We start from the raw sequence: 288358 nt of genomic DNA on the forward strand, positions 1-288358 counted from the left end.
AGAGAGCAGAGAACCATCGGGAGTGGGCCTAAGCCATCAGTAGGATATCCTCTGAGAGCTCCTGGATTGTAGAGGGTGCAGGTTGGACTGAGGGACCCCCGTGCACGAATTTCGTGCACTGGGCCTCTAGTCCTATCTAATAATAGACAAATATGCAAATTGACCATACCTCCGACACACCCACAAGCCACGCCCACCATCCAATCAGAGCGAGTATGCAAATTAACCCAAACCAAGATGGCTACAGCGACAGAGAGCAAGGTTTCCTAGGTAACAGAGGAGGCCAAGCTTTCCGCCTGCCCTTGCCAGGCCTAAGCCTCCACTCAAGCTACAAAGTTTCAATTATAGAAGATAAACAAATTCAAACAAATGGCGGCAGAATGGAGCTTGAGAGAGCAGGCCAGGGTTGCTGCCGGCAACAGGGGAAGCAAAGCTTTCCGCACACCCTGGCCGGGCCCACCCGCTTAAGGCAACAAAGTTTCAATTATAACCCCAACACAAATGGCTGCCGGTCTCGGCCTCGGAGGGAGCCCCAGGCTTGGCTCCGCTCCAGGCTACAAAGTTTCAATTGTAGAAGGAAAATAAATTCCAGATACCAGGGCCTCTGCTTGGGTTGCCAGGGGGCGTGGCAGGCCTGCAAACCACCACAGGCCCCTCGCTCAGGCCGCCCCACACCCCAAGGGAACCCCTGCCTGATCCGGGATGCCCTTCAGGGCAAACCAGCTGGCCCCCACCCCTGTACCAGGCCTCTATCCTATCTAATAAAAGAGTAATATGCAGATTGATCATCACTGCAACACACAATATAGATGCCCCCATGTGGTCAAAGACCCTGCCCCCATGTGGACACAAGATGGCCACCACAAGATGGCCAGCAGGAGAGGGCAGTTGGGAGGCACCCGGCCTGCAAGGAAGGGCAGTTGGGAGGCACCCTGCCTGCAAGGGAGGGCAGTTGGAGGTGATCAACCCTGCAGGAGAGGGCAGTTAGGGGTGACCAGGCCGGCAGAGGAGGGAAGTTGGGGGCAAACAGGCTGACAGCAGAGTGGTTAGGGGGTGATCAGGCTGGCAGGCAGAAGCGGTTAGGAGCAATCAGGAAGGCAGGGTGGCAAGCAGTTTGGAGCCAGCAGTCCTGGATTGTGAGAGGGATGTCCGACTGCCCGTTTAGGCCCGATCCCGGGATCGCGCCTAAACGGGCAGTCGGACATCCCTCAAGGGGTCCCATATTGGAGAGTTACAGGCTGGGCTGAGGGACAACCCTCCTCCGTGCATGAATTTCGTGCACCGGGCCTCTAGTCTATATATAAAAGCCTAAGCGACCATCTGACTGGTAGTTATGACACGCACTGACCACTAGCGGGGGGGTGCAGACGCTCAATGCAGGAGCTGCAGAGCTGTGATGAGCTACCCTCTCCTAATCTGAGATCTCTTGGGGTATGTCCGAGAGCCGGTTTCAGCCCTATCCCCACAGGCTAGTCCAAGGGACCCCAAGGGTGTACAAATCAATGCACCTGGACTCTAAGTCTTTAAATAAAGAGACCATAGATTGTGTCTTCTAAAAAATAAGTCCTGTGGTTATATGCTTATTGATATGTTATAGAAGTGTGACTCTGGTTGCAATGTGAGCACCATAATGAAAGAAAAGCCTTTATAGCAGGCAGTGCATTAAGAGGACTTATATCCAGCAGAAAGAAAAAAAAAAACATATAAGTTCGCTAAACGGAAAACAATGGCATATGGTATGAAGGAGAGGGCAGGATGGTAAACCTGTGGCTTTCCTACAAATGCAAGTAAACGTGAAGACATGCTGATTCAAAGTAACACCACAATACATTCAATAGAGGGTCACCAGGTGAAGCGGCTGAATCACATCTTCAAAAGAAAAAGTTGAATTAGAAAACTGGAAACCATCTAGAGATGATTGGGAAAACTGCAAGCAGGGCTCAATAGTTCAGGAGATATTTTTCTTTATCTATATAAAAAAAGAAAGTTGTCGTAGATAACCTAAGATCTTTCCTCCATGAGCAAATTAACACTGGGAGTTTATTACATGCCAGGAAGTGTTCCAGGTCCCGAAGATACAGGGAAACAGCATTGTCAGCGCTTTTCTTTAATGGAGCTTACAGCACAGTGAGAAGAAGCAAGGACTTAGTGGATGAGTAGATACATATTTAGACAAATCCTATGTAATAAAAGCCCAGTGACCAAAATGTCAGAACGACCAGAGACCAGAACGATCAGTGGTGTGGTGGGCCTGCAAACCACCCGCGGCCCCTGGCCCAGGCCGGCCCCACCCCCCCAGCAGGGACCCCACCCCAATTGGGGGCATGGCCAGCCTGCAAACCCCCAGCAGCCCCTCGCCAGGGCCTGTCTTGTCCCCCAGCGGGGACCCCCACCCCAATCCGGGTCCCCCATTAGGGCAGGCCAGCCAGCCCCCAACCGTGCACCAGGCCTCTATCCTATATAATAAAAGGGTAATATGTAAATTGACCCTATCAGCGGAACAAACAGAACAACCACTGGACCATCACTATGAGGTGCACTGACCACCACTCGGTCCCTTTCCCCAGCTGGCAGGCTCTGATCACCTGATGGAGAACAGGAAACCAGAGGTAGGTGGTGGGGGATGTGGGGGGTTCCAGACCAAGGCCCCCACCCCACCGGTTGCCCCACACACAGAGGGCAACCCGCAGCGGGGGCGGGGCTCTCGAGCAGGCAGGAACAGCCGACCTCTTGGTCCCTTTCCCCAGCCATCAGGCACCGATCACCCGATGGTGAAAGGGGAACTGAGGTTGGGTGGCGGTGGGGGGTGGGGCTGGCTTCGGGCAACCAGGGAAGATGGCCCTGATTGTAGGCCAGGCCTAGGGACCAAACCCATGTATGAATTTCGTGCACCGGGCCTCTAGTATATATATAATTTCCTATATGGATAAATGCTAAAATTCAAGATGATGGAATTGGAAATTGAGCCAGCAAAGCAGAAGTGAAGTCAGGGGGCTCAGCTACGTGTATAGGATTTATTCACTGAAGAGGGGACATTTGAGTAGAGAACATAAAGAAAAAGAATGAGCCAGAAAAGTTTCTGGGATGGTCTGTTTCACACAGAAGGAAAAGGAAGTACAAAGATTCCAAGAGAAATAAGGTTTTGAAACAAAAATAAGGTTACAGGGGCCAGTGGCTAGGGCAGAGCAAGAAAACCCTAGGGCTGGATGAAGGGGTATTAATGGTGGAGGTTGAGAGAGGTGAAAGCAGGGATTTCTAAGATTCCAGGTGATCTGAAGGGATGGATCTTGTAGAAAAACCCATAAAACATGCTTTCTTGGGCATCAGCCTACACAATATTGTTCAAATCATACAAATATAATGTCTGAAGTTTATAACTTAACAACTGATATATTTCACAGGGTTTAAATTGCTTTTAAAAAATCTTTACTCTTGAGTCCCCCCTATTATTCCCCCATTGTATTTCCTGCCTACATTTGCGTGTGCATACAGGTGCAGAAGGTAAAAACAAAATGAGTTTACTCACTAAGATGGACCCCCACCACTGACATTACCTGTTCTGCTTCTGCCACCAATCATCAGATTTAATTAGGATTAAGGTTAAGGAAGCTTTCTTGAGCTCCCCCAACCCCCAATATTACTCATGAAGGATCTAGAACACAAAATATGATTCCCCTCAAAACCTAGTTTGGACCTCTTTCACCCTGAGCTGTTTTCATTTCTCTTCCTTACACCATGGGGCAGATAGCTGTTGGAAGCTGCAGTAGACAAGCAGAATAAGAAGAGAGCTTGTGGCATGGGTTTTTCCATCAAAACTGACTAATATCAGAGTGGTAGGTTGAAGAGAAAAGGTCAAAATTAGTCCTGTTCAAATGTAAGTATCATTTAGGACCTATCAAAATCATTTGAGTCCATACACCTTGAAAATTTACAACCACTGAAATTTATGACAATAGAACTATTTTCAAAATGTCTAGGCTTCCCTCTCAGCCACTGCCACTGTGGATTAACTTCTGGATTTCCCTGACTCTTCCCTGTTCCTGAATTATTTAAATCTGCCCTTTCGTCTTTGGAATGCCAGAACCTACTCCTGAGACTGCTTTTGAGCAGACACTTAATAATTTAATGACTTTAATACACAGAAGAAACAGGACAGGAAAAAGTAACAAAGATAGCACTAAAACAATAAGTAATAAATATAATAAAACCTCTATTAAACCTAAATTTTATAATAACATTAAGTATCTTAAAACTATAATTTACCAAACTGGTAGCATTGTGTGTGTATATATATATATATATATATATATATATATATATATATATATATATATATATATATATAATTTATTCCCATTTTTTTCTGTAATAAATAATGATTTTAAAAGAGGATCTGAATCTTTGTACCTCTCCTTCAATTTTGGAGTAAACTTAAAAATGCTCTAAAATATTTGTTTTAATTTTTTAGTGTAAAATAATAAAAAGGGGGTCTGCAAACCTTTTTGGTCAAGGACCAAATGTTAAATATTTTAGGTTTTGTTGGCCATATGGTCTCTCTCATAACTCTTTAACTCTGCAGTTGCAACACAAAAATTGCTATTGACAACACATAAAGACATTTATGTCTTTCCATAAAACATTATTTTCAAAAGGCAGTGGGTCAGATTTGGCCTGAGAGAAGCCAAATAAAAAAATTTTTGATTACTGACATAAAGGACATTACAAGCCTCCATATGTTCAATTATTGCTTAAGTATCCCAAATACTAATCAAAGAAAGTAATAGTTTTAAAATTCCTTGGTATATATTGCCAAACTGCTTTGAAAATCTGTAATATTAAAAAAATAATGCATTAGTGTGGCCTTCTCATCACACTCTCATTAGTACATCAGTATATATATAACAGTATATAACTATATATGTGTGTATTTATACACACATATGCCTACATATGTATTTTTAAATAATAATATTTTTCCAATAAGTTTTCTTAGCAGTCACATATTTTATAAAAATTATATTCCATTTCATATTATTTATTTCTATTATTATTGTTGGACATTCCTCTCACAATCTGGGACAGCTGGCTCCCAACTGTTCGCCTGTCTGCCTGCCTGATTGTCCTTAACTGCTTCTGCCTGCCAGCCTGATCACCCCCTAACCACACCCCTGCCAGCCCGATCACCCCCAACTGCCCTCCCCTGCCAGCCCGATCATCCCCAACTGCCCTCCCCTGCTGGCCCAGTTGCCCCATCTGCCTTCCCCTGCTGGCCCAGTCACTCCTAACTGCCCTCCCATACTGGCCTGATAGCCTCTAACTTCACTCCCCTGCAGTCCTTGTCACCCCCAACTGCCCTCCCCTGCAGGCCTGGTAGCCCCTATCTGCCCTCCCCTGCTGGCCTGATCATCCACAACTGCCCTCCCCTGCCGGCCATCTTGTGGCGGCCATCTAGTGACCACATGGGGGCAGCCATCTTGTGTGAGGGTGTGACAAGTCAATTTACATATTACTTCTTTATTATATAGGATTATACTAGTGGCCCGGTGCATGAAAATTCATGCACTGGAGGGGGGGTCCCTCAGCTTGGCCTGCCCCATCTCACAGTCTGGAAGCCCTCAGGGGTGGGAGGTGACCCGGTGACCAGGGGAAGGCAATGCCCCCATCACACCTCTGCTGCTGCCACTGCCAACAGCGCAAACCTCAACCAGCCCTGGTTACCTGAGCCTCGGGCTGGCCCTGGGTGGCTGGGCAGCCACCATCTGAGGCTTGCCTGTGCCTTGGCTGGCCCTGCTTGCCTGAGCCTCAGTCAGCGGGGGTTGCAGGAGCACCTGAGGCCCCCAGCAGGGCTTAGGGGACTGGGCACCGCCATCTTGTGGCTGTGTGCACCACCATCTTCTGAGGTCATGACAGTCAATTAGCATAGTCACTCTTTATTATATAGGATTATTGTATACAAGTATATGCAATATTTGGTATATAAAATAATACTCATTATTTTCCTTCATTTTATTAATGTTATATATATATATATATATTTTTTTTTTTTCTGTCAAACCACCCTTTAATTTGAGGAATAAATCTCAGTTGGTCCAGATGTATAATTCTTTTAATATGCTGCAGCAATGGGTTTACTAGCTTTTTGTTGAGGATCTTGGTATCTATGTTCCTCCTTCTTTCCTCCATCCCTCTCTTCGAATTTCTCTAAAAGTCAAAGTAAAAAATATCCTCCAGTGAATATTGACAACAATAACAACAACAAAAAGTATCTGGTGCATTTTTATGTAATTTACTGTGTAAATTACAATTCTAAAATATTTGTATGGTTCTTTTTCATAATTTCTATCTCTTTATTGATACTATTCTTTGTTCCTTCATAATTTTCCTGATTTTGTTTAGTTATTTGTCAATTTTTTAACTCTTTGAACATAAATAAGGCAGATAATATAAAGTTAGGTTAGATAAATATAAGGTATTAATCTAAAATTTTTGAACTTGATAACTCACTGTGTTCACTTAAAGAAGTGGACTTGTTCTTAGAATATATATGATGAAAGATTTAAGAATAAAAAATTAAGTTACACATTTTTACAAATTCATAGATTTATCAATTTTCATTAATTACTATATGTATATTTAAATTTCATTAATTACTATATGTAATACTGAGGAAGAAGAACATTTAGGTAGAGGAACACAATGCAAATAAATGTAGGTTTTATAGATTTAATTTTGTTAAAATATCAAATTAGTATGAAACTTTTAGAAACTAATTCAGGAATTAAATTATAAGCATTCTGACATTTACACATATATATTTTTACATGGGTTAGCCTAGATACTTATCTGACATGTAATACTATGAAAGTCAAATATCTTATCAAATCAATGTTAACACACTCAGTATTTAGCAAAACACAGACAGTTATCCTGGAAAATTAATTTTAAAAAATCATCAATCTAGATCACTCAACACAAAAATTTCCAATGATTGATTGTCTATAACTAACGAAGGAGAAGAAAAAAATAAAGCTAATGGCATGATTGTGGACATATATATTTATTAAAAATATATCCTTAATATATGAAAACTTCCTTAATAAACAATAAATGTGGAACTAAAGATTTATTCACTGATTCCCATTGAAAATGCTTCTGATTTGTCATGTATTCGTGGAAGTACAACATTGTAGTTAAGAGCAGAAGATGGAGAGTGAGAATGTCTGTCTCTAGATCCCACTATTGCTAGCTGTCACTACCCAAGGCTTCTGATTACTAACATAAACTTCATGGAATAATTTGAAAACAATTGCAGTAAGTTTATTGATTGTGTGTTCCTGGATCCACAACTTTGTCCATAAAAAACTATCAAGTACATGATATGTACATTAAATACCAGTGTATCCTATCTAATGAAAGGGTAATATGCAAATTGATCATCACTCGAGCACAAAAGATGGCTGCCCCCATGTGGACACAAGATGGACGCCACAAGATGGCCAGCAGGGGAGGGCAGTGGGAAGGACAAGGCCTGAAGGGGAGGGCAGTTGGGGGGGACCAAGTCTGCAGGGGAGGGCAGTTGGGAAGGAGCAGGTAAGTAGGGGAGGGCACTTAGGGGGAACCGGGCCAGCAGGGGAGGGCAGTTAGGGGCAACCAGGCTGGCAAGGGAGGGTAGTTAAGGATGACCAGGTTGGCAGGAGAAGGCAGTTAGGGGTGACCAGGCTGGTAGGGGAGCAGTTAGGCATTGATCAGGCTGTTAGGGGGTGATCAGGCTGGCAGGCAGAAGGGGTTAGGGGCATCAGGCAGGCAGGCAAGTGGTTGGAAGCTAGCAGTCTGGATTGTGAGAGGGATGTCCCAGATTGGAGAGGGTGCAGGCTGGGCTGAGGGACACATACAACACCACCCTCATGCACGAATTTTGTGCACCAGGAGTCTAGTATTTAATATTGCCAAATAAGACAATATTAAGACAAATAAAGGAGAACAATATAAAGGTATGCATACATGCACACATATGTGTACTTATGTACAAGTATTTCTATGAATATATGCATTAACATTTTATTTCTGAGAAATAGCCATACAACCTGGTCAAATATTGTCAATTTGGTGAGTGAAACAATGGAATTTTTAATCACTTCTTTATATTTTTATGTATTTTTCTTTTCACATAAAAGTATGGAATTGTGTTTCTTTTCTCTTCAGAAAGAAGATAACCTAACTTTAGTGGAAAATTATGAACTAACAGTGAAAAAACCAACAACAATGACAAAAACCATCCAGCCTGAATGTCCTGAGAAGAGACAGCTGTGGAAAATGAAAAGCTGATAGATTTTTTTCAAATTTGTTTTCTCTTCTATAAGAAAGAAGATGAAAGAGAGTTAAAAAGATTAACAGGTCTCTAACCTTTGATTAGTTAGTGAACACTCAGGAATTTTCACTGGAAAAGAATAAAGGTTAAAGGGAAGTTACTGCTGAATAAATCTATACAACCTAGACCTAAGCTCATAATGTTTGTCAAAATTTTGTATCTATTTTATTTAGAGGAGAATGAAATTATATTTTTAAATAATTAGTATGTTAACTGCATTATCTCATATTAATTTGAAAAGTAGAATGATGAGGTAGATATTACTATCTCCATTTTAGAAATGAGAAAGTTCAGAATGAGTTTAATTTCCCAAAAATATACAGCTAGGAGATAACAAAATCAGAATTTATATAAAGGTTTTCACATGCCATATTTTTTTCTCTTTATTGTTATTTTTACTGCAATTGCCAGAGATTATTTTATTTATTTTAATATTTGTTTATTCATTTTAATTACATTTATTGGGATGACATAGGCCAGGCATCCTCAAACTACGGCCCGAAGGCCACATGCGGGTGTTTTTGCCGTTTTGTTTTTTTACTTCAAAATAAGATATGTGCAGTGTGCATAGGAATTTGTTCATAGTTTTTTTTAAACTATAGTCTGGCCCTCCAACGGTCTGAGGAACAGTTAACTGGCCCCCTGTTTAAAAAGTTTGAGGACCCCTGACATAGGCCAATGAAATTATATAGGCTTCAATAGTACAATTTCATGATACATCATGTGTGTAATGCATTGTGCACTACCCAAAGTCAAATCTTCTTCCATCACCATATATTTGATTCCCTTTAACCCTTTACTATCCCCATAGCCATCTTCCCTCTGGGAATCACCATAATTTGTCTGTGTCTATGAAGGTTTTTTTTTTTTTTTCTTATTTGTTCATTTGTTGTTTTCAGTTTTATATCCCACATTTGAATGAACTTATATATGCTTCTTGACCTTTTTTGTCTGACATATTTAGTCTGGCATGATAATCTGAAGGTAATGCATTCTTGCTTATTACAAAAGTTTCGAGTTGTATAACATTTCAAAAATACAATAGAAACTATGAGGAGGAAAATTAAAATCATAAGGTATATTATTCAAATGTACACAATAACATTTTATCTTAACAAAATTATAGAAAAGTAAATAATGATATATATTCATGTGGTTCCATCATTTCAATTTATATTTTATGTACATGAACATTTTACATTACTGTGATATATAAATGCTTCATAGTATTTTTTCAATAGATTTGTTTTTTGAGGAATCCTTTATATATCATGTATATTAATTCTTTGTCATGTATATATCTTGGTTATTATGTTTTCCTCTTTTCTTCATTGTCTTTTCTATATAATTTTTCAGTCATTTAATGTAGTCACTTAAGCCAAATGTTGTTCTTTATTCTATTTTGGCTCAAAAATACCATTTAATTTCAAAGAATATAAGTATGTTCTTCCAATTTTTTAAAATATTTGCTTTTAATTTGTTAGGATTAGGATGGAGTGGGATTTTACATAAATCTGCAACACTTTATTTTTATAAATAGGCTAATAATTATATTTTAACAATTATATATAATGATGGTCCCAAACTTTATTGAAAAGGATGTTATTTCCGCAAAATATTTGAGATAGTATATTTATTATACAAATTTTTTGTTGGTTATGACAATATCACATGTCTTTTTTATTAATATATTTTATTAATTTTTTACAGAGAGAAAGGGAGAGGGATAGAGAGTTAGAAACATCGATGAGAGAGAAACATCCATCAGCTGCCTCCTGCACACTCCCTATTGGGTATGTGCCTGCAACTAAGGTACATGCCCTTGACTGGAATCAAACCTGGGACCCTGAGCCCGCAGGCCGACGCTCTATCCACTGAGCCAAACCAGTTAGGGCAATATCACGTGTCTTTAATTTCTATTGACATATAATGAGTCTTTCTCTGGTCCTGCAAATTCTACCACATGAGCCATCTTCAAAACTGTCATAGTTGTAATTTCATGTTTTCTTTTCCATGTGATATTTAGAGTCAGCTTGTAAAGTTGCATGCAAAACCATATTTGAATTTTCATTTGGTGTATATTGATTGGGAGTAGAGAAAGTGATAAATTTTCTGGAAATTTTACTATATGCACTCTGTATTTGTCATCAAAATTCATTTTTTAACACTGCTATTCAAATAAGTCTTTCAACTGAAGATTTGGCAGCTTTATGATTTCTGATTAATTGCTTGTATCATGTAGATCTTTATTAGTTTTGGTTACAAATAGGTACTTTTTATAATTTGATTCTGATTTAAAATAGAATTGCTTTCCAGCTATATTTTCTAATAATTTCTGTTAACATAGAAAAATAATTGATTTTTCTATGGTAATTCTTATCTAGAGTAAAATACCTCATTGCATATCCTAATTATATGGTCAACCTATTAACTTACTTTTGGAAGTTTTAGGATAATCCTAATATATAAAAACCAGGTTCTGTAATGACCGAAGGCTCAACTGAACACTAAAAGTCAGTCCTACAGTCAGTGGACTGGGCACAGTGACCCAGCACTGACTGCTGAGGGGGCTGTGGATCAGGCCCAGAGAGAGGCCTGAAGAGAGAGGCAGGGTCTGATCCGCAGCCTCCCTGGCAGCTGTTGATCAGCCCATGCCTCTCTCTTTCTCTCCGGGCTTCACCAGCGGCCGTGCCTCTCTTTCTCTCTGGGCCTCCCCGGGGGCTGCTGATCAGCCCTGCCTCTCTGATCAGGCCTGGAGATGCTGACTCTCATAGAAACTGAACAATCAGAACCTAATCTGGGTGAACTGCGAAGGCAGAACCAAAGGTGGGGACTGAGGAGGGGTTTTAAGGGCAACAGCTGTTTGGTGTAAGGCAGTGGTCAGCAAACTCATTAGTCAACAGAGCCAAATATCAACAGTACAACGATTGAAATTTCTTTTGAGAGCCAAATTTTTTCAACTTAAACTTCTTCTAACGCCACTTCTTCAAAATAGACTCGCCCAGGCCGTGGTATTTTGTGGAAGAGCCACACTCCAGGGGCCAAAGAGCTGCATGTGGCTCGCGAGCCTCAGTTTGCTGACCACGGGTATAAGGTGTAAGAAAGTGGTTCAATTTTTTAATGACTGGTTTGGCAGTATAGTGCATATGGCTGGCTATCAGTCCCGATATAAGGATTATGTAATTTTGTCTGCCAAGAGCATCTCCTCCTCCTGAAAAAGGCTCCCCTCCCCCCTTTTTAAGCAATCCCATCCTATATAATCTATCTATACTACCAAAAGGGTAATATGCTAATTAGACCAGATCGACTGGACATCTTCTGGACATCCGACTTCCTTCTGGACAAAGCCATGGTGGTGGGGGCTGAGGTAGAGGCAGTTAAAGGCAAGATAAGGCTGGCAGGGGAGAGCAGTTATGGGCGAGATCAGGCTGGCAGGGGGTTAGGGGCAATCAGGCCGGCAGGGGAGGGCAGTTGGGGGTGAGATCAGACTGGCAGGGGATGGCAGTTAGGGGTGATCAGGCAGGCAGGCAGAGGAGTTAGGGGCAATCAGTCAAGCAGGCAGAGGCAGTAAGGGCAATCAGGCAGGCAGGCAGGTGAGCGGTTAGGAGCCAGTGGTCCCAGATTGCAAGAGGGATGTCTGACTGCCAGTTTAGGCCTGATAAACCAGCAGTCGGACATCCCCCTAGGGGTCCCAGATTGGAGAGGGGGCAAGCTGGGCTGAGGGAACCCCCTCCCCATGCACGAATTTCGTGCACTGGGCCACTAGTCTATATATATATAAGCCTAAGTGACCAGACGACTGGCCGGTAGCTGTGATGTGCACTAACCACCAATGGGCAGACACTCAATGCAGGAGCTGCCCTCTGGTGATCAGTGTGCTCCCACAGCATCAGCACCACTCAGCTGATAGACCAGTGCCAGATGCCAGGCTCACTGTTGGCGAGTGCAGCTTTGGCAGCTCAAGACTCTCCCATGGACACTCCCCCTGCATGCCTGAGTAGTGGAGGCAGGCTCGGGGGGGCAGGATGAGCAGGAGTGGCGCCCAGCCCATCTTGGGCTCCTCCCTGGCCGCCTGCTGCTTCATGCACTACTTTGTGCTATGTGAGATCTATGTGGGCAGTAGACTTGAGCCCAATGAGCTGGTGGGTAAGGTGAGGCTGCAGTGGTGTGGAGGTCCACTGATTCCTGCAGGCCAGGCCGAGGGACCCCACTGGTGCACGAATCCATGCACCAGGCCTCTAGTATAATATAATGACAATGTCACCTTCTTTTATAATATTCATATATTTGATTTTTTCTTTATTAGGTTAGAATTTCCAATCCAATATTGATATGATTTTTAAAGGATTGAACAAGATTTTTCAGAACTAATGTTTATAAGTGAACTTATAGTGTGTGACATGGGTAAATTGTGAATGAATATGTACATGTCTATGTTCATAGACATATATAGTATTCTTGTCTAATTTGCATTTCAAAGTTGAAATGTGGGAAAAGAGTTTCATCATGTCTGGAAGAATTTATATTACATGAAAATTATCTAGTCCTTGATGTTTGTCAATCATCACTTGCAAAACCATCAACAATATATCTTCTTTATATGGCTAGAAAGATAGCTTAGTATCTGGTATATTTTTTTGAGTCATCATGTTTCTGTCTTTTCTTAACCTAGTAGTGAAAAATGCATTTATACTTAAAATTCATCCACTTATGTAGATTTTCAAACTTTGCAAAGTTGTCAGTAATAGTCTTATATACATCACATCTGTAGTTATTAAACTGTTTCATACTTATTTCATTAAATTGTGTCTTCTTTCTATTTATTCTTGGTTGTACTTCCCCAAATGTATGTTTACAAGAGTTTTTATTAAGGCTATATTTTTCAGCCAGTTTTTTTTGAAGAAAAACGTTACTGAGGACTTTTCAGTTTTAGTCTTGCCATGTTAAGAAAATGTAAGTCATCTCCTTCATAATCACAACCAAAAAAAGGTAAAAAACTAAAAATCTATGAATTTTTGGACCCATCAGAAATCTTTACTCAAAAGAAAGTCTGCCTCCCCAAATTCTGGAGACAGGTGAGTCCAGAGAGTCAACGTGAGATCTATTTTCCTGGGACAGAAGCTACTGGAGCTCTAAAGTAGGAACACTTAAATAGTAATTTTGACCAGTTTTTGAAGGTTGAGTATAGACTAATTTAAAAATGAGAAATTCCTGGGGCTGCAGCCTTAAAGAGGCTGCAATTCCATGGATTTAACTTCATGAACCCACCAGCTAATCACAGTGAAGCCACTGGAATGATGCCCTCGTGGCTTAGGCTAGGCAAGGAAAAGATTAATCCATTTGGCATACACCTGGAATATTTTCCATGGCACATGCCTATGCTCCAGAGGAAAATACCTTACCAGAGAAGTATCCCAAATGGGAAAAGTCATGCATCTCACTGCAGCCCCATGTCACTGGAGAAACATTTGTGAATGGCACAGCCCAGAAAACAGGCCTGTAAAGACAGATTTAACAACGAGATTAAGAAACATGTCCCCTTGCATATGCCTGACCACCACCCCAACAGAGTTTCAATAAAAGGAATTGATTACAGCTAAGATTGCTTTACATCACAGATTCTATTCAAGAAGTAGTTCTTAGGATAATCGAAGACAGCAAGAAAGCAAAAAACAAAAAAACAAAACAAGAACACTTGAGAAGTTTGAAGTCTGGTGGAATCTGGTGCTATAGAAAGCATTAAAAACAGCCCAATTCCTATCCAATTAACTTAAAATCCCACTCTCTCTATCTTTATTCCTTTATTATTTCCCTATAAAAGATGCTCAACTTTCAACAAAGTTATAGGACATGCCAAAGAATAGAGAAAACAGAGTATGAAGGGAAAAATACATATATTAGAACCAGACTCAGATATGACAAAATGTTGGAATTATCATACAGGAAATACTATAAAATTACTATAATTTATATGTTAAGAGCTCTAGTAGGAAAAAAGTACATAACATATAATGGTTAATGTGTAATGTAATTAAATAAATGTAATTTTATAACCAAAAAAAGAATCAAACACAGGTTCTAGAAATTACTGTAGCAGAAGTGAAAAAATTTTCATGGGCTCAAGATAAGTCCCAAACTTACCAATGCTGTAATAATTAAGACAGTGTGGCCCTGGGCGGCTTAGATCAATGTTTACAGCATCGGCCCTCAGACTGAGGGGTTGCAGATTTGATTCCCAGTCAAGGGCATGCACCTTGGTTGCAGGTTTCCTCTCTTCTTGAACCCAGCAGAAAGCTGAAGTCACGAAGTCACAAGACAATCTCCAAAGAGAAATGGGGTACATGAACCATTTCATCTTTGACAGAGCACAGGACAAAGATAGAATGTGCCATCGTAATGTGTGCGCTGAAAGGACAATTTAGACCACATGGGAGCTCCAGACATGAGGAAAGTACACACTTGTTCTCCAGTACTTTTCCATGAGCCTCAACTGGTTGCTCACAAGAAAATTAGGGCATAACAGGAGACCTGGCAGAGCCTCCTTGGTGAAGCACAGGCATGAAACCCTGTTTGCATCTCAGTCCTTCTCACAAAGAAGCCAAAGCCTAAGTCTCTGAGAGAGGATCAGGCAAGCCAGCCTCCCAAGGCAAAGATCCACTAGTAAAATATAGCAGGTACACCTGCTCACACTTGCTCAACCATTAGTTTAACTCACAGCTAAAATAAGAAAAGTGTCTGGAAGAGTGGCAGAGGGGAAGAAAAGAAGGAAGTTGGAGATGAAAAGCAGAGACTGGAAGTAGAGGAATAAGAAAACTTTTCTCCTACTGGAAGTGATAGTTCCTCCAGGCCCAACACCATTGGTGGCTTTTGTTTGGATTTGGGCTTCAAATAAAGGACTGGATAAGCAGCAAGAGATCATCACTATACAACCTTATTTCACCATACAAGTAAGAGCATCCTGTGTGGAGTTAGACCTGATTTTTTATTTTATTTTATTTATTTATTTTTATTTTTTAATATATTTTTTTTATTAATTTCATAGAGGAAGAGGGAGAGAGAGATAGAAACATCAACAATGAGAGAGAATCATTGATTAGCTGCCTCCTGCATGCTCCCCACTGGGGATCGAGCCCAGAACCTGGGCACGTGCCCTTGACCGGAATCAAACCTGGGACCCTTTAGTCTTCAATCGATGCTCTATCCACTGAGCCAAACCAGCTAGGGCTTTTTTGTTTTTTAATGTTAACCAGTTATCAGATGTATCATTGGAAAATATGTTCTCCCATACAGTGGGTTCCCATTTCATTTTGATGGTGGTTTCTTTTGCTGTGCAGAAGCTTTTTATTTTGTAGTCCCATTTGTTTATTTTCTCCTTAGTCTCCTTGGCCTTAAGAGATGTATCTATAAACATTGCTATAAGAGATGTCTGAGATGTTACTGCCTATGTTCTCCTCTAATATTTGTATGGTTTTATGCCTTACATTTAAGTCCTTTATCCATCTTGAGTTTATTCTTATGTATGGTGTAAGTTGGTGGTCCAGTTTCATTTTTTTGCATGTGTCTGTCCAGTTTTCCCAGCACCATTTGTTCAAGAGACTGTTTTACTCTGTTGTATGTTCTTGCCTCCTTTGTCAAATATTAATTGACTGAAATGGTGTGGGTGAATTTCTGGGATCTCTACTCTGATCCATTTGTCTATATGACTGTTCTTGTGCTAGTATCAGGCTGTCTTGGTTATATTGGCTTTGAAGTATATTCTGATATCCAGCATTGTGATTCCTCCTACTTTGTTCTTCTTTCTCAAGATTGCTGCAGCTACTCTAGGTCTCTTATGGTTCCATGTAAATTTTTGGAGTATTTGTTCTATCTCTGTGAAGTATGCCATTGGTATTTTCATAGGGAGTGCACCGAATCTATAGATTGCTTTAGTTAGTGTAGACATTTTAATTATGTTAATTCTTCCATTCCATGAACATGGTTTCCATTTACTTGTATCTTCCTCTATTTCTTTTCTCAGTGTCCTATAGTTTTCCAAGTTCAGTTCTTTTACCTCCTTGGTTAAGTTTATTCCTAGGTATCTTATTTTTTGTTGCAATGGTAAATGGAATTGCTTTTTTGGTTTCTCTTTCTGATAGTTAATTATTGGTGTATAAAATGCCATCAATTTCGGAATGTTGATTTTTGTATCCTGCTACTTTGCTGAATTCATTTATTAAGTCTAGTGGAGTCTTTAGGGCTTTGTAGTGGAGTCTCACTTTTTTGGAATAGTTTGAGGACAATGGATGTTTCCTGGTAGTCTTTTGGGTTTTCAATCTACAATATCATGTCATCTGTGAAGAATGACAGTTTTACACCCTCTTTTTCATTTTGGGTGCCTTTTTTCACTTCTTCTTTTCTGATTGCTGTGGCTAGGACTTCCAGTACTATGTTGAATATGAGTGGTGAAATTGGACAACCTTGTTTTGTTACAGTTCTTAAGGGAAATGCTTTTAGATTTTGCCCATTGATATTATGTTGGCTGTAGGTTTGTCATATATGGCCTTCATTATATTGAGGTATGATTCCATTATTCCCACTTTACTGAGAATTTTTTTTTATCAAAATAAGGTGATGGATTTTTTTCTTAGCTTTTTCTACATTTATTGATATGATCATGTGGGTTTTATCTTTCAACTTGTTTATGTGATTTGTCACATTTATTGATTTGTGAATATTGTACTAGCCTTATATCCCAGGAATAAATCACACTTGATCATGGTGTATGATCTTTTTAAAATATTGCTGGATTAAGTTTGCTAATATTTAAGGCCTCTTCAAAGTCATCAAGATCACCACAATCAAGGAAAGCTGAGAAATTTTCACAGTAGAGAAGTTGAAGAAGCATGACCACTAAATGTTATCCTGAATGGGATCCTGGGCCAGAAACAGGGCAGCCATAAAAGCAGGAAATTTGAACAGCATGTGGACTTTAGGTAGTTATAATGTATCAACACTTGTTTGTTAATTTCAAAAAAAATGTATCATGTAAAGTTTAGAAATAGAGGAACTGGGTCTGAGTATATATAAATTCTCGCTACTATCTTAGCAATTACCCTATAAATCTAAAATCCTCCTAAGATAATTAATAATAATTATTGATTAACAAAAAGATGAAATTATTGCCTCATTGAATTGAAATACCAGGGAAAAGAAAGACTAAAAAAATTAATAAAAATAAAATTTTACATAAACTGTTACAGGACTGAACCAGATATTAAAATGAGGATTAATTTTTTGAGACCTGGTGATAGGAATTTAACCAGGCTATTAGTAAGTTTGATTTTAGCATTAAACATGGCAAAGCCTCTGGACTAAGAACTCATAAATACATTAAAATAAAACAATTTTAAAAGAATTATACAATTTTCATTTTTGACATTTAAAAAAAATATTTACCCCAAATCCTTGCTTGTGCAGCACTAACAATGCATTCATTCTGAGCAGGAAAATATCTGAGCTTATATCTGGAAGAATCAACTATTTCTGCATCAAGGAAGAAATTGTTATTGGGAGCTGGAAGCGCCAAAATAAGAACAGTTAAAACAGTATCAATATTAACTAAAATATATTGAGCACGTACTGTGTATCATTCACTATTCTTAAGATTTTAAGTGTTGTCTGATTTGGTTCAACCAACAGGTTTTAATGGTAGGTGTTATTATGTATCTCAGTTTTGCAGGTAAGGAAATTGAGGTTCAGAGACATATGTGTACTTGTCTCACAAAGGTACGATTTGAGCTCAGAAAATTTGGACTAGAAAATATGCTCTGAAGACTAACACCACACTGCCAGCTCTGTCTTCGCTAGTTCTTACTCAATGTCAACCCAGGCCAAACCATGCTCTCGGTGCTCAGTCTATATTAACTAATTCCCTTCTCACTATATTATAGGACTTTAGTACTTTAAAAACCTCTATTCTAGAGATGAAGAAGTAAGCTAAGTTTTTAGCGCAGACTCTCTTGTTCAAATGTTAGTGACCTTAGCCATGTAGACACTGAAGAAGGGATGTCTTTGGAACATTTTTAGAATATAAATGGGACCAGGATAACTAACAGCAAATTGATATAAAGAAATTCTACTTATTCTGTTATGTGATTTTATTAATTTTCTCTTCTATCATTTATTTTATCTGTATAATTACATTTCTGTCATATTTAGGTTTCTTACAGTATTTTCTAATTTTTTGAGTTGAAAGTCTATTTGAAATTTCTGCACTTAATACTTTTTATTTCTGTTCATATTTCTGGCCATGAAGTAATGTTAAGTTTTCTGAGAGTAATGAGGTAGAAGATATGTTCATATTATATCCAAGCAATTCCACACCTGCATGTACATCCTATACTCAACCATTTTGCTGTTGTACTAGGATGTTATTTTTATTTTGATAATACATGTTTCTGTAAATGTTTCCTCCATCTGTAGTTTATAAGATCCTCTAGGGAAGACATAATATTTTATTCATTCAAAATTTTCAGTGCCCAGAACAGTACTGGACTATTCTGGGAAATGAATTGTCCAAGAGCTTCAAAGTAGAAAGAAATTCAATACATGTGTATTGTAATGTACTAATTTTTAAAAAGTGACATAGTAAAGAGGAATATTAAGTTATATCTATTCTTTTAGGAAGTTTCCGATAATTCCTTATACCATTTCTCTCTGTGGATGGAATAAAGTTGTATAATTAAAAAACAAAACAAAACCCATAAAAAAACAACTTTTTATTGAAAACTAACACAAAAACTATTGAAAAGTTTTACTTCTTGAAAGAAATACTAAGAGATATATAAGTCTGAGGATTAGATAAATATGGGAACCTCATGTTATATTATGTACTGCACTATATTTTTCAGAACCCAATAAATTGATGGATATGTTGGATTAACCACCATATACCAAAAGATCTTAACATTTCTTCACTTCAGATAACTCAAGACATATTTCTGTGCTTGCAGGACTATGATGGAACTCAGTTTTTTTCTCTCAAAAATACTCAGACATTTAACAGCAATATGGTATTGTGGTATTTAATTTTAACATTTTGTAGGAAGTGGAGAGTTAAGAATTCATAGCCTAGTAAAGTACAGAATAGAAAATATAGTCAATAATACTGTAACAAGTATGTATGGTGCCAGGTGGGTATTGAAAATATGAGGGGAAGCACTTTATAAAGTATATAATTATTTAATTACCTGAAACTAATACAAAATAGTATTGAATGTAAACTGTAGTTGAAGAAAAAATTAATTAAAAATAGAACTTATTGTCTAAAACTAGACACTGTATTATTGACTTGGTCCTACTGGAAGGGTGTACATCTACTGAACATTTGAAGTGGTGATCCTATGTAATAAAGAGGGAATATGCTAATTGACCATCATGCCCTCACAAAGATGGTGGCGCTCACAGCCAATAAGGAGGGAATATGCTAATTGACTGTCATGCCCTCAAAGATGGAGGCACCCAGTCCCCTCAGCCCTGCTGGGGCAGCAGGTGTGTGGCATGGCCAGGCCCGCCCCCAGGCGGGTCCGGCCACTCTGTGCTCCTGCCTCCGGAGTCCCCCAGTCCCCTTAGCCCCCCAGCTGCCGAGGGCTGGCCCGAGGCCAGACAAGCCTTGGATGGTGGCTGCCCAGCCAACAAGGGTGGGCCCAAGGCACAGGCAAGCCTCAGATGGTAGCTGCCCAGCTGCCCAGGGCCTCCCGAGGCTCAGGTAACCAGGGCTGGCCGAAGCTTGTGCTGCTGGCAGTGGCTGCACCAGAGGTATAATGGGGGCGTTGCCTTCCCCTGATCTCTGGGTCACCTCCCGCCCCTGAGGCCTCCCCTACTGTGAGAGGGGGCAGGCCAGGCTGAGGGACCGCCCCCTCCAGTGCATGAATTTTCATGCACCAGGCCTCTAGTATATAATAAAAAGAGATCTTTAAAATTACACAACTTTTACAATTTTAATCAAAATATTTTCACCTATATTCATGGACTTTTAAAGTGTTTCAGGTTAGCAAATATCTAAAAACTCCCTCAACATTCTGAAGTTTAATTAACTACTATTTTAAATGTTTGTTGTACATCTAAGAATGAAACAGAATAAGGGCATTCAAATTACATGTAAGAAAAGTAATCCAAGCAGTAATAATGAAACATCATTATGAGTGCAGTGGACATTATGAGTAAACCACAGGAAGTAGCAACAGTGCCATTTGGGAAACAGCTCAAAGAAGAGTCCATTAGTCGCAAGGTAATTCTATTGGCAGCAATTGTTTCAGGAATAAGCATATGACTAAAGGCTAACAGATGCAATGCAAGGCAAGGTTGCTACAGATTTGAGGAAACATTTTTCTTGCACTAAGGGAAGATTAAATGAACACAGGCTTTTAGTTCCATAATGATTTCAACAAAGGACTATGCAACATTCTTAATATAAGTTAGGGGCAAAGAAAATCATCTATAATAATAAAAGTGTAATATGCTAATTAGACTGGACAGCTGAACAACCTTCCGGACAAAGCCAGGGATATGAGGGAAGCCTGAGTCCTGGGTGCCAGAGGGAAGCTTGTGCTGGCAGCAGGGGGAAGGAAGGCCTACTCTTGCTGAATTTTGTGCATTGGGCCTCTAGTCTATAAATAGCCAACAATGTAGAATGCAGAACAGAGAAGCAGAAAAACCTAGGGACATTTCCCTGTGGAGAGCGGGCATTGCAGGGCAAGCCTCTGGCACTCCCCACCTTCAGTAGATGTAAATGCCTTACCTCCCACATTTTACCACTGCCAGGGGCAGTCTTTTATAATTCAAACCTGTTCCTACAATAAAGACACAAAAGAACACAGAAGGCAAGCAAAAATACCCAGAACAGCCAACAGTTGAGAGAATTTAAAACAAGACAAAAGAAAAATTAGTGGAAGGACTAGGATGTAAGGAAAATGTGTCAGTAGGCCAAATAAAGGCACTTCAGAATGAGGATAATGCCTACCCTCAGAGAATAAATAGAATATTGTACCATACAAAGACACTTATGCACCAGAATCAATTAGACAATTTAACATTTTTAAATGTAATCCAAAAAATAAACCAGAAAAATAAAAAGTTGAAAAGTAAGTAATTTCTAGATTATTCCAAAACATAGCAGAAAAGGGAAAAGATATATCCAGATACATCACGGTGAAATGTTAAAAATTGAAGATAAAGAAAAGCTATAAAAACTTCTTTAAAAATATTTGTTATCTATTATAAACATATGATTCAATAATAATATTAAAAGTTCATATGGAAATTATTGTGTGAATTAGAATATTATACTCTGTAATATTAACATTAACAGAAAAAATTAATTAATTAAACAGTAATTATGTATACAAGAAATCAGAAAATTAATCATAACTACACCTTTTTATAAAAAGTTAACTCTAAAACTTAAGGCTGCAAAATAAAAAGTATAAATATAGAAAATATAAAAGAGCAATAAAACTCAAAACAAAAAAAGCAGAATTTCCACACCTGGACTCAGATCAATGGGGTCAACCAGGATCAAAGGGACTGAAAAATTATAACTGAGTAGAAAATGTATTTCTTTTATATGACCTTTACTCCTTTCTTTCCTTTTGGTTCAAACTGGCCTCTTCCAGCACCCAGACTCATCTGTCTACTCCTCCCTTGCACATCCACTCTCTTAATCATTAAGCCTTCAGGGTAGTGAGGTTCTGATCAGCATTAAATAATCTTAGGAACAAAGCTTCAGGTCTGTTGACCCCAGCATAAGAGTTTCTGGTCAAACTAGAGACACTGTCTAGGCCTCAGTGTGTTTCTGCTGCAGGCCCAGAAAAGCGGGGAAACCAGATGAAGTGATGGCATCAGGAGGAGATGGACTACCCTTGTGCCGACCAATCAGTAGAGACCGGGACCATGACCAGAACCCTAATTCTCTTAGTCACCATGATTAATTATTTTTTCCCCCAATAATATGTATCCCCTGGAAGCCATCGGGGAGCCAGATCTTTGAGCATTAGCTCACCTGTCTCTGGGTTTGGGACACTTTCTAAAAACAAACCCTGACTCTTGGCTGCAATCTCCTGTTTGTGTCTTATTGAGCTCTGATGTGTGCTGGCAATGAACCCCTTTAGTCTGCTAACATCTGCTTCCCTGAACTCAAGCTTAGCTGATTTAACCATGGTTCTATTTTAACGAGCTGCCACACTGTAATACAAGGTCACATAAATGTTTGAAATATATGGTCAAATTATGAAATGTGGTATTCAGTCAGCATTGTTAAAACTACAATAAATGTTAGGGGTGGGAAGCAGTGACATTCGAATGTCAGTATGGATATATGAGCCTTCACCACATTTTTCACATTAGGCTTCTTTACAGAGTAATGATATTGGCATGGTACACAGGGTTAAAGGGGCAGGAGTCCAGCCGCTTGTCCCCGCACAGGCGCTTCCAGGCTGAGGAGATCAGCATCTCATCTCATCTCTGCATCTAAGCCAACTCACAGCACACAGTTTGCCACCTCACATTGCTACAGGGACCAGGCTTGAACTGTTCAGAAGAGAAAGGCTTAAGAAAAGGCAGATAACTGAAAGAAATCAGGGAGAGAAAAATGAAATAACACAATAAATGGGTAGTTATGGGACATGTTTAAAGCCAGAGTACCATGTGTGCACGTGTGTGTGAGAAAGAGAAAGAGAGAGAGAGACAGCAAGTAAGATTATACACAGCATTTTTGCCCTTTTCTTGTCCATTTACAAAGTGTATATGAGCAAATTGGTAATTTCCCTTGGGTAACCTAAAAGCTCAAAGTGCTCTTAGATTTTTATAGTAATGTGCCGTGTTCAAAGCTTGTGAGAACTGCTCTGTTTGCTTAAATTACCGTAAAAGGCTTGGAATGCTAACATTGAAGCCCTTCAGATTTCCCTTTGAAGGAACACTATCCATAGTTGACTAAATTATTTTACTCAGGAGTTTATTTTTATTTGAAAATTATGTTACTGAGGCTTAATTGAATTTTGTTTCACAGGTATTTTCATTATCATTCTGCACAGTCAATTCTGAAATGACAGATATAATTTCCTCATTATAATGTATACATTGTTTGGCAAGAGTGTAGAGCTGGTCATGAAAATTATTTTTTGGGTAGATAATACTGGGTAGCAATTTTATAATATTTCTAGAGGCATATAGACTTTGTTTCATACACAAACACACACATATACAAAGAGGAGCACACAATCACACATAAACACTTAGACACAAACACACATGCATACTCCCTTAGTATTCCTTATTATTAGAAAACTAGATGCAGAAGCAACCTGGAACACTAGCAGGTCAAGGGTTTAGAGCCAGACAGTGCTAGGATCCTTTTCGAGCATGATCAGTTACTGACTGTGTGATGGACACAATCATGGAATCTACATCATAGGTAAGCCATGGATGAGATTAGTATATAAACCTACTGAGTATAAGATTTTATATGTAGTGCTCAAATATGGTTCCTGATATCCTACCTTATAAAAGAGAAACATGCAAATTGACCGCACCTTCACTACGCCCACAACCAATCAGAGCGAACAAGATGGTGGTTAATTTGCATATGAGGGCGCTGAGCAGCCTGGGTCCAGGAAACATTCTGCAGACCCAGGCCGCTCCTAACCTGTAGGCCCGTGCTTAGGTCCTGAGCGGCAGGGGTCCCAGAACGCCCCCTGGCCACTTGAAGCCTATGGGTGTAGGTGCCAAGCCACCTGGCGGGGTGGGAACATCCCCACATCGCTATAGCAATGTGGGGATGTTCCAGTCCCGCCTCCAGGAGCTTGCAAAGGCTCCTGCCCGAAGCGGTGGTTTGAGGCCACGCCCCCAGCCAGGCGCCCAGGACCAGGGGCTGGCTGCTGGCCTCTGGGGTGTGCCGAGACCCTGGCGGCCACTTATGCATGCTGCCCAGGGTCCCTGCATGCCCCGAGCCTGAGGCCCATGGTCAGGCTGCCTGCTGGCCTTGGGGCGTTTGAAGACGGGGATGTTCCCGCCCCACTCCAGAGGCTTTCCAAGCTCCAGCACCAAGTGGCGGTTTGTGTCCATGCCCCAAGCCTAGCGCCCTCCACAGGGGGATGGCTGCTGGCCTCTGGGGTGTGCGGAGACCTCGGCAGCCACCACCGGGTGGCAGGGACACGCCCGTAGCCCAGTGGACACAACCCAGGGGCTGCAGGAGCTGCAGAGGATACACTTTAAAAAAATTTTTTTTATTGATTTTTTTTTACAGAGAAGAGGGGAGAGGGATAGACAGTCGGAAATATCAATGAGAGAGAAACATCCATTAGCTGCCTCCTGCACACTCCCCATTGGGGATATGCCTCCAACCAAGGTACATGCCCTTAACAGGAATCAAACCTTTGACCCTTCAGTCTGCAGGCCCATGGTCTATCCACTGAGCCAAACCAGTTTGAGAGTAAATACCTTTTCTGACAACTCATTGGCTAAGCTCCCTGTAGGCCACCACTTGCAGTGTTCTTGGTAATTTGGGTCATAAGAATCCAAGAAGGTGATCTAGGGTTTTTCTACCACACTCTTGAAGGAAAAAATGAAGGTCCCTTGAGGGGTCCCAGATTGGAGAGACTGCAGGCTGGGCTGAGGGACAACTCCCCCCTCTGCCCTCCTCCCCGCCGTGCATGAATTTCGTGCACCGATTCTCTAGTAATTATATAATGTACTAGAGGCCCAGGGCACGAAATTTGTGCATGGATAGGGTCCCCTAGCGGCTGCTGGCTGCTGGCCGGGGACTCCCTTCCCCCAGCTGCTTGTTGTGGCTGCTGGCTGGGGCCTCCCTTACCCTGGCTGCTGGCTGGGGCCTTCCTTCACACCTGTGTGGCCTGGCGTGCCTGCTCACCTGCTCCACCATTCCACCGTGATCCCGCTCTCCTCGAGGCTTATCAGGGCTGGCAATGCCTCCACTGCTGCCCGCTGCCAGTGCTGTGTCACTGATGCCTGCCATGGTCCACGCCGCCCCCTGGTGGTCAGTGCACATCTAACTCCTGGTTGCTCGAACTTCTGCCCATAGGGACAATTTATATATTAGCCTTTTATTATATAAGATATTTAATAAAATTCATAATGTCCATTCAGGTTATGATGTTCTGGGAATTATTCTAAGGTTTAACCCTTTGCACTCGCTTGCTTTTTTTCTCAATTCCTTTATTCTAATGCTAACCATGTCGAGTCACACTTGACATCTGAGTGCAAAAGGTTAACCAATTACTCTCCCCAAACCCTATGAGTTGGGTATTATTAAAATTATCTCCATGTTATATATGAAATTGTTATAAGCCCATATTTTTAAAAATCTTGATTGTTGAAAGTATTACAGATATCTTCCTTTTTTTTCCCCATTACCCCTGTCCATCTGGTACCCACTCTGTCACAGGCCTTCACCATCCCTTTGTTTGTGTCCATAGATAATGAATATGTGTGTATGTTCTTTGGTTAATCTTTTATGCTCCCTGCCTTCCCTCTGAGATTTGTCACTCTGTCCCATGTTTCCATGCCTCTGGCTCTATTTTATTTATCAGTTTATTTTGTTCATTAGATTCCCTGTACATTTTTTTTGAATTTTAGATTCAATAGTTGATAGATATATATTGCCATTTTATTGTTTATATTTTTAATCTTTTCTTCTTCTTTTTCTTCTTCTTCTTCCTCATCTCCTCCTTCTCCTCCTCCTCCTCCTCCTTCTCCTCCTCCTCCTCCTCCTCCTCTTTCTTCTTCTCCTTCTCCTTCTCCTTCTTCTTCTTCTTCTTCTTCTTCTTCTTCTTCTTCTTCTTCTTCTTCTTCTTCTTCTTCTTCTTCTTCCTCTTCTTCTTTTTCTTCTTCTACTACTTATTCTTCTTCTTAAAGAATACCCTTCAACATTTCATGTAATACTGGTTTGGCAGTAATGAAGTCCTTTAGCTTTTTCTGTCTATGAAGCTCTTTATCTGACCTTCAATTCTAAATGATACCTTTGCTGAGTAGAGTAATCTTGGTGGTATGTCCTTGCTATTCACCACTTTGAATATTTCTTGTGACTCCCTTCTGGCCAGAAATCAGTTGGCAGTTGTATGGGCACTCCCTTGTAGGTAACTAACTGCTTTTCTCATGCTACTTTTAAGATTCTCTCTGTCTTTAACTCTTGGCATTTTAACTATGATGTGTCTTGATGTGGGCCTCTTTATGTACCTCTTGTTTGGGAATCTCTGCACTTACTTTTCTTTTGCCAAGTAAAGGAAGTTTTCTGTCATTATTATTTCAAATAGTTTCACAGTATCTTGCTCTCTCTCTTCTCCTTCTGACAGCCCCATGATGTGAATGTTGGTATGCTTGAGGTTGTTGCAGAAGCTCCTTCACTATATTCATATTTTTGGATTATTTTTTCCCCCTCTTTGATTGGGTGTTTTTTGCTTCCTCATATCCCAAAGCACTGATTTGATTCTCAGCATCCTCTACTCTACTGATGATTCCATGTAAATTATTTTTCATTTCAGTTAGTGTATCCTTTTTTTCTGACTGGTCCTTTTTCATGCCTTTGATATTTTTAATATTTTCCTTGAAATTCTCACTAAGATCCTTGAAATTCTCACTAAATTCCTTGAAGCTCTCATTAAAATTCTTGAGCATCCTTATAACCAGTGTTTTGAATTCTGTATCTAGTAGTTTGCTCGCTTCCATTTCATTTAGGTCTTTTTCTAGAGATTCTCCTATTCTTTCATCTGTGATATATTTCTTTGTCTCCACATTTTGGCTGTTTCCCTGTGTTTGTTTCTATATGTTAGGTAGAACTGCTATGTCTCCTAGAGTTGGTAGAATGGCCTTATATAGTAGGTGTCCTTTAGGGCCCAGTGGCTCAGCCTCCCAGTCAACTGAGCTGGGCAATCTAGATGATCCCCTGTGTGGGCTGTGTGCACAGTCTTATTTTAGTTGAGTCATGATTGCTCTTGGCATCACTGGGAGGAATTGATATCCAGGCCAATTGGCTGTGAGAACCAGCTGTGACTATGGAGCAGGACTTGCTTCAGTGGGGTTTTTGTGCTCATTGAGTCTACCCCTTGAGTGTGTTGCTCATGGATATGTGGAGTTGTAATCTGGCATAGTCTGAAGCTGTCCATCAGGTTCACTGGCTCTGGGGACCCCGTGAAGGTGCAAAGTCAGCCACTCCCTGTGCCTGCTTGGGGCCAGCTTTCAGGAGCTACTGAGTGATCTGCAGATGGCTGCTACTTTTTTTAGGCTTGGAAGTGCCCAGAAGAGGCCAAGCTATGAAACAAGGCAGGTCTATTATTGAGAGGAATGGGGCATGCTGATGCCAGATTCCATTTTTTTTTTTTTGAGTGATTTCAAGAAGGTCTGAAGCCTGAGCCAGGACAGGCCATTCAAATGGAAAAGCCACTGCAAACAGCTTGGGTGTGACTGCAAATTGGGTGGGGTGGGATCTCAGGGGATGATCATGGCAGAATGAACAGTGTGAGCCAAGCTGATAGAAACTCAGATGTGGTGCCTGCCAGGTAGCTCTGCACTGGGGTAGGTCTCAGCCTAGGAATAATGACCTCTGTCATCACTTTTGTCTGGGAGAAAGCTATCCCCGAGTTGTTGCCCTGATGCCAGACCATTTAGTTCTTCCCTGTATATCCCTGCATGTCCCAAGCTGCTGCCCCAGTGCTGGAGCTCAAAAGGAGTCTGAGTAAGTCTGTGCACCAGCGCTTTAAGAAAAACTGCTTGGGTCTCCAGCAGCCTCCATATCACTGATTCACAACCCCCACTGGTTTTTATAGCCCAAAGTTATGAAGACTTCCCTTCTCTGGCAAGTGTGAGGTGATACCTCATTGTGGTTTTAATTCGTATTTCTCTTATGACTGGTGACCTAGCCCCAGTGATCCCACCTCTGGGAATATATCCTAAGAATCCCACAACAATCAGAAAGAATATATGCATCTCTATGTTCATAGCAACCTTATTGATAATAGTTAAGATCGGGAAACAGCCCGAGTGTCCTTTAGTAGATGAATGGAAAAATGATTGGGTACATTTGAACTATTGAATACTATGCACCTATAAAAAAAGGAGGATCTCTTACTCTTTGTGACAGCATGGATGGACCTGAAAATTACTATGCCAAGCAAAATAATCCAGTCTAAAAAAGGTAAATATCACATTATCTCACTTACAGATCGAATCTAATGAACACAATAAGCTGATGAACAAAATAGGTCCTGAGGCATGGATGCATGGAACAGACTGACAGTTCTCACAAGGAAGCAGGGGTTGGGGGAATAGGAAGAGGTTAACCAAAGAATGTATATGCATATATGCATACCCCATAGACACAGTCAATAGTGTGGTGAACTGGGGTACGGCAGGTGCTGAATGGAGGCAGGCAAAGGCAGGGGGAGGAGTCATTTGTAATACTGTCAGTAGTCATCATACCTGGAGAAACCAAGATAGCGGCATAGGTAAACACCTAAACTGCTGCCTCGCACAATTTCAAAACTACAACTAAAAGACAGAACAGACATCATCCAAAACCACAGGAAAGCTGGCCGAGTGGAAATTCTACAACTAGAAGGAAAGAAAAAAGCTCATGGGGAATCAGAGGAGTTTCAAAGGAGTGAGGTCTGGAGACACGCATGCAGAGAGGAAGGGTGGCTGAGTGCCTGGCTGGCTTTTTCTGGCAGGAGAGGGAAGGAAGCCCCCGACTGCACTGAACCCCAGTTTCGACTGCACTGAACCCCAGTTCCAGGCAAAAGCCTGTGGACCCAGGCTCATACAGGGGGAGTCTGGACTGTCAGGTAGAGAGAAAGGCACATGGAGACTTGGAGACTCGGGGAAACTGCGGTGGGCAGGGGTCTGGAGGTGCACGCGCACAGAGAAGACTGACTGCTGAGGTTGCCACTAGCTCTCCCTAGCGGAAGGGAGTCGGAAGCTCCTGACTGCACTGAACCCCAGTTCCGACTGCACTGAACCCCAGTTCCGGGCGAGCTGGGGGAATCTGGACTGTTAGGCGGAAACTCAGGGGAGCCATGGAAGGCAGAGGTCTGGAGGCGCACGCGCAAGGGCAGGGCTGACAGAGAGCCAAGACTGTCTGCTCAGCCCTGAGACTCCACCCCATCCAAGCTGAGCACAGAGGCTTTTGCAATTTTGCAACTCTGGTCCTATAAGTCTGTCTTCAGCACAGGTCTCCTGGCATAGACACAGCTGATACACATAGCCAATTGTCCTGGAGGTCAATTCCTCCCAGTGTTACCAACAACAATCAAGACTTAACTACAAGGCTGTATACACAGTCCACAAAGGGGTGCACCAAGAGTGTCCACCTCAGATAACTGGGAAGTCCAACCCACTGGGCCATATAGGAAACCTAGCACACAAAGCTACCCTACTAACTCAGGGAAGCAGAAAAAAATGTGGAGACAAAGAAACAGACCACAAACAAAAGAAATGGAGGAAAACAAATGACTGGATATAGAATTCAAAACCATGGTTATAAGGTTTTTCAAGAATTTCCTAGAAAAGGCCTATAAATTTAGCCAGACCCTTAAGGATATGAAAAAGGACCAATTAGAAATTAAACATACACTGACTGAAATAAAAAATATTATACAGAGACCCAATAGCAGACTATAGGAACACAAGAATCGAGTCAAAGATTTGAAATACAAACAAGGAAAAAACACTCAACCAGAAAAGCAAAAAGAAAAAAGAATCCAAAAAGTTGAAGATAGTGTAAGAAGCCTCTTGGACAACTTCAAGTGTACCAACATCAGAATTATGGGGGTGCCAGAAGAAGAGAGAGAGCAAGATACTGAAAACCTATTTGAAGAAATAATGACTCAAAACTTCCCCCACCTGGTGAAAGAAATAGACTTACAAGTCCAGGAAGCACAGAGAACCCCAAACAAAAGGAATCCAAAGAGGACCACACCAAGACACATCATAATTAAAATGCCAAGAGCAAAAGACAAAGAGAGAATATTAAAAGCAGCAAGAGAAAAACAGTTAATTACCTACAAGGGAGCACCCATACGATTGTCAGCTGATTTCTCAACAGAAACTATTCAGGCTAGATGGAAGTGGCAAGAAATATTCAAAGTGATGAATAGCAAGAACCTACAACCAAGATTACTCTACCCAGCAAAGTTATCATTCAGAATGGAAGGTCAGATAAAGAGCTTCATAGATAAAAAAAAGCTAAAGGAGTTCATCATCACCAAACCAGTATTATATAAAATGCTGAAAGGTATTCTTTAAGAAGAGGAATAAGAAAAAGGTAAAGATAAAAATTATGAACAACAAATACATATCTATCAACAAGTGAACCTAAAAATCAAGTAAATTAAAAATCTGATGAACAGAATACACTGGTGAATATAATAGAATCAGAAGCATAGAAAGGGAGTTGACTGATAATTCTCAGGGGGACAGGGGTATGAGGGGTGCAGGCAGAGACTGGACAAAAATTGTATACCTATGGATGAGGACAGTGAGGGGGAGGTAAGGGCAGAGGGTGGGGAGGGAATCGGGTAGAGGGGAGCTATGGGGGCAAAAAGGAGAAACTATTGTAATAATCTGAACAATAAAGATTTATTAAATTAAAATAAATAAATAAATAAATAAATAATCATCATCATGCCTAATAATAGACAAACATGTAAATTGACCATACCTCTGCTACGCCCAGAGCCAATCAGAGTGTGTATGCAAATTAATCCAACAAAGATGGAGGTTAATTTGCATACATAGGCACTCAGTGGCCTGGGTCCCAGGAACTTTCTCAGCACCCAGATAACTCTGAGGAGGCCCTGTGTGGGTCCTGAGCAACCTGGAAAGGGCCTGAGCCAGGGGGCTCCTGGGCAGGGGCAGAGCTGGCAATGGGAGGGAGCTGGGGAGCCCCTGTCCAGGCCCCAAGCTTTGTCCAGAGGCTTTGGGCCTTGGCAGGGGTGGAGCCAGTGATCGGAGGGAGCTGGGTGGCTCCTGCCCAGGACCTGGGGCTTTAGGCCTTAGCAGGTGTGGAGCCAGCGATCGGAGGTAGCTGGGGGGCTTCTATGTCTCTGCATCTATTTTGTTCATCAGTTCTTCTTGGTCATTAGATTTCACATACAAGTGAGGTCATGTGATACTTGTCTTTCTCTGACTGGTATATTTTGCTTAGCATAATACTCTCCAGGTCCCTCCATGCTGACTCAAAGGGTAAGAGATCCTTCTTTTTTAATGCAACATAATATCCCATGGTGTAAATGTTCCACAGCGTTTTTATCAACAGGAAGCTAATTTTGACATAACATATGGACCAGAAATTTTGTCCATTAAATCCAAAGTCCATGAAATCCAGGTCTGCAAAATGGAGGGTTTACTGTATCTCAGGCTTGGGAAGAATTAGGAGCTCTTTCAAACTAACCAATCAGTTTCCTAATTCTTTGTTGGCTTGTTTTAGGCCCTAACCAATCAATTTCCTAGATCTTCCAGGGTTCTGTGTCCCTTATCTGATCTTTTCACAAGCTAGACAGACAGATGTTAAAGTCACCATCTTATTTCCTACTGTCCATCCCTCAAAGTGGAAGGAACTTCTTCCGGCACTCTTTTGGCTTCTACTGTACATACATCCATCAGAGGAATTTCCAATTCTTCCTTGGTAATCATAGGTAATCTATATAAATAAAAATGTAAATGTTCATTTGTTCAAAATCTTAAATCTCTGAAAGTTTTTCACCGATTGCTTTGAAATTTTGACACAACGTTGCATTAGAATACGCACGTGTTTTTATATACCTTATACCTACTGTTATATAGATGTCACACCAGTGACAGGTAAAAACATGCTTTTTTTAAAAAACAGCGCCATCTGTTGGATGTAAAAGCAACACACGCTATACTAAATATTTTATGATTCCATTTCAATGTTTCCGATTTACAATCCATTTACGATTTCCAATTTTACAATTTCATTTCAATGTTGATAATGATTGAAAATTTGTGCTTAGAAATCTCAAACAAAGTTCTCAATCAATTGGGAATGCCATCACCAAATAGATCTGCTGCTGCTTCTTTCGATGTAGAATTGCATTGTGAACAAAATTACAACACGGGTAATCTTTTGTCGTATGTACAATCAAATATTCCTAAGCTAACGCTTGAACAAAAAGGCATTTACAATCAAATAATGCAAACTGTCAATAACGGGGTTGGAGAAATCTGCTTCTTAGATGCGCCAGGAGGAACTGGTAAAACGTTCCTAATTAGATTGATTCTGGCAGCAATTCGATCCCAAAATGACATAGCCTTAGCTCTTGTGTCGTCCGGAATAGCTGCGACATTGCTACCAGGTGGAAGAACTGCTCATTCCACTTTGAAATTGCCATTGAACATGCAATTCATTGAAACTCCCACGTGCAACATTTCCAAAGCATCCGGCATGGCAAAAGTATTGCAGAAATGCAAACTTATTGTTTGGAATGAATGCACAATGGTGCACAAAAAATCACTCGAGGCTCTTGATCGATCATTGCAAGATTTGTGTGGAAACATCAGACCATTTGGGAACTCATTAATATTGCTTGCAGGATATTTCAGGCAAACATTACCTGTAATTCCTAGATCGACACCAGAGGACAAAATAAATGCTTGCCTGAAATACTCTACTTTGTGGCGATACGTAAAGACGTTAAAATTAACTACAAATATGTGTGTCCAGCCTCAAAACGATTGATCAGCTGAGATATTCTCACATCAATTGCTGGAAAATGGGAATGGAAAGGTGCCGGTTGATCTGACCTCAGGACAAATTTCATTGCCTCATAACTTCTGCAATTTAGTGACATCAAAAGAAGAATTGGTTGAAAAAGTATTTCCCAATATTCAAACCAATGATAAGAATCATGATTGGCTGAGTGAACGAGCTATTCTTGTGGCCAAGAACAAAGACGTTTACAAACTTAACAATATTATTCAGTCTAACATTCAAAGTGAGGTAGTCACATACAAGTCCATCTACACTGTTGTGTAAGCAGATGAAGCGGTTAATTATCCAACAGAATTTTTGAATTCACTAAATCTGCCAGGGATGCCACCACACGTACTGCAATTGAAACTCAGCATGCCAATTATCATGTTGTGAAATATCAACCAGCCAAAGCTTTGCAAAGGCACGCGGCTTGCAGTAAAAAAATTAATGAGCAACGTCGTAGAAGCAGCAATCTTGTTAGGACCTTTCAAAGTTGAAGATGTCCTCATTCCTCACATTTTTATGATTCCAACGGATATGCCATTTCAATTTAAGAGATTGCAATTCCCAATTCGATTGGCGTTTGCAGTCACCATCAACAAAGCTCAGGACCAATCTTTAGAATTGTGCGGTTTAGATCTAGACACGGATTGCTTCTCACATGGACAATTATATGTTGCATGTTCTAGAGTCAGCAAACCAGACAATCTCTATATCTGCACAGACAATGGAACAACAAAAAATATTGTATACCCACAAGCATTGTGAAATTAAACATATTAGAAACGTGTGCTTTCTCTTTTCTTTCTTTGCCATTTAACCAGACTGAGCCACAGCAATGCGTGGCCGGGTACAGCTAGTTAGTAATAAGGATTTTTCCCACTTCTGGGATTATGTTCCAAGGGTGGAGGATGCAACAATCCTCTGAGGAGCCTATGAATGCTGCAACTTCTTAGTGAATCAGGTTTATTATTCAACTCATCTCCCTAGTTTATTATGTAATATCTGATTCCCTTTGCCTCCTTCCTTTATTAATATCTAACAGCAGGACTAGTTCTTAAATTCATCTTAAGAAAGTCTGGAATCCAGGCCTCTCATATCATTAGGGTGCTGGACATAGACAGGTAGGCATCAAACGGGATCCAAGGAAGAGTGTGAAATTTTGTTGCAGGACTAACAGGATCGGTTTGCCTGCATGCATCAAAGTCCAATAAGACAGGAGCAGAAGCTTGCGACAAAGAAAGTAAAAGTTTATTTTTAGGAAGTGGCCCATGCCCAGAAAGGTGAGAAATGCTCAAAGACCTGGCTCCCCAATGTCTTCCAGGGGCTAAGTATTACTGGGGAAAAAATTATTAATCACGGTGACTAAGGGAGTAGGGTCATGGTCTTTACTGACTGGTTGGTGCTAGGGTAGATTCTGGGCCTGCAGCTCAACACAACTGAAGCCTAGATGCTATCCCCAGTTCATCCTGAGGGCTTAATGCTTAAGAAAGTGGTCCTTGCAAGGGAAAATGAGGCAGGTTAGTCAGTGTGCTGAATGAGGCCAATCTGAATCAAAAGGAAAGAAAGGAAAAGAGGTCATATTAAAAAATAAAGTTCAGTTACAATTTCTCAACACCTCTGCTGATATGGAGACTCCAGTGAATCTTTGAAAACCAGTCATTACTTTGTGCATATTTCCCCACCTCTTTGCTGACAATGAGGCTGTTTAAGCCTAAATCAGAACATCTCTCGTTATTTTAGCATATTTGTAGTAAGAACTATTGCCTTCAGGCCATCCGAGAGAGTAAGCATTTTATTCTGTTACCAAATCATTGAGGCATTGAGAGATTAAATGATTTACCTAAAGTTGACAGAGAATGCTAGGACATCAACAAGTGTCCCAAACATCTGAAACTGGACACAAAATGGGTCTGGGCCACCTGTCACTACTTGAGCCAAATTAAGCATAGACCAGGTTGAATGAGCATTTATTCCAATAATGGAGAGAGCAACAGGTCATCCTGTACATTCTGTTTTAACACCTACTAGCTGGCTGATTGTACAGAGAAAAGGAAAAAGCTACGTGCAAGCAAGAAGGAGGCAGAATGAGGGCTGCAGGGTGCTCCAGTTCCTGGGACCAGAGAATGGTCAGCATTCCTAAAGCAAACTTCTGGAGCCAGTCAGGGTCCAGGTGCCTCAACCAAATCAAAGTGTGTCCTCTCCTTTGTCTTGTTCTTCAAATGCATTTTATTTTCTTAGCAATGGGTCCATCTGGGCTCCAAGGCATCTCTTAGCTTTTTACAGCTCTGTATTTCTTCTTGCAGCACATTCTCCAGTTTCCCAGGGTCTGTAAGAAAACCTCCTATAGATAGTTAGTAAGGTGAATAGTCATTAAACAACTGTGGTCCTATTTCCATTAGTTTGCCCCACACTCCTCACATCCTTATGTTTGTTCTAGTGTGTTTGATGCCTCAAAATTTAGGTGCCTCCATACAGAAGTAACTTGGTATGATGGCAAGTATCTTTTCAACTATGTTCTCCTAAACACCTCCTCTTATCTTTACAAAATTCTTCTGTAAGAGCCGGACTGAGTTACCACTTCTAGGAAACCATAGTAAAATGATTACTTAGTTGTTCTACGTCCCAGTGACTTTGAATATATTAATTTTATGTACACTTCATTCTCTGGGTCATAGCTCAACTTCAATGACTATTTTGAAATGGCACTTCCTCTCCCTGTTGAAACAGGAATTTGGGGAGTAAGATAGGACAAGTTTAGGAAATATTAGAAATTTTGGAAATTAAGGGGACCATGGAGGAAGCACAGGGCTGCAGAGCAGCAGAAGGTATATTTCCATAGAATAGGAGAGCTGGAAAGCTGCAACAGGTACATTTACATAGAATGAGGAAGCTGGAAACAGCAAAAGGTTTATATTTACAAAATAAAGAGAAGGAAGCCCTTCATCCAGAAGGAGAAGAAGAAAGCCCAGGGGGAATAGGAAAACAATAAGGAAAGAGGGGGGAGAACCTCACATGTCCCATGTGAGGTTCAACCTTTGAGCCCAGGAGTTACTATAGTAACCAGTCTAAGGGAATAGTGACCAGAGGGGATATCAAGGCACCAGGATCTGCAGCCTTTATAAGCCACTAGAGGCCTGGTGCACAAAATTTGTGCATGGGGGGGAGTGTCCCTCAGCCCAGCCTGCACTGTCTCCAGTAGGGTCTGGCCTAAACGGGCAGTCGGACATCCCTATCACAACCGAGGACTTCTGGCTCCCAACTGCTCTCCTGCCTGCCTTCCTGATTGCCCCTAACCGCTTCTGCCTGCCAGCCTGATCACCCCCTAACCACTCCCGTGCCAGCCTGATTGATGCCTAACTGCTCGCCTGCCAGCTTGTTTGCCCCTAACTGCCCTCCCCTACAGGCCTGGTCACTCATAACTGCCCTCACCTGCAGGCCTGGTCACCCCTAACTGCCCTCCCCTGCAAGCTTATTGCTCCCAACTGCCCTCCCTTGCAGGCCTGGTCCCTCTCAACTGCCCTCCCCTGCTGGCCATCTTGTGTCCACCTGGGGGAAGCCATCTTGACCACATGGGGGCAGCCATATTTTGTGTTGGAGTGATGGTCAATTTGCATATTACTCTTTTATTAGATAGGATAGGGAAAAGGAACTCAGTGGAACCCTTTCCCCCTCCCCACATGGAAGTCTGTTCTGTTGGACTCTTCCCCCTCCCTATGTGGGAGTCTGTATTTGTTCTTCAGTAAATCACCACCTTTGCTATACCACTCTCTGTCCATGGATTCATTCTTTTATTCCAGCAGACAAAGAATCCGGGTTCCAGTCCAAAAATTCCGTATCACTGTCATAAAGTGGTGTGTTACCTCATTTCAGTAACACTAAACTGTCCCACTAATTAAATACCAAATACACATATCTTACTTCCTCCCACAACTTCATGGTTCCAGGTACTTCATTATTTTCATTGTGCTTTGTAAGCCTCTTTAAGATCTGAATTTCATGAATTTTACATGGTTATGATTCTCAACCTTGACATATACTACAGTTATTAATAAAAACATTTTTAAAAATGCAATTGCCTAGTCCCCCACCTCAGGGATTCTGATTTAGTTGACTTCATAAGAATTCTGAGCATCCATATGTTTTAAAAAACCTTTTGTGTTTCTAATGTATAGCTATTGTTAATCCCCATTCTTCCATGTTGTCTCAGTTAGTCCCCTTTTTTTAACTGAGTTGAAGTATGCCATTCAGATTAGGCTCCTTTCTTGACCATCTTTCATCAATTGTCTTAATTCTCATTTTCTTTTGGTCATAAGATTCTTCAACCACTTTTGGGCCCTCACTCTGCATTTCAAATCTTCTGTATCACTGTTCTGTTTCTGATTGGACAAGGGCATCTTTATTCTCCCTTTTATCTCCTCCTCTCTCTTCTAAAGACCCAAAAAACACTCTTCCTCTTGATCAGGCTACATCCTGTGAAGGGCGATGATCAATGATCGTATGTATTCATTCTGCTATCTAAAGCTAAAAAGATTCAAATAATTTAAACTTTGTTGCATGTGTTTTGTCTTAATCCAAGGCACCACAAAGGCTATTACCACATGCTGGTGGGTGATATGAATTGTCACATGGGAAATGCAGTATTTAGCATCTCTAAATTTACTCAGTTCATTTAATTCTTCCAAACAGCCATTTCTTCCTATTAAGGGTTTTGTTTTGGGGTGTTTTTTGTGTTTTTTTTTTTTTTTTTTTTTTTTTTTTTTGTGTGTGTGTGTGTGTGTGTTTTAGAATTTTTTTAGGAGCTCTGCAACCCACCCTTTAACCCCCCAAAATCAACAACTGGAATTCTGAACAAAAACTCTGATTAGAAAACACTTTCCCCATTTACTCAGGGTTATGATTGCTAGTCCTTAGGTCTGAGTGTTTCATCAGATGCCTATAGTCTGCAGCCACAGAAACCCTAAGTGTTAAGTGGAACCAGAAGGCTTTTCCTCTGTGCTCTGATCACTAAAAGTCTGTATGGCACCTGAGCACCAAGGTGAAGGCCTCCAGCAGTTCTTTTTTGAACTACTGGAAGTTAGCATGGCAGCCTCCACTTTTAAGACTTCTATCAGGAAACAAAGGAGATGGGAATGGGCCACTAGGCTATTAGAGAGTATTCTCCAGAGTTTAAAGAAAAAGCTCAAATAGATTTAAAAGTCCTGTTGCCAGTGGAAGTGGGATTCTTGCAGTGTCACAAGAAGAAGCATTTCTGGGACCCACAAGGGAGGATGAGGTATGGTGATAAGATTAATTTGGATAAAAATAAATGGCACCTGGATTTCCATCTCTGTCTGTCCCACCATGAAAAATCAGGGCCAGAAATAGGGCCAATGTCCAGAGATTCTGTGCCATATTAAAGGTTAGTCCAGTCCAGCCTTTCACCATCCAGCTAGCTTAGCTTGTGTCCCATGTGGATGAAAGGGGCCACATGCTAACCTGACAAGCTCAGGGGAGGCCTGCATGGTGGTCTTGTAAACTCAGAAACCTAAAGTAACCACAAAGGATGGTCTGAATTTAAACTTGAACTAAAAGCAGTTATGGTGAGTAGTTACATCCTAGGCCGGTACCTTCACTGACAAGATCAACCTTTACTTTAACTGAGCTTATCTGTCTTTTTGCATCTATAATAACATACCCTTGTGTCCCAAGTAGATCCCAGGAAAGGACCTGGGGTGTTTATCTAAGGTGTCCCTTTTGATAAACTTTAACCGTGCAGGTGTTGGGACATTCAAGTAGTTGCTAGTGAAGGAATTACACCACATGAAACATAGGCAGTTGCAAATCACACAGCACTTTATTACTCACACAAGTTCCTGCGGGTACAGGCTCAATGGGGATCCTGGTGGTGCTGTTCTCTGGGGTCTGGCAGCTGGGCTGGTCTGGTCCGGATGCAGGGGGCCGGAGTTTCTCACCCGAGAGTTCGGTCCAGTCTCGATTGGGAGGTACTAACTGTTCTTCTGTAGTCTGGCAGTGAGAGGAGCATGGAGCTGCGTCGCTTGCCATACTGACAAAAGGACGTGCCTTTGTGGTGGTCTCGACAGGTGAGCACCGTTAGCTGGCCTGGACCTATTTTTAAAGCCTGTTTTGTATCCGCAACAGTTCAGGTGGCTATCAATGAATGACGTCAATGCACACATGGTAATCTCAAACAGGGTGAGGGGCTACATGTGGTTATCTAGGGGGAGTACATCACTCACAAAAATGGTTATCTTAGCAAGTCACTCTGAGTCAGTAACTGAAGTTCAAATCCTTATCTCTGGGGTACACATGCATCAGGGGAGTGGGGAATGTGTCCTTAATATCATACTTTAAGTTTCAAGAAAGTTAACTCAAACATTTTAAAACCTTTTTAACATTTTTAGACATTTTTTAAACATTTTAAACATTTCTATATATTATTATAACACCTTGAAATGTCTGAGTAACTTATAACTTTCCTTTTTCTGGACCCATTGGGGCACAATCTAATATGCTGGGCGCCAGGACAGATTCCACAAATTCCTTCATTGTTATCATGTTAATTGTTCCTGCACCCACCTAAGTATGTGTCTATCATTTTACTTTTTATCCAATTCTAGGGGTTTCCCAACTTTGCTTTCTCCAGCCTCTCTAGTCTATCACCAATGGATTTAGTGTAAACCACCGATGTCCCTCCTTTGATTGCAATGTATAAATATAGATGTAACCCGTCATTCTCCAGAGCATTATCTCAATTTGTTGAGGTTCTGCTTCCCAGCATTTGTCCACAGTTTGGTTCAAATAAACTTACAAAAATTCTTTATAGGTTTGAATGCTTTTATGTTAACACCCATATGTGATCCATGGCTGTGCTGTTCCCAGGCTCCTGCCTGGAGCCTGCATTTGGAGTCCCCACAAACATTGGCCACATGGCTGCTTAGGCCACATGGCTATGGAGAGAGAACCCACAAAACCACAAGTCATCAAGCAAGAGAGAAAGCACTTCTTTGTTTTATCTGGGGCTTGGGAAAGATCAAGATATATTTTTTAAAATAACCAATCAATTTCCCAAGCTTTTTCAGGCTTTGATGGGTTCACCCTCTAGCTTGATCCCTTTTCCAGGTTAGACTGACAGGCCTTTATGGTCAAACACCTCAGCCTGTGCCACTTCTTTTTTCCTTCCTTTCTTTTCTTTTTTTTTTTTTTTTTTTTTTTAATAACGTATTTTCCGGCGTATAAGACAACTGGGCGTATAGAAGATTTTCCTGGGTTAAAAAGTCGTCTTATACGCTGGAAAATACGGTATATTTTTATTGATTTCAGAGAGGAAGGAAGAGGGAGATAGAAACATCAATAAGAGAGAATCATTGATTGGCTGCCTCTTATAAGATCCACATTGAGGATCGAGCCCACAACCCAGGCATATGCCCTGACTGGGAAAGGAACCGTGACCTCCTGGTTCATAGGCTGACGCTCAGCCACTGATCCATGCTGGCTGGACACCCTGTGCCCTTTCTACTTCTATTGTGCATGTGCTTACCTTCCTCTGCTCCCCCTCCACAATCCAGTACCAGAGCAGGGCAGGAAGGGGGCAGTGCTGTGATCCTCTGGAGTGTGAAGCTGTAGCTTCTTGGAGAAGCAAAACAGCTCAGTGTCCAATTCAGCTCTCCAGCCCATTAGGTTCAACAATGTCTGATTCTCTTTGCTCCCTTACTAATATCTAGTTACCTATGCTAACAAGTCATATACAAATTCATCACCGTTTATTCTGATTATATTTGACTATCTCCTGGCTAAATCTCTCTAGTATTTTAAAATACCCTAAACGGTTTCTGTCTAGATATAGTTACTTTTGTGAACAAAATAGGAGCTATGTAGTAAGTTCTGACAAGCTCAGGGGTGTCACATGATATTTTTGACAAACTCAGTGACCAAAACTAACGACCCAGGATTGTCTGATCAGTGAATAAGTCACATCCCAACCCTACAGCTTCCTTTAGCAAAGGCAAATATTTTCTTAGGTTAGTTCTGTCTATTGTTCTTGTGGATGAGAAAGCAGCCAGCCACAAACTAAACCTGACAAGTTCAGGGAAGGCCTGCATGGTGGGCCTTACAAACCTAGAGATCAAAAGTAACCACATAGCATGATATAAAATTAACACTTGTAAAAATGAATCTTCATTTGAAGATATGTTGCTTTTTTTTCTGTTGTTTGTATTTTTTTTTTTTTTTTTTAGAGAGAGAGAGGAGGAGGAGGAGAGAGGGAGAGAGAGAGACAGAGATTGAAAAAGAGAAACATCAATTGATTGCCTCTGGTATGCCCTGACCAGGAATGGAACCCACAACTTTTTGGTGTACAGGACAGGACAACACTCCAATCCTCTGAGCCACCTCAGATGAAATTAAAACATTTTAGCTAAAAGTGTGTCATGGTGGGGAGTCATGTCCTAGGCTGGAATCTTTCTTGACAAAGGTAAATCTTTCTCTTAACTGAGTCTGTCTATTGTTCTTTTTGCATCTACAATAACATACCTTTGGAATGTCAGGGTAACAATTTTCCGCAGATCCCTCAGGTCACAATTTCCACCAGAGCAGCAGACCACAGAGTCCCTCTTGTCATTGTCATGTTAATCGTTACCTGCTAAGGGTCCAGAACCCATATAGGTAAAAGAAGTATGCATCTATTTGCTTTACTTTTTATCCAATCCCAGAGATTCCCCACCTTGCTTTCTTTCACCTCCCTCATCTATCACCATGAATTTCATGTAACTCACTTATGTCTTTCCCTTTGATTCTTATGTATAAAATAAGGTTGCAAAACTGCCATTTTTCAGAGCATTTTCTCAACCTGTTGATATTTTGCTTCCTCGTAATTGTCAGCATGGCTCAAATAAACTCATAAAAATTCTTATAAGTTTGGACATTTCTTACATTTACATTTACTTGGTGTAGTTGGCAGGATTTCAAAGAAGCTCCCCCAAGACCACCTTTGCAGACAGGGACCTGTGCTAGACACCACAGGGCCCACTCTTCCCCTCAGGCTCCTCATTTTGCATCAAGTTAACCTCAGTGAATTTACCTTGGAATTCTGGACCTTCCCCATTTTAAGGTAAGAGGCCCTGGATTTATTTGAGTTTTTGTGTGTGTTTTTTTCTAATCCTTGGGGTGGAGCTAATGTTAAGGGTTGAGATAACCTAGGCTAAAGCAGGATAGGAAGGAAAAATGGGTGGCTGGTTTTTTACTTTGGCTTTTCAATTGGAGAGTCTGAACAAAACCTTTTTCTGGAAAAATGAGAGCCTAAACTTGTTTTGCAGCAAAGATAAGGGGGCACTTCTCTTTCCCTTTCTCTAGCTTGAATCTCAGGCATTCTCAGGCAACTAAGAATCTTTGTGGAGGTATCAGAAGGTATTCCTGATTCTGTGCAGAGCTCCATAGGGAATTCCAGCTTAACTGTAATGAAATAGTTGACTCATCCTGGGACATGCACGTCAAGGTTGGTTACCTAGTGCTGAGTCTTCAAAGCTGTAAACAACTGGGGAGAAAAACTGAGACACATAAGAGGGTTAAAATGACTCTGGAGGTGACAGCCCTTTGGAACTTAACCTATAAGAAGCCACACTTAACCCACTACACAATACCCTAAGAAATTGTGTTCAGACACTGCAGATTCCAAGATAAAATGATAATTAATATGGAAAATCATGCCTCCAAGGTAAAAAACCTCCCAGCCTCCAGCCCCCATTAATATTCCTGCAGATATACAATTCATAGGAAGCTTTTACTTGCAAGTACTTAAAGAAATGGGAAGATTTAATTGAAGATATATCAACTTAAGGTGACTAAATTTGAACTCTTCTGCTGCCTAAATTACGTGTTTTGCATGCATAGCTAGAAAATACCGGTTCTAAAATGAAACAGAATGAATGGGAAGCATATCTTGATTGGAAATTTGAAGCTTCTTGGAGCAGCACTGATAAATTCTCTTCTCTATAAGTTAATAAGAAATTTTAGCCCTAACTGGTTTGGCTCAGTGGATAGAGCATCAGCCTGTGGACTGAAAGGTCCCAGGTTTGATTCGGGTCAAGGGCATGTACCTTGGTTGTGGCCACATCCCCAGTAGGAGGTGTGTAGGAGGCAGCTGATCGATGTTTCTCTCTCATTGATGTTCTTAACTCTCTATCCCTCTCCCTTCCTTTCTGTAAGAAATCAATAAAATACATTAAAAAAATAAATTTTAGAGTCTGTCTCTGAACTAAGGAAGGCTTCTGAAGCTAATACATGACAATACCCCATTCTTTCCCTTCTATATCTCCTCCACTATGCCTTTTGCTCTCTGAGTTTCCTTGTCTAGACTTGCCCTTCCCCTTCCCTTTCTTCCTTCCCCTCATGTCTCCTTCCTATCTCCTCCACTAGCACCTCCTAATGACATAAGGGAAAATGAGGATAGAAATTCAGAAATTCAGACAAGGATATTCCAGGAATTCTAGCAGCTCCATTCAGGGAATAGGCAGTCGCAGATAGAGGGGAACCAGCAATTGCATATTTTTCTTGGACTAGAACATAATTAAGGGATCTGCCTAAATATTTCTCTGACTTTCTCTGGGACCCCATTCACAAAGAAATGTAATTTAACTATTAGAAGATGTGATCCTGGCTATTCTGACCTATTCCAATTAATATACCTAGTCGTTTCTGGGAGCAAAACACCAGGATTACTAAACAAGGGTCTCTGGGAAACTGCTGTAGAGGAGTCTGCTTTTATTATAGAAAGCCACGTCTCCTAAGAAGGATGACAGAAAATCACAATAGCATTTAAAAAGAGAAAAACAAAACAAAACACAGAGGCAAGCAAAGATTGCTCCAAGGATTATCATAGATCATTTCTCTTTCTCCTTACTCATAGTTTGAGAGAAATTAAAATTAGCATAAAAGGAACAATATTAAAGATTTTGTAGATACTGGAGCTACTTTGTTTTTAAACACACCCAACTAAGTGCCTCTTCCCTCATAGTAAAGCTTTTGTACAAATGGTAGAAATATCTGGTCAACCAATGTCTAACTTTAAATCAGAATCTGTTCCCTTCTAACTAGGGAATATTATGGGGCAATATACACTGAGTGGCCAGATTATTATGACCACCCCGATCAGTATTCGTTGGGCCACCTTTTGCCTTCAATACTGCAGCGATTCTTCTTGGCATTGACTCCACGAGATGTTGAAAGGTGATTCGAGGAATCTGACACCATGCCTGATAATAGCACTGTCCGGTTCTGTGAGATTTGATGGTTGTGGAACCAGCTGCCTGATGGCTCTTTTAACTTCGTCCCACAAATGCTCAATTGGATTGAGATCTTGTGATTGTGGGGGCCACCTAAACAAGGTAAAGTCTCCCTCATGTCCTTGAAACCACTCCTGCACAATATGAGCACTGATGCATGGTGCATTGTCTTGTTGGAAGAATCCATCTCCATTGGGATACGCCATCAACATGATAGGATGAACTTGATCAGCAATGATACTTAGGTATGTTGTGCTATTCAGACGTTGTTCCACATGAATTAAAGGGCCCAAATCATGCCAGGAAAACATGCCCCAAATCATAACACTGCCCCCACCAGCTTGAAGGGTTGTACTCATGCATGTGGGGTGCGTGCTGTCATGCTGTTTCCGCGAAATTCTCATTCTGCCATCTGCATGATGCAACTGGAAACGTGATTCATCGGACCACATGACTTTTTTTCCAATGCTCGACTGTCCAATCCTTGTGTTCCTGTGCGAATTGGAGACGTTTTATCTTGGTAACTGCAGACAGCAAAGTTGTTCAACAGGACTTTGGCTTCCATATCCCATTCGATGCAGTGTATGGCTAATTTGCCTACAAACATCAGGTGGTCATAATAATCTGGCCACTCAGTGTATATTTTTGCTAATAAAATCTTCCCAAATTCACCTGAAAGGATGAGATTTTCTTGAAATCAGTGATGTCCACATGTTCTTTTTCTAGAGGGTGAAATGTATTTAGAACTAAGTAAATCAGATACTGAACCAATAATTATTTTAGAGGAATCTCCACAAGGGAAAACTAATCCTGTGACTGGGGGAACATTTGTTACAGGACATTTCCATACAACTTCAGGCCCTTTTCCACTCACAAATATCCTTCATGCACAAGCTGGAATTGAACCCAGTGTACAGGATTACATTAAAAAAGAAGCTTATAACTGCATGAGTGAGCCCCTGTGATTCTCCTATCCAAAAAAAAAAAAAAAAGCCCTGCCCAATATGGCTATTGGTTGGGTGTCATCTCATGCACCAAAAGGCAGCTAGTTAAATTCCTGGCCAGGGCCCATTCCTGGGTTTCAGACTCGATCCCCAGTAGGGGGTGTTCAGGAGACAGCCAATCAATGTTTCACTTTCTCATGGATGTTTCTCTCTCTCTCCATATTTCTTCCTTTATCTCTAAAAAAATCATTAAACTATAAAAAATGAAAAAAGATAGATATTTGTACAGAATCTCATAGGTATAAATAAAATAGTTATTCCAGACAGCCTATGGTTCCTAATCCACATAACCTATTATTAGCTACTAGAAGCCCTGTGCACCCTTGTCCTGGCCTCAGGATCAGGTCAAAAGTGGCCCTCTGAGATCCCCTAAGGGGTCCCAGAGTGCGAGAGGGCACAGGCCAGGCCGAGGGACCCCACTGATGCACCATTGGGTTTGGGGAGGTACGAGGGAGGTTGACCAGCTGGGGAGGGATCATGGGAGGGCTTCAGGGCACATCTGGCCTGCCTGGCTCAGCCCAGCAGCAACCTACTGGTTGGAGTGTCTGCCCCCTGGTGGTCAGTGCACATCATAGCAAGTGGTTGAGTGACCTTAGCATACATTAGCATATTATGTTTTGATTGGTTGAACGGCCGACCGACACTTAGCATATTAGGCTTTTATTATATAGCATTTCTGTGGACTGACAATATTTTTCAGTAATATATTTATGTATTGCTTTTATCAGCATTTCTGTTAAAAAAATAAAAAGACAGAAGTAACTCTTTGCTTTCACCTGGGAAGATTACAAGTATACTTGGATTGGATGCTCCAGGGATATACAGAGTCCCACCTATTGTCTTAGACACAAAAGCTGAATTTTCCAGATATTCTACTCTAATCCAATACGTAGATGCTTTACTTTTAGGCTATAGGACATATTAGACTTCCAGGAGGACACAATTTACCTATTACAACAGCTTAGCCATAAAGATACATAGAATATAAAAGGACAAGACTCAATCCTGTTTATCCCAGGTAAAATACCTTGTTTATCTAATATCTAAAGATGGGTTACTAATTATTCCTAAAAGACTCAGAAGAATTATATATTTTCCTTTTCTAAAAACAAATAAATGAAAAATAGCTTAGAGGATTCCTGGACTGACTGAATTCTGTCACAATGTGATTTCAAAAATATTTATTAATGGCTCAGCCTCTATCTATCTTATTCAAATCAAATGGACCTGATCTGATGCAGTGGCACCCAGAAAGGGAACATGCTGTAAAATCTCTAAACAATTACCTAAAACTCCCATTCCAGAACTCCATAATTATAAGTTTTCTAACTTTTTATGCATGAAAATAAATAAAATAATTTAGAACTCAAAACTATAGGACATTATAGACAGCAATTAGAAACAGAACCCAGAAGGCCCCTCCCTGCATGACAGCTATCTCTTCCACAGATATGTTATCCAAACAAACAACAAAAGATAGTTATGGAATTTCCTTTGTTTATGTTTTTTATTTTGTTGAATCATCAATGAATTCTCATCACATTAAACACTTCTTTCATTCAACTGGCTCTTCTGTGTTGAATATTAACTCGATGTAACAGCCTTAACCTAGCAACTTTGCTACATTCTTTACATGGGTGAAAGCATACATTGTTGTGTTTTGCTTACTGACCACTTTCTTGTTCCTGGGAATGGTTTAAAAAAAACTCCTGTTGACAATGCTGATGCAATTTAGTTTACAGATGTATCATTGAAAGATGGAGAGAAACATTGCCAAGCTAGGTATGTAATAACTTTTCTGGTGGACATAATTAAATGTTCTTATAAGATATGCCCAAAAAGTGAGTTAATTGTTTTAATGCAGGCTTGTCAATTGGTCAAAGTTCAAATAGCCAATATTTTCACTAGTAGGTATGTTCTTGGTATAGCTCACAACTCTAGAATGTCATGGGAGCAAAATAACTTCTTAACTTTCTCAGGGAAATCAATAAAGATTAGAAAATAGGTTGCAGAATTATTAGATGTCATACAGAAATTGAAACAATGGGCAATTATAAAAATTCTTAAATATTCTAATGTTGCCACCATAAAAGCAATAGGAAATTATTTCGCTGATGCTGCAGCTAGACAGGTGGCATTAAATAGCCATGTTTTTAGACATGAGAATGATTCTTGCTTCCTAGCTTACCTAATAATAGATAAACATGTAAATTGACCGTACCTCCACTATGCCCACAGCCAATCAGAGTGAGTATGCAAATTAGAAGGCCAAAGATGGCAGCACCCACCTGCTCCAGGCCCAGAGTGGCCAGGCGGGGCAGGACGCCTGCTATGAGAGGGAGGGCAGGGGGCAAAGGGATCTACAGGAGCGGAGTGCCCCAGCAAAGACAAGACTGCAGACTCCAGAGTCTGCAGCGAAGACAAAGATGGCAGACTCCAGCCGGAGTCTGTAGTAAAGACGAAGAAGGCAGACTCTGGTTGGAGCAAAGGCCTGGGTCCCGGGTGCTGGAGGAAAACCAGTGCTGGAAGCCAAGGGAAGGAAGGCCTATTGCACAAATCTCTTGGTGCAACAGGCCTCTAGTCTATAATAATAAAAGCGTAATATGCTAATTAGACTGGATTTCCTTACAGATGACCTTCCGGACGAAGTCAGGGCAGTGAAGGAAGCCCGGGTCCTGGGTGCCTGCCAGCAGCTGGAGGGAAGCCTGGGTCCTAAGTGCCAGAGGGAAGCTGGTGCTGGTGCCTGCAGCCAGGGGAAGGAATGCCTACTCTTGCATGAATTTTGTGCATCAGGCCTCTAGTTAATTTAATAAAAAACTATCTTTTACAGCTCCAACGGATAACTGCAAAGAAGAAAAAAGGATATACCAACTAAAAGGGGGAATCATTTACCCAAACCAACAGATATCATTCCAATCAGAAACCATCTTACTTATAGGATCTCAAATACTTATCCTTTAACATGTACATGAGCTAACACATTGGTGTCCAAAAGGGATGATTTCATAGAGTAAACAATATTTATTGGAAACCTTCTATTGTTGCTTGTACAGATGTCCTATCTGTCCAAATATAACCCTGGACCATTATCCCATGGGTCCCTAAGATATGTACCACTTCCTTTAGATTCATTTGAGGTATGGTAATTGGATTTTATCCAAATGCCACCATCATAAGAATGCAAATATATGTTAGTTATGATTGCATGCGTTAAGCATTCCCTTGCAGTAGGCCTTAATGGTAGGTAAACTACTATCCAAATATATAAAAACCCAAGGTCCATAACATACAAAACAATCGAAGGCTCAACTGACCGGAAGTCAGTGCTGGGTTGCCATGGCGACCCAGCACTGTGTGCCACCGATGTGGGTGCCCTGACCCAGCACAGACTGCCGAGGGGGCTGAGGATCAGGCCTGGAGAGAGGCCTGGGGAGAGAGAGGCAGGGTTTGATCCATAGCCTCGGTGGCAGCTGTTGATCAGCACTTGCCTCTCTCTTTTGCTCTTGGCCTGGCCAGCAACCATGCCTCTCTTTCTCTCGGGCCTCCGCTGGGGCTGCTGATCGGCCCCACCTCTATAATCAGGCCCAGAGACACTGATTGGCATAGAAACTGACCAATCAGAACCAAATCTGGGTCAACTGTGAGGAGCCAATGGCTGCCTAGGAGGCGGAGCTTTTGATGCTAACTGGCAAAGAAACTGACCAATCAGAACCTAATCTGGGTGAACTGCAAAGGCAGAACCTAAAGTGCAGGCTGAGGAGGGGTTTTAAGGGCAAGAGCTGTTTGGTGTAAGGTGTAAGAAAGCAGTTCAATTTTTTAATGACCTGTTTGGCAGTATAGTGCATATGGCAGGCTATCAGTCCAGATACAGGGATTATGTATTTTTGTCTGCCAAGAGCATCTCCTCCTGCTGAAAAAGGCTCCCCCCCCCCCTCATTTAAGCAATCCTATCCTATATAATCTATCTATACTACTAAAAGGGTAATATGCTAATTAGACCGGGTCGACTGGCCATCTTCTGGACATCCGACTTCCTTCCTGACAAAGCCATGGTGGTGGGGGCCAAGGCAAAGGAAGATAGAGGTAATCATGCCAGCAGGGGAGGGCAGTTAGGGGTGATTAGGCCAGCAGGGGAGAGTAGTTATGGGCGAGATCAGGCCAGCAGGGGAGGGCCATTGCGGGTGAGATCAGGTGGCTGGGGAGGGCAGGTAGGGTTATCAGGCAGGCAGAGGCAGTTGGGGGTGATCAGGCAGGCAGGTAGAGAGGTTAGGGATGATAAGGCAGGCAGGCAGAGGGGTTAGGGGCAATAAGGCAGTCAGGCAGGTGACCAGTTAGGAGCCAGTGGTCCTAGATTGCAGGAGGTATGTCCGACCGCTTGTTTAGGCCCAATCCACAGGGATTGGGCCTAAACTGGTGGTTAGACATCCTCCAAGGGGTCCCCGATTGGAGAGGGTGCAGGCTGGGCTGAGGAAACACTCCCCACCCCCCTCCGTGCACAAATTATATGCACCGGGATACTAGTGAGGAAAATAAATTAATTCTCAATTGGTGAATCCCCTCTAAGTTACAGTGAGTGAGGGACTCATTTCTCATTTCACTGGGCAAATAATGCAAGTCATTTGTAAAATTTGGCCTTGTCTACAGTATTTTCATTGTGCCTATCATTCTGTTTTCCAAATTAGTAGAGCATACAATTGGTACACTTAAAACACAACTAGGTAAATTTTCAGAAGCTTTTAATCTCCCTTGGCCAAAAGCTCTTCTTATAGTGCTCCTCAACCTGATACCTACTTCTTTGGGCAAACACATACCTATCCTCCTCATTAAAAAGTCACTGCTCACCCTATACATCTAGATGAAGAGAGATATGAATCAACCTACTAAAAGAAGACATTTTGCATTATTATAAAAGCATATTGACCAGCTTATAGAAACTGGTAAGTCAGTGACATTCATCCCAGGAGATGAAGACTACAAAGACCATGACTTAAAATCAGGAGATTTCATCCATTGAAAAATACATTAATTAAAGACTCTCTCCAACATTGTTTGAAGGGACCATATCATGTGCCTAACCACAAATGAACATCTGCCCCTGTCTCTGATACTTGCCCCCACCTGCAGTGAAGATCAAAGACTTCTCAAGGATGAGAAGCCACTGACATCAGAAATAGACAGCCCTCCCAAGACATCAACAAGGACTGTATACCTACAAATTGATGTTGAACTTTATTTGCTTGATTGTCTTTACTTGTCTACTAATAATATTAGCTACAATAATTATTATACTTGTTCTTATTTTGTTTGTTTTTTCCAAACATCATATGTATAGCCCAGATACTAATAATTGCTACAAGTGTATGTATGATAACTTTTATATTATTAGAAGTCCCATGCACGGTCTCTAGGCCTGGCCAGCGATCAGGGCAATCTGTGGAGTGACCAGAGGGGCGATGGAGAGCAGTGCTGGTCTGATCACTGGCTGCCCCGTCCCCTGCTGCTGCCACCGGTCGCCTCCCTCTGCAGAGCGACTGGCAGGCCGATCTTGAGGGGCCCCTGCTGGCACCTGCCTTGGCTGGCCTGGGGCCTGCAGGCTGGGGAAAGCTCCTGCATTGAGCACCTGGCCCCTGGTGATCAGTGTGCATCATAGCAACTGGTTATTCCACTGGTCATTCTGCAGTTTGATCGATTTGCATATTAGGCTTTTATTATATAAGACTAGAGGCCTGGTGCACGAAATTCATGCACAGGGGTGGTGTCCCTCAGCCCAGCCTGCACCCTCTCCAATCTTGGATCCCTTGAGGGATGTCCAACTGCCTGTCAGACACCCCTCTCACAATCCAGGACTGCTGGCTCTCAACTGCTCACCTGCCTGCCTGCCTGATTGCCCCTAACCACTTCTGCCTGCCAGCCTGGTCACCCCCTAACCACTCCCCTGCCAGCCCGATTGCCTCTAACTACCTTCCCCTGCTGGCCTGGTAACCCCTAACTGCCCTCCCTTGCCAGCCTGGTCACCCCTAACTACCCTTCCCTGCTGGCCTGGTTGCCTCCAACTTCCCTCCCCTGCAGGCCTGGTCCCCCCCAACTGCCCTCCCTTGCAAGCCTTGTCCCTCCCAACTGCCTTCCCCTGCTGGCTTGATCACCCACAACTGCCCTCCCCTGTGGGCCATCTTCTGGAGGCCATCTTGTGTCCACATGGGGGCAGCTATCTTTGAACACATGGGGGTGGCCATCTTGTGTGTTGGAGTGATGGTCAATTTGCATATTACTCTTTTATTAGATAGGATAATACTCCTTTTTATGGTTAATTTTTTGAAATTTAGAAGGAATACTATTGCAAAATGAAGGAGAGGATGTGTGTTTTTAAGCAAACTTAAAAGTAAGTAGTTTGTCCTAATAAGTTGGTTATTTCTGAATGAATAAAAAGAGACAAACTAAGAAGAACAATAAAAGTTATAGAAAGTCAGTGGAAAAGGAATAATGAGAAAGGAATTTTATGTATAAATGTTAGAACACCATTATTGGAATGTGCTTACAGCTAACAAGTGCTACTACATTAATTCAGATGGAAGCTAAAGCGACTATAAAAGCATGGCCCTCGGTAACTATTGCTGAGGCACAGGAACTTTACTTATGAAACTCTCACTGTCCTCCTGGCCTTTGGAATGTTTAGATAGTAATTGCAATTAACACAATTGCGTTCTTAAAACCTTGGTTTTAAATTAACCTCCAAGTTATAGCTTCTAATTGCACAAGGAATGGGAATCAGATTAATAACGAATGGCACTAGAGTGCTTCCAAAGGGAAGTAGATAGTCCATATTAAGTGGGAACTCATGTCCTGGGCAGACTATGAAAACCGTAAAGGTGTTTGGTGTGCCCTCCAACTATAAGTAAATGTTGTACCAGGTGCAAAGTACAGAGAAGACAGACAAAAAACACGTGGTTCTTGATAGCTTATAGGTTAGAAATGATCCAGAGTGCTTTTCTTAATGAAGGTGCATAAGAGCTGACTATTTCCCATTTACCTGCCTTTCTCTGTTGAGAAAAATTTGGGATTGACTTTCATACAAGATTCCTGTCTTACCCCATCCCCAATGGTCCATCTTTCAACAAGAACGACACTGATTGACACTAAGACTTCATAGAAATGAGCCTTCCTAGCATCATGGGACCACATTATTCAACCAAAAGGTTGGTCATCAATGCATCCTTATACTGATTTATTACCAAAATGGAAAAGCGTGGACAAGAAAAGAGCCACATACTCAACCTGACAAGTTCAGAGGAAGTCTGCATCGTGGGCTTTATGACCCTAAAGTAACCACATTGAATGGTCGGAAATTAAAACTTTCTAGCTCAAAGTGAGTCATGGTGGGTAGTCATGTCCTAGACTGGTATCCTTGACAAAGGCCAATCTTAACCTTTAACTGAGCCTTTCTATTGCCTTCGGCATGTATGATAACATACCTTTGAAATGTCAGGATAATTAATTTTTTCCCAGATCTCTCAAGGCACAATCTTCCACCAGAGCAGGAGACCACAGAGCCCCTCATTGTTATTGTTATTGTGTAAAAAAAAAAAAAAAGTAAAAATAAGTATGTGTCTATTTGTTATACTTTAATCCAATCTTAGAGATTTCCTCACTTTGCTTTCTCCCACCACCTTAATCCATCAGCAATGAATTTCATTTAACCTCCTTATGTTTTCTCCTTGAATAAAGTAAGTGGTAAAACTGCCATTGTCTGGAGCATTTTCTCAATACATTGAGATTTTGCTTCCCAGCAATTGTCAGTCTGCTTCAAATAAACTCATAAAAATTCTTACAGGTTTGGATGTTTCTTATGTTGACATCCTTATGCATCTAGGATAATATATTTTTGAAATATAATGATTTTCTTTTCTTTCCTCCTGAAGACACAGCCGCAGAGTACAAGACCACAGAACCTTCTATTGTTATCTTTTGCCCTGCATACTGTTCTTATGCTATATGTTGTAAATGTTTATTATTAACAATTCTTTACCTGATATTGGACTGAACCAGGTCTAGTTACTCAGTATTTTCCAGCCAAAAGACAACACTGAAAATATTTTATGAGAAGGAACATACTTTATTACTTCTGGCAGCAAAAATATACCTGGAGGATGGGGGTGGGTTCACTTCACCAAAGCAGTGTGTCCCTGAACAAAAAGAATACAATTCATCTTCATTTAGGGACATCCCTAGGCAGACGCAGTTAGAAAACATGCCTTTAATACATTGAAAAATCTCCACCCCTGGGGGATAATTTAGTATTAGAAGGACGGTACCAGGAGAATAGCTTATGCAGAGGTCAGCAGAGGGTCCTCCAGGCTGCTGGGCCAGCCCCTGATGCTTGAGCCAGATGAGTCCCTGGTCCTGAAAGTCATCCTGGGCTTGTCCCTGAAAAGACAGGTCTGCTATTCATCAGTGTCAGGGATGGCATTGGCACCAAAGGAGTTTAACCAATTAACTCTCAGACCTTCTGTTAAATTCATAGCAAATTACTTGATGTGGTTACACACACTTATAACATCTAGGGTGATATAAATGGGTTGAAAGGTTGATCTAAGGAAATTTATAAATTTTAAATAAAGGTTGGTCTAAGCTAGGTCAGCTGCAAGGATATATAGGTTAGATTACCCATCCACCAATGTAAAAAACAAAAATGCATTCCTCCATTTTGCCTTTTATCTCCAATCCTAGAGATTTCCCAATTATGCTTTGTTTTGCCTCTTTAATATACCACCAATGAATTCCATGCACCTTCCTTGTTTCATTCCCTTTGATTCTAATCTTATCTAATAAAAGGGAAATATGCAAATTAACCATCACTCCATCACAAAGATGGCAGTGCCCATAGCCACAAGATGGCGGTGCCAAGTCCCCTCAGCCCCGCCGGAGTCCCCAGTCCTGTCAGCCCCACTGCTGGATTCCCCAGTCCTGTCAGCCCCACCGGAGGGTAGGGTGGCTGGAGTCCCCAGTCCTTTCGGTTTCTGTAGCCCCTGGACTGGAAGCGGAAGCCGAGAGCGTAGGGAGCACCAGGAATGCTGGGAATCATAGTTCTGGTGGTGTATGCATTGCATGATCTCCTAGACACTAGAGCGAAGTGAGCCTGGAGCAAGTTACTGTTGCAGATGGGGGATGGAGGGAAAGCAAAGGTGAGAGACAAAAGTAAAGACACAGTGTCGAGGAAAAATTAAAAGGAAGATATCCTGCAACTTCTAGGAAAGCTCCAGCAAAGAAAAAAAAAAGAGCTCTATTATTCTGTGAGCACCAAACCAGATTGGGCTGGGGTCTCACACAATTCACTCATATGATTGCAAAGACAGACAGAAACTTTACTCTTTTTGTAGCCAGGCAGATATAATACACGACATGCACATTTTCATGGAAGAGGACTTAACAGCACCATTTGCTATACACCCTTTGGTAAGTCACCTTTTTGGTGGCCATCTCTGTTAGTTAATTGCCATAACCAAGAGTAAAAATTAAAACGTTTCTATCTCTATGACAAGCAGGTCCTTACAACTTGGAGCAAGGCAACTATCACACTAATAAAAGAGAAAGATACAAATTGACCGTACCTTTGTGATGCCCACCAGCAAATCAGGAGTGAGCATGCAAATTAACCCAACAAAGATGGTGGGTTAATTTGCATATGCAGGCACCAAGCACCTGGGGGCAGGGCGGGATGCAGGCATTCCACACCAACCCAGCTGCTCCGGGCCTCTGGGTAGCATGGGAAGGTGAAAAGGAGGCTCTGACAGGCAAATGGTGAGGAGCCAGCAGTCCCAGATTGTTAGAGGGTGCAAGCAGGACTGAAAAACCACCCCCCGCCATGCACGAATTTCATGCACTTGGCCTCTAGTCTATACTAATAAAAGGGTAATATGCTAATTAGACCAGGTAACTAGACATCTTCCAGACATCCAACTTCCTTCCTGGACAGTTAAGGGGTGGCCAGGCTTACAGGGGGCAGTTAGGGAGTGATCAGGCAGGCAGGCTGGTGAGCAGTTAGGAGCCAGCAGTCCCGGATTGCGAGAGGGATGTTCGACTGCCATGGGATCAGGCCTAAACCAGCAGTTGGACATCCCCTGAGGGGTCCCTGATTGGAGAGGGTACAGGCCAGGCTGAGGGACCCCCCCGATGCATGAATTTTAAGCACCTGGCCTCTAGTGCATAAAATAAGCAACAAAACTGTCATTCTCAAGAGCATTTGAGATCTTGCTCTCTAGTATGTATCATCAGTTTGTCCCAAATAAACACATAAAAATTCTCTATAGGTTTAAATGTTTCTTACCCGGATAATTTCTGAGAGTATAACAGGCTTTTGAGACTGATTCCTTGCCCCAGGGGATCAGATCCTGAAGTGTTTGAATTTCTGATGATATAAGACAAAGGGATCACTGTTTAACATGTTGGCCATATTAATCCTATCTAATAAAAGAATAATATGCAAATTGACTGTTAACTTTGCATATTATTCGCTACACCCACAGGCCACACCCACTAGCCAATCAGGAGCGAGTATGCAAATGAACCCAACCAACATGGCTGTGGTCACGGAGCTGCAGCAAGCAGGAGGCTTGGGTTTCCCCGGCAATGAAGAAAGCCATGCTTCCTTGCTGCCCTGGCTGGCCCAAGCCTACATTCAAGGCTACAAACTTTCAAATATAGAAGATAAATAAATCCCAACAAAAATGGCAGCAGTCACGGAGCTGAAGAGAGCAGGAGGCTTGAGTTGCCCCCGGCGATGGAGGAAGCCAAGTTCCCATAGCCCTGGCCTTCCTTGGCCTCTGCTACAAAGTTTCAATTATAGAAGATAAATAACCCCCAACAAAAATGGCTGCAGCCACGAAGTGAGCAGGAGGCTTGGCTCTGCTCAAGGCTACAAAGTTTTAATTATAGAAGATAAATAAAACCCAGATACTAGGGCCTCCTCTTGGATCGCTGGGGTGTGTGGCCAGCCTGCAAACCACCACAGGCCTCTCACCCAGGCCGCCCCACACCCCAAGAGAACCCCCACTCTGATCCAAGATACACTTCAGGGCAAACCAGCTGGCCCCCACCCGTGCACCAGGTGTCTATCTAATCTAATAAAAGAGTAATATGCAAATTGACCATCACTCCAACACACAAGATGGCTGTCCCCATGTGGTCAAAAATGGCTGCCCCCATGTGTACACAAGATGGCTGCAACAAGATGGCCAGCAGGGGAGGGCAGTTGGGAGGAACCAGGCCTGCAAGGAGGGCAGTTGGGGGTGACCAGGCCTGCAGGTGAGGGCAGTTAGGGGTAAACAGGCTGGCAGGGGAGCAGTTAGGCATTAATCAGGCTGTCAGGGGAGTGGTTAGGGGGTGATCAGGCTGGCAGACAGAAGCAGTTAGGGGCAATCAGGAAGGCAGGCAGGCAAGCAGTTGGGAGCCAGCAGTCCTGGATTGTTAGAGGGATGTCCGACTGCCCATTTAGGCCCAATCCTACCTGGGTCCCAGATTGGAGAGGGTGCAGGCTGGGCTGAGGGACACACACCCTATGCACAAATTTCGTGCACCAGGCCGCTAGTGTTTAGTAATAAATATTAAACATTTAAAAAAATATATCTGAAGGCAGATATCAAGGAAGAGGACCAAAATGGAAGCCAAATAGGCAGACCTGTCATGTGCCTCATCTCAGGGCCAGACTGGAAATACAACTAAATCGAAGAATATCCACTGGGAATTAACAAATGAAGCCTAACTGAGGAAGGAAGGATAGAAGACACCTGGAGACCAATAAGAAGGGCAGTGAGGTTTCAAGTGGGGTGGCAGGCTGGCTAGCTGAGAGGGAGAGAAGAAAGCTGTGCTATGGGAGTATCTGTTCCCTCAGAAAAATAGAAACCTGGCAGAGACTGAGCACCAGAGCTGTACCCCAAGGCAGCAGGTGTAATATCCAACTGTGAAAAGGAAAAGCTGAAGGTCTGCTGTCTTCCAGGGAGTCTGGACCTGAGACTCCAGCTGCCAAAGGCTGTACCACAAAAGGTGGGCCCCATGAAAGGAGGAAGCAGTGTGGTGCAGCGGGGGGAGGAAGGGGGAATCTTAGTTTCCTTGTTTTTGTTTTGTTTTAGCTTTTATTCTGTTTAGATCCAGAACAGAGGACTTTTCAGTTGCATCCACTTACCTGAGGTTTTGGCACAGGGAGGGCAACTTGGACTTGAGGTGCCTGAGGAGGGGCTGGAGAGGGAAGCAGGGAAGGGAGACCTGGAAAAGCAGTAGCCAGGAGTCCTGCATTGGGATGTTCATAAGCTTCCAAACCTAAATGGCCATTTCTTCACAGAAGAGCTAGCCCCTGCCAGAAGCCTCAGGGCAGGTGATACAGCCTGCCACACCCTGCATTTTGAGCTTTACAGAGGAAACAAAGGGAGAGGCCAAGCTCACAGTCTGAACAATCTCAAGGAGCCCTCATGACTGAATTAGAAGAGGGGCCATCTGCCCGCTATTCAGGGAACCAGACTGATAAAAACTCTAGGGTCCCAGAAGACCCCACTGGTCTCCATGCAAGGATCTCTGTCCAGCCAAAGGCAGAGTAATAATTTGAACCACTCACGGAGGAGTAGCTCTGGGACATGAAAAAACACTCATCATATAACCTGAAAGCAAAACAGCACCAACCCCACTCAAGAGTCTGAAACAGACCCTTGAGTGATTAAGATTGACAGCTGGCAGACAGGCAAAGAGGGCAGATTGGCTCCTAATGTTACAGCCAAGGCCTGTGGAAACAGACACAAACAGTAGACCGGATCTCTTGGAGCTTCAAGCAGGATGCTAAAAGCCAAAAGATAGGGCCTGACAGCGGTTAGCACTTAAGTACCAAACAAGACCAGAATTTGGCAGAACAGAAGCTATCCCCATGGTGCATTAAAACTCAGCTGAAATGAGTGACACGTCACTTTGTGTTTATTTTTTATTTATTTATTTTTATTTTATTTTCTACTAGAGGCCCAGTGCACAACATTCATGCATGGGTAGGGTCCCTAGGCCTAGCTGATGATCAAGGGCAATTGGGGCCTTCCAGCTGCTGACCAGGCCTTCCTTCCAGCTGCTGATGGGGCCTCCCTTCCCCAGCTGCCAGCCGGGGCATTCCTTTGTTCCATGCTGCCCCCTGGTGGTCAGCATACATCATAGCAAGTGATCAAACTCCCAGTTTCAGGTTGAACTCCCAAGGGGACAATTTCCATATTAGGCTTTTATATATATAGATTTTTATTTTTTAACCTTTTGCACTCGGATGTCGAGTGTGACGGTTATTGAATGTATCAATAATTTGAAATATAAAAAAATCCAAATAAATAAGTTTGTATGAAAAGAAACTCCAGTTTTTTATTCTACTGCCACGCTTTGTAAAATCTGGGGTATTTAAAAAATTAAATCCCGAGTAGAATAAAGGAATCGAGAAAAAAGCAAGCGAGTGCAAAGGGTTAAATTTTTTGCACCTTTTTCTTCCTCTGTTCTTTTTTCCTCCTGTTTTTCTTCTCCTTCCTCCTTTTTAGTTTTTCTTTCCTTTGTTTCCCCCTTTTTAAATTGATCTTCTTTGTTTATCTGCTTTATTGATTTTTTATTATTCTAGTTTCTCTTGGTTTATTCATATATCTAATTTACTTTTATCTGCTCTTACTCAATTTCCCTTTCTCTTTTCCTTTCCTTCACTACTCAACTTTTTTCTATCTCTTCTCTTTCTCTTTTCTTCTCCTAATTTTAAAATTTGTTTCACTTCCTAAATTTAGGTCTATATAATCTCTATTATCCTTTCCAATTTATTTTATTGTCTTCTCATTTCTTTTATCCCTCCTCTATTTTAAACCATGGTACTTTCCCTATTCCTCTAATTCATTAACCTTATTTTCTTTATTTAAGCTCTGCATCTACAGATTCTGTTCTCCCACCTTTTCTGAGTGTTTTTTGGTTTGTGCTTTCTTGGTTTATTTGTTTGGTTTTTTTGCTTGTTTTTTTTTCTCCCATTTTATTTCTTTCTTTTCTCTCTATCATTCTTGCTCAATTTTCTCTTTCCTAATTCTCTTTTTCTCTGGTGGTCACTTTTTTGTGGGGGAGGGTTGTAAGGGTCTACTGTACATTCATGTTCTGTTTCTACAGTGTCATGTCTTGTCATGTTGTATTTTGTGCTGTTCAGTCAGCACCTCTACAAAGGCTAGCACAACATGGTAGAGAGTGAGCCACATAATTAGATACCCTGAGAGGAGATTCCATCCATGAATGGGACAATAATATCCAGACCCAACTACATTAGGAGAACAAAAATATCTCAAGCAAAGAGCCCTAAAACACCCAGCCCAGGAGACTAGAGAGACTTGCACCATTGGGTCCAACAGATGTCTACTACATAAGACCAACCCCCCAAATCTGGATAGCATAGAAGTTTGATCTAATACATAGAAACAAATACAAAGGAATTTAAAAAATGGAGAGAGAAAGAAAAAAACACAAATGAAAGAAAAGGAGGAATAACCAGAAAAGGAATTAAATGAAATGGAGGCAAGTAATTTGTCAGAGAAACAATTCATAGTAATTGTTATAAGGATGCTCAAACATCTTGCTGAGAAATACACACAACTCAATGAGAATTATAAGGAGCTGAATGAGAAATGCACCAAAAGGAATAAGAATCAAGAGGAAATGAAGAATGACATAGCTTGAAAAAACAAACAAACAAACAATGGAAGGTTTCAACAGTAGATTGGAAGAAGCTGAGGACTGCATCAGCCAGTTAGAAGATAAGGTAAAAATAAACAAACAACAACACCACCCAAGCTAAGCAGCAACTAGAAAAAAAATAAATAAAAAGCAGGAGGAAACTCTAAGGGAGTGTTGGGACAACATGAAATGAAACAACATCCACATGATTGGGGTGCTAGGAGAGGAAGCTGAGCATGGAAGAGAAAACATGTTTGAAGAAATAATGAAGGAAACTTTCCTGACTTTTGGAAGGAAAACATCACACAAGTCCAAGAAGCACAGAGTCCCAATCAAGATGAACCCCAAAACACTAACACAAAGACACATCATAATTAAATTGGCAAACATAAAAGACAATGAAAGAATCTGAAAGGCTGCAAGAGAGAGAAAGTTACCTGTACGGGATCTCCCATTAGATGATCAACTGATTTCTCAATAGGAACACATCAGGCCAGAAGGAAATGGAATGAAGTATACAAAGTGATGAAAAGCAAGGGGCTGAATCCAATAATACTGTACTCAGCAAGGCTATCATTCAAAATTGAAGGTGAAATCAGGAGCTTCACAGACAAAAAATGGCTAAGGGAATTTATTACCGCCAAAGTAGCAATGCAAGAAGTGCTAAAGGGACACTTGTAAAAAGAAATAAAAAGGGAAGAAGGAACACAGGCATAAAGGATAAAAATGGCAAAAAACAAGTACCTATCAATAATAATCTTAAACATAAATGGATTCAATGCTCCAACCAAAAGACATAGGGTAGCTGAATGAATAAGAATATATAACCCATATATACGCTTTTACAAGAGACCCACCTCAGAACAAAGGACTCACACAGACTGAAATTAAAGGGATGGAAAAAAGAAATTTCAGGCAAATGGAAATTTAAAAAAAAGCTGGGGTAACAATACTTATATCTGACAGATAGACCTCAAAGTGAAGGCCATATCAAGAGATAATGAAGGCCATTTCATAATACTAAAGTGATTGATACTATTACTCTGGTAAACATGTATTAACCTAATACAGGAGCCTCTAAATATATTTAAAGAAAAAAAACAACTTCTGGAGGATATCAAGGGAGAGATCAATAGCAGTACAATCATAACAGGGGACTTTAATACCCTACTGACATCACTGGATAAATCTTCTAGATAAAAAAAAAAATAACAAGGAAAAAGCAATCCTAAATGACACTCTAGAATAGATGGAACTAATGGACATCCTCAGAACATTCCACCCCAACAGTATGAAATATACATTCTTCCCAAGTACACACCTGACATTTTCAAAGATAGACCACATGTTAGGACACAAGCTAAGTTCTACAAATGCAAGACAACAGAAATCATATGAAGCATCTTCTCAGACCATAATGGCATGAAATTAGAAATCAGCTACAATTAAATCACTCAAAAACTATCAAATGCATGGAGGCTAGTAAGATATGTACACATATAATACCTTAATTAAAAAAATGAAAAAAAACACACACAAATACATGGAGGCTAAATAGCATGCTATTAAACAATGAATGGGTTACTAAAGAGATCAAACAGAAATTTAAAAAATTCTGGAAACAAATCATAATGAACAAACCACAATCCAAAACCTATGGGACTCAGTGGCAGCAGTCCTGAGAGGGAAGTTCATAGCACTACAGGCCTACCTCAAAAACAAGAAAAACTGGTGATAAGTTGTCTAACACTACAACTTAAATTATTAGAAAGACAACAATAAAAAACACCCAGAACAAGTAGAAGGAAGGAAATAATAAAGATCAGAGTAGCAATAACTGACATAAAAACTAAATTAAAATAAAATAAAATTATACATAAGATCAATAAAACCAAGAGCTGGTTGTTTGAAATAATAAACAAGATTGATGAACCTCTAGCTAGGCTCACCAGGAAACAAAAAGAGAAGACTCAAATAAACAAAATCAGAAATGAAAGAGTTGAAGTAACAACTGACCCCACAGAAATACAAAGGATTATAATAAAATACTATGAACAACTTTATTCCAACAAATGGGACAACCTGGACAAAGTGGGAAAATTCCTAGAAAACTACAACCTCCTAAAACTCAACCAAAAAGAATCAGAAAACCTTAATAAGCCCATAACTATTGATGGAATATAAATGCTAATAAATAAAAACTCCCAGAAAACAAAAAGCCCTGGTTTAGGTAGATTCCCAGGGGATTTTTACCATATATTCAAAGAAGAACTAACACCTCTACTCCTCAAACTATTCCAAAAATTTCAAGAGGAAGGATCACTCCCAAACTCCTTCTATGAGGCCATCATCACCCTAAATCCAAAACCAGATAAAGACATGGCAAAGAAAGAGAACTACAAGCCAATATCCCTGATGAAAATCCTCAACAAAATGTTAGCAAACCAGATCCAGCAATACACTAAAAATATTATATATTATGACCAACTGAGATTTATTCCAGGGATGCAAGACTGGTACAATATTCACAAATCAAGAAATGTGAGATAGCACATAAACAGGTTACAATACAAATATCACATAATCATATCAATTGATCCAAAAAAAGCATTATACAAAATTCAGCACCTTTTTTTGATAAAAACTCTCAGCAAAGATGAAATAGAGGGATAATACCTCAACATAATAAAAGTCATTTATGACAAATTTATATCCAACATCATACTTAATGGGCAAAAATTAAAACCATTTCCCTTGAGAACATGAACAGGACATATATGTCCTATATCACTACTCTTGTTTGACATAGCTCTGGAATTCCAAGCTATAGTGATTAGACCAGAAGAAACAATAAAAGGCATCCAAATTAGAAAGGAGGAAGTAAAACTCTCATTATTTGCACATGACATGATACTGTCCATATAAAACCCTAAAGACTCCATAAAAAAACTACTAGATATAATAAATGAATTCGGTAACATAGTAGGATACAAAATTAACACCCAAAAATCCATAGCATTTTTATATAACAACAATGAACTCTTAGAGAAACTAAAAATATAATTCCATTTACCATTTCAACAAAAATAAAATTAAGATTCTTAGGAATAAACTTAACCAAGACAGTAAAAGTCTTGTACTCTTAAAACTATAGGACGTTGAAAAAAGAGATAGAAGAAGATATAAACAAATGGAAGGTATACCGAGTTCATGGATTGGCAGAATCAACATCATTAAAATGTTCATATTACCCACATCAATCAAAGATTCAATGAAATCTCTATTAAAATAGCAATGTCATATTTCACATACCTAAAACAAACACTCCAAAAATTTATATGGAACCAACAAAGACCCCGGATATCTGCAGGAATCCTGATAAAGAACAAAGTTTAGGAATCACAATATCAGATATCAAGTTATGCTACAAAACCACTATGCTGAAAACAAAAATAAAAACCTGGTACTGGCACAATAACTGGCAAATAGATTAATGGAACAGAACAGAGAACCCAGAAATTGACCCTTGTCATTATGCTCAATTAATATTTGACAAAGGAGGCAAGAGCATACATTGGAGCAGAGATAGTCTCTTCAATAAATGGTGTTGGGAATATTGGACAGATACATGTAAAAATGAAACTAGATCACCAACTTACACTATACACAAGAATAAATTCAAAATAGATACAAGATTTAAATGTGAAAAACATAAAAGTTCTAGAAGAAACCATAAGCACCAAAATCTCAGACATCTCTCATAGCAATATGTTTACAGATGCATCTCCTAGGACAACGGAAACTAAGGAAAAAATAAACAAATTGGACTACATTAAAATGAAAAGTTTCTGTACCAGAAAAGAAATCATCAACAAAATAACAGGAGAGCCCTCTACATGGGAGAACATATTGGCAATGGTACATCTGCTAAATGGTTAATCTCAAATATTATAGGGAACTTATACAGCTTAACAAAAGGAAGACAAACAATCCAATTTAAAAAATGGACATAAGACCTAAATAGAAACTTCTTTAGAGAGTACTAACAGAAGGCCAAGAGACATATGAAAAAATTCTCAAAGTCACTAATCATCAGAGAGTTGCAAATTGACAATGAGGTACCATCTCACACCTGTCAGAATGGCTACCATCAACAAATCAACAAAGGTGAAGAGTTGGTGAGGTTGTAGAGAAAAGGGAACCCTAGTACACTGCTGATGGGAATGCAGACTGGTGCAGCCACTGTGGATAACAGTATGGAGTTTCCTCAAAAAATACAAAATGGAACTCCCATTTGACCCAGTGATCCCACTTCTAGGAATATATCTTCAGGAACCTGAAACACTCATCAGAAAGAATGTATGCACTCTTGTGTTCATAGCAGCAAAATTTACAATAGCTAAGATTTGGAAACAGTAAAAGTGCCCATCAGCAGTGGATAAAACAAAACAAAGCAAAACAAAAAAACTATGGTACATTTACACAATGGAATACTGTGCAGCAATAAAAACAAAAAGAACTCTTACCATTTGCAACAGCATGGAGGGACCTGTAGAACATTATGCTGAGCGAAATAAGCCAATCAGAGAAAGATAAGTATCACATGATCTCACTCATGTGTGGAATATAATGAACCAAATAAACTGATGATCAAAAATGGACCCAGAGACATAGAAGCATGAACAGACTGTTGAACCTCAGAGGGAAGACAGTGGGAGGATGGGTGGAAGAGATCAATGGATGAACTTGTATGCATATATGCATAACCCATGGACACAGACAATGGAGAGGTGTATGGGAGCGGAGGGGGGTTTACGGGAGAGGTCTGGAAGAGGTTAATGGGGGGGGGAAGGAGAAATTATGTAATGTTTTCAACAATAAAATGAAAAAGAATATATATATATATATATATGAAGGCATAGAAAGGGATCTGTTGTCTTGTCTAGAAAGGAGACCAACATGTTTCAGGCATGCTTTGAGGATGATGGAAAGACTGAGAAGTGTGTACTGCTCCTATTAGGAAACAATGGATGCTACAATAGTAAAGTTATCATTAAATCAAATCCAGAGGGCATGTCTATTATATTATCCCAAGGTTTCACAACCATGACACTCGTGGCATTTGAATCAGATAATTTTTTGTTGTGGAGGCTGTTCTGTGCATTGCAGGATGTTTAGCATCATCCTTGGCCTCCACTCACTATATGCCAGGAACAACTCAACACTTAGTAATAACTAAAAGTTTCTTTGGACATTGTCACATGTCCCCATGGGGTGGGGTGAGAGGTATAGAAATATCCCTGGCTGAGTTGCACTAGGGTAACTGAAGGCTTTTAATGAAGGAAAACTGTACTTCATGGAAGTTATTGTGGTGATATTATGCAGGATATATTGCAAGTGAGAATGACCCATTTGGGTGTTGAGTCACAGTAATGCACAGAAGTGAATGAGGGCAGAGGGAAGACAAGGATAAGATGTTAGTGAGAAGAAAGAACATGGGGAAGCCAGAATCAGCAGAATAGTGACTGATCAGGAGAAAGAGGAAGGAGCATGTTGATGGTTCAGTGATTTGGGTGGTATAGCTATGTGAGAAATGGCATAATTTGAGCCTTTTTAAAAAGGAGCTAGAGCAGTCATTCCAGAGGAGCTACATTGCTTGTCTTGTTCTTTAGTTTTTTGGCAGGTTCCTGAAGTCAGCAGGAAAGCAGGCATCCTGATCCCAAAGACGGATGATTGTGGGCCTTCTACCTGAAGGCAGAATCAATAACCAATCGCGTACAGCCAGCAAAACTCAGCTTCTCAGCACCCAAAGAAATTTTGTTATGTGATTATTTCTTTTCTTTTTATCATAAAACTACTTGCTTTAACCTTGTAATCAGGATAGGAATTGGGTTTCTGTCTGAATCTGTGCTGCCTGAATTGCAAGTTTTATATCCCAAATAAACACTTTGCCTCTTGAACTAGGCTCCGATGTTTTGTTTTGTTTTTAGGTTGACTCTTGTACTCCCATTACTTTCACTCTTGGAGACATATATTATTGAATTGTTGTAATTTTTTTTTCCTTCCATCTCTATGAAAGAACAAGTTGAATGTTTGTCTTTGATATGATAGAGAGAAGAAATGTGCAGTAAGTTTATGATGACTTGGCAGTAGTCATAGGTGAAAGAGGGAGAAAAACTTTGAGGAATCATATGTGCAGAGGCAGTGGTTCAGTGCTATAATTTCTATGGGGAGAATGCTAGGTGGAAAATTTAAGGAGGATAACAGGATGACAGGTAAATGTCTCCATGGAAAGAGGAGAAAAAAGGCAGGTCAGATATAAAAGGAAATTCAAAAATAGTAAAATTAACTTTAACACTGTGGGGAGTTAAAGATCATGAAAGCTAAGAAGAGGACAAAATATTTGTGTGAATATTAGATACAGGTCATTCACTGAACAGTAGTAGAGACAGCAATTAGATGGACATGAATTAGGGGGTGATGGGAGTACTGTCAACATTTTGCTAGAGTAAGGAATATGAAAAGTGTAATGTTATCCTGAGGTAGAGTACAGCTTAGGTAAATATTTTTAAGAGTTAAGATAAATCTATGTGTATAGAATACATGAGTAAAGGGAAGAAAAATAACAATTAAGAATATTAGATAAACTCTAAATATTATAGCTGCTGGTAGGACATGGACATGTCCTATGTTAGTGATTACATCCATGAGTGATTTCTGATTCACTGGCTTTCAGCTGTGCTTTACTTTTTAAAAGAACTAAACAAAGATTGACACACAATTTTACATTGCATCCTTTTGTGCCAAAAAAGAACTCAAATCCCACAAAGTTTGTTTTTTTCAAGAATACACACACATACACACACACACAAAAGGAAAAAATAAACCATGTTCTCTAAGTGTTAAATTCATGAACAGAAGCATGTCACAAAGATCAATAATAATGCTGTGCTTATAGCCATTTCACCTCAAAAACCAAACAGGTAGCGCATTCTCAGTGAAATTTCTACTCTGGCTGTTTGTTAGTCTTCAGAGTTTTGCCATATTTTGCAAGAGGCTGAAATTTTCTCATCCAAGACTGGTAACCATAGCTGCTAAAGCATCATGTTATGTGGGCCATTTTTACTTGATTTGTTTAGAAAAGCAAAATGAGAGAGGCAACCTACTCATTGCCTCTAAAATAAGATGCTTTAGTCATTTCCTCTAAAATCCTTTATTTTGTATGGTTTACACATCAAAATGAAGACTGGCATTAAGAATGCCAAGCATCCCCACCCATTTTATGTGACTCAATGGTTGAGCATTGACCCATAGACCAAGAGGTCATGGATTGGATTCCTGGTCAGGGCACAAGCCCAGATTGTGTGCTTGATCCCCAGTAGGGAGCGTGCAGGAGGCATCTGATAGATGTTTCGTCGATGTTTCTAACTCTCTATCCTTATCCTTTCCTCTCTCTAAAAAAAAAAAAAAAAAAATCAATAAAAACATATTTAAACAAAAAGAATGCCAAGCCACAGCTCTGCCCATGTCTAGGTTGCCAAATTGCATAGTGCCTCTGCCAGAACCCGCAGCTGATTTCAGCTGCAGAAGGTGTAATATTCCAATAGATATGGGGCTTCACTCTTGAGGTGAGCTGGAATTGTGGACACTGTGCACATTATTTATTTAGTGCTTTGTTAATGATGTGAAATAATACAATGTTATTTTTGTATGCATATCATAAGTTCTTTTACATTTTTATTTAAAGTTAAAATTGCATACTTTTTATTCACCATGTTCCTAAGCCACAGCTTTAAAGCAATCAGGTTGTATGTCATTAAACATTTTTACTATAGGTATTGAAAAGTTTTATCTCTGCTCCCACTTCCTACAAGTTGAAAACAGACTATAGAAGCTGTTAGCTAAAGTGAAATCATTCAGCACTTCTTGCTATTTTATGCCAAATTATCTTCACTACTACACATTGGAGAAAGTCTTGCAATGCCTTCCTCTGCAGGCCTTGCACTAGGGACTAGGGATAAAAGCAAGGAAAAGAAAATACTTCTGACTCACATGGCTCACAGCAGGGATAGCCACTGTAGGAGATATGCACGGTGGGGCTGTGGCCAGGAACCAGGGACACCTTCTAAGAGGAGAAGATCCATGAAGGTATGTGGAAATAAGCTAGTTAGTCAGATAGGTTAAGGTGATTGAGCCTCAGGAAATTAAAACAGCAAGCACATTCTAGACTGGCAGGCTATCGTGTGTGGGAAATTGAAAGCATTTCAGAATATCCAAAGCTTAGCGAATACCAGTCTATGATTAGAAAAAGCAAACCCTTAGGAGTAGCAATATGAGGAAGATGTAATGAGAGAAGTGTTCTGGAAACTGCATTTGCCTAACAAACACACCATTTATAATTACTGAGATTGGCTTTGGTTTTGAGAGAATATGCAGGGGAGGATAATCCATGCCACCCTCCAAAGCTAGATTCTGGAGCTGCCTTTACAGATACAATTTTTACAAGAAATCGGACAAAAAAAGCAGGGGCTAGGTCCAAAAGATTTTCTCATCCCCATTCTCTCCTGGGCTGGAAAGAGTCAATAAATGTTTTCAGGCAGGAAGAAAGATTGGTTTGAAATTCAGGAGGAGCCTTTGGGACTTCAGCAGTCTGGCTTGGAATGCATCAGGATTGGAGCAGAGAACCTTTGTTTGGGACTCCTTTCTTGGAATTAAAGCACATAAAGATGTGACTGAGATGAGGCCATGAATCTTCTGCCAATGCCGGTGCAGCAAGCTGGCATTTAATTTGTCTTGCCATTGATCATGTTTAATTACTTCTGTTTTACATTGAACAAATTCTATACCCTATTTACTTACCACTCTCCTTCCCTCTTTTTTATTGGTCCATATTGAACATTATATTCTAATGCATTCATTTATACAACCTAGTTTATTTTATGAGTTACACACATATATAAATAATTGATTCTACAAAATTTTTATAAAAACAAGCTTGACTCCACTTTTATAACCCAATTCCAATTTCACCAAGCAAGGTATTATTATTTAACTGATTCTTTTAGTATCAATTTCTAAACATTTTGCAGATATTATTGACAATTTTCATTTAATTTTTTTTTCTAGTGACATTCCCCAATTAATTAGGAAGATTTCCCATTATTTCATCTGGTCCTCTACCTCTACCACACACAAACACACACACACACACACACACACACACACACACACACACACACACACCTGTTAATGTTCTATCCCCTTCATTTCCCTAACACAGAGGAATCATAATTGTTTCAAAATTCAGTATTTATACTTTTATGATCATATGACACCTGCTATTCTTAGTTGATGCACATATTATGGCATCTTTTACTTTTATTTATATTTTTTAGTTTTGCTGCAGTTGGGGTTTATTATTATTTTCTATTTTTTGTTTGCCTAATTTTCTATAAACTTATAACTAGTTCAACTTTGCACCGTTTTGCTCCCATGTGATTCTCCAGTCAGTTATTTAGTTATATTTTTAGTTCTATGACGTGTACCTTCATGAATAAGTGACTCTTATGATCTACTCCTTCAGACTGGAAGCCTGTGTAGGAAGCACAGCTGTCCTAGACTATACTGTCCAACAGCATAGAATCAGAGCCACGTGTGTAAGAGTAAAGTGCTAGCCACTAGATAAAAAAGAAAACACAAAACAAGCAAATTTATTTTTAATCACATTTACTTATAAACTGATAATTACAAAACTATAGGCAAGAGATTAAAAATGGTTGGACTAAGTGAAAGCGCACAGACACGCTCCCAAGACCAAACTGGAATTGCAACTAAAATACATAAAACAACACTGAATAATCAGCTGAAGACCAGCTGGAGAGAACCCTGACAACCCAGGACACAGCAGCTGAAGTTCTGGAGAGACATCTCAGCTGTGGAGATTAGCCACTGAGAACTTGGGGTCTAATGCCCAAACTTGACCCCCAGCAGAGAGCAGCAGAACTGAAAAAGGTGCTTACATAACACATGGCTGTGAAAAGCAGCAGGGTTGCTGACTGTCAGGGAGAGACAGCTGGAAATACAGGAACCCTCTTAAAGGGCCATAACACAAAATTTTGAGTGTAGCCCCTCACCTTGGGCAAGAAAGCAGGGGCTTTTCCTAAGCAGAGGGAGGGCAGAGTGGACTGGAGCTGTATGAGCAGAAGCCGGGGTTGGAGGCTCTGGAGTTAAGAGCTCAGAAGGCAGATGTCCTGGTTTCCTTGCTGAGTCATTCCCTTACACTGTGGAAGTCATGTTTCTTAGGCAAACCTTTGCTGTCCAGGTGGTTTTTGCCTGTGGGGAAGACAGTTGACACACCCTTTTGCAAAACTTTTGCCTCACCCAATGGAGTTTCTGAGGCCCTTTAACAGACTGGGGATAACAATTAGCCTCCAGGCAGGAGCAACTGCCCCACCCTGTTGGAAAACCTCTCACCCTACCTGTGGATGATTGCTTGAGGCTACTCCAGACTGGATCTAATCAGTCTGCAGGAGGATTTGATTCTTTGTTGGATCTAATTAGTCAGAAACAGCAGTTTGGGTCCCTGCCATAGACAGCATCCCAGACTGCTCAAAATCCAGTGGCACCCCAAGCACCTGCAACTGACACCTGTGGGACCAGCTCCATGGAAATAGGGAGTACAGCTCAGAACAGGGACAATTGAGAGGAGTTAGCTTGACACACAGGTAGTCAGGGCAGGGGTCCAGTAGAAAACAAAGGCAGAAACAGCAGTCTGAACAAGCCTAATCACAGAAAGCAACCATGCAGGAATAACAAAATGCTTTTAGACTCAGAGCAGGAGGTATGTGAAACTAAAAAGAGTTTGCAACAATAAGGTGAACTGACCCATAGGAACAGGTAAAGTTCAGGTCCTTTGCTTGACAAGAACAATTGAGGGAATCAATCAGGTGGTGACCAGATATAGAGCAGACTTATAGCAAATATATACCTCTAGACTACAAGGCTTCAAGTGGAAACCCATGATTTGGGCCCCCTCCCCATGTGGGTAGTCTGAATCTACCTCTAATACATTTTCCATATTTTTGCTCAAATCTTCTGGTCTGCGGTGCACTTTCTTCAGACTGTGAGACATGACTCCAGGCAAAAACCTCAGCTCAATGTTCCGTTAATCACAATCAAGGTGTTAGACTCAAGGCAGACCCAGACTCCGAGCTGAGGAGTCCCCAACCACTGGACTATCAGGGGATTCAACCTCTCAGACATCAATCAGGTTTCCCAGGGCCAGAAAGGGACAGACTCACATTCACCTGCACTAGAGAAGCTCTCAAGAGGCCCAGGATAGACACACCAAAGGACCAGATTCAAAAACATCAGAGCAAAATTCAGCAGCTCCATAAATAGCAGACCGAAAGCACCTGTATAACAGCTGGCATGACAATATTAGGGTTGAACCTCACTGGCAGCAAGTTGGTCTGGAGATCCCTTCCATGAATGGGACATCAATAATCAAGTCCCATTTACAACAGAGGAGCCAAACAAACAAACAAAAAAACAAAATAAACAAAACACAAAGGGCATTCCTAAAACATCCACCTCAGGTGAACAAAGAGATGACAGCACTAGACCCTCAAGATACTTTCTACATAAGGCCATTCCACAAACACTTGGAGGCATAGCCATTCTATCTAATACATAGAAGCAAATACAAAGAGATAGCTGAAATAGAGAGACAAAGAAACAACCCCCAAATGAGAGGGAATAAAAGGAATATTCAGAAAAAGAACTAAATGAGATAGAGGCAAGCAACCTATCAAACATATAATTCAAAGCAATGGTTATAAAGATGCTTAAGGAGCTAAGTGCAAATTACAAAAGCATGAACAGGGAAATAGAGACGACTAGCAAGAGCCAGACAGAAATGAAGAATGATATATCTGACATCAAGAACACACTAGAAGGGTTACAAGTAGATTGGATGAAGGAGAGGATCGAATCAGCAATTTGGAAAACAGGGTATTTATTTCTACCTTAGAGCAGCAATAGGAAAAAAAAGAATTAAAAAGCAAAAGATAGCTTAAGGGAGTTCTGGGACAACATGAAAAATAACAACATCTGCATTACTTGAATGAAAAATGGGGAAGAGGGAGAGCAAGGAACAGTGAACCTGTTTAAAGAAATAATGAGAGAAAAATTTCCATACCTGATGAAGGAAAATGGCACACAAATTCAGGAGGCACAGAGTCCCAATCAAGATGAAAACAACAATACCCACACCTAGACACATCATAATTAAAATGGCAAATATTAAAGACAAAGAAAGAATCTTAAAGGCAGCAAAAGACAGAAAATTACCCATAAAGGAGTTCCCATTAGAATGTCCACTGACTTCTCAATAAAAACACTATAGGGCAGAAGGGAGTGGCAAAAACTACTCAAAGTAACTAGATCACCAACTTACACCATACACAAAAATAAACTCAAAATGGATACAGGACTTAAACATAAGACGGGAAACCATAAAAATACTAGAGGAATCCACAGGCAGCAAAATCTCAGACATATGCCAAAAGAACTTCTTCACCGATACTGCCCCTAGGGCAATGGAAGCTAAAGAGAAAATAAAGAAATGGGACTACATCAAAAATAAAAAGCTTTTTTACAGCAAAAGAAACTATCAACAAAACAACAAGAAAGCCCACTGTATGGGAGAACATATTTGCAAATGGTTTCATTGGTAAAGGTTTAATCTCCAACATCTACAGGCAGCTTATACAACTTAATAAAAGGAAGATAGATGATCCAATAAAAAATGGAAAATGGACCTAAACAGAATCTTTTCAAAAGAAGACAGAAGGAAGGCCAAGAGACACATGAAAACATGCTCAAAGTCACTAATTATCCGAGAGATGCAAATCAAAACAACAATGCAGTACCATCTCACACCTGTCAGAATGGCTATCATCAACAAATCAACAAAGGACAAGTGTTGGTGAGGATGCGGAGAAAAAGGAACCCTCGTGCACTGCTGGTGGGAATGCAGACTGGTGCAGCCACTGTGGAGAACAGTATGGAGTTTCCTCAAAAAACTGAAAATGGAACTCCCATTTGACCCAGTAATCCCACTCCTAGGAATATATCCTAAGAAACTGGGAATACCAATAAGAAAGGATATATGCACCCCTATGTTCATAGCAGCACAATTTACAATAACTAAGATCTGGAAAACAGCCTAGGTGCCCATCAGCAGATGACTGGATCAGAAAACTATGGTACATCTACACAATGGAATACTATGCTGCCATAAAAAAAGAAGGACTTCTTACCATTTGCAGCAACCTGGATGGAATTGGAGAACATTATGCTGAGTGAAATAAGCCAGTCAATGAAAGAAAAATACCACATAATCTCACTCATTTATGGATAATAAAGAACATTATAAACTGTTGAACAAAAAGATAGATACAGAGTCAGTAAAGCATCAGTCTGTCAAATTACAGCAGGAAGGTTAGGGAGAGGTGGGGAAGATAAGAGATCAACTGAAGGACTTGTATGCATGCATATAAGCATAACCAATGGACGCAAAACTCTGGGGGGTGAGGGCATATATGGGAGTGGGGTGCAGGGGGGCAAGGGTAAGATATGTACACATATAATACCTTAATAAAAAAAAGTGATTTGTAAAAAAATAAAAAATAAAAAAATAAAGTCTAAATCTACATTAAAAAACAAACAAACCAACAAACAAACAAAAAATAATAAAAATAAAAGTAAGGGTATAAATCCAAGACTACTGTATCCAGAAAGGCTAGCATTTAAAATTGAAGGTGAAATAAAAAGTTTTCCAGAAAAAAAATTGTTAAAGGAGTATATTACAACCAAACCAGAAATTCAAGAAATATTAAAGAAACTGCTTTAAGAAAAAGAAAAGGAGAGAGAGGGGATCATAGGCATAAAGATAATAAAAATGGTAATAAATAAATACTTATCCTATCTAATAAAAGAGTAATATGCAAATTAACAATCACTCTGCTACACCCACAAGCCACGCCCACCAGCCATGCCCACCAGCCCATCAGGAGCAAATATGCAAATAAAACCAACCAAGATGGCTGTGGCCATGGAGCGAGCAGGAGGGAGGCTTGGGTTTCCCTGGTGATGGAGGAAGCCAAGCTTTCCACATACCCTGGCCAGCCAAGGCCTCCATTCAAGGGTACAAAGTTTCAATTATGGAAGAAAAAGAAAACCCAGATATCAGGGTCTCTGCTTGGGTTGCTGGAGGGCGTGGCCAGCCTGAAAACTATGACAGGCCCCTAGCCCAGGCTGCCCCATGCCCCAAGGGAACCCCCACCCTGATCTGAGACCCCCTTCAGGGAAAACCAGCTGGCTCCCACTCATGTACCAGGCCTCTATCCTATCTAATGAAAGAGTAATATGCAGATTGACCATCACTCCAACACACAAGATGGCTGCCCCCATGTGGTCAAAGATCCTGCCCCCATGTGGACACAAGATGGTCAGCAGGGGAGGGATCAGTTGGGAGGGACCAGGCCTGCAAGGGAGGGCAGTTGTGGAAGATCAGGCCAGCAGGGGAGGGATCAGTTGGGAGGGACCAGGCCTGCAAGGGGGGGCAGTTGGGGGCAATCAAGCCTGCAGGGGAGGGCAGTTAGGGGTGACCAGGCCAGCAGGGGAGGGAAGTTGGGGGTGACCAGGCCTGCAGGGAAGGGCAGTTGTGGGGGATCCAGGCCTTCAGGGGAGGGCAGTTAGGGATGACCAGGCCTGCAGGTGAGGGCAGTTAGGAGTGACCAGGCCTGCAGGGGAGGGCAGTTAGGGGCAAACAGGCTGGCAGGGGAGCAGTTAGGCATCAATCAGGCTGGCAGGGGAGTGGTTAGGGTGTGATCAGGCTGGCAGGCAGAAGCGGTTAGGGGCAATCAGGAAGGCAGGCAGGCGAGCAGTTGGGAGTGAGCAGTCCTGGATTGTGAGAGGGATCAGGCCTAAAGAGGCAGTTGGACATCCCCTGCGGGGTCCCATATTGGAGAGGGTTCAGGCTGGGCTGATGGACACCCCCCTTCCTTGCACGAATTTTGTGCACCCGGCCTCTAGTCAATAATAACCTTAAGCCGGGGCTGGTTTGGCTCAGTGGATAGAGCATCAGCCTGCAGACTGAAAGGTCCCAGGTTCGATTCCAGTCAAGGGCATGTACCTTGGTTGCGGGCACATCCCCAGTGGGGGGTGTGCAGGAGGCGGCTGATCGATGTTTCTCTCTCATCGATGTTTCTGGCTCTCTATCCCTCTCCCTTCCTCTCTGTAAAAAAATCAATAAAATATTTAAAAAAATATATAATAATAATAACCTTAAATGTAAATGGATTAAATGCTCTAGTCAAAAGACATAGGGTCACTGAATGGATAAAAAAAAACACATGACTGATATACATGTTATGGGATTAAACCTTTAGGGTTTTATAATAAACCTTTAGGGTTTAATATTATTATTATATTAATAATAAAAATAAATTAATAAAAGCAACAACCCCCACATGGTCATATCAATAGATGCAGAAAAAGCATTTGACAAAATCCAGCACCTTTTTTAAATAAAAACTCTCAGCAAACTGAGAATAGAGGGATTATACCTCAACAGAATAAAAGCCTTATATGACAAACCTACAACAAACAACATATTCAATTGGCAAAAACTAAAACCATTTCCCCTAGGAACAGGATGTCTGCTACCACCACTCTAATTCAACATAGTACTGGAAGTCCTAGCCATGGCAATCAGATAAGAAGAAGAGATAAAAGGAATCCAAATTAGAAAGAAGTAAATCTGTTGTTATTCACAGATGGAAAACCCTAAAAACTCCACCAGGAAACTACTAGACTTAATAAATGAATTCAGCAAGGTAGCAGGATACTAAATCAACATCCAGAAATCAATGTCATTTTTATACTCCAATAATGAACTCTCAGAAAAACAAACTAACAAAGCAATCCCATTTATCATTGCAACAACAACAACAAAATAAGATACCTAGGCATAAACTTAAACAAGGAGGTAAAAGACCTATACTTGGAAAGCTATAGGACACTGGAAAAAGAAATAAGAGGAAGATACAAACAAATGGAAATGTATACCATGTTCACAGATTGGAAGAATTAACATCATTGCCCTAGCCGGTTTGGCTCAGTGGATAGGGCATTGGCTTGTGGACTGAAAGGTCTCCCAGGTTGGATTCTGGCCAAGGGCCCATGCCTGGGTTGCAGGCTCCATTCTCAGTAGGGGGCTTGCAGGAGGCAGCCAATCAATGATTCTCTCTCATCATTGCTGTTTCTATCTTTCTCTCCCTCTCCCTTACTCTCTGAAATCAATAAAAAAAATCATTAAAATGTCTATACTAACCAAAGTAATCTATAGATTCAATGCAATCCCTATTGAATCACCAATGGCATACTTCACAGAGCGAGAACAAATACTTAAAAAATTTCTATGGGACCATAAAAGACCCCAAATAGCTACAGTAACCTTGAGAAAGAATGAAGAAGGCAGGATCACAATACTATATATCAAACTATACTACAAAGCTGTAGTAACCAAAAGAGCCTGGTACTGCACAAGAACAGTCATATAGACAAATGGATCAGAACAAAGATCCCAGAAATTGACCCATACCATTATGGTTAATTAATATTTGACAAAGGAGGCAAGAACCTACAATGGAGTAAAGAAAGTCTCTTCAACAAATGATGCTGGAAAACTGGACAGACACATGCAAAAAGATGAAACTAGACCAACAACTAACACCATACACAAGAATAAGTTCAAGATGGATAAAATACTTAAATGTAAAGCATGAAACCATAAATATCTTAAAGGAGAACATAGGCAGTAAATTTCAGACATCTAACATAGCAACCTCGAAGGGCATAGGAAATAAGGAGAAAATAAACAAATGGACTACATCAAAATAAAAAGCTTCTACACAGCAAAAGAAAACACCATCAAAATGGAAAGGAAACCCACTGTATGGGAGAACATATTGCCAATAATACATCTAATAAGGGGTTTATATCCAAAATTTATAAAGTACTTATACAACTTAACAAAAGAAAGACATACAATCCAATGAAAAAAAAAAAAATGGACAGAAGACCTGAATAGACCTTTCTCCAAAGAGGACATGCAGATGGCCAAGAGACATATGAAAAAAGGCTCAAAGTCACTGATCATCAGAGAGATGCAAATTACCCTGTAAGTACAATGATCTATCACCTCACAGCTGCCAGAATGGCTAACATCAACATCAATATATCAAACACAACAAGTGCTAGCAAGGATGTGGAGAAAAGGGAACCCTCGTGCACTGGTGTACTGCTGGTGGGAGTGCAGACTGGTATAGCAACTGTGGAAAACAGAATGGAGTTTCCTCAAAAAATTAAAAATGGAAGTGCCTTATGACCCAGAGATCCCTCTTCTGGGAATATATCTTAAGAATCCCAATACACCATTCAGAAAGAATATATGCAGTCCTATTCATAGCAGCGTTATTTGCAGTAGCTAAGATCTGGAAACATCCCACAGGCCCATCAGTAGATGAGTGATAAAAAAACAATGGCACATTCACACAATGGAAAACTATGCAGCTGTAACAAAGAAGGAATTCTTATCCTTTGTGACAGCATGGAGAGACCTGGAGAGTGTTATGCTAAGTGAAGTAAGCCTTCAGAGAAAGACAAATGCCATTTGATCTCACTTATATGTAGAATCTAATGAACAAAATAAGCTGACAAACAAAATAGGACCAGAGGCATAGATACATGGAATAGAGTGACAAATGTGAGATGGTAGGGGAATGAGGTGAACTGGATAAACAAAAGTAAAGAGATTAGCCAAAGCACATACCTGCATAACACATAGACACAGACAACTGTGTTGAAGGCCAGTGGAGAGGGGTGGGGGCTGGATAGAGGTGGGCGAAGGGGGGAAGGGGAAATGAGGGACATCTGTAAATAGTGTCAACAACAAAAAAGAAATAATTATTGTATTAATATATCACTATATAGTTTTGAGGTACTACTGTATATATTTCTTTTGCTTGTACTAAATTTTGAAATTTATAGTGCATTTTATACTACGAGAAGGGGTCAACAATTGGGCAAACTTCTCCTGCCAGCTGATTTGTAAATAAAGTTTTATTGAAATAAAGCCTCCACTATTTGTTATTTATTGTCAATGGAAGTTTTGGAGTTGGCATGCAAATTATAAAATATTTGCTACCTAGTTCTTTATAGAAAAGTTTACCAACCCCTGACTAAAACACATCTCAGTTTGAACTAACTATATTTCAAGTGCTCAATACCATATGTGGCTAATTGCTAGCATCTTGACAACACTTTAAAAATTGACTTGGAGATTATACTCTTCTCTCTCTGGTTTTTAGCCCTCTATTCTATCCTCTTTCTCTCACTTTCATTTTCTCCCATGATTTGGTAGATAGAGGGTAACTTTTTGAGAAAAATGATTAAATGTAAAATTTTATAGATCTTCACCTGCATGTTGTACCCTCAAATTAAATGGATAAACTGGTTAGGTATGAATCCATATTAGAAGGCATTTTTATGAGTTTAAAATTTAGTTTCATATTTACATTCATTGTCTTTTACCACTCAGCGTTGCTGTGGAGAATCACAGATTCTACTTTCTGATTTTTTGTGAGGCTCTCTCTGAGGAAGTTTGTAGAATCTTCTTTTTGTCAAGAGTATTCAGAGTTTTTACAATGTTTAATTTAATTTTCTATTTATTATTATCCATTTACAGTTCCACTTTTCACATCTTTACCTTTACCTATGCCTGGCATCCCCAAAGCCAGAAAGCTTCTGTGTTTTCTTCTCTAGAGAATAAATATTTCCTCTTTTGTTCTGCGAACCATTTGTCCTACTAGGGAGAGTGGGAGAAGAATAAATGCATTTGGTTAAAATGAATTATAATGTTCTTAGCCCTGCCTTCCCCGCTACTATCATAAGTACCTGGAAGCACCAAGTTGTAGACATTTTGGCTTTGCTTCCTTTCCTCTTCCTTCCTCCCTCCCTCCTTTTTTACTTTCTTCCTTTCTTCCTTCCTTCCTTCCTTCCTTCCTTCCTTCCTTCCTTCCTTCCTTCCTTCCTTCCTTCCTTCCTTCCTTCTTTCCTTTCTTCCTTCTTTCCTTTCTTTCCTTCTCTCTTGTGTTATATACTGACCAGCTTTTTGTTTTGTCCACTGCCAGCTATGGCAATAGCCCTCTCTGGTCTATTAAGTCAGTTTCTAGGCATCTGTCTGATTGGCAGCTTCCAAAAAAATATGGTTGTTTCTGCTTCTATTTCATTGTATATTTATGCTTGTAAGCAAATATTTAATGTAATTCTCGTGGGATTTGGAATAGAGCAGTATGCTTAATCTACCAGCATAACATAGAAAGCTTCCAATTACTTTCTAAGCCCTTATTTTCTCATCTGTAAAGTGGGGTTAATAATATCTACCTAGCACAGTTCTTACGAAGATTGGAGACATTTTTCCTGGAATAACATCTCACCAAGAAACTCCATAAAATAAATCAAGCTACTATATTAAACGTGTTAAAGGTAACACGCAGTAGAAACAGAAGCTGATAATGTCAAAACAGGAAGAATAATTATAGAATATGACACTCAACCTTCTCACTTATAATTTAACTTCAAATTCCCTTGTGATTTGCTTGGACTTTATAATTACAGAACTTCATAAGACTGTTCATCTGTGCCATGCTATTTAAAGCTGCTACTATGACTTATGGATAGATAGATAGACTCAGGCCAGTTATGAAGAAAATAAAAAAGGTTGGTGAGATAGGAAATTTTATAATAACCATGGATTCTTTAAATAAGCCTTAAATCCTCTTTTTACATACAATTTCCATATTCATCTTTCTCAGTATGTTTAATACCAGATAAATCTACTTCTTCCTCATTTCCTGCTTCAGGTCCCAGAGGTAACAGAAGAGTAGAGAGCAGGGCTATGCTGAGGGCGGGCCTGCTGAGACAATTCTCTGTGGGACAGTCTAAAGCAAGGTTAGATCCAGAAAAAAAAGTCATGTGGTGTGACTGAAAAGTGGACTAGAACAATAAAGAAATAGGACAAACAAGAAGTCAAACAGACAACAGCAGTTGAAACCAGGGTGGCTGAGAGGGCAAGAAGTCAAACAGACAACAGCAGTTGAAACAAGGGTGGCTGAAGCGGGAGCAAGACATGATCACCTGCAGGTGGATGCAAACCAAACCACACACCCTGGGAGAGTGCTGGCCTGCTCTCCTGACCTATAGAAACTCGCTTCTCCCCACTCTCCTCTGAGCAGAATGAAAAAGGTGTTGGATTTGTTTTACTGTCAGAATCTTATCAAAACCCCTAAGCATGTTATGGCCAGTCCTGCTTGGCCATTTCAGAAGAGTCTTTAGGAAAGTCTTCCCTGACTGATTTCTCTTCACAAAGAACTATCTGGTTAATTTTCTAAATATTACTTTACTATAGCATCTATATAATAAAGAGGTAATGTGCAAATTGGTCCTAATAGCGTCACAGTAATGACCAATTTGCATATTAACAGGCCAGCAGGAGGCTGCGTGTGCAGCAGGGGGACTTTCTGTGCCCTGGCGCCCACATCCTCGGGAGTCAGGCCTGGGTTCTGGGCACCCAAGGTGTGGCGGCAGGCACTCAGTCAGGCCTGGGTCCTGGGCGCCCACAGCAGTGGAAGTCAGGCCTGGGTCCATCACCAGTTAGAAGGCATCTCAGGGTGAGGACCATCACCTCAGCCAGAACTCAAGATGGTCACCTGGCCTGGCCTGGCCCCTCCTCAGAGGCAGCCCCTTTCCTCCATGTGCACTGCAGAGGACAGACAGGGATGCCTAAGAGGCTGGGCCATGGTGCCCCATGCCTACCCTACTCCCCTGGCCTCCTTCACTGTGGCCCCCACAGAAGGGTATCTATGAGAGCCCTTCCCCGGCTACCTCTCACCACTCTCTCCGGCCATCCCTCAGCACACAGGCATATCGGCTTTCATACTTGCCCTACTCAATTACTCTCACCCCCTTCCAGGGCCTCTGCTCTGGATGGGGCCTTTGGAATCCAGGGCTCTGGGGTTTTACAACAGAGCTGGGGTGGGAAAGGGTAAACAGCACCAAAGATGGCTGACACGGCCACCCACCTCTGCATCAGCTGGACCAATTAGTTCAGCCTCAGAATGTGGCACTCAGAGGGGATCCCTCCTTCCCCAGCAATGGCTCTAGGGCCTCGGCCCCAGTGCCAACCTCCACTCCCCCTTGTCCCCCTTGGCTCTCCCCAAAACTGGTGCTTGCTGCAGCTCTGTGTGTCTTACTTAACCACCCCTTCCTCCCTGTTCCTACAAAGGAGGCTGCATCTTTGTATGTTATATTCATATAAACTTCATAAAGTTTTTTTGGGAAAAACAAACAAACAAAAAAAGATGACCAAGAGAATGCTGCAGACACCGTCCATAGTCCGGCTCAGGAGAATGGAGAGAAGGGAGAATTCCATAAATTGGCTGATGCCAAGATATTTCTGAGTGACTGCCTGGTGTGTGACCACAGAGGAAGGAATCCAAGTTTCTCAACAGAACACCAAGGACTTCTCCCATGTTCTGAACCTTTGCTTTGGTTTTCAGAATTCCCTGCTCCCCATCTGTTGGCTCCCTCCCTCTGAGGGGCACTGTCATCGTCACATGGGTGCAACTGGAATATGGTATCTCGAGAGGATTGCCCCAATGTATGTATCCTTTCATCCGACGATGAAAAAATCCCAAAGAATAAGAATGGAGACAGACTACTGTCCTTTAGGCTTAAAAAAAAAAGAAAAGAAAAGAAAAGAAAAAACCCCAGAAGTGTCCTGCGAAGAGCTGAGACTTGGTTCTGTCCACACGCTTCGGAGAGATTGGATGAGGAAATGGCCTGGTTTGGCCCTGACTTTACCCACCTATGTTACTTTGCCACAATGTGAATAAACTGCCACCTTTTGGAATAGGGGCTCATAGGACAGTCTGCATTCCCAACTTTTCTTGAAACAGATCTACATTCTGCAGCTGTGGCCACCGTCCTGAGATCAGGTCCTGTCGACCAGGTCCTGTCGCTGGGAATCAGGGGGCACTGGAGTGGAGCCCCCCCTACAGCCCTTTTACATTCAGGGATTGAGCTGAACTCACTTTGGGGGAGGCCTGGCAAGGGTGACAGGTGTCACAGATAGAAGGATGGAGAATAGAGAGGCAGACACCCTGCTCGGTCCCTCCCTGGGTGGGGTCAGGCAGATGAAGTCCAGCCCGCCTGCCCCACAATTGGGTGTCCACCTCTCACCCTGTGGGCCTGGCCACTCCCCTCAGCTCCAGGCAGCCTTCTGCGTTCCACAATAGCATGCTCTGCCCTCACATGCTGCTCACCCTAAATGAGAAGGAAGAGAGCAGTGGATCCACAGACAACTACACAGAAAGATAGGGCTCACAGCTGGCGAGTGCAATAGCAGTGGCTGGAGCCTCTCCTGCCTCCATGGCAGCACTAAGGAACAGCGAGCAGGCGGGCAGTAAGGAGCAAGGGGTCCCAGACTACGAGAGGGATTTCCAACTGTTGGCTTAAGCCTGTTCCCCTGGGGAATGGGCCTAAGCTGGCAGGTGGACATCCCCTGAGGGGTCCCGGACTGCGAGAGAGTGCAGGCTGGGCTGAGGGACCCACCCCTAGTGCACATTATAGACCCGGCCTCTAGTCTATAATAATAAAAGCATAATATGCTAATTAGACCAGACAACCTTCTAGACAAAGCTGGGGCTGCGAGGGAAGCCCAGTCCCTTGGGCTTGCCAGTGGCTGGAGGGAATTCTGGGTTATGGGTGCCAGAGGCAAGCTGGTGCCAGCAGCCAGGGGAAGGAAGGCCTACTCTTGCACGATTTTGTGCATCAGGCCTCTAGTATCTATATAATAAAAGGCCAATGGCCATAACGACTAAAACAACCAAACGAATGGTCACCAGAAAGTGCATGGAGTACCTCTTGGTCTGTCCCCCATGGCTCACAGGCTCCTATCACAGCAAGGCTAGCCGCCAGCGGGCGGGCAGGGCAGTTGGCGGGTGGGTGGGGCGAGGCGGGCACGCCGAGCGAGGCAGGGCCTGATCAGCAGTTGCTGTGGAGGCTGTGGATCAGGCCCGGAGATAGTTTCAGAGAGAAACACCTGTCAGTGGGCTGTTCTGGATTTCCCAGAAGAGTAAATGGCTGCCTAGGAGGCAGAGCTTTTAACACTGACTGGCATAAAAACCGACCAATCAAAACCAAATCTGGGTGAACTGCGAGGAGCCAATGGCTACCTAGGAGGGGGAGCTTTTGACGCTGATTGACATTGAAATCGACCAATCAGAACCTAATCTGGGTGAACTGCAAAGGCAGAACCTAAGGTGGGGGCTGAGGAGGGGTTTTAAGGGCAAGAGCTATTTGGTGTAAGGTGTAAGAAAGCAGTTCAATTTTTAATAACCGGTTTGGTAGTATAGAGCATATGGCTGGCTATCAGTCCAGATACAGGGATTATGTATTTTTGTCTACAAGAGCATCTCCTCCTGCTGAAAAAGGCTCCTCCCCCCATTTAAGCAATCTTACCCTATATAATCTATCTATACTACTAAAAGGGTAATATGCTAATTAGACCTGATCGACCAGCCATCTTCCGGACGTCTGGCATCCTTTTGGACAAAGCCATGGTGGTGGGGGCTGAGGCAGAGGCAGTTAGGGGCAAGATTAGGCTGGTAGGGGGTTAAGGGCAATCAGGCCGGCAGGGGAGGGCAGTTGGGGACAATCAGGCAGACAGGGGAGGGCAGTTGTGGGCGACCAGGCTGGCAGGGAAGGGCCATTGGGGACAACCAGGCCAAGAGTGAAGGGCAGTTGGCGGTGACCAGGCTGGCAGGGGAGGGCACTTGGGGAAATTAGGCAGGCAGGCAGGTGAGTGGTTAGGAGCCAGTGGTCCTGGATTGTGAGAGAGATGTCCGACTGCCAGTTTAGGCCCGATCCCTGCAGGATTGGGCCTAAATCAGCAGTCACACATCCCCGAAGGGGTCCCAGATTGGAGAGGGTGCAGGCTGGGTTGAGGGACACCCCCCACCACCATGCTGAATTTCATGCACCAGGCCTTGAGTAGTAAATAAACTCGCAGCGGTGACTTACTGTCAGAAAATGTTTACAATCATTGCCACATAGAGTTTCTCAGTATTTTTATGTAATGAGAATTATTGTAATATTTTAAACATACAAACAAACAAAATTTCATAGATCTCAAATGAGAAAGGATGGCTCGGAGCGTAGTGAAAGTTGTTTTTATGTAATAAGAGTAAAATTCTGAAAATTGACAGCCTGAGTTTGAATCTCAGTCCACCATTTATTAGTTATTTGTTCTCTGTCAAGCTACTTAAGTTTCTTATCCCTCAATCTCTTAATATCAAAACTGGGTAGTAAGCATAATAGCCTGTTTCACAAAGCTGTATTAAGAAGTTAAATGAAACACAAAAATACACTTTAAAGTCATTATAATTTTAAATGGTCAATAAATGTTAATTATTATTATTGATTGGGAAAACATGTATTGACCAAATGGCAGTATAAATTTGCATTTTACTAGTAATCATCACAGGTGCTTCTGCATAAATTTAAATCAAGGAAACAATATGAATAAATATATGATATATTATGGAATATTACACATATTGGTACACATCTGGGATTGCTGATTTATTTCTGGTTCTTTAGGTTTTAGAATTATATTGACGACATTTTAATTTGCTAATTATATTTACTTTTGAAATCAGTATTTTAAAATCATTTTGTAATCATATATCTTTGAAAGTCTGATAAAAACCTTCAGTGCTCTGCTTACCATGAAAATAAAAAAGCAAATGAATAACATTAATTATTCTGGACTGTACACTTAAATGAGTTAATAGAGTTGTAGCACTAAAAACAATGTCTAGAACATAGTAAGTGCATTAAATAGTATATATTAATTACAATTGCATGTTTAAGAGTGTATGTAAAGGCATTTATGCCCCATTCTCCAAATTAAAGAAAAAGAAATATTCTCAAAACAATGAGAATAAAATTCAAGTTGAAACTTTAATAAAACTAGGATTACATAAAGTACACTTAAAATGTTCAATAAGGAGCTGTCAAATGCACTGAAAATTACATAAGAGTGGAGAGATACATGAAGTCACATCTCAACTGAAGAGCTTGAACAGATGTGGAGGCTGAACACGATTTTCTAGAGCAGGTAGCTTATTTTGAAAGGCCCAAAATTAATATTATTTTTGAACCATGGGAGGGGTTGTTGGCTTCAATAGTACAGCCTTTCTTCAACACCATTTCACATGAAGAAGAAGTAGAGGAGTCAGATTCAGTGAGGAAATACCCAGAAGTTATTTTAGTGGCAAGTTGTCTGTGAAGCATACCATGAAAGAGAATTTTTCATTTGGTATCATCATACAGCTGCTGATCTCTATTGACCAGAAAGGAGTTAAAAGTCAAGTCAGCATGGTAAAGACAACTATACATCTTACAGAGCTTTGATATGATCTAGACGGAATTCCTTCTGGCTTAGGATACTTCCCGGGTTCATTCCTACAACCTACTGCAAATAGTTGATAGAAAAGATGAATTTTGTTCAGAGAAATAACCAAAAAAGACAACACAATGTACAAATATACCACTCATAATACTAAATGCTAAAAGAGAATAGAATGTTAGAGACAGTATAATGAATAGCAAAGATAATTAAGTCACAAAGTTAACCAGCTACAGCAATACATTCCAAATAAAAGAAAACACCAATTTTTAAAGAAATGTTGATAATTAAGGGAAGGGCAGAGCCATACTAATTACATGTAAAAAGAGAGCAAAAATATTATACTCATATAATATATTGGACAGCATATTTCTATTAGTTCCTCTTGTTTACCATGAAGGTTATTGACTCCTTTGTAGCATAAATACCAAAAGATTCACAAATAACTACATAAAGTCAAACTGAAAATTCAATGACAAAGAGAAAGCCATGAAATTCAGCTAGAGAAATTCATCATAGAAGCAGGATATAGGATCAAAAACATTAAATAAATTTTATTTCTACACACTATCAATAAACAATCTTTCTGAAAATAAAATAAGGAAATAAGTCCATTCACTATAGCCTCCAAGAAGAATAAATACTTAATACATTTTTTAAAAAGTAAGATTGTAAATTGAATATACAAAACATTACTGAAAGCTAAAATAATTTCTAAACAAATAAATATTTACATTAATGAATTGAAAGACTAAGAAAATCTAAATCAGCAATTTTCTACAAAACAATCTACAAATTCAATGCACTCCATATCCTATATAATAAAGAGGTAATATGCAAATTGACCATCATGCCCTCACAAGTGGCTGCCTACAACCAGGCCGGCAGGGGGGTTAGTGAGGGATTTCCAAACAACCGAACAAGCAGGCTGCGTGGGGCGACCAGGCCAGCAGGGGGGAAAGTTTGGGGGTGACCAGGACAGCAGAGGGGGTAGTTGGGGGCAACCAGGTCAGCACAGGGGGGCAGTTGGGGGTGACTAGGTTGGCAGCAGGGGGCAGTTAGGGCGACCAGGCAGGCAGGCAGGTGAGTGATTAGGAGCCAGTGGTCCTGGATTGTGAGAGGGATGTTCGACTGCTGGTTTAGACCTGATCCAATCAGGTCTAAACCAGCAGTTGGATATCCCCCAAGGGGTCCCGGATTGGAGAAGGTACAGGCTAGGCTGAGGGGACTCCCTCAATATGCACAAATTTCGTGCACCAGGCCTCTGCCTCTAGTCAAAATTATAACAGGCTATTTTGCAAACAGTTGGCAAATTGATCTAAAATGTATAAGGCAGTATAAGTCACGTAAAAGCCAAACAGTTTTTTAAAAGTAAAATAAACTTGTAGGAAATTATTCTAAATGATTCTAAGACATTTAAAAAATATTGTTTGCATAACAATGTGGTCTTGGTATAGGTTGGCAGATAAATCAATGGGAGGAATTGCAAGTCAAAAATTAAACCCTATAGCCCTGGCCACACATACCTATTTTGCAGGTTTGATATCGGATCAGGGCACTTGTAGGAGGCAACTGATATTTATTTCTCTCTCACATCAATGTTTCTCTCTTTTTATTACAGATGACCACCTTTTCCCCCATTGATCCCCTTACCCCAGCTCCCCCCTTCTCTCCTAGACCTTCACTGCATTATTGTAGTTAATTGGCTTTTGATACAAGTATCAAAACAAGGCAATGGGAAAAGTATAGTATTTTTAGCAAATGATGTTGTGGCAATTACATGCACATTAGAAGCATCCAGTTAGATTTTTATGTTTCCAAACTAAGTTAGGATGGATCAGACACTAGCAAACTAAAAGAAATAATAAGAATTAAAAAAAGTCATCTAGAACACATATGACATAATGTTCTGACCTTGGGTTTGCCAAAGAGTACTTAGATAAAACACTAAGATCATGATTTGTAAAATAAAATTAAAAAACCCATCAACTGAATACATCATAATGGAAATTGTTGCATTTCGAAAGACATCATTAAGAAAATAAAAAGTTGGATGGACCACCGTCTCCTAAAACTGAGGGAAAATATTTTCAAATTATATATCTGCCAGAGCCTACACAAACTTACAATTCAACAAGAAAGACCCCAATTAAACAATGAACAAAATATTTAAATAGACATTTCACCAATGCAAATGGCTAAAGGCACATGAAATGATGTTCCAGATCACTGCAGAGGAGTGTTAATCTAAACTGAAATGAGAGCACTATTGATCAACTCTAAGGGCTTTAATAGAAGGAAAGGCAGTGGAGGATGTGAGACCCTCGTGCACTGCTGGTAGGATGTGAAATGATAAAGCTACATTGGAAATCACATGACAATTTTCAAAAGGCTGCTGTAGGTAAATGTATTGTAATGCATCATTTTTGTTTCATTTTATAATATTTCATAATATTTTTAAATACTACAAACTATTTTTAAAGTAGGAATAAACTTAATGAGAAACATACTAAAGCCATATGAATAAAACCTTAAAATTCTAATCTGAGGGGAATAAAAGGGGGGAAAAAGGCATATCTTTTCCTTACATAAGTAAGTAATATTATAAAGTCTCAAATTTCCCTAAATTCATCCATAAATTTCATAAATTCCTATTAATTTAACAACATAATTACTTAAAGAAGTAGACTTCTTAATTAATACAAATAAATAAAAGCTTAGTTCATTAGTAGAAAAATTATGAATAGAGTTGTCTGCAGAAATGAAACAACTGATACCAAAGTCAGTTATATAGCTACAGTAATTAAAATTAGGATATTAATTTAAAGATAAATAAATCATCTGGGGAACAGAATGGAAAGTCCAGATATATACCTGAATAAATATTGAAATTTATTGTATGAAAATGATATTGGAATGTTAGTGGCCCAAAGATACTTTATAAATAAATGATGTCGAGACATTAATTATACATCCAGAAAATTAATTTGTGCTGCAAAATTAATTCAAACATTTAAATATGAAAAATAAAATAATAAAATATTTTAGGCAAAAATATGAGTTTGTATAAAACTTCTCAACTATGACAGAAACTCCAAATTATTGAAGTTCTGTGAATTTGAATTTTAAAAAGGATTTGGCATGTTAATATCACAGTAAAAAAACAAATTACAAATTGGGGAACACTTTTGTAATACAGATTATAGACAAGAAGGTAACATCTTTAATAAATAAACAGCAATATTGAGAAGGCTAAAAGGCTAATTCCAATGTAACCCTGATGTTTGGGGGGCTAGCAATCTGAATCTGTGTAGTAACCTAATGTGCATCCTTGATAACCTATAATTAAGTCACTGCCCCTTTCTCCACAAACTGGTCTTGCAAGACCTGTTATCAAAATGCTCACATTTTACAGAGGCCATAAACCATGAACAACACACAACCCCGGAGCGGGTGATCAGTGCTGGCACCAGGCAAGGCCCTTAGATATGATCCCATCCCAACCCACAGGGCTTTTTGCAAAGCCCACGGAAGGTCCGGAAGGCCCCATCCATATTTGGGGGACAAAGCAACCAAAGGGGATAAAAGAAGGGCTTCCACCATATTGGTGGGCTCAGACTCTGGAGGCGACTCCTCTGAGCAGCAGGCGTAATAAAGCTGTGAAACTCCTTTTCTCTAAGCGTCGCTTGGGTTTCTTCTGTCTTCTACAACAATATGAGTTATTAGAAAATTTAATGAACCCCTTAAGAAAGTGGAAAAATATGTGGACAAACAGCTATAAGAATAAAATACAAATGGGTTTAGGTGGCTAAAAGTATGCATAATTTCACTCAAAATAAGAAATGCCCACATTAAAATTAGAATGAGTTATTAGTTTTACGTAAATAGTAAATTTATAGAGAAACATACATATATTTACTTTCCTGAATGGTGTGTAAAATTAGGTATCTCTCTTCTGGGGCAATTTAGCAACCTTCATCGTGATTTAAAATGCACATAAACTTTGGCACAACACTGATTTCTGTGAATATGTCCTGCAGATATATGCAAAACGACAAATAAATGTACAGGTGCATATTGAGTATGCATGTGTATTAGCAAAAAATGGAAAATATGTAAATGTTCATCAATAGATCACTGTTTAAAGATTGTGTGACAAATATATGTAACTGAATGCCATGCTGCTGTGGAAAAGAATGAGAAATCTATGCACTATGTGCAAGAACCTCCAAGGCATATGATACGCATGAGATAGAACAATTTGTATAATATGTTGCGCTGATTTAAGTACACTTCATAGTCTTTCCATAGAGTATTCGTGGACAAACCAACAGCAGGGTTCCTTTGGTGGGAGGCAGGGTGAGGGCTGGTCAAAGAACACAGAAGGACACACAATTTTCACTATGCACTTATTTGAATAGTATCAATTTATAACATATTCATATATTACTCAATAAATTAATTGAACAATATGCAGGACAGATGCCAGCCTGGGACTCTCCGTCATCTGTATTTTTTTTGTTTTTGTTTGTTTTTTATTATAACTAACAGATTGAGAACAAAGCAAGGATTGCCAAATACTCCCCTAGTACAAAGCACTAGACCGCTGATGAAGGAGTTACTTTAATTTTGTAACTGTTTATTACAGTTGTTACCACTTATTTATAGGATGATTGCAAAGGTTCCCCAGCTGTTCATTGTCTGTGACTGTATATATTCTGGATGTCTGGAAGCTATTAGGTGCTAGGTTTTTCCCAGAGTCATTGACATATTGTGGCTCCCTATCCCCGCGCCCCCACTTGAGGAACTGGAGGGGTGTTTCAGAACACCTCTCCCAGCTTCACCTCTGCTCCTGGCAGGTTTGAAGCGTGAAGTGTGTTTGAAAGGACTGCTCAGAGCAAGCAGCGCCTCTCACTGCCCCGCAGGTACGCGCTTCACCGTGGGATGGAGGACCCTCCGGATGGAAGCCTGACGGGGTCATTTTGAAAGGAGGGTTTTTGCTAGGTAGCCTCCGCAGAAACTTCTGTCTGATGAAGTAGGCTTGCAAGAACGAGAGCTTCGGGGGCTCATTAATAGTCATCAGAGAAGAGGTGAAGAAGACACACCCCTTGGGGGCTCTGGCAGCCAGGATGTGAAGAACCCGCATTCAGAATCCTGTCCACACAGCGGAGAGCATCTGTCCCGGTTGTATTGCCAGGAGCCAGCCAGGGATCAGACCAGAAGGAAAGTGGAGCTCCTGAGAATCTATGCCAGTGCCAGCGAAGACTCAGAGGCTAACAAGCCATTGACACATCAGGGGACAGTGGGGGAGGGCAGGGATAATGAGCCCAGGAGCAGTCACCAGGCAGAGGCAGGAACCGGTGGCCCTATTCCACAGAAGATGGGCCATAGAAGAAACGAAAACAGGAAAGAGCAGCATGATTCCCCCTTCCCATTGGTCTCGGTCTTGCTTTAGGGCCTCCCATGGTCAAGCCCTCCCAGAAGTTGAACCCTTGCTGGACATGCAGTCAACAAGCACCTTCTGCCCCGACTTCAGGGCACAGGAAGGGTTTAGGAAGGTATCCGAGACGAAGGTGCCCGACAACCAGAGCAGTGGCATGAGGCCTTCCCTGTTCTTCCCTTCCCTGTGGTGCCCAGTACAGGGAGGAGCAAGAAGAATGCAAGGCAGGAAACAGAAGAAACCAGCTATCCTCACCCTCCTCCTCCTCACTCCCACCAAACTCCCCACACAGGCATGTCACAGAGCTCCTTACCCTACAAGGAGGGAACCTGATCGGGGCAACATTAAGCAGCCCAGCAGGAGTGGTCCACGTGCACGCTCTCACCTGACCATGGCTCAAACCACACCAAATGCAGGCTGTGCTGCACGGGCTGGTTCTGTTTGCTAGATAGCTCACCAGCAAAAATAGTATTTTTTAAGGAAGAAGGTAGAGTTAGGGTTTTTTTAAATTCTAATTCAAATCCTATCTAATAAAGAGGGAATATACTAATTGACTGCCCTGCCCTCAAAAATGGCAGCACCCACAGCCACAAGATGGAGGCTCCCAGTCCCCTCAGCCCCGCCGGGGTGGCAGGCCCAGCCGCTCTGCATACCTGCTTCCGGAGTCCCCAGTCCCCTCAGCCCCCCAGCCGCCCAGGGCCAGCATGAGGTGCAGGCAAGCCTCGGATGGCGGCTGCCCAGCCACCCAGGGCCGCCCAAAACTCAGGTAACACAGGGCCGGCCGAGGCTTGGGCTGCAGGCAGTGGCAGCAGCAGAGGTGTGATGGGGGGCATCGCCTTCCCCTGATCGCCGGGTCGCCTCCCGCCCCTGAGGGCTCCCGGACGGTGAGAGGGGGCAGGCCGGGCTTAGGGACCCCCCCTTCATGAATTTTCTTGTACCGGGCCTTGAGTCTGTTGATATTCATGGTCTTATTAAAATTATTTAACCTCTGAGAAATGAAATGTCCTTGCCTGTTAAATGATGATAGCAATGACAATCATTTAGGCTTTCACAAGAATAACACCCCCACCTGGGACGAGGTAGATGCTTAAGAGCTGTCAGTCTCTTTCCACAACTTCATTCACTGGAATATTCTTGATCTCCTCTCCATCTGTGAGAAAATAAGATCTGCCTTAAGTCTTTTTCAAGATTAAATCTGTCAGAGAAAGCTGTCCTGTTTATCCGTACACCTCGGTACCAGGCTCATTCCTTAGTGGTTCCTGGTGGTTATTCAGTGTGTGTACATGGAGGGCACGCATGTGCAAGGCTGGGCTCCCATTTCCTCTGCATGCCTCTGTGCACAGTCGCCATTCATCAAGCAGTCGCTGGGTGCATCCTCCCAGAGCTCAGGACCAAGGCCAGACTGCTTAAGGTCAAAAGTTGGCTCTACTTCTTGGCAACTAAGGAACTCTGGGGAAAAAATTTTAACCTCTCTTCTATAGTGGGAACAACTACAAAACAGGAATAATAAAAATAGTACTCAATTCTGAGAAGTTAATTTATGAAAGATACTTAAGTCTGGTGTGTGATAAACATTAAGTAGAGGTTGGATATTATGATGCATTGGATATAAGATTAGCTTATAAATTCCCATCAAGTAATAAATATTTATGCAGCTGTGGTTGTTACTGAGGGAGTTTTCTGATATATACCAGTATGTGTATATATGTTAATTCATTCACTTATTATTTTATTTTTTATTGTTGACAGTATTACAGATGTCCCTCACTTCCCCCATTTATCTTCCACTGTATTTATTATCACAGGAAAATTCACATATAATTTCCAAAATTCAGTCCCTCAAATACTTATGATAGGCCTGTCTATTTTGTAGATGGCTTTCCTACAATAGGTGATAGACATTTGTGTAAAAATAAACACAGACTGAATTGACTGCCAGGGAAAATGGAAATCTTATCTGTGTCTATGTACTTGTATGCATTAAAGGAGTACCTCAATATACATGCTACTTTTGTGTACATCCAATCCGAATACAATAAATATTAGAAAAGTTTTCTTGTCTCTATAACATATATATCTTTAGATTGTACGGAAAGGAAAACATAAATGTATGACTTAATACCTTTTGATATATTTTCTTTCCTGTCTCTTCTGATAAAGGACTTTGGTCCCTGCCTTTTCCTCTGTGAAGCCGACAGGCCTGCAGCTCTCTGTCACTCTGCAGTGGGGGGTGCACAGGAGAGGCGTATGCATGTTCTCGCCTGGCAGAGCCCCGCTTCCGTGAGCGACTGGCTCCGAGCTGACAGGTCCAGGGCCTCACGTCTCTGATGTTTGGCTTCCTTAACCTTGCCAATAGGTATGTTTTTAAACTAAACTCTCACAAATCCACTGACTATGAGGCCATGGCTTTGGCTCTCTTGGCTGGGCCTTTCAGTTTTTCTAATAATCACTGTCATTTTAGACCAATATAATTTAAACCAGCTGGTTTATTTTCATCCTCTCCCCTTTTCTAAATAAAGGTCCAGTGACTCCCCAGGACCCATGCTGCCCCTGCCCGCACACGGGCACACTCCTCTGCCAGCCAGGGCACAGCCCACTCGGCTGTTTGATTTGTTCATCGTGATGAGGAATGTGAACATCTTCGGCAAAGATCATTAATTTTATAGCCCGTGTTTCTAAAAGTAGCTCCTGGGCTGTTTACATCTTGTCATGTTAACACCTGAGAAAATGAGTGAGCTGAAGATATAAAACTTGAAATCGAACAGTGTGTAGTCTCCCTCTAAATGTAACTCACTGCTCAGGAGGGATCTTTCTGACTCATGATCACACACTTTCTGGGGCTGCATTTGATATTTGCACCTCATTTTAGCTAGTATTATGCCCTGAAGGACCATCCATGCTGTGGCAAAACGCAACATTTTGTTTTTACTCGTGACTGAATAAATTCCCTTGCATATTTACACTGCATTTTCTTTGACTACGAATGTCTTTGACTATGTTGATTACAAAACATTTAGTGTCCTTTTGGATTTCGATATTCAAGGTGCAAGTATTACAATTCATCTTGGCAGGGGCACTTACTCTATGAATTCACTTGTGAAAGTGTCATGAATTGCAAAAATATTTCAATTTAAGACAACAAATTATTTATTTACTTTATGAGAGAAGGAACTGAAAGGAATCACAGAAATTACAGTCATTAAGTTTATTTTATTAATTTAAAAGTTCAGCTTTATTGAGATACTAGAGGCCCGGTGCATGATAATTCATGCACTGGAGGGGGGTCCGTCAGCCCATCCTGCCCCCTCTCACACAATCCGGGAGCCCTCAGGGGCGGGAGGTGACCCAGCGATCAGGCGAAGGCGATGCCCCCATCACACCTCTGCTGCTGCCACTGCCAGCAGCTCAAGCCTCAGCTGGCCCTGGTTACCTGAGCCCTGGGCGGCCCTGGGTGGCTGGGGGCTGAGGGCGGGTCTGGCCACACTGTGTGCCTTCCCTTCCCTCCCCCGACTCCCGGCTGGGCTGAAAGGACTGTGGGACTCTGGCTGCAGGTGCAAGGTGCAAGGTGTGGCTGGACCCTCCTCAGGGGGGGCAGTGAGGGGTGGTGACCAAATGACCGAACAGCAGGCTGCATGGGGCGACCAGGCCGGCTGAGCAGGCAGTGAGGGGCAACCAGGTCAGCAGTAGTGTGCAGTTGGGGATGAACAGGTCGGCAGCGGGGGCTAGTTGGGGGCAACCAGGTTTGTGGGGGAGGCAGTGAGGGGCAACCAGGCTGACCAGGGGGGCAGTTAGGGGCAATCAGGCAGGCAGGCAGAGGCTGTTAGGGGCGATCAGGCAGACAGGCAGGTGAGCGGTTAGGAACCAGTGGTCCCACATTATGAGAGGAATGTCTGAGTGCATGAATTTCGTGTGCTGGGCCTCTAGTTTTTATATAAATATGTGTATATATATTCTACAAATAAGTGAGTTTTTGTATTTGTGTTTCTCTGGCTCATTTTAGTTAGTATTATGCCCTGAAGGACCATCCAGGATGTGGCAAAGGGAAAATTTTGTTTTTACTCATGAATGAATAAATTCCATTGCATATTTACACTGCATTTTCTTTATTAATTTATGTACATATCTTGGTTACTGTGAGTAATGATTCAATAAACCTAGGAGTGAATATATTTCTTCAATATCCTGCTTTCACTTCCTTTGGATATACACCCAGATGTGAGATTGCTGGATCATATGGTAGTTCCATACTTAGTTTCTTGAGAAACTTCCACACTGCTCCTTAGTGGCTGTACCAATTTACATTCCCACAAAGACTGTACAAGGTTCCACTTACTAAACATTATCAGCAGCATTTATCACTTGTCTTTTTTATAATAGCCAAGCTAACAGGTGTGTGGTGATATATACGTATGGTTTTAATATGCTTTTCTTTGTGAGTAGTGAGGAAAATCCCTTTTTATATACCAGTGGGCCATTTTTCATCTTTCTTCTTTGTTTATTTATTTTTATTTATTGATTTGAGAGAATGAGTGGAAGGGAAAGAGAGAGAAAGAGCGAGAGACATCAATTTGTTGTTCCATGTATTTATGCATTCATTGGTTATTGTTTTTATGTGCCCTGGCTGGAGATTGAACCCACAACCTTGTTGTATCGGGAGGATGCTCTAACCAACTCTTTTACCCATTTCTGTTATCTTTAGAAACATTCTATTCAATTTCTTTTCTTTTTCTTTAAGTTGTTTTGGTGTTGTTGTTGTTGTTGTTTTTATGAAAGAAAGGTAGAGGCAGAGAAACATTGACCACACATGCCCTAAGTGGAGATAGAACCTGAAATCTGGGTATGTGCCCTGACCACTGAGAATGGAACCCACCACCACCTTTGGTATAAGGGAAGATGCTCCAACCAGCTGAGCCACACAGGCCAGGGTCCTCCTCCCAATCTTTAATCAGATTGTGTTTCTTCTTGCTATTTAGTTTTATGAGCTCATTATTATATTTTGGATATCAACCCTTATTAGATATATGATTTACAAATATGTTCTCCCATCCCATAGGCTGCCTTTTAATTTTGTTGCATGTTTCCTTTGCTGTGCAGAAAATCTTTAGTTTGATGTAGTCCCACTTATTTTTACTTTTGTAGCATTTACTTTTGGTGTCATAAAAAAAAAAATTATTGTCAAGATCAGTATGAAGTAGTTGAATCCTGTGTTTTCCTGTAAGTTCTATGGTTTCATTCTTATATCCACATGTTTGATCTACTTTGAATTGTGTTTTTTGTGTGTGTGTATGCAGTTTAAGATAGGCATCCAGTTTCATTCTTTTGCATTTGTACATCCAGTTTTGCTAGAACCATTTATTAAAAAAACTCTTCTTTACAATTGAATATTTTTGGATCCATTGTAATAAATTCATTGAACATATTCAAAGATGTTTATTTCTGGGCTCTCTGTTTTGTTCCATTGATGTATATGCTTCTTTTTATATCAATACCATATTGTTTTGATTAGAATAGATTGTAATAAAATTTGAAATCAGGAAGTGTGATGCCTGCAGCTTTGTTCTTCTTTCTCAGTATTGCTTTGGCTATTCATGGTTTTTGTGTTGTATACAAATTTTAGGTTTATTACTATTATTATTATTTTCTTTTGGTGGAAAACATCACTGAAACTCTGATAGACTGCATTGATAGATTGCGTTAGGTAGTATGAACATTTTAACAAATTTAATTTTTCCAGTCTATGTGTATGGGATATATTTTTATTTATTCATGTTTTCTTCTATTTCTTTCATAAATGTTCTATAGTTTTCAGCATATAAATTTTCACCTCATTGGTTAAATTTATAATAAGGCATTTTATTCTTTTTGATCTAATGGCATATGGGATTGTTTCATTTTAATTTCTCTTTCTCATTTTTTATTGTTACTGTATAGAAAGAAATACAACTTATTTTGCATATTTATTTTTTATCATGAAACTACTGAATTCATAGTTATGAGTTTTTGTTTTATTTTGTTTTGGTGGAATCTTTAGTGTTTTCTATGAAAAAAAAATGTCACCTGCAAGTAGAGAAGTTTTACTTCTTTCTTTATAATTTGGATATCTTTATTTCTTTTTCTTGTTTAACTGCTTTTTCTAATACAGCAAATAAAAATGGCATCATCATCTTTTTCCTGATCTTTGAGGAAAGCTTTCAATTTTTGACTATTGACTATAATGTTAGTTGTGGTTTTTTATATAGAATATTATGTTGAGGGGTGTTCCCTATATAATGATCTTATTGGGGGTTTAATCATGAATGGCTGTGGAATTTTTAAAATGTTTTATCTCCTCTGTCTAGACAATCATGATTTTTGTCTTTCATTATTTTTAATGTGGTATATCATACCGAATGATTTGCAGATGTTGATTCTTGCGTCCCTCTTGATATGTTAAATTTAGTTTGCTAATTTTAGACAAATTTGCATCTAAATTCTTCAGGAATAATGACCTATAATTTCATTTTCTTTCTTGTGGTGCTGGTCTTAGAAAATAAGTTTAAAATTATTTTCTCTTCTACTTTGTGGAAGAGTTTGGGAGGACATTTAAGTAAATGTTTGGTAGAACTAACCAGTGAAACCAAATGGTCCTGGACATTTTTTAATGGAAGTTTTTGGTTAGTGATTGAACTTTATTGCTAGTAATTTCTCTGTTCAGATTTTCTATTACTTTATAATTCAAACTTGGTAGGTAGTATGTTTCTAGGAATTTATCAGTTTTTTAAAGTTTAATTACATGATTTATCTCTTTTTCTTGGTTATGCTAGCTAAAATTTGTTTACTTTAGTTTTTAAAAAGCTCTTAGTTTTATTGATTTCATATACAATCTTCTTTGTCTGTTTTCTTATTTATTTCCTCTGATCTCTTTAATTTCCTTTTTTTCTACTCATTTTTGAATTAATTTTTCTTCTTTTTTTAGTTTTTAGAGATGTAAAGTTGATTCAGAGTTTTGAGGGTTTTTTTTTGGGGGGGGGAGTTGAGGTTTTCTTTGTTCTTACTTTGAACTTCCATCTTAAATCTGATTTGTAGCATCACTTAAGTTTTGGTGTGTTATATTTTTATTTCTACTTGTCTCATTTGCCCCCCCCCCCACCTCCCTTTTGATTTCTTCATTGACCCAACGTTTGTTTAGGTGTAAATTTTTTAATTTCCACACATTTTTAAGTTTTCCAATTTTCATCTGTAATTGATTTCCAGTTTCATGCAATGGCGGTAGAAAAGATGCTCTGTGCTCCTGCTCTTTCCTTTGTGATTTGGTGATTTTCATGGTGGTGTGCCTAGATGCTTCTCTCCTTATTTTTTGTATATTTATTTTAGTTTTTACTTTTTTAAAAAATTTTTGACAACTTAATTATAATGTGTATTGGATTAATCTCTTTGGATATATCTTATTAGGAAATTTGCTGGGCTTTTCAGATCTGTTTCTTTTCTCAAATTATGGATGTTTTCAGCCATTACGTTTTTTTTTTAAATTTCTTTATTAATTAAGGTGTTACATATTTGTCCTCATCCCCCCATTCCCATCCCCCACCCCTCCCCACGGATACCCCCACCCCCCTGTTGTCCTTAACCATTGGTTAGGCTCGTATGCATGCATACAAGTCCCTTGGTTGATCTCTCCCCCCTACCCCCACCCTCTCCTACCCTCCTCTGAGGCCCGACAGTCCGATCGATGCCTCCTTGTTTCTGGGTCTGTTATTGTTCATCAGTCTATGTTGTTCATCATTTCCCCTAGATGAGTGAGATCATGTGTTACTAGAAATATACTTATAAGAACCGAATGTGGGACGAGCAATAATAGTTATGCTGACAGGCAAATGAATCAGTCTGTAGTAAGTTTCTTTCTGCACCAACAGTTCTTTTGAGACCCAATTTCAATGTCCACCAGTTCCTTATGTGTACATGTTGGCACTGACTTTTCAGCTCTAGATGGTGGACAAATGGTGGTAATGCAGGTCCGACTCCCTCTGGTTTGGTCTCGTCTGGATGCAGGGGCGCGGCTTCACCCAGACTCAGGGGCGCACAGCCTCACCCAGACCTGGGACCCAGCATCACCCAGGCCCCGGGGCGCATGGTCTCACCCGGACCCAGGTGTGTGCAGCCTCACCCGGTCCCGGGATCCAGCCTTACCTGGACCCAGGGGAGCGTGGCCTCACCCGGACTCAGGGGCGTGTGGCCTCTCCCGGACCCAGGGGCGCAGCCTCACCCAGACCCGGGACCCAACCTCACCCGGATTCAGGGGTACACGGCCTCACCCGGACCCAAAATCCAGCTTCACCTGGACCCAGGGGCGCGTGGCCTCACCCGGACCGAGGTGTGTGCGGCCTCACCCGGTCCCGGGATCCAGCCTCACCCAGACCCAGGGGCACGTGGCCTCTCCTGGACCCAGGGGCGTGGCCTCACCCGGACCCAGGACCCAGCCTCACCTGGACACGGGACCCAGCCTCACCCGGATCCAGGGGCGCACGGCCTCACCCGGACCCGGGACCCAGCCTCACCCGGATCCAGGGGCGCATGGCTTCACCCGGACCCGGGACCCAGCCTCACCCGGATCCAGGGGCGCACGGCCTCACCCAGTCCCGGGATCCAGCCTCACCCGGACCAAGGGCTGCGTGGCCTCTTCTGGACCCAGGGCGAGTGGCCTCTCCCAGACCCAGGGGCACGGCCTCACCCAGACCCGGGACCCAGCCTCACCCGGATCCAGGGGCACACGGCCTCACCCGGACCCTGGATCCAGCTTCACCCAGACCCAGGGGCACGTGGCCTCACCTGGACCCCGGGGTGCATGGCCTCTCCCGGACCCAGGGGTGCATGGACTCACCCAGACCCAGGACCCAGCCTCACCCGGATCCAGGGGCGCACGGCCTCACCCGGACCCAGGATCCAGCTACACCCGGACCCAGGGGCGCGTGGCCTCGCACAGACCCAGGGGCGCATGGCCTCACCCGGACCCAGGATCCAGCTTCACCCGGACCCAGGGGCGAGTGGCCTCACCCGGACCCAGGTGTGTGGGGCCTCATCCGGTCCCGGGATCCAGCCTCACCCGGATCCAGGGCACGTGGCCTCTCCCGGACCCAGGGGCATGGCCTCACCCGGACCCGGGACCCAGCCTCACCCGGATCCAGGGGCGCATGGCCTCACCCGGACCCAGGATCCAGCTACACCCGGACCCAGGGGCGCGTGGCCTCGCACAGACCCAGGGGCGCATGGCCTCACCCGGACCCAGGATCCAGCTTCACCCGGACCCAGGGGCGAGTGGCCTCACCCGGACCCAGGTGTGTGGGGCCTCATCCGGTCCCGGGATCCAGCCTCACCCGGATCCAGGGCACGTGGCCTCTCCCGGACCCAGGGGCATGGCCTCACCCGGACCCGGGACCCAGCCTCACCCGGATCCAGGGGCACACGGCCTCACCCGGATCCAGGGGCACATGGCCTCACCCGGACCCTGGATCCAGCTTCACCCAGACCCAGGGGCACGTGGCCTCACCTGGACCCCGGGGTGCGTGGCCTCTCCCGGACCCAGGGGTGCACAGACTCACCCAGACCCGGATCCAGCCTTACCCGGACCAAAGGGCACGCAGCCTCGCCTGGACCCGGGATCCAGCTACACCCGGACCCAGGGGCGCGTGGCCTCGCACAGACCCAGGGGCGCATGGCCTCACCCGGACCCAGGATCCAGCTTCACCCGGACCCAGGGGCGAGTGGCCTCACCCGGACCCAGGTGTGTGGGGCCTCACCCGGTCCCGGGATCCAGCCTCACCCGGATCCAGGGTGCGTGGCCTCTCCCGGACCCAGGGGTGCATGGACTCACCCAGACCCAGGACCCAGCCTCACCCGGATCCAGGGGCGCACGGCCTCACCCGGACCCAGGATCCAGCTACACCCGGACCCAGGGGCGCGTGGCCTCGCACAGACCCAGGGGCGCATGGCCTCACCCGGACCCAGGATCCAGCTTCACCCGGACCCAGGGGCGAGTGGCCTCACCCGGACCCAGGTGTGTGGGGCCTCATCCGGTCCCGGGATCCAGCCTCACCCGGATCCAGGGCACGTGGCCTCTCCCGGACCCAGGGGCATGGCCTCACCCGGACCCGGGACCCAGCCTCACCCGGATCCAGGGGCGCACGGCCTCACCCGGACCCAGGATCCAGCTACACCCGGACCCAGGGGCGCGTGGCCTCGCACAGACCCAGGGGCGCATGGCCTCACCCGGACCCAGGATCCAGCTTCACCCGGACCCAGGGGCGAGTGGCCTCACCCGGACCCAGGTGTGTGGGGCCTCATCCGGTCCCGGGATCCAGCCTCACCCGGATCCAGGGCACGTGGCCTCTCCCGGACCCAGGGGCATGGCCTCACCCGGACCCGGGACCCAGCCTCACCCGGATCCAGGGGCACACGGCCTCACCCGGATCCAGGGGCACATGGCCTCACCCGGACCCTGGATCCAGCTTCACCCAGACCCAGGGGCACGTGGCCTCACCTGGACCCCGGGGTGCGTGGCCTCTCCCGGACCCAGGGGTGCACAGACTCACCCAGACCCGGATCCAGCCTTACCCGGACCAAAGGGCACGCAGCCTCGCCTGGACCCGGGATCCAGCTACACCCGGACCCAGGGGCGCGTGGCCTCGCACAGACCCAGGGGCGCATGGCCTCACCCGGACCCAGGATCCAGCTTCACCCGGACCCAGGGGCGAGTGGCCTCACCCGGACCCAGGTGTGTGGGGCCTCACCCGGTCCCGGGATCCAGCCTCACCCGGATCCAGGGTGCGTGGCCTCTCCCGGACCCAGGGGTGCGGCCTCACCTAGACCTGGGACCCAGCAGGGCCTCATCTTCTTGATCCCAATTCCTGTCGGTCAATTCCCTCTCAGCATTTCCTTCGGCCATTTTCTCAAAGCTCCGGGGCAGCTGCCGCGGAACTCGCTGGGTGGCGTGCTCAGTGAAGCTCCAGTGTGCCCGGTGCGCGGCGGCAGGCTGGTCCGAGGTCACTGCGGTGGCACTCGGGTCTGCAGCGGCGACCAGTCGCTGGGCGAGTGCACTTGGATCCAGGACCCAGCGGGGCCTCGTCTTTCCGATCCCAACTCCCATCGGTCAATTCCTTCACAGCAATTCCTCTGGCCATTGTTCTGGATGCTGTCTGCTCTGTTTTCCAGTTGTAGTTTCAAAATTGTTGTGGTAGGCAACAATCAGGCGTCTGCCCTATGCCTCCATCTTGGTCCTCCAGAAGATTCTTAAGTAACCTTATAAATGTGGTTCTGAACACTGTGTCGTCCATTAGTTTACTTTCCTTCATCCCTTCTATTCGTGACCTGCTTCGGTGTCTTCACCTTTTGGCTGCCTCCCTATCGCTCAGCTTCCCCAATCTCCCTAGGTGGTCGCTTTTGATACCCCCCTTTGTGGGCTGAGTGCAAAGTCTTGGTGTTGTTAATCCTTGATTGCTGTTGGTACCCTGGGAGGATTTGACCTCCAGTCCAATTGGCTGTGAGGATCAGCTGTGTCTATGCCAGGAGACAGCCTTATTCAACTATACTTGCAAAATTGTAAAAGCCTCTGTGCTCAGCTTGGATGGGGCGGAGTTACAGGGTGGAGCCTACAGCCTTGGCTTCCTGACAGCCCCACCCTATGAGGTTCCTGTGTCTCAGTGTCCCTCTGTACTCCCTGCAAACACCTCTGAGAGAAAAGCGCCCTGGAGTTTCGCGCGCTGCCAAACAGTTTAGTCTCTCCCCCAATGAATCTGGATTCCCAGATTCTCGCCCGGAACTCGGTTTCAGTGTAGTCGGCACTGGGGCTCAGCGCAGTCTGGCGCTTTTGTCTCCTTCCCACCAGGGCAATCCAGCGGCACAGTCAACAGACCATCCTCTGCGCGCATTCCCATGTGCGCCTCCAGTGCTCTGCCTTTCGCCGCTTCTCTGCATTTCCGCCTTACAGCCCAGATTCCCCCAGTATGAGTCTGGCTTCCCTGGGTCTTTCCCGGAACTGGGGTTCAGTGCAGTAGGAACTGGGGTTCAGCACAGTCCGGAGCTTTTGTCTCCTTCCATCTAGGGCAATTCAGCGGCACAGGCAACAGTCCCTCCTCTGCGCACATTCCCGTGCGCGCCTCTGGAGCGCTGCCTTTCGCCGCTCCTCTGTGCCTCCGCCCCACAGCCCAGATTCCCCCAGCATGAGCCTGGCTTCCCAGGGTTTTGCCCAGAACTGGGGTTCAGTGCAGTCGGAGCTGGGGTTCAGCGCAATCTGGAGCTTTTATCTCCTTCCTGCTAGAGAACACCAGCCAGGCCGTCAGCCGCCCCTTCCTCTCCAGCTCCGTCCTCCCCACACGCGCGCGTGCTGGTGTCTCCGCCCGTGTCTCCATACCTCAGGCTTTTACGGCTCCTCTGATTTTCCTTGTGGTTTTCTCTTTCCTTCTAGTTGTGGGCATTTCAGTCAGCCAGCTTTCCTGTGGTTCTGGATGATGTCCGTTTTGACTTTTAGTTGTATTTTTGAAATTGTTGTACCAGGCTGTAGGTTAGGTGTTTAACCTATGCTGCCATCTTGGTTTCTCCCAGCCATTATGTGTTTGAATAAACAATCTTCTCCTTTCTCTCTAGATCTTGATTCTTTTTCCTTCCCCCTCTCTCTTTCTAGGACTGCCATAATGCAAATATTGGTCCTGTAGGTAGTGTTTCACAAGGCCCAGAAGCAATATTTACTCCTTTTTACTCTTCTTTTAAAAACTTTGTTTTCCTTGATTGAATGAATTCCACTGAACTATCTTTGAATTTTTAGATCTTTTTTGGAGGAGGAGTCAGTAGAGTAGGGTTGAACTCATTTATGTATTCATTTTCAGTTCAGTCACTATATTCTTTAGCTCTGTCATTTCTGCTTCATACATTTTTATACTATCTGTCGTTTTGTTTCAATTCTCAGTTTGTTCATGAATGTTCCTCATGACCTCAGTGAGCATCTTTATGACCATTACTTTGAATTCTTTATCAGATAAATCACTTGTCTCTATTTCATTAAGAACTGTTTCTGGAGTTTTATGGATTTTTTGTTTGTTTGCTTGTTTAAGGGGGAAACATAATCCCTTCATTCTTTCTTTTCCTTGACTGTGTTTTCTCTGCACTTTAGATAAAGCCCACCGTGCTCACTCTTGAGGGATGGTTTCTTGTCCCTGGTGAACCTTATCATTTACCTTGGCCTGAGCCCTTGGTTGGCTCTCATAACTTTGTGATTCTCCATGTTGCCTTCTTGATTCATTCTCAGTGGCTCCCAGGGGCTGAGGGTAAGCCAAGACCTGTCAGTGTCCTGAAGGGGAGACATATGAGGCTTCAGGAGTACCTGAAGTTTGGCTGATTGGAAGCCAGACTCTCAGGCAGCAGCTTTTCAAGTATTCAAACAGACTATTTTTAGGGAATGACTGTGAATTAGGCATTTCTGACTGACTCCTCTTCCTGAGCCTTGGGGTAATAACCAGTTAATAACTGTTTATTTGTTACAGTCCTGTGGGACCTGTGAACGCAAACCCCACTGGCTACCAATGCCAGGTGGTCCAGGGGTGTGTCAACAAACGGCCAGAGGGATCTAATTATGTATAAAATGTGGGCCCTTGATTGCGCAATCCAAGGTTTCCAGGCATGTGTACAAGCTTCTTCCAGGGAGACATTATTGACCTGGAGCAGGTAAGAGGGAGAATGTGGAGATGGTTTCCATTGGCAACCTGGTCTCCAGGAAGAACTGCAGTTAGCTCTCAGTTAACGTGTGTTCAGTTATAAGTCAGTCACTCAGACAATAGCTTTTAAAGTATACAAATAGGCCTCTTTCAGGGAAAGACTGGGGGATGGGCAATTCTGTCTGCTCCCTTTGTACTGAGCCCTGGGTCATAGCCACACGGAGTGTCTGTAAGCCAGTTAGGAACTGTTTCTTCATTTGATATAGACTTGAGGGTCTAGTGGAAGCAAGGCCTGCTGGGTTTCAGACCTTGATGTTTTGTGAATCCATCACTCAGTTGAAAGTTTTAAAAGCTGAGGCACTAATGTTGGGTCCTAACACTTTGTTCCTTAGGAGAAGGCAAGGGTTGTGAGTTTCCTCCCATTGTTATGTTGCTGTGTCAGGGGTTTATGTGAGAGTGTGTCTCAGCCTTTCCTTCCCATTTTGATGTAGACGTTTTCTCATTTGCCTCTTGTGTAGGAGTCACTCAGCTAATTTCTGGATTTCTTTTTGAGGAATTGCTTTCATGCAGCTGTAGATTTAGTATGTCTGTGGGAAGCGGTGAATCAGGAGCCTCCCATGTCACCATCGTAGATGTGAACCACATCTTATTATTTTTATTGCTAAGGCAAATGAAATCAGAATGAAGCTTACCTGAACAACTATGCAATCCATTCTAGCCCCGGAACCTATGCAATCCTTGACATACAATGTGCACTCAAACTTATTTAATAATGAAAGAACTTCTATCCTCCCTCTCCTCTCTTTTTCTCCTTATTTTCCTTTCCCTGCAATACATGTTTACTAATAATTTACTGGTGAATCGATTAGAAGTGTGTATAAACAGATGCTAGATTTCTATTCAGATGTGGTATAGAAGGGGCAGCTGTAACAAAAATTAATTTAATCTGTGACAAAGACTAAACTGTATTTATTTAGCAAAGAGGAGCTGCAGTGAGGAGGCATAGTGTTCCACCAAGACACAGGGAAAGCTGTCTTTTATAGCAAAAGTTCCTACCCAGATTCCAAACTAGGTACATTTTATGTGAATGGGGTGTCCACATTGTGCAGTTCTGATTGGACAGGACAGGTCTCAGTCCATTGGTAGAAACATCACACCCTGGTTTCCCTACAGCTGTTGACAGACAGCGTACAGACGTGGGGCACAGTGTGAGACACTGAGGTCAGTCTGAGGTTCTCCCCAGTAAACAGAGGACATGAGGAGTCCTGGTCAGCAAACGGCCAGAGGGATCTAATCCTACGTAATAAAATAGTAATATGCAAATTGACCACACCTTCGCTATGCCCAAGCCACGCACGCCAAAGCCACACCCACCAGCCAATCAGGGTGAGTATGCAAATTACCCAACAAAGATGGCGGTTAATTTGCATATGCGGAGAGAGGGAGGAGTGAAGACTGAAGACAACTTAGAAGGAAGAGGGAGGAAAAGCGGAAAGCAAGGTGGCTGCCAGAGGGAAAGCCCGGGCGGGGTTGGAGCAGGGTGGAACAGGGCGGAGCGGGGCAGGCGGCAGTGGTGAGCGGGTGCAGGCACGGTGGCCGCAAAGGCGGCGGCAGCGGCAGCGCACGCGGCCGCAAGAGCCGCTTGCAGGATTTTCCTGCAAATGGGCTACTAGTAATGTATAAAATGCGGGCTCTTGGTTGAGCATGGGGAATCCATCTCAGCAGATAAATTCCTTCTCGGCATCCACATCAAATGAATTTTTCTTCCCAAGTCTACATAGCTTTGAGCAAATGCTTTTATCCAGAGCCTTTCCAAGGCGATCATTCTAAATGCTGACCCACATACCTGGACTAGCCTAACACAACCAAGACCTCAATAGAAATTACTTTAAAATTACACTTATTATGACTAGGGTGAAGTCTAGAGATATGCATTTTTAATATCCTCTTTTGACATTTTTGCTCAAGATGCTACATTTACCTACCACTCTCCTCAAAGTTCAGTGAAATATTCCAAATAATACACCAGGGGCAATAAGTAAGTAATAGGACAGAGAGATGAAGGGCACCAGGGATGTTAATGTTACTCAGGGAAGCAGAAAGGGAATAGGAGTTTGCGACAGTGGCGAGAACTCAGCTCACAGGCGTTGAAGGGGTTTGGGTGCTGTGGCCATCCTCACAGGGGATGTTCTGGTTTGACATTGGTGGGCACAGTCAGCCAGAGCAAGAAGCGTGCAGAGGTCAGGAATTAATACATTAGAAGCAGCAGGTTTCCCGTTTCCCATTATACCCCATTAGAGACTCAGGCACCCTGGGGGTCAGCGGCTCTGAGAGGAGAGGCCTGCAGTGGTGCTGTACTCTGCCTGGGAAGAGGCAGCGCTCCTAGTTTCTGCCCAGTAAATGGACTCAGGGTTTGGAACCTTGGGGTGAAAGTGAGATAGGCAGTTCCCCATCCCCTTCATTTTTATGCACCTCCGACAAAGTATTTTATTCAAAACAGTCTTTAACCATGCACAGGCTTATAGTTAGCCCTTCCCCAGCTCTTTCAAATACAAAATCCCAGTCTGCGCAAGAGCAGAGGGAGCTACAGCATCTTCATGTACCATTAGCGCTGCTTTTCATTCATAACTACAGAGAAATATCTAGCAATCCCCACACATTTGAGAAGAACTAATATAACAATAACAAAAAATAAAGGTATGAAGAAATAAAACGCACACATAAGAAATAGAATATGTATCTGAGGGGGGGAAGAGAACTTGAAATAACTATAATTCTGCATTCATTTATTAATTTATTAATAAAAATAAATATTTACCAGGCCCCAACTCTGGGATGGGCACCATTGTTGCAGATAGGATGTACTGCAGTTAGGAGGATGGATAACATCTCCTCCCTCACGGAGATTACATTTTTGTGGGAAAATAGGCACCAAAGAAATTAGCAAATTAAATATAACTTACATAGCAGTTAAATAGTAAAATGATAATTAATCAAGTTAAAGAATTAGAGTTATAAGAAATAAAATTAACGTTGCCACAGAGAACACATTTATTACCAGGAACTCAAAGAAGGCTAGACAACTAGGCTTTTGTGACTCTACAGATAGAACTGGTGAAAAACAGAAACCAGGACAGTCATCCCAGATGCTGTGCCCATATCTCACGTATGCTGTGCACATATCTCACGTATGTTCTTCATTGGACATGCCCAGGAATCACTGCCACGGGGGTTTGCACAGGTCAGAGCAGCTGCCCCGCTGCTGAATCTGGGGAGGCCCACCCTAGTCGCAGCAGGAGGGAGCGTCCAAATTAGTGTGTAAGGTGGGTGCATCGGATGTGAGAGTCTTGCCTTCCTCGTAACCAGGAAAGCTGTGAATGTATGTGGCATTTTCAGTTCTAAAAGGTGAGGCAAACTCTGTCTCATAAACAAGCATTTCTGAATTGTAGGAAAGGGCTTTGGACAGTGGGCCACCAAAACAATGACAAGCCTCCCCCACCGTGGTTCAAAGGGTCAGTCTGCATTTCTGGGCATTTCCCCACCTTCCTCTGCCTTCACTGCCTTCATGTACTCATTTCCAAAAATGACAGAGTCAGACTTAGTTATTGCTGAAGTTCCTTTCATCTTTCACTTTCTAAGATTCACTGATTCAAAGAGAAACACGAGAACAGTTCAAATGTGATGTTCAGAAAGCAGACAGGGCAACCAACATGAGAAAAGAATTTTCTGAGTAAAAAAACTGAATTCAGGGCAGTCTTGTAATTGAAGAATAATGACAGAATATAGACTTATGAGGGAGGGAGTGAGAGAGAGAGAGAGAGAGAGAGAGAGAGAGAGAGAGAGAGATTAATAAAAAAGAGTGTTAGAGAAGCTGACTCATGCATTGATGACACAGTTGAATTCTGCTTGGAAACTTGGTCAGCTGAAAGGACTGGCACAAGAAGATACCTATAAAAATCCCTCAGCCTCACATTCATAGCGGAGTGCGCCAGGGAAATTTATAATGCTGATGGCCTGAGGTGGAAACATCTAAGAATGATAAAAAGGAGTGTCATTCATCCATTCATTCATTCAGCAAACATTCTGTTCCACCTTCTGCATTATTAAGAATGAAATTCATGCTTCCAGCTGACAATCATTCCCAGCCTAGAAACTGATTACTGCAACAGTATGCAAGTGCCAAAAAATCAGTGATACATTATAACATCAGAGAGCAGAGACAGCATACCTTTTATGTGGCTCACACACAAAAAAAATTTCTAAGACATATTGAAGGAAAAATAGGAGCTCATTGGGAAGATAAGGAGATGATTGTTTCAAAAAAAAACATATGATCTGAGGAAAAAAACCACCCTGAGATAATAAAGTGTTTGACTTGATTTGGGAATCCAAGGTGAGTGCAATTGTGATGGTGATTCCATACAGAAAGAAGGGCCAGGAGATGGGACTTTGGCCATGTCACACTGGACTTTGTGTTTCTGGCTGAGGAGTTGGAGCTAAATTCTGGATAACATAGTGGCACAGGAGGGTCTGGGGCGAGGAAGTAACGAAGTCAGAGTTGAGAAAGAATTTGCATATTGGAAGCAATAGGACAATTGAAAGATGATTTTAATAGCAGGGTGAAAGCAATGATAGATCTAAGGCAAGCAGATAGAGATAGAAAAAACATGATGGACTTGAGAAAGCTGGAAGATCAGTTAGGAGGATGCAGGTAAGTATAACCCTGAGTGGTTTTCCCAAGCCTTAATTCCAAACTATTTTCAATCAAAAAAGCAGGAAAAGAAAAAAAAAAGTGTGTGTGTGTTTGTGTGTGCACACATTTATATACACACTAGGGGCCCAGTGCATGAATTTGTGCACCTTGAAAGAAACTGTGGGCTGTGAGGCTGTGGTGGGAACAGGGGCAGTTCTCAGCCCATCCTCCGTGCCCTCGCCCAGCCCCTCCTGCTGCGGCCCCGGGTCCCCTGTCTGCCGGCATCCCCACTCCTGCCACCGCCGCTCCCATGTGCTAAAGGTGCCGGCCCTGCTTGTACCCGCTGCCTGTGCAGAGCGATTGAGGCCGGCGACAGCAGTGGATGAAGCGGCGGTTCCAGTGTCGGCAGCAGGTGCGAGCGGTAGTACTGGCACCGGCAATAGTGCAAGAGCCTGGCGGGACCACAGTGCGCCGGAGAAAGAATTTTCATTAACTACCAGAGGCTCGCCCTTGGTCTGGCGGACCCTTCTCACCTGCTCCACCATCCCACCAGGGCCAATGCGCACCATGCTTTGCAGCCTGCTGTCGATGCCTGCCATGTTCCATGTGCACCCCCTGGTGGTCAGCACATGTCATAGCAACTGGTTGTTTGGTTGTTCTGCTGTTCAGTCTATTTGCATATTAGGGTTTTATATAGATAGATAGATACAGTTTGTACACACTGTATGCAGAAATCTAAGACACTTTATTATCACATCAGTTTTGTGTTTTGTTTTTGGTGATGAATACTTTGATAACCACATTTCCTAAAAGTAGCATTTTTTATAAGTCTAATCAATGTATTCACGAAGCACATATTTTATGGTAAAGATTAAGTTTTTCTTGCATTGTTGAAAACAAATAACAAATAACATTTGATATACTAAAGTTGCAGGTTTGATCTCCAGTCAGGCTACCAGTGAATTCATAAACAAGTAGAACAGCAGATCCATATTTCTCTCTCTCTCTGTCTCTCTCTCTTTTTATTTCTTGAATCAGTAAATATCTTACTAATAAAAGAGAAATATGTAAATTGATTGTCACTTTGTGACACCCACAGCCAATCAGGAGTGAATATGCAAATTAACCTGACAAAGATGGTGGCGGCTGGCCACCCCAGCCACTCCAGGCCTCTGGGCAGTGCGCCTCCTCAGGGCCTCCCTGCCACGGTCCACACCTGTCAACCGTCCTTGCAGCCTCCCTGTGGCCCAGCCCCCAGCCTCAGAGGCAACCCTCTGGTGCCTGAGGTTGTAGCTCCCGGTGTCTGGCATCTCCCTCTACCCCACCCCTGCCCCGCTGCTCTGGTAAACAAAACCCTAGTGTTGGAGCAGCCCCACGGGTGCCGACATGTGGGAGCTCGCTCGGTGCACAGTTAGTGTACCCTGGGAGCCCCGGGCCAGACAAGGGGCGATGGTGGCGGCCGTGGCAGCAGTGGCAGGTGGCTCAGCTTTGTTTTGAATAGATGAAAGAGGCCACCTACATAGTAACCCAAATTATCAGATCTCCCTCCTCCCTATATCGCCAAATCAAGAGGGTATAGGTGATGGGCGTGGAGGGAGGGTGGGCAGGAGGCAGAGGTCGGAGGAGGAAGAGGATGAGGAAGGAGACCAGTTGCATCCCACTTTAACACTGGGAAAGTGAAACTCTCCAGTCCTCCCCACCTGCCTCACTCCTAGCACCTCTTCCCCTCCGCGCCTCCCTGGGAGTGCCAGCGCTGCACAGAGGAACTCTCTGGAGAAGGAGGGTGAGGAGGAATCGGTGCTGGAGTGTGCAGGGCTTGCCACCGCTGCCACCACTGCACAGGCTGCCGGAGTGAGCCCGAGGCGTGCCAGCAGCCAGGAGAAGGAAGGCCTATTCTTGCACGAATCTTCGTGGATCGGGCTTATAATATATATATATAATTAAAAGTAATATTTAGCTCCCCAGGAAGAGAAATGTGACTTTCAGCTGTGAGGAACAAGTGTAATTAAATTGGAATGAGTCTGATTTGGGCTAGAGATGGTAAGATGATACCAACTAATTAAGCAGACCATGCAAACAGGGAATGAGTTAGAATATTAAAAAGGTAAAACTAATTACTCCCCTCTCAAAGAATCTCTGATTGGATTTGGATGTTAGTAGAGAGATTGAGAGATAGTCGGTTTAAGAGATCACCTGAAGACAGAATGAGGTTAGATTAGACGAGCAGACTGGGCTGTATGGGAGAGGAGAGTGGCTGTGAGTGGCTGGAAGGCAATGGAGGAAGAGTCAGGAACTGGAGTGTTGGGAAGGTTTCTAGGAGCAGGGGAGATAGAAGAGATACTTTTGGATAGTTGCCCTGAGAGACAACAGAGAGACAAAACAGAAACATCATTTCAGGCCGCAGGATGATCCTGTATGAGGACAGGTGGGCACACAGTGGCTAGGCATGTTCACAGCACTGTACGTGGCATGTTGGAAGGATGCGTGTGTGCGCATGCATGTGTGGACATGTGGAAATTTAATGGGTGGAGAGGGCATGACTAAGAGAAAAGCAGCAGCGAATTTTAGAGAATCTTACATAAATACCACAATCTGGGCTTTATCTGATAATGTATGATAATGTAGTGTCATTAAGATCTCTGACAAGATTTGCAGTTTGAAAGATCTCTCCTGCCATATATATATGTGTATGTGTGTGTGTGTGTGTGTGTGTGTGTGTGTGTGTGTGTGTGTATATATATATATATATATATATCATACCTAATAAAATGGTAATATGCAAATTACCATCACTCCGCTACGCCCACGTTTGGGCCAGCTGGAGGCGCGGGGGGCGGGACTCAGGGTGGCCGATTGGCTGGCGGTAGGAGCGGGGGGCGGGGACTCGCGAGTCCCCGTCCCCTGCTCCTACCGCTGGCTTAAACAGCCGGCGCTGCTTAGGCCGGCGCTGAGGAAGACGCTGGTGGCGGAACTCGGGGTGGCCGATTGCGTGGCTGCTGGCACCAGTTTTCCGCCAGCAGCAGTTTTCCTCTGGCCACCCGCCCGATCGGAGCGCCTCCCGATCGGAGTTCCTCTCGGGGTGGCCGATCGTGCTGGCGGGAGGCGCTCTGATCGGTGGGTGGCCAGAGGAAAACTGCTGCTGGCAGATAACTGGTGCCGGCAGCCAGGTGAAGGAAAAGTCTATTGCACGAAACTTCGTGCAACGGGCTCCTAGTATATATATATATATATATATATATATATATATATATATATATATATATATTTCTTTTTTTTTAGAGACCTGGTGCATGAATTTGTGCATGGGTGGAGTCTGGCCAGCCTGGCCAGGGGTAGGGGACATGGGCGGTTGGCCAGCCTGCCTGCTGGTCGAACTCCTGGTTGAGGGGACAATTTACATATTAGCCTTTTATTATATAAGATATACACTGAGTGGCCAGATTATTATGTGTTCAGAGATCACTGAGTGGCCAGATTATTATGTGTTCAGAGTAATCTGACCACTCAGTGTATATTGTAAGAGCACAGAAATCTTCTTCTCCTTCCTCAAATAAAAACAACAACAACATTTTGTAACCTCTTCTCTCTAACATTTATACCACAAAATTTGTTGACTAAATATTTGAGGACTTCCTGATCATGTTTGAGAATCACCTCACTTGCTCTTATTTTTCTTTCCAAATAGTATCTATTTTCTTCTTCCTGTAACTTCCCAATACTTAAATAAGTGACCAATGTCCATGGCTTTTTCATAAGTTTTCTTAAGCGTAAGTCATCTACATACCAGAATACTGTAAAAAAACCCACTATCCAAATCCCATGCCAAATTACACATCCTGACTTTCACCCACAATGGCCATTCTCCTAAACATGCTTCATGCCATCCTGTGTGGCAGATTGCATTTTCTGAAAAGAGCCACATCAATATGAGCACCTCCAAGCTCCTTGAGCACCTTGTCAATGTCGACCTGGCGATGTTCTACGTCCTCTCCACTGGGCAGGCCTGTGACTGCTCTGACCAATAGAATATAGAGAAGTCGTGCCCTGTGGCTTCCATGCCAGGGCATGGGAGAACGCCGCTTCTTGGCTCTCTGTTGGTGCACCTGCGCTTGGAGCCCATCCCACGCTGTGAGGAGGCCAGGCCACAGGGGAAGGCTGAGTGTGTTGTTCCAGACCCCAGGTCAGTGACAGTCCTAGCGGTCAGCCAGGTTCAGTCACCAGACAGGAGTGAATAGCCCCTGTTTTAGCTGCCGAGTCCCCCTAGGCTTTCTTTTACCCAGTGGAGACCCCAAACATGGTAAAGCAGAGACACTTATCCCCACCACGTGTTTTCTAAATTCCTCACTTGTGGAGTCTGTAAACGGAATAAACACCTGCTATCACTGTTTTCAGGTCAAGGGCTGAAACCTTCAGGTCTCCAGCCTTTCCCTCCAGTTCTTTTAGGCTCTGGCTGCCCTTCCTGCCCCGGACTGGTCCCGAAACTTTCCTCCCAAACCTCTCCTTTCAGCCCACACTGTCCTCGTACAGAGCGAAAGTTCCTGCTGATTGTCCTCAGCCTCTGTTTCAGCACCGCAGCTCCTTGGGAGCAAGATGCCTAAGGATGAATATTCAGGCCCACTCTTATTCGCGGGATTCTGCAATTGCCTCCCTAAATCTGGGACATAGTCACCTCACCTACCTCACCTAGCCATGGCCTTCAATCTATCTAGATATGTTTCCCTGGTAAAACCCAAGCCCAGTGTCCATAATCCTATTAATAAAAGGCTAATATGCAAATAGACTAGTTGGGGGGGTGGGGCCGGCGAGCAGGGGGCTCCAGACCAGCCAAGGCAAGTGCGGGTGGGCAGAGGGAAAGAACGGCAATAGGGGAGGCGGCAACCAGTGGCAGCGGAGGGGCAAATGGGGGCGGGAGGGTGTCACTGTCCCCTGATAGGCCTGTCCAGTCGCCTCCCATAGAGGGAGGCCAGGTGGCAGCAGCAGCAGGGTGAAGGGGGCGGCACCATCCCCTGATCGCCCGTCAGGTCACCTCCCACAGATCACCTAAGCCGTCAGTGGGACATCCCCTGAGAATTCCCAGACTGTGAGAGGGCACAGGCTGGGCTGAGGGATGCCCCCAACAGTGCACAAATTTTTGTGCACCAGGATTCTAGTCTTATATAATAAGAGGCTAATATGCAAATAGACCGAATGATGGAAGAACCAAAGAACCAGTCACAATGATGTGTGCTGACCATCAGGGGGCGTGCAGAACATGGCAGGTGTCAGCCGCGGCAGGATGACGGAGCAGGTGAGCGGGGGCACCAGACCAAGGCAGGGCACTGGTCACTGTTATCAGGGCGAGCCTCTGATGGTTACTGAAAATTCTTTGCTCCCACATGCTGTGGTCCCACCTGGTGCTCACACCCGCTGCTGGCACCAGAGCCACCGCTCACAACCACTACCAGTGCCCAGTACCAGCCCCTGATTTCCCCCTTGGGGGAAGGGGTGCTGGCTGCTGGCCCCAATCTCCCCTCAGGGTTTCTCCACCTCCCCCTGTTCCTGAGGGGTGATCAGGGCTGCCAGCCGCTTCTTGAACCCGCTGCCAGTAACAGCTCCACTCGCACTCGCTGCCAGCGTCAGCCTTGCTCACACCCACAGCTGGCACCGCTGCTCACACCTGCTGCCAGCGCCTGGCACCAGTCCTGATCTCTCTGTGCCGTCAGTGGGTGCGAGCGGCAGCTGCTGGCCCTGATTGCCCCAGAGAGCTTCTCTACCTCCCCCTGCTCCTGAAGGGCGATCAGGGAAGCAGCTGCCACTTGCACCTGCTGATGGCACTGGCCCTGCTCACACCTGCTGATGGCGCCGGCCCCAATTGCTCTGTGTTGTCAGCGGGTGCGAGCAGGGCCAGTGCTGTCAGCGCGTAGGAGCAGAGATGGCGGGAACAGGGCTGCCAGCAGACAGGGGACTGGGGGCAGTGGTGGGAGGGGCCAGGCAGAGGGTGGAGGATGGTTTGAGACCTGCTCCTGTGCTCATCGCAGCCTCACAGCACAAAGTTCCTTTCAAGGTGCACAAATTAGTGCACTGGGCCCCTATATTCTTGATTAAATGAACAGACTCATGAGTTAGACTTTCTGGGTTTGAATCCCAAATGATGCCATTTTGGGAATTTATGTTAGCCCTAAGTACCTTAGTTTTTCCATCTATTTGTTATTATTAAACATTGCTAAATACTATAATATTAAAGAAAAATCTAAGCATAAGGATTTGTAAACAAACAAACAAACAAACAAACAAACAAACAAACAAAATAACAACCAAATGATTTTTAATTTAAAAAAAGAATTGTTGCCTTGGCTGGTGTGGCTCAGTTGGTTGCAGCATTGCCCTGTACACCAAAGGCTCACAGGCTCGATTCAGATCAGGGCACATAACTGGGTTGCAGGTTTGATCACTGGTTGGGGTCCATATAAGGATGCAACCAATCTATGTCTCTCTCCCATTGATCTCTCTCTCTCTCTCTCCTTTCCCTTTTCTCTAAAATCAATAAAACATATCCTTGGGTGAGAATAAAAAAAATTGGTTATACGGAAATCTTAGATGTCCAGAGTAATTCCACTCCCACTCCACGTTCTAAATAATATGGAAATTACTGATAATCTTAGGCTAAATTAGTTTACTTATTTTCCTCCAGAAAATAAGATTTTCTTTTCTAGGGTATGTTGTATAAAGGCATATTGTTCTGATAGTCTATAGATTAATATGACTAGGCCACATAATCATAGAATCATTTAAAAAAATACAAGAGGGCATGGCCTGATTTTCTGACCAGTGTTTACATAAAACTGTTTATTAATAAAATGACTTACAATTATTATATGCAATAAATTAAGTTTTATGTTAATTTATTCCAACATTTCATAAGATTCAACAACTTTCCTCTTTAACATCCAGTTTAGTTCTAAATTATGAACAAATGATGCTGAATTTATTAATGTCTTTTTGCATTTTCTAGGCATCTTGAAACATTACAAAATTCTGTATCATGAGCAATATGGAATTTTGATATTATAGTCAAGATCAGTAATCAAAGAAGACCATCCAGAAGTCAATTTTAATTTCGTCTAGTGAACAATAGAGAAACATCAATTTAAAGGTAAATTTGGTAAGTAATTTGTCAATAATTGAAAACATTTTAAAAGGATGTTGGGAAAAGAAACTTCTGTTGTGGAAGATTCTCATTGTGATTTGTCAAAGAAGAGAAAATTAATAATTTTGCAGAGATTTCTAAGAAAAAAACCCTAACGTTTTTCAAGAGAATTTTTCTTTTCTGTAAGTATTGGACACTTTGTAATTAAGTCTATGTAACCAAATATATTGATAAATTTTATATAAACCTTCCCGAGGGAATTGGATGAGGGACAAATGACTGAGTATCTTAAAAGTTTGTGCCTGACACATTCCTTAAGCCACTGTTATTTGTATATAGAATGTCCCTAATTTGAAAAGTAATAAAAATATAGCATGGAAAGTCTATTGGGGTATCTACTTTCTTTTTGTAAAATATATTTTTATTGATTTCAGAGAGGAAGCTAGAGGGAGACAGAAAGAGAGTAATTGATTGGCTGTCTTTTACACACCCCCTACTGGGAATCAAGTCCACAATCCTGGCATGTGCTTTTGATCAGAATCAAACCCAGGACCCTTCAGTCCACATGCCTAAGCTCTATTCACTGAGCCAAACCAGCTAGGGCTGGGGTATCTACTTTCCAGTTTTAGAAATAACTTCAGATACTCATCATCATCTATAATATTTAATATCAATGATTGGACCTATTAACTAAAATAAAAGTTAACTGTATTTTCTCCAAAAACATAATGCATTTATGATAAAGAAGATGCAAATTGTTAGAGATCAATGAAGAAATATCCAAAAATGTTTGAACTCTATTAGTTAATTAGAAACCATGGATTTAACTTGGCTTATATTTGAAGGATTGATAAATAGCCAACAGCCAAAATCTAAAGTAAGATGATAAATAAAAGCTTACTCAGCCAAGAGGCTTTCCTGTGAAGTGCCATGGGCATGAAAGTTAGTTGCATTTAATTTGTCATTGTTATTAATGATTTGGAGCAGAGATAAACAACAGATAAATTAAATGAGCAGGCAGTTGAAGGTTGGAAAGAGTTGTATGCCTGCACAATATAATCATGGAAATCCTCAACACACACAAGAGATGACAAAGCACTGTTTGAACCAGAAAACAACAAAACACACACAAAAACAAATAAGATACTTAGAATAATGAAAACATAAGTTAAAATAATTTACTTGAATGGCTTAGCATAAATCATTCATGTGTGTCATGTGTTCAGGCAGGCAGGGATCTCTTGGTACTCTATTTACTACTCCTTTATTGTACTTCATCTAATGGTCATGTCATATTCATGTATCCATCTTCCTTGTAAATATTTATTTAAATGGAAATATATAGATTGTTAGTGTACATTCTACTATAAATAGTATAGAAACTAAAGTAAAAATGACAGGGACTTAGCAAGAATTCAACTTCTTGGTGACTTTTTTCTCGACCCTACCAGTGTAGAAAGTGTCAGAGGTAGCGTTGTGCCTCTTGTGGACAGGAAGGGTCACTAAAATGTCTACTGAAATATACCACAGCTGCTCTCTCTCTATAGAGACTATGTTTATTTAGTTCTATATTTTTGACTAAATATATTGAGATTTATTGTGTATGCATTTATGGTCACTTCCCAGGAATTCAAAATTTTACAATGCTGTGGACTCATTTCAGAAATGCCTTCTATATGATCTTAACTTTCAACTCTTTGGTTTATACAATCATTTTCATGATTTCACAAACTGTGAATGGTAAAGGAGAAAACAGAATAAGAAAAGAAAACATGTAGGGAATATGTGAAGAAAAAAAGATTCTTCAAAATAGAGATTGGCCTTTACCTCAGTACACATATGGCTGATTGCTCTCTCTGTGGAAGAAAGAGCTGAGCGGGGGCTAGAGTTACCAATCAATTTAAGAGAGACGATTTATTGACTCCAACTGTAATAGACTTCAAAAAGGTATATAACAAATAACAAAATACTAGAAAGAAATTCAAGAGGCTGTCGAGTTGGTCATAGATCCACCAAATTATGTTAGCTCAGGCTATAGTAATCAAGTTAAAACATTCTTGAAACAGTTACAGCCAAGTATCGAATCATGGGCTCTCAGAATGGAAAGTGAGATTAGGTCATCTATATTAACCTTCTAAATAGATGCATAAATTCCATATAAATGGTCATGTAGCTCTTTATTGCACACTTTCAAAGATGGGAATTCACTGTGTCACCAGGCAGTTCATTCCATTTCAGGACAACTTTAATTATCTAAAAGTCCTTTCTTCCATTAAGCTCAAATCTAGTTCCTAATAATTTCTACTTATAAGTCTTAGTCCTTTTTTCTGTGGCTACAAAATAGTATCCCAACTATTCCTTCTAATTCATTCTACTAAATATTTGAAAAGATGTCAACTTAAGTTTTTGCCACTGGCTGAACCCATTTTTTTTCAACTTTTCTCTTGATATGCCCTCAACTACATTCTCATCACTTGCTGAGACTCTCCCAATCTTTTCATCTCCAGTTTACTCTGGTTATTTTAAAGAGTTTTACCCCCAGTATTTAATGTATTAGTGCTCTAATATCGATACAGTTAGCATGAAACAGAGTTGTACACTCACTATCTGTTGCTGAGCACTGTATTTATTCCGCTGCAAAGAAAACAGTAGATGGTTCTAGCTTTCAAGAACCACTGTTGACTCAGGATGCCTGCTTATTGATGATTGCTTTCCTACATGAGAAAACTTCTACTCCCCTCTCCTCTCAAATTACTTTTGTTTCATTCAGATATCATTGGTGCCTTAAAAGTCTTTAATAAGAAATGGAATTTATTATCCTATAGTTTCTTGTTGGGGGGAATACAATGATTTAAAATAAAATATTAAAGGCATAGATACTTATTAGCTTAATGGCAAGTGAATGAAGAAACTAATAAAGTGTGATTTTGTAAAAGGAAAAAATGGGGGCTAGCGAATAAACATCTGTAACAACAAAAAACATACTTTCCTAACTTACATGTTTTTCCTAAAATCATTCCTAAGAAATGTGTAATGAAATAGAAATGTTATCTTTGAAGATAAGAAGACCTGGCCATGAATTTATGCTCATTCACCTGCTTGTTATCTGAACTTAAAGTAATTAAAATTTATCTAATACTTAATTTCCTCCTTTATAAAATCAAGGTAATTCTAACATTTACTTCAGAGATTTAAAATGAGAATTAGATAAAATTATATACTAAATTAGTGAGCACATTTATGTACAATAACTTCCTCTCTAATAACTGAGATATTACTCATGAACATTTTTAAGTCTACAGATAATTCATTAATAACTCTGGTTCTCTTCACTCAAGCCCTGGTTAGGGAATAAATGGATATCTATGAACTGTTATTTGAAGGGGGAAAAAAGTAGTTTTGCCTGCAAGCGTCCCCTCTTGCTCACTGTCATTGTGTCTTGATACTTTCTGAGTAATTTCTCAAGTCTCTTTTCTCTGTGAGAGCCGAATGACCAGAAAGTGTAGAAAAAATTGAAAGAAGTTAGACAATGCTAAGGTGAGAGTATGAATCACCCAGGGAAGGTCAGCTCAGAAAGGATGCTTTTGTATGCTTTCTGAAATGGGAGAGCTACAGAGCAAGTGAGATGGTAGTAAAGAGTAAGGGAATAATTTCCTTTCCTTTAGGAAATCCCCAGAAATACCTGGAATATTTATCTACTAGTGTGAACTAAACTCATACCTAATTGACAGGAAAGGATCTTCCCACACTCAAAATAAAAAAAAGAGAGAACTGACTCAAAGAAGAATGAAGACCTTTTTTGAGAAAGATTTATTATTATTATTATTTTAATATTTATTGTTGAAAGTATTACATAGGTCCTCCTTTTTCCCTCATTAACCTCTTCTAGCCCACTGCCATCCTCCCCTCCACAGGCCCTCCCCACCCCACTGTCTGTGTCCACAGGTTATGCATATATGCATTCAAATTCATTGCTTGATCTCTTCCCACCACCCGCCCCTGCCTTCCCTCTGAGGTTCAACAGTCTGTTCATGCTTCTATGACTATGGGTCTATTTTTGATCAGCAATTTATTTGGTTCAGTAGATTCTATATATGAGTGAGATCATGTGATACTTATCTTTCTCTGACTGGCTTATTTTGCTCAGTATAATATTCTCTAGGTCCATCCATGCTGTTGCAAATGGTGAAAGTTCTTTTTTTTTTATTGCTTCTTAGTATTTCATTGTGTAAATGTACCATAGCTTTTTTATCCACTCATCTACTGATGGGCACTTAGGCTGTTTCCAAGTCTTAGCTACTGTAAATTGTGCTGCTATGAACATAGGGCTGCATATATTCTTTCTGATTGGTGTTTCTGTTTTCTTAGGATATATTCCTATAAGTGGGATCACTGAGTCCAATGGGAGTTCCATTTTTATTTTTTGAGGAAACTCCATTCTGTTTTCCACTGTGGCTGCACCAGTCTGCATTCCCATCAGCAGTGCATGAGGGTTCCCTTTTATCCACAACCTCACCAACACTTGTCCTTTGTTGATTTGTTATGACTGTCATTCTGATAGGTATGAGGTGATATCTCATTGTCGTTTTGATTTACATCTCTCAGATGATTAGTGACTTTGAACATTTTTTCATATGTTTCTTGACTTTCTGTATGTCCACTTTAGAGAAGTGTCTATTTAGGTCCTTTGCTCATTTTTAAATTGGATTTTTTCTTCCTTTTTTTTTTTTTTAAAGTTGTATGAGTTTCCTATATATTTTTGAGATTAACCCTTTATCAGATGTATCATTGGCAGATATGTTCTCCCATGTAGTGGGCTCTCCTGTTATTTTGATGATGGTTTCTTGTGCTGTGAAAGCTTTTTTTTTCCCCCATGTAATTTCCATTTATTAATTTTCTCCTTAGTTTCCCTTGTCCTAGGAGATGTATCAGTAAACATATTGCTATGAGAGATGTCTGAGATTTTGGTGCCTATGGTTTCTTCTAGAACTTTTATGGTTTTACATCTCACATTTAAGTCTTTAATCCATTTTGAGTTTATTTTTGTGTATGGTGTAAGTTGGTGGTTTAGTTTCATTTTTTTGCATGTACCTATCAATTTTCCCAACACCATTTATTGAAGAGACTGTCTCTGTTCCAATGTATGCTCTTGCCTCCTTTGTCAAATATTAATTGAGCAGAGTGGCTTGGGTTGATTTCTGGGTTCTCTGTTCTGTTCTAATGATCTATATGCTTGTTCTTGTGCCAGTACCAGGCTGTTTTCAGTAAGTATAACTTGATATCTGGTAGTAAGTATAACTTGATAACTGGTATTGTGATTCCTCCAACTTTTTCTTCTAGAAAGATTTTTTTTTAATTACCAGGAGAAAAACAAGAGTCAGGACTGAGGAGGCATGTCAGGGCATTTGGCAGAATAAGGAAATCCGCTAAGAGTCATGGGGATAAGGGATGAGCCAGGAAGCAGAAGTTAGAGTGAAATAAAGGGTTCAGGGCAGCAGTGCTAGACTTCATTGCCAATGAAGACAGACTCGTGCTAAGGGAAGTGAGATTCTCCAAGGGTCCAGACAGATAAAAGAAAACAAATATTATTTTAAATATACCCCATGTTGGCCATGACCAAAGCAATGTGCTAGTTCAAGCTCTTACATCTTCTTATCAAAACACATTTTTGTCATGACCTAGAAATACTTGAAATATAATCACCTGTGTGGCTGGGCTAAATGCTACAGCATAATTATCACAGGCATGATAACCATTAATAATGAAGTTGTTAGTTACATCTGAGCTCATAAAACAGAAGGGTAGTAGTGATTAGTGAATCAGTGCCTGAAGCAGCCACAACTGTGTGTGGTCTTTTGTTTGTTTAGTTTTAATTCGGACTATAGATAACAGTGATCCCTGTTTAGTTGTCCTGCTTTAGAGAAACTCAGTTTAGTTTCAATGTTGGATTTTTTTTCTACAAATAGATATGATGATTATATTTTTGGCTGCTAAACTCAGGTTCATTTACCCATAAATGAAGTAGAAAAGAAAATATCCTTTTGGGAATGAGGAGAATTTAAATATATAGATTTATATTGGGCCTCTACTGTGTGTGTGTGTGTGTGTGTGTGTGTGTGTGTGTGTGTGTGTGTGTATACTAGAGGCCTGGTGCACGAAATTTGTCGAAATTTGTGCACGGGGTTGGGGGTGTTCCTCAGCCCGGCCTGCACCCTCTCCAATCTGGGACCCCTTGAAGGATGTCCTTCTGCTGGTTTATAGGGATTGGGCCTAAACCAGCAGTCGGACATCCCTCTCACAATCCGGGACTGCTGGCTCCAGCTGCTCACCTGCCTGCCTGTTGGCCTGCTCGCCCCTAACCACTCTGCCTGCCGGCCTGCTCGCCCCAAATGCCCCCCCTGCCAGCCTGATCATCCCCAACTGCCACCCATGCTGTCCTGCTCGCCCCCAACTGACCCCCTGCAGGCCTGTTTACTCCAAACTGCCCCTCCTCTGTCCTGATCACCTCCAACTGACCCCCACTGACGGCCTGCTCACCCCCAAGTGGCCTCCCTGCTGGTCTGCTTACTCCCAGTGGCCCCTGCCATCCCATCCTGATCTGATCACCCTGCAGCGACCCAAGGTCCCAGCCCCTCCTTTTTTTCTTTTTCCTTTTTTTTTTTTTTTTCAGTGCCTCCTTGAGTGGAGGCCAGGGCTGGCTGGAAGCAAGTATCTAGGATTTATTTATCTTCTATAATTGAAACTTTGTAGCCTTGAGCAGAGGCCAGGGCCGGCCAGTGCGGGCGGGAAGCTTGGCTTTCTCCATTGCCGGGGCAACCCAAGCCTCCTGCTTGCTCCAGCTCTGTGGCCAGCTGCCATCTTGGTTGGGTTAATTTGCATACTCACTCCTAATTGGCTGGTGGGCATGGCTTGGCATAGCAGAGTGATAGTTAATTTGCATGTTTCTCTTTTATTAGTATGGATATATATATATATATATAATATATATATATATATATATATATATTTAAAGTACAAAGCAAGTCCATTACCTTAATCATGATTTGAGTAAATCAGATTTATTAAGGACTCTTTTTGCTCTAAATAATGAGTCATTTCAGTTAGGTCTTTAAAAATATCAGCTGTGAGTTATGAGTCTTTCATCAAGAGCCTTTGTTTCAGATTTGTAGGGCAGCATAAAACGAATGACTTCATTGTGTTCATGTACATGCCTATACACACACACACACACACACACACACACATTCACTCACATACACACACACACACACACACACACACACACACACACACACACACACATACTGTGTAGCAGAGTGGAATGAGATCATGCTGCAGGATCAGCCTAATCCAGATTCAATCCAAAGCCTTTGAATTCACTAGCTGTGTGACCTTGGGTGATGCATTTAATGTCTCTAATCCTCAGTTTCCTTGCCTGCAAAACTTGTATACTTCTATTGTACCACTTTGAATAATACTGGCACCTTCTATAGCAAGTAGAGGTATTTATCATATAGTGCCAAATATCATCATGATCCATTAAGTCTCTATCATACAGTGGCCAATATTATCACCCATACGTCTGTATCATATGGTGGCCAATATCACCATCTATAAGTATAAATAATTTAGCATAGTGCTCCTTAAATAAATACTATTTAACAAGTAGTGTCTAGTAAGTAGCTATTAATATTTTATCTTTGTATCAGGTATAGACTGTCAGATGGAATACCATATATATAGCTGACATTGAATAAATGGTAGCTACATGGTTTAATATGGATAAACTAAGGACTATTCTTACTCAAATAGAGCTGTTGAGTGAGATCTAGATCAGGACAACATGCACAGGAGGTTTTTAGTAAATGGTGCTGATAACAGGGGTGATTTATATTACATGTAAAGCTGCTAGTACAAAGCTAAACCCACAATAGTTGCCTTGTAAATGATAGCTAGTATGTTCTCCCTAACCAGTATCAGACCTAATAACTTTACCCATTGCCTCAATTGATTCCCATACCAATACTGGATATTTATGCTTCTTAAGTGGATAAAGTTTAGGAGGCCAGCTTTCATATCAATAATCCCCTGGTATTTTGTTTTGTTTTCTTTTTACAAGGAGTTTAAGCCCTTATTGATACAAGGCTTATCCAAAACAAACAACATGAGTCTGTCAAGGAAAGAGTCAGGTGAACAGAAAGAGATGTTTGTGTCAGAAGCACTGTAAATATGGGCCAATGGGCGGTTGGATGTAGATGCTGTGCAGTTCACATGAAAATTCCATACATCACTCTCTCAGCGCATGGCATTTTGAAGCCAACAATCCCTAAACAAGCTTACTGCAAAGTGCAGACTGCAGGAAATAAATGTGAAGGGGTTATTTCTGTCAAGGATTTCCCCCTCTGTGCACAATTCCAAGAACTAGCTCCACAATATCTCAATCTAAAAAGGTGTCTTGGCATTAGCCAGCTTTCAACAGTTTGCTTCTAAGAAAAATTATGAACATAGACAACTGAGAGGAAAGCAAGCTAATTAAAAAGGATTTTATTGTTATTTTGTTGGTTTTTTGTGATTGGTCATTGCTTGTACTCACTAAAGCTTGTAATTGGGTTGAGATTTTGAGAGTTGGACAGATTAACCAAAGATTCACTCTGAAAACACACATATATACTTCAAAAAAAAATAAAAAAATATATAAATTTTCATGTACTGTTTGACACAAGCTTAAGAGTAAATCATATTCCATGTGCCATAAATTTAAAAATCCTCAAGCTGTGTGACTACTGGAAATCAAGCATAAGGTCTCATAAAGAAAAGTATTCCTACTTCTCTCTTCTGAATATTTTTGTTGATTTATGCTTATCATCTCTACACAGGAGAGCTTTAATATGTTTGATGTTGGAAATTATCCTCAGACTTGTGAGAAGGATGTGAACAAGGATCATGATTAAGCAAGGCACGGTACTTATGATGGATTTTCAGAGACTTTGCCCTCAAATTTTCTACCACTGCTTTGATGAAATCTGAGATTCTGTTGTTAAATTCCAGTCTTAAGTCATAAACGCACTGACTTAAGTTTATTCAATACAAATGACTATCAACCAACTCTCCTGAAAATGACTTCAGGTCAAAGAAAAAAAAGGAGAACAGATGGTGAAGATACAAAAGGAATTCCATTGAGATAATCAAAGTGATTATGAGGATTAAAGACAAACTTTGATATTGTTTGGCAGCAAGAAATGTACCATAACTAAATGTTAAGAGCTAGCATATGTGTATAAAAACATGAAGAAATCTAAGCATTACTATTATAAATTTGTGGGTAAAGACCTTTATCTGGATTATTAGTGAAAACAAATTACCCAGGCTGACCTGACTTTATTAAAACAACTAGAGGCCCAGTGCATGGAATTTATGCATGGAGGGGCTTCCTTCAGCCCAGCCTGCATCCTCTCCAATCTGGGATCCATCAGGGGATGTCTGACCAGCAGTCAGACATCCCTCTCAGAATCCAGGACTGCTGGCTCCTAACTGCTCACCTGCCTGCCTACCCAATCGCCCTAACTGCCTCCCTGCCAGCCTGTTCGCACTCAACTGCCCCCCTGCTGGCCTGGTCACCCCCAACTTCCCCACCTGCCAGCCTGGTAGCACCACGCAGCCTGCTGTTCAGTCGTTTGGTCGTCCCTCACTAACCCCCTTGCCAGACTGGTCGCCCCACGCAGCTTGCTGTTCAGTCATTTGCTCGTCCCTCATTAAACCCCTTGCCGGCCTTGTCGCCCCACACAGCCTGCTGTTCGGTTGTTACTGTGATGGCATCCTGGACAATTTGCATATTCCTCTATTATTTGTATAGATGGTGGCACTCAAAAACAGCTCATACTTTGCCCATAGGATCTTGAATTCTAAGATACAAAGTCAGACTTATAACATGAAAAAAAGTCACTCGAGCCATGTTCTTTTCATTAAAAATTTCTGTTTTAATTTTGTGCTTAGACTTTTCTCTGATAATGCTGCATGGACTTCAGAGTATGGAATGTATGGCTTTATGGAAAAACTGTGATTGAGGACAAGGAAAAACAACAACAACAACAACAAACATCTACTTTAGGAATGATGCTGGAAATCAAACTGAAACGCGTGGTTTACCTCTGGGCAGGATGCAGAGGTGGTTTCTTTCCTGGGTCCTTGTCCAAATGGATTTGAAGAATGAAGCCACAGACAAAAGGTGGTATAGGAAAAGGTGGAAATTTATTGGGAAACGAACATAGACTCCCAGGTGGGGAGGGGGCCCCAAAGGGGCAGCCCACTAAGCCCTTTTTTCCTAAGGTTCACTAGTATAAAGGTGGCAGTCCTTTGTTTCTTCTCTGGTTGGTCACCATAGCAGCTTCAAAGTTCAAACCCCAAGTGGGGTCTCCCTTTTTCTCCCCCTTCTGTGGTAGAATCCTCTATTCCCTGTGAAAATCCGTTTTCCTCTTTCTCCCTTTTGTTTTTCTACTCCCTGTGGCTGTCCCCTTATCTCTGTGAATGGGTATCTTCCTCTCTGTTTATGCTGTGGCTTCTTTAGTTCTTTGTGAATGTATGTCTTTTAGCATCTCCCAGCCCCCAAGTTTTGCACTTCTCCCCATGGACCCTCCTTTATTTCTAAAACTCCCTAAACCTGCCTATTTTAGCCCTAAAAATTCCTTTCACTGGGTTCTGGAAACCCAACAGTCATAAAGGCAAAGCTTGTATCCGTCCTTATCCTGGAAAGCCACATCTAAAAAACATTTTGGAATTTACTCTAGATATGTGTGGGGACCTTAAAATTGTCTAATCACAGAGGAAAAATCTTAATTATTTTTAAAGATAGATTAAGTAGAAAATTCCTAGTCCTGCTCAAAGGAGTAGCCTGAAGACAAGTCCTATTCACAATTTTAGTTTTTACATCAATTATTTGTATATGTCAGTGATCTCAGCCTATTCTTTGGCAAACACACCCTCAACTCACTCAATGAGGAATTTTATAGATACTACAGGCCCAGTGCACAAAATTCGTGCACAGGGAGTGTCCCTCAACCTGGCCTTCACCCTTTCCAATCTGGGAACCCTCTCACAATCCAGAACCACTGGCTCCTAACCGCTCACCTGCCTGCTTGCCTGATCACCCTAACTGCTCTCCCCTCCTGGCCTGATCCCCCTATCTGCCTAACTGCTCTCCCCTCCTGGCCTGATCCCCTTACTGCCTAACTGCCACCTTCTCCCTTCTCCCTTCTCCCTTCTCCCTTCTCCCTTCTCCCTTCTCCCTTCTCCCTTCTCCCTTCTCCCTTCTCCCTTCTCCCGCAGTACCAGCCTTCTCCCTTCTGCCTTCTCCCACAGCGCCGGCCTTCTCACCTTCTACCTTCTCCTGTCTCGCTGGCCTTCTCAACTTCTCCCTTCTTGCATGGTGCTGTCCTTCTCCCTTCTCCTGCAGTGCCACCTTCTCCCTTCTGCCTTCTCCTGCAGTGCCTTCTCCTGTGGCGCCTTCTCCTGTGACCTCTGCAAAAGGGACCATGTCGCGGGACCAGCCCTCACAGCTGCAGCTGCTGGCCCTTGGCCATTGCAGCTGCTGTGGCTTTGTCTGGAAGGACATCCACCCTAATTAGCACATTACCCTTTTATTAGTATAGATGGAAGAGTGCTGGCAATTAATACTCAGTAAGTTCCTGAAATTCAAGCAAGCCCGAGTATAGTTAAAGATATCTTCAGAACTTGCATCACAGGACTGTAGTGACAAGGGCTATATCTTGGTCCATATGCTCAGATGCAGCTCACCTTTGCAGTGAAGGAGTAATGGACCATAAATCTTGTAAAGAGAAGGATGGATGTTGAATTATGTTCATTTTTGTGATATGAGGTATCATATTCAGGCACTCAGCACCATTCTCTGGCAGTCATGTACTTAACGGGGAAGAACTTCTCATCCCAATTCAAAGGTCACATTTTTGGATAGGAAGGAAACAGGTGTTAGACCATCACCTGATTGTATATAAAAATAAAATAATTAAAATACAGTACTCCTAATTTGCATAAGCCTTCTGTGACCTTCTGGAGCCAATCATACCATTGCCTGTGTAAATGAGGTCCATTCATGGAGACCCAGAAAAGATTTTTCGGGACCCATGCCTGGGTTGATGCTGTTTAGTGATAAGATTTATTGGGGTTGAAATAAATGGCTGCAGCCAAGTTGCCCATGTCTCATTCCCAGCCATAACACTGTGGGAAAAATCCTTGCCTTCATCAGGCCCAGAACAAAGACTGATGTCCACAGATTCTGAGCCACAGACTGAGTTCATGTCAAAGCTTAGACCAGTTCAGCCTTTGTCTCCATCTGGCTAGCGTAGTCTGTGTTCCAAACCACACTGGTCAGGTGCTTCATTGCTATACCCAGGTTTGCACATGGATCCCACATTTGGAACCCTTGTGGCTGTTGGCCACATGGCTGCTAGGGCCACATGGCTGAAAGAACACAGGAAGGAATGGGGTGAGCCTGTGTTACCAAGCCTGAGAGACAGAGCTTTGTTAAGTTTCTATTATAATACTAGGTGCCCACTGCATGAATTTGTGCACCTTGAAAGGAACTGTGGGCCATGAGGCTGCAGTAGACATAGGGGCGGGTCTCAGCCCATCCTCCTCTTCCCTGCTCAGCCTCTCCCGCTACGGCCCCCAGTCCCATCTGCCAGTGGCTCAGCTCCCACCACCACAGATTCCACACCCTGATAGCACCCACCTCGCTCACACCTGCTGAAGGTGCGGAGCAATTTGGGCTGGCACCAGCAGCGGGTGCAAGCAGCAGCTGCTGCCCCAACCGCCCCTCAGCAGCAGGGTGAGGTGAAGAAGCCCCCAGGGGTGATCAGGGCCGGCAGCCACCGCTCGCACCCATTAATGGCACAAAGCAATCAGGGCTGGTGCCAGGTGCCGGCAGTGGGTGCGAGCAGGGCTGACACCGGCAGCAGGTGCCAGCGCCAGGCAGGACTGCAGCATGTGGGAGCAAAGAATTTTCAGTAACCACCAGGGGCTTGTCCCGATGACAGCCACTGATGCTGGACTTGGTCTGGTGCCCTCACTCACCTGCTCCACCATCCCACTATGGCCAATGCCCGCCATGTTCCGCGCACGCCCCCTGGTGGTCAGCGCACATCATCACAACCGGTTGTTTGGTTGTTCAGTTGTTCCGGCTGTTCCATCGTTCAGTCTATTTGCATATTAGCCTTTTATTATATAGGATCTTGGGCTTGGGAAGGACTAGGCTCCCTTTTAAACTAACAAATCATCTTTCCAGTCTTTCAGGGGCTTATGACGGGTCCTCCCCTTAATCAAGCCACTTCCTAGATCTTCCAGGGTTCTCTGTCCCTTATCCAGTCTGATCCTTTTCCCAGGCGAGGCTCTGCCCCTTATGGTTGCCATAATAGTGTCTACTGTGCAAGATTCAAAGTAGAAGCACCTTCCCCAGGGCCATCTTGGCTTTTACTGGCCATGCACCTGGTAGAGGAATTTCTCCTGCTGTTTTAATTTCTCCCTTGGTAAGGACCATTAACCATGATCCTTCCTGCCTATTTGGGACTTTCGAAGGTGAGAGGTGCAGCAGTCCCCTGGAGAGTGTGTGAAACTGTACCTTCCGAATGAATCAGGCTTATTATCAGATTCAGCTCCCTGGTGTATTAGGCTTAATAATGCCCCATTCCCTTTGGATGCTTCCTTTATTAATATCTAGCCAACTACCTTGATAATACCTCTTCATATAACTTAGTTGTTGTGAGAAGAGTTAGCCTGTCTTCTAACTTCTAGACCAACACTGTTTTCATTGTGCATCATCTTCTGAGACACTGAGTCCAAAATTACAGGTTGTTGATAGCATGATTTGCATTCCAGCTTCAGTGTTTTAAACATCCCTCCACTTGATTATTTCTTTTCCTAAATTTTCTTCTCCATTACCTTTTGTCCTCCTAGTTTCTTCTAATTCAACCAATTCTTTAATTTTTTTAAATCCTCACCTGAGTATATGTGTTGTTTTTTTTAAATTTATATTTAGAGAGAGAGGAAGGGAGAGAAACAGAGAAGATGTGAGAGAGAAACATCAATTGTTGGCCTTCCAAATGTGGCTAGATTGAGGATTGCGCCCTGACTGGGAATCAAATACACAACCCTCCAGTGTATGTGACAACACTCCAAGTAACAACCACCTGGCCATGGCTAATTCAACCAATTCTATTAAATTACATACACGTGCCTTTTTGTAGAATTATGTATTTGGTGGCTTTAGGTCCCAGAGTTGGGTAGAGAGAACTAGACATTGGGAACTATTTTATAGACCAGGAGACATTTAAAAATTCAAATTTTAATAGTTATTCATGACATTTAGGCAGCCTCACATGAAAAATGAGTAGCTGATGACTGACACTCATAAAATTTACTATGGAAATCTTAATTAGACTCCAGAAAAATTGAGAATTTTAAAATCCTTTAGGCTTTCTGACTTCTCTCTTCCCTAATCTTTCTAAAACTATCTCTTTTACTCAAAGTTCACCCATAGAAGTAGAAAATAATCCTAAACTAATTCTCACTGAAGTCTTAACTGACAGCTTTATGAAACGCCTTTGGGCAAAGGTATCACCTACTTTATATTAGACTAGAAGCCCGATGCACGAAATTTGTGCAAGAGTAGGCCTTCTTTCCTCCGGCTGCTGGAACCTGCTTCCCTCTGGCACCCGGGACCCACCCGGACTTCCCTCGCAGCCCTGGCTTCACTTGGAAGGTCGTCCAGAAGGACGTCTGGAAGGACAACCAGTCTAATTAGCATATTATGTTTTTATTATTATAGATTATTATAGATACCTCCTTTGTATCTTTATGCCAGGTTTTACTAATGCTTACTTTATACTTTACACAAATAGTATGCCTACTTAATATTACTACTTATTTCTAGAGGCTCAGAAATAAATAAGAAAAATTCTTTGCTCTTAAAAACATTGTAATCTACCATGGTACAAATATATTGAAATAACAAAAATATTAAATGAGTCAATTTAAAAACCAAAAATGTTCTTAAAAATAGAGGAGGGCACACTTTCATTTCTCTTGGGTATGTTCTTCAGTGGAATTGATGAGTTATATTGTAAGTGCATTATTTAAACAATTTCTCAAAGTGACTGCACAATTTCCATGCACATTGCCACAAGTAATGCATCAGGGTACCAGTTTCTTCACATACCACTCAGTACTCTTGATTACAGTCATATTAGTAGATATGAAGTGGTATCTCACAGTTTTGATTACCATTTTCTTAGTAGTTAATGATGTTAAATATATTTTGATGTTCTTATTGGCTACTTATATAGTGTTTTGTAAAATTATTTACTTAAATATTTTACACATTTTTATTTTTGCATTAGAGTTTTTTTATATTCTAGATACTATATCTTTATTTCATATACAATTTTCAAATATTTTCTCTCCTCTGCTGGTTCTCTTTTCATTTTCTTGATGATATCACTAGCAAACCAAAAAAATCTATAGAATGGGGAAAAATTGGCAAGTTATATACCTGGTAAAAGGTTAATATAAAAATACATGAGGAATTTACACAATTCAATAGTAAAAAGAAATTATGAAAAACATTAAAAAGTCCTAAATAGACATTTTTCCAAACAACACATACAAATGGCCAACATGGACATGAGAAGGTGATCAATATTGTCAATCATTAGAGAAATGCAAATCAAAAGTACAATTAGATATAAACTCATACTGGTTGGAGTAGTTATTATTACAAAGACATGAAATAACAAATGCTAGCAGAGATGTGGAGAAAAGGGACACCCTTTGGGGGATGTAAATTTGAAATAGAACTAATCAAGAATTCTATTTCTAGTTATATATCCAAAGGAAATTTAAAAAAGAGATGCATTGAATACATTGTAGTCATGAGAAAAAAGAAAATCTTGCCATTTACAACAGCATGGATGACACAAGAAGACATTGTATTAAGTGAAATGCAGTAGACAGAGAAAAATAAATACTGTATGATATCACTTATATGTAGAAACAAAAAAAGGAAGTTGAATTCATAGAAACAGAAAGATAGAATTGAGGTTACCAGGGTTTTTTAAATGAGGGTGGGGATAGAGAGATGCTGATCAAAGGTAACAGACCTTCAATTACAGGATGAATGAGCTCTGGAGTTCTGATGTACAGCCTAGAGAGTACATTTTAAACATTGTACTGTGTACTTGACATCTATTAAGAGACTAGACTTTAAGCATTCTCATTACCAAAGCGGGGTAGGGGAAACACACAAAGAAAATAAATAAAAAAAAGACTATGTGAGGTGATAAATATGTTAAACTTTTACAAAGCATACATATGTCAAATCATCATGTGCAGTTTATATACATATAATTTTTATCAATTTTACTTCAATAAAGCTGAAAATGTTTTAAAATAAATGAATAAAAATAGCGATATGAACCTGAGCAAGACAGACCTTATTCTTGACTTCACTTGAGTAGCTTTGTTCTTGGAGGATAGTTACAAATAAAAGCAGAAGTGTGTAATGTCAACTTGAATAAAAAGGGTGTTTTGCTAGAAAACAAAGCAGAGAAAGAAGTCAAAAACTTACTGGGAGATGAGGCACTACATTGTGTAAAGTGGTCAGTAAAAACATCCTGATTGAGGAGACATTTATGCAGAAATTTGAATAAAAGTGGATTGATCCTTATCTAAGTGGTGTGTTAGCAGAGGTAACAGTAAGAGCAGAGTCGCTGGAGCCTGAAGAAGCAATTATCCTGTCACACTTGAGAAAGGGCAAGAAAGCTGGTGCAGCTGGGTTGGAATAGGAGTCAGAAGGGAAGACTTACAAATCTGGACAAGGTGGGGTTTTAAATGTCAAGGTAAGGGCTTACTCTTTAATTTAAACGATGGGATAAACCAATGGGAGGTTATGAACTCTGGAGGGATATAATAATGTTTAAGATTAAAAAAATACCGTTCAGGAGTGGAAACAAGGAGAGCCATGGGGAGGCTCCAGAAAAGAGATAATGCTGCTCAGACAGTGGACAGCACTGCGTTCACACATCTGAAGACCTGACCAGATCCATTCATTAGTCAATTTGTGATTTGAAAGATGTCGTGAAACCAAAAATAGCTCACCCTACTTTAGTTTTTTTGTTTGTTTATTTTTCCTGAGCAACTGGGTAAATGGTTTACCTAATAAATGATCCACAGAAAAGGAAGGGAAGAATTCTGTTTGAGGCATGGAAAGTTTGTGTTGTCTCAGTCATGCAAGTAAGGATATGGACCAGGCAGAGAAATATGCCACTTTTTATTGATTCCAATGCTCATTTTTCTTCTACACTTTAACATCTCTGTAAAATAGAAATACATCACACAACTGATGTTCTCTTCAATCACAGGTAGTCAGATGGTAGTGGTAATATAGTTGTCATTGTCTGATATTAGGCAAACTTAGTCATAGCTGTTCATATTGCTATGACTTCAATTATGTACTGTTCAATGTTAGTCCTTTGTGATATAAATGTGTTTCTGATTGTTACCAGAATTATTTGAGCCTTTTCAGCATATAAGTAGCATTTTAAACCATAGGACAGGAGGAGATACCCCATGGCATTAAATAGATAGGATGACAATAAGTCTTAACCTTAGCCCTCTGGCATGCCATTATGTAGAAGTTATAAATAGAGGGTGGACTCAGCAAAGGAAACAAACAAACAAACAAAAAATCTCATCAATTATATTTTTTTTAATTGAAGAAACCATTATCTTAGACTAGAGGTCCAGTGCACGAAATTTGTGCACTGGTAGGGTCCCTAGTGGCTGCCGGCTGCTGGCAGGAGCATCCCTCCCTCCCCCAGCACCAGGGCCTCCCTCCCTTTCCCCAGCCAGCCCACCCCCTGGTCGAACTTCCAGAAGAACTCTGGTCGAGGGGATAATTTATGCTTTTATTATATAGGATTCCAGAAAAGTGTTGGCAGAAGGATAAAATAATCAAGTGGGTTAAATATTGCTGAAAGCTCAGAATAGAATAGAAACTGAGAACTGACCATTCAGTTTGGCAAAATGTAAGTCATTGGTGATGTTGACATGAACAGGAACAGTTCCATGGGAGAGGTAGAGAAAAAAGCTCAATTGGACTGTCTCAGAAAAAAATAATAAAGAAGTAGAGTCACAGAAGATAGCCTCTTTGAGAAGTTTTTTAATGAGGATGATAAAATATAGGGGTGAGGGATGTGTCAAGAGAGGCATTTTGTTTTAAGATGGATGATCTTACATTATATTTAAAGGTAAGTATACTGTCCTAAAGAAAGGGGGGGAAATATAGGACAGAAGGGGGTAATTATGGGAATAGAGTTGTTCAGTAGATAAGAGGGGATGAGTTTTGTCATAGTAGGTTTGGCCTTAAAAATAAACAGGAGCAATGCTGCTTTTGCTGCAACAAGAAACTTTCTTTAAATTGAATAGAGACAGGGGTGATCATCCACCTATACTGAGGATAGGCAGAGTAATCTAACTGACAATCTAACTTGGACTAAACACTAAAGTACTCTAGTCTTCCACCTCCCACCTCTGTCAAATGCATCCTATACCCTGTGCCTTTACAATGCTCATGATACCAGAGATGCATAGAAAGTGAGATGCCAGAGTAGTTGGATCTGTTCAAAGAAGTCAACCAAATGCAAGGTGCTATGACTGTTTTCCACCAGACAACTGTCAGCAATATTTTCTCATCCCTGTGCTGATGTAACTGAACACCACCTCCACCAGCACCCTCATTAATTTGTTGACAATGGTAAAAAGCCCTTCTAGAGGAGAAACCATGTACTGCACTCCACATGGCTTGCTACATGCCAATAGCTCATATGTCAGCACAATTCAGACACATTTGGTGTCCTGGATCTCCTTCAGGTTTTTTTTGTTTTTTAATTAATGTACTAGAATCCCAGTGCATGAATTTGTGCACTGGTGGGGTCCCTCGGCCTGGCCTGCACCCTCTCACAATCCAGAATACCTCGTGTGAAGTCAGAGAGCCGGTTTCTGCCTGATCCCCACAGGCCAGGCCCAGGGACCCCATGGTACATGAATCCATGCACTGGGCCTCTAGTATGCATATAAGATCTTTGGTTAATCTATTTCCATCCTCCTCCCTACCCCCTTCCCTCTGAGATTCATCTGTCTATTCCATGTTTACATGCCTGTGGTTTCTGCTCCTGCATTGAGCGTCTGCCCCCAGGTGGTTAGTGTGCATCATAGCTACTGGTCGCTTGGCTGGTCAGCTGGTTGCTTAGGCTATATATATATAGCCTATATAAATCAATATATATATTGATTTCAGAGAGGAAGGGAGAGGGAGAGAGAGATAGAGACATCAATGATGAGAGAGAATCATTGATCAGCTGCCTTCTGCATGCCCCACACTGGGGATCAAGCTCGCAACCCTGGCATGTGCCCTTGACTGGAATTGAACCTGGGACCCTTCAGTCCACAGGCTGACCCTCTACCCACTGAATAAAACCAGCTAGGGCACTTCCTTCAAGTTTTGATGGCTTTCCCAGCACCATCTGACACCCTCTGATGCCACCAAATTTTGTGCTTGGGAGGAATCCATGAAGACCTGGGATGCAAAAGAAGTCAATGCCATATATCTGGAGAAAATTAGAAAATGTGAAAGAATATTGCTGAGGTTCACTAAACAAAGCATTTGGTATTTCTATGTGTTTCTGTTGACTGCTATCCATGCAATGCTGTAGACAGCTGTGACATGCCTATATTTCAGGCATGGCCTCAGACTTGAGGACCTCATAACCTAGTGACAGCATTGATATACAAATGACTGGTTGTCTCAAAAGAGCTAAATTTGAAGAAAACCCAAATTTCAGAGTTCTACAGTGAATGTCAACAGCTATCTCAACATCAAGCAAGTACCCAGGGACCTCTGCTTTTATATTTGGACTGGTGGCCCAGTGCACGAAATTTGTGCATGGAGGGAGGGGTTCCCTCAGTCCAGCCTGCACCCTCTCCAATCAGGGACCCCTTGGGGGATGTCCGGCTGATTGGGCCTAAACCGGCAGTCGGAGATCCCTCTCGCAATCTGGGACTGCTAGCTCCTAACCACTCACCTGTCTGCCTGCCTGATCACCCCTAACTGCCTCTGCCTGCCTGATCACCCCTAACTGCCTCTGCCTGCCTGATTGCCCCCAACTGCCCTCCCCTGCTGGCCTGATCTCTCCCCCAACTGACCTCCCCTGCCAGCCAATTTGGTTATGATTGGTCGGTTTTTATGCCAGTCAGTGTCAAAAGCTCCACCTCCTAGGCAGCCATTGGCTCCTCACAGTTCACCCAGATTTGGTTCTGATTGGTCAGTTTCTATGCCAATCAGCATCTCTGGACTTATCTCTGGGCCTGATTAGAGAGGCGGAGGCCCAGAAAGAAACAGAGGTGCAGCTGCTGGCGAAGTCCGGAGAGAAAGACAGAGGCAATAGCTGATCAACAGCTGCCACGGAAGCTGCGGATCAGATCCTGCCTCTATGACTGCAGAACTGACTTCTGGTGTTTGGTTGAGCCTTCAGTCGGTCGATACAGACCCTGGATTTTTATAAATTAGGATTGAAGGAGGTGAATATTGGGTCACTTTAAAAATTCCAGAAAGAGTGAACAAGCACTCTAAAAACTCAGAGATCTGAAAGGGCAGCATAGCCTGGTTGGTGCAGTATAATGACCCATGAACCAGGAGGTCACAGTTTGATTACTGGTCAGGGCACATGCCTGGGTTGTGAGCTCTATCCCCAGTAGGGAGTGTACAGGAAGCAGCTGATTGATGATTCTTATCACTGATGTTTCTATCTCTCTCCCTCTCCCTTTCTTTCTTTGAAATCAATAAGAACATTTTTATAAATAAAAGAGCAGCATATTGGAGAATTCTAAATTTTTAAATTTGTCACCTTTCTGAGCATGAATTGGATCACAATGTAGTCAATTGTAATTTTTCTGTTATCTAACCAAGGTGATTGACAATAAAAGAAGTATATGTGGTATGGGCAGCATGAAGATACATTGCCTAACCTCCGTTTAAAGAAGCGCTTACTGCCCAGCTCTGAGGTACCCTCAGCAGACAGCATCCAGTTGTCAGGTATTCTAGAGGGTGATTCACTGCAGGGACTAGCCTCACCCAAGGACATGCTTTTTGTGATAATTGAGCAAGATGGAGTATCTAATCCTAGCCCCTTGACCCACTTTGAGACAACTCCATCAGCCAATATTCATGCAGAATTCCCCCGCTAATTTTGTTGAGAATTTGTGAGCCTGCATTAGAATCTGACTTTTGATTTCACAGGTGTTGAGTGTTGATCTGTATGCACATCTTACTTACTCTTTAAACTCTATGTCATTGTATGCAGCTGGAGAGCTCAATCTGTAGCAAGGAGGATGGGTGGTTGGTTGCCTTTCAGCTATATGATGCCATGTAGGAAAATATCTGCTGTTATGTTGCATTGTTTTCTCTTTTATTCAATCTTCCATAGTGAATAAAAAAAGCTCTTATAATCATTTAAACTTTCTCTTACAACATTTATCCATGCATATGTCAGGTGATTTCTATGTGAAAGGAAGCTGAGATTAGGACATTGAAAGGCTGCTGGTACAGGAGGGAGAGATTATTTGAGGGACTAGAAAGCTGTGGAGTAGCAAAGGCCTCAAAGAAGTAGCAAGGGCAGGAATCTGGCCATTCCCTGAATGGGGTAATATCAAGGGGACATACTGGGGTGAAAAAGGGATTGATATTCTACCACCATAAGAAAGTGCCTTGCAATAATGAGAACTCAATCACTGGTGGTTATTTATCATTGTTTCCTATTGTTTTCAGTATGGTTATTTTCAGAAATAGAAAACAGAGGAAGAATAATAAAGACAAGCTTAAGCTACTCTAACTTTGCCTAAGGCCAGCCTTTTTCCCCATTCAAAATGAAGAGGGCATATTTTAGCATCAGTAATTCAACAAAAATAAATGGATAAATTGCCTATAATTTTCTGCAAATTCTTCACCCAAAAGCAATAGTGGGGGTAAAAGAAAAAGAAATTAGGAATGATAATAAAGATTGAGATAGTGATCATTTGAGAATAAGTGAGTATTCATTATTTTAAATGCAGATCAGAATTAATTCAGGCCATCAGTGGAGGAGGCATATAAAAATTGAGAAGAGTGTGAATATCAAAATGATTTTGAAGGCATCAAAATAAATTTAATTAAAATGTTGGTATAAAAAGCCATGAAAAACAACAACAACACAGCACCTCTTCTCACCTGTGCAGATAACTAGGTCTGCTAAAAGCAATGCATGTATACAATAGAGGCTAATATTCATTCTCTTAAGAGACATTAACAGTGTTATCAGGCAAGTAGCCTCCAGCATGTATTTCTTCTGCCTGAGGTAATAATCAGTAGAACAAGATGATTGTAGTGTTGCCTGAGAAATCAGTGGGTCCAATTGCCCCCACATTAGTGGGATTGGGGAAGTTCTTGCAATATCTTCAGTAAATTGATTTTTGTGGGAGCCCCTTTCACGTCCTGCGTTTTTCAGGGTTCCCATTCAGATCCGGTTTCTGGAGAAGGCCGCAATCAAAATGAAAAGAGACTGGAAAAGAGTTAATTTGGGTAAATGGGGGGCCAGGCGGGAGCCCACCTCTAGTGGGAGGACTACTCACTGCTCTGGCCTTTGCCATCCCTTTTATTGGGGTTCTGAGATACACCCATATCCTTTAGGCAGAAAATTCCAATAATAGACAATCAGCAAAAATTTACATATGATTAACAGGTGAGAGTTGCTTTAACTACCAATATCTCAACTAAACAATGAGTGACTAGCTCTGACCATTCAGAGCGATTAAGGTTGACTAAAGCATTCCTGATTCCCTTTTCACATTTAACTTCCAATGTCTCAATGTTCAGTTTCTGGCAGATTTTTCTAATGCCCTAACTGGTTTGGCTCAGTGGATAGAGCATTGGCCTGTGGACTGAATGGTCCCAGGTTAGATTCAGGTCAAGGGCATGTACCTTGGTTGCGGGCATATCCCCATTAGGGGGTGTGCAGGAGACAGCTGATCAATGTTTCTCTCTCATCGATGTTTCTAACTCTCTATCCCTCTCCCTTCCTCTCTGTAAAAAAAATCAATAAAATATATTTTTTAAAAAGACTTGCACAGGAGACTGAATGGTTTTTATTGGAATGGAATTATATTTCTCAGGTTGTAAATTCCCATGCCCCTTACTCAGTACTGAAAAAGGTGCAGCTGGGGGACCAGCAGAGCCAAAAGTAGGTACAATTTCCAGAGCTTCCATTTCATGGTGAAGTTGGGTCCAATGTAGCATCAGGCTAGTTAAAGTCATCAGTCCATTGTGCAGGTCCCATTTGGTCGTGAGCCACATGGGCAGATGTAGAGCATGGGAGTCCCACAACATCATTCAGACCTCACCGGGCATGCGTCTATTGTCCAGTCCTTTCTTCCAGTGATCTGCAGGGAACGGACATGGAGAGGGTGAAATGCAGCTTCCTGGCAAAGCTGTCCAAATGGCATGCCTGCATTATCTAATCTCCCCTTTGCTCCTTTCCTGTTAGTAATAACCGGGTTATTATAGGACTCCATTTAGTTCAATCTCTTCATTTTATAACTGATAATACAGGCTCAAAAAAAAAAAAATTAAGTGGTTTATATCAGGTGACAGAGATAGCAAAACCAGAATAAGACTTTAGGGCCTGAATCACAGCCCAGCAAACTATAATGTCCAAAAATGAAAAGTGTTATTTGATTGCTTTTGAGGAGTAATTCCATTTCTTTATCATAGATAACACAATTATCTTTGTCCTGAATAATGCTATAAAATGATTTAGGGGTATGATAAAATAGGGGAGGGGTTGCAGCTTTGTTGATTTCTATGATGTAAATATTTATAAATGTGTTCACCATGAACAATTTCAAGCTACCAATCATTAGAACACTGAGTTGAGAAGAGATGTGCATAATCAGCTATTGTAGAAATCTTGTAGACTATTTAACTTGGTCTGTAGCAAGCACCTACAGCCCCTTGGCCTTCCCAGATTTCTTACATGTTCAAAAACAGCATTTCTCATAGACTACATGTTAAATTAACTCGAGAAGAAATTAATATTATTTACTGCAAAAAATCTGTATACATGCTCCTGCAATGTGAATTACTTCCCTTGAGGTCCCCAATAAACAGGTGGAAAGGGCAATATTGCTCCATTACTTCAGGAATTAAGGTAGGGGTTAGAGAGTCATGTCTCAATTTACACTTTAGAATGCTGGATCTGTGAAAGTTGTATCGTTTAATATCATAAGCTATTGGCAAGTTTCATTATATAATAGAGTCTTTCTACTTTTCCTCTTAACAGAAGAGAACCTGAATTTGTGTAGAGTATATTGGCAAAATGAGAACTAGAGTACTGTCTCCTGACTTCCAACACCCAAATCCACTCTACTGACCTAAATGACTTCTGTATCCAGGAATAACACTAAGTTCCTATAAAGCCATTTATACCTCCCGGAAATCAGAAGATCTGGAAGCTGTTTCACTGTGAGAACATTTTAATACAACTTGTGCTATATATCTGTAGCTAATGCCTCTCTCTTAATTTCTGTTCTTTCAGTGTGGCATTCCTTCCTTCATTATTTATCTCCTGATCCACTCACAAAGTGTGTATTATTCAGTAACAGAACCTCAAAATTAGTACTTACAGTGCTCGTAGTCTAAAATGGAAGGCAGAGAAGTTGAACAATAGCAGTAATAGTGCAAACAATATTGCTATAGAATAATAAATAAAACAATAATTATAAGCACACAGAGTGGCATAAGGAAATTACATAATCTTCTATGGTCGTGTTATTGGTGAGAGAGCTCATTGTCCACACTGGTTGCAGGTGGAGTGGGCTTTTTGCAATATCCCAAGAAAAGGAATTATCTGAGATTTGCATGGGAGAATGAGGTATTGTAGAAAGCTTTATTTCTGTGGAATCAACCCCTGATCCCATATCCTTTTGTTCCATTTTGCCTTCAGCCGAGCTAAAATCAAAGCTAGTGTCCAGAGTTTCCATTCCATGTTGGGACACACATAGCATCAGGCTAGCTTAACCATTTGCACTCGCTTGCTTTTTTCTCGATTCCTGCTACCGATGCTAACCGTGTCGAGTCACACTCGACATCCGAGTGCAAAAGGTTAATTTGTGTTCTCAGCTGCAGTCCATTAGTCCATTGTGTGTGCGGTCCACATGGCTGTGTCCACATGGGCAAATGCAAGACAGCCAAGATCCAAGAGCTAAAAGACAGTGCTCATTTGTCTGCGGATTATGTAGTCCCCAAATTTTCATGGGTTTAGCAATGGCCCTGCCTGCTCTAGCCAATCCATGATTTCCCAGGCTTGATTGACAGGCAATTCCCCTGTGTTACTCTGACTCATTGCACATATATCCATCCTCCCCTTTGTCCAATTCCTTCCTTCAGTGATCTGCAGGGGATGGGCTGGTGGTTCCCTGGGGAGTGGGATATGCAGCTTCCTGGTGAAGCTGCCCAAATGACATGCCTATAATGCCTAGCCTTTCTTTTGCTCCTTTGTTATTATTAACACTAGCTAATTACAATGATATCAGTAGGAAATTTAAATTTACAGAGGTTTGGATCTTACAGGATGGCTGAGAGTTTGCTAATAAGGTGGACAAAGTGACCCAGGAAGAAGAATTTCTCTCTCTCTCTCTCTCTCTCTCTCTCTCTCTCTCTCTCTCTCTCTTCCCTTTAGAGACATTGCCTTTACCCCAGATAATCAGCAACCTGCAAGGCAGCAGAAGACAGTACCCCATACCTGACTAATGGTCACAGAGTCTAGACCTCTGGCAGGATAAAGAGCACATCTTGACCTAAGTTACATTTCAGTTCCTGGTCCTCCCAAAGACGGAACTTTCCCATGAGACTGGAAAGAGGGAAACTAGAACATGTCTTAGAGCTATCTTCACGGCCTGAAGAAATGATTCATTACCCACACTTCACCTCTGACCAATCAGCTTCCAGCAAGATCCCGAACTCCTCACCATGCTGCTTTGTGATTTTGTCCTATGTAGTCTGTAACCTATAGTCCATCCAGGAGTTCCTGGTTTTGATCATCAGCTTCCCATTCTCCTGGATGGTGCTATTCATCAATAACTGGCCAATATTTCTCCTCTGAAATTCTGTGTCCAGCTCTGCTAGCACTAAGTGGACAAACTCTTTCTGTTCTGCAACACATGTCCAGATGTTTTCTTAGGTTTAACCAATGGGCATATTCACTCCCGATTTATATTCCCATTGCATCTTTCCTCTCCAAATACAGACTGCTAAGTCCAAGGACTATCATCACTAAGAAACCAGGGACAAAAACCTTTAATGTTTGGCTTTCACATTTAAAAAGCAAATTCCAATATATGAAACTTAAAGGCTTTGAAAAGGAATACCTCCAGATGTGATGTTTATACTCCAGAAAAGATTTAAAAAAATGGTTAGGCCAGGAGAATAAGGGCAAAGTTAAAGAGAAGGTAAAATAGAGCAATTGCTGAGATTTCTGGGAAAAGGTCTGCACCTGTCCTCTTCTCCTTAGGGAATGTTCTGAGGAAGAGTCTCTCTAGGACCCTTAATCAGGTTTAAATATCTGGTATCAATAGGCACTTGTACCCTGCTTTCTGTTATAACTCTGAGAGGTATCAGCCCTTTAGGGGCTCATCTCTCTATTGTGGTTTTGAAGAAAAAGAATCAAGATACCTGCTGGGGGTGAAAGAGTCTAAAACAGAAAGAAGCTCTATGTCTCTTATTGTCCCAGAGAAAGATGGGAGAGGGTCAGATTTCTCTGAATCCCTGAAAAAGGCATAGTAGTGAGCTGACGGAGACAGCCTCATAACATGGGGGTTCTGGAGGGATCGGGGGAGTGGGCAGTGTTGCGTCAGAAGAAGTCAGGGCGAGGAGATGGCTGCACAGGAGCAGCAGGATTGAACACTGCGGAGTATTCCATAAGATGACTATGGGCCATATCTTTCCCAGCACCTGCAAAGAGAGTCTCCTGAGAGTTATAAACTAACCCCAGAGATAAACAGGAGAAGGAACTAAATTAGCATCCTGAATTAACTGCTTAAGCTAAAATTGTGGCAGGATAGTAAGAAGCTAGGAGAATCCTTGGGCAAGTGGAATGAGGTAACTGAGATAAGAAAATAAGGCCAACCAGTTTGGGCAGCTTGCACATAGCTTGGGAATTGCAAGACCTTATCTTCCCCAACCAAGGACACTTGAGAGCAAATAGTTAATACCTCTCCTCCCTAACCAGAGAGTACAAAGCTTAAATCACCCTGGCCTGGAAAAATAGAGAACAAAGACCCAGTTAGTGCCATTTGTGCCAGCTAAAGCCAAGGACAAATATCACTTGGGGGATGTTAGGGAAGGAAAAGAAAAGGGGAAAGGGGAAAAAGGAGGATTTTTATCTCACCCACTAAACAAAGAAGACAGCCACTTTAAGACCTACCAAGTAAAATGACCAAATCTTTGAATAAACATTCCGAGATAAGCCACAACAATGTAGAAGGGGACTTTTAAACCTAGCCTGCTACCCAAGATATCTGCAAGGGAACTTTGCAACCTATAAGAGAAAGGGTATAAAACCCCTTGGATCCCCACAAGGTGGGGGGCTCAGACTAGCTGAGTTGCCTGCGTGTGCTTTGTGCCAAGTCTACTGGTAATAAGTTTGTTTGCTTTGCTTCAACACTGCTATCTGTCACTCATCTGACATCTTTCTTGCAAGAGTGACAAGAACCAAGGAAAAGACAGCCACCCCCTGACTCAGGGGCTGTCCAGTAACAAAATGACTGAGAATCTCTACAGTGACTGAGTTTACTGAAACTGGTTTTGTTGTAGGCAGTTAGACAGACATGAACAGAGCAAGGACAATGGGCCAGGTACTGAGGGTCATCAGCCTGGAAATCCCCAGGTGCCTAGCAATGGACAATCAATTCTAGGGTGGGACCTCACTCCCAGGGTGACTTTTCCTCCCCTAGCATATCTCTGGCCCTGAGGTTTGGACCCCCTGACCTTTCCTCCCTAGAGGTAACATCTAAGCCTCAGTTGTATTTCAGCTCCAGGCCCAGATAAGCAACAAAACCAGCCACTGCTGACCTCAGGACCAGCTGCATTGAATAATGACCCTCTGATGCCAGCCAATCAATCAGTGGACACCACAACCCTGAAAGGACACACCTGGAAAACTGCTGAATAGTCTATTGAGAGCTTCCCCAGGACCTCCCCGACAGTCTCCACCCTTAAACCCTTAGGGTGGAGGACCAGTGTGCTCTCCCTCCTGGGAGCCTGCTTATGCCTTTCCCTTTCCCTCCCCGCCTCCCCCAGGCATGTTATCATTCCCTCCTTGCTCCCAAGCTCCAAGGGCCCTTCCTTTACCTCCATAACTTATTACCTAAACCCATTTCTTCTAGGAATTACTTTTTCTACCTCTGTAATTTACCCAATAAATGTTCTCTTACAGTTTGAGTCTGGACTCTGAATTCTTTCCTAGCCAGGATCCAAGTACTGAGGTTGCTGAACCCAGGTTTGGGCTGACCCCACTGGTCAGACACCTGGTATTGTTCCTACCACCTACAACAGTTTGATTAAGTTTCCTGCTCTTTAATAAAATAGAGTATTTAGATTTAGATTCACAAGCATAGACTGAGAATAAAAATTTAGAAAAGTATATACCATAAAAACAACAGAAAAAACTGAGGTGGCTACACTGATGTCAGACATAGCAAAGTTTAAAAGAAGAAATGCTTTAAAAATAGAATTTAAAATAAAGTTTTTAAAAACATTATAAAGAAGGAAACATTATAATAATAAGAGACTGATCCTTTAGGAAGATATAATGATTGTAAACATATAGGCACTTAAACTAAAATGCACAAAGTAAAACTAACACAAATGAAGGGAGGAATATTCAGTAATAATAGTTGAATGTTTGATATACCATGGTGATAATAGATAATAATACTGTTATAATAATCTGGTTATTATTAACAAGAAAGGAATAAGGGAAAAACTAGATAATATAGGCATGCCATTTATACAACTTTGCTAGAAAGCTGTAAATTAATACTCTCCAAGTCTGTTCCCCACTAATCCACGGGTGAAAGGATTGGACAAAGGCAGTTTGTATGCATGCCCAGTAAAGTCTGAGTGACGTGGGAAGGTGCTTGTCTCTTGGTCATACCTGGAAACAAATAAGTGGCTAAGGCAGGCGTGGCCACTGCAAGCCTGAGAAACCTGAATATTTACACTTCTGAACAAAGAAGCATGCTCTCTTGACTTTTATACTCTCTGGCACACCTGTCTCCTGTGACTCCTGTGGCAGGGGCTACGCTCCCCTGTGCCCACATGGCTCATGGCCCTGTGGGACCCACAATGGACTAATGGACTTTAATCAGCTTGGATGCTGAACTACACCTGGCTACACATGGAACAGAAGCTCTGGACCAGGGGTCCTCAAACTTTTTAAACAGGGGGCCAGTTCACTGTCCCTCAGACTATAGTTAAAAAAAAAAAAAAAACTATGAACAAATTCCTATGCACACTGCACATATCTTATTGTGTAGTAAAAAAACAAAACGGCAAAAACACCCGCATGTGGCCCGCGGGCCGTAGTTTGAGGACGCCTGCTCTGGACAGAGGCCTTACTTTTGGTTCTACTGGAACCCCAACTGTACCTCTTCTAGGACTGGCTTAAAGGGTATGGTACTTTACAACCTGAGGAATGTAACTCCACACAAATAAAGACTTTTACCACATCTCATTCTCCCATGGGGGTTTCTTAAAATGCTTATTTCAGAGTTACCCCAACAACTCACACCCACTGGTGTCTGGGAAATCTGGCCCATTAATTTCTCTTGTCACAATAGAACAATTAGAAGATCAACAAGAGAATAGAAGCTTTGAATGAGATTATAGACTACAGATCATTGAATCCTAATAGTCATTGATAGAACATGCCACCCAACAACAACAACAAATACATACTCCTTAAGTGCAGATGAATAATTCTCAAGGATAAATCATGTCCTAGGTCAGTGGTTGGCAAACTCATTAGTCAACAGAGCCAAATATCAACAGTACAATGATTGAAATTTCTTTTGAGAGCTGAATTTTTTAAACTTAAACTTCTTCTAACACCACTTCTTCAAAATAGACTCGCCCAGGCTGTGGTATTTTGTGGAAGAGCCACACTCAAGGGGCCAAAGAGCCGCTTGTGGCTCGCGAGCCGCAGTTTGCCAACCATGGTCCTAGGTCATAAACCAAGCATTTGTAAATTTGAATGTATATAAATAATACAAATATTTCATCCACCCACCATGGAATAAATTAGAAAATTCATCATTTTATTATCATGTAAAAAAAGAGGATCAGAGGAAATATTTTAGTCAGTCATATCTTCTGCCATAATTAGGAGGATAAATCAGAATAGATTAGACAAGCAGTAGGAAGACCAATTTGACAATAGTCTTTGACAAAGGTTCTGAACAAGGGCATCGGATGTGGAGATTCAGAAAACACACACACACACACACAGAGGGGATATAGTTATTCATACCACCTTGATTTTGAGTCTGTACTTTGAAGCACAGAAAATTTCTTAGCCAGCCCACTTGAAATGTGATCTTCATAAATGGCATGCAATAGTTTATAGTCAAGTTCTTTTTGGAACAGAATAACACTATTAATAAGAATTGTATGCCTCTGTGAAGAATGACCTTATCCAAGTAGAAACATGCAATAACAAAAATAATAAATAGATAAATAAATAAATATTGCATATTGGTTATAATTAGCAATTATAAACAATGGTAGCAATAATACCATAACAAAATTGATCAGAGCAAGTGCCATAAACAATAATTCCATGTGAGGAGAAAGTTTACAATATCAATTATGCTTGAAAACATTAGAGATTGTTGGGTTTTCATTAATAATGTGTGAGAGAATACAGAGTTCATTGGAATGAGAGTTGTTGGGAAAAAATGAACATGTATATTTTGCAATAAAATTTTTGTACCTGAGTTTGTTCCTATGAATTGAGACAGAATACACAAATTAGTTAATAACGTAATTTTTACTGGGCTCTTTAATAGTTTAAAACGGGAGATGTCAACTACCATGACAGCATAGTAAAGGGAATACATAAAATAGTAAGTAAACTTCCATCTCTAGAGATGTGGTAAATACCCATATTAACTAAGAGATTGCTCAAAGGTGCCTGAAGAGTGATAAATGTGAACACAGTTAATAAAATCAGGGTTTCACAGCAAAATGTAAAGAAACATAAATTTTTTTAAAATTCATCAAGAAATTATAAGCCCAATTGGATTAATGGAAAAAAAAAACATACAAAAAAGGTGAGAGGCAAAAGTAAAAGTTGAGAGAAATAAAAAATGGTGGCAGAGAAGTGCGTGCTACACAGACATGTTCCCAGGACCAAACCTGAATTACAATTAAAAACAAAAACACAAACCCACACATCCTGAATAATCAACTGAAGACTAGCTGGAGAGAACCCTGATAACCAAGGACAGAAAATGGAGACTGCATAGAGACTGGTAGAAAGGATGGAGGCACAAAAGGACTGGCCAGGCTACCACAGACAGCAGCTGAAGTTCTGGAGAAATATCTCAGCTGTAGGGGGTTGCCACTGAGAACTCTGGCAATTAATCCCAAAGCTGGGTCTCCCAGCAGAGAGCACCATGACTGAGAAAGGTGCCCACATAACATCTGGCTGTGAAAAGAAGTAGGGTTGCTGTCTACCAGGGAGAGACAGCTGAAAATTCAAGCATCCTCTTAAAGGGCCAATGCACAAAATTTCCAGTGCAGCCACTCAACTTGGGCTTTGACAGAGGGAGGGCAGAGTGGACTGGAGCTACGTGAGCATAAGCCAGTATTGGGGGCCCTAGGGGTAGAGTTCATAAGGCAGACACCCCAGTTCCCTGTGCTGAGTCATTCCCTCACACTGTGGAGGTCATCCTCAAGAAGACCTTTTCTATCTAGGAGGTTTTTTACTGGGGGGGGAGACAGTTGATGCTATCTGAAAACCCCTTTTGCCACCCTGTGGAGTTTCTAAGGCCCATTAAGAGACTGAGAATAATAATAGCCTTCAGGCAGAAGCAACTGCCCCACCCTATTGGAAAAACCTCTTGCCACACCTGTAGATGATTTCCTGGAGGTTACTTAAGACTGAATCCAATCAGTCTGCAGGCAGAGGCAGGTCTCTGGGGGCTTTGAGTTTTGCCTGATCTAATTAATCAGAAACAGCATTTGACACTGTCCTGCACTAGTGATTGGGAGGTGTAGCAGATCTACCTCATACATAGTCACAAACCCAAACAGGTAGCCAAGATGGGGAGACAAAAAACAACAACACCCAAATGAAAGGACAAGAGAATAATCCAGAAAGAGAGATAAATGAAATGGAGATAAGACATTTATCTGATATAGAATTCAGAATAATGATGGTAAAGATACTCAGTAGCATGATAAAAGATATAGTAACTATGAAAAAAGAACTGTCAAAAATAGTGACATAGCACTAATAAAGAACACATTGGAAGGAATACACAAAAGATTAACGGAAGCTGAGGATCGATCAGTGAATTAGAAGACAGTGCGGAAAAATCACTCAACCAGAGAGACAATAAAAAAGAAAAAAACAATTAAAAAACAGGAGGACAATTTAAGGGAGCTGTGGGACAACATGGAATGTAACAATATTTATGTAATTGGTGAGCAAGAAGGGGAAGAAAATGAGCAAGGGATAGAGAATGTGTTTGAAGAAATAATGGCAGAAAACTTCCCTAACCTGGTGTAGGAAAATGTCATACAAGATCAAGAGGCACAGAGAGTCTCAATCAAGAAGAACCCAAACAGGCCCATGCCCAGACACATCATAATTAAAATGCCAAAAATTAGAGACAACGAAAGACTCTTAAAGGTAGGAAGAAAAAAGCAATTTGTTACCTAAAAAGGCACTCCCATAAAGCTGTCAGCAGATTTCTCATTAGAAACTCTACAGGCAACAAGGGAATGGCATGAAGTTTTCAAGGTAATGAAGAGCAAGGATCTGAAACCAATATGTCTATATTCAGCAAGGCTATCATTCAAAATAGATGGTGAAATAAAGAGCTTCCAAGACCAAAAAAAAAAATAAAAATAAAAATGAATTATCATTACCAAACCAGCATTGCAAGAAATGCTACGGAGGAACCAAATAAACAAAATCAGAAATGAAAGAGGCAAAATAACAACAGACCCCGCTGAAATACAAAAGATTGTTTCAAAATACTATGAACAACTCTATTCCAACAAACTGGACAACCTGGAGGAAATGGACATATTCCTAGAAAAATATAACCTTCCAAAACTCAATCAGGAAGAATCTAAACAGCTCAATAGGCCACTAACTATAGAAGAAATTGAAGCAGTCATCAAAAAGCTTCTGGCAAACAAAAGCCCGGGCCAGATGGCTTCACAGGAGAGTTTTACCAAACATTCAAGGAAGAACTAAAACCTATCCTCCTCAGACTATTCCAAAAAAATTCAAACACTTCCAAGCTCCTTCTATTAAGCCAGCATCACCCTAATACCAAAATCAGATAAAGACAACACAATGAAAGAGAATTACAGACCAATATCCCTCATGAACATAGATGCCAAAATCCTCAACAAAATTCTAGCAAATCGGCTCCAGCAGTACATCAGAAAGATCATACACCATGACCAAGTAGGATTTATCCCAGGGATGCAAGGATGGTACAATATCCATAAATCAATAAACGTGATACATCACATAAACAAACTGAGAGATAAAAATCACATAGTCATATCAATTGATGCAGAAAAAGCATTTGACAAAATCCAACACTCTTTCCTGATAAAAACTCTCAACAAGGTGGGAATAGAAGGATCAACTCAACATAATAAAAGCTATATATGATAAACCCACAGCAAACATCATACTCAATGGACAAAAACTAAAACCATTTTCCCTAAGAACAGGAACAAGACAGGGATGCCCACTCTCACCACTCCTGTTTGACATAGTACTGGAAATATTAGCCATTGCGATCAGACAAGAAGAAGAAATAAAAGGCATCCAAATTGGAAAAGAAGAAGTAAAGCTATCCTTATTTGCAGGTGACATGATACTGTACATAAAAAACCCAAAAGACTCCATCAAAAAACTACTAGACTTAATAAATGAATTCGGCAATGTAGCAGAATACAAAATTAACGCCAAGAAATCTATGGCCTCTCTATACACCAATAGTGAACTTATAGAAAGAGAGACTAAAAAAGCAATCCCATTTACCATCGCACCAAAAAAATTAAGATACCTAGGAATAAACTTAACTAACGAGGTAAAAGACCTATACACAGAAAACTAAAGGAAACTGAAAAAAGAGATAGAGGAAGACGTAAACAGATGGAAGAACATACCATGTCCATGGATAGGTAGAATCAACATCATTAAAATGTCCATACTACCCAAAGCAATCTATAGATTCAATGCACTCCCCATTAAAATACCATCAGCATATTTCACAGATGAAGAACAAACTCTCCAAAAATTCATCTGGAATAAAAAAAGACCCTGAATAGCCACAGCAATCCTGAGAAAGAAGAATAAAGTAGGAGGGATCTCAATACCAGATTTCAAGCTGTATTACAAAGCCACTGTTCTCAAAACAGCATGGTACTGGCACAAGAACAGACATATAGATCAATGGAATAGAATAGAGAATCCAGATATCAACCCAAACCACTATGCTCAATTAATATTTGACAAAGGAGGCATGAACATACAATGGAGTCAAGACAGTCTCTTCAATAAATGGTGTTGTGAAAATTGGACACACACATGCAAAAAAATGAAACTAGATCACCAACTTACACCATACACAAAAATAAACTCAAAATGGATACAGGACTTAAACATAAGACGGGAAACCATAAAAATACTAGAGGAATCCACAGGCAGCAAAATCTCAGACATATGCTGAAAGAGCTTTTTCACTGATACTGCCCCTAGGGAAATGGAAGCTAAAGAGAAAATAAAGAAATGGGACTACATCAAAATAAAAAGCTTTTTTACAGCAAAAGAAACTATCAACAAAACAACAAGAAAGCCCACTGTATGGGAGAACATATTTGCAAATGTTATCACTGATAAAGGTTTAATCTCCAACATCTACAGGCAGCTTATACAACTTAATAAAAGGAAGATAAATGACCCAATAAAAAAATGGGCAACGGACCTAAATAGAATCTTTTCAAAAGAAGACAGAAGGAAGGCCAAGAGACACATGAAAACATGCTCAAAGTCACTAATTATCTGAGAGGTGCAAATCAAAACAACAATGCGGTACCATCTCACACAGGCCAGAATGGCTATCATCAACAAATCAACAAACAAGTGTTGGCGAGGATGCGGAGAAAAAGGAACCCATGTGCACTGCTGGTGGGAATGCAGACTGGTGCAGCCACTGTGGAGGACAGTATGGAGTTTCCTCAAAAAACTGAAAATGGCACTCCCATTTGACCCAGTAATCCCACTCCTAGGAATATATCCTAAGAAACTGGAAACACCAATAAGAAAGGATATATGCACCCTTATGTTCATAGCAGCACAATTTACAATAGCAAAGATTTGGAAACAGCCTAGGTGCCCATCAGCAGATGACTGGATCAGAAAACTATGAATAGGCCAATACACAATGGAATACTATGCTGCCATAAAAAAGAAGGACTTCCTACCATTTGCAGCAACCTGGATGGAATTGGAGAACATCATGCTAAGTGAAATAAGCCAGTCCATGAAAGAAAAATACCACATGATCTCACTCATCTATGGATAATAAAGAAAATTATAAGCTGTTGAACAAAAAGATAGATACAGAGACAGTAAAGCATCAAGCATAATGTCAAATTATAGCGGGAAGGTTAGGGAGAGGTGGGGGATATAAGAGATCAACCGAAGGACTTGTATGCAAGCATATAAGCATAACCAATGGACACAAAACTCTGGGGGGTGAGGGCATGTATGGGAGTGGGGTGGGGAGGGGCAATGGTAAGATATGTACACATATAATTCCTTAATAAAAAAAAAAAAGAAATGCTAAGCGATTGCTGTAATGAGAAGAAATAGAGAGAAAAATGTAGGCATACAGATTTAAATTGGCAATAAATAAGTTCCTATCAATAATGACTTTAAATGTAAATGGATTAAATGCTCCAATCAAAAGACAAAGGGTAGCTGAATAGATACAAAAACATGACCCATGATATGCTTTCTAAAAGAAACCCACCACAGAAGAAAAGATTTACATAAGATGAGAGTGAAGGGATGGCAAACATTTTTCCATGCAAATGGAAATGAAAAAAAAAAAAAAAAAAAAAAAAAGCTTGGGTAGAAATACTTATACCTGACAAAATAGACTTCAAAATGAAGGCCATCACAGGAGATAACAAAGGTCACTACATCATATTAAGGGGATCAATCCAACAAGAGTATATAACCATATAACCCTAGTAAACATATATGCACCCAATACAGGAATATATAACTTTAAAGGAGAGATAAAAATCAATACAGTCATAGTTGGAAACTTTAATACCCTGCTGACTCCACTGGATAGATCTTAAAAACCAGGAAACAGTGACTCTAAAGGACACACTGGATCAGATTGATTTAATTTACATTTATAAAATATTTCACGCCTAAGCTGCAGAATATACAACAATTCAAGTATCATTCATAAATATGGACCACATGTTAGGACACAAAACAAGTCTTTGAAAGTTCAAGAAGATTGAAATGATAATAAGAATTCTCTCAGGTCAGAGGGAAATGAAATTAGAAATCAACTAGAGTGAAAACACCCCAAAACTTTCAAACACATGGAGGCTAAATAACATGTTATTAAACAATGAATGGGTAAAAGTTTTCTAGATGTAATTTATTTACAGGATATTTTTCCTTACATGATATTCTTCTACTATCCCCCCTTTTTTGGTTTAAATATTGGGAGGCTTTTGGAAATTTTATGTAAGGAAAAATATCCTGTAAATAAATTACATCTAGAAAATTTTTAGTTTAGAAAATTAACTTTCATTTGTAATGCTAACAGCAAGACACCCAGGTAAAACATAAATGGTGTCAAAACAAGCCAAAGGAAAATCGTTTGGGCAAAAAAATGAAAAAGGATCGCTAGTCAAATTTATAGAAAATATTCCTTTATTAACTTTTGGTTGAGAATATGTTTGTATATTTTCAGAAAACAACTCCGAGACCATGTGGATTTCTGCAACAGAGAGGAATTGACAGGAGTGCTCCAGCCATGAAGTCAGAAGAGAAACAGTCCAGAGATGGAAGATGCTGACCATGCCTTGCCATACTAGCAGTCAGCAGATGTGCGTCACTGCAGATTGCCCAGGACCAAACCAGAGAGGGTCGAACCTGCATTACCACCATTTGTCCACCATCCAGAACTGAAATATCATTGCTGTTATGAACACATAAACAACTGTTGGACATAGAAACTGGGACTCAAAAGAACTGTTGGCCCAGAAAGAAACTCACTATAGACTGATTCATTTGCCTCTCAGCATAACTATTATTGCTTGTCTCATTTTCGGTTCCTATAAGTGTATTCCTAGTATCACATGAGCTCACTAATCTAGGGGAAAAGATGAACAACATAGACTGAAGAACAAGAACAGCATTGATCAGACCTCAGAGGGAAGGTAGGGGAGGGTGGGGACAAGGGAGATAGATCAACCAAAGGACTTGTGTGCTTGCATATGAGTCTAACCAGTGATCACGGACAACAGGGGGAGGGGGGCATGCGTGTGGGGGGGTTTGGGAAGGGAATGGGGGGGTTGATGACAAATATGTGATACCTTAATCAATGAAGTAATTTAAAAATAAATAAATAAATAAATAAATAAATAAATAAATAAATAAAACACAATGAACGGGTTACCAACAAGATCAAGGAAGAAATCAAAAACTTCCTGGAAACAAATGAAAATGAACATACAACAACCCAAAATCTCTGGGACATAGCAAAAGCAGTCCTGATAGGGAAGTTTATAGCACTACCTCAAAAAAACAAGAAAAATCAGCAATAAACTACTTAACTTTACAACTAGAAAGAGAACAATGAGAAAAGCCCAGAGTAAGGAGAAGAAAGAAAATAATAAAGATTAGAGCAGAAATAAATAACATAGAGACAAAAAAAAATCCAAAAAATATATCAATAAAACCAAGAGCTGGTTCTTGGAAAGAATAAACAAAATTGATAAACCTTTGGCCAGACTCATCAAGAAACAAAGAGAGAGGACACAAATAAGTAAAATCAGAAACAAAAGTTGAGAAGTAACCACTGACACCACAGAAATGCAAAGGATTGTAAGTAAATACTATGAATAACTATATGCCAACAAGCTAGAGAAAGTGGATGAAATAGACAAATTCTTAGAAAAATATAATCTCCCAAAACTGAATCAGGAGGAATCAGAAAACCTGAATAGGCCAATCACAACTGGTGAAAAGAGGCAGTAATCTATAAATTCCCACCATACAAAAGCCCAGATATGGATGATTTCACAGAGGAGTTTTACCAAACATTCAAGGAAAAATTAACACCTATACTCCTCAAACTATTTCAGAATATCCAAAAGAAACACTTCCAAAATATTTTTATGAGGCCAGCATTATCCTAATTCCAAAACCATACAAAGACACTACAAAGAAAGAGAATGATAGGCCAATATCCCTGATGAACACAGATGCTAAAATCCTGAACAAAATATTAGCAAATTGCATCCAGCAATATATTAAAAAGATCATACACCATGATCAAGTGGAATTTATTTATTCACAAGTCAATAAACATGATACATCACATAAACAAATTGAAAGACAAAAATCACATGATTGAATTAATAGATACAGAGAAAGCATTCCAGAAAAACCAACACCCATTTTTGATAAAAACTCTCAGCAAAGAGGGACTAGAGGGAGCATATCTTAACATGATAAAGGCCATATATGAAAAACCTACAGGGAACATCTTATTCAATGGGAAAAAACTAAAACCATTTTTCCTAAGAACAGGAACAGGGCAGGGATGCCCACTTTTACCACTCCTGTTCGATATAGTACTGGAAGTACTAGCCATAGCAATCAGACAAGAAGAAGAAATAAAAGGCATCCAAATTGGAAAAGAAGAAGTAAAATTGTCATTATTTGCAGATGACATGATATTATACATAGAAAACCCTAAAGATTCTATCAAAAAACTACTAGACTTAATAAATGAATTTAGCAATATAGAAGGATACAAAATTAACCCTCAGAAATCTATGGCTTTTTTATACACCAATAATAAACTCACAGAAAGAGAAATAACAAAAAGAAACCCATTTACCACTGTAGAAAAGAAAATAAGATACATAGGAATAAACTTAACTAAGGAGGTAAAAGACCTGTACTTGAAAAACTAGGACATTGAATAAAGTGAGAGAGGAAGACATAAACAAATGTAAGAATATACCATGTTAATGGATTGGTAGAATCATCATTAAAATGTCCATACTACCCAAAGCAATCTATAGATTCAATTTAATCCCCATTAAAATATCAATGGCATATTTCACAGATCTAGAACAAACTCTCCAAAAATTCATCTGGAATAAAAAAAAAAAGACCCCATATAGCCACAGCAATCCTGAAAGAGAAGAACAAAGTTGGAGGGATCACAATACCAGATATCAAGCTATATTACAAAGCCACTGTTCTCAAAACTGCCTGGTACTGGCACAAGAACAGACATATAGACTAATGGAACAGAACAGAGAACCCAGAAATCAATCCAAGCCATTATGCTCAATTAATATTTGACAAATTAGGCAAGAGCATACAATGGAGTCAAGACAGTCTCTTCAATAAATGGTGTTGGGAAAATTAGACAGACACATGCAAAAAAATGAAACTAGACCTCCAAATTACACCATACACAAAAATAAACTCAAAATGGATAAAGGACTTAAATGTGAGACAGGAAACTATAAAAACCTTAGAAGAATCCATAGGCAACAAAATAGCAGACATATGTCATAGCAATATCTTTACCAATATAGCTCCTAGGACAATGGAAACTAAGGAGAAAATAAACAAATGGGACTACATCAAAATAAAAAATTTTCTGCACAGCAAAAGAAACCATCAATGAAACAACAAGAAAGCATACTGCATAGGATAATATATTTGCCAATGTTATATCTGATAAGGGTTTAATCTCCAATATTTACAGGCAACACATGCAACTTAACAAAAGAAAGATAAACAACCCAATCAAAAAATGGGCAAAGGACCCAAATAGACACCTTTCAAATGAGGACATATAGAAGGCCAAGAGATATATGCAAACATGCTCAAAGTAACTAATCATCTGAGAGATGCAAATCAAAACTACAATGAGGTATCATCTCATTCCTGCCAGAATGGCCATCATCAACAAACAAACAAACAAACAACAAGTGCTGGTGAGGAGGTGGAGAAAAAGGAACCCTCTTACACTGCTGGTGGGAATGCAGACTTGTGCAGCTACTGTGAATAACAGTATGGCATTACCTCAAAAAATTAAAAATGAAACTCCCATTTGACCCAGTAATCCCACTTCTAGAGATATATCCCAAGAAATCAGAAACACCAATAAGAAAAGATATATGCACCCCTATGTTAATAACAGCACAATTTACAATAGCTAAGATTTGGAAACAGCCTAAGTGCCCATCAGCAGATGAGTGGATTAAAAAATGGTGGTGCATCTACACAATGGCATACTACGCTGCTATATAAAAGAAGGACCTTTTACCATTTGCAACGGCATTGATGGACCTGGAGAGCATCATGCTAAGCAAAATAAGTCAGTCAGAGAAAGATAACTATCACATGATCTCACTCATTTGTGGAATATAATGAACAACATAAACTGATGAACAAAAATAGAGCCAGAGGAAAAAATATTTTAGAATATTATAGAAGTAATATGGTTATTTGCAGATTTTTAGTAATTCCTACAACTTTTCTGATATTATACTATGATGGTACACTTTTCATAATATTATTATATTTAAAATATTTTCTTGAAATATTAATGTTTATTGCATGTAATATTATTATATTTAAAATAGTTTTTCTTGAAATATTAAGAAAATGAAACAAAGAACCAAAAAACTTCCTGTAAACAAATGAAAAGGAATACACAACAACCCAAAATCTCTGGCACTCAGCAAAAGTAGTCCTTAGAGAAAAGCTCATAGGCCTATCTCAAAAAACAAGAAAAATTAATAATAAACTGTTTCACCTTATATCTTAAAGAATTAGAAAGATAACAAGAAAAAAAAAACAGAGTAATTAGAAGGAAGGAAATAATAAAGATAAGAGAAGAAACAAATGACATAGGTACTAAAAAAATACAAAAGATCAATGAAACCAAGAGCTTTCTTTGAAAAGATAAACAAGATTGATGAATCTTTATCCAGACTCATCAAGAAACAAAGAGAGAGGATGCAAACAAATAAAATCAGAAAAGAAAATGGTTAAGTAACAACTGACACAAGCAAAATACAAAGGGTTGTAAAAAAATATTATAAACAACTATCTACACTAATAAAAGAGTAACATGCTAACTGACTGTACCTTTGTGACGCCCACCAGCCAATCAGAAGTGAGTATGCAAATTAACCCAACAAAGATGGCAGGTTAATTTGCATACACAGGCGCCGAGCGGCCAGGGGGTGGGGCGGAGCACCCCAGCCGCTCCGGGTCTCAGGGCAGCGTGGGAAGGTGGAAAGGCAGCTCTGGGCCAGAGCAGAAAGGCAGCTCCGGCCAGAGTAAAGGCAGTGCTGGCAACCAGGGGAAAGAAGACCCATTCTTGCATGAATCTTTGTGCATCGGGCCTCTAGTCCTATATAATAAAAGCCTAATATGCTAAGTGTCCAGTCGTCTGGTTGTCCATTCAGCCAATCAAAGTGTAATCTATATACATAAAGAGCCAGGATCTTTAACGACCGAAGGCTCGACTTAACACCGGAAGTCAGTGCTGGGTTGCCGTGGTGACCCAGCATTGACTGCCGAGGGGGCTTCGGATTAGGCCTGGAGAGAGGCCTGCAGAGAGAGAGGCAGGTTCTGATCTGCAGCCACAGTGGAAGCTGTTGATCAGCCATTGACTCTCTCTTTCTCTCTGGGCTTCACTAGCAGCCGTGCCTCTGTTTCTCTCCGGGCCTCCATGGGGCTGCGGATCAGCCCCGCCTCTTTGATCAGGCCCAGAGATAAGGCCGGAGACATTGTCTGGCATAGAAACCGACCAATCAGAACCAAATCTGGGTGAAGTGCCAGGAGCCAATGGCTTCCTAGGCGGCGGAGCTTTTGACGCTGACTGGCATAGAAACCAACCAATCAGAACCAAATCTGGGTGACATGCCAAGAGCCAATGGTTGCCTAGGAGGTGGAGCTTCGAAAGCAGAACCTAAGGTGGGGGCTGAGGATGGGTTTAAGGGCAACAGCTGTTTGGTGTAAGGTGTAAGAAAGCAGTTCAATTCTTTAATGACACCTTTGGCGGTATAGTGCATATGGCTGGCTATCAGTCCAGATATAGGGATTATGTGTTTTTCTCTGCCAAGAGCATCTCCTCCTGCTGAAAAAGGCTTCCCCCCCCACCATTTAAGCAATCCTATCCTATATAATCTATCTATACTAATAAAAGAGTAATATGCTAATTAGACAGAGAGACTTTCCGGACATCCTTCTGGACAAAGCCATGTGGTGGGGCAAAGGCAGAGGTAGTTAAGGGCAACCATGCTGGCGGGGGGGCAGTTGGCAGTGAGCAGGCAGGCAGGCAGAGTGGTTAGGGGCAATCAGGCAGGCAGGCCAGTGAGCGGTTAGGAGCCAGGGGTCCCAGATTGGATAAGGTGCAGGCAGAGTTGAGGGACACCTCACCCCTCATGCACGAATTTTGTGCACCAGGCCACTAGTGTGTTAATGATATGCTAAGGATGCCCAATCACTTGCTATGACGTGCACTGACCACCAGGGGCAGACAGTTGACTGGTTGACCAGTTGCTAGGATGTGCACTGACCACCAGGGGGCAGATGCTCTGACTGGTAGGTTAGCTTGTTACTAAGATCTGATCAATCAGGACTGAGTGAGATGGGACAGACATTCCCTGTAGTCCTTCCCTGGTCCCTCCCTGGCTGGCCAACCTCCATGTCCCTCCCCTGCCCTGATCATGTACTGGTGGGGTCTCTCGGCCTGGCCTGTGCCCTCTCACAATCCAGGACCCCTCAGGGGATGTCAGAGAGCTGGTTTCAGCCTGATCCCGCAGGCCAAGCCGAAGGACCCCACTGGTGCATGAATTCATGCACTGGGCCTTTGGTATGCCAATAAGCTGGATAATGTGGATGATATGGCAAATTCTTAGAAAAATACAATGTCCAAAAATTGAATCGGGAAGAATAAGAAAATCTAAATAATAGGCTAATAACAACTGAGGAAATAGAAGCAGTAGATAAAAACCAAACCTCCTATCAATCAAAAGCCCTGGTCCAGATGGCTTCACAGGAAAGTTTTTCCAAACATTCACAGAAGAACTAACAACTATATTCCTCAAACTATTACAAAAACTCCAAGAGCAAGGAACACTTCCAAGCTCTTTTTATGAGACCAGAATTATCCTAATTCCAAAACCAGATAAAGATGCTTCAAAGAAAGAGAATTGAAGGCCAATATCCGTGATGAACACATATGCTAAACTCCTCAACAAAATATTAGCAAGTTGGATCGAGCAATAGATTAAAAAGAACATACATCATGACCAAGTGGGATTTATTTCAGGGATGCAAAGCTAGTACAATACTCACAAATCAATAAATGTGATACATCACTTAAACGAATTGAAAGATAAAAATCTCATGATCATATCAATAGAAGCAGAAAAAGCATTCCACAAAATCCAATGACCATTTTTGATAAAAACTCTCAGTAAAGTGAGAATAGAGGGAGCATATCTCAACATAATAAAGGCTATATATGACAAACCTACAGTGAACATCATACTCAATGGGCAAAAACTAAAACCATTTTCCCTAAGAACAGGAACAAGTCAAGAATGTCCACTTTCAGCACTCCTTTTCAACATGGTACTGGAAGTCCCAGTCACAACATTCAGACAAGAAAAAGAAATAAAAGTCATCCAAATTGGAAAGGAGAAAGTAAACTCTCATTATCTGTAGATGACATGATATTCTCCATAAAAAACCCTAAAGACTATATCAAAAAAACTACTAGATTTAATAAATGAATTTGTCAATGTAGCTGGATACAAAATCAACACCCCAAAATGAATGGCTTTTTTATATACCAATAATCAACTCTCAGAAAGCAAAACTAAACAAATAATCACATTTACCATTGCAACAAAAAATTAAGATACTTAGAAATAAACTTAACCAAGGATTTAAAAACTTATACTCGGAATACTACAGGACCTTGAAAAAAGAGATAGAGGAAGATATAAACAAGTGGAAGAATATACAGTGTTCATGATTTGGTGGAATTAACATCATTAAAATATGCATGTTACCCAAGGCAATCTACAGATTCAATGGAATCGCTATTAAAATACCAACAGCATATTTCATAGATCTAGAACAAACACTCCAAAAATGCATATGGGACCAAAAAAGATGCTGAATGGCCACAGCAATCTTGAGAAAGAAGAACAAAGTTGGAGGAATCACAATACCAGACATCAAGGCATACTACAAAGCCATTATAACCAAAATAGCCTGATATAGTCACAAGAACAGGCATCAAGATCAATAGACTAGAACAGAGGCTCCCCAAATTGACCTCAGCCATTACACTCAATTAATATTTGCTAAAGGAGGCAAGAACATACAATGCAGTCAAGACAGACTCTTAAATAAATGGTGGTGGAAAATTTGGACAGGTACATGCAAAAAAAAAAAAAAAAATGAAACTAGACCACCAACTTATACCATATACAAAAATAAACTCAAAATGGATAAAGGACTTAAATGTACATCGTGAAACTATAAAAATCCTAGAAGAATCATTAGGCAGCACAATATCAGATATCACTTATAGCAATATGTTCACATCTCCTAGGACAAAGGAAACTAAGGAGAAAATAAACAAATGGGGCTACATCTAAATAAAAACCTTCACAGCAAAAGAAACCATCAACAAAACACAAAGGGAGGCCACTGAATGGAGAACATATTTGTCACTGATACATCTGATAAAGGGTTAACCTTTTGTACTCAGATGTCGAGTGTGACGGTTATTGAATGTATCAATAATTTGAAATATTAAAAAAAAATAAGTTTGTATGAAAAGAAACTCCAGTTTTTTATTCTACTGCCGCGCTTTGTAAAATCTGGGGTATTTAAAAATTTAAATCCCGAGTAGAATAAAGGAATCTAGAAAAAAGCAAGCGAGTGCAAAGGGTTAATATTCAAAATATATAAGGAATTCATACAACTTAACAAAAGTAAGGCAAAAAATCCAATTAAAAAATGGGCAAAGGACATAAATAGACATTTCTCCAAAGAAAAAATACAGATGGCCAAGAGACATATGAAAATATGATCAAAGTCACTGATCATCAGAGTGATGCAAATTAAAACGACAATGAGGTATCGCCTCACATATGTCAGAATTGCTACTGCCAACAAATCAACAAATGACAAGTGCTGGTGAGAATATGGAGAAAAGGCAACCCTAGTACACTGCTGGTGGTATACTAGGGAATCCTAGCCAATTGGTGCAGCCATTATGGAAAACAATATGGAGTTTCCTCAAAATATTAAATATGGAACTGTCATTTGACCCAGTGATCACATTTCTAGGGATATATCCTAAAAACCCCAAAACATCAATCAGCAAAAATGTATGCATCCCTGTGTTCATAGCAGCACAATTTACAATAGCTAAGATCTGGAACAGCCCAAGTGCCCATCAGTAGATGAGTGGATTAAAAAGCTGTGGTACACTTATACCATGGAATACTATGCAGCAGTAAAGAAGAAGGATCTCTTATCCTTTGAATGTATAGCATAACACTCTGCAGGTCCAATGGAGGGACCTGCAGAGTGTTATGCTAAGCGAAATAAGCCAATCAGAGAAAGACAAGTATCACATGATCTCACTCATATGTGGAATCTAATGAACAAAACAAACTGATGGACAAAATAAATCCAGAATCATAGAACCGTAGAATAGAATGTGGAATCTCAGAAGGAAGGCAGGGGATGGTGGGTGGGTGTAAAGTGATAAACCCAAGAATTTGTATGCATATATGCATAACCAGTGGACATAGAAAATAGGGTTTTGAGGGCCTGGGGCGGGCTAAAAGGGGCCAATGGGGGGAAAATGGATATATGTAATACTTTCAATAATAAAGATTAAAATAAAAGTAAAAGGTGACAAGACAGTTTTAGAATCCTGGATATAGTCTTTTAACCACTGTCAAGTGAAGATAAAAATTACCACTGCAATAGTAAATGTAAACAGAAATAATAGAACAAAATAAAGAGATCTTTCTGAGAAGAATCAAGGAATAAAAAGGGCAATTCAAACCTTGACGCAGAATGCTGAATGATCAACAGAGAAACACATTATCTGATCAAGAGAACATAAAAGGAAAGTAAAAACAGTCTACTGAAAATCTGTACAGAAGAGATAAAACAAAATGACAGATATCTCTGAAGAAGTTTCCTATGAGAAAAAAATGTTATTCTAGAAAGTGAAATCTTCCATGAAAGTATTGGGAAGAAACAAATCACCAATGTAGATGGGATATCAATAGAATAATTTCAAGCCACAGAGACTCAATCTGTCAAAAATTTCAACAGAAATATGCCAACAAATATGAAATAAAACAATGGTCTACGAACTGGAAAAATTCAATATGCATCTCAATTTTCAAGTAAAGAGATGCCAAGGAGTGCAATAACTATCAGACCTTTGTTCTAATTTCCCACACAAGGAAAGTGATGCTCAAGGTGACACAATGTCTTGTACCTTATATGGTGCAAGAAATGTTGACATTCAAGGTGGTTTCAGAAAAGGAAGAGGTACTTTGATGTGACTGAGAACACTTGTTGAATATTGGAATTCTTCAAAGAATTTCAGAAGAAGTTTAGTCTGTTTTTCAAACTGCATATAGTAAAGCCTTTGACTATGTGTCCATTATAAAAAGCCATGAGTGGTTCAGAAAGAAACGGGTGCTTCTCAACACTGGGTTGTCCTGCTGTGGAACCTATTGTTATAGTAATAGTAATAAGGATAAAATACAATATAGAATAAGTATTAAAGTGTGGAATTACAGTGAAATATTAAAGTGTGAATCTGATAGTATGGAATGTAATGTAATCAAATTGATAAGCACCCTTGAGTAGCCTGTATGTAGAAAATAGATAAAGTGATCTGTTCCCCATATGTAAGACCAGATAGCAAGGCTCCTGGGACCCGCTGATAAGACACACTAAAGACGCCCATCTGGGCACATAAAAAAGAGGAAGCCCCGGAGGAAGATCAGAGAGGCTTGTTCTGCTCCTCCACAGACGGTCACTCTCCACCCGCCTTCCTGCATCTGCCCGAGCTCTGCCATGGACCGTGAGTCCGAACTGTGAGCCAGAAACCGAGGCCTCAAACAAGACGCCGAGCCGCAGCTGCAACGTCCAACGTCCAGTGTGTGTGTCTATCGGTGCGGATCCCCGGGTGGCCTGCCGAAGTCTGGAAACCACCAGGACTGGTAAATAAAACGTGTGTGATTCGTGCATTGCATGTCTGTCTCTTGTGTAATTTATGCTCGGTCAATATTAAGTAAGTGCTTTGGGTCGTACATGTCAGTGTCTGTTTAGAGACTGGCTGAGGCACCCTTGGTCACCTGTGCTTACGTCCCTGAAGGAGAAATTGGGACACCTATATAGTGGACAGAAAGCCAGTGCCAAAGCAAAATATGGAGATACAGGATAGTTTCTTATACACAAAGATGTCAGTCAAGGAGACATATTTTCTTCCGATGTGCTTAATGCAGAATATATTATACAAAAAAATGGGCTAGATTCAGAGGAAGGAGGCATGAAAATTGTTGGAAGAAATATAAAAAAAGTATGATATGTAGACGACACCATTTTACTGTAAGAAAATAACAGTGATTTGAAACAACTTCTGATGAAAGTGAATGAAGAAAGTGCCAAAGCAGGACTGCATTTGAACATCAAAAAGATGAAGTTTATGACTCCAGAAGAAATAGACAACTTTAAGCTAGACAGTGAAGACATTGACAATTTATAATAATAAGAGCGTAATATGCTAATTAGGCTGGACCTCCTTCCAGACAACCTTCCAGATGAAGCCAGGGCTGCAGCCGTGGGATCAAGGCAGCCGTCGCAGCTGCGAAGGCCTACTCTTACACGAATTGCGTGCATCAGGCCTCTAGTGTAAAATATTTTGCTTACCTTGCTTCAGTCATCAGTTCAAATGGAGACTGCAGCCAAGACATCAAGAGAAGGATGAGACTTTGATGGGCAGCCAAGGAAGAATTTAGAAAGATCACCAAGAGCAAAGGTGTGTTGTTATAGACCAAGCTATCACCCACACCATTGTATTCCTGATTGCTACGTATGGATGTAAAAGCTGTACAGTGAAAAAGGCTGATATGAAAAAAAAATCATTTAGTATATGGTGTTGGAGGAGAGCTCTATGGACACCCTGGATAGCCAGAAAAATGAGTAAGTGGATTCTAGAGTAAATTAACCCTGAAACATCGTTCAAGGCAAAAATGACAAAACTGAAGCTGTCCTATTTCAGCACATCATAAGAAGGCAAGGTTTTTTGGAAAATGCAATAATGCTGGGGAAAAATGAAGACAGCTGAAAAAGAGGAAGACCAAATGCAAGATGGAATAACTTCATAAAAGAAGCCATCGGCATGAGTCTATAGAAGCTGAGCGGGGCTGTTGAGGATCACACATTTAGATCATCATTCATTTATAGGGTGGCCAGGAGTTGATGTCAATTGAATGGCAAATAGCAGACACATCCTTTATCCTTTTGTTCCCCACCTTTGTTGGTCTGAGGTTGTTAATATAGTCCCTTCACTCTTACCACCTCCATGGAAGCATGAGGTGTCACTCTAATAAATCTCCCTGATTGTTAAGCAGCAACTCTGCATAATGGAAATTACGGTCAATTACCCTTGCTAGTAAGGTAACCCATTCTTTGCCTTCTGGTCCACTGGCATAAGGAGCCTAATGTTACCACATGATAATTGTACTTCAAGTTTGATGGAATGTTTTTATCTCTTTCCCCTGATGATTAGCATTTTCTTACTTCTGCCACAGAAGTAAGACTCTCTACTACAGTGGAGCCTAAGTTTGTGGGGGAAAAGAAGAAAAAGCTTCATAAGAACTTCACTGTGAGTGATGGTGAGAGGGGCATTTTACTTCCTTCTCCTGTTTCACAGGCTCTAAAGTCAAGCTTTTGGGGACAGAGCACCATATCTTAGCTATTTACTCAGCACAAACACTTGGAATATAGTTCCACAATGCTCAACAGTATTGTCTTTGTACAGGCACTGTATCTGAGACTTTAATATATCATTCCTTATCCGAGACCTCAATACTTCCAGTTAGATAGTAACTGGATATAGTATTACTGTCAACAGCTCAGTTGCTATAAGGCCCATATTTACAAGACCTGTTTTTCAAACATCAAGTAGCCCCCTGCCATCATTAGGCATGGCCTTGTCCTAGAAACACATAGTTGTGTACTGCACATATCCTATTGGGACATGCCAACTTCACACAACATCCTTATATGTTCTGTATATTTGTAGCTATGTTAGATTTGTCAGATCATATCTCTCTAGTGACGTGGCAATTTGCACCATACCTAGACTTAGTATAGAGTCTCCCTAGATTTGGACACTACTAAAAACTGCTAGACTTCCAAGTCACTAATTTAGTAAGTTAGAGAAGTATTTCCAAGTACAGTATATGCTGATTGCAAAATGCAACAAGCCAACACAGTGCTATGCTTCTTTCTTGATGATAGCAGGTATTAGAAGCAACAGCTTGCATTTTACCTTAGTGCACCGCGCCAGCACAGCCAAGGGTTCAGCAAGCCTGAGGGAGGGCCGGCGAAGGATGAAGAAAAGACAGACAAAGAGAATAAGCTGGGTCTAGGTGGATCTTCTGTGCCTGGCTGAGACCACAGAACAGATCCAGACCGCAAGCTGAGCCTTTATTTTACAGTCAAAGATAAACAAGGTAATTTACAATGTTCTTGTAAGTTTCACTTGTTTTGGTAGCATTTGCTGCACCTCCAACAGCCCATTAGCTACCCAGAAAAGATCTAGGGAACAGTCACAAGATCAAGCTTAATTATGCTAACAGGGCTGTGCCCTCTAAGCTGGGACTTGTTTGTGGCTTTGCCAGCAGGTCAGTCTGAGGCTTAACCCCATAACCGCTCCCTACATCTCACCCTTCTTTTATTTTTAAGCTACTAATAATGGAAGTAAAACTTAAACATTAAGGACAAAGCTCTGACTATTAAAATATTAACAAAACAATGCCAATGCAAAACCCAATAACAGAACAATGCCAATGCAAAACTCAGACATGGCTATTAATAAAACAATGCCAATGCAACACAACAATAATAGAGAAATAAAACTACAGTAACATTTTTCTACTAAATTAAAGTTTATTTTGCTGATTTACTCAGAGTCCTCAGACTTGGCTGCACAAGAGTTTGCAGAAGACTGGCAGCTAACCAATGCTAGCATGGCCAGAAACATGATTGAGGGAGTAGCTTCCACATCTTGCTTTTCTACCAACTGCTGGGCCTCAGTTGTTAACTTCTTCAGCTGACCCCATGTTGGCACCTCATTCTCCTGCGTAGCCTTCATCATCTTCCTTTTCTGCTTTGCTGTCATCCGGGCAACTCTCAGTCTTTTGAATGATGAGACAAGGAGCTTCTCTGGGTCCATTGTGGTGATGTACATAACGCTCTGGCACCCAAATTGGCTGTGCTGCTCCTTCTGGAAAGATGCAAACACAACCTCTTCCCCACATCATTACTGGATCTGGTCCAAACCATTGTCCAGTTTGTGCATCCTTCCATCCAGCTAACCCCGTGGAGGCTATTGTACAGGAGGCCAATGTCTTTCAGCTGCTGTACAACCCTCTGCATCGCAATTCAAAAAATTGAAAGTATAAAGAACATGACTGAGTTTGTTTTGAGGTGACACATAACATCCGTTTCCCCCTTTCTGTTTTAGTAATTGCATTTTAGGAGTATGATTGGCTCTTTCCACTATTGCTTGACCTTGAGGGTTGTAAGGGATACCAGTTTTATGACAAATTTGATATTGCTGACAAAAATGTTGAAAAGCAGAACTAGTGTATGCGGGCCCATTGTCTGTCTTTAGCTCTAAGGGAGGACCTAGTACCACAAAGGCAGCTAGGCAATGATTAATTACATGCTTGGCACTCTTTCCCATTTGGGGAGTCACAAAGATAAAGCGGAAGTAGGTATCTACATTAACATGTACCCATCTATGCTTACCAAATTACGGTATGTGGGTGACATCCATTTGCCAAATTTGATTAGGTTTAAGACCCCTAGGATTAACCCCCAATGATGGCACAGGGCAATGAATTACACACAGAGAGCACTGCTTAACAATTTGACGAGCTTGCTCCCAAGAAACATGGAATTGTTGCATAAGGCAGCAGCATTTTGATGATGCAAAGCATGGGAGGACTGGGCAAGCAAACCCAGTTAATATCTCCTAATAATGTTTGGAAGTCATTTAATGTAAGTAAAGTGTCAGTCCAAATTTGAATTTTCTGAGGTTTTATTGTTTTTCCCTCAATAATGCTGCCAAGATAAGAAAAAGGAAATGTCCTTTGAACTTTTTCTGGTGCTATGCATAATCCAGCACAATGCAGGGAATCCTGCAAATCCATATAGATATTATTTAGATGCATTTCACTTTCATGAGCTAAGATAATGTCATCCATATAATGAATAATATAAGCCTCGGGATATTTTTTCCTTATAGGATGTATGGCTGCAGCCACAAAATCCTGACATAAGGTAGGACTATTGGCCATGCCCTGAGGCAATACTTTAGCATATCTCCACCCCCATCATCCCAAACCCACCAGTGCTATTCCCTTGCTTCCTCCAATCCTTGTTCATATTTGGGAGAAAGCTCATCCTCAGGAGGGCTCTCTCCCACAGGAGCTGTAGCCCCAGGGACTGGAGGAGGCAGTGGAGGTGCTGATGGTGGAGTCCGAAGCCTCTGGCAGCCTTCCCCCATCTGTCTTGATTCCCCTGCCACATTCATCCACTCCCTTTCTGGAGTGGGTTCTAGGCAGTCCCGCATCAGGGACCACAGACTGAAAGTAGAGGCAGGCATTTCTTCAGGACCTTCAGCTATATAATGATCGTGACGTTGTTTTCCTACCTTCTCCCATGCCTCTATATTTACCTTTCCTTCCTCAGAAAACCATGGGCAGGTTTTACTCACAAAATCCGAAGAATCAAAAAGCTGTTCATACCTCACAGAACAGCCCCTTGCTTGGAGCATAGCCTTAAGCATGGATACGCATGCATTCTTTCCCTGTGATCCTGAATTTCCCATGTTTTACACCTGGCTATTACTAAACTGCACTCCTTACCTTCCTTTTTGCTTTCTGCACGTGCTTCACTGGAGCGTCCTTTCACCTGACGATTGCAGTTCCCTCACACTCAGGCCCGCACTGAGTGCCACTTGGGCCGAATTCAGCCCCGCCTTGGGCACCACTTGTGCCGCGCCAGCACAGCCAAGGGTTCAGTGAGCCTGAGGGAGGGCCTGTGAAGGATGAAGAAAAGACAAAGAGAATAAGCTGGGTCTAGGTGGATCTTCTGTGCAAGCTGAGCCTTTATTTTATAGTCAGAGGTAAACAAGGTAATTTACAATGTTCTTGTAAGTTTCACTTGTTTTGGCAGCATTTGCTACACCTCCCATAGCCCATTAGCTACCCAGGAAAGATCTAGGGAGCAGTCACAAGATCAAGCTTAATTATGCTAAAAGGGCTGTGCCCTCTAAACTGGGACTTGTTTGTGGCTTTGCCAGCAGGTCAGTCTGAGGCTTAACCCTGTAATCACTCCCTACACCTTAGACCCAAGGTTCCAGCATGCCTCAAACCACTGAATGCCAAAATATTCATTTCTGTGGCAGAACCCCCAATCCTTGATAAGGCCTTCCTTCATTCTGGAACATTAGTGTTTCATTAGGGTTTTGTTTTTGTTTTTTTAATCCTCACGCGAGGATATTTTTCCATTGATTTTTTAGGGAGAGTGGAAGAGAGAAGGAAAAACAGAGAGAAACATAGATGTGAGAGAAACACATTCATTGGTTGCTTCCTGCAGGAGCCCTGGCCAAGGTCCGGGCTTGGGAGGAGCCTGCAACTGAGGTATGTGCCCTTGAGTGGAATCGAACCCAGGACCCTTCGGTCCACAGGCCGATGCTCTATCCACTGAGCAAAACCGTCTAGGGCTTATTAGGGTATTTAATGTACTTGCAACTTAACTCATCAGATTCTATTGACATGATGTCATTAGTACACTAGTTTAGCAAGATGCTGTAGATATTGTGAATATGATAAAAATCCCTTAGGTATATACTGTGAAAGAGAGTAGAATTAACCATGATCAGGGACAGTTAAAATAGACGCCCTGCCCACATAAATTAAAGCTTCTTTTGTCAATTTGGTTTACCTTAAAAAAAAATCAGCTTTTAGTTTTGTTGATCGTTTTGATTGTTTCTCTATTCTCTATTTTATTTACTGCTATTCTAATCTCTGTTTCTCCTTTATTTTATTCACTTTAAACTTAGTTTGTTCTTCTTTTTATAATTCTTTGAGGTATAAATATAAGTTGTTTACTTGATTTTTTTTCTTAAATGTAGGCATTCATCATTATAAATTTCTCTCAGAACTGCTTTTGCTGCATTCCATAAGTTTTGGTATGTTGTTCTTCTGTTTTTATTTGTTTTGATGCATTTTTATCACTCTTTTTATTTCATCTTTGACCCATTCATTATTTAAGTGTGTGTTGTTTAACTTCCACATATTTGTGACTTTTACAGTTTCCCTCCTGTTACTGTTTCTAGTTTCAGATCATTGTGATCAGAAAATATACTTACTATTAATTTACTATTAATTTAATATTTTTTAACATTTTCTGAGACTTATTTTATAACCTAACATATGACTTGGAGAATTTTCCATGAGCACTTTAGAAGAATGTGTATTCTACTGCTATTGGGTGAAATGCTGTGGATAAGTATTAGATACATTAAAGTATAGTTCATGTCCAGCATTTTCTTATTGATTTTCTGTCTGGATGATTTTTGTCTGGATGTACACCTATTGCTAGAAGTTAGGTATTGAAGTTGCCACTATTACTATACTGTTGTTTATTATATGCCCTCTAGATCTATAGCTTTGCTTAACCAAGGAAAGAGAGGATCACATAAATAAAATTATAAATGAAAGAAGAGATATTAAAATCACATAAACACAAAGGATCATATGAAATATTATACAACAACAAATTAAACAACCTAGAAAAATGGTTAAATTCCTGGAAACATGTAACATACCAAGTCTGAATCATGAAGAAATCCAAGGAAGCAAACCAATCAGAAGTAAGAAGATTGAATCAGTTATCAAAAACCTCTCAATAATGAGCCCTAGCTGGTTTATCTCAGTGGATAGAGCTTTGGCCTATGGAAGGAAGAGTCCCAGGTTCGATTCCGGTCAAATGCACATACCTAGGTTGTGGGCCCGATCCCCAGTAGGGGGTGTGCAGGAGGCAGCCAATCAATGATTTTCTCTCATCATTGATGTTTTTGTCTCTCTCTCTCCCTCTCCCTTCCTCTCTGAAATCAATAAAAATATATTTAGAAAAAAACACCTCTCATAAATGAAAAGACTAGGACCAGGTGAATTCTATAAACATTTATGAAAAGTAATTAATGTTAATCCTTTTCAATTTCTCAAAAAATTGCGGAGGAGGAAACACACTCTAACTGATTATCTGAGATCAGCATTACCCTATTCCAAAGTCGCATGAAGATACAACAACAACAACTAGAGACCAGTTTCCCTGATAAACAAAAATGCAAAGATCTTTAACAAAATACTAGTGAACAGAATGGAACAGCACAGCCCTGGCCAGTGTGACTCGGTTGATTGGAGAGCCATCCTGTGCACGGAAAGATTACAGGTTCGATTCCCCATTAGAGCATATGCCCAGGTTGCAGATTTAATCCCCAACTGGGACCCATATGGAAGCAACTGATTGATGTTTCTCTCTCACATTGATGTTTCTCCCTCTCCCTCTCCTTTCCTCTTGCTCTAAAATCAATAAACACATATCCTTGGGTGAGGATTTTTTTTAAAAAAAGGAATTGAACAGCACATTAAAAGGATCATACACAATGATGAAGTGGAATTTATTCCTGAGATGCAAGGGTGGTTCAACATATGCAAATCAATAAAGTGGTACATCACATTAATAGAGTAAAAGACAAAATTATATAATCATCTGAATAGATGCAGAAAAAAATGTTACAAAATCAAACATTATTTCATGATAATACCTCTCAACAAATTGGGTGTAGAAGGAATCTACCTCAACATAATAGCCCATCTTATACTATTCACAGAAATTAACTTTAAATTGATTAAGGACTTAAATATGAGACCTAAAGCCATAATATCTTAGAAAAAAATAGGTAAACTGCTTCTTTTTTTAAAATATATTTTGTTGATTTTTTACAGAGAGGAAGAGAGAGGGATAGAGAGTTAGAAACATTGATGATAGAGGAACATCGATCAGCTGCCTCTTGCACAACCCCTACTGGGGATGTGCCCGCAACCAAGGTACAGGCACTTGACCGGAATCGAACCTGGGACCTTTCAGTCCACAGGCTGACGCTCTATCCACTGAGCCAAACCGGTTTCAGCTAAACTGCTTCTTGACAGTGGTCTTGACAATAATTTTTGGACATGATACTAAAAGCACCAACAATAAAAGAAAAACTCAACATGTGAAACTATATCAAACTAAAAAACTTCTGCACAAAATAAGAAACAATCAACAAAATGAAAAAAAAAAAGTAGCCTATGGATTGGTAAAAATAAAAATGCTTGTACACCATATATTTGATGATGGGTTAATATAAGACACACAACTCAATAGGAAGGAAACTAACAGTCTCACTTAAAAATGGGCAGAGGAACTAAATAGATATTTTCCAAGGAAGATATAGAAATGGCCAACAATTATATAGGAAAAATATGCTTAATATTACTGACCAACATGTAAATGTAAATTAAAATCACAATGAGCAATCACTTCACACTGTTAGAAAAGTTATCATCAGAAAGGTAGGAGGTAAGTAGTGATGAAGATGTGCATAAAAGGAAACCCTGGTTCACAGTGGGAATATAAATTAGTACAACCACTATGCAAAATAGTATGGAGGTTCCTCAAAAGGTTAAAAATAGAACTACTTGCCCTGGTCACTGTGGTTCAGTTGGTTGACGAGTCATCCCATGCACCAAAAGGGGTCGGGTTCGATTCCTGGTCAGGGCACTTACCTAGGTTGCAGGTTTGATCCCCAGTCAGGGTGGTTGCAAGTGGCAACCTATTGATGTTTCTCTCTCAACCTATCTCTCTTTCTCTCTCTCTTTCTCTCCCCCCCCCACCCTTCCTTTCTCTAAGATCAATAAAAAATAAAATAAATAGAACTACTTTATGGTCCAACAATTCCATGTATATATAATAAAATCATAATTTCATAGATATATTTATACTTTCATGTTTATTGCAATAGCTAAGACATGGGAACAACCTAAGTGTTAATTGATAGATAAATGTATAAAAAAATGTGTTATATGGTGTATAAGCACAATGAATTCAGCTACAATAAAGAAACAAATCTTGCCATTTTTCATAGTATGCTAAGTGAAATAAGTCAGAAAAAAGACAAATACATGTATGTTCTCATATATATGTGGAATCATAAAAAATTCACCTCAGAAACAGAGAGGAGAATGGTGGTTGCCAGAAGGTAAGGGGTGTGGATGATAAGAAGATACAGTTCAAAGAGCAGAGCCTTTCAGTTATGAGATGAATAGGTTCTGGGGATTTAAGGTCACTACAGTATAGTTAACAATACTGTATTTTATACTCAAATGTTGCTTTGACAATAGAGCTTTAATATTCTCATAATAACAACAATAACAAGATAATTATGCAAGATGAAGTGTGTATTAACTAATCTTATTGTAGCTAAATTTACACATATATATGTGTAGCAAATCCATGTACACAGTGGTGTGTGTCAATTATATGTCAATAAGCCTGGGGGAGGCAGCTTCTTTTGTACTTTTTAAAGAATAGTCTGTTAACTAGATTAATAGATAATGAGTGCCAAAATCTGTGTTAATCTGTTCTAGTAGAAATATCACATTATATACATAGCTGCAACCATAGTTGCAGTTGGGATAAGTTTACAGTAGACCCCTGTCATCTTCCAAGAGTGATCTTTGTTTGTAGAGGCCAAACTAATTAAATATGATTGTAATGAGAAGCACCGAGATAGCATCCCTTAGAGCTTTAAATTTTTAATGATGGCTTTAATCTCTGCAAATCCTGTTAGAATGCATTATCACTCCTATTTATTGTCATTTCTGAGGGTGTCACAAAGGACTTTACCTCGTCCTTACTATCATCATGGCTCTTGGTCCATAAATCATGGGACCAAAATGAGGCCCTGCCAGCTTCTAAACATATTTGTTCTAATTATACACTTGGACATGAGGGCAATGATAGCAGGAACTATCTACAGAAAGACTGAATCAATTGAGAAATGACTTGGCCTGGAATCCCATTTATATGTGGCCTCACTAGAACTCCTACTAGATGGAAGATTTTGATGGTATTTTGGTTTCTCTGGCACCAGTGACACATCAGAACTCACAGCCAACAATTCTTGTAAAGGTTGAATAATATTTTTTTCTCCAGTATAAAGTTAGTCCAATACAAGGTAGGACAATAGCAGTTCAACAGTTGTTTGGATGGAAAATAATACAATAGTTAATAAATAATAATACAAGAATAAATTCTGTGTTTCACATACTCAAAACTGCAAGCCTATGTTTGCTCCACCTTGTATATTACTACACATATCTTCCAGAAAGTATCTGGGTAATATTAAGCATAAATACTTGTGGTAGCATTGCAAAGTCCTGCTTCAGTCGATGAATTCTGGGCCTATGACCTTCTTTACTCTCTTTCAATGGGGATTGACCTATCTTGCCTCATTAAATATCATGATCTATCATATTCCATGGAATACAACATTCTCATTGCCAGTTGAGCATCCCTGTACCTTTTGGTAATTACATCTTGCCTTTGACAGGTGGATGCCATCACCTTGCTCTGTCATTGTAGAATCCCCTTGCTGGTACTCTCTGCCCTAAGCCTTCAATGTTCCTAGGAAACACAGTTCCATGGTGGCATCACTAGTTAACTGATCCAGCCTACAAAGCAGAGCCAATACTGATGCTGTTAAGATGCTCAGTCTCTCTGCCAATGTATTCCTCCTTATCCTGGGAGTGCCCTATTGGCCTTCCTAGAACACATAGTCAAGTGATGTTTTCTCAGGTTTTACATAATAAATTCATTCTCTCCCATGAGCCCTTTGGCCCTTACCTCAGTACTGTGGCACCGCAGTCCTGCCATCTTCATGGCATTTACTGTTAACCATCATTTCAGAGATTTGAGGAGCCATCCCCACAGCACACTGAGGTTATGTTTAGCTAACCTTGCCAGAATACTAACCCTTAGGCATAGGTCACTACTCCACCTTCATTGAGTTCTTCCCTATCTGAATTTCTAGTACAATTCCCCACCCACCTGCAACCCCTCGAGGTCTATTTCCACACATCTTCTCCTGATTCCTGCTGGTGTCTTATTATGTAGGTGATGATTTTTTTCTGTTTGTAGTTATTCCTTCTGGATATTACACTGTATGTCCTTATTTGCCCTAATGCTGAGATTTGGCCCTGCTAACCAGCCTGGAGATGATAAGGAATGATGGAGGAGAACCTTTAGCGGAACAGCATCAGCTTGCAAGGCACTTGCTTTAGGTGAAGTCCTTAAGGGCCTCACTGAGAAGGTGACGTTTGAACTGATACATGAAAAAGGCAACAAAATAAGCCAAAATGAGATCTGGTGTAAGAGTGATCCAGCTAGAGACAACTTGAAGAGCAAAACACGGGAACAAAAGTGTGGCCAAAAGAACTAACTGGGACTGTGGGAGCTGAGAAGTGTGTGTGGAGATGTCTGTGAAAAAGAGAATGGTAGGAAGTGAGATCAGAGAACTCATTAATCCTCAAAAGCTCTTTATGGGGCATGATCTATCATTTTCTTCAACTTAGAGTTTAAGGAAATTTGCAACAATTTAAATAGTTTGCAAAAGCAGACTCCCCTAAGGATAATATTTAAACAACATAGAGCTATTTATAAAATATGTGTTCTTAACACTTATACTGTAGTAGTGAGCAAGTAAATAGCAAAGCAGCACAGTTTTGCATAAACCCATGGGTCTGTGGACCCTGAGAACAAAGATTCATTTGATGTGAACCCTAAGAAGCAATTTATCAGCTGAGATGGACACTTCATGGTCCATAGAGGACCCACATGTTATGAATAATAAAAGCCTGGTGGCCACTTGCTGACAGGGCTTCTCATGCACCCCACACCTGGAAGGACCTCACACTGGACCGCAGGCTTCCCCACTGTGCCCCACTGTTACACCATCTGACTCAACCACTGCAGGGAAACCCTGGTTTCATTTTTCTACCAAAAACTGAGACCTGCTCTGTTGAATCAGAACTATATAATTTGGGTACATTATTTACATAAAACAGACCGAATTGAGAACCTGGGCGGAACTTTTGCTGTAAAATGTGGCCGCCCCTTTGTCTCAGTGGAACACAATTTAGTTTGCTAACTGATCCTGTATCCCAGGCTGCACCTTTGTTTATACAGATTTTTCTCCTTTCTATATTTTCCTCCTCCATTTATTGCTCACCACTCAATAAATGTACCCATCAGGGCTTAGTCTCAAGCCCCTGTTTATAAATGCACCACATAAAAACCAAACACATTTGCTCATACATATACACACGCACCCCAACACATATAAAGGTAATTTAAAAATGCATGAAAAAAGTGAGTTATTCTGGAAAACCACTCAAGCCAACCACCCTCGTGGCTAAAGAGTGAGAGAAGCCACTGCTTTTGTTGGCTATGGGCACCCAGTTCCTCTTACTTATGAGTCTTATGGTTGACTCATTTGCATATCACTTCCATTGGCCATCTCATGTTTAACTTAAAGATCTGTTTTCCAAGCAATGACTAAGAGTTTGTTTTTTTTTTTAATTACTGAAAATAAAATTTTCTGGATTCCAGTTGGTGTTCAAAATAAAGAACAATCTCTAAGTTATTCAACTTAAAATACATTCTGTCTCAGCCACATGCTGAGTGATGCTAAGTAACCGAATTCTACTGAGTTTCAGGCTCAGCTTGGGCATCTGTGAAACAAATACTAATACTCACCAGTTCATTGCGAAAATAAAATTAAAGGAAAATAACCAATGCATGGCCCAAACAAGAAATCTAAGACATAGAATAAATGTAACAATCTAACATCCTATTTAATAAAAGAGTAGTATGCAAATTAAAAATCACTCTGCTACACCCACAAGCCATGCCCACCAGCCAATCAGGAGACAGTATGCAAATTAACCCAACCAAGATGGCTGCCGCCACGGAGCAAACAGGAGGCTTGGGTTTCCTTGGCGATGGAGGAAGCCAAGCTTTCCTCACACCCTGGCTGGCCAAGGCCTCCACTCATAGTTTCAATTATAGAAGATAAATAAATCCCAACAAAAATGGCTGTGGCCACAGAGCAAGCAGGAGGCTTGGCTCTGCTCAAGGCTACAAAGCTTCAATTATACAAGATAAATAAATCCCAGATAACAGGGCCTCCTCTTGGGTCACCGAGGGGCGTGGCTGGCCTGCAAACCACCACAGGCCCCTCGCCCAGACCGCCCCACGCCCCAAGGGAACCCCCACCCTGATCCGGGACACCCTTCAAGTCAAACCAGCTGGCCCCACCTATGCACCAGGCCTCTATCCTATCTAATAAAATTGACCATAACTCCAACACACAAGATGGCTGCCCCCATGTGGACACAGGATGGCCACCAAAAGATAGCCAGCAGGGGAGGGCAGTTGTAGGCAATCAAGCCTGCAGGGGAGGGCAGTTAGGGGTGACCAGGCCAGCAGAGGAGGGAAGTTGGGGGTGACCAGGCCTGCAGGGGAGAGCAATTGGGGGGGACCAAGCCTGCAGGGGAGGGCAGTTAGGGGTGTCCGGGGCAGCAGGGGAGGGCAGTTAGGGGCAAACAGGCTGGCAGGGGAGCAGTTAGGCATCAATCAGACTGGCAGGGGAGTAGTTAGGGGGTGATCAGGCTGGCAGGCAGGCAAGCAGTTGGGAGCCAGCAGTCCTGGATTTTGAGAGGGATGTCCGACTGCCCTTTTAGGCCTGATCCTACCTGGATCGGGCCTAAAAGGGCAGTCGGACATCCCTTGAGGGGTCCCAGATTGGAGAAGGTGCAGGCTGGGCTGAGGGACATACACCCCCATGCACGAATTTTGTGCACTGGGCCTTTAGTTTGTTTTATAAAACAAAACCATTTATCTGGTTTTGTTTGTGATATGTAGACACTGCTTTAATTTTTGGTACATATTAACTTATCCAACTGCCACAATATTTTTACCAAATACTGTTATTATAATTTTATACAGCTATTGGTCTGCCAAAGGAGCTGAGAGAACTTGCCCCAAACCCACATGTCATTAGGGAGGCCCTGTTCTCAGCACTTAGGGTCCCTCAGTCAGTCCTTATGTATCCTATGTGGGACTTATGGTATGGCTAGCATTTCGTGGAGGAAGAGAAGAGGTTCAGAAAAGCCAGGTAATAAGTAAGCAGTCATGATGGTTATAATAGGGAAGCAGACTCAGCCACTGTGCCCTCTGCCCTGGGTGACCACTGAGCCTAAATAAGTTAAATAAGCAAAGAAAATGTCTCTTTCTTGGAAATAACTTTCTGATGAAACACCATCGTTTTTAACCGTAATGTAGTTCTCTGATTCCTGAGACCATTGGCAACGTTGCGGAGGATCGGAAAAGAAACAGAAACGCCAGCCTCCTCTTTCTTAGTGGGGTAGCCCCTGTCACACCCCACTGCTCTCAGCCTCATGCTGAGAGGAGAAGCCAGCGCCCATTTGTAAAGCAGGGATAACAGGGGCCTAAATGGTTTTCCACATCTCAACTGAGATATTTATTCACATGCTATAAAAAAAGCTCACTGCATTAAGGTAATTTGATTTAGAAATATTTTCCTTGAAAGAGTTCCAAACAATGTCCCCATATTCTATCTAATGAAGGTGGAAAGGGCCATATTTCCAATTAAACGTTTAAAAACACCTCACCCAGAAATTATTTTGCTGAATATCTAGCAATAAATTTCATTGAAGCTAATGTGTGGTTTGAGAACAAAGCGTTTATTTATGGAAAGAGGAATAAAGAAAGCATGTAAACATAATTTTAAGTTTCCTGAGAGACAATCTCTGAGGATAGGTTGTCTTTATTGATCTATGTTTGTGAAAAAAATTGTTTTGCTGAGTATTTATAAAGGTATTTTATCAGCTATTTTATTTTCCGGTTTAACTCGAGTATCTGTCCTTTTACCCTTGCACAGCACCCTATGATTAAATCTCACTACATTGTGTTTCAACCATGTTTATTTGACTGTCTTATCCGCTAGAGTAGGAGCATCTTGAGGCCAGAGGCTTATCATTAGTTATCTTCGTGTCCTCAAAGTCTTGCCTAGAGCCTGAGAATGAAGCAAGAGGGTGCCCTCGTGTAATAAGTTACAATGGCAGAGTTCACTGTGCAGGGACTGGACCGTGAGCCTGAAGGAGAGAGGATAACCAGGAGACATGTGCTCTGCAAACAAAATGCTCCATCTACTTTAGCGTTTCTCAGTTTTCCTTCTCCTTGTTTCTCTAATCAAGAAGATTTTGAGAAAATTAATGTTCACAGTTTGCAGTATGAAAACAATACACATCTATTTTCTAAATATAAGGTCATAGCCAAGTATTGAATAAGTTATTTGCCACTACCTCCCTACCATTTCCCCCCAGAACACTGATCTCCTTTGGGGATGTTTCCTCCCCATTAATTGAGAAAAGCTAGTATTGGGTAAGTAAGACCATACATCCTTTAAAACATGTATTAAACCACTACTAAAAGAATAGGTTACTAAGTACATTGTCTAGGGTATACTGCATATGGAAAATTATGTTTTAAAGATCCAAGTGATAGTCACATTTGAAACAAGCTCCTTACATGTACTACTGTCACAGTTAAAATTAATGTGTTTAATCATCCAAGCATACACTCTCATGATATTGCAGAGGCTGGGACAAAGCTGGGAAATCTCTTTCTCCTTTTACTGCTGTGACTTTGGCCTCCTGAGGGGTACTCCACTTGGAAGTATGTGTGCAGAGGATGTCACCTGCAGTGTCCATTTCTGAATGCTTCCCCTGCTATTGCTCCAGCTGGCAAAGATCTGAGCCTATGCCAATGCCTATGGCTTTATCTCAGCTTCCTTTTGCTCTTAAAGAATAAAAAGAACAGTAGATCCTTTTCTAGTCTCATATCTCATTTGTACAATTTCTCCCCTTATGCCTTTTTAAGGAACATTCCTATCTCCCAAATATCACCCCCCCTTCTCCCTTGGAAGCCTGTTATCCCACTGGTCTTTGAAAGACATTTCTTTATGGCCCTTAAAACTGAAACAAAGTGGAGTCTTTCCTAATGTGGAGCTAATTTTCTCATGCCTTTCCAACTACAAAATTTTACCATCTGTTTGTTGAATCACTGACTGGTTCTGCAAAGCATGCAATCTTAGTAGACATTTTGGCATTTAGAAATTAGCCTTTGAGTAGCTGGAAAACCAATGAAATATTTCAGGAAGCATGGTAGCTTCTGGCAGGTGCATGCATTGGTGCTGTACTCACTTCTTGAGCTCAAGGGCCAGGCACTGAGCTGGGCCTGCAAGGGAGAAAACAGAGGCTAAGTTTGGTTGGCTCTGCTTTCCAGAAGGTCATAGCCAGGAGAGAGAGAGAGAGAGAGAGAGAGAGAGAGAGAGAGAGAGAGAGAGAGAGAGAGAGAGAGAGAGATTGTTTAAAAACACATGCATTACCTGTAGCCTTAGTTCCTGGAACTTAATGAGTATTTATGAATTGGTCACCCATCAACTGGCTTCAAAAATTCCCGTTTATCTCTATAGTATATTATCCAACATTGATTGTTGTGTTTTTGTTTTGTTTTGGTTTTTGGGGGGTGGGGGCGCAAGGGCTCCTTTTCTTTTCTTGGAATGTAACTGTGAAAACTCAGTTTTAATTTTTCTCTTGTCCTTTTATCATATTCTCAAATAGAAAGGCAGCTTATAGAGCATTAATAACACCTGAAAGAAGCAAAAAGGACCAGTGCCTCTGCTCTGAGGGCTGGGAGTCATCCTGTGGTTACATGCATGAACTTCCAGTCACAGAAGTTTTCCAAGGACTAATCTCCTCAGGTTCTACATTTACAATATAGAAACCAGAGTTATTTCTTAGTAGAGCAGGTGCACAAAACTAATATTGTAGCTTATAAGCATAGTATCACACTATTTAAAAAGTTAAGTTTACTATAAAACAATGCATCCCAGAGGAAATGAAGATTAATCTGTAATTTGAAATACCAGAAAGTTTGGTAGACAATTCAAAAGAAAATATATTATAAAAATAAGAGATTGCCATGATGTCCAACAATGTATATGCTTCCCCTTTTCACAATTCCCAGGGTTAATTTTCTCTCTGGGAAGTTCCTAGTCATCTAAATATTTACTTCTCCAAATACTTTGGATAGGCCTAGTGTTTTTTCCTTTCAATTGGTATTGTGTTTCGTGTTTTGTTTTAATTTATTTTTTATTAACTCTGAATTCCTGTAGTCTCAAAGATTGTTTTTCTATCCTTCAAAAAGTAGCCATTTGAAAGACATTCCAGGGAGAGAACAAATATCAGATAGACAAGGGTAATGATAGCTATCTCTGACATCCCACATTCCCTTCTTTTTACTTCTGACTAGATGCTTTGATAAATATAGGTTCTTGTTGATATGTGTATCACCATGGTTTCCTGAGAGATTTAGCAGAGAGGAGGTGTTGAGTGCAATTCCTAGAACATGGTAGGTGGTACCCTATAAATGTTTCTTAAATTGAATAGTTTCCTAAAATTAAAAAATAAATAAAAATATTGTCAATTGTCTTTAAAAAACAATGAGCATACAATTTAATTTTACAATGCTAACTTCTTTTCCATATGATTGGCCAGGAGGCTTGGTCTAAGAGCCTTCATATTTACCTCTTGTATACAAGACAGAAATATGATTACCAACTATCACTAAACTGCCATATTCCAGGCCTGATATCTTTTTCTTGACCCTAATTTTTACCTCCTGAAAAAGAGTCTTTGTTTGCTCTCCTGGGTGATGGAGTCAATCACTCCAATAATCACTCTTTAAAGTTTATCATAGAACATCTTGAAAAAGTAGATTTTTTGAGAGACAAAGCATTAGTTTCCTACCCCCTGCTCAGAAAAGCTAGGTAAAATCTGGTGAATGGGTTCTGCCCTAGAACCAACTCATGGTAATAATTATTGCCAAATATTAAAGAACCACATATTTATAAGATAGGCTCAATAAAAGCATATTTTTAATGCAGACTGAATACTTTAAATTCAAGATAGCCAATAGCTAGAGGATCTCAAGTATGAGTGGCAAGAGAAGAAGCAAACCATAATTCGCAGTATCCAAGAGTATTCTGGCTTTGGAGATTTCTGATAGCTAACTCTAAGGTCTGCTATCATTTATGGTTGGGCAACTCAAGATAAGGATAGCAGAGAGGCACTAGATCTTACTTTATGCTGTATTTTTAATGTGAAAACATATAACTTCCTGAACATTCTTAAAAAATGTACGTAATGTTAATCATCCATATATCACTTATTGTGGTGGGATGAAATAAATGCATATTGTAAAGGTACATTCAGAAGTGCACCATTGAAATATTAGTCACTGTGGTAATCATCAGTGGCCTCTTGTCCTTACCTGCCTCTCACCTGAGGCACCCATAGTGCATATCTAAAGGCAGAGCTACATTCTTGCACAAGGGATGGCTCTTAATTGCTGTCTACAGTTGAATTCCAGATCCAAATATGAACATCGGCAGGCCATTTCCACCTAAATGATACTTCACCCTTTAAGCCAAAATGATCTCAAGAAAATTCCTTATTGTCTTCCATAAAAATTGTATCCTTTTCTGATGTTATGATTGGCACCACCAGTTGCTAACCCAAAAAAACAAGGAGGCAAACTTGTTCTAAACAACTAATCTAATTGATTTTCCTTATTAGTTGTTGCGTCTATCTCCTTGCTGCTATCACTGTTACTATCTTATTCTGGCCCATAGACTGTTGGGACAACCTCACTTGTTTCCCAAGTTTTTTTCCAAGTCATAGTACACATTCTCTGGTACCTCCAGACTAGAGGTATGATTTATTTTTCAAATAAAAAGCAATATTATAGCCAGGAACACAAAATCCATTGTGATGACACCAGGATGCTTATCACTTCCTTCACTTGCTGGTAAATTGTTGGGAACTTGGGTGTTGCAGTGGTCTTGTTCCTCAGGAATTATATTCCATGACCTTCTCTTTGCTGCACTCTCTGTGTCCCTCACCCCTTACTCTCAGATGGTGTCTGGGAGTGTCCATCTTAAGTCACTCCCTCAGGGCAATTTCCATTCTATCTTGTTTACTGAAATGGAAATTGCTACTCCCCACCATTAATCTCATGTCATCTTCCAGTGAGAGCACTTGTCATTACAATCACCTTAACATTACCTATTTAAAACCGGTCAGGTCATCACGTTATTTAAAGGAGTAAAATTCATGCTGTAGCTAAAATAAACATTTTTAAAAAGTCAATTACCTTAATGAGCTGCAGGTGGGGGTAGAAAAAAGGTGTTTGAAAGGACATGCCAAGGTGAAGTGGGTGCTGGAAACCAGAGGAGTGCGGCTTAACTCATGCAGCAGAGAAAGCAAATGTGTGTGAATCTCCGGAGCAGAACAGGCAGCTGTCCTACCAGGCACTGTCTGAATCTTCAGTGAAAAGATATGGGAAGAGTAGGGTAGTAAACATACTGGGAACTTGAACATATCATTGAAATCTGTATCATCGGAGGAAAAGGAACTTCTGGGGGAGAAAAGAAAGTAGTGAAGCAAAAGATGTAGATGTAATGAAGGCTGTGGTGAGGTACACACACCCTAGGCCCTTTCAGACATCACTTAACTGCTATGGGTGCATCTGCCAGGTCATTTTAAGGTCAAATCTATCCAGGCTGAGTCTCTCTCTCTCAGATGTTACCTGGATAACATCTCAATCACTCAAGGCACAGGACATCCAATTATTTAATTTATAATGATAAGGGTTAACTAGCTAACTTAATTAGATAGACAGGAAGGAGGGGGGTTCCAGGCAGATGTAAACATTTCCAACCTGAGCAGTTGGGAGATTAAAGGCAACTCCAACTAGCAAGATAAGTGGGAGAGGAAGTGAGGGCACCACGTGGGCTTTAGACTTTGTAACCAATGAGGAAAGCACAGGGGTCCTAAATTAAAACAAGGATCCAATTAGAAAGGGTCAGGTCCAGACAAAGAACTGCAGCCTTTATAAACCAGGAGACAAAGAAACTCAGCAGATTTCAGATTTTACAGATTCATATTATTTAGATATTTTTTCCCATTAGAGAGGAAGAAAGCAGGTTTTCCCCATTTGGGGGCCCCTTCCCTGGGGGTCCCCTTTGGTGACACCTTTGCCCAGATAGAGTTTGTATATGCTTCCAATAAATGTCTACATATCTATTAAAGAAATCTGTTAGTCCATGAGTTTATTCTTCAAACTTCCTGAGGACAAGGATCCACAAAAGAATCTGCACCCCGAACCCCATGTTTCAGTAAGAAGAGCCATTAGTTTCATTATTGTTGTTTTTTTCCCTGATCCTGACCCAAATTTTCCCTACACATATTACAAACCAACTAACAAACTATTCTCTACTTTTCAGGAAAAACATAAAAAGCAACAAATTAAAAAAAAAAAAAAGACATGTGCACTCTTCTATATGTCACTTTTAAAATGTGGAATTTAAAGGGAACATACTCCTCAAAGAGTGGTACATGTGCATGCACCAAGGCATATCCAGATATGGCAAAGGGCACAGTAAAATTCCCAAAGTAATTATCTCCTGGGAATCAAACTTTTGGTTAAGAATCCTTTCATTTTGAATTCTAAAATGTTTTTGCAAGTCATGCACCACCTAATGTAATAGAATTTTCATGTTGACAAATTTCATGGATTTTGTTAAGCTTGGAAGCGTAGAAAACCTGTATGTGCAATAAATGATTAGAAAATAATGTCTATGGTCTTTTCTTTTGTAATTACTTTCCTGAGTGCAATTAATTTTTATTAAAAATCAATACATTGAGAAAACCAAGATGGCAGCATAGGTAAACGCCAGCACTCATCGCCTCCCACAATCACATCAGAATTACAACTAACATACAAAACAACCATCATTTAGAACTGCCTGAAATCTGGCTGAATGGAAGTCCTACAACTAGAGATGTCAAGAAGAAAGCACGCTGAGACTGGTAGGAGGGGCAGAAGCACAGAATGAGCTGGTCCAACATACACATGTACCTTATTTTTCAATCAGGAGGAATACCTTGGCTATGAAGTCCTCCTGTTTGAAGCAATGGATACCATTCCCACACCAGAACCCCAGCCCAGGGTTCCAGAGCCGGAAGAAGTCCCCATAATTTCAGTCTGTAAAAAAAAAGCTGGGATTGTGGCTGAGTAACACAGAGGCTGCTAGAGTCTCAGGGAGTTCCTCTTCAAGGGCCAGCACATGAAATTACATGATCCCACTTCCTCTGAGTTCCAGCGCTGGGTGACGGTTTTGGGGGATCCAGAAGAAGATAATACTGGATTATCTAGCATCAGGGAACTCAGGGGTGGCTTTCTCCACATGTGGGTTGCTCACAGGGGTCATTGTTCCTATACTGGGGCCTACCTGGTCTCAGAGCTGTCTGGCAGCCATATCTGAGTTTCCATCAGTGTAGCCCACACTGTTTGCTCCACTGTAGTAATTCACTGACACCCTGCCTCATCTAATTTGCATCCCCAGCCAATCTGTTTGTAGAAGCTTTTCCTTATGAGTGGCCTGTCCTGGCTCAGGCTTCAGACTTTAGAAAAATCTCTCAAACAAGCAGCATGCCCCAAACTTATCAAAAAAAAAAGGCCAAAGACCTGGCACTAGCACCAGCCTGCCTTTCTTCACAGCTGGACCTGTTTTGGATATTTTCAAGCCCAATATAAGTAGCTGCCATCTGCAGATTTCTCTGTAGATCTAGCCAGGTGGCCTCAGGGAGTGGCTGACTTTGCACCTTCTGGGAGGCCCCAGAGCCAGTGAAACTGGTGGACAGCTTCAGACTCTAGCAGATTACAACTCTATACATCTACAAGTGACACATTGAAAGGGCAGACTCTGCGAGTCCCAAAACCCCACTGAAGCAATTCCTGCTCCATAGGGGTGTCTCCTTCACAGCAGCACTTCCACTGTAGTCGCAGCTGGTCCGTACAGCCAATTGGCTTAGAGATAAATTTATCACAGTGACACCAACAGCAATCAAGGCTCAACTGCAACAAGACTGTGTACACAGCCCACAGGGACGCACCTAGAGTGTCCAGCTCAGGTGATTGGGGAGGCTGATTCACTGGGCCCTACAGGACACCTACTACACAAGGCCACTCTACCAATCCCAAGAGATATAGCATCTCTACCTAATACATAGAAACAAATAGATAGAAGGAGCCAAAATGTGGAGACAAAGAAACATGTCACAAATGAAAGAAATGGAAGCAAGCAAACTAGATAAAGAGTTCAAAACAATGGTGATAAGGCTACTCAAGTATCTTAATGAGAGCTTCAAGGGAGTTAATGTGCAGTTTAAGGGACTTAATGAGAGTTTCAAGGGACTTAGTGAGAATTTCAAGGGTCTTAGTGATATGGTCAAATACATGAAAAAGGACCACTCAGAAATTAAGCATACACTAACTGAAATTAAAAAAAATAATAATAATTTACAGGGATTCTACATTGGATTAGAAGATTCTGAGAGACAAATTAGCGATTTGGAATATGAGGAAGCAAAAATCACCCAACCAGAGGAGCAAAAAGAAAAAAGAATAAAAAAATATGAAGATAGTGTAAGAGCCTCTGGGACAACTTCAAGTGCATATGGGGGTGCCAGAAGAAGAATAGAGAGAGCAAGATATTGAAAACATATTTGAGGTAATAATGACAGAAAACGTCTCCTACCTGGTGAAAGAAATAGATTTTTTAGTCCAGGAAGCACAGAGAGTCCCAAACAAGAGGAACCCAAAGAGGGTCACCTCAAGACACCTCATAACTAAATGCCAAGGCTTAAAGACAAAGAGAGAATCTTAAAAGCAGCAAGAGAAAAGGCAGATAGTTTTCTACAAGGTTGTGCCCATACAACTGTCAGCTGATTTCTCAACAGAAACTTTGCAGGCCAGAAGGGAGTGGCAAGAAATATTTAAAGTGATGAATAGCAAGGGCCTACAACCAAGATTACTGTACCCAGCAAAGCTATCATTTAGAATTGAAGGTCAGATAAAGAGCTTCATAGACAAGAGAAAGGTAAAGTGCATCAATTCATCACCACCAAACCAGTATTACATAAATTGTTGAAAGGTATTCTTTAAGAAGAGGAAGAGGAAGAGGAAGAGGAAGAAGAAGAGGAAGAAGAAGAAGAAGAAGAAGAAGAAGAAGAAGAAGAAGAAGAAATAAAAATTATGAACAATAAAATGCCAATAAATACAATAATTATATCTAAAAATCAAAATAAAGGAACGCGAAATCTAATGAACAAAATAAACTGATGAATAAAATAGAATCAGAGGCATGGAAGCATGGAACAGACTAACAAATCTCAGAGAGAAGGGGTGAGGGGGCGGCAGGGAGAGATTAACCAAGGATCTTATATGTATACATGCATTACCTATGGACATAGACAATAGGGTGGCGAAGGTCTGGGGCAGCTTGGGTGGAAGAGGGCACTGTGGGAGGGAGGATTATAATACTCTCAACAATAAAGATTTTTTAAATGAATACTTTATTTAATAAATTGAAATATTTCACATATCTAATAAAAGAGCAATATGCAAATTAACCATCACTCCGCTACACCCACCAGCCACACCCACCAGCCAATCAGGAGCGAGTATGCAAATTAAGCCAACCAAGATGGCTGCAGCCACGAAGCAAGCAGGGGGCTTAGGTTTCCCCGGCAATGGAGGGAGCCAAGCTTTCCACATACCCTGGTTGGCCCAGGCCTCCACTCAAAGCTATAAAGTTTCAATTATAGAAGATAAATGAATCCCAGATATCAGGGCCTCCACTTGGGTTGCCAGGGGGCATGGCTGGCCTGCAAACCACCACAGGCCCCTCACCCAGGCCCCCCCCCATGTCCCAAGGGAACCCACACACTTCAGGGCAAACCAGCCAGCACCCACCCATGCACCAGGCCTCTAACCTATCTAATAAAAGAGTAATATGCAAATTGACCATCACTCCAACACACAGGATGGCTGCCCCCATGTGGTCAAATATGGCTGCCCCCATGTGGTCAAAGATGGCTGCCCCCATGTGGATACAAGATAGCCGCCACAAGATGGCCAGGAGTGGAGGGTAGTTGGGAGCGATCAAGCCTGCAGGGGAGGGCAGTTAGGGGTGACCAGGCTGACAGAGGAGGGAAGTTGGGGGCGACTGGGCCTGCAGGGAAGGGCAGTTGGGGGAGACCCAGGCCTTCAAGGGAGGGCAATTGGGGGGGGACCAGACCTGCAGGGGAGGGAAGTTAAGGGTGACCAGGCCGGCAGAGGAGGGAAGTTGGGGGCAACTGGGCCTGCAAGGAAGGGCAGTTAGGGGCAAACAGGCTGGCAGGGGAGCAGTTAGGCATCAATCAGGCTGGCAGGGGAGTAGTTAGAGGGTGATCAGGCTGGCATGCAGAAGTGGTTAGAGGCAATCAGGAAGGCAGGCAGGCAAGCAGTTGGGAACCAGCAGTCCTGGATCGTGAGAGGGATGTCCAACTGCCTGTTTAGGCCTGATCCTAGTGGGGGGTCCCAGATTGGAGAGGGTGCAGGCTGGGCTGAGGGACACCCCCACCTTGCACAAATTTCATGCACCGGGCCTCTAGTTACTTGATAACCATTTCTGATAAAAACTTGTTATTTTATATTGTAGGTTAGGATAGATTCCTAGAACAACAACAACAACAACAACAACAACAACAACACACACACACACACACACACACACACACACACACACACAAACCCCAAATGCACAAAGGAAAACAGAAACAAGCAATCTTCTTACTTGTTAAGAGCCAAGTGTTTCCATGGGTTTCCCATTGGTACAAATAGGCATTCCTATGTAAACAACCCCTGTAAGTCAATCAGGTTCATTAGGAGTCCCCATGGAGGGCGATGTTCAGACAACTGCACAGCATCATGTTGCCTGGCAGAGCAGCTTTAGTCAGAGGCACCAACAGTCTCCTGGGAGAATCTGCCACCTGCAAGCTTCCTGGTTGGCATACGTAAGGCCACTCACAGGTCTGGTGATTCACTGGACGGTCTCATTGAACTCACTGGCAGCTGTCATCCCACAGTTACAGTTTAGTACAGTGCAGGATGCAGATGTAAATCAGCCACAGTGGGAGACACCTCATATCCACAAAGTCCAAGTTGAGAGTTTTGTCTCTGACCAATGGGAATGAGTCAGCATTATTTCTGACAAGAAGACTCACATGGGCCACTTTGCAAAGGCAGAATATGTTATCTTCAGATACCTCCTAGAGATAGTGGCCAGTGTTTGAGAATGAAAATAATATGGGCAAAGGAGATAAATGCAGTAAAATGCACTAGCCCTAAAAATCCTGATGGGGTGTGAAGGGCACAGATGAGGGGGAATGGATCCAGTTAGAGTGTAAATAACTGGAATGCTCTGCATACAAAGTGGACAATCATGAAAAATTAGTCAGGTAAATAAGTAAAGGTTGAAACAAAAATAGTCTGAAAAGCAAATTCATGTCTACATACATACCCACAAACAAAAAAATGTATGCTAAAAATAATCACAGGGAACAGGTAACATTTATTTACTATATAATAATATGTCAGGTGCAGGCATAAGCTTAATGTATTTATTATCTTAATATTTCTCAGACAAACAGTCACATAGAACCTTTTTTAAATTGTTAATTAAATTCAATTGAGTAATAATCAAACTGGGCATTGTTAGATGTGAGCAGAGCAAGGACAATGGGTCAGGTACAGAAACGCACCAGGGCAGAATGCCCCGGATGCCTAGCAAAGGGAAAAACTGGGAAAACAAGAACCCAGAGTAACCTATCCTTCCCTAGCATATCACTGGTCATGTGGTTTGGACCCTTGATCTTTCATATCGCTGGTCAGGTGGTGTAGACCCCCTGACCTTTTCCTCCCTAAAGATAACATCTAGGCCTCAGTTGTATTTCATCTCCAGGCCCAGAAAAGCAGCAAAACCAGACAAGTGACACTGTGGTTGTCTCAAGTCCAGCAACGTTGATTGACTAATGACCTCCTGCCCTGGCACCAACCAATCAGTGGACCACCAACTCAAAGGAGCACACCTGGAAAGCTGATGAAGAGTCTATTATGACCCTCCCCTGAGACCTCCCATAAGATTTCCACCTGCAAGAAAGAGATAAATACACTCAGGACAAAAGACTCAGTACATGCTTTCCCTCCAAATAGCATGTCCATGCCATTCCCTCCTCTCCTCCCCCACAGGCATGTATCCCCCAACCTCTAAAGGACCCCATGAGACTTGCAGCCAGGGAAGCAATGGGCAGTGGCAGCTCGTCCCAAGCTAACACCCTGAACTTGCCTCCAAGGCCTCCTTTTCTCTGACTGCTCAGTGAGCCAAAGCAGCCCAACCTAGGCTCTCCTGTTGCTTCTCCCAAGTACACCTTTGCTGCCTTGGCTCAGTGTTGTGTAGCCCTTCCCTTGGATAGCACCATCATCCACCCCCTTTTCCTTAAAGAAATGCAATTTTTCTTTACTCACAATCTGAGATGGCTAGTTATCCTGCCAACTTTAACCTTTCAGGCGTGACTAATGCGATGTTCACCCACATGTAACTCAACATTCAACAAGACATACAGACTGATCATGGCAAACTTAGATGTCATGACAATGCACAATTACTATACAATGTTTAACTCTTCCTCTCAATTTCCTGCCTTTTCTGAACCAGTAACTAACAATGTTCCACAGACAAAGCCCCTCCACAGACATGTAATCTGTGCAGTCTGTTACTGGCTAGAAGAGGTCCTCAATCCCACCTGTCCCTTATGGGAGTGGAATTCTAATCCAAGAAAAATAATTTACTGAGACTCACATGGAGGGAGAAGCAGTGATTTTTATGTGTGGAATGAAATCCCTGAGGCTCCAAGGTCCTCTCCCCTGCTGTCCCACCGAGGAAGAAGCCCCATGGCTACAATTGGAGCCAGTGCCCAGAGCTTCCGTTCCATGTTAGGGCATAGTCCAATCCAGCATCAGGCTCACTTAGCTTATGTTTCATGCTGCAGTCCATCAGTCCATTCCATGTGGGGTTTGCATGGCTGTGGGCCATACAGGCAAATGCAGGAGCCAGAACCAAGAGCAACAAGAGTGTGAACTCCTTTGCTTGAGGGACTATGTATTTCCAAATTTTCATGGGCTTGCGATGGCCCCACTCATCCTGGCTAATGATCTCTGTCACAAGGTTTGGCTGACAGGCATGCTTCCTTATCACCCCAACTTCACTTTGAAGTGATCTGTGGGGAATGGGCCTGTAGCTCCCTGGGGAGTGTGCTATGCAGCTTCCTGGTGAAGCTGCCCAAATGACATGCCTAGAATGTCTGGCCTTCCCTTACTCCTTCCTATTATTAATAACTAGCTAATTATAATGGTATCAGTTTCATAGGACACATGCTCCAAAGGGTCTAACACTTAGTTTGCTGCTCTGCTTTCACTAGCTTGAAATTCTTGATAATTGCTGAACAGGGAGCTCCTCATTTTCACATTGCACTGGGCCCCGCAAGCTATGTAGCTACTCTTATGCTCAGACCACACACTGAGCAGCATTGTATTAAAACATTGAGTTCTCACAAACACCCTAGGAGGTAGGTACTACCCATGTTTTTATTTTCAGAGGAGGAATGCCAGGCTCACAGTGGTTGAGGTAACTACAGCTGGTGAGGGGACAGACAGATCTGAAGCCCTGAAAATATGGGAAATGAGAGATATCCTGCCTCTTAACCACAGGCAAAGTAAGGGAAAGAGGGGGAAATTATGAACTATCCAGTGATTCCAAAAAAAGGGAAAAAAAAGGGGGGATCCTTCAACAGAGAAAGTAATTTTCCATTCAAACCAGCAGGAATAGCCTTACAAGTTGTGAAGATACCACAGGATATGCACTGGGGCTCCACTATTCTACAACGTGGCAAAGATTACAAAAAATGCCACTGGATGGATCTTTGTCATATTTAAAGTGCCAGCAGCTGAAATGTCTGTCTATTTGGAATGCAATATGCTAGACATCTGTGTGGTCCAGAAGCTTTCTTTCAGCCTCCCTGGCATCAGGGCTTGTGGAGTGACTGGGTCTCAATGAGATAGATGCATGGGCCACTGCATCAGACCTGGAGCTAGAGAAACACAGGAGCAGCTCCAGCGGAGGAGTCTCTGGTGGCTGAGGATGGAGGCAGCCTATCTAGTCTCTGGGCTCAGTAGCAGGGGCTGAGCCATGTCCAGTGCAGAAGTCTTGGCTGTGACTTTGGTGGCCTGAATCCAGTGCTAAGTGCGGTGGTGTCCCTCACTCACACAGTGCTGAGATGGGGGTGTTCATTGGGCTCTCTTGGCCCTGTCCATTTACAAGCCAGGTTTCTCACCCCTCACTATTCTGTCACGACTTGACATCTGTTCGAAAATTTCCACCTTTGCTCATATCAGCCCCAATCTGTGTCTGACTTGCTAACAGGAGCCCTCACTAAGGCAAAGGCTGAATGCAGAGGTGACATAAATCTTGACATTTCAAAGCAAACGACATCCCTAGAAGACTGAGATACTCTGGCTTGTACGTGAACAGAAGTAAGAGTTCCAGATATACCATAAAACGATGGAATTAGAATGAGGTTAATTATTCATTTTAAAATTAAATATTAAAAAATTAAGATTAATAACAATTTTACATTTATGGAATACATTTCGTACTTGAAGAATGTCCAAAACCCCATTTGAATTTATAAGCCAAGGTAATATATAGAACATAAAATTATTAATTAGAACATGAAATTTATAAAATATATACATCTTTAATTAGAACATGAAATTTATGAAATATATACATCTTTAACCAGCAAGACAGAAAGATTCACAGAAGCTTAATTAGCACCCATCATTATCAGTTTCAGACAGGCATTAGTCATGGGGTCGGCTGGGTCTTTCTACTAATGTCTTTGAGGTGTGCAGCGATAGCCCCTGGTCCCAGGTTCTGAGAAATCTCTGTCAAGCTGTTTACCCTCTTCTGACATTTGTTTCTAGCCCAGCAAGACCTCTGCCAACTACTATCTCAGTAGCTGGCAGCGAGGGGTAAGGAGCTGAGGTAGGGATGCAGCTGTGTGCTGTAACAATGGCTCACAAATCCCGAGGGGAGGAAGCTTGGGTAAGGGACAACAGAGAATGTGCATGCTGTCACACGTGTACTTCTCGGGTGTAGAACAGGGATAGATTTTGTGTGCCAAATCCCTGGTACATTGTGGCCATGTTAGCAGGCATGACTGATAATTTGCTGGTGACCATTCCCTTACCCAGAAATAAACACAGAATATAACAAGAACTACCACTTATCCCATGCGTATAAAGTGCACATAGGATTGCCCATGTATTCATAACCTCAACAATTAGGTATTGTATCACATTAGTCAGGTGGGATAGGTGCGTGATGGCTCAGTATGTGTGAAACCAAGAAGAGCTTTATGACAAGAGGATACACAGATGGTGTGGGCCAGGTCAGGGCAGTGCTTGAGTGAGGGTGAAGCTTCATCAGGCCCTGGGTCTAGCCTCAAAAATGCTTATTCCTGGCATGAAGGAACACATGAAAGAGGAACAGTGTTTTGGGGACCTAGCAAAGGCTTACAACTTTGAAGGGGACTCCCCAGCAGGAGTTAAGGCCATAGAGAAAGGCAACCACTGCCATGACTCCACAGAAAGGCAGGAGGGAGCAGACGATACTCCTGGATGTCCATTTTCTCCTCACCTGATTACTCTTCATGGCCTCCCAGGGCATGGATTCCAAAAGTGAGCCTTCTGGAACTCAGAACAGAGCAGGAAAAGTTTAAATATGGGCAGAGGATGGGAAAGCAAACAGAACAACTAGACAGCATTCCTTTTACATGAGTGAAACCTGATGTTCATATAGCTCTCTAGTAGCATAGCAGGGACTTAAGTTGAAATCATAGATTTTCTCCCCTTATCCACTGGGCCTCTGCCTCTATACAGAACCCCCAAGGCTGCTCAGATATTCTTATCTCAACATTCTTTTCTTGTTTGTTTATTATTTTTATTTTTCAATTATAGCTAATAAACAAATTATATTAGTTTCAGGTGTACCCAGAGATTATAGATTATATAACTTACTAAGTGATCATCCTGATAATTCTAATATCCATACATAGCTTTTACAATATTATTGACTATACTAGAGGCCCAGTGCATGAAATTCGTCCTCCCCTGCAGGCCTGGTGGCCCCCAACTGCCCCCCTGCAGGCCTGAGTCACCCACTACTGTCCTCCCCTGCAGGCCTAGTCACCCTCAACTGCCCTCCTCTGCCGGCCTGATTGCCCCTAACTGCCCTCTGCCAGCCTGATTGCCACCAACTGTCCTCCCTTGCAGGCCTGATCACCCCCAACTGCCCTCCATTGCAGGCCTGTTCCTTCCCAACTGCCCTCCCCTGATGGCCTAATCGCCCACAACTGTCCTCCCCTGCCAGCCATTTTGTGGCGGCCATCTTGTGTCCACATGGGGGTGGCCATCTTGTGTGTTTGGAGTGATGGTCAATTTGCATATTACTCTTTTATTAGATAGGATTCTCTGTCCTGTATTTTGTAACCCCATTACTTTTCTGCACTTACCAATTTGTACTTTATATTCCCTTCATCTTTTTCACCCATCCCACCAACTCACCTCCCATTTGGCAATCCTCCAATGTTCTCTGTATTTATGAATCTGTTTCTGTCCTGCTTGTTCATTTATTTTGTTTTTTAGATTCAGTTGATAGAAATGTATTTATTACCATTTTATTATTTATACATTTTATATTTGTTTGTTCTTCTTAAAGAACACCTTTTAACATATGTAATACTGGTTTTGTGATGATAAACTCCTCTAATTTTTCTTGTCTGGGAAGTGCTTTATCTGTACTTTGATTCTAAATGATAGCTTGGCTGGGCAGAGTAATTTTGATTGTAGGTCCTTGTTTGTCATCACTTTGAATATTTCTTGACAACCCTTTCTGGCCTGCAAAGTTTCTGCTGAGAAATCAGCTGATGTCTTATGGGAGCTCCTGTAGAGATAACTAACTGCTTTTCTCTTGCTGCTTTTAAAATTCTATCTTTGTCTTTAACTTTTGGCATTTTAATAATGATGTTTCTTGGTATGGGCCTCTTTGAGTTCATTTGTTTGGAACTCTGTGCCTCCTGGCCTTGTATATCTATTTCCTATACTAGGTTAGGGAAGTTTTCCTTGATTATTTTTTCACAGGGTTTTCAATTCCTTGCTCTCTCCTCTCCTTTTGGCACTACCATGATGCAAATATTGGTACCCTTGAAGTTAAACCAGCGGTTTCTTACACTACCCTCTTTTTTTTATTTTTTTGAATTCTATTTTCCTTTTGCTATTCTGTTTGGGTGTTTTCTGCTTCCTTATCTTCTAAATCTCTGATTTGATCCTCTGCTCTACCTGCTCCACTGTTAATTCCCTATACTGTATTTTTCATTTCAGTTGTATTCTTTATTTCTGACTGGTTCTTTTTTATATTTTTCTATCTCCATTTTCAGGATTTCTATCTCCTTGTTAAAGTTCACACTAAGTTCATCTACTAAGTTCACTGAGTATTCTTATAACTGGTGTTTTGAACTTTGTACCTGGTAGATTGCTTGTCTCCATTTTGTTCAGTGTTTTTTGTTGTTGTTTTTGTTTGTTTGTTTTGTTTTATTTCTGGGGTTTTGTTCTGTTCTTTTATGTGGGACTTGTTTCTTTGTTTCCTTATTTTGGCTGCCTCCCTATGTTTGTTTCTATGTATGTCTCTTGGCCTTGGTAGAGTGGCCTTATGTAGTAGCTGTCCTTTATGATCCAGTGGCACAGCCTCCCTGATCACCTAAGTAGGGAACTCTAGGTTTGTCCCTATATGGGCTGTGTACATCCTCCTGTTGTAGGTGTGCCTTGATTGCTGTTGGCCCATCAATGAGAGGAAAATACCCCCAGGCCAATGGCTATAAGGGCTGGCTGCTACCACTGTGGAGGATCAGCTGTATAGGGGCCAACCCCCAGAGCAGGACTTACTTCAGGGACATTCTGATGCCTGCTGAGTCTTCTCCTTGAGTGTGTCACTTATGGAGGATGTTGGGTGTTGCTTCCATGTGGTCTGAAGCTTTCCACTGGGTGCGCTGGCTCTGGGGCCTCCCTGGAGGTGCAGGCCAAGGTCAGCCCCCACTGTGCTCTACCCAATGCCACCCAGCATGAACTACTAGTATAAAGTTATCTGCAGATGGCTGCCTCGTGTGCTGGGCTTGTAAGTGTCCAGGAGAGGCCAATTTGTGAACCAAGGCTGCTGCTTCTAGTGCTGGGCCTGGCACCACTTAGGGAGAAGTACACAACAATCGGAGGCCAGATGCTGCTTGTTTGAGAGGTGATTTTTGGAAACTCTGAACCGTGAGCCAAGACAGGACATTTGTATAGAAATGCCACTAGAAACAGCTGGATAGGCCTTACTATTGGATGGGACAGGGTGTCAGGGAATCACCAAGGTGGGTTTAGAAGTGTTATCTGGGTTGATAGAGACTCAGATATGGTGCACACCTGCCAGCTCTGTAGGGAAGGGCTCAGAACCAGAACAATGATCTCTGCAGCACTTCTGTCTGGGAGAAAACTGCACCCCCCTGCCCCCACCCCAGCTCTCATTCTGATGTCTCACATTTCAGTTCCTGCTGGTTTCTTTCAAGTTGTTGCCCTAGTGCTGGAACTCAGAGGGAGTGAGTCTAAGCAAATCAGTGTACAGGCCCTTTAAAAGGGCCTCCTGGAACCCAGCAGCCTTCCATCCCACTCAGCCACAATCCCCACTGACTTTTACAGCTAGAAGTTATGGGGCCTTCTCTTCCTCTGAAACCCAGGGTTGGGGGGCTTGGTGTGGGGTTGGGGGGCTTGGTGTGCGGCTGGGACCCCTCGCTCCTCAGGGGGGACCTCTGCAGTTGAGACATCCCTCTCAATTTTTATCCACCACGTGTGGGTGTGGGACCAGCTCATCCCTCATCTCCACCCCTCCTAGCAGTCTCAGTGTAGGACTTACATTCAACCAGATTTCAGGCAGTTCTGAAAAATGGTTGTTTAGTTGTAATTCTGTAGTGGTTATGGGAGTTGGCAAGTACCATGTTTATATACTCTGTCATCTTAACCAGAAACTCAGCTAAATATTCTTAAAGCTAGAGGCAATGGAATATAACCTCAGGTTGGGCTTGGGGTCTTAATCATAAACAGCCCACTTCAGGTGTAGAATATGTTTTAAGTCTTTTTTTTCTTAAATATTAAAAAAAATTGTGTGGGTGTATTTTTGTTGGGGGTGGGAGGCCATAGGTGTGCTTGTGTGATTTTATTAAAAAAAATAATATTAGTGTTGATTTCTCATCAACCTTTGAGTATGTGGTGCCAGGCCATGTCTGCCTATTGCCTCCCAGGCCTATGAAGCACAGTGGCCTCTTATGCAGCACACAGGCCTTTGGGAAATCAAAAGGCCAGCTACAGAGCTCCTGCACTGAATCTCCCTCCATCTTGCTGTGAATCCCTAGTATTTATTCAGGAGTGATTATTTTTTAAATATGGTCCTTACCTACTTGGTAACCTTATTTTAACAGCAAGTTAGGAAGCAATGGAGTGGGCATGGTGGAGGGAAGAGGAAGGAGTAAGGACAGAGGCAGCCACTATGGCAAAGGTGAGAAATGACAGAGTTGGGTTGGCCTCACTGATTGGTGTGAGGTCTCTGAAGACAAGTCCCTTCTTTGGTCCAGGACTCAGGCTTTTACCTGTTTTTATGTCAGTCCCATGGGAGGAAGTGCCCGAGGCAGCAGGTCACAGGGTGGAGCATCCTGGGTGGGCTGCATCCCAGAAATGCAAATCACCCACTCCCCCACTCACCACCATCTATTAGGCCTCTGTTATGCATTTGCACTTTAATAGGCATTATATATGCTTCCTCCTTTAGTCCTCAGTTATGATACTTAAAAATATTTTCATTGTATATATGAGCAATAAAGCTCAATGAGATAAAGAAGTAACTCACTCATGGTCACATAGTTTAAATTTGGAGGAGTCTCATTCCCAACCCCCACTACCTATGCTGACCCTGCTCTGCCTGGCTCAGTGTTTAGCCCAAAGACCTGATCCAGCTGTGGTGACATGGAGAAGGACCATGAGGCTTTCCTAGAGTTGGTGGCAGAAGTTCGTGCTGGGCTTGAGCCTTAATGTTAAAAGCATAACCACAAGCGGTGGTGGCTGTTACCTGATGCTATTGTTCCGTGTTGTTCCAGTGAGCTGACTCTCCTCATTGTGGGTTCTTGTCCTAGGAAGTTTGAAGAATAAAATGTGTGGAATTTTATTGCAAGTGTATACAGACTCCCCTCAGGGAAGTGTTCCCAAATGGGAAAAACCTGCTCTTTCTCTCTAATGGGAAAACATCTAAGACAGTTCCTGAGTTTCTTTGCCTGTGGGTTTACGAAGGATGGCAGCTCCCTGTCTGAACATGACCCTTCCTAATTGGACCCTTCCTGTTGGACCCTTCCTGCTTTCCTAATTGGTCACTCTCCCGCAGGGTATAAATTCCAAAGTTCAAAGCCCACCTGGTGCCCGCCTTTTCCTCTTCCCCTTATCTTGTGACATTCCTCTACCCTCCCCATGGACCCCTTTCCCTGATACTGCCTTTCCTGTCTCTAAACTCCTTTCATTGTCATATTGTTACTGAACAAGAGTTTGCTGCTCAATGCACACAGAAGCATGATACCAGCTTTTGAGAAAAGAAAGGTGCTTTATCTGAGATTTGATTGGCAAGGAGACAGTAGGCACGGGCACAACTCAGAGCTGCCTCTCCTGATCCAGGATCCCGGGCAGGGTTTAAGGGGTAGCAATTAAGCATTCACAAATGTTGCTGGTATTTCACAAGTGTTGCTGGTATTTCACAAGTGTTGCTAGTAAGTGCTCTACCCAAGTTGTAAACCTTGGTTCCAGGTCTTGTTAGAAACAGGACCAGTCAGGACCAGGTTTTGAGGTTACAACAATGTAGTTAAGGTCAGGGCTCTAGTCACACACACCTGGGATAATGCCTAATCTTTACCACAGACCAATGCATGATCAGTTACTTAATTTTCCTAAGCTTCTGTTTTCCCACCTGTAAGAAGGGATTCATTTATTTTACTTCATGGAATGGTTGTGAGGAATATGCATGTGAATTATGCATGGGAAGCACTTTATACAGCACCTGGAACCAGGTCTCTGCATCCTGAAGCTTCATAGCGTGTGTGCTCTTGTTAACCTGATCATGACTTACTGTTTGTCATTTATGTCTGTATAATTAAACAATTGATGAGCTTTAGGAGAACCAAAGAAAAAAAATCAGGTTTGGAAGGGAAAAGGTATTCCCAAGTTAAATTAGACAAGGGACTTCCTTGGGGAGAGAAAACCTGGCCAGATCCCTGGGTCTCGGGGCAAGAAAGCAGGACACCAGACCAAGAATGCTGACAGCAGATTCCCAGCCCTGCTGAACACTGAGACACCTGAGGTGTGAGGGAGGCCTGCCTGGGCCCTGCCTGAGAGTCCATAGAATCTGTTCATGCAGTCAGGTGTGGGGAGTCACTGAAGTGGCTGGAGGAAATTCCACTGTGTGGTCTGCTTTAGGTGTCCTGTTCACATGACTTTCTGCTCCTTCTCGGCCAATCAAGCAGCCTGTCCAACATCCACTGCACATGCCCTCTTTCTTCCAGCCTTGCACTTCCACTGATGCTTTTAAGGGTTTCCACAATATCAGAACTTTCTCATACTCTTCTCTCTTATCATCCTTTTGACTAACAGAATGTGATTGTCTCAGCTTAGATGCGTGGTCACAGTAGCTTTGACTCTCCTTTTCTACCCTCTATGGCAGCAGCAGACCACCATCATCCTGTGCCTGAGCAGGCATGGCCGGTTTGTTAATGGACACTAAGCTCTGGAGGCATAAGGGCATCCAGGTTTTCTTTGCAGTTTGAGCCGTGAACTAAAGTAGAGGGAGCAGTCTAAAGACCAGCATGAACTGAAATGTTTTAGAAAATATTAAATGATTGATTGTGTACATAAAATGACAAAAAGTGTGAAATTATTTTGGCGAAAGATGATGAGCACGTGTGTTATGCGATTCTTTGTGACTCCCTCCCCACCCCCATCATCTTGGCTGGGTTCTGATTGGCTGCAGGAGCTGCACTTCTATAAACCAGTTGGGATACTGACTGATAGATCCTCCCTTCCCCCAACTGATGGACGGAGTATGACGTAAACTCCACCTGCAGCCGGACATTCCTGAACACCTTATATGGACTGTACATTGAACCACCAATCAGCACCTGCCATATACCCTAAGCCCCCAATTCCTAAATCCCTAGGCGCCTAATCATGTGCCTTACATGAAACCACCAATCAGCATGTGCTGAGTGCCCTAAGCCCCGCCCCCTCTTTTCCTCCCCTTAAAAGGCACTCGCACCCCGGCAAGCTCTCTCTCTCTCTCTCTCTCTCTCTCTCTCTCTCTCTCTCTCTCTTCTCTTTCCCCCTCTGGAAGGCGGCCAGCAGGGTGATCTCCAATAAAGCCTATGTCCTGGTATCCCATAGTCTCCGGCCCTCTATTTCATCGTTCATCATGGTGCTGAAACTGGGTGAGCATGGATTATCCTCGAACCTAGCCCCGAGCTTCTGACTCCTGATCTGGCTCTGCTCGGCGGCATGGTTCTGAGTCGATTGGCCTGCTCAGAACACTTCTCAAACCCTGCCGTACCAGGACACGTGGGAATCTAGTCTCTTCCTTCTAACCTGTAGGCTTCAGGGATTTTCCCAACCCTCCCCCCCCCCCACCCCACCCTGTTTCCCTTGACCTGGAAGGGCCTCAGAGTTTCCCGACTACGCGCTACACGTTCTACGTTCTATGTTCTACGTTCTACGTTCTATGTTCTACGTTCTACATTCTACGAAAGCCCAGGTACCTGGCCGGGAAAACTGCTCTACTCCACGGGAAAGGTTCAGGGTGATGACCTTGCAACCTTCTCTCGTCCCTTTTTCTACAGGTTGGCAGAGGGAAAAGAAGGACGCTTCTTATTCCTTCCCCAACTTCTCGGTGGCCCTTTCCATCCGGTCATGGGAACCCCTCAATCCAAACCCTCTCGTAACCTCAAAGAAGCTCTACCTGGCCACAATATAAACTCGACAATGTCTCTCTGTGGCCTGAAAATTCCAATATCCTCAGAGATCTAGATATTTTTGCCACCAGATTGAGAAGCATTCGAGATTCCTACGAAACAGGCTTTCCCCTCCCCACCCACCCTCCCGCTCTCCCCCCTTGCTTTATTCCTCATGTTCCACTCATCAGATCCTCCTCTGTAAGTCCTCTTTGTCCTCTCAAACCCCTTTCTCTGTCTTCTGACTCTTTCAACCCAGCGGATTGTTTCTCTCCACGTGTCTCAATCTCGCCACCTCCTTACAATCCTAAACCTGTCCCTCTCTGACTAAGCACTCTTTTTCCCAGGTCAACGCCAGAGTGCAGGAGTCCTTGGAGGACTCCGGGAGTACGTTTAACTTTTTTTTTCCTTTACACTCACTGGTCACGCCCACTGACCAGCGGCAGAGGCTGCATTTACAGGCCCTTCCTCTCCCTCAGGGTGTTCGCTTCCCGAGTCTCCATGCAAAGCCCCTCCTGGTCCCGCCCTCATTAAGGGAGGTAGGATGGGGCATTTCTACCTCTGAGAATTCTAACCCCCCCCTCCTTTCCCTGTGCTCTCCGCCTAATCTCCGCTCCTGTGGCCTCCAGCAAACAAATGTACAGGTGGCTGGCCATTTCCCTTCTCACTCTCTGACCTTTCTCAAATTGAAAAACGTCTAGACTCTTTCTCTTCAGACCCTCTTAACCAGCAGCTGCCTTCTCCCCAGTCCCGGAGCCCAAGTCCTGAGAACCTGAGCTCCAAAACAGCCTTTCCCTCTAACACTCATTCTCAGGCCCAAAGACTGCCTTCCTCAACAGCTTCTTCTACTCTCGCGTCCACTCTACCCCCGAGGAAGGCAGCAGGAACTGAGGGCACACTCTTTGAGTCCATGTCCCATTCTCTATGTCCAGCCTCACAGATTGAGAGGCATCTCAGGTTTCTTTTTCCACTGACCTGACCATCTTTACTCCCCGACATACACCGCAACTGCAGGTCCAGAAACCCCTCAAAAAGACCTCGTTAACCTAACCTTTAAGGTCTTTAATAATAGAGACAAGGAGAGCCAAATCCAAAATCAAGCGAGATCAGCCAAGGCTCAGGCCCAGTAGGGGGCCTTCCAGCTCCTAGCCACCGCTCTCAGGAACCCCAAACGAAGTGCCAGTCCTCCAACCACGGGTATGTCAGGGGCGAAGCCTCCTCCGGGCCCATGCTTCAAATGCAGCAAGGAAGGGCACTGAGCCAAGTCCTGCTCAAACCCGTGACCCCCACCTGGGCCCTGCCCAAGGTGCGGAAGGGAAGGCCACTGGAACTCAGACTGTAGTCTGGCTCCTCCGGTCTGGCCTCAGCCAGTCCAGCACGGCCGCCCTCTGGATCCGGTTTGGAGCTCCCAGACCTCCTGGGACTGGCCACCGAAGAAGCTGCCCAGGCCCTGACAGGGCCCCACAGACTTACATCACCAGGACAGAGCCTCGGGTAACGACTGTGGTGGCAGGTAAGCCGATCTCCTTTTTAATTGACACTGGGGCCACTTATTCTGCCCTCTCTGAATTCGCTGGGACCCTTGTCCCCTCCTCAGTCTCTATTATGGGGGTTGACAGATTAGTCTCACAGCCATTAGCCACCTCACATCTACACTGCATGTTACTAAATTCCCCCTTTCACTCTTTTCTCATTCTACCTTGGTGCCCGGCCAGGACTACCATGCATCCCCTCATAAAACCCAGTTGTCCCAAACCACAGTCACCTACCTCAGTTTCACTCTCTTACCCCAAAAGGCCAGCCATTCCTTGGACTGTAAACGCCTTATCTCCTTATCTCCTCTGTGATCATTATCTGTAGGAAGAATGTGGCCATTTGGGACTCAAGCGGCTAGAGGCCTGGCTAGCCTGGGAACGGGCTACGGAGCCTGCTCCCTCCCTCGCTGCCTTTTCTAGCACACAATACTGAAACATTGATTGCTAGACATGTTTAGAAATACTTAATAGAAGGTCTGAGGCATGGTTATGCATTTTTGAAGGACATAGAAGGAAGGTTTGAAGGCTAATTTGAAATTGTGAAGGTTTTTGTGAAGGTTGTGCATGTGATGAGATGGAGAAGAGAAAGAAAGATAAAAAGAAAGAAAGAAGTTACTCTGAGCAAGAAAGTGAGGCTTCAGTCTCCAAGCCTGGCAGGACAAGGTTGCTGGATACTTCTTAAGCTAAACCAGAATATTCAGTGTCTAACCTCTTATCCAACCATCCAGGTCCCTGGCTTCCACTACTCCTTTCCTTCCCTTTCCCTCCCACTTTCACTGCAATACAATCTCAGTCACTCATCTGTCACCCCTTATTGGTAGCGCCATGGTGACTACCCTCTCAGCTTGGAGTGCGGAACTAGAAACTTCTCCTTACACCTTTCAACTTGTCTCCACGATAGGGATTTTTCTTCCCCTGTGGGGAAAACACATACATCTGTCTCCCCATCAGCTGGACAGGAACCTGTACTCTCATCTATCTCTATGCAGTCCCAATAATCAGTCTTTACCTGTCCCGTAACCCATCATATCTGACACAAAAGAGGAGTCCAGATCATCCCTCTCCTCCTAACCCTCAGCCTCACAGCAGGAGTCGGAACTGCCACAGGGAGCTTAACCACTGCTCTACCCATACTTTGAAACCCTGTCTCAGGACCTGCAAGAAACATGTGGATGCCCAGCAAGGGGCAAAACTGGGAAAACAAGAACCTCACCCCCAGGATTACCTACTCTTTTCCCCCTAAAAATAACATCTAGGTCTCAGTTTTATTTCAGCTCTAGGCCCAGAAAATCAGCAAAACCAGACAAGTGACGCTGTGGCAGCCTCAGGACCAGCTTTTACCTCCCAAGTGACTCAACAGAATCGCTCTCAAGACTTCACCAACCAGTCCCTTGGGGAAATTATGCTGCTGCACCCCTCGTCCAGCCACCCATCATTAGGCCAACTGATGTCTATTCCTTTAATTTTACTCTTTAGCCCCCTTTCTCATGCGCTGTTTTCTAGTCTTTTGCAGAACAGAATGCAGGCGTTCGCCAACCAGAAGGTGGGAAAGATCTATCTGGCACTGAATTCAGAACCTAACCTGAATTCAGAACCTAACACCAGAATCCTTGAGACCCTGGGTTGACGCCCCTAATGATGCCCCCTCTCAGCTGGAAGAAGTTACAGAAGATAGACCTTCATCCCCTGACCTTGCCCGGACTCTCAATTTTTTTAAAATAATATTAACAAAAGCCTGGAATGATAGATCCTCCCTTCCCCCAACTGATGGACGGAGTATGACGTAAACTCCACCTGCAGCCGGACATTCCTGAGCACCTTATATGGACTGTACATTGAACCACCAATCAGCACCTGCCATATACCCTAAGCCCCCAATTCCTAATTCCCTAGGTCCCTAATCATGTGCCTTACAGGAAACCACCAATCAGCGTGTGCTGAGTGCCCTAAGCCCCGTCCCCTCTTTTCCTCCCCTTAAAAGGCACTCTCACCCCGGCAAGCTCTCTCTCTCTCTCTCTCTCTCTCTCTCTCTCTCTCTCTCTCTTTTCCCTTTCCCCCTCTGGAAGGCGGCCTGCAGGGTGATCTCCAATAAAGCCTGTGTCCTGGTATCCCATGGTCCCCGGCCCTCTATTTCATCTTTCACTGACTGCACTCTCTTATATCCCTCTTTGCCCCAGGCGCTAGCTGCCAAGTATTAGGGTAAGAGTGAATGTTCCTTGAAGAAACAGTACTTTTTATTTTTTTTAAATATATTTTATTGATTTTTTTTTTTTTTACAGAGAGGAAGGGAGAGGGATAGAGAGTTAGAAACATCGATGAGAGAGAAACATCGATCAGCTGCCTCCTGCACAGCCCCCACTGGGGATGTGCCTGCAACCAAGGTACATGCCCTTGACCGGGAATCGAACCCGGAACCCTTCAGTCTGCAGGCCGACGCTCTATCCACTGAGCAACACGGGTTAGGGCGAAACAGTACTTTTTAAATAGTGAGTGCTCAGTAAATGTGTCACTCTGATGGGGAAAATAAGACATTTTTGGGGGGCTAGCAATCTGAATCTGTGCCAGTAACCAAATGTGCATTCTTGATAGCCTATAATTAAGTCACTGCCCCTTTCTCCACAATCTGGTCTAGCAAGACCTGTTTTCCTAATTACTCCCATTTTACAAAGGGCCATAAACAAAGCATGTAACAGCTTAGCTACAGGGGAGGTCACTGGCACCACCCAGACCAGGCATTTAGGTATGATCTAACTTCCCCTGCTAACTGACTCGGAGGGGCTGTGCAAGCCCACCGCATAAGCCTGTAGTTAGGAAACTGATAGAAAACAAAGAACAGAAGGGGATAAAGAGAAAGCTTCCTCCATATTGGCTTGCTCAGGATTTGGAGAACTGCCTCCCCTGAGTCACTGCACTAGTACACGTGAAACATCTGGAAATAAATGGGTTCATCCTGGACCTCCAAGTGCTCCTGTGTATTTTTTGGTAACAACTCTACATGAGATACCCCACTTCCCTGAGAGGCTGGCTGGTGGGGCATTTCTAATGTTGTATACATGAGCCAGACACTGTATGCATAATTTTCTAAACAAGAAAAACATGATGAAATAGAAACAAGAACAAAACACCACTGACAACTGTAGCACAACCGACTCCCCCTTAGATCTGATCAGCTTTTTCAGATTTAAGAAGGACTCTCCCAGGAGTACAGGTCACCTGAAATGCTCTGGCTTCTGTTGCCTTGAAAATCAACATATCAATTAGCCATCACCCCACTGCAATGGCAGGAGTAGCAGAGATTAAGGGTGAAGGAAGAATGGAACCAGTTCATGGAAATTAGAAGATACGCTCTTTGCTTTCAGTTTAATGTCCTTTATGAGACCCTGTGCTTTACCTGGAGCAGGGCCTCAGGTAGTTCTGCATTTGTCTCCTTTATTTAAACTATCATCAATTTCACTGACTTAACTGAACGGGTAGCAGAAAAGGCAGCCATTTCCCCATAGCAAACACCCACCGCTTATAGGCTTATAGCTATCCAAATGCAAAGAGAGTTTTGATTGTGACCTAATGGAAATAAAGAAAAGTCAACTTAGTCTTTTACTCTGGCGCCTTTGTGTTTTTGCAGTCCCCTCTAGAAAAGTCTGCAAGTTGCTGTGGCAATCAATCTCTTATGCAATTTCATGGATTTTGCTTAGAATCGTTGCATTGAAAGACCACTTCTGTAATTTTAAACAAAACCAAATTGCTGTTTGGATTCTACAGATTCCCCAGAGAGAGGGCCTGAACCGGTCTGGACCTACAGGACTGACCTTTGCCCAGCAGAGCGCGGGCGGCCACCCTCCCACAGTGATGACTGGCATCCTGACTCCAGATGAACTGCGTCCTGCCTGTCCAGGATGCTAGCCTCCAGCTGGTCTAAGCACCTACAGCTCTGGATAGTCAGGTCAGAGAAGAGAGGAAACCTCTCCACACCCAGGAGCACACCCTCCAGCTGCAGAATCAGGGCCTCGGACGTGCTCTTCCTCTTCCTGGAATACTGTCCTCCACATCCTCTGTGTCTGCTTCTTTCTTGCTCACTGGTCACCTTTTATTTTATTTTGTTAACGTAAAACATTCAAAGAATTTTTGTGAGTTTATTTGAGGCAACCTGTCAACAATTGCCGGGAAGCAGAAACTCAACGAATTGGGATAATGCTCCGGAGAATGGCAGTTTCTCACCTTGTTTTATACATTACAGTCAAAGGAGGAGATCTAAGTGGGTTACATGAAATTCACTGGTAATAGATTAGGGAGGCGGGAGAAAGCAAAGCAGGGAAACCTCTGGGATTGGATAAAAAGTAAAAAGATAGACACACACTTCTTTTACTTAGGTGGGTACAGGATAGATACCAGTCAATAGTTAACACAATAATAATAACAATGAAGGAATCTGTGGTATCTGTCCTGGAGCCCAAGGCATTTGGTTGTATCCTGAGGGGTCTGGAAAAAAGGGAAGTTACAAGTTACCCTGACATTTCAAGGATATGTTATCTATGTTATCATAGATGCAAAAAGATAATAGGCTCAGTTAAGGTAAAGATTGACCTTGTCAGGGAAGGTACTGGCCTAGGACAGGACTACCCACCATAACTGATTTTAGTTAAAGTTTAATTTCAGATCATCCTTTGTGGTTACTTTAGGTCTTTGAGTCTGCAAGACTGCCGTGCATACCTTCCCTGAGCTTGTCAGATTAGCATGTGGCCCCTTGTGTCCACAATTTATTTTACTTTAATATTTTAAAGTTTTTCCCATCTCCCCACCCCTTGCATTTTGGCAACCTTCTGCTTGTTCTCTGTATCAGTTGTAGGCAGTTAGGCAGACGTGAACAGAGCAAGGAAGATGGGCCAGGTACAGAAGGTCACCAGGGTGGAAAGCCCCAGGTGCCTAGAAATGGACAATCAACTGTAGGGTGGGGCCTCACCCCCAGCGTGATTTTTCCTCCCCTTGGATACCTCTTGTCCAGAGGTTTGGATCCCCTGGCCTTTCCTCCCTAGAAATAACATCTATGCCACAAGTGGTATTTCAGCTCCAGGCCCAGATAAAAACAAAGCCAGTCACTGCTGAAGTCAGGACCAGCTGTGTTGCATAATAACCCCATGCCCTGGTGCTGGCCAATCAGTGGAGATCACAACCCTGAAAGCTGCTGGATATTCTGTGAAGATTTTCCCTGGGACTTCCCCTAAAATCTCCACCCCTAAAACGCTTAGGATGAAGGACCCAGTGTGCTCTCCATCTCAGAGCATGCCCTCACCCTCCCATTTCCCTCTCTTTTCCCCGCTGGGCCCCAGGCCTGTTAGTATTTGCTTCCTTACTCCCCAGCTCAAAGGCCCTTCCTTTGTCTCTCTATCTTTTTCCTAAGTCCATTTCTTCTAGGAATTACTGCTTCTACCTCTGTGATTTACCAAATCTCTTACAGTTTGGGTCTTGGCTCTGAATTCTTTCCTAGCCAGAACCCAAGTACCGAGGTTGCTGAACCCCACGGGTCAGACATCTGGTGCCATTCCTGCCACCTACAACATATCTATATGGTGTTTTTTTTTTAAATTTTGTTTTGTTTATGCAATTGTTTGCTTTTGTTATTGTTTTGTTTGTTTGTTTGGATTCCACATATAAGTGAAGTCACATAGTACTTGTTTTTTCTCTGAATTATTTCACTTGGAATGATGCATTGTAGGTCCATCCATGTTGTTGCAAATCACAGGGTTTTATTCTTTTTTATTGCAGAGTATTATTCCATTGTATATATGTACACTTCTTCTGTATGCACTATATTCATCTTTCATTGAGCACCTAGGTTGCTTCCACATCTTTGGTTATAGCTAGTAATGCTGCAATGAACATAGGGATACATATAACTTTTTCAATTAGAGGTTTTGTTTTATTTGGATAAATACATAGCAATAGAATTGCAGGATCATACAGCAGCAATATTTTTATTTTTTGAAGAATCTCCATATATTTTCCATAATGGCTGTACCAATTTACAACCCCTCCAACAGTGCACGAGGGTTCCCATTTTTCCTCATCCTCTATAACACTCATTGTTTGTTGGTTTATTGATGATAGCCATTCTGATAGGTGTGAGGTGATATCTCATTGTGGCTTTAATTTTAATTCCCTCTGTGATTAGTGATGTTGAGCATCTTTTCATATGTCTATTGCCCAGCTGTATGTCCTCTGTGGAGAACTGTCTATTCAGGTCCTCTGCCCAGGTTATTGGTGTTTTGTTTTGTGTGTGTGTGTGTGTGTGTGTGTGTGTTAACTTGTATGGGTTCACAAGTTATTATTGATTATTAACCCTTTATTTGGATATGTCATTTGCAAATATCTTCTCCCAATCAGTAGGTTGCCTTTTCATCTTGTTGGTGACTTTCTTTGCTATACAAAAATCTTTTTAGTTTGATGTAGTCCCCACCCCTCCTGTTTTTTCTTTCATGGCTATTGCTTGAGGAGCTATGTCCCAAAAGACATAGCTCCTGCCCGACCAGACCAGCGTTGCTCATCAACCTATGAACCAGGAGGTCACAGTTCATTTATGGTCAGGGCATATGCCTGGGTTGTAGACTTGATCCCCAGTATGGGGTGTGCAGGAGGCAATGATTCTCTCTCATCATTGATGATTCTATCTCTCTCTTCCTCTCCCTTCCTCTCTGAAATCAATTTTTTAAAAAAGTTTGCTCTCTCTATTTACTTCTTGGAGTTTTATGGTTTCAGGTCTTACATTTAAGACTTTAATCCATTTTGAGTTTATTTTTGTATACAGTGTAATAAAGCCTTTTGCATGTATCTGTCCTGTTTTTTCAATACCATTTATTAAATAGACCATTTACACTCCATTATATCTTTTCCATCTTTGTCATAGATTAATTGACCACATAAGTTTTGGCTTATTTCTGGGCTCTCTATTATTACATTGACCTATATATCTGCTTTAATGCCAGTCTTGATTATTGTTCGAATAGTTTGATATAAGGGAGTGTGATACTTCCCACTTTGTTCTTTGTCTAGAATTTTTTGTTATTTCAGTGTCTTTTTGTGGTTTCATATAAATTTTAGAATTATTTGTTCTAGTTCTGAGAAGAATGTCATCAATATATTGTTTTAGGTGGTAAGAACGTTTTAGCAATATTGATCTTTTCAATTCATGAACACGCATATCCTTTTGTTTATTTGTATCTTCTTTAGTTTCTTTTTTAAATGTCATAGTTTTCAAAGTATAGGTATTTCATCGCTGGTTAAATTTATTCCTAAGAATTTTATGCTTTTTAATGAAATTGTGAATGGGAGTGTTTTCTTAAATTCTCCTTTTCATTTTTCTTTTAAAAAAATATATTTTATTGATTTTTTACAGAAAGAAGGGAGAGGGATATAGAGTTAGAAACATCGAAGAGAGAAACATCGATCAGCTGCCTCCTGCACACCCCCTACTGGGGATGTGCCCATAACCAAAGTACATGTCCTTGACCGGAATCAAACCTGGGACCCTTCAGTCCGCAGGCCTACGCTCTATCCACTGAGCCAAACCGGTTAGGGCTCCTTGTCATTTTTCATTATTGGTGTATAGAAACACAACATATTTCTCTATATGTATTCTGCATCCTGCAACTTTACCAATTTGATGTATTACATTTAATAGTTTTTTATCTAGTCTTCAGGGTTTTCTATATATATTATCATGTCTTCTGTATATACTGAGAGTTTTACTTCTTCTTTCCTATTTGAACACTTGTTATTTCTTCTTATTGTCTGACTGTTGTGGCTAAACTTCCATTATGAAGTTGACTAGAAGTGGTAATAGCATGCATCACTGTCCTGTTCTTGATCTTACAGAAAAAGTTTTCAGCTTTTCAACATTGACTATGGTAGTAGTTGTGCATTTGGTATATATAGCTTTTTTATGCTGAGATATAATCCTTCTATACATACTTTATTGACAGTTTTTATCATAAAAGAATGCTGATCTTTTCTATTATTTTGTAATTTCTTTTTCATTTATTTCCATTCTGATTTTATTTCTGTCTTTGTCTTTACTTTGGGTTTTGTTTATTCTTTTTGTAATTCCTTATGGATTTAGAGTTAGATTGTTTATATGAAACTTTTCTTGTTTCTTGAGGTGGCTTGCATAGCTATAAATGTTTTTCTTACAACTGATTTTGCTTCATCTCATAAATTTTTAAAAGATGTGTTTTTATTTTTAGTTCTTTCAAGATATTTTTTTATTTCCTACTAGAAGCCCGGTGCACGAAATTCGTGCACGGCGGGGGGTTGTCCCTCAGCCCAGCCTGTACCCTCTCCAATCTGGGATTCCTGGAGGGATGTCCGACTGCCCGTTTAGGCCCGATGGGATAGGGCCTAAACGGGCAGTCGGACATCCCTCTCACAATCCAGGACTGTTGGCTCCCAACTGCTTGCCTGCCTGCCTTCCTGATTGCCCCTAACCGCTTCTGCCTGCCAGCCTGATCACCCCCTAACCACTCAGCTGCCAGCCTGGTTGATGCTTAACTGCTCCCCTGCCAGCCTGTTTGCCCCCAACTTCCCTCCTCTGCCAGCCTGGTCACCCCTAACTGCCCTCTCCTGCAGGGTTGATCACCTCCAACTGCCCTCCCTTGCAAGCCTGGTCCCTCACAACTGCCCTCCCTTGCAGGCCAGGTGCCTCCCAACTGCCCTCTCCTGCTGGCCATCTTGCAGTGGCCATCTTGTGTCCACATGGGGGCAGGATCTTTGACCACATGGGGGCAGCTATATTGTGTGTTGCAGTGATAATCAATCTGTATATTATTCTTTTATTAGATAGGATAGAGGCCTGGTGCACCGGTGGGGGCCAGCTGGTTTGCCCTGAAGGGTGTCACAGATAAGGGTGGGGGTTCCCTTGGAGTGTGGGGCAGCCTGAGCGAGGGGCCTGTGGTGGTTTGAAGGCCGCCATTTGTTTGAATTTGTTTACCTTCTATAATTGAAACTTTGTAGCTTGAGTGGAGGCTTAGGCCTGCAACAGCTATGGAAAGCTTGGCTTCCTCTGTTACCTAGGAAACCTTGTTCTCTGTGGCTGTAGCCATCTTGGATCGGGGTTAATTTGCATACTCGCCCTGATTGGCTGGTGGGTGTGGCTTATGTAGCGGAGTGATGGTTAATTTGCATATTACCATTTTATTAGAGAGGATTCTATTTCTGCTTCGATCCATTGGTTGTTCAGTAGCATGTTGTTTAGTTTCCACATATGTGGGCTTGGTTCTCCCCCACCCTTTAATTTTTTTTTTCTCTCTATAGCTGATTTCTAGTTTTATGCAATTGTTGTCAGAAATGACTTGATGTCATTTCAATCATCTTGAATTTATTGAGGCTTGTTTTGTATCTTAAAGTGTGATCTATTCTGAAGACTATTCTATAGGCATTAAAAACAAACAAACTGTACTCTGCAGTTTTTGGATGAAATGTTCTATAAATGTCTATTAAATGTGCTCTAATATGACATTATGGCCATTATTTTCTTATTATTTTTCTGTATGGTTGATCTATCCATTGCTTTGAGTGAGTCTTAAATCCCCTACTATTATTGCATTATTATAAATTTCTTTCTTTATGTACATTAATTATTGCTTTTTATATTTAGCTTCTCCTATGTTGGTATATAGATATTATGTCCTCTTCTTGAATTGACCCTATTTATAATCATGTAATGGCCTTTTTTTTTTACATTTTTTAAAATATATGTTTTATTGATTTTTTACAGAGAGGAATAGAGAGGGAGAGGGATAGAGAGTTAGAAACATCAATGAGAGAGAGAAACATCAATTCAGCTGCCTCCTACACATTCCCTACTGGGGATGTGCCCACAACCAAAATACATGCCCTTGACCGGAATCAAACCTGGGACCCTTCAGTCCGCAGGCCGACTGTCTATCCACTGAGCCAAACCGGTAAGGGCTACATTTTTTGTTTTAAAGTGTACTTTTTCTGATATGAGTATTACTACTTCAGCCTTTTTGTTTGTTTGTTTGTATTTGCATGCAATATCTTTTTTCATCCATTTCTTTCAGTCATGTATCTTTTGTTTTGGCGTGACTTGTAAGCAGCATATAGATGGAATATACTTTTAATCCATTTAGCCACCCTATGTCTTTTTAATGGAACATTTTGCCCATTTATATTTAAGTAATTATTAATAATTATTTATTGCAACTTTGTTAATTGCTTTTTTTCTTATTCTTCTCTTGTTTCTTCTCTTGAACTTTTCCTTTGTAGTTTGTTGTTTTTCTTTAGTGTTTTGTTAGGTTTCCTTTCTCTTTGTTTCTTGTACATCTTTTGTATGTTTTAGTTTGTGGTTACCATGAAGTTTATGCAAATCATTTCATATTGTAGGGGTCTATTTTAAGCAGATAGGCATTTACATTTGAATATGTAGTACATTTTTACTTCTTCAATGTAAAAATGTACTACATTTTTACTTCTTCAATGCTTTATGTTATCGATGGCCATGTTTTAGAACTTTTTATGCTGTGTCTCCTAAGTACTTGTGGTTTGAGTTGAGTTTGATACTTTTTTTCACCTTCATAGTAGCTACTTAAATGTTTGATTCATTGTATTTATTAATTGTTTGGCTTTACATGTGAGATATTTTCCTTCCTCATTTTTTCCTATTTCTGATTATGGCCTTTTCATTTCTACTTAAAGAAAACCTTTAAGATTTCTTGTGAAGCTGATTAAACTCCTTTAGTTTTTCCTTATCTGGGAGCCTGTTTATCACTCCTTCAATTCTGAATGATAATCTTGCTGGTTAAATTATTTTAGGTTGTAGTTTTCTTTCAGCACTTTAATGATGTCTTTCCAGCCTATAAAATTGCTAGTAAAATAATTTAATAGCTTTATGGGGTTTCTTTGTATGTACCTCATTGTTTTCTCTTGTGTTCTTCAATATTGTCTCTTTATCTTAACTTTTGGCATTCTAAATATACATTTTAAGCATGTGTGGGTCTTTTGGGGTTCATCTTGGTTGGAACTCTTTGTACTTCATGAACCTGGATATCTGTTTCCTTTATCAAGTTAGGGAAGTTTTCAGCCATTATTTCTTCAAGTAAATGTGCTGTTTCTTTCTCATTTTTTCTTCTAAGATCCATATAATGTGAATGGTTGAATGTTTGATGTTATCCCAGAGATCCTCAAATTATCCTATCTTTAACATGTTTGTTGTTGTTGTTCTGATTGGTTGATTTCCACTAGTCTATCAAACAGTTCACTGATATATTCTTCTGTATTAGCTAATCTTCTACCAATGCCTTCTAATGTATGTTTCATTTCAATTATTATATTCTTTAAGTCTGCTTGGTTCTTTATTTTATTTTCTAACATTTTGTTGAAAGCTGATTAAATGGTGATTAGTTCTTCTATTACATTCCCAACTCTAGTGAGCATCCTTATAAATATTTCTTTGAATTCTATATCAGGCAAATTTGTTATTTTCATTACTGCAGGTCACTCCCAGCCCCTCAGGGGTTTTTCTTTATTCCTTTATTTTTGAGATATTCTTTTGTCTTTTCACTTTGTTTGACTTTCTATGTTTGTTTGTATAACAAACCAAAAACCTATTTCTCCCTGTCTTAAAAAAAGCAGCCACTTTGTAGAAGCAAGTTCTGTGCAGGCTGTGTGAGCCGAGTGGTGCCTGAGGTGTCCAGGACACCAGCCTACCTAGCCAGAGCAGCTCTAGCTGGGGAGGCCATATGTGTGCAGCAATGTCTTGTTGGTCCTGCTTGCTCCCTTTATGTGGGGCCAAAATGGGCTCTGGCAATGTATCTTGGTACATGCTGCAGTGGCCTTGCAGGTACCTTATGGAGGTGAATTGGGATGGAAAAAATGGTGCTTACTGGCTCCTTTGACCCTGGAGAATTCCCAGGTGAATTCCCACAACTCCCGGACTTCTCCATGCAGGCTCTCTCACTTGTTGTACAGAACATGGTCTTATGAGGCATCAACCTCTGTGTAAGCGATATGTGCTGTGTAGTTTTAGGAAGCCAGTTGGAGCTGGACAAGTTCTTTTGGCACCTGGGCCCTGGTTTGATGGGCTGGAGCAGGTCCGGGCAGGGAGGCCAGGCCCCTGTGGTGATGTCCTATATTCCTGCTTGCTCCCTGTGTTCAGAGACTAAAGGCTCTGGGCAATGTAGCTGAAAACACACTGTGTTAGTCTCCCAGGTGGGTCAAAGTACCCAAATAGAGCTCCCTCCCACCCCACCAAGGTCAAGGGACTATAAGCAATGGTGCTGCCCAGCTCCTCTGGCAGCTGCTGGAGGGCTCCTGTGGCTCCCAGCTTTCCCTAGTTAGTCTCTTCCTCTTGTTGTGCAGAAGCTGTTCTTTTAGCCCTCAGTTGTCTCAGAGGAGTAAGTGTTCCCTGTAAACATGCTTATTTGAGTTTGCTCATGGGAGGGGTGAGTTCAGGTCTTCCTATGCTACTGTCACCCTGCACCTCCCTGAGCCTCCTTTCAATTGCCTTCTCTTCAGCCCCCTCTACATTGCACAGTCCAAGACCCATAACTTTCTGTTTCACACCCTGAAGTTGTATCCTTCATAACACACAGCACTGCACAAAGTCATCTTTCATTATTGATCAATTTTCTTGTTTATTTTCAGTCACTCTCGAATTAAGTATCAGGTCAGTGAGATCAGGAACTTGGGTTTGTTCCCGGCTCTATTTCTGGCACCTGGGATTGGCTCTGACACAGTGTGAACACCTTCTAGACTGAACCGGAGGAGAAGGATGTGAAGAGTGGAGAGAGTGTGGTTAGACTGGAGCCAGGAAACATCTGTTTGAATCCAGGCTCAGGGTCAAGCAGTTTGATCTTGAGTAAAATATTTAAATTATCTGGACGTCAGTGCTTTCATCTGGAAAGGGCACTGCAGAGCCTGTGGGTAGGAATAGATTCACAAAAGCACTTTTTGTGCCTGTTCCTCTCCTCCGGTCTGTGACTCTCCAGGCTTGCAGATGGATGTTGCTTTAGAGACACATTATCACAAAGCCAGCTTGTGCCTTTGGGGATGCAAATTAGGTGAGAGTATCTATGACATGATTATAACAGAATACCTGATGAGTTGGGCCTGATGAGTACTATTTTCTTCACTCCATAAGAAACTACATAAAATGTATTATCTCTCTGACTTTTGTAGACAGTATGGACATCAACCAACAGCTAAGTGAGAGCTGCTGTTTTATACTTGTGGAAATGAGGTACAGGTGGGGATGGGTTCAAATCAAAGAGGCAGAGAATAAAACTTAGCTTGTAGGAGCAGCTGGAAGCCGTTGGGACAGGGAGAGAAGCTGTACAGATGTGCTGCATCTGTATAGTCACTATGATTATAAATGACCTCAAGAGGTCATCCAGACCAAGCTCTGTAAAGACAGCTCTGCAGACTCAGGTGAATCCACTTCATAGTCAGTGAACCATATCTGAATCCCCAATGTACTACTTATCGCTTTGTTTGCTTAGGACAGTGGTTGGCAAACTCATTAGCCAACAGAGCCAAATATCAACAGTGTAACGATTGAATTTCATTTGAGAGCCAAATTTTTTAAACTTAAAGTTCTTCTAACGCCACTTCTTCAAAATAGACTCGCCCAGGCCGTGGTATTTTGTGGAAGAGCCACACTCAAAGAGCCGCATGTGGCTCGCGAGCCGCAGTTTGCTGACCACTGGCTCAGGACAAACTAACTAATCAATTTACACAAATCCCAGTTTTACTATCTTCAGATTGTTGACTACTACACATAACTTAAAGATTAATCTGAAAATGAAATGAACTTATGTTGGGTAAATATGCCTAGCATAAGGCCCTTCTATTAAAAAATAAAATAAACTTCAGTACCAGGTAGCTTTTACTATTCTTCAGTAAATAAGTTGTTGTATGCTTATGTTTTGTTGTGTTCTATTGCAGAATGTGTTACAAATAAAGCAACTGAAGACCAGATGCTAATTTATTTGCTCCAAGTAACACATGGTCCAGCGGAAAAGGCACGGGAATCACTTCCTGTGCTGTTTATTTCCTGGTGCCTTTTACATTGCACAGAGCAAGGATTTGGGGATATTTGATGATTTGATCAAGTTCCTGTGTTTAGTGACCTCTTTTTTGTTTGTCAATCAGCAAGTCATATGTAAAAGGATCATTGTCACAAAAGTACATATCATCATTAAATTGTGGACCAAATACTAATATAGGTTAAGGGTGCAGGTTTTATACCGAGGAATAAGCCCCAAAAGGATATTTTATTATGCTTAGATTTTCTAACAGTGGTCTATCTGATACTTTAAATTTAAGCAGATAGGGAAATGGCAGGGGTTCACACAGAAATGATCAGAGGCTACCTAAAAAGGGATACATTGGCATGCCTGGGAAAGTATGAACACCTTGTCTAAATATTGAGGGAAGAAGTTTACCTGTTCCTCTGGTGTCAGGACAGTCTATGAACAGTGACACATCCAGGTGAAAGATGGTAAATATTGAGTAAAAGGCAATGAGGCAGAGTGTGTTTCTGCACAATACACCACCATGTAATTAAATTCTGTTTTGTCAAAGAAAATTTATTGCAGTTTTTTTCATATTTAGTCTATAGTTTTACCTTTTCGTAACCTCTGAGAAGATCCTTCCTAATTTATCTTATTTTTTGTGATCTTTAACATCCAGGATCTAGTAGATCTATATCCTTGGCTTCAGGAGAAACTAACTACTATGTTTCCTTCATCCTCAAATGCCTCTTCAATTTATGGTAGTGATGTAAAAAAAAAAAAAAAAAAAAAAAAAAAACACCACAAAAAACCATCTTAAATTTCCTGAGTTCTTTTTAATATGCTTTTATTGATTTCAGAGAGAGGTAGGGAGAGGGAGAGATAGAAACATCAATGATGAAAAAGAATCATTGATTGGCTGTCTCCTGCATTGCCCCCACCTATCTCCCCGGGGATTGAGCCTGTGCCCTTGACCAGGAAAGGAATGAAACCATGACTTCCTAGTTCATGGGTCGATACTCAACCACTGAGCAAGCTACACCAGCTTGGCAATTACTTAATTCTTCAGTGGGCATCCAGTGTGAAGATTCCTTGAAACAGAATGTTTCCCAAAGGACTTCCATAAACTAAGTCATTATACTAGTACTGTGTTGAATAGTTTCCCCCAGAAATTCACTGCCACTGGGAACCTCGGAATGTAAACTTATTTGAACACTAGGGGCCCAGGGCACGAATTCATGCACAGGTGGGGTCCCTTGGGGTGGCCTACGGGGATCAGCTGAAACCCACAGTCCAATGCCTCCTGCCTGCTGCTTTCACTCATCCCGCCCCACTGTGCCTACCATGGGCTCCTGCCCAGTCAGTCCCAATTAGGAGAGCCTCAGAATATAAACTTATTTGAACATACTCTTTGATAATTAATTAGTTAAGTTAAAATGAGGTCATAGTGAATTAGGATGGGCCCTAATACAATTACTTGTAAGAGGGAAAAACAGAGACCCACAAAAACTTGGAAGAGAACACCATGTGACTGTGGAGACAGAGCAGAGCTGAGGAATGCCCAGGACTGCAGCAGAAGCTAGAAGAGGCATGGACGGAGTCTTCTGTAGAGCTACATAGGAAGCCTGGCTCTGAGACACTATTATTTTGGACTTCTAGGATCTAGAGAATACTTCCTGAGATAAAGAATGGGATCGCAGGGACTTAGATGTATTCCCCATTAGTCACAGGCTGGTATGTCATTGCAGGTCTGCTTCTCTTTGCACAGTGAGTTTACTCAATCACTTCTTTCTGAAGGCCAGCTTTCTCTGCCTGCACATGCTTTCTCTGCTGGGCAGTGGGTTTGCCTCCCATCGTCACTCACTCTGGCAAACACACACACACACACACACACACACACACACACCATATGTGTGTGTATATATCCTACCTAATAATAGACAAATATGCAAATTGACCGTACCTTCACTATGCCCACGATTGGCCAGGAGGCGCAGGGGGGCGGGACTCGGGGTGGCCAGGGTGGATGATTGGGCCGGCGGGACGCTGAGCTCGCGTTGTCAGAGGCAGCGCGAGCTCAGCGTCTGTGCCATGGCTGTGCTGCGGCACAGAAGGGGCCTCTGGGGCAGCGAGCTCACGTCCCGCCGCGGACCATCAAAAGCGGGGGAGCTGGGTGCCTGTCCACCCAGGCACCAGGCCTTTCAGAAGCCTCTGCTGCGCTGGAGGCTTCTGAAAGGCCTGCTGCACCAGCGGACAGGCACCCAGCTCCCCTGTGATCGAAAGCGAAAGCGTGTAGGGGACCCTACACGTGCATGATTTAATCATATATATGATCTCACTGACTATATATCATTCACTTCCAAATTCCAGATCCCTAGAAGTGTAGTCTTATTAGCTGCTTAGCTCCTCTATGGTCAGCTCAGCACCCAAGCCCATGGATCTGTGATGGGTCATGCACTTACCCCCAGGGAGACTGTGTGAGGAAAAGTCCCTACATGGTAATATGAGCAAGGAGGTAACAGATGGCCTGCCTGCCATAGGCAAAACTGGTAATGTTCATTCTGACATCTCCAAACAAAGAGACCAGCAGTCCTTTATGAGACACTTCCTTTTAGATGAGGGGACACTGGCTTACTGCACCTCACCATCTCAGGGATGGAAGTTCTTAACATTGTCCCCTTCTCTATGGTATGATTTCATATATAACAAGCCCTAGCATAGAAGACAAGATCTTTGTCAACAAAAAAGCTATTGACACACTAACAACATATTAATAAACTAATCAATCAGCTCCATTTTCTCTGGGTACTTATACAGCCCAGTTTCTAGTCTAGCAAGGAAAAGGGCAAAATGTAAATTGTGGAGAATTTAACAAGGTGCTAGCTTCTATCATGACAGATATATTGGCTATATTATAAATCAACACTTGTTAAAATATCATAAGTTTAACACCTAGAGAAAATTTTCCATGTCCCCTCACAATGCATCCACAAGTAATTGCAAAGGCCTGCACAATAAATATTTCTCAAATTTCTCTGCACAATGAATATTTCTCAAATTTCCCTGCACAATGGAATCAGCTAGGGTGCTTTAAAAATATTTACACTTAGATTTCATCCTAGACACAGATGTCATTACTGGGCACTAGACTTTTTAAAATTCCAGTGTGGGGTTGGCAGAATAAAAGATGAGGACAAACTATTGCAAGTTTAGACTGTTACCAGTAACAGTGCCTCCATCTGCCTAGGCAGAAAAATTTCCTAATTGAAATTTAGGTTCCTGCATGAATGAATGCCTGAACAACAGAGTATTCACCTTTTAGACCAGTTTATAGTCATCAGTGAACATAGCCTGTCTCAAAATCCAGTATTGAGGCAATGCATATTCCAGAACGTTTTCTTTCCAATGCTACTCCAAGACTCTCAGCCTGCAACTATTCCTTAGGTGTAGATAGAGTGGAGCTGACAGAAAAATATATAAAAGGTACAAGGAGATGTACACGCATGTTTCATATGAAAGAAGCTCATATGGGGGAAGAAGAGATCAAGTAAGTACATCATATTAACCCATGCTGAGCTGAGCACAGCTGGCAGGCTCAGGTAGACTGGATTTGTTCAGGTGCAGAGTCTTTAGATAGGGACAGTGCTGTACACCTAAAATGGACAGGCCTGGGAGCATTGTGCTCCCTTGGGCATCTGGGTCCCACAGGCCATAGAAAGAGTACCTTATGGAGTGCACGGGAAGTCCGTTTCATCCACTCCAGGACCCACTCCAATGCCACAGTCACTGCCTGTGCACCACCCCTTAAAACAGTAAGATATGGTGTTCCACAGACCAGCCACCACAGAGAAATGAAGCCTTTTGTCCCAGCCTAAGCCGAATGCAGATATGAGGTCAGAGCTTCCTGGGGGAAGGGAGGCATATAAATAGGATTGGTTAGTGATTTTCCAGAGCATACTATTGAAGACCTGTCTCCACAGAATGCCAGCTTGTTGGCAATTCAGGTCTGGGTAGAACTGACATTTCTAAAGATTTCTGTAGAATAAAATGAATATTTTTTAAGATCAAGAATGGAAAAACAAAAGCACTGCAATCCCATTTTCCCAGCAGGGTCTTAAGTCTCTACACCAGTTTTCCCTCACCTGATTTAAGGACTCTTCCCACAGGAGCCTGAGAATAGTAGTAGCCCTTCTCTCTTAGATGGGTTAAAAGCTACTGCATTCTGAAAGAAAATGCATTGTTTTCCTATGATAGAAGGCTTCACTCCATATCTCTGGATGTCTAAAGTGACTGGGAGAAAAGAGTCTGAAAGGAGGTGGCGTGTCTCATTGGTTTGACATGAAACATATTTTTGGGAGGGAGGAAGGAGGAGAGAAAGGGAAAGAAGAATGTAAAGGAAAGCAAGGAGGGAGGAAAGTGAGCAAAGAACTTGGGTTACCTAATATTTTAGACTAGGGTCCCTCCACCTGGACTGTGCCCTCTCACAATCTGAGACCCCTGGAGGGATGTCAGACTGCCAATGTCAGACTGGATTTGTGCACCAGTGGGGTCTCTCAGCCTGGCCCAATTTCCGCAGGCCAGGCTGAGAGACCCCACTGGTGCACAAATCCATTCACTAGACACAAAGCCCTGCACCGGGCCTCTAGTATGCATATAAAATCTTTGGTTAATCTCTTCCCACCCTCCCCTCTCCCCACTTCTCTCTGAAATTCATCAGTCTGTTCCATGTTTCCATGCCTGTGCGTTGAGCATCTGCCCCCTGGTGGTCATCGCACATCATAGCTACCTGTCGAATGGTCGAAAGGTTGGATGGTTACTTGGTTACTTAGGCTTTTATATATATATAGGAAATCTGAGTTAGATCTCAGTCAGAAATTAAGGCAATTAGTACCAGGTGTGAGTACCTGCAGGCTCAGCCCTCTCCCACCCTGGAGGCCTCCAGGTACTTCATGGTCAGGTGGAAACTGATTCTCAAGCATGGTTAGTCCTCACAGCTGCAAGGAAGTGAGGAGTTGAGTGGCGAGTGAGAAGGGAAGCTGCTGGGAGCTCCTCTGAAGAGAAAGTGCCCAACACCCTTTAGTATCAGATCACACAGGGAGCTTGACATTCCAAAGTGAAAAATCAATGCACTCAGATGCACACCCGCTTCTTCTCTCCCTGCCTTTACCAGTCGGACTGGAGAGAACCAAATTTCCTCATATTTGTCAACATGAAAACCTAAGCCATGTTGGAATGTCATATTCCAAAGGTACTGAGGAATTTGAAATCACCTACACAAATCCATTTAAAGATCACATATTTTAAAAAAATCATGGAGCACTTTTAAGACAAAAGGAGAAACTTCCACCTATTTAAATACATAAATATAGTTTATCTTATTGCACATGTATAAATGATACATGTATACAGGCTTAGAATGGACACATGGAGTTTCAATTCTGATATATAAAAGAAGCTGAAATTCTACCCTGAGTTACTGTTTCATCAGAAGATTAAAAAGTGAAGTGTGGGAACCGGACTTACTAGAAACAAGAGATGTTAGTTGGGAAGCCAAGTGCCTTGACTTAGTGACCTGAATCACATTTTGTTTAAAAGTGAAATTAAACTTCTATTTTGTTATAAAATTAAAACTATTAGCAGATAATTAACTCCAAGGGGATTTGAGAGAAAAAATGTACAACTATTTTCAACTCATAAGAGAAACCATATATCTATAAATGGGTACATAGAAAATATATATTTTCCTGAAAACACATCTGTTTTATGCAAAGAAAATTGCTACTACACTTATATTTTCATAAATAAAATATTAACTGTAGTATTTTACACAGGATGACACAAAAGAACTATCTTAAATTACTCCTTGGATAGGGGATAAATTGCTACGTTTTAAGGCTTATTTCTCTCCAATTTTAGAGCAATTAACAATCTGATTCAGTGAGATTAAAACAGACAGAGGCAGAGCTGAAATATAGCGACTTATATACTATATTTCATAAAAATCTTGGCATCATAATGAATACAATCCTGCCACCCAACATACCTTCAGTTGTTGACTGTCATTACCAAATCCATCATCTGGTGAGAATCACTGCTCCCCCACCCCCGCCACACACACACACACACACACACACACACACACACACACACACACAGTGATGCATTCCCACTTATATGAAGCAGTAATTCCACTTTGTTTTAGCTCAATAAGTCAACCTTGGGTCCCTTTCCTCTTTCATTCCAGAAGAACTAAGGGGAAAGCCTTTGTATACTGCTTAGAAATGGTTATTGAGCCCCATTTAATCATTTAATATGTTAGACTTCCATCATAATAAAATTTGGAGACTAGTGTTATTTACTTGGAATTGTAGTTAAAACTGCATGTGATACTTAACTTGAAACAGGAGTGTCCCTCACAGAGCTGTGGCTGCAGTGGTGTGTGGCAATACCACAGGGCAGAGGGAAGGCTGTGGTCTCCACAAACCTTCCCACATGAACATTCCTTTCAGAATTTACCTGAGTAGATAGCACTTGCACATGGAAGTGGAAAAGTCTACTCTTGCTACAATGAGCCAGAAAAGACATCATGCAGAAGAAATGCTTACATTGGACATCTTATTGTCAGGAACAACTTCTCTTAGAAATTCACTCAAAAAATAAGAATGATCAACTAATCTTAAGAAATTTAATCCAAGAAACTGAAAAAAAAATGTATTGACAAACCATTGTGAAACTAAAGTGAAGCAAAATGAATCTGGAAATGCTCATAAGAAAGACTAGAATCAGAGTATTTATGTGGTATTACTTGGTCTTTTTTTGTTCATTAAGAAATATACACTGAAGTTATATCAGAACTATGCCTCTTTAAAGACAACATCTGCGCATAATGTGTCCTGCCGTGGAAGTTCAGACACTCCCAGGAAAACGGTGCTGTCTTGTGAAGATCTTGAGTTTTCTTCTATTGTTAGAGATGGGTGCTTGGGCTCCGTGGGCCACCGTAGGCTGCCAGAGTGAACATTCCACTCTCCAGGGTGAGTAACCCAGCCCTAAGACCTGTGTACAGAATTCTTCGTTATTATGTTGAATCTGTGTCAGGGTACGTGAACCACCCCATGCCTCTCTGGAATGCATTTTCCAATCCCTATGTTATCTCTGTTTTCTTTTTGTTTTGATTTCAACCAAACCATCTTCTATCGTTCGATGTCCACACGAAGATAGATATTTGCCCAAAGTGTCCTTTCTAGAAGTGTAGGGATGCATCTGCGTTCACTTTCACTTTGTGATCTCGGGAAAGTTATTCAACCTGTAAGCTTCTGTTTCCCTGCACTTAAACAAGTATTATTACAGACCTTGTGGAGTTCTAGAAAGTTTAAACATGTTATGTCATCTACCTCACTACTAGTTTCGTCATTACTATTCTCAGTCAATCATAGTATCTCTGAAACAGAAAGAGACTCAATTGCTAAAAAGCCCAGTTCCCTGATTTTGAAGTTTTTCTTCTACTTCTGATCTTGTAAGTCTTACCTATTATCTGGAAATCTGATTTAGCTCAGAAAAATGATTTACCAGTGGGTTTTGGTTTCTCTCTAATGCTGCTATTGAAAGTATAACTTCTGTCTGTAAGTACTCTTTTTTAAAAAACTTTATTTTTATAGCTGACACTAATACAGATGTCTCTATCAGCTCCCCTTTGCTCCCCTCCACCCACCCCCTGAACCCCTTCACTCTGGCCATCACCACACTGTTGTCTGTGTCTATGGGTTATGTATGTATGTTCTTTGGCTAATCTCTTCACCTTCTTTCACCTAGTTCCCCAACCTCCTTCCCCTCTGACAGCTGTCAGTCTATTCCTTGTATCCATGCCTCTGTTTCTACTTTGTTCATCAGTTTTTTGTTATTTTTATTCCACATATAAGTGAGATCATGTGATACTTATCTTTCTCGGGTTGGGTTACTTCACTTAACATAAAAATCTCCAGGTCCATCCATGCTTTTGTAAAAGATAAGAATCCTTCTTTTTTACAACAGTGTAGTATTCCATTGTGCAAATGCAACACAGTTTTTTTATCCACTCGTCTACTGATGGGCACTTAGGCTGATTCCACATCTTGGCTATTGTAAGTAATGCTGCTATGAACATAGGGGTGCATATATTCTTTCTGATTCATGTTTCAGGATTCTTAGGCTATATTTCCTGAAGTGGCCTTTTTATACACCAACTAGTGGCCCAGTGCACGAATTCTTGCACATTGAAAGGGAATTAATTAGAAGAAATATTTTAATATCACTATTCACCCTTTCTCTATAATAGAAGTGTCAGAGATGAAGAAAATTAGTAAAATGTATATGAAAATAATATATAAATTTATTAATAAGTAAACAATAACAACATGATATAACAACAAAGACATGATAATAAAAACAACAAAAACATGATATAAAAACAACATTGATGCAAACAATGACTAATAAATTGATTAAACTTATTTTAATATCTCCCTGTATTCCACATTAAGAGTAAAACACTTGCAGAGTGCTTGACTAATTTTCCTTGTGATGAAGTATTTACAACTTTAACTTTAACATCACATGCTCTTCACACTCCAGAGGAAGCAACATATAACTGACCATGTCTGAAAACTGGCTCAGGTAGAAATATCCTTACTCTGTCTAGAGTTTGTCCTTATGATTTATTAATAGTCATCACAAATGCTGGTATCACGGGAAACTGTCTTCAAATTAATTTAAATGGGAGGCCAGTGTCAGATGGGGACAAATCATTCTTGGAATCAGAACAACCTCTCCTTCTGCAGATCCTGTTAATACTTCAGCTTCGATTATGTTAGGTCGTAAACTTTTGATGATAAATCTGGTACCATTACAAAGACCCCATTTACTAATAAGATTTCTCAGTAGCATGATGATTGCACCTACTTTCAATTTTAATTGATGACACCAAATTCCCAGAGGAGTAATACTATTAAGAAACCTGATGGGAAAATTTTCCTTTTCAGCATCATCTGTTGAATCAATGGAATCATCACTCAAATAGGTGTGAAAATCTCCATCGAGTATATCCAAAATTTCTTCATTTAGTTTATAAATGTACTCATTTTCTGGACAAATAATTGCATGTTTAGATATATTTTTAATATTATATATAGATATACTATTTTCAAAGGTAGCTTCAATAATAGATCCGTTATAAATAATTTCATGGAGGATTTCAATAATATCCATTCCTAAATGAAAACTGCTATCAAGTTTGTCATCTCCAAGTTTTAATAACCATTCACTATAAGCAGAATCCTCTGATCTCATATTTGTTTTAAGAGACAACTTTCTGAAACATCCCCAACCACTACAATAGTTTAAACTCGTTTGTACTATGGCTGATCGCATAGCATGCGGCACAATACTAAGACATTGTTGAAAATCCCCTCCAAGAAGGAGAACTTTCCCACAAAATGCAACATTCAAATTCATAATTTCTCTTAGTAATCTGTCTATGGCGTTTATAGCATGAGTGGATGCCATGGTGCATTCATCAATAATGAGAAGTTGGACCTTTTTAATGGTTTTAGCAACTTCACTCTTTACATTGAGCCTAGAAATTGAAGTTTCATTTAATGGAATTGATAATTTATATTGGGAATGAAAGGTTCTTCCACTGAGAAGTAAATTTGCAGCAATTCCTGTTGATTCTGTGTGTAAAACAGTACCACATTACTTCTAATATAAATCAAATGGGCAAAAGTTCTAATATAATGTACCGCCTGGACCATCCAAGAAAAAGCATGTGGAGTGTATAGTTTGATCTTTGATGGCAGAAGTTATAGTCTGAAAGGCTGCTAACTGTTCATTGTTTAGAGAATTTATCAAAACCTCTGTCTGTTGTAGCTCGTAGGATTCATCACATGTATTTGTATTCTCAATAAAGGATAATCTGGAAGTTTGAAATGCGAACATTTTATTCCATGCAATGTGAATACTTCTTGAATTTCATTAAGGGCATGCATTTCACAGTTCACACAGGCACCTTCTTTTCGGTGTAATTTCCAACAAAAATCTTCAATAAAATGAGATTTATTCTCATCCCATAATTTGTCTGCATCAGAAGGATGTCCAAACACATGTATATATGCAAAAAGTTGTTGTTTGGGCATATTAAGGATGATTGCATCATCAATCGTATCTTTCCAGATAGTGTTGTTGATTAATAGTCCTCTATGTTTAGCAGCTTCACAAAATCTATCATAAATTACACCTCCTACAGTTTGCAGATCAGCAAAACTTACTGTACCTTTTACATGCAGAGGCAAAAGTCTAAGGTAATATTGTTCTGGTTCTCTAAAGCTCACATTGAACAGTCTTCCGAATACTTTATTCCCGTCCTTTTGGCATTTTCTCCACAAAGAATTATTAAACACATAATGTTGTGGAATCTCCCAATAATAATAACTGTGTGCATCAGAATCTTGTCTATTCAATAAAAACCAAGCCATCAAAGTCAAGTTATGCCTTTAGCCCTATATGTAACTTAATCAATAAGAAAATCAAAATCATCAATAACAAATCATCAATAAGAAAATACAAATTCTGACACAAAAGGGTGCACCAAGAGGATCCACCACAGGTAACTGGGGAGGCTGAGCTACTGGGCTATGCTAAGACACCTAACACACAAAGCAACTCCATCAACTCAGCGAAGCAGCTAAAATGCGGAGACAAAGAGGCAGGCCACAATTAAAGGAAATGGAGGAAAGCAAAAGACTGGATATAGAATTCAAAACCACAGTTATAAGGTTTTTCAAAAATTTCCTAGAAAAGGCCGATAAATTAAACGAGAACCTCGAGGACATGAAAAGGGATCAACTAGAAATAAAGCATACACTGACTGAAATAAAAAAATATTATACAGAGACCTAAAAGCAGACTAGAGGATCACAAGAATCAAGTCAAAGATTTGGAATACCAAGCAGCAAAAAACACTCCTCTAAAAAAGCAAAAATAATACAAAAAGTTGAAGATAGTGTAAGAAGCCTCTGGGACAACTTCAAGCATACCAACATAAGAATTATGAGGGTCCCAGAAGAAGAGAGAGAGCAAGATACTAAAAACCTATTTGAAGAAATAGTGACAGAAAACTTCCCCCACCTGATGAAAGAAATAGACTTACAAGTCCAGGAAGCACACAGAATCCCAAACAAAAGGAATCTAAAGAGGACGACACCAAGACACATCATAATTAAAATGCCAAGAGCAAAAGACAAAGAGAGAATATTAAAAGCAGCAAGAGAAAAACAGTTACCTATAAGGGAGCACCCATATGATGGTCAGCTGATTTCTCAACAGAAACTATGCAGGCCAGACAGGAATGGCAAGAAATATTCAAAGTGATGAATTGCAAGAACCTACAACCAAGATTACTCTACCCAGCAAAGCTATCATTCAGAATTGAAGGCCAGATAAAGAGCTTCACAAATAAGAAAAAGCTAAAGGAGTTCATCATCGCCAAACCAGAATTATATGAAATGCTGAAAGGTATTCTTTAAGAAGAGGAAGAAGAAGATAAAGATAAAAATTATGAACAACAAATAGGTAACTATCAACAAGTGAATCTAAAAACCAAGGGAATAAAAAATCTGATGAACAGTACTAACTGATGAATATAATAGAATCAGGGACATAGAAAGGGAGTGGACTGACAATTCTCGGGGGAAAAGGAAAGTGGGGGGTGCAGGAAGAGACTGAACAAAAAGCGTACTCCTATGGAGGAGGACACTGTGTGGGGGGGTAAGGGCAGAGGGTGGGGTAGGAACCTGGTGGAGGGGAGCTATGGGGGGAAAAAAGAGGAACAATTGTAATAATCTGAACAATAAAGATTTATTTAAAAAAATACAAATTCTGATCATTTGGCAAATGAGTAGCTAATCTTGTGATTGCAAGAGATTGGTCAGGCTCCAGGATGCGGGTGAACAGAATTCGGGACTGTCAGGGAGTGGACAGCAAGCTGACCAACGGCCAATTCTGTGAGGAATGGGGCTCCTGCCTCCCTGCTGTCAGGGACTGGGGTGTGGGTATCTGGCTCCCACCTACTGCTTCCCTCCTGTTAGGGTCTGGGGTGCAGGTGAACAGGATTTGGGGCTGTCAGGGTACTTACAGCAAGGTCTGGGTCAGTACTTGTCATAGCTACTGGCTGGTCGTCTGGTCATTGGTTGTTATGCTGTAACAGTCGCTGGGCTTTTATTATCTACACTAATAAAAGAGAAAGATTCAAATTGACTGTACCTTTGTGATGCCCACCAGCCAATCAGGAGTGAGTATGCAAATTAACCCAACAAAGATGGTGGGTTAATTTGCATACACAGGTGCTGAGCCAGCTGAGGGCAAAATGCTTGCGTCAACGCCTTGGCAACGATGCAGGCATTCCGCATTGCCCCAGCTGCTCACGATGCAGGCATTCTGCATGGCCCCAGTCTCCTCACAGGCCATAGAAAGAGATTTGTAAAGTCCTCTCTCTCAGAGTTGATCATAAAACATTATAAAATGATTACAGATTTTGGGGGCAATGTTATATGTAAATTAATGTTATTTATTAGAACTGTAATGTGGTAACTTCCTTTCTATTCAATGAAAAATGAGAAAATATCTTATTTTTTAGTTGTTAGAAAGTAGTTGGCCAGGGCTATTGATGATTGTCAGCTCATTGTATTCTTGAAACATGTACTTCTAATAATTTTAATTAATAGCCTAAGAAGTTTCAATGCCTTCTCTAATATTACCTGCACAATATTCTCCTCACATGATTACCTATTCCAGAGTTGCTGACATGAACCTCAGAGGTTTGATGCCATGGCCTCGATGTTAAAATTTATTCTATTTACCTCCAAGCTATGTACACTGCGGCTCAGCTTGAGAAATTATGAATGGCAGATATCACTTTTAAAACATGGGAAGCACAAGTAGAAATTAAATTAGAAAATTTCCAAAATTGACTATTTTTCTTTTACTAAAAAAAATGGACAACTGTAAATGAGTCATAACTGAGCTTAGGTGAAGCTATAAACAGAACGAAGCCTGTTGTTAAAAATCTGGGTGAATATCACTTTTTAAAATGCTATGGAGTGAATGTAAAGTTTCAAGACATCTAGGCAGAAATCAGTGTCCACCCGCCAAAAAGAGCTGTTAACGATTTCCCAGTGGATATTATTTATAACATTTATGATAATAATAAGGCAAAAACCCTGATTGACAGGTGAAAACATGTTCAGAAATTTCTCACATGGGAATAAAGACAGACCAAGATTTATTTTGCATCCCACACCAACTGCAAATTGTAAGCTGGCAGTTGTGATTTTTTTTTTTTTTTTGAGGTGACTGGGTTTTCTAATACATTATGCTGCTGCTGCTGCTGTAGCCAGGAATGGCATCTCATGGGGACATGGGCTTTCATAGTCAGGAGATAGGTTTGTAACATCATTTTCGGGGGAGAGACATGACCTATAGAAAGAGGAGGCTGGAACTAAGAACTCTGAATAAAGGAAACTTAAAATAGATGTCCTTATTTTGCTGCAAGAAGAATGAAAACCCCCTCATTTAAAAAACCTGAGGATAATGTCAAGTAAAAATTAACACTTTTTGTAAGAAAATGAGACCCACATTCTTCAGAGGCAGAAATTACATGTCACATTCTAAATATGAACAGCAAACTGAGAATTTAACTCAAAAGCTGGCTTAGCTCATTAAAGATACCTCCATAAATCAAGAATAAAATAATATTTCAGGAAAAGTAATCTTTAATGTTATTTGTTGGGCCCATGAAGAAAAGTTGTAAACCCCACAAGGTAATGAGGGAAAAGCAAAGAAAAACATCAGAAAGATGAATGGTCCCAAGAGACACTAAAAATAAGTTTCAAATTATTAAAGGGATAAAAATACAATAGAAAAAATAGAAAAAAATAATATAAAAATAAAAAGGGCAGCTTTCAAAATGTAATTTCAATTAAAACATTAACAGGTAAGTTTACCACTAGACTGGACAGCTGAACTGAACTACATGGGAACACTCTTTGAAATGCAGTACTTACAGATGGAGATGAAATAACAATATCCATCAAATACCAGAAGGAGGTATGAAAGTGAACTGAAGGAACAAAAAAGTGAAAGTATGCAGAATAAAAGATGATGGTTGAGAATTATCCAGGTTCAATGGAAGAGATGAATCCTTCTTTTATGAAGCATGCCAAGTCCTGACTAAGACAAATAAAATTTAATCCTTACTAAAAAATTCTTAGTGAATTAATGCAGCACCAAATATTGGAGATAAGAGTAAAAAATGCAATAATATTATTTTTACTGTGCTGATAGAAAATAACTGTCAACCAAGAATTTTCTGCACAGCAAACTGTCATTCAAGAACATGAATAAATTCAAGGTACTTTCAGTTAAAAATAGTTTATAGTTCACAGATTCTCATAAAAACAAATTCAGAAAAAAGTATGTTAAAACAAAGAAAAGGGAATAAAGATGCAGTTAAATACATGAACATAAATGAAAAACTAATAAGGCATCTATTGAAAAACAAAATAAAAATAATGGATAACTTTGAATTTTAAAACAAGGCAGAACTAATATTTTAGAACACAGTACACAAATAAAACATGTTTGTTGGTAAGTAGGGTGGAGATATAAACTCTAAAATTTTTGTGGGTACATGTTATATTTTAAGGGAAACCAAAAAACAAACAAACAAAAAAAACCATGAAAATTAAAGAAAGGCTTCCAAGCCAAATTAAAGAAGACAGAACAAAGTAATAAAATAAACTTGGTAAGTTTAATGGAAAAAAAAGGGGAAAGTAATTTGTTTTGGCAATCATTTTAAAAAATCTGACACCAAAAGGTAAAGCAACAGAAGCAAAAATAAAAAGGCAACCTACTAAATGAAGGGAAATATTTGCAAATAATTTATCTGATGAGGGGTTAATATGCAGAATACATAAAGAACCCATACAACTCAATAGCAAAACAAACAAACACTCTGATTAGGAAATGGGCAAAAGTTCTGAATAGACATTTTTCCAAAAAGACATATAGATGTTGAACAGGTACATGAAAAGATGTTTATCATCTTTAGTCATCAGGGAAATGCAAATCAATCCATAAGGAGACGTCAACTTATACCTGTTAGAATGGCTATTATAAAAAAAGACAAAGAGTTAGTAAGGATGTGGAGAAAAGGGGCCCTTGAACACTGTTGATGGGGATATAAATTAATGCAGTCACTATGGAAAACAATATGGAAGTTCCTCAAAAATTTAAAAATAAAATAGCATATGATACAGCAATTCCTCTTTTGAATATTTATTAGAGGAAAACAAAACTCAGAAATATACATGCATTCCATTGGTCATTGCAGCACTATTTATAATAGTAAAGATATGGAAAGAACCTAAGTGTTCATCAATAGATGAATGGCTAAATAAATTATTATACACACACTGGAATATTAATCAGCCTGTTTTTATTATTATTTTTCATTTAAATTCTTTATTGTTTAAAGTATTAAATAAGTCTCCTTTTTCCCCCATTGACCTCTTCCCTAGTGCCCCATCTCCCCACATATGCCTTCACCTTCCCCTCCAAGTCTGTGTCCATTGGTTATGCTCATATGCATGAATACAAGTCCTGTGGTTGATCTCTTACCTCCTCACACCCTGCCTTCCCTCAGGTTGGACAGTCTGTTTGATGCTTTTATGACTCTAGTTCTATTTTTGTTCATCAGTTTATGTTTTTCATTATATTCCACAAATGAGTGAGATCATGTGATATTTATCTTTCTCTGCCTGGCTTATTTCGCTTAGCATAATGCTCTCCAGGTCCATCCATGCTGCTACAAATAGTAAGAACTCCTTCTTTTGTACAGCAACATAGTATTCCATTGTGTAGATGTATCACAGCTTTCTAATCCACTCATCTGCTGATGGGCATTTAGGCTGTTTCCAAATCTTAGCAATTGTAAATTGTGCCATTATGAACATAGGGGTGCATATATCCTTTCTGATTGGTCTTTCGGGTTTCTTAGGATATATTCCTAGAAGTGGGATTACTGGGTCAAATGGGAGTTCCATTTTAAATTTTTTGAGGAAATGCCATACTGTTTTCCACAGTGGCTGCACCAGTCTGCATTCCCACCAGCAGTGCACTAGAGTTCCTTTTTCTCCACATCCTCACCAGCACTTGTCATTTGTTGATTTGTTGATGATAGCCATTCTGAAAGGTGTAAGGTGATACCTCCTCATGATTTTAATTTGCATCTCTGAGATGATTACTGACTTTGAGCATGTTTTCATATGTCTCTTGGCCTTCTGTATGTCCTCTTTTGAAATGTGTCTATTTAGGTCATTTGCTTATTTTTTTTTGATTGGATTGTTTATCTTCCTTTTGTTAAGTTGTATGTGTTTCCTGTAAATTTTGGAGATTAAATTCTTATCAGAAGTAATATTAGCAAATATATTATCCCATGCAGTGGGCTTTCTTGTTGTTTTGTTGGTGGTTTCTTTTGCTGTGCAGAAGTTTTTATTTTGATGTAATCCCATTTGTTTATTTTCCCCTCAGTTTCCATTGTCCTAGGAGCTGTATCAGTAGAGATATTGCTATGACAAATATCTGCTATTTTGCTGCCATGGCTTCCTCTAGTATTTTTATGGTTTCCCATCTTATGTTTAAGTCATTTATCCATTTTGAGTTTATTTTTGTGTATGGTGTAAGTTGGTGGTCTAGTTTCATTTTTTTGCTTGTATCTGTCCAATTTTCCCAACACCATTTATTGAAGAGACTTTCTTGACTCCATTGTATGCTCTTGCCTCCTTTGTCAAATATTAATTGAGCATAATGGCTTGGGTCTATTTATGGGTTTTTTGTTATGTTCCACTGGTCTATATGTCTGTTCTTGTGCCAGTACCAGGCAATTTTGAGAAGAGTGGCTTTGTATTATAGCTTGATATCTATGTTGTGATAATTCCAACTTTGTTCTTTCTCAAGATTGCTGCAGCTATTTGGTGTCTTTTTTTTAATACCAGATAAATGTTTGGAGTTTGTTCTAGGTCTTTGAAATATGCTGCTGGTATTTTAATTTGATTGCATTGAATCTATAGATTGCTTTGGGTGGTACAGACATTTTAATGATATTGATTCTACCAATCCATGAACATGGTATGTTCTCCCATCTGTTTATGTCCTCCTCTATCTCTTTTTTCAGCATCTTATAATTTTCTGAGTACAGGTCCTTTACCTCCTTGGTTAAAGTTATTCCTAGATGTCTTCATTTTTTTGTTGCAATGGTAAATGGGATTTTTTTTTTAGTTTCTCTTTCTGTGAGTTCATTATTGGCATAAAAAAGCCGTAGATTTCTGGGTGTTGCATTTCTGCTACATTGCCAAATTCATTTATTAAGTCTAGTAGTTTTGGGGAGTCTTTAGGGTTTTCTATATACAATATCATGTCATCTGTGAATAATGACAATTTTACTTCTTCTTTTCCAATTTGGATGCCTTTTATTTCTTCTTCTTGTCTGATCACTATGGCTAGCACTTCCAATACTATGTTGAACAGGAGTGGACATCCCTGTCTTGTTCCTGATATTGGGGGAAATGGTTTTAGTTTTTGCCCATTGAATATGATGTTGGCTGTAGGTTTGTTATATAAGGCTTTTATTATGTTGAGGTATGATACCTCTATTCCCACTTTGCTGAGAGTTTTTATCAGAAAAGGGTGTTGGATTTTGTCAAATGCTTTTTCTGTATCAATTGATATGATTATGTGATTTTTGTCTCTAAAGTTTTTTATGTGATGTATCATGTTTATTGATTTGCAGATATTGTATGAGCCTTGCATCTCTGGAATAAGTCCCACTTGGTCATGGTGTATGATCTTTCTAATGTATTGTTCAGCCTATATTTTAATTATAGCCATTTGGTAGATGTGCAAGATAGCTCATTATTGATTTAATTTTCATTTCTTCAATGGTTAAAGATGTTACACCATCTCACCATGTGCATTTTTACATTTGTACATCTCTCAGGTCTGTTGGCCATCTACTAATTGGGTTGTTTGTTAGTTTACTCTTGAGCTTTAAAAATTATTTATATATTTTATACTCTAATCATTTGTCATATACATGTTTGCAAATATTTTCTCCCAATCAGGAGCATATATTTGTTTTATTAACAGGAACTTCCATAGAGCAAACTTTTAAAAAATGTAATCTTGATTACTATTCTCTCTTTTTTTATTCTCTCTTTTTTCAAAATTGTTTTAGTTATTCTAGTTTCTTTGTCTTTGCCTATACAATTTAGAACAATCTTGTTTATATTCTTAAAAAGGTAATATTACATTATTGATAATACTTGTGGTAAGACTACATATTAATTTTGGGAGAAATAACATATTTTTATGGTCCCTTCTCATTCTTGGATATGATATGTCTTTCTATTAATTTAGATCATCCATGATATATTTAAAGTATTGTGCAGTTTTCAGCATAAAATCCTGTGCATATTTTGTAAGATTTACACCTATTTCATTTTTGAATATTTTAAAATGGCATTGCTAATGAAGGAGAGAGGTCCTCGTCTCCCCCGGTTGCTAGTGGGGGTGGAAGTCTTGTGATATCCCAAGAAAAGGACCTTTTGAGACTTGCACAAGAGAATGAGTGATTTTTATTTGTGTGGAATTATGTTCTTGAATTTCCAAAGTTCCATTTCCCTTTGCCCAGTCACAGAAGGGGTGCAGTGGGGGGTTGGGGGGGGGGCAGTTCTAGTAAAGCTAAAATCAGAGCCAGTGGCCAGAGTTTCCTTTCCATGACTGCATAGTCCAGTCCAGTATCAGGGAACTTACTCTGTGTTTCCCCACTGCAGTCCACCAGTCCATCGCATGTGGGATCTGCAGGGCCACATGGCTATGGAGGAAGCATGGGTGAATGCAAGGAAGCCAAGAGCAAGCCAAGAGAACAAGAGAGCCAAGAGAAATCAAGAGAGGGGCGCAACAACAATAGAGGGAGGACTCCTTTGTTTAGAAGAGTATGTATTCCCAAGTTTTGGGCATTTGCCATGGCCAAGCCCATTCTGACCAATGATTTCTGTTCTCTGATGTAACTGACAGGAAAGTACCTTCCATATGTCACCCTGACTTTACTGGGCACGTTTCTCCCTCCTATCTTCTCTTTATTGGATCCCTTCTTCCAGTGGTTCCCTGGGGAGTGCAAAGTTGCAGGTTCCTGGTGAAGAAGCCTAAATGACATGCCCACAATGTCTGGCCTTCCCATTGCTTCTTTCCTATCCTATATAATAAAGAGCTAATATGCTAAATAGACCAAACAGCAAAACGATCTTCCAGACATCCTTCCGGCCAACTGTCAGGATGCCCTTCCAGATGAAGCCGGGGCTGTGAGGGCTGAGCCCCTTGCATGAATTTTGTGCACTGGGCCTCTAGTTATTAATAACTAGCTAATTAGAACAGTATCAGCATTGTATTTTTCATTTCAATGTCCATGTGTCCAGTGCTAGCATTTAGAAGTACTATGTTGAACTTGTATCAAGGAACATGATTGCTGTATGTTATGTGAAGAGTATATTTAGTTTTGTAGGAAACTAAATACATTTTGTGAGTACTCTACGTTGGGCTTCCAGTTGTGAGTGCCCCAAGTTGGGCTGCCAGTTGCGAGTGTCCCCTTTCATGTTCCGCATGGTTCAGAGTTCAGTTTCAGGGTTTCGGGCTCTGGAGGAGGCCACACACAAATGAAAGAGACTAGACAAGAAAGTACAAATTTGGGAATATTGGGGGCCAGGCAGGAGCCCAACTCAAGGAGAAAGACTCCACCCAGCTCTGGCCTTGCTATCCCTTTTATTAAGACTATGGGATACATCCATAGCCTTTAGGCAGGCAATTCCAATAACAGCCAATCAGCAAGAATTTACATAAAACTAAAAGGTGGAAGCTGCTTTAGCTACCATTGTCTCAACTAGACAGTGGGTGGTTGGCTCTGACCTTTCAGAGCTTCAAGGTTGACCAGCCTTCTGGGTTCCTTGTCCACACCTTTCTGCTAGCGAAGACAATGGGCAGCTTCCAACAACATTTCAAAGTGGTTGTAATATTTTGCCTTCCCATCAAAAATGAATGAAAATTTCTATTGCTCCACATCCTCACCAGGATTTGATGTTTTCAGTTTTTGGGAATTTTGTCATTCCAATAGGTATGTAGTGTTATCGCATTCTCTTTTTATTTGCGACTATGTCAAGAATCTTTTCATATGCTTATTTGGCACCTGTTTATCAGATTTTTGCCCTTTTTAAAACCTGGTTGTTTCTTTTCTTATTGAGTTCTAAAAGCTTTTCAAATATATTTTGGGTATGAGTACTATATCATATATGTCTTTTGAAAATATCTTCTCCAAGCCTTTGGCATGTTTTTCATTCCCTTGAAAATGTCTTTTGCAAAGCAGAAAAATTTTAATTTTAATTACGTTCAATTTACCAATAATTTATTTTATAAATTATGGCTTTGATGTTGTATCTAAGAATTCACCACCAAACTGAAAGCCATCTACACTTTCTGCTCTGCTATATTCTAGGAGTTTAAAAGGTTTTTATTTTATGGGTCTATGGCCCATTTGGAGATTTTGTTTGTTTGTTTATTTGTTTGTTTTGTAAGTTCTGTGTCTAGATTCATTATTTTTCATGTGGATGCCCAGTTTTCTACCATCATTTGCCAAAAAGACTATCCTTTTTCCATTGCATTGCCTTTGCTAATTTGTCAAAGATCATTGACTATATTTGTGTGGGTCTATTTCTGAGCTATCTACTCTGCTCCATTGATTTTTTATTTTTTTGTACTTTCCCCAGTACCACACTGTCTTAAATATTATAGGTTTAAAGTATGTCTTGAAGTCAGATAGTTCCTTCGATTTTGTTCTTTTTCTTCAATATCATGTTGGCTATTCTCGGTCCTTTGAAACTTAATATAAGTTTTAGAATCAGTTTGTAAATATTGACCAAATAACTTCCCATAATTTTGATAGAGATTGCACTGAATCTATGATCATATTGAAAAATACCTGCCATATTGGCAACATTGAGTCTTCCTATTCATAAACATAGGATAGCTATTCAGTTATTTAATTATTTGATTACTTTCATCAGAGGTTGTAGATTTCCTCAAGGATTTTTTAATATTTTTTAAATTTCTACCTAAACATTTCATTTTAGGGGATACTAATGTAAATGGTATCTTTTTTATATTTAAATTTATATTTTTTATGTAGGAAAGATTGACTTCTGTATATGAATCCTGTGCTCTGCATCTTTACGATCATCACTTCTTACATCCAGGAATTTTGTTGTTTATATTAATTATTTCTGATTTTCTATGTAGACAATCATGTTATTGTGAACAAAGACAATTTTATCTTTCTTTCCAATCTGTATAACTATTTTTTGTTCCCCCATCTTTTTTTCCTTTGACCCACTCCACCCCATACCTGCCCCTTCCAGGCAGTCACCACACTATTGTCTGTGTCCATGGGTTATGCATAGAAGTTCCCCATTTAATCTCTCCCCAGCCATCCCGTCACCTCCACTTGCCCTCTGAGATACCACAGTCTGTTCCATGCTTCTATGTCTCTGGATCTATTTTGTTTATCAATTTATTTTGTTCATTAGATTCCACCAATGAATGAGATTATGATACTTGTCTTTCTCTGACTGACTTATTTTGCTTAGCATAATACTTTCCAGGTCCCTCCACGCTGTCTCAAATGGTAAAAGATACTTTTTTTTTTACTGCTGCATAGTATTCCACAGAGTAATTGTGCCACAGCATTTTTAGCCATTCATGTATGCATAGACACTTGGGCTGTTTCCAGATCTTAGCTATTGTAAATTATACTGCTATGAACATGTGCCTGCATATATATTTTTTCTGACTGGTGTTTCTGGTTTCTTAGGATATAGTCCTACAAGTGGGATCACTGGGTCAATTGGAATTACATTTATAACTTTTTGAGGAAATTTCTTTTTCCAGACTGTTTTCCACAGTGGCTGCAGCAGTCTGCTTTCCCACCAGCAGTGTACTAAGCTTGCCTTTTCTCCACATCCTTGCCAACACTTATTGTTTGTTGATTTGTTGATGGTAGCCATTCTGGCTGGTGTGAGGTGATACCTCATTGTCATTTTAATTTGCATCTCTCTGATGATCAGTGACTTTGAGCATTTTTTCATATGTCTCTTGGCAACTGTAGGTCCTGTTTGGAAAAGTGTCTATTTAGGTGCTTTGCCCATTTTTTTAAATTGGATTGTTTGTCTTCCTTTTGTTAAGTTGTATGAATTCCTTATATATTTTAGAAATTAACCCCTTATTAGATGTATCTTTAGTAAATATGTTCTCCAATGCAGTGGGCTCTCTTGTCACTTTGTTGATGGTTTCTTTTGCTGTACAGAAGCTTTTGATGTTGATATAGTTCCATTTGTTTATTTTCTCCTTAGTTTCCTTTGCCCTAGGTCAGTGGTTGGCAAACTGCGGCTCTTTGGCCCCTTGAGTGTGGCTCTTCCACAAAATACCACGTGCGGGCGCGCACGTACAGTGAGATTGGAACTTTGTGGCCCAGATGCAGAGGTCGGTTTTCGGCTCTCAAAAGAAATTTCAATCGTTGTACTGTTGATATTTGGCTCTGTTGACTAATGAGTTTGCCGACCACTGCCCTAGATGATGCGTCATTAAACATATTACTACGAGAGATGTCTCAGATTTTGCTGCCTATTGTTTCTTCTAGGATTTTTATGGTTTCACAACTAACATTTAAGTCTTTTATCCATTGTGAGTTTATTCTTATGTATGGTGTAAGTTGGTGGGTCTAGTTTTATTTATTTTTGCATGTACCTATCTAATTTTCCCAACACAATTTATTGAAGAGACTGTCTCTGCTCCAATTATGCTTTTGCCTCTTTTGTGAAATATTAATTGAATATATGGCTGTGTTAATTTCTGGGGTCTCTGTTCTCTTCCATTGATCTATATGATTGTTCTTGTGCCAGTACCACACTGTTCTGAGTACAGTGGCTTTGTAGAATAATTTAATATCTCATATTGAGATTCTTCCAACTTTGTTCTACTTTCTCAAGATTACTGTGGCTATTCTTTTTTTGTTGTTCCATATAAATTTTTGGAGTGTTTTCTCTAGCTGTGTGAAGTATGCTATTGGTATTTTAATAGGGATTGAATTGAATCTATAGATTATTTTGGATAGTATGGACATTTTAATAATATTAATTCTACCAATTCAAGAACACAGTAAATTCTTCCACTTGTTTATTTCTTCTTCTTTCTCTTTTTTCAAGGTCCTGTAATTTTCCAAGTACAGGTCTTTTATCTCCTTGGTTAAGTTTATTCTTAAGTATCTTAATTTTTGTTTTTGTTGCAATGGTAAGTGGAATTTTTTTAATTTCTCTTTCTGAGAGTTCATTATTGGTGTATAAAAATGCCATCGATTTCTGGGTGTTATTTTTGTATCCTGCTACAATTAATTTATTAACTCTAGTAGTTTTCTATGTATAATATCATGTCATTTGCAAATAATGATAGTTTTACTTCCTTCTTTCCAATTTGACTCCTTTTTATTTTTTCTTCTTTGATCACTATGGCTAGGACTTCCAGTACTGTTGAATAAGAGTGGTGAAAGCAGACATCCATGTCTTATTCCTGTTCTTAAGGGAAATGGTTTTAGCATTTGCCCATTGAGTATAATATTGGCTATAGGCTTGTCATATAAAGCTTTTATTATGTTGAGTTATGATCTGTTTATCCTCACTTTGCTGAGAGTTTTTTATCAAAAAAAGTTGTTGGATTTTTGTCAAATGCTTCTTCTGCATCTATTGATATGATCATGTGATTTTTGTCTTCCAATCTCTTTGTGTAATGTATCACCTTTATTGATTTGTGAATGTTGTACCAGTTTTGCATCCTCAGATTAAATCCCACTTGGTCATAGTGTATGATCTTTTTAAGGTATTTCTGGATCCAATTTGCTAATATTTTGTTGAGGATTTTAACATCTATGTTAATCAGGGATATTGGCCTGCAATTCTCTTTGTATTTTCTTTATCTGATTTTGGAATTAGGGTAATGCTGGCCTCATAAAAAGAGCTTGGAAGTGTTCCTACCTCTTGAATTTTTTGGAATAGTTTGAGGAGGATAGGTTTTAGTTCTTCTGTGAATGTTTGGTAAAACTCCCATTGAAGCCATCTGGACCAGGGCTTCTGATTGCTGGAAATTTTTTTGATTACTGTTTCTATTTCATCAGTTGTTAATCGTCTATTCAGATTTTCTGTTTCTTTCTGACTGAGTTTTGGAAGATTGTATTTTTCTAGGAATATGTCCATTTCATCCAGTTTATCCAATTGGTTAGAATATAGTGGTTCCATAGTATTTTTTTATGATTCTTTATATTTCTATGGGATCAGATATTACTTCACCGCTTTGGTTTCTTGTCTTATTTATTCAGGTCCTCTCTCTTTATTTCTTGATGAATCTAGCCAGAGATTCATAAATCTTGTTTATCTTTTCAAAGAATTAACTTTTGGTTTGTTTGATTTTTTTGTATGTATTTTTAGTCTCTATGTCATTTATTTACACACTGATTTTTATTATTTCTTTCCTTCTACTTACTCTGGGCTTTTCTTGTTGTTCTCTTTCTAATTCTTTAAGTTACAGGGTGAAGTAGTTTATTATTATTATTATTATTATTATTATTATTATTGAGGTAGGCCTGTACTGCTATGAAGCTCCCTCTCAGGACTGCTTTCACTTTTTCCCATAGATTCGGAGTTGTTGTGTGTTCATTTTCATTTGTTTACAGGATGTTTTTTATTTTTTCCTCGATCTCCTTGGTAACTCATTCATTTTTTAGTAACATGTGATTTAGCCTTTTTGTGGAATATTTTTGAGTATTTTTATTGTGGCTGATTTTAATTTCATGCCATTGTCATTTGAGAAGATGCTCAATATGATTTTAATCTTCTTAAATTTGTAGAAATTAGTTTGTGTCCTAAGATGTGGTCTATCTTTGAAAATGTCTCATGTGAACTTGGGAAGAATGTATATTCTGTAGCTTTGGGGTGAAGTGTTCTGAAAATGTCCATTAATTCCATATGATCTAGTGTATCAGTTAAGATTCCTGTTTCCTTGCTTATTTATTTATTTTTGTCTAGATCTATCCAGTGATGTCAGTGGGCTGTTAAAGTTCCCTATGGTTGTATTGCTGTCAACCTCTCCCTTAAAATCCTCCAGATTTTAAAATATATTTAGAAGCTCCTGTATAGGGTGAATATATGTTTACCAGAGTTACGTCTTCTTGTTGTATCATGCTTAAATTTTTTAAGCAACAGAGAAAAACTATGATAACTAAATGAGATACAACTATCTTCACTAGGATGGCCAAAATTCCATAGTGTTGGTATGAATATAAAATGGAACTAAACACACTCTTCCCCAGCAAGTCTAAGACTATGTATTATATAAGATTACTTAAACAATCTATATATATAAAACCCTAATATGCAAATAGACTGAACAGCAGAACAACCAAGCAACTGGTCACTATAATGTGCACTGACCACCAGGGGTCACGAGCGCGGAACATGGCGGGTGTCGACAGCCGGCAGCAGAGCAGGGAACATGGCAGGCATTGGCTGTGGCGGGATGGTGGAGCAGGTGAGTAGGGGCTCCAGACCAAGGCAGGGCGCTGGTTGCTGTCATTGGGGCAGTCCTCTGGTAGTTAGTGCAAATCCTTTGATCCCATGCACTGCGGTCCTGCCGCACACTCACACCTGCTGCCAAAGCCAGCCCCGCTGCACCCGCTGCCTGTGACGGCTCTGCTCGCACCCGCTGCCAGTGCAGGAGCCACTGCTCACACCTGCTGCCAGCACTGAAGATGCTGCTCATACCTGCTGCTGGTGCCAGCCCCACTCGCCTGTCCCAATCGCTCAGCACCATAAGTGGGTGCAAGTGGCGGCTGCCAGCCCCAATCGCCCCTCAGGGTTTCTCCACCTCCCCCTGCTCCTGAGGGGTGATCAGGGAAGCAGCCGCCACTCGCACTTGCAGACAGCAGCACCAGCCCTGCTTGTACCCGCTGCTGTCACTGGCCCTAATCGCTCTGCACCATCAACAGGTATAAGTGGATCTGGCACCATCAGTGTGTGGGAGCACTGGTGGCAGGAGCAGGGTTGCTGGCAGACAGGGTACTAGGGGCTGCAGCAGGAGGGGTCAGGCGGGGACGCAGAGGATGGGCTGAGACCCGCCCCTACGCCCACCTCAGCCTTGCGGCCCACAGTTCCTTTCAAGGTGCACGAATTTGTGCACTGAGCCCCTAGTATGTTATAAAATTGTGTGTATAATAACCAACATACTAGTATATAAACTGTCTTGTGGCAGAAATAGATATGAAAATAACCCAGTATATAGAAATAGATAAATAAAGTGTGGTATAGTCAGATTAAAAAAGTATTATCCAGTAATAAGAAGGAAAGAACTATGTACAACAAGGGTCATCTCAAAAATATTATGCTAAGTAAAAGAAGCCTTATGTAAAAACGCCATGCTGGATGATTCCATTTATGTGAATTCATAAAATACACACATCTAATCTATGGTTGACAGAAAAAAATCAGTTGTGATGACAGGGATGGTGGTAGTTGGAAATCACAGGAAGAGATCATAGAAAAATGTTCTGAGTCAGTGGCAGAGTTTAGTATATGGATAAAAGTTTAGCTCTAGAGTTTATGCATTTGTCAAAACTTAGCAAAATAAAATATATGTAGGTCATCATTGTGAAGGGTACCTCACAGGGAGTTGGGGATCACTCTTAACAAAACTGAACTTCACTCAATGATATACATGGTACAGTATTCTGTATATATATTTATTTAACTTACCTTGATATGCATCAAAATGGTGGGTTAATAGATGGCAATAGGGATGGATAGAATAGATAGACATATACTCTAGCAGGTTTGGTTCAGTGGACTGAGTGTCGGCTCACAGATTGGTACTGAAGGGTTGCATCAGGTTCGGTTCAGGTCAAGGGCACAGGCCTCAGAGGTTGTAGGCTTGATCCTAGGCCCTGGGATGCATGTGAGAGGCAACCAATGGATGTCTCTCTCACATCGATGTTGCTCTCTATCTCTCCTCCTCACTTCCTCTCTAAAGAGGCATAGTAAAATGTTAATGGTGGGATATAGAGAACCTTTACTGTAAAATTCATTCAGTGTTGCTGTATTTTGGAAAATATTTCATAATAAAATTTTGGAAAAAATAAAATGAGAATAAAAACAAAAGAATGAAAGAGATATAGGTTTTCATTGCCTCTGTTCAGTGGCCATGCCACCATCTGAATATGACCTCACACGGGCCTTCCTGGATTTCAAAATACCACGTTAGCTCAGATAATTTGGCCCAAGAACAGACACATTAGTTTTTCCCTTGTCTTTGGAAGGCAGCTATGCTCACCACTATACCACCAACACAACTTTTCCCCTTATCTTTGAAAGATACAAAGAAGTGCATGTTTTCCATAAAATTACATTTAAATGTCAAAGATGTGAACCTCATTCCAAGACCACAAGCACTTGCTGGTGACTTCCAGTGAAGCTGGCTGACTTCTTGCCTGAGAGATTGGGCATCAACAACCACACCTCCTGTGTTAGGTCAATACCTTGAATTCAACCCTGGAGTTTCGGTGTTTTATTACTACCAAGAGTTTCCAAGCATGCTGTTTCACTCAAGTTAATTGAAACACTATTGCACTGAAAAGGACTTGGAAAGAAAAATACCACTATAAGTCCCCTTAAAAATTAATGCCCTGTGATGCAAATATAGCAAAGTACAAATTAAGAATTATATGGTTGATATGCTTTAAATTTCATTATAGGCAAAACAGATCTAGATGTTCCAGGTCTAAATAACATTGATCTTAACTTTTTCTTTGTTGCATTATAACATTAATCACACTACACTATGACCATTTGCATAAAAAACTTCCTACTGGGCTATGAAACCTTTAAGAGGAGTGAACAAAGACTTTTTTCTCTATCTTTTAGCTAGGAACTAGATATTTTTACAACACAGAACTAAAATTAACTACTTGATAAATAACTGGTGAATTAAAAATTGGATATTGTTGGTTAATTAGCTTGTGTTTATAGTTTATTTTGTGTATTATCTGAAGCTATATCTTCAGATGGTACATTATTTAGGAATCTTTTAGTTGTCAATAAAAACAAAGTAGCCAAAGTGGACTTAAGGAAAAAAAGTGAAAATTTCCGGCTTTAGATGTACATATTCTGAGACGAATGTAACTTAGTCTCTCTTTATGTCTCTGCTCTCCTCTATCTGGCTATTATACTACATTTCTGTGCTAGTCACTGTCAGAGGCTCCCCTGAGGTCCCAGAGTGACTGCCTGCAGCCCTCGGGGAACATCCTTTCAGGTTCTGATCAAGTGGAGAAGAGGCAAGAGCCCTTTCCCCGTCTCTGCGGCATAGTTCTGAGAGCTGCACTGATTGTTGTAATTTGAATATTTTCCCTTCCTGTGTGTCAAAGACTTTGTTTCATGTAAACTATCAATTTTATTTTAATAAAGAATAAGTTCAAGCATTCATTAAGAATCCATAGAAGCCGAAATCGGTTTGGCTCAGTGGATAGAGCATCGGCCTGCGGACTCAAGGGTCCCAGGTTCGATTCTGGTCAAGGGCATGTACCTTGGTTGCGGGCACATCCCCAGTGAGGGTTGTGCAAGAGGCAGCTGATCGATGTTTCTCTCCCATCGATGTTTCTAACTCTCTATCACTCTCTCTTCCTCTCTGTAAAAAATCAATAAAATATATTAAAAAAAAAAAAAAAAAAAAAAAAGAATCCGTGGAAGATCTACAAACTCTTATTTGAATGACATATATTATGACACTAAAGGCCTGACCTGCACCTTCTCCAATCTGGGACATCCCTCTCACAATCCAGGACCACTAGCTCCAAACCACTTACCTGCCTGCCTGCCTGATTGCCCCTAAACGCTCCTGCTTGCCAGTCTGATCACCCCCTAACCACTCCCCTGCCAGCCTGATTGATGCCTAACTGCACCCCTGCCAGCCTGATCGCTCACAACTGCCCTCCTCTGCCATGACCCGCCTCCTCCGCCAGGACCCACCTCCTCCACACAAGGCAGTGGAGACGCTGGGATTGGCCTCCGCACAGAACCGGGGAACCCCAGGTCTCACTGCACAGAGCGGCTACCAGGCCCTCCCTCCACTGTGTGTGCATGGCCATCTTGTGGTGGCCATTTTGTGATGACATCATGCGAGGGCGTCATGTGACACCACCTAGGCTTGTGTTATATAGGATTCCCACCTAATCAGCATTCTTTATATACAACTAGAGGCCCGGTACACAAAATTCGTGCATGGGGTGGGGCATGTCCCTCAGCCCAGCCTGCACCCTGTCCAATCTGGAACCCCTCAAGGGATGTCCAACTGCCAGTTTAGGCCCGATCCTGATGGAATTGGGCCTAAACGGAGAGTTGGACATCCCTCTCACAATCCAGGACTGCTGGCTCCCAACTGCTTGCCTGCCTGCCTTCCTGATTGCCCCTAACCGCTTCTGCCTGCCAGACTGATCACCCCCTAACCACTCCCCTGCCAGTCTGTTTGCCCCTAACTGCCCTCCCCTGCAGGCCTGGTCACCCCTAACTGCCCTCCCCTGCAGGCTTGATCGCCCCCAACTGCCCTCCCTTGCAGGCCTGGTCCCTCCCAATTGCCCTCCCCTGCTGACCTGATCTCCCACAACTGCCCTCCCTTGCAGGCCTGGTCCCTCCCAACTGCCCTCCCCTGCTGGCTATCTTGTGGTTGCCATCTTGTGTCCACATGGGGGCAGGATCTTTGACCACATGGGGGCAGCCATCTTGTGTGTTGGAGTGATGGTCAATTTGCATATTACTCTTTTATTAGATAGGATAGAGGCCTGGTGCACAGGTGGGGGGGCCAGCTGGTTTGCCCTGAAAGGTGTCCCAGATCAGGGTGGGGGTTCCCTTGGGGCGTGGGGTGGCCTGGGTGAGGGGCCTGTGGTAGTTTGCAGGCTGGACATGCCCCCCAGGGACCCAAGAGGAGGTTCTGGTATCTGGGATTTATTTATTTTCTATAATTGAAACTTTGTAGCCTAGAGTGAAGCCAAGCCTCATGCTTGCTCCGTGGCGGCAGCCATTTCTGTTGGGATTTATTTATCTTCTATAATTGAAACTTTGTAGCCTTAAGTGGAGGCCTGGGCCAGCCAGGGTGTGCGGAAAGCTTGGCTTCCTCCATCGCCGGGAGCAACTCTAGCCTCTTGCTCTCTCCAGCTCAGGTGCTGCCGACATTTCTGTTGAGATTTATATATCTTCTATAATTGAAACTTTGTAGCCTGGAGTGGAGTCCTGGGCCAGCCAGGGTGTGCAGAAAGCTTGGCTTCCTCTATCGCTGGGGAAACCCAAGCCTCCCTCCTGCTGCTTGCTCAGTGGCCACAGCCATCTTGGGTGGGGTTATTTTGCATACTCGCTCCTGATTGGCTGGTGCACATGGCTGGTGGGCGTGGCTTGTTGGTGTAGCGGAGTGATGGTCAATTTGCATATTACTCTTTTATTAGACAGGATACTAGACACATTTTATTATTTTTTCTCTAGTTTATCTTTTAGTTAGATGATATAGTAGATAGAAAATAACTCTCTAAATGTTTTTCTCCATCTTGCCATAAAAACTTAAAACTGTTCTATTGCTAACACTATTTGCTTCTTACACTTTGATTGATAGTTGCACCTTAGCATCTTTCATGAGCCAGCTCTGACTCTCTCTTAGTGCTTCCCAACCACCCCAAGATGAAGGCCATGCTCCCCACCTCTGAGCTGAGATATAATATTTAGGGTCCCCACCAGGCATTGTGTTTCCCATATAATGTACATATTGGCAGTGAATGCGGTATTTAGTTTAGTACAGTGACTAAAAGCTTTCTGCATAAATTTGGTCAGTGACAATGTCTTTCACCCATAATTTTTCTTATCTAATAAATGAGAACATGTACACACCATAAATCAAACCAGGAATAAAGAATTGTCATAAGCAGTATGTTAAGAACGGATCAGGCATGCAGTAAACACTCCAGAAGTCCTAGCTATAACTATCATTATTTAATTATTATTGTTGATTATTTTTAACCATACATATTTACACTTCAGAACATTGTAAACATTTAGAGGAAAGAAAATCTAGCCAAAGGTTTTTTTTTTTTTATGTTCTATTTTGTTTTATTCTTTGCATCTATCAAGATGTCTTGAAAATCAAAAACATCAGTTCTGATCTAATGTCCCTAGTTGCTATTATCTGCTATGGGAGACTTGTGCAATGGAAACATTCAAGCATAAGGTACTATATGCTGGTAGAGACATATCTGTTTAGTGAAATATTTATCACTTCTTTAATGAATTTTGTGTCTTTTATAAGTTGTTTTGTTCCTAGTACTTTTGTCAAGGGTCCTTGTCCATGGAAGTCTAGGCATGCAAGTAGTAGCAGTCTGTTTAACACTGAGCTATTTATTCTCTCTCTCTCTCTCTCTCTCTCTCTCTCTCTCTCTCTCTCTCTCTCTTTCTAGTGAGATAAAATGCTGACAGTAAAATAACTCAGCATGGGAAAAAGTTGCTTTCCATAGGGATTATTATAAGGTGGACAGGTTCTCTATTTGAGAACAGTCTTAGAAAAAGATTTTCAACAAAATCATTTACCTTCATTGTATGTATATCTGAGCTTGATTTTTTAGGTATTTTAAAAAGTGAATAGCTTTAAGCAGAAATATAGTTTGTGTTGACATGTGATGATGATTTGCTATTGTAGTGGTTTTACAAAATATTTTCAAATTATTTGAAACCCTTGCCATCAAAATACAGTCCATATTCCTTCATTGTGAACTTGGATATGTCTTTGGGACTGCCTCAATGTATAGAAAGTTGCAAAAGTGACGTGGCCTTACTTCCACAGCTAGTTTAAAAAGGGGTGGTGCTAGTTCCTCTGGAGAGACTCATTGAAAGAGCCCTGAGCCAGCATGTAAGATGCCCTCTACCTGAGACTGCCATATGTGTAGACAAAGAGGCGAGCATCTTTGAGACACAGATGCCCTGACTCCAGCCTCAGCAACCAACTCACTGGGATGGCATGAAAAAGCCCAAATGAGGACTGCTTCTCTGAGCCCTGTCCCCCCAAATTGGTGAGCACAATAGTTATTGCTAATGATTTAAGCTACTGATTTGGAGTGAATTGTTATGCAGCAATAGGTAGTTGAAATGTTATGTCCATCAGAAAAAAAGGTTAATCTAAGTTATCATCCTGAGGTGTTGAGACCAACCACATTATGTTATGATATATTTTGCATCTATATGGGTCATTTTGCCTGCTATAAAAACAATTGTGTAGGCAGGAAAAACTATATCTCAATTGTTCCGTGTAGAAAATAACAAGTGGCCTATATGATTAACTCTTTTTAAAAAATTATCTTTATCATTGAAAGTAATTACATATGTACCCTTATTCCCCCCACTCCTTCCCCCTTCTCCCTACTCCTCCTCCCCCCAGGCCCTCACTGCACTATTGTCTATGTCCATGGGTTGTGCATATAAGTTGTGCATATAATCTCTTTGTACCCGCTGCCTTCCCCTTCCCTCTGAGATTCTTCAGTCTGTTCCATGTTTCCATGTTTTTTCTACTCTAATTTTTTATTAGTATGTTTTAAGTTTTGTAGCTATAATGTGTGTGTAATGTACTTCTAAGGTTTTATGAACTTTTAATTTACTTATATATTACTAGGGGCCCAGATGACGAATTCATGCACCTTGAAAGGAACTGTAGGCTGTGGTGGGCACAGGGGTGGGTCTCCACCCATCTTCTATGTCCCTGCCCGGCCCCTTCCACCATGGCCCCTAGCCCCTGGTCCCCTGTCTGCAGCTTCCCTCCCACTGCCACCTCTCCCACGCACTGATGGTGCCAGCCCTGCTCACACCCGCTGATGGAGTGGAGTGATTGGGGTCTGTACCAGCAGTGGGTGTGAGCAGCACCTGCTGCCCTGATCACCCCTCAGGAGCAGGGGTAGGTGGAGAAACCCTCAGGGGCCATCAGGGCCAGCAGCCAGTGCTCCCACCCACTGACGGCACTGAGTGGGTGTGAGCAGCAGCTCCGGCATCAGCAGGATGTGAGAGTGGGGCTGATGCCAGCAGTGGGTACAAGCACCAGGTGGGACCCCGGTTCACGGAAGCAAAGAATTTTCAGTAACCACCAGAGGCTCACCCCGATGACAGTGGCCAGCACCCTGCCTTGGTCTGGCACCTGCTCACCTGCTCCACCATCTTGCCACAGCTAATGCCTGCCATGTTCCACACTCTGCCGCCTGCTGCCAACACCCGCCATGTTCCGCGTGTGTCCCCTGGTGGTCAGCACACATCATAGCAACCAGTTGTTTGGTTGTTCTGTTGTTCCGCCGTTCAGTCTATTTGCATATTAGGGTTTTATATATAAAGATTAGTGGCCCGGTACACGAAATTCATTCATAGGGGTTGTCCCTCAGCCTGGCCTTCACCCTCTCCAATCTGGGACCCCTCGGGGGATGTCCGACTGCTGGTTTAGGCCTGATCCCATTGGGCTTAAACTGGAGTTGGACATCCCTCTTGCAATCTGGGACTGCTGGCTCCTAACCACTCACCTGCCTGCCTGCCTGATCACCCCTAACCACTCTGCCTGCCAGCCTAATCTCCTCCAACTGCCCCCCCTCCCGGCCTGTTCGCCTCCAACTGCCCTCCCCTGCCAGCCTGATCACCCCCAACTACCCTCCCCTGTTGGCCTGATTGCTCCTAACCACCATGGCTTTGTCCAGAAGGACATCCGGAAGGTCTCCCAGAAGGTCTCCCAGTTTAATTAGCATATTACCCTTTTATTAGTATAGATTGCTGTTGCGTGTTGGTTGTGTCCCCTGCCTTCACCAGCTGTCAGCTCTGTAAGAGTGGCATCTTTCTGCCATTTGTCCACTGATTATTCCAGGAAGTGAGAACAGTGACGTGTGCATAGCAGATGCTCAACACATTAACTTACCACTCATTAGAAAAAGAGCAAATTAAAATATTGAGATATCATTTCACTCCCATTAAGTCACAGGTATTTAAGAAACCACAGGTTCTAAGAGCTGACAAAAATGTAGAGAAGCAGGCACTCAGGTCTCTGAAGATGTGAGAGCAAACTGCTTCCGGAGACTGCCTTCTTAGATGAGTGGATACATAGTAACATATGCAATAGAGCGTTTTATACAACAGCTCTCAGTAACAAATCAGATCCAAAGGGATAAAACCTGAAAATTTAATGGTGAGTGGAAATAAACAAGTAGGAGAATATGAGTACTATGATACCAAATGTTTTAATTTAAAATTTTTAAAAGTAGAAAATAAATTTAAAATTTATATGAATACTATGCATTTATCTATTATATATATATATATAAATTAATCATTTATGTAGATGATATTTTTGATGGCCAAACACATATAGAGTAACTATGTAGAAAAAAAAAAGTGTATTTTCATTTAGAAAAATATGTATCAACTTCAGAATACTGTTTACTTTCACTGGCAGATGAAATGAAATGGGAATGAGAAAAATAAAACGGCTTTCCATGGTACACGTATTTTATGTCCTCAGTAATAATATTGTTAACTATTAATAATTAAAGATCTGAACTCAACATGGCAGTGTTGCCATTTGTTAATTCTGGTCAGTTGGTGCACGAGAGCGTTATTTTTTCTGTACTTTTGTTTATATTTGAAATATGTCACAAAGAAGTGGGTGAGTCCTATAAGGGCCAGGGGAGCCATCTCTCTGGAGAGCAGGGACGCTCAGACGAGGGACTGGGCTCTACTCCCGGAGCAGTGACCACAAAGGTTCATGAAGAAGATGAAACTGCCTCTCATCTTTCATGCCTCACACGGGTGCCCTTGGGAATGGAATGGGAGTTAGAAGAAAGTGTGTGAACATTGGCATGGAAGCGTGGGGGGATCTGTGTGGAAATGTCATGGCTGTCACCAGCTGCTGGCTGAGACTCCAGCCGAGGAGGGCATGGTGAGACCTCGCAGAGGAGGGAAGGCCACCACCTTCTCTGCTCTACACATGCCTGGGCCAGGGGATTTGCTCAGAACAATGCTATACTCTGCCTTTATTATAAAAAAAACTACTCCCAGTGTTAATAATCAATAAAACTAATATCATCAATGTCAAAGAAAGGAAACAGGGGTAGTGAAAATGTTCTTTTAATGAACTTTGTCTATATAACCATCCCAATAAGAAATAAAAATTAAATAAAAAATAAAATTATGGGAACATTACAATACAAAAAAGGCAAGCCAATTACAGAGATAAATTGCTATTGTAAAGATATTATTCATATACAAATAACATTTTACATATGAATTAAGTTGTGTACATATGAAATAAAAATATACCTCACACTTCTCACTTTTTGAGAAATATGTTAATTAATTGGATTGTTGCAATCATTTCACAATGTATATGTATATTAAATTATCATGTTGTATACTCAACATAGATTCAATGTTTGTTTCTCAATTCTATCTCAACAAAGCTGGAACCACGTTTCATTGAATGAAAATCCCAATGGGTCCTATTGAAGTTGCACCTTCTCATGTTGTATCCCTGGTTTTTCCTGAGGGGACCTGTGTAGCACCACCTGTGTTCTAGACACTGCTCCAGAAGCAAGCTTGATCCATTTCCCCCTGCACCCTACTCTTCAAGGGAACGTGTGTACTGGGGCCAGCAATACGTTCTGCTCCCTTACTTCTGCCTTGTTCTATGGGATTGGGAATATCAGCTCACGAGTGCACTGCTTCAAGGGTGGAGCATTTGAGCAAGAAACTCATTAATTGCCCATTCCTCACGGTAAGCAGCCCTCTAGCAGGAGCGGCAGCCACTCCTTGGGAATGAGGGGAGTTTCATGTTTATATGTAGTGAAGTTTTGATGAATTACTGATTCTGGACATTTAAAATGATTGAAATGAACCTCTCTTTGGGATCTAAAGTAACCCTAAAATTTCAGTTATCTAAGACCACCAGAAAGTTGTAGAGACAACGTTTTCTACCAGGGGTAGAAACAGAGATTCTTTCTTCCCAAAATTTAGGGATTGGATTTTCCCCACAGGACCCAGTATGGAATATCCATGCAGCAATTAGTGAAAGCTTGAATTGATTATTGGATGACTGCATTATTCCTCTAGGGTTGCCATGACAAAATAGCACAGATGGGGTGGCTTAGACAACAAATGTTGCTTTTCTCACAATTCTGGAGCCTGGAAATCCAGGCGAGAGCTCTCTTCCTGGTGGGCACCTGGCATCTGTCTCCTCCCTGAGTAATCGCATCACCTCTTCTCTGTGGCAAGAGATAGAGATGGAGAGAGAGAGAGAGAGAGAGAGAGAGAGAGAGAGAGAGAGAGCTCCCTGGAGTCTCCTTGGTCTTTTGGATTAGGGAACCTACCTTTATGACCTCATTTGGCCTGAATTACTCTTTTGAAGGCCCTATCTCCAAATGCAGTCACATTGAAGCATTCGGCTTCAACATATGAATTTGGGTTTGGGTGGGGGTGACACAATTCAGTTAATAAAATAATCCTGGTAGAGAAAAGACTAACTGGCTACTACTCTCTCTTTTTTTTTTTTTTTTTAAATATATTTTATTGATTTTTCACAGAGAGAAAGGGAGAGGGATAGAGAGCTAGAAACATCGATGAGAGAGATACATCGACCAGCTGCCTCCTGCACACCCCCCACCGGGGATGTGCCTGCAACCAATGTACATGCCCTTGACCGGAATCGAACCTGGGACCTTTCAGCCCGCAGACCGACGCTCTATCCACTGAGCCAAACCGGTTTCGGTGGCTACTACTCTTGAGTGCTGCATTTATTTCAACAGCATGTGACAGGACAGTACCATGCAAGTCAAAGAGTACCAGCTGATGAGATGAGATCACACATGGTGACCAGCTCCTGGGGAGGACGGGGCAGTGAAACAGGCCCTGGAAGGAAGGAGCTGGTCAGTCCACCCTCCCACAGTCCTGCTGTTCTCTGACTGATTGGAGCATTTCCTCACACCTGTATCACCTGTGTATGTTTGAATAAGTCAGGTATAATCACTGCAGTCTGTCTGAATGCAAGTTTCACTCATGAGCTTTTCTCAACTGTATATTAAAAGTGAATTTGAGCCCTAACCGGTTTGGCTCAGTGGATAGAGCATCGGCCTGCGGACTCAAGGGTCCAAGGTTCAATTCCAGTCAAGGGCATGTACCTTGGTTGCGGGCATATCCACAGTAGAGGGTATGCAGGAGGCAGCTGATTGATGTTTCTCTCTCATCGATGTTTCTCTCTCTCTCTCCCTCTCCCTTCCTCTCTTTAAAAAATCAATAAAATATATATTTTTTAAAAAGTGAATTTTAGTTACATTTGCAAAGAAAACATGGAACTGCATCCCTGTAATTTAGATTCACTCCAAGTCATATTTGTAATGTAGTTAAATTTTATAAAAAAGGTAAAAATGAAGTGAAATAAAAATACAGGATGTTATAATAAAGAAAGCATTAAGATCATATATGAGGATTCTTGAAAAGCAAAATTATGGTAGTGAAAATTCAAACCTTAAGAACAGAGTAACTTTAGAGGAAGAAGAGTAAAATGATGAAGAAAGATAAAAAAGAGACAGTCAAACCCAGGTGCCCCAAATCATCCTGTTCCACAAACACAAATTCATGAGAATGGAGGAAAGACAGCTTGAGTTTCTCAGCTGGTCACCACAGTTGATCTCATCTCATTGCTGTGAGCACAGCACAGTGGGTGGGAAGCACTCACACCTCCTGCATAATTGCTGATTTCAGAACTACTACAAAGGAAAGTCCTGAAATTTTTACAAAGTATAAATAAGCAGGCAAAGTATAATCAATGAGGGATCTATATGGTGTAAGCTTCTTAGTTACTCTAGCAGAAGCTGAAATTGCAGTGGAGCAATGCCTTCAAAATTCTAAGGGAAAATACCTTCCAGCTAAAAATTCTGTACCTCTTATAGCTAGTCATCTACTCTGAAAAAAAAAAAAAAATCTAGGACTTTACAGTTCAGCAAGTTTTAAAAAAAATATTTTTTGTAAATGTTATTCTTAGGATACACTCTCCCAAAATAGGGAGAGAACAAAAGAGCAGGAAATCTTGGTGTCTAGACAAAGGAGATACAATGAAAATGCAGCACAATGTATTTCCTAGAAGACGGTGATGGAAATTCAAGAGAATAGCTTAGGGACAGGCCTGGAGAGCAGGACTTGATGGGAGCATCCAGATCAAAGGCAGCAGGAGTGAAGGAGACAAGGAACCGCATCCCTGATGTGTTTTATTTTGAAAAAGGATTTGCACTTAAGCAGTTTAATGATAGTCTTGTGAAAAGTATATAGCAGATCAAGCAGTTGAAAATATAGAAAAAAAAGATTAACAAGAGAATAAATGCACTTATCTACACATATAAAAGCCCAGCGACAAGAACGGTGGAACGACCAGAATGACCAGTGGCTATGATATGCACTGTGGCAGCCAACCAGCCTAATTCAGGCTCCAATTGGCCCCTCCCCCAGCTGGCCCCACCCCTGATTGTCCTCCCACACTAATAAGGGGTGGGGTCGTCTGGTCAACTGCCTGCGGCCACTCCCCACTGCTGGCCTGGCCTGATGGGCCCCCATCAGGGTGGGCCAGCTGGACCTCACCCGTGCATGAATTCATGCACTGGGCCTCTAGTTATACAATAATTAGCTTGAGTTGGCTAATATTTATGTGTCACAATGATATGAACACTGAATATTGGTGTAACCAACAATTGTACATTAATTCTACTGGGTGGATGGTAGGGGGTGTATAAGAAAGCTAAATCCTTATTTTCCACAGAAAGAAAACCATAATCCTAATATATAAATACCCTGGGTCATTACGACCAGTAACAACCAAGGCTCAACCAACTGGAAGTCAGTCCTGCTGTCAGTGTTGGGTACAGCACTGACTTCTTCCACTGCAGGCATGGTGCCCCAGCACTGACTGCTGAGGGGGCTGCAAATCAGGGCCAGAGAGAGGCCTGAAGAGAGAAGCAGGGACTGATCCATTGCCTTTGTGGCAGTTTTTGATTAGCACTTGTCTCTTTCTTTCTCTCCCAGTCTGGCCAGCAGCAGCGCTTCCATTTCTCTCCAGGCCTCCACCAGGGCTGCTGATCAGCCCTCGCTGCCCCCTTTCTGATCAGGCCCTGTTGATAGGCCCAGGGACGCTGACTAGCATAGAAACCAACCAATCAGAACCAAATCTGGGTGAAGTGTGAAGAATCAATGGCTGCCTAGGAGGCAGAGCTTTTGACACAGACTGGCATAGAAACCAACCAATCAGAACCAAATTGGCCAGCAGTGGAGAGCAGTTGGGGTCAAGATCAGGCCGGAAGGGGAGGGCAGTTGGGGGCAACCAGGCTGGCAGGCAGAGGGGTTAGGGGCAATTAGGCAGGCAGGAAGAGGCAGTTAGGGGCAATCAAGCAGGCAGGCTGGTGAGTGGTTAGGAGCCAGCAGTCTCAGATTGAGAGAGGGATGTCCAACTGCTGGTTTAGGGATCGAGTCCAAACTGGCAGTCAGACATCCCCCAAGGGGTTCCCGATTGGAGAGGGTGCAGGCTGGGCTGAGGGAACCTCTCCCCTTCATGCAAGAGTTTTGTGCACCGGGCCACTAGTGATATATAAAATTTAAAAGTCAAAAGTTAGGAGCATAAATAACTTATATAGAAAAGTGGATGTTGGGTACCAGAAGAAACAATTTAAATCGATTAAAGTCTTTTCTCTGGGAAGTTAAATCCAGGGGAAGAAGTAAGTGAGGCAGATAATTTTTATTTTAATTATGACTTAAACAACTGTACTTCTAAAAAAAATAAGTGTGGATTTTAAGTTAAATAATTTAAAACTAATTATTAAGTTAAAAGTTAATTGTGGATACCTGCCATGACCAAGGAATTGAAATTTGCATGTGGAGGATATGGAAATACTGGAAATTTCAGAATATATTCTGCAGAGGACCTGGGATTGAGAGCCAAAGTCTGGTGCCTGAACCACTTACAGAGGGATAACTGAATGGCTCATGTGGTGGAACAGCAGGCAGCAGAGCAGTCCATCCTGCAGGCTTCTGCGTCAGGTGCTGTCCTTGACCATTTCTGTTCAGTCTTTCATCTACTTCTTCAGATATATATAAATAAATTAATTTCAGAGAGGAAGGGAGAAGGAGAGAGAGAGAAGCATCAATGATGAGAGAGAATCATTTATTGGTTTCCTCCTGCACACTCCCTACTGGGGATCGAGCCAGCAACCCTGACATGGGTCCCTGACCAGAATTGAACCTAGGAACCTTCAGTTCAGTTTGAACCCAGGACGCTTCAGTTCACAAGGCTGACTCTATTCACTGAACCAAACTGGCTAGGTGTCATCTACTTCTTGATTCAGCCATGCAGTGGGATATTTTAGCATTGTCCTCCTTTACAGAGGAAGCACCTGAGGGGCTATACAAGTTGAGTATCTTCCCCAAACCTACACACATTTTAAGCAACAAGTTGGGGGTAGATGAGCAAGTTGCACAATTGTTTGCAGTTTTCTCATTTGAAAACTAAGTATATTAAAATGAGTGAAATTTGAGATTTCTTCTATGGTCTATTATTGGGTCTTGTAATCCCCAATTCTGATTTTCTTTGGGGTTTAGTTGGGAATGGGTATTGGCAGCAGCATGCACCTAGCAGATGTATGTCTTGTTTTTACAATTTAAATAACAGTAGCTATCCAGGTTAAAAAGGAAAAGCCAACAAAAAGTGGATGGTGGTTAGGCACCCAATATCCACAAATTTAATAATTTACCAGCTTATTTGCCCTTGTGACCATAGTTCCTCTCCATCATGGTTGAAAGGTGGCTATAGCTTAGCTTCTAGGTCAGTGGCTTCTAGGTTTGGAAAGCAGCCAGTTTATAGGTTCCAGTACCTTTAACTTGTGTGCTGATTGACTTGAGTACTTTGGCTGGATGCTTGACCCAGAGCAGAGCATTTAATCTCTTCATGAATTACCAGCCTCCTGGGTATGCCCTTAAGATGCTGGGGGTACATGATGCTGCATGTACTTGCCTAGTACTAGAAACTAAACCTTATGTCTCCAGGCATCAGCCCAGGCTTTCTAACTGCAGACATGTTTCATCGGCTGCTGCATAGACACAGAACACAGTGGTTGAGATAATGGGGTTTGGATTCAAGACCTGGCCTTACTGGAAAGTGTTGGTGCTTAAACTCTTTATGTCTGCTTCCTTATTTGAAAATCAGGAAGGGAATAAATAAAATACTGCCTCTTCCACAGGGCTGTTGCATTAAAGGAAATCATAACATCATGCTTTTAGCACAATACCTAACATTTTAATATTTCAACAAATGTTTGCCCTGACCAGGTAGATTATTTGGTTGGAGTGTCATCCCCATATGCCAAAGTTGCTGATTTGATTCCCAGCAAAGGACTGGCCTAGACCCACATAGCTCATTAGAATTCTGCCTCATCAAGGGGTTTCATGTTATGGAGCAGTGATCATGTGTGTTCTCTGTAGAGGTCCCTGTTTTCAGAAGCCTCTTCACCATTTGAGATTATTGATATACTAAATGCCTGGTGCACAAAATTCGTGCATGGGGGGGGGTGTCCCTCAGCCCAGCCTGCACCCTCTCACAATCCGGGACTGCTGGCTCCTAACCACTTGCCTGCCTGCCAGCCTTATTGCTCCCTAACTGCTCCCCTGCCAGCCTGATTGATGCCTAACTACTCCCCTGCCAGCCTAATTGCCCCCATATGCCCTCCCCTGCCAGCCTGATCTCACCCCCAATTACCCTCCCCTGCCAGCCTGATGGCCCCCAACTGCCCTCCCCTATTGGCCTGGATGACCCAACTGCCCTCCCCTGCTGGCCTGATCACCCCAAACTGCCCTGCAGGCCTGGTCACCCCCAACTACTATCCCCTGCTGGCCTGATCTTGCCCCCAATTGCCCTACCCTGCTGGCTTGATCTTGCCCCCAACTGCCTTCCCCTGCCAGCTTGGTGCACCCAACTGTCCTCCCCTGCCAGCTTGATGGCCCCCAACTGTCCTCCCCTGCCAGCCTGATCTCTCCCCCAACTGCCCTCCCCTGCTGGCCTGATCACCCCAAACTGCCCTGCAGGCCTGGTTGCCCCCAACTGCTCTCCCCTGCTCCCCTGGTCGACCCCAACTACCCTCCCCTGCTGGCCTGATCTCACCCCCAACTGCCCTCCTTTGCCAGCCTGATGGCCACAACTGCCCTCCCCTGCCAGCCTGGTGCCTTAACTGCCCTCCCTTGCCAGCCTGATCTTGCCCCCAATTGTACTCCCCTGCTGGCCTTGTTCTCACCTCCAACTGTCCTCCCCTGCCAGCCTGATGGCCCCCAACTGCCCTCCCCTGCCAGCCTGGTCACCCCCTACTGCCCTCTCCTGCAGACCTGGTCACTCCCAACTGCCCATCCCTGCCGTCCTGATCACCCACAACTGCCCTTCCTGGCTGGCCATCTTGTGGTGGCCATCCTGTGACGATGTCGCGCAAGGGGGTCATGTGACGCCACCTAGGCTTTATTATATAGGATATGCGCAAAGTTAACAGTGACAAAGCACAGCACTGTCATTCTTCTTGCCACTTGCTTCATTCTCGCCAACCTTAACAGAGCACCTGGGCTATCTTAGATGTGCTGAAATGCATCCTAATCTTTCCAGTTAATACTGCTGACTTGTTTAAAGCCAAGTTTCTGGGATAGTGAATGTGTCTGGTAGCTTGTTCCAGTTTCCATGGAGCAATTCAGAAAAGTGCTCCTTAAAACCAAAGCTGCTCTCATCACATGGACACTTTTATATTCTAATTCAGAAACTGGATCACATCCCTACATTTACCAGTGCTTCTCAATTTTCATCTGAATAATACTAATTCTCTTAATTTCTCTTTTGGGGTATACTTTGCTGGTCCATTATCTCCTCAGCCTCCTCTCTTTTCTCACCCCTACAGGGAGGTTCTCAGAGTATAAGGGCATTTAATCTATTTGAATGGACTCAGCGGGGAATTTCTTTATGACAAAAGAATATGGAGAAAGGCCAAGACAATTAGGTGTCTTTAGAGTACATTTGTGATGTTGGAAAGAGATGAAAAAAATTGAGACAAGAGAGGCAATGAAATTCCATAGTTCAAACACGTATTTGGTGACTAAGACCATTTCTTGACTCCAGATGTAACAGAGAAGGAAGACACAGCGTGAGGAGGGCTGGTGATGTGCCAGAGCCTCTGACCTCATCCATAAGTCTCTTGTTTTTCTACTCACCCCTTCAGACAAGTCCGGGTTCAAATTCTTGATCATATTCATGGCACGATTTTAAAAATCTTAATGATGTTTAGGCACTGTACTATTTTTTTCCAAAGAAGTAACTAATTTTGTCAACTTCACTCTCATGCTGCATTAATATTATATTGTGTTTTTAGGCTTGGCATAGATTAATGGTGAAAATCCAAATAATTGTTAGTGTCATCAGCGGAGAGCTATAGAGGCTCTCGAGCCTTTATGTTTATGTGGATAAACAAAATTTGTGTGTCTTTACTTCAGAGATTATTGCAATTGGTCCACATACATTGAAGCATCAGATTAGAAGATACTTATTCCTCAAATGCTACTTATTCATACCCATTTTTGTGTTTACAGTATTTTAATTTCCCACAGGACATACATGCACAGCTTTTGGAGCATAGTTTAAATGGTGCTGCATGGACCAGCATGACCTAAGTCAGCCTGATCCTAGTGTCCTCGATTGTAGCACCAGCCTCAGTCTTCCTGTATCTATGAGCCCATTAAAGACCTGGCATGTAGTGGGTTTTGAATATTATTGCTTATTTTTTATTTTTATCACAATAAAAATCATGCCAATGAGCAGTTATCCCCATAACTGAAATGAAATGGAAGTTGATGCTTCTGCAATAGCTACTCTGCTATTATTGGGATTTATTTTAATAAATTGGTTGAAAGCCTTTTTTGTCTATCAGGAAGAAATAATAAACTGAAACTTCTAAAATACTTTACTTAACATGAGGTTAATATTTAAAAGATATTTATGAAATCCAATATAATAAAATTTGATTATAAGAAACTAGGGAAAACAGCTACGTTTTTGTGATAAATAAATTTTACACTTTCCTCCAAGGTTTTCAGCGATTTATGCTCCACTTGATTTTTGTATTCATCAAATCTTAAATATTTTGTGAGATATATTTTCAAATACTTGATATTATTTTCTAAATACTACATAGGCCTCTCTGTCTCAAATTTATTGCTCAAGTCATCATGGCAGTTTAGTCTCACATCTAACCATTGATCCATTCAAAATGGTAATAAATTATTCTCCAAACCTTCTGTGTTTTCAGGACTGAATAACAGAAGGCACTAAGGCCTAGTCACTGCTCTCAAGAAGCGCAGAGATGAACAAGCAAGCACGGACAGAAAATGTCTGCAAGTACAGTCTTCATCATGGGAGCATACATATGTAGTGACAGGAGAAAATGCGAGGGTGAGGTGTCCATGGCAGATATGAATAACACACAATGCAGAAGGATGCCTTCATTTTGACCTTTATTTACATTAAAAGTGTGATTTTCTTTGACCTCAGTTTATTTTATTCTGTATAAATCGTTTTCATTTCTGAATACCTGGGTTTGTTTTATTTTATTATCTCATCAAATATTGTCACTTTTTGTCCAATTGTCAACTTTGGTCAGAGTGTAATATCACCTTGAAATGTATTTATTTCTTGTATAGTAATAGTTCTGCTAGTGAAGTTATCTACATATTTGATAAGTGCACTCTGAATCGCTTTAATATTATCTTAAATTGCAAAACATAACATATTCTAAGATTAATTATTGCTAAATAATATTTATGTTTTAGTTAAGACTAATAAAGAATTACTCTTAAAGTTAGTTATTTTGTGGTAAATATACTAAAGTTTTTGTCACTTATTAAGAAAAATGACTTTTGAGATAGAATTAAAGTCTTCTTAAAAATTAAAATTTAAAAGCTATCAAGATTATAGCAAAAAATTTCCACAAGCCTCCTAATATTTAAACCAAAAAAGGGGGGATAGTAGAAGAATATCATGTAAGAAACAATATCCTGTAAGTAAATTACATTTAGAAAATTTTTCCTTTAGAAAATTAACTTTCATTTGTAATGCTAACCGCAAGACACCCATGTAAAACATACATGGTGTCAAAACAAGCCAAAGGAAAATAGTTTGGGCAAAAAATGAAAAAGGATTGCAAGTCAAATTTGTAGAAAAGATTCCTTTATTAACTTTTGGTCGAGAATATGTTTGTATATTTTCAGAAAACAACTCTGAGACCATGTGGATTCCTGCAACAGAGAGGAATTGACAGGAGTGCTCCAGCCATGAAGACAGACGAGAAACAGTCCAGAGATGGAAGACACTGACGACGCCTTGCCATGCTAGCAGTCAGCAGCTGTGCGTCGCTGCAGGTTGCCCAGGACCAAACCAGAGAGGGTGGGACCTGCATTACCACCATTTGTCCACCATCCAGAACTGAAATATCATTGCTGTTATGTACACATAAGGAACTGTTTGACATAGAAATTGGGACCCAAAGAACTGTTGGCCCAGAAAGAAACTCACTATAGACTGATTCATTTGCCTCTCAGCATAACCATTATTGCTTGTCTCATTTTCGGTTCTTATAAGTGTATTTCTAGTATCACATGAGCTCACTCATCTAGGGGAAATGATGAACAACATAGACTGATGAACAAGAACAGCATCGATCAGACTGTCAGACCTCAGAGGGAAGGTAGGGGAGGGTGGGAATAAGGGAGATAGATCAACCAAAGGACTTGTGTGCTTGCATATGAGCCTAACCAGTGATCACGGACAACAGAGGGGTGGGGGCATGCATGGGGAGGGGTTTGGGATGGGAATGGGGGGATGAGGACAAATATGTGATACCTTAATCAATAAAGTAATTAAAAAATAGATGGCTGATATTGTTTCACATACCTTTTGGTTGAAATAGATTGAATTGATCTAGAAAGATTTGTTCTTCTCAGAATCTTGTGTGAAATACCACAGCATCTAATGCTGTTTTAGGTTACCCCAGATGGCTTATCTGATGGGTCTCTGGGATTTTTCTTTTCTTTCCTGCCTGGCCCATAACTTTTCAGAATGCTGTCCTTGCCCTCTTGAGGACAGACAGGGTCAGTGCCAGGAACCATGGCCAAGCCCATTGAATGCCTGCAGGTCTGCATTCTATTCTTCTGGTTTAACTATGACATTGCTGCTGGTTCTTCTTTACCTTTCAGCATTTAGACTTGACCTTGACAGTTATTCAACTCCAAAACTTACATCCAGCTTTGTTAAAAGTGAGAAGTGAATAAGTCATATAAACTCTCAGAATATGTATGGCTTTTTGTAAAGGGCACCTTTTTTCCTGAGAAGAACACAAAAGTTTTTGATCAAATGTCTACTGTAAATTTTAGTTTTGTCTTTTTTTATTTTCTTTGCTTATCATTGTCTTGCTAGACAATGTGTACGTCTTCCTAAATTTGCTGTAAATAGCCTTTCTTTTCACTTTCTGCTTAGCTACTTGGTTTGTATTATCTACTCCAATACCAAAATGAATATCAGGGATTACACTATTCATGCTATGTCTCTTCGAAACTGGCCATCATTTCAGGAGCACTGGACAAGTTCATTGGCTTGAGTGTTCCATCCCCCCAAATGCCTGCCAGTCCCCAGTAAGGGCTTAGGGATCAATATTTTTCTACATACCCATTACCCATGCACAACACACAGGCTGGGCAGCTTAGAATTGTCCTCCTGATCTTCCTATGTATTATCACCAACTATTCTGAGAAACAAAATTTCTTTCTTCTACAGTAATGTTTATTTTTCTTTAAAGTGACTCAACCTAGTTAACTTGATCACTCTATTAAATGTCTGATACAGTCATACCCAGTGGCTTCTGCTAAAGATTCTAACTTCCTTTGGGTCCCCCACAACAAACAAGCAAGATTACAACGAAAGAGAGTTTATCTCTGGCATAGCTCATATTATACCTGCTTTCTGGATAACAGGTGTGCTTATGTTCACCGCCTCTTGTTTATTTTCATGGTGCGGTGAGCAGGACAGTGAGGACATCCCGCTCATGTCTGTCAAAACTGTGGCCCTAGGGGCCCCTGGGCTTTACGTCCTTCCAGTGTGGTCTCCATCTCTTTTTGTTGACTGTGTTTTCAGAAAGAGATGGGAAGGGGGTGGGAGGGCGGGCGAGAGAGAGAGAGAGAGAGAGAGAGAGAGAGAGAGAGGAGAGAGAGAGAGAGAGAGAGAGAGAAAGATTTGTTGTTACACTTATTGATGCATTCATTGGCTGATTCTTGTATGTGCCCTGACGGGATTGAACCTACAAAGCTAGTAAATCAGGACGATGCTCCAACAAATGGGGCTAGCCAGCCAGGGCGAGATCTCTTGAATCCCATGCTTCTCAGAGAGTCTCAGCATCGTTAGCCTTATTTTCTGTTATCACCACATTTTAATGCTATCATTTTCCAAAAAAGAAAGAGGCCAGACTCAAATTCAATAACCATTTGTCTAATTAAGGGGTTAGTAACTCTGGCCTGTGAGTGATGTCTGGCCAGCTGCCTGTTTTTGTGCTACCTGCAAACTTAGCACGATTCTTTTACAGATTTCTAATTTATTGGAAAAAAATCAAAAGAAGACTAATACTTTATGACCTGTGAAAGTTATATGAAAGTTACATTTCAGTTTCCATATGAGAAGTTCTACTGGAAGCATGCTCATTTGCTTCCACCCTGCCCATGGCTGCTTTCACACCACAAGGGCAGCATTTAGAAGCTGCAGCAGAAACTGGCCCTTAAAGCCTGAAATATTTACTGTCCAGCCCTGCTGTAATTGATAAATATTTTCTTCCTCTCCAGACTTGCAAGTGTGTTAATACTAACACACATTTCCTTTTTTTTCTGTATAGTTTAAAAGATATTTCATATTTTTATTTTATTAATTACTCATTAGAACTTCATAAAGTAAATATTTTCAAACTCATGTTAAAATTAGACACCCGAAGCTCAAAAGAGTGATTCAACTACTCTTATTATACGCAGGAAGGAGAAGATTGGGGCAGAATAGAAATAGTCTGACATCAAATCCCAGGCAATGCTTGCTTGGACATGATGTGACTCAAATATTATTCCATTCCACGTTTAACATGTCCCCTATTTGTCATCTTTGCCTGTCTTATCCCATGTGGAAACTCTGATATAAAAGGTCATTCTTACATTTTTGCTATGCTGCCTGTCATTTTTTAATAACAACTTCTTAATGTTATTCTAAGTCCTATTGAGCTGTGTACAGTTTCCTGAACTGGCATCTTCATTCTTGTCTCTGTGCCTTCTTTCAAATGCTGTTTCATTTCTCATAATTGACACTTTTAACCAACGTCTCATGATTCTCTAGACCTTGGAGACAAGACAGAAGCACCACTTCTTTTACTAGTATTCAAGTGCCTGCTCTCTGCTTGTTTGGGCTAATTAGAACTCAGGTCCATTCTCTATAATACCTGATAGACTTGTCGTTTACCTGCTAGCCTTCCCTCTTGGATTGCAGGCCCTTTGCCAGCAGATGCTATATCTTCTTATGTGATTATTCACAACACCTCAGTCAGAATATACATCAAAAGCGCTGACTAATGTTTGTTGAATAATTAAATGAGTGAGAAAATTAATAGTTACTCTTGGAAAATATAGTAACTATTAGAAGCCCAATGCACGGAATTCATGCAAGAGTAGGCCTTCCTTCCCCTGGCTGCCTGTACCGGCTTCCCTTTGGCACCCGGGACCCAGGCTTCCCTCACAGTCCCCGCTTCATCCTGAAAGTGTCCGGGATGCTCATTTGCTATAAAGTTATCTTACAAATCTTAAAGGATAACAAGTTAAAAGATGTCTTTTCATACAGGATAAAATACAAAAGAACCTATATATACACACACAGTAAGTTGATCCCTGTCTATTTGATTTCTGGTAGTTTGATTTGCATGTTTGAAACTTTAAATAGCAAAAGCTTCCATGGGAGGTTCAGTATCTAGCACACTGCAGGCTACCAATTAATGTCGCATCGTAAAGCTTCCTTAATAAGCTCACCGGAGGGAAGATCCACAGGAACCGGAGTACAGCACTGCATAGTGCACAGCCACTTTCCGAGGTGGGCCAGGCTATGAGAGCTCCTGCTCATTAGAAGGGAGCACTTGACTTTTACCGGGGTATACATTTATGTGTTGAAAACGTTTCCTATCAGTCCCAGTTTTAAGTGAGCATTGGATCATGTTCTTTCCTTCAAGGAGAGACTCTGCTTCTTTGGGCATCTACCAAGGAAATATTAGCTACACTCCCTCAGTGACAAGGCTTGGCCCTGAGAGTAGTCATATTACAGAGGGTTTCCTGCAACATAAAGTGTCTCCTACAGTCCCAAGTCACACTCCACTGGCATCTCAGTTTTAATGTTGTTTCAGAGTATCTGGTAGAGCTTGAGAAAGCCTTATTTTGGTTTTTGTAGCCTTTAACAGCTCCTTTCACCACCTGTTTACCTTCGTAGCTGGAGTTTTGGTTCTCATTTTATTGAGTAGTAGGAATCAGGGATAGCAAAAATTGCATCATGGCCAGAATTTATTTGAATTAATTCTAGCAGCACCTCGGTAGAGCTGGGTATAGTTTAAGGCTGAAACAGGTTAAATTTTTACTAGGAAATTGGTGTTAATAGTCCTATTTTTCAGAAAAGAACTGAGTCATAAATAGGGTAAGAGCATTGCCTAAAGCTACAGAGTGGACATTAAATACAAGTGTAAGTGATATGGAAGATTATGCAATTCTCTCAGCAAAGTAATTTTCTCATGCAAAATAATCTATCTGAAAACTAAACCAAACTAAACCAAACAAAACCCAATACCTCTCTAGTTTTCTGTTTTATATATATATATATATATATATATATATATATATATATATATATATATATTGATTTTAAAGAGAGGAAGGGGGAGAGGGAGAAACTGAAACATTGATGAGAGAGAAACATTGATCATCTGCCTCCTGTACACCCTCTACTGGGATGAAGCCCACAACCTGTGCATGTGCCCTGGCCAGGAATAGAACCATGACTTCATGCTTCATGGGCCAACGCTCAACCACTGAGCCACACTGGCTGGGCTTTGATAGTTTTATTGTGACCTTAAGCGACAACATGTATAAAGCACTTGCAATACCGTAGGTCCACAGCCATTGGTAATTATATTATTATTCCATTATTATTGTCTGAGAATATTGGACACATGCCTACTCTCTTCAGAAAACTGTTATCTCTTAAATGAGAGCTTCCCACACAACAAAGGACCCTGGGAACAAGGACAAGCTGTCACATTCTACAAACCAAAGTGCCAGCGAAGTGAGAGTTGCCACACCTGCCCTTTCAGGAGCGTCCTCCTGCCCTCCCCGGGGATGGCGCTTCTCTTCCAGCCGGTGAGAGGATGCTCTAAGCAGGCTGTGATTCTGTAAGGGCCATTGGAACAGTGGGAGTCCTTTGAGGGCTCAGCTGAGGCGCGTTCCCCTTTCCACCAGACAGCTCTCTCCCAGTTGCTCATGCCCCTGCTCAAGGGTGGATTTCACTTCCCAGGCTTGGCTTTCAGAAACGTGGCTGTGCTGCTGTAAAGACTGTGCGGCCACAGCTCACGTGCGTTCAAAGTGCTTTCAGTCTCTCCCTCTCCCATTCTCTCTCTCTCATACACACACCACACACATGTATATGCATACCTAAAGCATATATGCCCATGCGTGTATACACATATACATGTACACATATTCTCAAGTGGCTCTCCAGATCAAACAGCACTCCTCAACTGCAGGCATATACCAGACACCTGCTCCACATTTACACTTGTTGCCTCATTGAAATCTCAAACTGAACAAAAACCTCAAATTGGAATCATTATTTGCCCTTCTCACTTTGTAGGCACTAATTCTCAAAACAAAATGATCTATTTGCTTTCATTCAGTTGCTTCAGTCAAAAAATTCCTATTTTTTCTTGATCCTTTTATACCCCTCACACTCTCCTCCCTGTCCATCAGCAAGCCTTCTCGGTTCTGTCTGGACCCAGGTACAGTTACAATTTCTGATACAATAGCCCTCATCCAAGCCATTATCACCACCTTCAGTCTAGCAAATCTCTCTTCCTCCCTTTATTTTCCTATGGTCCATTTTTCATTTAGCAGTTAGAAGCTTTTTTAACAGGTAAAACTGATAGTGTCACTTTTTTGTTTAAAACCCATGTTAGTTTTTAATTTCTGTGTGCTGACTGACTACCCCCTACACAGAAGTCTTAACACCATATGGAGCGAGCTCTGTTTCACGCTAATGCATGCTTAATATCTCAAACACATCACACCCCAGTCGGGTTAAGACCCCGTGAGAGGAGGAATGTGAGGTGAGATAAGAAATGCGGCTGTGATGAGTGGGCGCTCATGAGGGTAACGAAGAGGCTCTGGGTTTTATGCGGACAACTAAAACGGGAAGGCTCCAGAGTCCTGAATATGACTTTTTATCAAGTCAATAAACTTGCTATTTTACACATTTGAGCCAGGCATGCAGGCCAGTGTAATTTAGCTGAGCAATAAGAAAGCTCATGACAGCACTTACAGTTCTGCTGAAATCAATAAACCAGGGAGCAGGAGATCCATGTTTCCCCAGCAGCCCCACAGGCCATGTTGTCTGGGAGTGAACAGTCTGAGGAAGGAGAATGGGAGCTAAGGGAGGAATTGTTTGATTCTTCATTAACTCAAGGAAACACAGAAAGGCACTTTTTTTTTTTCTTCCACACAAAATCATACAAAATTCTCTCTTTATTAAATATACATTATTTACAGTTTAAATCTTTCTTCTGTACAACAGTAACCATAGAAAACAAAGAAATCTAAGGCTAACTTTTATTTTTCCCCATACAGTGTATTAAGACATTTTACATGGTTTACAAAACTGGTGGAAAGAGGCAATATCACTTGGGATTCTGTTTTGAAAACAAAAATAAGGAGGTCAAGAGGAAAAGCTAGTCTCTGGCAGATCTACGAAGAGAGATGACCTGTTGTTTGCTTTTGCCATAAATAGAATATGACATATATATTTTTTGTAGGAAGTTGTTTTGCAGTTTATTGTTTAATTGTTAACATTAATCTCCTATTCTTTCTCATTCCCCAGAAAGGACTTCAGGCCAGTGTGACATGGATCTCCCATCTGAAATGGACACCTCAATGCTCTGTCAAAGAGACCAGCAAATTGCAGCCTGTGGATTAAATCTGACCTCTTGCCTACTTTTCATAAGTAAAGTTTCACTTGAACACAGCCATGCCCGTTTGCCTATGCATGGCCACCTTCCCGCACAACAGCAGCGGTGAGCTGTTGCAACAGAGTCTGTCTACAAATCCTAAAATATAGACTCTCTGTTTCTACAGAAAAATCTTAACTGACTCCTTACCCATCATTCATGGAGGTCGAGCCTCAGCTCCCCCTCAGCCAGCGCTCTTGCTCCCAGAGACCACTGTGCACCCTTTTGCTTCTTCCAGTTGACTGATGGAAGTGGCAGCCTGGGACAGCATGGGTCACCAGGAAGCCAAGAAACAACCAGATTCAGAGGAAAGTGCTTGTGTTGGACCTCACTAAACACAAAGTCCCTCTCCAATATAACTATGCCATTTTAAGCAAGGTTTGATATGTATGTATATTTAGACAGAATAAGGTTATACAGTTGACACTGCCATTCAAAGAGAAGAAAGTATGCTAATATTTCATGTGAAGCGTTTGGGATGGGGTTGGCCATAATGGAAATATATGTCTAGGTAGATGTCTATTAATATTATCCCTTAAAGTTTCACTGAAAGTTTCTTTTTATGGGTCTTCCAGAGACTCTACAGGGTACTGAGATGCTTCTTTTGCATACACAGTACCTTTACATGTGCTCTGAGCTTATTATGGCATCTGAGACAGGGATGAATAGGATCAAAATAAGATAAGATTTAATCTCTAAAACAATTAGCTTCACTTTTGTTCATGGCTTGGGACTACTCTCCTAATTTTTTACTGTTATCTGTAAGAGTTTTCCTGTGTCACCAGGGAGGATTGGAGAAAACAGTATTCTCAGGTAGTGTTAGATGGTGGGTCCCTGACTTTCAGGAATGGAGCGTGTCATACTTTCTTTTGTCATTATGATATGCCTATGGATTTCAGGACTTCAGGGATTCTGTCAATGGGGTTTCCAATCAGGATAGTTCAGGAGAGTGAATTAGGATTTTTCTCTGACCATTTCATTTCTTTAAAGTTGTATCTAGGTGCTCAACCTAGGCACATTAGATCAGATGGTGATAGCTCTAAATTTTCTGGAGAAATCCTGATGAAATTAAAATCATGAAAAAAGAGATGTGGTTGGAATAGGGCTGGGAACTGTCAAAAATATTAGGCAAAATTAAGTAAAGAATTCTTTATGCAAAGCCCAGGATGTTGCCTCTTTCCTTAATGTTTGAGCCAATGATCAGAACACACTAAAGAGACTCCTGAGTTAGGAGCCAGGAGAATGGGAAGAGCTGTTGCCACTGGTCCATGGTGGATTCAGTGGTCCCCTTCACCTGGGACAGCTACCAAATTTTGCCACACATTCCCCCTCAACATGTTCCCAGCAGCTGTGCTCAGAACATCAAAAACAACTTTTATCTTAATTCTTGCTCGTGTCTGCTTAACCACTTCATGGACTTTATATGCTACAAATGACAGACAACTAGCTTACAAAGTATATTTCACTAAAAAATGTGCTTTTTTGTTCTTCCTCAGAGTACCTTAGTGCAAAATAAGAGAAAATTTACTTAAATAGCAAAAGAGTAAAATATTAAAACCTTATATGATGGTTTCAAATAAATGACACCTCAAAATGGAATGTGTGTCCTTCCTTCCCTATTAAACAGATATGTGTATAGAATGTCCTGAAGAAAGCGTGAACAGCAGCCCTATTTTTACTAAGTGTCTGTATATGTGTGTATTTGCATTTTTATTCTTTCTAGGAGGTTCAACTATATGGAATTTATGAAAGCATGATAAAACCATGGACAACCAATATCTAAAAACCAGATGGCTTAACAAGTGTGTGGTTGAGGGAATAGGAGGAGATGTTAAGAACAACTAAAGAACAGTGTATGGAAGTAATTCAATTACACTTTGTGTCCTTTAGAGAAAACATTTTCAAACTGCATGAGAAACATGAAATAGCACTCAGTTGTGCTCAAAATATTCTGAAAGTTTTGAGTTTGGTTTCAACTTTTTCCATTAATCACTTTTGTATCTGCAGGAAAAAGGGGCCCTCTTTATTTAATGGGTCAACTTGTGACCTTTAGGACAACTGAAGACTAAATGCATCCAATCATTTAGGTTAAGGGAAAGTACGTCTCAGATTCCCCTGTTCAGGCTGGTGTTACCAGGGGTTTTGTTAGACTGTAGCTATGGGAGAATTCAAAGGAAGCCCAGGTGTTGGTGATCAAACTGTCAATCCTTTTTATAAGAAACTAGAGGCCCAGTGTATGAATTTGTGCACCAGTGGGGTCCCTTGGCCTGGCCTGAGGGATCAGGCTGAACCCAGCTCTCCCACGTTCCCCGAGGGGTTCCAGATTGCGAGAGGGCACAGGTCAGGCTGAGGGACCCCACTGGTGCATGATTGGGGCCGGGGAGGGACACGGGAGGTTGGCCAGCTGGGGAGAGACCACAGGAGGGCTCCAGCATATGTCTGGCCTGTCTCATTCAGTCCTGATCGGCTGGATCTCAGCAGCAAGCTAACCTATCAGTTGGAGCGTCTGCCCCCTGGTGGTCAGTGCACATCACAGCGAGCAGCTGAGCGGCCTTAGCATATTATTAGGATATTATGCTTTGATTGGTTAAATGGACAACTGGACACTTAGCATATTAAGCTTTTATTATATAGGATAATTCCAATGGCCTGGTTCCTATCTCTCTGAACATCTTGGAAAAGACTCTTTACTTATAGCTCCCTATGCTACTCCTCTAACTGAATGAGCTTTCTGCTAAGGAGACATGTGTGACTTTCAGGATTGAAAAAATTCAGCCAGGGCACAGAGCTGAGACATCTCTTAAATGGTCAACAACATTTAGTTAGTAATTTGCTCAAATATATACTTCTTCTGGTTCTATGAGAGCTCATCAGGACAAAAGAGGGTTTTAGGAGGAGTTGGAGTACAACAAAGACCCTTAAGAGCATCTGGGAAAGCAATGGCATGCAATAGGTCCTAACTGGATGTTAAAGAAGAATTAATAAAAGAGGAGGAGGGAGCAGAAGTGGAGAAGAGGGTTCCTAAATTATCACTTAGGACTGGTTGATGGGAAGGGGGCTTTTCAGAATCCCCAAACCAGAAGTGAATAAGGAGAATGCAGCCTTCAGATATACTTTAGAGACAGGGACATTGACTCCTGCTGCCCCTAAAGATTAATTCTGTCTCCACCTGCAGGAACATTTCTGCATTAATATGTATTTGCTTTGAGGAGAAAAATTGGCTTATTGAAGGTGAAAGTAATAAACAAGAAAAAAGATTACAAATATTTTCCAGAAATTTGCCTTTTTTTTTTTTTTAAGTCTCTAGCAAGGGCTTCACAAAAATAATTGTGCAGTACCTTTGTTCTACATTCTACAGCACTTTATGCATACCCTACTATAACAAGATATGCCCGTTACAACAAAATGTGTTAGACTTCGGGCAAGCACAAGGTGTAATTTATATTTCACATTCAAAATCTAGCACAGCTCCTGGAGTACTGAGCACTGAATAAATACCTCATGAGTGAAGAAAGAAAGAAGGGAATAATCTAGTTCTTTTGTTCTGGTCCTGCTTTATGGTGGCAAAAGGGGGAAGTTGGCTTATTACCATGCCTGTTAATATTAAAGAGAATAATACCTATTTTTAAAAAGCTGCCCCAGGATCCTTAAGATAAATCTCTCATATGCAGTTGAGAGTGAATAGAAGAGGCTAAGCTTTTCATAAAAATATATCTAGAGAAGTGACAAGTCTCTAATTCTCCAGATGAATTCTCATAGAAACCATGGCAATCTAACTTACTGATACAATGAATGATGCAGTGGGTGTTAAATATGATATATGGTAAACAGATGTACTATTGCTTGCATAAATAGATTTGTCTGGTGGAAGGATATCAATGAAATAGCCCCCTTAAAATGTGAAATTACATAAGTATTTTTGGTTTTACTGTACGGTGACCACATTTGATTAATTTTTTGTGTGTAAACAGCAGTTAACAAAGACTGAAGGTGAAAGTGGAGACTTATGATAGTCCAGTTGGCCAGAGCAGGCATTCGGAAAATGTGATTATAGAAGCAGGAAGGGTGGTAAAGGAGGGATTAGAAATATTTCAAAATCTTTTTTAGAGTATAATTGTTCAAAGATTGAAAAACTCACACAATTAAGAAACTGCACAAAACTACATGGATTGTGGTACCACTGAGAAAAGACAGTCAGAGTTGGCACTATTTCTAACTGAAAATTGAGTTTTCTTTGGAGGAGGCAGCTCACTTGCTGTCATATGCATCCAGTAAAAGGAGGTTTGCTGAGTTTATGAAATAATCGCACCCTGTATAAGTATTTCTACTGCAGCCCCGAGACTCTATTCTAAGAGTAGCATGCAGAGTGCGCTGTCTTGTCATTTGTCTTCAGGCCTAGGGTATGTAGTGTGTGGTATAGAGAGTCTACATATGCAGGGAAGTACACTGGCAGGTTCTCAGTGGCAAGGAAGGAGCATTGCAAATTCTTCACCCTGCCGAACTGCCTATGATCATATATATGTAGATGAGAAAAGCAAATACTCTACGTTGGCCTGTCTAGTCCTCCATTTCTTCCGTAAGCACTGTATCAGCAAAATATCGTCCTTGTTTTTCCCAGCTTTATTACTCACACCTTCCTTTTCCTTTCCGTTTCATTATCAGAGAGGCTTCAGGCTAAACCCACTACATTTCATGGAGACTTTTATCTCCCGGGACAAAGGACTGCATAGCCCAGCAAATGGCTGATTTATACAGACTTTTTATAGAAATAGAAAACTCAAAAGTAAAAGTGGAAATAGGAAAGGACAGGGCAGGGGAAAAAAACACACCAGTATTTAAAGATCTTTCCTCCTGTTAATAGATCATTCATCTTATTAAAGGAGAAGAAAAAAAAACGGTGCCTTTGTTAGAATCACATTAAAACAAATTTACTAGCAAAAAGATATAATGGAAGTGATGAAATGATTAACAATTCAGAGAAAATTTCAAGGAGAGCCTGTGTAATTAGAACATCTTAAAATTGAGAAATAGATTACAAACTAAATCCTTATACCACGTTCTCTGAAAGCAGAGCCTGAAAAGTCCGGAAGTCAGAAGAAGCCAGTGCATGCCTCGCTGGGAGCCTCCTCACGCAGGACTGCCTTAATCCTGGGGATGCACACTGGGAACAAGATGGAATGCCCACCGTCAAGGCTGGGAACAGTGATGTGGTGATTGTTTCCCCAATAGAATATGCCTTGTAAAGAGAAGGAGCAAGAACATTCCACTTCTGTGGAGCATTTTGTTGGCTTGCCCACATTCTGGGGCATTTATATTGCTTCCCTTATGTTTTTCTCCAAGTGGGCCCAGAGGCAAAGGGTGAAGGATATTGTTGCAGCAAGATCCCCAGCATTCTTACCTCCACCTGGTGAGTGAGCTCAAGATGCCTTCTCAAAGGAATGATTGAGTTTCTTTGATGCTTTGTCATCAAAGGGGCAAAGACTAGGAAATCTGTCCCCACCTTGTCTAGCACATTATGCCTATAAGAAGACGTGTGTATGTGTGTGTGTGAGTGTGCATGTGTGCAGATTTGAAAATGTGATATGCTCCAGAGCCTATGGGCTCCTCCAAAGGTTAGCAGGGAGGATTTGCTGTAGCTAACCATGCCTCAGATGCCAGTGCATCCTGAAACTCGTAGGAGCTGGCTCAATGGACAGGTGGGTCATCATGCCTGCTCTGAAATATACAACCCGCATCTCCTTTCTTCACGAGATGTCTAGTGAGCGGATGGAGGAGAAAAATTGTGTTTGGTTGGTATTTTTCTTCTTTTGTATGGTCTTTTTTTTTCTTTTTTTAAGCTAAATTAAGATGGCTTAAGCCCGTTCATGGAACCAATTTAAAACTGTTATTTGAATGTTTTATGTTTCAGATATATATATATATATATATATATATATATATATATATATATATATCAGTATAATAATCTCAGGACTAACCTAGCTAATGTTTCTTATGAAGTTGGCTGAGGCATTTTTGAAGTTATGGAACATCTACTTCCTAGTAGCACTCTTCTTCCTCCTAGCATTAAGCCACTATTCCCATGCTTCCTTTAATGTTAGGCTGGAGTGTAATGTTCAGTATGCCGGCCCTGGAGAGAGTGGTAAGGCAGGAGCACAAGGACAGCTCACTGCCATCAGGACTCCTGTGTTTAAAAATACTCAGGGGATAAGAGTCAGAGTGAAAAAAGGTTATGAGTTAGGTCAATGGGATTCCTATGGTACAAACATTAACACAAAACAATCCTCTCTTGCTCCTTTTAAAATGGCACTGAAGGAAGTCAGGCCTCTAGCATCTTCTTTCCTACCCTCAGTTCCCTGATCGTAACAGACTTGAAATGGGGAGGACATCAAAGATGACTGATAACAGCTAAGTCAACCTCAGGTTCAAAGCAAGCCTGCTGGACTGATGGCAGCGAACCGAAGGTGCATCTGAGAAACTGGAATACAGAACTGCATATGCACATGTGCACACGTGTCTCTCCCTTGTCTAGAAGTAAAGTCAGTCTCGAGTGATCATTACCAACACAATAGGTTTATCAAAGGAAGACAGTGGCCATAGCTGCCTGGTCTTCTGGGCTGGGTCAGGGGTAAATGCCATGGTTGATGCAGGTATGATCCGAAAATAAATGAGGAACAAATAAGAAAAAGAAAAGGACCAGAATTAAGAGACAGAGAAAGAGGAGGAGAAAAAATTAACAAGAGTTTTCCTTGACCCTGTAGATTTTCAAATGAAATATTCCCGCTTGCACTCGCTCACTGTATTTTGCAAGTCAATGTCATTTCTGAAGGAACTGTCCACGTTTGCTGGGTATTCTTTCTCCTTTATCTGGTTAGTGCGATGTGACTGCTTATGCTGGTAAAGGAACCGCGCCATGATGCCGACGATGGAGAAGATGATGAATATCACCACTGCGATGACTCCTGTGGAGAAAGGGGCGAGGAGAGAAAACATTGTCACAGATCATCCACTCCAGAGATGATTCAGTCCAGACAAGGAAGCTGCTTAGGGGGAAACAAAAGAAAATAAAACAAAACAACAATAAAGCTCTGCCACATGCCCGGAAATAAAGACCAGCTGAAACACCCTCAGTCTTCAATTACAAAAATCAACCTCTTCCAGAATAGGGAGAAAGCCACTTTACATCAGAGGTTGCATTTAATGGACTAAGATTTCTATAAAATAAATATGTAATGAGACTAGCAAAATATTTTATTAAATTTCTTCAAGACCCTCTTTAAAGAAAGTGTCAGAATCAGTTGCAATTAGCACATTTTTGTAACCTTGCAAAATAAACATTTTATAACTACTTTTGCATCCTAGGAAATAATATTTAACTATCTCACATCACAATAATGCTCTCCTGACGTAAATGTGGTGATGGTATATGTTTGCTTTGCTTAAATGTTTTATTAATAACAAAATGCTTCCCAAACATTTAGGGCATTCCTAAACTGCTCTGCATGCTTCCAGACCAGGCTAGCTAGAGACGGTATGCCTCTGTCCTTCGGAAACGCAAAGCCAGCTAAAATGCAAGTTTCTGCCCAATTGTGTCAGATTCCTCCTACTTTGCTTGTTTGTGATTTTACTGGACCTACTTGGCAAATCGCCCTTGCTGACCTCTAAGGTCTTATTTCTATCTTTGCCAGGAAGGCTCTTGGGATATGAAGAGCAAAGTCAGCAAAGGGATATTAAAAATGTGGACACTGCCACTTTTAAAAGGAGGATATCTCTACAGGGGAACGTCAGTTTCTCAACATTAACATTTGAAAACTATTTTTTATTTTCAAAGATAAGTTATTACTAATATTGTTGAAATATTAGTATGCAATCTTCTGTTTTCCTTTAAGTAGGATGGATATTGATAAAATATGTTTATTTTACAAAGTTACTTTTGAACACCCTGCATTGTGATTTATGTAAACAGGAAACTTAGAGAGTTAAATACATTAAATGCATATCCCCTATGGATTTTTATCAGAGCTGAGGCCCTGATTAAGACAGTTTACCTTTTAAAATAAAGCATTATGTCATATGTCTGCCACTCTTTCAGAACCAGACAGGGTGAAACCTCCTAAGTTAACAAACCTATGAATGAGCTGGGCGGTGGGGGACTCCCAGGAACAGCTGAGCCTTAGGAGGTGAAGTACAAACTGGCTGCTCCTCCCCTCACATGCGGTGCTCAGCGTGGGAGGCTGTGCTGGCTTCTGAGTGTCCCCTGGGGTTGGGGTGACTTTCCTGCTCTTGTAGATACTTACAAAAGGATGCACATGGGTGGGGAAAAGTGAGCGGTCACATAAGTATTTTCTCACTTGTCAAATGAGAAATTAATTACAGGAAGAGAAACAGGCACCAAATTATTTCCTATGTTCCTTGTTGCCAAACTAAAATCAAGTTGGACTCTTTTCCTTGAAGCAGAAATTCATGTCAGACATTTTAGGAACTTCCTTAAGGAGGCCGGTTTTCTTTCCTCACAATCCCACTGCCAGGCTGCGCCTTTGAGCTCCCACAGCTGTTTGCACTTCCCTCAAAGCACTGCTCATGGCCTCTATGTTGTCTGTTTACTGGGCCTGTCCCCCACCAAACCAGGAGTTCTTTGAGAGCGGTGCCCATATCTTTCACCCTCTATTTCTATACTGAGCACAAGCCCTGACCCAAAGTTGGGGCTCATTAAATAGAAGTTAAATCAGTGGCTACTGCCATCTTTTAAAAGGACCCCACCTAACTGCCAGAGGCAGGGATGGGGCCCCTGCTAGGCTGTGGTCCTCAGATGGAAATGAATTTAGTATCTCACAGGCATCTGCCATTAGACAGGTTTGGGAGGCAATCTGTGTTGCAAGAACCATATGGAAAAATCAAGACCACCGGAGGCTGCAGCAAGCTGAGGCGAATGAAAGGGGCTGGCAGGCCAGCAGGCAGTGAGACAATGGGAAGCAAAGGGAGCCGGGGAGCTGAGCTCACCTCAGAGCAGCCAAGATCTGCATCTGTACCATGTGCTGCTGGATCAAAACTACAGTCTGAGGGCTTCACTTCCAGCTCATTAGATCCAACCCAAATCACTTATGGAGCAAACCCAACAGGATGCAGCTTCCCCCATCTGTCTGCCCCAGTATGGCCCTTTTCCATACGTAATTTTACTGGATTGCTTGGCTTGTGCTTCAGGAGAATAGACACCTGGATGAGATGAATAAAATGCACACTGCCTGTCTCTAAGTAAATTATCCAGCTGTTGAGTCAGTAGTCAGCTGCCTGAGGATCGGGGTGGGGTGCATCCGTGGTGCATCCATGGAGCTGCTGGCGCCATACAGCACACAGAACTGTTTGTGAAAAGGCTCATGGACTTGCAGGTACCCTGGGGTCCTGGGTGCTGGATGGCATTAAGGAAGGATTCAGATACACTTCTCCAAAGTACAGAAATACTTGTGCCTTTTCTGCTTTCATCAACAAGGAATGGTTTACCTCCAATGACAGCCGAGTCACTTTGAATTGCATTGGTGAGGGGTTCCCGCTCATCTCTCTTCCCAAATGGATCTGAAAGAAGTAAGAAACAGGAGCCGTCACTCCTCACTGACAGTCCTGGGAAGAGGACTATTGCACGGAGTTGGGATCACACACCTAAGGGTGAGACCAGTTGCTCTCAAATGGTGGTGAGTTGGGATTTTGATAAAAAATCAAGCAAACATTTACAAAAAAGCAGATGAAACACACTGCTTAACACCCATAGTTGCATGACCTGGTAAGCTTCTGTGTAACTTGTAAGGTCAGTGGTTAAAACAGATGATGGCAGTACCCTGCCCATGTGTGCTGTGGCCTACTGCTTCCCTCTTGGCCTACCCTCTGTGCTAGGCTGGACAGTCTCTATGCATGACAATGGCTTCTCACCTCAAGCACACATGCCCCTCTGCTTCTGCTGCAAGAGGACACTGAGCCCATGGGCAGGGAAGGACAAAAGTGATGAAGAATTAATATCTCAAACCCTCACTAAAGAGAGGGGATTTCACTTTATGGACATTAGCATACATGGGATAAGGAAATGTGCATTGCATTTAAAAGCACATATATGTGGGTTTGAGTCACTTGGTCTGATGATATTGAGCTAGATACAAGTTTACATAATCTGCAAATGCATTAATAGGTGGCACTTATTAATAACACTCATACATATGCATAGAGCACATGTGAGATTTCCAGGACCTATAGCACCTGTCACTATGATCATTTAATCCTTAGGAAAAGACTATAGCATGAGTACTCTTTATTTTTCTTGTTTCACAGATAAGGACATTACAGTGATACCACTAATTAACTTGTCCAGAGTCCTAGAGTTAGCTCATGGAAGATTTGGAATTAAATCACGGCTGGCCAACTGTCACATTTGGGTTCTTTCTATTGCACCTCATTGCTGCAGGAAAATGCAGAGATCAGAGTGAGCAGGCAGCAAAACTCAGTCCTTTCTGTGCTGATATCTAATAACATATTCAGCATTGATTACCACACTAGGTTAAAACAAATACTGGGAACACTTCAAGACATCCAGGATGATCATGAATATGATAAAATAAAATAGGTGCTTTACAGAGTGTAAAACAGATGTGTGTGTGGGTGAACATGCTGTGGGACTTTCCTATATTAAAAAAGTAGGTTTTAATCACAGGACTTGTATTAGTCAATAGCCAGCTTGCCTTTCTGAGCTCCAAACTCTTTAATCCTTAGAGAAGAAACCATTTCAACAGTAGTAACTAATATATGTCTATATAGCAACATATGTAAATATGGTTTTAGTTCTAAGTACTCATTGTATTAAAAGTAGGACTATGTTAACACATATGGAAATTACCCATGAAAAATCAATCATACTTTTTAACCACTCAGATAAGGAACTGAGTAATATTAATCTTTAACCTGGAAGCTTTTAAAGACATCAAAAGTAGTGCTACTAATGTAAGTTCCATTGGGAATTCTCTTGTGTACCTGAGGAAGAATGCACCGTAGTCACTGCATTCACATCTGAATCCATCCCAGAGCCACAGCTGGCTTCGGTCAGGGCTCCTCGAATGATCACAGGTGCAATGGTCGTGTGGCGCAGAGCTGCCTTCAGCGGTGCTATGTGGTTATACTGGACTGAAGACAGGCACCCAACAAAACCCAGGCTGTTTGCTGTAGCGACTTCAGAATCTAATCTGACATTCTCTGCAACATGAAAGACAAGCGCTAAGTGCCTTTCTTTTTCAAACTATGCTCTATATCTTCTTTAACAAAAACTTTATTGTTTACATTTTATATTTATGATTATTTTGTTTTAGCTTCAGGTGCACAGCATAGTGGTTAAAAAATCATATACTTTACAAAGTGATCTCCCCAGTATTTGCAATACCCATCTGGAACAATCCATATATATAAAAGGCTAATATGCAAAGTTTGACCTGGAGACTGGGAGTTAGATCGCTTGTTATGACGTGTGCTGACCACCAGGGGGAAGCACGTGGAATGAAGGGAGGCCCCAGCCAGCAGGTGTCAGCCAGAAGCCAAGCCTAGGGACCCTACCCATGCATGATTTTCCTGTACTGGAATATTTTGTGTCTGCCAATTTGTACTTAAACCCTTTACCTTTTTTTACCCAATCCCCCAGCCCTCCTTCCTCTGGCAACCATCTTATCTTCTTTTAAATAATGCCTAAAATCACAGATATTACCTTATTTTTGAATTAGGGAAATCACCCCCTATCTCTTTCTATGTCCTCTCCCCAAACACTCCTTCCACTAAAGCATCAATATATCAACCACAGATCATTTAAAAAATGCTAGGGCCATCTCTGCTTTGAAATAATGTCTCAAACTTTCAATTTTTTTTCACATATTTTATGAGCTGTAACAAAGACAATAAATCTCTCCTATGCTCTAGATGTTTTATAGAATGTATATCATTATGTCCATCGCCATTTATCAATGAATGCTGGTAATTAGTTCAAACATACTACAATGCTCATTACAACATTTAACTCAAACATATAGAAGGAAATAAGCGAAAAGAGGCAGACGGCGAGATTATAAGTCAAAGTGGTCCTCCCAGAAGTTTATCTCATTCAAATGTGCTAAGTGGCCTGTGTAGATGGACCTTCTGTTCAAGATTTTCACCTACTTAGTTCTGTCCATGGTATTTATTGGTGAGCCTGGCTTTCTAAAACAGCATTCAACCTCCCAAAGTATCTTTGAGTCTTTATAAAAGAAGAAGAGGCAAACATTTGTGACTCACAGAAAGACCAAATGTCTCATTTTCTGGAATGTTTGTAGTAAGATTACTCAGTGGCCTATTCTTTTTAAAAGGAATCATTTGAACAAATTGCTATGATGGAATCATATAGAACTATAATACACAATGAGCCTTTTTTCCCCCTTGAGGTGTAATAGTTTTGACACTATTAGATGTTTCAAGTAGTTATTTTATTATGATAATTTATTTTTAAAAATATATTTTATTGATTTCAGAGAAGAAAGTAGAGGGAGAGAGAGATAGAAACATCAATGATGAGAAAGAATATTATGACAATTTATTTTTTGGAAGAGTGCAGAGACTTTCTTCTCTACCAGTATAGATTATAGCATTTCAATTCATAAACAGTCAAAGAGTGCTTCCATAACATCTAAACAAGCATTTTGTTGGCAGCATTTAGGAAAAGATGCAATAAGAACGTGGAAGAAAACAAGAAATTGACATCCCTTAATTCTTTTTCTAGTTTTGCTCTCTTTATACTCTCCCCCTTTAAGCACAGAATAGTGGTTAAACAATCATATACTTTACAAAGTGATCTCCCAGTATTTGCAGTACCCACATGCAAATCTCACTAACTTGTCATACTTCTCACAGGAAAAGGGAAACAAGCCATGTGAATTATGTTATATGGCCATGTAACAAATTACCACAAACTTAAACTAAACAGCATGAAACAGCACACCTATACAATCCTACATTCTGTAGAATTCTTGAGATGGGTCTTACTGGACTAAAACCAAGGTGCTACAAGGCTACATTTCTTCTAGAGGTTCCAGGGGAGAATGCATTTCTTTGCCTTTTCTGGATCCTAAAAGTCACCATGTTCCTTGGCTTACAGCTGCCTTTTTCTACCTTCAGAGCCAGCAAAGTTCTATTTGTTGTGCCTTCCTTCCATTACATCTACTTATAATTCTCTTATTTTGCCCCCTCTTCTACTTTTAAGGACCATTGAAATTACACTGGGATCATCCAGATAATCTTGGGTGATTACCCCATTTTAAGGCCAGCTGGTTAGCAACAGTAAGTTTGTTTGCAAACTTAACTCCTCTTAGACCCTTGGCCTAACACATTCACAGGTTCTGAGAGTTAGGACTTGGATGCCTTTGTGGGTCATTATTCTCCCCACCACTTCAGGTTTGGGATTCTGTGAGAACTCCCCAGGTATCTTGCAGTGCTGGTGCATAGTTGTTACTTACTACTGGAAGAATTCATAGGTTTATTTCTTATCATAGCCTTAAATGTCATTATCTCATAAAAGATTTCTTGGACAGTGTTATGCAATAGTTTTCCAGACCAAGAAGCTTTAAGACTGGGTGCTATTTGCTGAATGGCTCCAAAATTCAATGTAACCAGCTATAATTCAGAATGCATGGTAGCTGCGGATTGTCAGTTATCAGGGATAGAATTTCAGAGCAGAAGTACACAGAGGAGGAGGCCAAAGGAAAGTATACACTGGCATGACGTTTTGCTTTGTAGGATTTGGAAGCAGTGGAAAGTGACATGGCATTGTCGCTATACCTTGAGGGTGTAAGTTAACAGTACTAGACCTCATCCCAAGAACCCAGTGAGAAAGAAGCCCAGATGGCTGGTAAGATCTTTGAAGGTCATCACTATGATGACTCAATGAATACAAGCTCCAGGTACAAGAATAGGCACACGAATGAATCAGGGGAAATACCAGATAATGACATTCTCTCCTTAAAGAAAGAACTGTTTTAAATAAAGTCTTATTTCTGAGGAAGTGTATTTCTTGTAGATGTATAATAAGTATGAACACTTTGAGATGTTTCTTAACAGAAAGAGAACATGAAATCCTCATAGGAGAAAGTACTCTAAGTATGAGGCCTGATATAATGATTTCTCAGATTCTTACTAGTGTAGAGATAGGCAAACAAATTTAGGATGGTTCCAAATTATTTTTATAATCTTGTTAAGGGAGAATGTGGTAGGGAGAAGTTGTTTGCTAAAATAATTAAAAGCTTCAAGTACTCAATATTCACTATCTACTAAATACCTACTGTATAACTATACTAATTGTTTTAAAAGTATAATTACTATTCCCTTAAAATTTATTTTATTTTTATTCTATTATCATTCAAAATTTATAGATGGAGACACTGACACTCTTAAAAGTTAAAAGATGTACAGAGGATCATTTGACAAAGTTGAGGTTTAAATCAAAGTCTCTATGCCTGGAAATGCCAAACTCTTTATCTAAGCTGTGATACTTCCTTAAAAGTCTCTCAAAAACATCCTAGGCAGAGTACAATATTTTAACATAAATTAGCTAAGAAATAGTTTGCAAAAAATAAGAAAATCACAAGTAATTTTGGTTGAATGCTTCCCAAAACTCAGTAAACTCTATTATATTAAAGACATAGTGCATTTCCTAATACATTTTATTCATTTTTTAGGTTACTGCTGCATTCTATTCATAAGGAACAAGGTGAGGGGACTGTGGTATGTGCTGAGCTGAGCAGTGATATGGAAGACAGACTTGACAATGAGTGTGGTTCCACAGAGGGGGTGGAAGGAGGGTGTAACCAAGGCCCCACCATGGGGACTGCCTCTGATCTGTTTCTCATTCTTTCCAACTTTTTCTGCTAACATATAAAAGTTCCAACCAGTCAAGAATTGCAAGTTTTTTCCACAGAATATGTACCACCACCATGAGAAACCACAGGTATCTTACAAATATGAACCACCTACAGAACATCTTATTTGAAAACTAGAGGCCTGGTGCACAGATTCATGCACTGGTGGGGTACCTCTGCCTAGCCTACACCCTCTCACAATCTGGAACCCGCCAGGGGATGTCGGAGGCCTGGTGCACATATTCGGCCCAATCCCCACAGGCCAGGCCAAGGAACCCCAACTAGTGCACAAATCTGTGCACTGGGCCTCTAGTATGCATATAAAATCTTTGGTTAATTCAGTGATGGCGAACCTATGACACACGTGTCAGCACTGACACACGTAGCCATTTCTGATGACACGCGGCCGCTGAGGCGGCCGCATGCCGAGGATGAAACATTTGCTGCTCCTAAGGATGAAACATTTGCGAAATAATGTTTTTTCCTCAAAGTGGCACACTACCCGAGTTATGCTCAGTTTTTTGGTGAAGTTTGACACACCAAGCTCAAAAGGTTGCCCATTACTGGGTTAATCTCTTCCCACCCTCCCCACCCCGCTTTCCTCTGAGATTCATCAGTCTGTTCCATATTTCCATGTCTGTGAGTTGAGCATCTGCCCCCTGGTGGTCAGTGTGCATCATAGCTACCAGTCGAATGACACTTAGCATATTAGCATTATATATATATATATATATATATATATATATATATATATATATATATATATTTATCTCTTTCAACACACTTTAAAAATAACTGATTAAGCAAAAACAAACAAACAAACAAAAAGCACAGATGCAGACAGCAGTCTGGTGACTGCCAGAGGGAAAGGGAGGTGGAAGAAGCAGGTAAAAGAGAGTAGGCAGGATAAATGGTGACAGAAGGAGATGACTTCAGGTGTTGAACACACAATGTAATCTACAGATGACATATTATAGAATTGCACACTTGAAACCTGTATAATCTTATTAACCAATGTTGCCCCAATAATTTCAATAAAATATTTTTTAAATCACTGATATATGGTTTCTGATTTGCTTTAGCCTCCCGTTGATAAAGCAGGCTCCTCCACAGATGACATGTGTGTTCTCATTTCTGACCTTCAGTTGTAAAATAGTGATTAATAGTACCAAACACATGAATTGTGGTGGGAATATATATAACAATAGAAGTGTGATTCTTAGGTTAGTGCCCATAAATGCATTTATTATTATTATTACTGTTAAGTATTATTACTCTTCCTACTACTCATCCAAGGAGATTCAAATTTGTTTATTACATTCAATGGCCCTCAACATGCCCAGGTGACCTTTGTATTTGTATGGGAGAACTCAGAGTACATCCTAGGCAGAGTACAATATTTCTTAAATGTATCCTCTTTTTTTCTATTATTCCATACTTAACACTTACTTATAGTATTATCATTTAAAATATATTTTTTCAATTACAATTTACATTCAATATTATTTTGTGAATTCTGATGTGCTTTCTGTGAGATTTTTCCACTAAATTTCCACCTGATAAGGATTCACAACTGAATAAGCCTGGTCCTAAAACTTTGAATGAATTACTCAGTTTTTTTAGGTTACTACAGGCTACCTTTCTCAGCATTTTAAAACTTGACTTTCTACATTAATTTGCAGAAGTTCATTTCCTCATAGCAAAGCTATCCCTCTATTAAATCAAGTGATGCTATGAAAAATAGCACAAAATCAATTTTAGCCCCATAATGTGTAACATTTCCCATCTTCACAATTTTTTTACACTAAAGATTGATAGAGCCAATCAGGGCATTTTTTCCCCTGGATTTTATTGTTTGTTTCTGTTAATCCTCACCTGAGGACATTTTTCCATTGATTTTTAGGAAGAGTAGAAGAGAGAGGGCAAGACAGAGAAACATCAATGTGAGAGAAACACAGCGATTATTTGCCTCCTGCACGAGCCCTGATCAGGGCATGGACCAGGGAGGAGTATGCAACTGAAGTATGTGCCCTTCACTAGAATTAAACCCGGGACCCTTTGGTCTGCAGGCCGACACTCTATCCACTGAGCCAAACCAGCTAGGGTTTTTTTCTGGATTTTAAAAACAGAAGAAGAAAAGATAGCAATTTGCTAAAAATAGACATTGCTCTGGGATGTAAGGACATGTACTATATGTCAAAAGCTATTTATCAGATATGAATACTGAAGTGCCAAACTACAAGCCATACAGATCCATACAACCTGAGGTTTAAGAGTAAAATGTTGTACCAACATGAAATATAAATAAGGGAAACCAATGTTAATGGAAGATATGAGCAGTATATACAAGTAAAGAGATTTTCCCTCGAGTCCATTGTGACTTTCAGGTAACAAGCAGCAAGCAGTCCAAAGACATAACTACCAGGATTCACAGTCAGTCCAAGAACCATGTCCCTCAGATGAAGCTTTTAATCCTGAAAGGGGAATATCAACTATATTAACCAGTTATAATACTTTTATGCTTTTCATGGTATGCTCATCTGAATATCCTAGGTAAATAGTCATCCTTGGGAAATGAGAAAGGGTGACATAATTGTGTTCAGTTATCAGTTAGGAAAACTAAGATTTAAGATCAAGTACTTATCTAAAGCAAGTAACCAGTCCATGGACAATCCAGACCTCCTACCTAGACCTCTTAAATGTATCCTCCTTTTTTCTATTATTCCATAATTAACACTTATTTATAGTATTATCATTTAAAATATATTTTTCAATTACAATTTACATTCAATATTATTTTGTATTCTCAGGTATACAGCATAGTGGTTAGACAATCATATATTTTACAAAGTTTCCCCCACTCCCAATATTGCAGGTACCCACCTGGCACCATACATAGTTATTTCGATATTATTGACTATATTCCCTACATTGTACAGAAGTGTAGTACACTATACTACACTGTACTACACATCACCATGACTATTTTATAACTACCAATTTGTACTTCTTAATCCCTTCACCTTTCCACCCAGCCCTCCAACCCTCTTCCTTTCTGGCAATCATCAGTTTAAACTCTGTATCTATGAGTCTGTTTCTGTTTTTGTTTGTCCATTTATTTTGCTCTTTAGTTTCCACATGTAAGTGAAATCATACAGTATATGTCTTTCTCTCTCTGACTTATATAACTGAGAATAATACCTTTCAGGCCCAGGTGGATTGACCTG

The 288358-nt window shown here is 41.3% G+C and overlaps 1 protein-coding gene across 2 annotated transcripts in view; it reads right to left on the reverse strand.

Moving 5' to 3' along the window:
• Positions 1-276993: 276993 nt before the first annotated feature.
• CNTNAP5 (contactin associated protein family member 5) overlaps positions 276994-288358 on the reverse strand; it is a gene marked incomplete at both ends in the record, with an annotated part of 850484 nt that continues 839119 nt past the window's right edge. For both annotated transcript variants that reach the window (XM_079783016.1, XM_079783015.1), the window contains 3 exons: positions 276994-277190; positions 279727-279798; positions 281239-281457. In XM_079783016.1, coding sequence (XP_079639142.1) covers positions 276994-277190; positions 279727-279798; positions 281239-281457 — 488 coding nt within the window. The remainder of the gene's footprint in view (positions 277191-279726; positions 279799-281238; positions 281458-288358) is intronic.

Source organism: Cnephaeus nilssonii (assembly GCF_951640355.1).
Source record: "Cnephaeus nilssonii genome assembly, chromosome: 10".
In the NCBI taxonomy this organism is placed as follows: domain Eukaryota; kingdom Metazoa; phylum Chordata; class Mammalia; order Chiroptera; family Vespertilionidae; genus Cnephaeus; species Cnephaeus nilssonii.